The sequence below is a fragment of the Echeneis naucrates genome, chromosome 22 (genome assembly GCF_900963305.1).
Source record: "Echeneis naucrates chromosome 22, fEcheNa1.1, whole genome shotgun sequence".
NCBI lineage: Eukaryota > Metazoa > Chordata > Actinopteri > Carangiformes > Echeneidae > Echeneis > Echeneis naucrates.
Window position 1 is genome coordinate 11983509 of NC_042532.1, and position 236622 is coordinate 12220130.

At 41.4% G+C, this 236622-nt stretch overlaps 14 protein-coding genes across 20 annotated transcripts; 7 read left to right on the forward strand and 7 right to left on the reverse strand.

Annotated features, from left to right (window-relative positions):
* Positions 1–234: 234 nt before the first annotated feature.
* unc79 (unc-79 homolog, NALCN channel complex subunit) lies at positions 235–30562 on the forward strand. Its single transcript, XM_029493700.1, is given in 52 exon segments — positions 235–256; positions 1751–1871; positions 5075–5388; positions 6189–6359; positions 6613–6708; positions 6817–6872; positions 7507–7636; positions 7736–7800; positions 8706–8794; positions 9198–9238; positions 9539–9567; positions 10713–10942; positions 11163–11334; positions 11473–11703; positions 11831–12021; positions 13007–13130; positions 13731–13871; positions 14324–14539; positions 14736–14963; positions 15215–15356; positions 15415–15420; positions 15827–15906; positions 16011–16159; positions 16277–16434; positions 17642–17823; positions 18214–18415; positions 18532–18714; positions 19924–20213; positions 20316–20498; positions 20674–20836; positions 21204–21353; positions 21460–22562; positions 22608–22743; positions 23481–23582; positions 24000–24151; positions 24421–24566; positions 24657–24797; positions 24935–24973; positions 25102–25214; positions 25401–25486; positions 25880–26053; positions 26381–26449; positions 26530–26640; positions 27864–27968; positions 28067–28144; positions 28266–28355; positions 28455–28630; positions 29038–29221; positions 29323–29526; positions 29663–29740; positions 29849–29890; positions 30000–30562. Coding segments are annotated over 52 exon segments (8073 nt in total). The 3' UTR covers positions 30189–30562.
* A 4371-nt stretch (positions 30563–34933) lies between these two features.
* Positions 34934–44173, reverse strand: prima1 (proline rich membrane anchor 1; the record flags this gene model as incomplete). The annotated part of the gene is made up of 4 exons (XM_029494324.1): positions 34934–35217; positions 40376–40508; positions 42890–43031; positions 43868–44173. Coding segments are annotated over 4 exons (681 nt in total), but the record flags the coding sequence as incomplete, so codon positions are not given.
* A 6175-nt stretch (positions 44174–50348) lies between these two features.
* On the forward strand, positions 50349–51305 carry LOC115036305 (protein FAM181A-like). Its single transcript, XM_029494443.1, has 2 exons — positions 50349–51144; positions 51243–51305. The coding sequence occupies exon 1, from the start codon at positions 50349–50351 to the stop codon at positions 51126–51128; it is 780 nt and encodes a 259-aa protein (XP_029350303.1). The 3' UTR covers positions 51129–51144; positions 51243–51305.
* Positions 51306–51459: 154 nt separating this feature from the next.
* On the reverse strand, positions 51460–54655 carry LOC115035968 (ankyrin repeat and SOCS box protein 2-like). Its single transcript, XM_029494041.1, has 8 exons — positions 54481–54655; positions 53998–54167; positions 53681–53836; positions 53330–53575; positions 53077–53248; positions 52305–52908; positions 52070–52223; positions 51460–51907 (listed from the first exon to the last, which is right to left on the reverse strand). Exons 1-8 carry the CDS (start codon positions 54612–54614, stop codon positions 51777–51779), a joined length of 1767 nt encoding a protein of 588 aa, XP_029349901.1. The 5' UTR covers positions 54615–54655; the 3' UTR covers positions 51460–51776.
* Positions 54656–58047: 3392 nt separating this feature from the next.
* Positions 58048–60688, forward strand: ccdc197 (coiled-coil domain containing 197). The gene is made up of 9 exons (XM_029493456.1): positions 58048–58212; positions 58312–58357; positions 58647–58823; positions 58970–59127; positions 59210–59292; positions 59370–59542; positions 59619–59729; positions 59819–59935; positions 60058–60688. Exons 1-9 carry the CDS (start codon positions 58109–58111, stop codon positions 60241–60243), a joined length of 1155 nt encoding a protein of 384 aa, XP_029349316.1. The 5' UTR covers positions 58048–58108; the 3' UTR covers positions 60244–60688.
* Positions 60689–60865: 177 nt separating this feature from the next.
* Positions 60866–63288, forward strand: LOC115035573 (ubiquitin thioesterase OTUB2). 2 transcript variants are annotated; one of them, XM_029493458.1, is made up of 6 exons: positions 60866–61031; positions 61605–61735; positions 61824–61942; positions 62023–62107; positions 62460–62651; positions 62804–63288. In XM_029493458.1, the coding sequence occupies exons 1-6, from the start codon at positions 60968–60970 to the stop codon at positions 63008–63010; spliced, it is 798 nt and encodes a 265-aa protein (XP_029349318.1). In that variant the 5' UTR covers positions 60866–60967; the 3' UTR covers positions 63011–63288. The 2 variants fall into 2 exon arrangements, with proteins under 2 accessions (XP_029349318.1, XP_029349319.1); XM_029493459.1 differs by lacking the exon at positions 60866–61031 and having other exon boundaries at positions 61086–61728.
* ddx24 (DEAD (Asp-Glu-Ala-Asp) box helicase 24) lies at positions 62964–68241 on the reverse strand. The gene is made up of 9 exons (XM_029493454.1): positions 68169–68241; positions 67146–67996; positions 66606–67055; positions 66368–66521; positions 64976–65485; positions 64302–64377; positions 63845–64033; positions 63635–63764; positions 62964–63547 (listed from the first exon to the last, which is right to left on the reverse strand). Exons 2-9 carry the CDS (start codon positions 67990–67992, stop codon positions 63279–63281), a joined length of 2625 nt encoding a protein of 874 aa, XP_029349314.1. The 5' UTR covers positions 67993–67996; positions 68169–68241; the 3' UTR covers positions 62964–63278.
* Positions 68242–70309: 2068 nt separating this feature from the next.
* On the reverse strand, positions 70310–71980 carry serpina10b (serpin peptidase inhibitor, clade A (alpha-1 antiproteinase, antitrypsin), member 10b). Its single transcript, XM_029493455.1, has 4 exons — positions 71377–71980; positions 70985–71258; positions 70591–70738; positions 70310–70501 (listed from the first exon to the last, which is right to left on the reverse strand). Exons 1-4 carry the CDS (start codon positions 71978–71980, stop codon positions 70310–70312), a joined length of 1218 nt encoding a protein of 405 aa, XP_029349315.1.
* Positions 71981–72640: 660 nt separating this feature from the next.
* atxn3 (ataxin 3) lies at positions 72641–77040 on the reverse strand. Its single transcript, XM_029493457.1, has 11 exons — positions 77017–77040; positions 76367–76531; positions 76224–76268; positions 76039–76124; positions 75875–75941; positions 75711–75798; positions 75472–75601; positions 75167–75330; positions 74897–75041; positions 74716–74780; positions 72641–74595 (listed from the first exon to the last, which is right to left on the reverse strand). The coding sequence occupies exons 1-11, from the start codon at positions 77038–77040 to the stop codon at positions 74543–74545; spliced, it is 1032 nt and encodes a 343-aa protein (XP_029349317.1). The 3' UTR covers positions 72641–74542.
* A 391-nt stretch (positions 77041–77431) lies between these two features.
* Positions 77432–92328, forward strand: ubr1 (ubiquitin protein ligase E3 component n-recognin 1). Its single transcript, XM_029493804.1, has 47 exons — positions 77432–77519; positions 78203–78462; positions 79128–79206; positions 79610–79720; positions 80957–81084; positions 81166–81304; positions 81432–81494; positions 81618–81741; positions 81920–82027; positions 82138–82226; positions 82309–82407; positions 82530–82687; positions 82773–82872; positions 82960–83088; positions 83191–83371; positions 83449–83501; positions 83593–83703; positions 83800–83865; positions 83963–84064; positions 84146–84209; positions 84297–84421; positions 84528–84580; positions 84669–84771; positions 84852–84900; positions 85007–85161; positions 85260–85359; positions 85449–85552; positions 85644–85724; positions 85867–86048; positions 86165–86373; positions 86460–86553; positions 86688–86840; positions 86939–87039; positions 87226–87328; positions 87411–87559; positions 87635–87690; positions 87780–87876; positions 87976–88043; positions 88259–88406; positions 88531–88618; positions 89324–89460; positions 89548–89656; positions 89763–89819; positions 89923–90000; positions 90093–90263; positions 90418–90519; positions 90784–92328. The coding sequence occupies exons 1-47, from the start codon at positions 77475–77477 to the stop codon at positions 90923–90925; spliced, it is 5223 nt and encodes a 1740-aa protein (XP_029349664.1). The 5' UTR covers positions 77432–77474; the 3' UTR covers positions 90926–92328.
* A 1133-nt stretch (positions 92329–93461) lies between these two features.
* On the reverse strand, positions 93462–95580 carry prph2la (peripherin 2-like a). The gene is made up of 3 exons (XM_029494189.1): positions 95000–95580; positions 94167–94413; positions 93462–93689 (listed from the first exon to the last, which is right to left on the reverse strand). Exons 1-3 carry the CDS (start codon positions 95578–95580, stop codon positions 93462–93464), a joined length of 1056 nt encoding a protein of 351 aa, XP_029350049.1.
* A 1306-nt stretch (positions 95581–96886) lies between these two features.
* Positions 96887–101551, forward strand: LOC115036190 (uncharacterized). Its single transcript, XM_029494325.1, has 15 exons — positions 96887–97466; positions 97560–97649; positions 97737–97880; positions 97980–98138; positions 98220–98301; positions 98412–98585; positions 99547–99682; positions 99776–99839; positions 99919–100051; positions 100132–100294; positions 100374–100692; positions 100842–100878; positions 100970–101073; positions 101170–101315; positions 101422–101551. The coding sequence occupies exons 1-15, from the start codon at positions 97373–97375 to the stop codon at positions 101497–101499; spliced, it is 1923 nt and encodes a 640-aa protein (XP_029350185.1). The 5' UTR covers positions 96887–97372; the 3' UTR covers positions 101500–101551.
* Positions 101552–106565: 5014 nt separating this feature from the next.
* Positions 106566–107816, forward strand: tmem179ab (transmembrane protein 179a, genome duplicate B). The gene is made up of 4 exons (XM_029494406.1): positions 106566–106867; positions 107257–107394; positions 107477–107555; positions 107643–107816. Exons 1-4 carry the CDS (start codon positions 106566–106568, stop codon positions 107814–107816), a joined length of 693 nt encoding a protein of 230 aa, XP_029350266.1.
* c22h14orf180 (chromosome 22 C14orf180 homolog) lies at positions 106602–121983 on the reverse strand. 6 transcript variants are annotated; one of them, XR_003840374.1, is made up of 11 exons: positions 121508–121983; positions 120781–120811; positions 117548–117634; positions 116319–116439; positions 114547–114577; positions 114343–114451; positions 111795–111958; positions 111501–111633; positions 107243–108082; positions 107100–107164; positions 106602–106847 (listed from the first exon to the last, which is right to left on the reverse strand). XR_003840374.1 is itself a non-coding variant. In XM_029494405.1 (9 exons), the coding sequence occupies exons 1-9, from the start codon at positions 121658–121660 to the stop codon at positions 108060–108062; spliced, it is 852 nt and encodes a 283-aa protein (XP_029350265.1). In that variant the 5' UTR covers positions 121661–121983; the 3' UTR covers positions 106930–108059. The 6 variants fall into 6 exon arrangements, 2 of the variants coding, with proteins under 2 accessions (XP_029350265.1, XP_029350264.1); XR_003840372.1 differs by having other exon boundaries at positions 107100–108082; XR_003840373.1 differs by lacking the exon at positions 106602–106847 and having other exon boundaries at positions 106933–107822; positions 108007–108082.
* Positions 121984–236622: the final 114639 nt, after the last annotated feature.

Below are 236622 nucleotides of genomic sequence, written 5' to 3' on the forward strand. Positions count from 1 at the left end.
GGCGAAAAGCTGGCGACAAGGAGCGCGACACGGCTGAAGAGTCACGGTGCGTGAATCCACCGCACACAGTGGTACAATCAAGCCGAGGCTGCACGGACTGAGAGGGGGATAGATTCACTTTTTCACGACTGAGGGAAGCACAACGCCTCGGAGGAAAAACACACACACACACACACACACACACACTAAAACAACTGATAGTCTGGGTTTTATGTCCCCTCAAGTGTCTGCGAAATGTCTACGAAGGCAGAGCAGTGTAAGTACGACTCGTGCGTGTGTCCGTGTGTCTGTGTGTGTGTATGATGTTTTGTGTTTTGTCACGGGGAGCCTTTGAAAACTGGAAATGGGATTTTTTTCAGTTTGAATCAAAGAAGGCGAATGAGGGGAGCTGTCCTTGGTGATGAAACCGCGGTTGCCAAGGCAGGTTGCAACACGTCCGCTGACTGCAGAGGATGGCTGGAGGGCTCAGAGCACACAGGGACACACCGTATCTCCCTGTATGTCTCTGCGTGTTGGGGGGTGAGGGGGGTGGGGTGGGGGATAATCTCATGGCTGGAGCACAGTGGTCATGATATTTAATTTAATTTCATTTATTTATTTATCTTGCTTTGATTGACATGGTGAGGATGGGGTGCGTGCGAAAAAAGCGAGGCGTAGCGCCGGTCTCAAGGTCGAGTTCACAGATTCTTTACTGAGCAATATGGTGGCAATAGATTGATCAGTAATGTGGTTCAATCACACCGTCCTGAAAGCTGTTGATTATCCCCCCCCCCCTCCCCATTCGTCCCTTCGTCTGCTCCTTGAACAGGTGGAAAGCAGCCTCCACCTTTATATTCTCTTCACACTTCTAATCAGGCGGTTTAAGCATATAGTAGGCAAAACATATGCGGTCAGACCTGCTGTTTGTTGCGTCCATTTCAATTGGCTAAAAGTTGTGTGTTGCTGATATTGTTTAGTGGTCAATATATTGAATCAATCAGGCTAATATCACTGAAAGATCGATATCTTAATATATTTATCTGGGATTTTAGGCATAGGAATGAATAATACATAATAATTTTAATACATGTTTTTTACCTGAGGTGATTAAATTTGGTGGAGGAAAGCATGTTTTCAACAGTATATATTGCAGCATAGGTTTTGACCACACGCGCCCAAAGCTTGCAGCAGTTATTTTTATTTTGGGGTTTGTCATTTACAGGTCAGAGAGGAGGCTAAACATTACAGCCCAAAGTCACTGAAAATGGGTCAGCCATCAGACGTGCAGACTCAATTTAACTCGAAATCAACCAGGAAAAATTATTAACACTTTCACACCTAAGATGGTGAAATGGCAGAGTAGCTCAGGGTTGTTATGATATTTCTCACTGTCACTTGTGAAAGGATGAATAAGTCTGATGTTCACCACATTTCCCAGGTTGCTCTGGGATTTGAACGGGCAACCTTTTGTACATGAACCTGTTTTTGTAAGCAGTAGGTTACTGCATCCTCCAGGGCTGTCTCTGACCTCAATGCTTTATCAAAAAGGTCACCTGGGTAAGGCCAGAGAGCCGAGGCACCAGACTCTGTGTTTACCTTGACATCCATTTTACAAGCTATGGGTGCCTTACATGCATCTTATTCACAACACAATGAGAAATATATATTAGATTCAGGCATATTCAATTATTTGCTGTATAATTTTTTTTACTATCCATCATATTCTTACTAGTGTTGATTTGCTTGTTACTCTGCTTTTTATTTTGTCTAGTTGCCTCTAAGATACGATACTTGCAAGAGTATCACAACCGTGTGCAACACAATATTTACCCTGTGCCCTCCGGAACAGACATTGCAAACACACTGAAATACTTTTCCCAAACCCTGCTCAGGTAAGTACCCTGCTCTGGAGCCAACAGGTGAAGTAACAGTGCAGAATGTTTGATATTTAGATCGGACAAACTAACTTGCAGTGGGGTTGCTCTGACACACTTTCTGAAAGGGATGACAGTGACACCATTACACAGCTAATATGAATTTAGTGTGCTAAAAGGAAGTTAGGGTAGCAGGCAACTCTGTCTGCCTTTCTTTCCTGCTCTGTTTAGAGTCAGTAGCAAGTTTCCCATGAGTTATTGTGTTGTGTTAAAGCAACAGCAGAGATAGATGGCGCAGTGATGTTTATTGATTCCGTGGTCGACTGCTCGATGAACACTGATCGGGGACGGCTTGGTGTATCCTTCCTGGAGGTACTGGTCGAGGGCAAGTCCTCCAAGCTCTGCAGTTGCAGGGTTAGTCTCCTCCCCTGGGTGCTGTGAAAGCCCGAGGCAGGGACAACATGTTATTTCCTCCTGCAACACAGGTCAAGTAGTCGGCCATTTTGGACACATCTAATTTCATTGTGCAATTCCCATTTCTTGTTGCCAGCGTCTTCAAACTAGACAGCAGTGATTGGATGGATTTGAATGACATTTGGTTAAATTAGACTGTCCTGCTGGCTTCGTAGAAATTACTAGTACTATCCTAACTTATTAGTTAATTTATAAAAGGTTTGGAATTAGTGGAAGGTGAACTTGGTGTGTAGTAGGTATAAGTAAGTGTGCCCTACTTTTATCATTATCAGCTTGGAGATTGGCAACTGGCCTCATTTCTCCACTTTATGCCTCAGCCTCATAAGGATTATTCCTCTGCTGAGTGATGCACAGGGTATCCAGGATACTTTGCTGAATTATTTTCCAGCAACAGCAGCCACGGTGTATGCTGTTTTAACCACGGTCCCTCATAAGTCGAGATGGATCATCACCAACACTGCTGCTGTGGGAATCTACATAAACCCAGCTGATTATTTTGTTTTTGAGGAGCAGTGTTACGTGAGTGTCAATACAGTCACTGTCAACAGTTGGTTTATATAATCCTGAAATACTGCCTCTCAGCCTCCTATGTACGGAACAGATCCTTTCCCCATCAGTAAAAATGTCTGGTTTCCTCAGCTGGGACTCCAGGATTATCAATACACCCGTGCCATGTCTAATCTATGGTGAAGGGATATAGATAAGGGAAATGTCAGAGTTGCGAAAAGAAAGCCTTGAAAAATAGAACTGGCATTTGTCAAGTTCCTTAAAAAAAGCAACAAAAAAAAAAAAACAAGATATAGTGCTGACTTATACATCAATTTGAGGCTCAGCCCAAGTCAGCTGCACACTCTATGTAAAAATAGAGACTATTTACTGGTAATTATACATGCCCACTTAAAGATGAGTCATATTTGTCCCAGTCAAACTGAGCTCTCAGTGAGCCAAGCAGACTTGGGAATGATTAAAGGGATTATTAATCGCCAAGTTCTGTTTAGACATGCGTTGGATTTTTTTTTGTATCACACACCTGACAACTGTTTTTTAAATAAGTTTTGTTATGCTATGAATTACTGAAGCACACATAGGCAGTGATTTTGTATTGAGAGCGCAGGGATTGACAGTCAATGTATGTCATGTGTCTGTATCAGTGCATATCTACATGTGTTTTATGTGTCGTATACGTTTGGAATTTTTGTGTTGTTTGTTTGTATGTATGTGAGTATGTGTGTACCTTTGTGTGTATATGTTCAATGTGTGTGAGCGAGCGTGACAGTTTATGTCTATGTTCATTGTTCAAATTAATGATGTTTTCTATATGGGAAATGGGCAGTGAAAAAGTCATACTCTGAGATACAGTCTGTTGTTGTGTATTAGTCCTGTTTGAAGTTTAGTTGTGTAATGATACAGCTTTATGAATGAGACCACACTGACTAAAATCCTACAGAGTATAACTTTGAGGGGATAATATGGAAAATGTTACACTCTGCTGATAGCACTCAACATTATGACTCTGATGTTATGTCATAAAAAATCTTAATAAAATCCCCTTTCTCACTTGCCAAGAATGTTGTAACTCGATTTTTTGAGTGGGAAAAAAAAAAAAAAAACCAAAACAAAACAAAACAACAACCCAACGAACACACCATCATTTATAATCTGGGCTCTCATGATAAATCCCAATCATTTGCCTGATAGAACAGCTTAGCTCTTTAATAATGTGCAGTAAAAAGAGCAATGCTCTCTGACCCCCCCCTCCCCCTCCTCCACCCTAGATGCTCCACACGCAACCCAACAAGTTTTGCTTTTGTTTTTCCTCTCCTAGAATTGAATATGTCCACCACCTTCCCCAAGGGACAGCAAACACAATTGTCCATCCTGCATTAGCTCACAAACATAATGCTATCAGTCATCTCCCCCCCGATACAACCTATTCCTTTGTCATTATAGTTTCTCCTCTACCGTAGATTAGTTGTTACATTTATTTTAGAAACCTGAATCCATGTGCCTGTTGGATCTCATTATTTCTCCTGATGATACTGGTACGGTATCATAACGTATGCATACGGACATTATTTCTCTGGTGCAATAAACATGTGCTGTGACCTAGGAGCACTTGATCTAACCTCACACACATGTTTATTACTGGCTGAAGCATGTTTCAAAAGTGTCACCTCTGTATTTTCCCTAACCAATTTGGTGTCACTCCCATCCTTGACAGCCCCACTAAAGACAAGGAAATTTAATTTTGGAATAAATTTCACAGCTCTATTACCTTTTTTGCATGGTAGCCACAGACCTTGCTGATTGGAAGATGGCAGCCATCGAGGGACAGTCATTTGCACTGTCCCTTTTTGGAGAAGTATGGGGTTGCCACTGAAAACATGCCATTTTTTATATTTTTGCTCCTTGTCACCAGATACGCATGAGATGCAGTGATCATTGCAGTTTGTGCTCATGTTTTTTTTTTTTTTGTTTTCCAAGTGCCGACAAAAGACAAAATTGAATTAAAGTCACTCTGAACGGACAAAGCAGGGAAAAATTGCCCATGCCTTCAGTGATATACAGTCAAATAGTGAGACACTGCATCCTATGTGGGGTTTATCTGGGTTTGTTTTTTTCTATTTACGCTGTCTCTGTAGTGCCATTTCAATGTAATGTGCTGTTTTTTTGTGTCTTTGTTGTCTCTTTTTTTCCCTTGTTCCCCTCCCCTACCCTCCCTCCCCTCCCCTCCCGCCCCGGAGCAGCATTCTGTCCCGCACAGGCAGGAAGGAGAACCAGGAAGCTTCCCATTTGGCCGTGCCCATGACCATGTGTCTTTTTCCTGTGCCATTCCCACTCACCCCATCTCTAAGACCACAAGTCAGTTCCATCAACCCTACAGTTACTCGCTCCCTCCTTTACAGCGTTCTGCGCGATGCCCCGTCAGACCGCGGGGGGCAGGGGCAGCAGAGTCGGGACGCTCAGCTCTCAGAGTACCCCTCTCTGGACTATCAGGGCCTCTATGTGACCCTCGTGACCCTGCTTGACCTGGTGCCCCTGCTGCAGCACGGTCAGCATGGTGAGTCAAGGCCCAGTGCACCACTGTTTGTCATCATCATCCTCGAGCCGTCAGGCCTGCATGAAGCCACTGCTGCTTTTTTGGCCTCTTTTGTAACGGGAGGAGAGAAGTCCTGCTGAGGATCTTGAGGGATGCATGGGGTGATTGGGAGCACGCTGGATCCTGTCAACCTAATCGTTCATAAGCCATTGGATACACCAGACATAGGCCTTCTCTTCTGTGTATCATACTTGACTGCATGTTTGTTATGTAAAGTGGGAGAAATGTTTTACTTATGTTGTCATGTGCAAATATATAAGTTCAATGGAAGCACATATAGGAAAATAAACAGTTTTATTATACATACAGTACCAGTCAAAGGTTTGGACACACTGAATGGGAAAGTGTGTCCAAACCTTTGACTGGTAGTGTATCTGTTTAGAATACATCTGAGAATGATTTATTTCCACAATGATTTTCATGGGCTTGAGTTTGCATCACAGTCAGTGCCCTTTTTTTCATTAATATTTTAATGCTGCTAAAAAAGCCCAAAAGCATGAGAACTCATTCTTTGACTAGAATTCTCGACTTTCTCTGAGGGTAAAGTTTACATCATTGGCTGTAAGAAAGCTCGTTGTCCTTCACAGAAGCTCAAATTCCTTAAATGTTTTGTTTTTTCACTGTGAAACTGTTAAATGACTGAATGGATGTAACTTTTTAACCTGTGGCTGCATACGGTATGTGGATACTGTATGTACAGTTTATTGAATGAGTGTCTGTGTATCTCTTTGTCTCTTTTTGCCTCTCCCTTGTCTTATCAGATCTGGGACAGTCCATATTTTATACAACAACTTGCCTCCTGCCCTTTCTCAGTGATGACATTCTCAGCACTTTGCCCTATACTATGATCTCCACTTTAGCCACTTTCCCCCCTTTCCTCCATAAAGACATCATTGAGTACCTCAGCACCTCTTTCCTCCCCATGGCTATATGTAAGTATGATCAATCACATGATAATAAACGTAACATATTCACCTCCTGTAAAAATTCAAATTTGCGGGAATAGGGAATAGAAAATTTAACAAAACATAATGAAATTGCTTCTTGGCATTTGCTTTGAAAATCCAATTATTCTCTGAATTACACACAGAATTAAAATGCTTCAATCTCAACCACCAGTTCAACAGAAACTGACCTTCGAAGTTGGGATCATTCTTTGTTTTCCTCTCCCTTGCTTGTCTATAGTGGGCTCCACTCGGAGGGAGGGGGGTGTCCCGGCCTATGTCAATCTGTCCGCCTCCTCTATGCTCATGATTGCAATGCAGTACACCTCAAATCCAGGTAGAACTTGACACTGGCTTCCTTTGAAGAATACATGCAAGTATGAAATATGTATAAATGTTGTGCAGTAATGGATATATATGTAAACTGGTCTCAATTCCTTTCTAGTATATCACTGTCAACTGCTGGAGTGTCTAATGAAGCACAAACAGGAAGTTTGGAAGGTATACCTCCTTTAAGTGCGTAAACCAGATCATTTCTTTACAGCTTCATAGAAGAGTTTGGATCCAAATATAAATGGTTAAATATCTTATTTTGGAAGAATGCGAAACATGACCATGTAGTCTGACCTAAAAATAAAGAATACTTTATATTACTGAATACTAAGGAAGAGTTCTGCAATTGGGGAAATACAATTATTGATTTGCTCAGGTAGATGAGAGGATTAATGCACCTCAATGCTAAAAAATGCAGCTACAGCCACCTAACTGTTAGCTTAGCCTGACATAAAGGGCTTTGGCAGGTCTGCTGGCTCTGTTCAAATATCCTACAATCATATTAACACATGATATCTGATTTGTGAAGAAAAAAATTATGTTTTAAGATAACTATGCCTTCCCTACCCCCACACCAACTCAAGCTAACAGTCTGCTAATTGTCTTCATAGATACAAACATATATTTTTCAAATTAACTGAACAGTTACATTAAATATTAAAACATGAAATGTTTAAATAGAAAGCTAGAAATAGAATCGATTGGAAAACTTAAAATGGTTGCTTTCCATTTACTAAAATTCAAATATCTTTTAATACAGCACTGCGTTTTAATTACTCCTAATGTTTGTTTCTGTATGCAGGACCTTCTTTATGTCATATCTTATGGGCCATCCCAAGTTAAACCTCCTGCTGTGCAGATGCTGTTTCATTACTGGCCTAACCTGAAGCCACCAGGAGCCATCAGTGAATACAGAGGCCTACAGTACACAGGCAAGATTCTCTTACATCTGCTGCCTTGTGTGTCCTTGAACTGACTAAAGGTCTAATATATCTTCCATTTTTATCTTCGTGCCTTTCTCCCTGAATCAGCCTGGAACCCCATCCACTGTCAACATATCGAGTGCCACAATGCCATCAATAAACCAGCAGTCAAGGTGACAGCAGTCTTAAATGTAGAAATAAACCATAAACGCCAAATCTTACTGTACATCACCAGTACATTTGTGGTTGTTGGGTAGAAAACGACACAACTTTTCTTCCACAATCCTTGTTAGTTAAAGAGGGCAGTTTAGCACTGGGCTCTGTATTTCAAATGCTCTCTCTCCCGAGAATGTGTTCAGGAATACATGGGACGTTTGCCAGATTGCCTAGCTGAATTCAACCATGCGTGAGAGCTGTTTTGATTTTTTTGAGCCCTTCAGTATATAAATCAGAGTTTGCCTGGGCGGATGTGCACGTTGGATAATGGTATCAGCTTCCATGGTACGCCAGTCTCAACTGCTGCTGCTCTGCTTTATCTTCTCTGTCTGCCGTTGCTCAAATGTACTTAAACCAGACAAGTGGACTAGGAACCGGGGCACGGACAGGGGCCGGATTTCAATTACCAAGAGCAGGTGGGGAGTATGATGGGAGGGGTGGGCTTAATTGGAAGCAGTGACCCCATGCAGCCCTTGAGGAAATGGTGCCATCAACTGAGCACAGTAAATTACAGTGCAGCATCTGAACATCGAGGGCATGAGCACTCGGGGTTAGCACAGGTCCAGACACAGGTTTTGAGAGAGCAGAGTGCAGCATATGCACGCAGCCATCCACAAAACGGCGTGGAGACAGATATAAAAACGATATGAGAGTACTATTTGTTCTCGGAGGAAGGCCTTTACTGGCTGACTTTTCCAGCACATTTAGCTGATAGCGCGTTTTGGCCACTCTACAGCACCCACTTACCCACAGATCTTTGTACTGTCCCTAAATGAGCAGAAATCAAAGCCAGGTTTCTTCTTCAAAATATGTGGATATGTTTATCTTACATATTCTGATGCTACCTCTGTTACTTTTGCAGATGTGTATAGATCCTACTCTTTCTGTTGCCCTGGGAGACAAGCCCCCTCCTCTTTATATATGCGAGGAGTGCAGCCAGAGGATAGCAGGGTATGGATCTCCTTCACCTTTTCTCTACATCCCTGGATGCTCCCCTTTCCTTCAATAAGATGCTATTTCAAACATGCACCACCCTCTGCCTGCCTCATTATTCTTTGTTTAACCCAGGGGAAATACATCGCTATGGTTACATAATTCCCTCACGATGATGAGCGCTTCATCACAAAACCAAGCAGCCAATTGTTTCTCTTTTCTCCAGCATGTATAGCAAACTGTAACTGCATGGCTCTGCAGTTTTGTGTTGTCTTCGATATTAAGCGAGGATGTTTTGTGTTCCGTCCCTGTTTGGAAGTTAAATCTACTGTGTCCAGATCAGATGAACACATTTGTAGCCTCTGTGGAGCACTTTGCCTACTAACCACATATTGTAAATACATTTCTTGGACCTTTTCAGGGACCATGCTGAATGGCTCGTTGATGTACTCCTACCCCAAGGTGAGTGCTCATCAACAAAAAGGTGTGGAAAGGTTGAATTCATTTGTTTCTTTCTGACCTGATACCATAGACACAATATACAATAAATATACATTTTGTATGTAGACATTCAGTACCACAACAATGTAAATGAAAGTCTTTGGTACAAACATACAATACAGAGGCAGATATCTAGTACACAGATGAACTGACACACACGTTGTTGTATATAGAATCTGCTATATTTAGTGTATACAGTTCATTATAAAAAGGTGCTTCTGTATATTCAAACTGAAGACTTTGATTATCTTGTCTCCACAGCAGAGATATCTGCCATTTGTCAAAAGAAGGTAAGATACTGACAGTGCAACATCACGAGCCTACCCTCAATTTACTATGATCTCTTCTTTTGCATCCTGGTGATGCACATTATCCAATTTATCTCTATATTTAGAAAACAATGACCTTGCTTGGATGTGTTCTTATTGCTGATTAACTTCACGGCTTCATCGGAATAATGACATTCTGCTTTAAACAGCTTAACCCAAATGAGAAGTGTCATCAAAAATCAAATAATCGCTGAAATCAAATCCATTTTACCTGTGACCCATGGCAAGGTCATTTATTTATGAACCTAAAGTGTTTTCTCCATTTCTGAGTCCATTTGGTTAAGTAGCTCAGTAAAGGCCGAATCATTTCTAATAAAGCTGCTGCTGCGTGATGTTTGCTCACTGTTGTTGAGTGCACTACAGAGGGCACAAGTGCTCCCTGCTGGTTTCCTGGGAGACGTCCAGAATGCTGTGTGTGAGATGATCTCAGGTATTCCTGTCAGGCCAAGCAGCTGTTCCCAGCTGCCACGAGACAGCTGCTTCCTATCCTGGCTATAATCCTCAAGCTTCCTCTCTGATCAGGCTTTGTCTCACCTATTCCAGAAAGCTCTTTAAACTCCCGCCCAGGTTCACACCAAATACGTGATTATTAAGTGAGACAGCACTACTCAGAGAATAGCTTCTTATAAATGCACCATGATGCCCAAGATAGAACGTACTCGTAACGGCATCAATAATATCAGAGAAGTTATTTTTTGTTTCTGAAAGCAGGAAGGGTGAATGAGAGGACTCGCTGTCAGAGGACGGATATGTTAATTTGATAGGGAGCACTGCATCCCTCTAATGGCACAAGATTAGAGGCTGATCAGATTAGGATGTTTCTCCAGTGCAATGCTTTTTATTTTTAGAAACCTGAGACTCTATGGGGACACATGGAGACATTTTCAAATACTGTAGATGTGGAGAGATGAACTTCTTTAAACAAATGAATATAGCATAGGAAAGAAATAACTGAGAGACCTGTAAATATGTGAATTTTAGGGTCCTGTTTTAGTGTGATTGTTGAATGTTTGCATTTCGTTGCCTGCGTAGAACAGAAATGAGACGATCAGTCCTCCTCCTCCTCTCCCTCCTCCTTTCTCTTGTTTATGGGCTCTCTACTGTAGAACTGTAGCTCTCACGTTAGGAGAGCTGTGGTCACCTGCTTCTCAGCTGGCTGCTGTGGGCGCCATGGCAACCGGCCCGTCCGCTACTGCAAGCGTTGCCATGTCAACCACCACAGCAGTGAGGTGGGGGCTGCGGCGGAGACCCATCTGTACCAGACTTCGCCCCCACCCATCAACACCCGGGAGTGCGGAGCAGAGGAGCTGGTGTGCACTGTGGAAGCTGTTATAAGGTGTATTCACTGTTTTTACACTGACACATCAAAGCCATGATTGCAGAGCATGTCATGTTTTCAAATACATTTTTACATGAATATATAGACAGAGATTACAACATGTAGGATCTTTTATATCTCACCTACTCCTATTTTCACTCTCAGTTTGTTTCTTTCGTTTTCTCCTTGTGTCTGTATGTCTTCTATTATCCCACTCTTCCCCTCCAAATGCATCCAGCCTGCTCAAGGAGGCCGAAATTCATGCAGAGCAGCGTGAGTTTGAGCTGAACAGGCGTCGTCAGATGGGCCTGTCTGCCTCCCACCACTCTCTGGACAACATTGAGTTTGACAACAAGGAGGACGACCAACATGACCAGCGTCTCCTCAGTCAGTTTGGCATCTGGTTCCTGGTGTGTAATCACAAACCTTTTCTGTGTCTTTTAATAACACGGAGCAGCGAGATAAGAATGTGTACAGAACATGGGCTCTTATCACAACTCTCTACATTCTGTGATTACCTGACTCATTAGTTTGTGTCACATGTGCAGGTGAGCCTTTGTACCCCCAATGAGAACACTCCCACAGAAAGTCTGGCCCGCCTGGTCAGCATGGTCTTCCAGTGGTTTCACTCCACCGCCTACATGATGGACGATGAGGTTGGAAGCCTGGTGGAGAAGCTAAAACCTCAATTTGTCACCAAGTGGCTGAAGACAGTATGTGAAGTGCGCTTTGATGTCATGGTCATGTGTCTGCTGCCCAAACCCGTGGAATTTGCCAGGGTAAGTTCAAGATCATGGTCATCCGAGTTTACATCATAAAGTTCAAGGTCTGTCAGCAGGGGACTGAATTATTATGGAGGGCAGGTCATGGCCTGATCTAAGCCAGTCTGTGTTAACCTGCACCCAGGTGGGAGGCTACTGGGACAAATCTTGTAGCACGGTGACCCAGTTGAAAGAGGGCTTGAACCGCATCCTGTGTCTGATACCTTACAATGTCATCAGTCAACCACTATGGGAGTGCTTCATGCCTGAGTGGCTGGAGGCCATCCGCACTGAAGTGCCCGACCACCAGCTCAAAGAGTTCCGGGAAGTGCTCAGGTACGTTCAGGTCCTGTAAATTTGTGGATGTTATTGCTGTTATTTCTCTAATAAAGTAAAAGTATTGGATTTAAAAAGGTGTAAAATACTTTCTTTTGACTCAATTGCAGCTATGCTATTTGTTTAGCACCATTCATATCTGACCTCGTTGATTATTGGGTTTTTACTGTCAGGCGGTCATGTGTAGATCTTGAGTGGTGATTGTGATTGTGATTGTAGGGTTAGCTCTATAATTTACCTTGTGAGAAAGAGAGCTTGTCTACAGGACCCTCTCTGGCAGTGCTGCATTGTGTGGTAATTGTGAAAGTATGGTCATTTGTAGCTTGGGTTTTTTTTGCTTGCTTGCTCCAATCCTGAGCACTGTTCCAACGTCTGTGTAGCACACAATGACAAACCTTGTAGAAAATATCATTTTGGGTTAAGATAAAGATGCCCATTGAGCATATTCATAATCAGTGTGCTACATCGGGCTAAACCATGTTAGCATTACCAGGACCTAGCCAGGACCAAGCATAAACTGTTTTTACTCTGCTGGCTAGAGTGAGGGTGACGAGGGCTTCAGAATTTTTCTCTCAACCATCCAGCCACTTCCACTGGGTGAAACAGCCAGTAGTATTAGTCTGGATCGGACCAAGTTGAGGGAGAACCTCCATTAGTCGATACGCTGGGTTCAGCCATTGGGAATGGATTGGCAATGCTCTCACCCGTGACAGTCCATCAACTGCCCACACTTCTGCGTAGGAGGAGCAGGAGGAAGCTCAGAGAGGTGCATCCAGTGGCAGATGGGTCAAATGAAAAGCAGATAGACATCCCAGGGTTTGAATCAGATAGAGAAGGCCTCCACCATGGTCATGGTCAACACAACATCATGACACAATATAGAAAGTAAAAAAAAGACTATGTCACTGTAGATAAGGATAAACTTTTGTCTCCCGTCTGTCTGTATAAATGCACTAATGTGAACACATCTGTTTTCTCCCTACAGCAAGATGTTTGATATTGAGCTGTGTCCCCTGCCTTTCTCTATGGAGGAAATGTTTGGCTTCATCAGCTGCAGATTCACTGGCTACCCAGCGTCTGTTCAGGAGCAGGCTCTGCTGTGGCTGCATGTAAGCACACACACACACACACACACACACACACACACACATTCACACACTTCCGCTGTCTTGTGTCCAGTTCACATCCTGCGGTTCTGTCCACAGTGAGTGTGAACTGAACAGGCTGTCATAGAGTGTGAGAGCCTGGGCAGGAGCTCTGCTGAATATAAATCTGGGTTGCAGAATGAGACCAAGAGAGGGACTTCGCCTTTCATCCCATATGCAGTAACAGCTTGTTGCCCTGTATACATGGATCAATTTCAAGTTTTCTGTCACAACTATGATCAAGTGAATGCATTCATCTCCACTCAGTAAATAGGTCATTTTCAGAGGTGGTGCTCAGCCTCACTCTGCCCACCTTTGTCTGGAAGTTGTAGCTCTTTTGTGTATTAATGTCAGATTGGTAAGGAGTTTATATATCGAATGGGCAGTTCATCTAAATCGTTAATAACTTATTTCATGAACATCAAGCCATGCGTGCATTTATTAATTTTCTCGAGAAAAGCATTAGATAAAATCTGTTCACAGACTTGTTTTTATCACTAGATGCAAACGTATGGAAAGTAGAACAACATCGTTGTTGTGAGTGTGTGTTTTGCGTTGATATAGGTTTTGTCAGAGCTGGACATCGTAGTGCCTCTTCAGCTGCTGATCGGGATGTTTTCTGATGGAGTGAACTCTTTGAAGGAACTGGCCAATCAGAGGAAAGCACGCGCCTCAGATCTGACTGGCAACACTGGAGCACGCAGGGTGAGAGAACTGCAAGGCCAAAAAATAAACAATGTCAGAGCTCAGGTACCAAGTTTCAGTTTTTACTCCTCCAGTTCAGTTGTCACATCAGTAATCGGCCTTTCCTCCCTTTATTCAGAATAAGCCACCTCTGTTGTGCTCTATGCTCCTCCAGACTTCCAAATGTCTATTTAGCAATAAGTTGTACACATTTCTTCTCTTCTTGGCATATATTTTCTACCATTCACTGGCCTACTGTATGTTGCCATGGTAACTCCTAATCTCTAAATATAGCTACCTTGAAGGGTTTAATTAAGCTTGACTGTGATGTAGATTTATCATTGAAATTTAAAGCCATGCAGTCTGCAGTCTGTGGCATAATCGCTAAGTTGACTGGGGTTGAAAGACTGTCATGATCATGAAACCTCTGACATCATTTTGTCTGTTTGTAATGGTGTGCTCTTTGCTCACAGGTGAGTGTGGTGTCAGATCCGGGACGCCGTGGGCAGCACAACACCCTCAGCCCGTTCCCCAGCCCGTTCAGGAGCCCATTTCGTAGCCCCCTGCGCTGCAGCCCCTTTAAAAACTTGGGCCATGCCACAGGCCACTGCGCCCTGGACCTGGACTGTGACGATGATGACATGAACCTTGGCTGCTTCATCCTCATGTTTGACCTCATCCTGAAGCAGGTGACCTTATTGTACCAACCTAATGGCGTAATGCTTCTGCTATATTCAAACAATATGCAGCACAGTTTGCTTGTTCATAGAGGGAAAGTGGCACAGTGCAATGACAACATTGTGCACAGGTGGGATCTTGAGATTTGTGCTTCACGCTCCACTCTTTGTTCCACTGTTTTTACGATCGTCTCCCTGGCTGTCCCAGATGGAGCTCCAGGATGATGGTGTGATGCTGGGTCTAGACAGCAGCCTGGGGAAGGATATCGTGGGCATTATCAACAATGTCTTCCAGGCCCCGTGGGGGGGCTCACACACCTGCCAGAAGGATGAGAAGGCCCTGGAGTGCAGCCTGTGCCAATCCAGCATCCTGTGCTACCAGCTGGGCTGTGAGCTCCTGGAGAGGTTGACCCCCCGGGAAGAAATACGCTTGGTGGTGAGACATAGAGCTTGAATTCTACTGCGCCTGATATAAATGAACTATATGCATTAAGGTAAAGCTTTGGAATGAATGTCATGCACTCATCCTGTCCCCAAAACACTGCTGTAGTTCTGGTTGAGCTATTGTTGTTGCAAATGGTAGTAAAGCCGTATATAAAGTATGCTCATAAAACATGTCAATCTCTGTCTCTGTGTGAATTTATTACCTTTTCTAAAATCCCTTGATAACGTTTTCTCATTTACCAGGAATCAACGGAAAGTTTGGAGGAAACATTGCTCGTGCCTCAGCAAGATTTTTCCTTTGGGGTGGAGAATGGAAGTGAGGAAGGGGACAACCCAAGCGGCACACACTCTGAGAATCCCATTAATCACTTTCCTGATAACCCACGTACGTAGCAGTTCTGTGCACAATGTTGTTCAAATGAGAACCGAAATAAATTTGTCAGACAGCTGTTGACTGCCAGAATCAGACTGCCAATGATCTTGTTTGGAATACTACTTACCAATACTTGTAATTCGAGTTGTATGAGAGGTTATATGAGAAGATGTGAGAAGATGATACCGCTGCCATGCCTGCACAGTCAACATGTAGCTGTCAATAACAGCCACTTTATATCCCATGTCCTTAATCCAAACAAAAAATGAGAACTGAATTGACATTTCTCTTTATGATAAGATAACTGGCTATTGACTCCTGCTACATATTTTGGAAAATGAGCCAACATTTGAGTGGCATGAATTTCAAACTGATTGTTCGGTCAGTATATATTGCAGTGACTGTACGGCTGTGGAACTGTAACTAACACAGTAACTTGAAGGATGAATGGTTTCCTATGCCATAAGTCTTCTTCCTTCCAGCCATGAAGAATAACGCAGATAAGAAATTCTGCTACCAGCAGCTCCCTGTGTCATTGAAGCTTATATACACCATCCTGCAGGTACTAAATTTGGAAAACTGGGGAACAAATACTATGAAAGCGTATAACATGTTTCCTATGAATTATTTTAGTGTTTGTGAGCCAGTTTCGCCTTTTTTATTCAGGAGATGTCCAAGTTTGAGGAGCCTGACATCTTGTTCAACATGCTGAACTGTCTTAAGATCCTGTGTCTCCACGGAGAGTGTTTGTACCTCGCCTGCAAAGATCACCCTCAGTTCTTGGCCTACGTCCAGGAGAAGATGCTCATCCCAAGGTCTGCGTCACCACCTCCCCCTCTGTCAAAGAAAAACATCATTTGGATGAAAATATAATATTGCAGCTGTTGAATTAGTCAGTTTTTTGATGGTTACTTGTGTCTTCTGTGTTTCAGTTTGTGGTCCATGCTGAAGTCAGAGTTTTGCCAATTAGCCTCTCTTGCTGTACCTCAGCTCCTGCACGCGCTCTCTTTATCTCATGGGGCTGACATCTTCTGGAACCTCATCAACTCAAACTTCAACAGCAAAGACTGGAAGACACGATTTGAAGCAGGTGGGCGACAGATAATAGATCCTGTAATGATGTGTGAAATCATCTTCTGTTCATGATACAATATCTGCAGCTGCTGACTACCAACTGATCACGTATATTTATTGCCTCGCACTTAGATGTAAACGCAGCATCGATCTCGTGATGATGTGACCAAACCATCCTTTTTTTATTTTTTTTTTTAATGCCGTGCTTTGTGGTGGTGGTTGTATGTGTGAATAAATTGTTGGAGGGTGATCCCCAGTTTGCTATATAATGTGCTTCCCACACCGCGGCTTGCTCACATCTTCCCCTTTTGTTGCCATGGTTACGATGTGGCTCAAACTGGCAGCAAAGGGGAATTGTGGGATTATAAAGGTTTTTCTTGCCTTGTGATTAGCAGACAGGAACTGTATGACCTTGAGAGGCAGGCAGATGACAGGCTGCCTCTCTGTACGGATACAGGGAATGAAAAGAGCAACTCAGTTCACAATATCCCCAAATGCACAATAAATATTTTCCCTAGAGGTGTACGATTTTTTTTTTCCTACTCTGTTAATAAAACGCTTAGGACATAAAATTCAGCTCTTTCCACCTGGTAAAATGCGGTGCTACAATGACAAGTTGTTTCATTTTTTGAGTTTCATTTCCAACATGAACAGTTTTAAAAATATATATATGGCTAAACGACCTTGTTTAAAAAGATAATTGTACATTTGTACAATCGTGTGCATGATTCGTGTTAAAAAAATTATCTGTCTCCCACTCTCACTGCTCTGGTCTTTTCACTCAGACACTGACATCTAGTGAATAACACTGGGTGCTACACATGAGCCCATCTGAGAGTTTATGAATTTAAGAATAAAGTGTCTATTTTTAGATTCTAATCTCAGTCATGACGAATGACCAAGGACACAATGGATGTTGTGAGAGTGGCAACTGTGTGTGAAATAAGTTAATAAATAGAAATCAGAAATGTAATTTGAACAGATCTTCACTAGATTGGATGATATTTATAGATTTATTAGTTGTCAAAATCCAATTGATATGTTCATATTTCATGCAAATAAAGATACTATGAGAGAAATCTTCACCAGCAATTTATTTGGCAGGTTTATGATAGCAAGGTGATTATAATCACACATCTGACATCTGACTTGCCTCTTGCCTGTCATAGTTCACTCAGTCTGTGTTGCTGATGATCTTCTGCCGTTCATTCTCATGAAAACAGTTGAGAAGGTGGCGGTGCTGTGTCGGTTCCTGGACATTGGTGCCATGACGAAAAACCACTTGCTGAAGTATTGCCTGGCCCATGCGTTCTGCTGCTTCCTGGCCTCTGTGGAGGATGTAAACCCAGCTGTGGCCACCCGAGCCCGACTGCTGCTGGACACCATCAAGAAGCCAGCACTGCAGGTGAGCTGCTCACACAGAACCAAGTCTTTTATTCACTCTGTACAGTCTTGACGTTGTATTTAAATGTATGTCATGCTCTATAATGAATATTTATATATATTCATTTGACTTCTGTTAATATTTTTAGCTGTTTCTATGACATTTTCAGCCAATAAACATCTACCCATGTGCAGTCACTGGACATGCATTGGGAAAACCTGATGAGTCAGAATACTCAGTACTGCTCAGATTTTACAGAAGCAATGCTGATTACAGATTTTAGAGACTAGAACTATCAAATGTATTTTTTCATGAAATACCTTAAATGTGAATAATTTGTTAATATATTTCATATTCAGCGTGTGTGAAATCATGTTTTGATGTATTTGCATACTTTTGTGTATTTTGTAGGGCTTGTGTCTCTGCCTAGATTTCCAGTTTGACACTGTTGTGAGGGATCGACCAGTCATCCTCAGCAAACTCCTGCTCCTTCACTTCCTGAAGAAAGACATTCCTGCTCTGAGCTGGGAGTTCTTTGTCAACCGCTTTGAGACTTTGTCTCTGGAGGCCCAGTTACACTTGGACTGCAACAAGGAGTTCCCTTTCCCTACAAGTAAGTAGTGCTTATGTCCCAATCCACAATTTTTCACCTCCACTTCTTTTTTATTTCAGAGAATTTGTGGTGACTAAAAAAGCTTCACATTTAGTTTACAAACTTTCTTTTAACAGCCATCACAGCTGTACGGACAAATGTAGCTAACCTCAGTGATGCAGCACTTTGGAAAATACGACGGGCCCGTTTCGCCAGGAACCAGCAGAGGAGTGTGCGTTCACTCCGTGACAGTGTGAAGGGAGGCCCAACTGAGTCCAAACGGGCATTTTCACTCCCTGAGTCACTGAGCAGCAGACTCCGTGAGTTGCACAGATCAGCCAGTTGGTCTGCCTGTCAGATTAAATCCTATCCTGTCACTATCAGTCAGTCTGAGGTTAAACAGTGTTTGCAAACACAGTTTGAGATATGTTTAAATGTCTTATTGGTGGGATGTTAAACTGGACATTATAGAGGCAAACAGTAAATATATGCCTGTTTCTGTTTAGACGGTGCCTGACACTGACTAATTTCTACCCCCTGTGGGTGAAACAATGCTATTTTTAGCTGCAAATGCTGTTTGACCAAAGTCTGGTCTGGTCCCAGTTTCCTTGTGTTTCTCTTTTTGTTTGTTTGTTTCCAAATCTCATTTCATTCGAATGAGTAAATGCTACCATGTTTAAAAAAAAAAAAAAAAAAGAGGAGGAACTCACCACCATGACATTCATTTTGTCATTGGCTGTGAACTCAGACTTTGGAAGGCAGTCTGAATTCCTGGGAGATGTTTCTTATGTCGGTTTCAAACATGATGTAGTTGCTGTGTGTGTGTGTGATCATCCAAAATGCCTTAAATCTTGGGAACATTATTTTCTCGTTGGTTTCTTTTGTATGTATTATGTATTTGTGCGTGCATGTGTCGGATGAAGATGAAGCTCAGACATGTGTCCTGTGCTACTTCCCCTGTACATTCTCCTAAAGTGTGTTCTTCATATGTGGTTTTTAGCTCTAAGGCTTACAAGGCAAGAGCAGTCTGCCCCGACACTGGGAGATATGATAGAGAAAGTCCTGCCAGGTAAATAACAACCCAAATCTGAAACATACAGTATTGCTATTCTTACTATCAATCAGTGTTACCATGGATAAAGCTTACACATGGAAACATAAAATCAAACATGAAAAAGCAATGTTTGCTCTGTAGTGACAGCCATTGTTTTTTCATCCTGCCTTCTGGCTTATACTAATTCTGACACTGGGAAGGTTGAGAAGAAAAAAACACTCTTGCTAACAGCAAGCAGTTCGTGTTTTGTGTTTGTTAACACATTCCATGCACATGTTGCTCTACTGTTTGTATCCTGCATGGTGACATATCTCCACCTCTCATGACGGAGAAGTGGACAGGAGAGTTGACTCCCCTCCCGCCCAACTGTGTCTTGTTACCTCCCCCCTGCTTCTTCTGCACCCTTCCCTCTCCCCCCTGTCTGAAGCACGCTTCCTCCCTCACCTTAACCCTGATGCTTCAGCTCCTCTTGTAGGCCAGACGCCATCTCCTGAGGATGACACCATCATCAAAGACCTGCTTCCTGAGGACGCCGGCATAGATCACCAGACAGTCCACCAACTGATCATGGTGCTCATGAAGTTTATGGCCAAAGACCAGAGCAGCGCAGAGTGTGACATCGGCAGTGCCAAAGCTTTCAACACTGTGAAGCGTCACCTGTATGTGCTGCTTGGCTACGACCAGCAGGAAGGCTGCTTCATGATTGCACCTCAGAAGATGCGCACCTCTACCTGCTTCAACGCTTTCATCGCAGGCATTGCACAAGTAACTGAAACATGTGATGACTGCTGCGTGTCCAGGGGTATGTTGTGAGGAGCAAATGTGTGTGATATCCAAGCTGATAAACTGAAATGCTCTTCCCTTCAGGTGATGGACTACAATATCGGTTTGGGGAAGCAGCTGCTCCCTCTGGTGGTTCAGGTATTGAAATACTGCACGTGTCCCCAGCTGAGACACTATTTCCAGCAGCCACCCCGATGCTCTCTCTGGGCCCTGAGGCCACACATCAGACAGATGTGGCTCAAAACCCTGCTGGTTATCCTGTATAAGGTACCCTTAGACTCATTCTGTGTCAATGTAATTTCATTGCCTAGAATATTATTCATTTAGCCTCATAGATCACAGCAAAAACTCATTTTAAAGCTTATTTATAGTTTATGATATGCATTTTTTATTATTTACAGTTATATATCTAAAGGTTTTGATGTTTTTCTGTCATCCACAGTATCCATACAGAGACATGGAAGGCAGTAAAGTGGTCCTCCATCTGATCCACATCACTATCAACACACTCAATGCCCAGTTTCACAGCTGTCGGCCCCATGCCTCAGCGGGACCCCTCTACAGTGACAACTCCAACATGAGCCGCTACAGCGAGAAGGAAAAAGGTGATGCAAAATACAGGATGCTGTTTATCTCAGCAGATGCCTTTAATGGCTATAATCAAACCCAACACGTTCTTTCATTTATTTATTTTAAGTGCCTCATTATATATTCTGTTGGTGTGAACCTTCACAGTAATGATAAAACTGTTCAGCAACGTTTGGATACTCAGTAAATACTGGAGCATTCAATGCCTTTGGCTGAATTGTTTTAGTTGTGCAACATTTAACAGCATTTTTAAAGAAAGCCAACCTATATTTATGTGCCCTGTAGATGAGAAACGATAGCCAACTTAATCACATTCAGGTATTTGATATAGTACTACGCAAAGCCACTGCTGGTGTTAAATCTCCACATTTTTCTCCGTTTTAGAGGAGGACAGCGTATTCGATGAGTCAGATGTCCATGACACTCCGACTGGTGCTGCTAACAAGGAGTCACAGACCTTCTTCGCTCGCCTAAAGAGGATCGGTGGAAGCAAGTCTGTGAAGTACCAGCCGGTCGAGCTGAATGCCAAAAAAAGTATGAAGCAGAGTCTTTACAGCTCAAGTGTAGTATAACTGCACATCGACTGAATTTGCTTGTTGCTTCCAATAGGATAAATTCTTGTTTTTCTTCTGCTTGTCAGGTGAAATTGAGCTGTCAGAGTACCGTGAAGCCAGCACCCTTCAGGACAGCATTCTGCACTGTGTGAGGGAGGAGAGCACCAGGAAGAAGAGGCTGCAGGCCATGCACAAACAGAAGTCTCTGGACATTTCCAACACTGACTCCATCCTCTTCAATCTTGACGAGCACAGACGCAAGTCTTGCATTGACCGTTGTGACATGCAGGTGCCCCCCGTGGTCCTGCCTCCTTCCTCAACCACTTTCCATCGCAGACATCATGGCAAAGGATCCTCAGATGGTTCTTTGGTTCGCGTGGAAGCCGGCGATCCCGTGGACCGGCGAGGTTCACGAGGGGGACAGTCTGACATTTCCAAACCTGTCATCCCTGAAGTCCGTCTCAGCTGCATGGAAACCTTTGATGACAAATTGGACCAGGGGTCCTTAGTGGGATCAGCTCAGGGAAAAGAGGACCAGGACCTCATTGATCTGTCCTCCGACTGCACCTCAATCCCAGAGAAACACTCTCTACTCTCCATGTCTGACAGCGACTCCTTGGTGTTTGAACCTTTGCCTCCACTGAGGATCGTGGAGAGCGATGAGGAATTTGATCTTAACACCATCATAAGCTCCAAGCTCATCGGGAGCCCAAAGGTTTCTGCTTCCCCTGCCAGCAGTAACACTTTACGACTGTCCCCGGTGGTTCAGGTGAGTGTGGAGGACTGCTCCAGTGACAAAACGGCCCCGGAGGTTCTGGTAGCAGACCGAGGCTCCGTTCAACCATTTGTGGCAAAGAAGCCAAACTGTGTGACTCCCAGCACCTCTCTGGAGCTTCCTGACCAGACAGAATATGTCTGCCATGAAAGCCCCATGACCCTGAAGCAGAAAAGAGACCTGCTGAGGAAGACTCCACATGTCCCTGACACCTCTTTAGATGATGCATCCATAGCCCCCGAAGATGTGAAGACTAGTATAGGACTTGGGGCAAGTCCCTCTGGTAGGACCATATTCTTGGACATCCCAGAGGATAAAGCAGAGCCTCTTTCCTCACCAGAGAAGAGCAAGAGTACCAGCAACGAGGATGAAGAGGATGGTGATGATGAAGACGATGATGACATGGGTGACGATGCGGACAGTGACCTAAAACCTGACAACGGAGACGACAATGATGAGGCAGAGTTTAAAATCCAGATCGTTCCAAGGCAGCGGAAACAGAGGAAGATAGCTGTCAGTGCCATCCAGAGGGAATACCTGGACATCTCATTCAACACGTTTGACAAGCTGGGTGGTGAGCAGACCACAGAAACTGGTAAGGGGAAGGGATGGATAAAAACTTTATGCTACAAGTTCAAAATATTTGATGATATTTAGAATATGAGGAGGCTTACCGCAATACATTTGAAATGGATAATAATCAAAATAAAGCATTCTACTAAATTGGTTCAAAGTTATTGTAACTACAGACAGGACCTATTATAATATGAAAACTGATACCAGACTTGTGAAGACATGTAAAATCCCATTTTTTTCACAGTATTTAAAATAGATGTCTGGCTATCCAAAATCCCAAACTACACAGAATACATTCAGTCGTGGCATCACATACATGCAGTTAGGACCTATAACCTGACGCAACACTGTTGTATTCCTGGGGAGGACAAAGTGTCGTCTAGCCTTGTGTTGTCCTGTGGTGTTTTATGATGTATGTGTTCACTTTTTTCATCATACAAACACACACTTAGTATTTCAAATTTTTGAATTCCTGGTAAAGAATCTTTAAGGCAAGGCAGAATTAGTTTTTAAATTTCAAACTCAAAATTAGGGAAATAAATGAGTTGTAAAGTGGTGGCGAGGTTATTTAGCAAGGCACAGGTTTCATGTCACAAATCAACTGTGAATAAATTTGCACTAAAAAGGATATAACTTCTGTAAACCTCTCACAATGGCAGACATCACAGCAAGATGATTGCTGATAATTATTGGCATATCAAGGCATATATTCTGATGCCAGCCCCCGGCCCATCATTCACCTGTATTGCCTTGCAGATCACAAAGTTCTGTCTACTTTGGAAAAACCACGAGAATCTGCCTCAGCCCCAACGCTTGAAGCTGCAATGCCTGAAACAAGTCACCGCTCCTCAGTATCAAGTAGGATGCAAATGCTTCATTACATAATCTCTATTCGAACTTAAATAACTCAGACTGTTATGGAGGACCTTAATCTGACATGTATGCTTTTATATTACATCTTCACACATATTTCCTGGAATTTCTGTGTGTTTCTCTTTGCAAATTAACTTTTAATAAATAAATATGGAATAAACATCGCATAATGCAATTTGACATCTTAATCAGAAAACTGATAAAAACAGGGAAAATGCCCATCAAATAATCAGTGACTTTATCTTCTAATTACTTTCACTCTAAAGTGACCATCTCCCCTCATGTGAGTGTCTTCCCTATTTCCATGTAACCGTATACACACTAGTTGTTTGGAAAGTTGGATCAAGTGCAGCAGGTGCTTTAAGGCAGATGTTGCTCTTTGCATGTGTGTCTGACCTTTAGCTCAGTACCGTCAGGTGAAGCGAGGCTCTCTGGGAGCTCTGACCATGAGCCAGCTAATGAAGAGACAACTAGAGCATCAGTCCAGTGCGCCACACAACATCAGCACCTGGGAGACAGGTCAGTTGCTCAAACAAACACAACGGACATTGCTAGTTTGACTGTCCCCTTGTTTTTATAATTTCCTTTTTTCTTAAACCTTTAAAATCATATTTAAAATCAGGGCAAACTAATGAATGATAGAAATCTCCATGAAATACAGCCTAGGGACATAGTTAAATGCCTAAATATCTGTTCTTTGAGTTGTCAGATTATGACTGGTGCTCTTCAAATTACAGGAAAACTAAACCAATGTTTTTTGAAAACAGAACAAACATGTTCTCTGTAATTGATCCATCAGTATCTAATCACTGAATCTGAAAAGCCTGCGGCTCTTTTATGCCATTACTGATATTTTCTCTCTGCAGGTCCAACAAAAACCAGCCTGCTGTCTGCACCAAGCACAGTGAGCATGTTTGTCCCTGCGCCAGAAGAGTTCATCGATGAGCAGCCCACCACAATGTCTGACAGGTGAAGGAATCAGTCCGGGGATTTCAGCTATCCTCCACGGTATCTTACCGCTTTAACCAGCCCGTGTGCAATTATATGTAATGTCCAAAGGTGTCGGGACTGCGCGGCTGTGCTGGAGGAATACGACGAGGAGACGCTCGGCCTGGCAGTGGTTGTCCTCTCCATGTTCATCCACCTCAGTCCTGATTTGGCTGCTCCGATGCTCCTTGACATCATGCAGTCTGTGGGCAGGTACAGCCGTTCCAGCAACCATCCTGCACTCTTCATCCACACAGCACTTCACTGTTGAATGAAGTTTCATAACTCGCCCATAGAACTCATGCATAATTCATCCCGGAGCCCTAATCCACTGCTTTAACTGCTTTCAGGTTGGCATCAAGTGCCAATTTTTCTGGACAAGCTGAGAGGTATGAGACATTAAAGCTGTCAAACCAATGTGCTCAGATATTCCCTCGTGCTTATAGATGAGTTTAATAATAGATGTGAAGTGTGACTGCCTGTCCAGCTCAGACATTCTCCCTATGATTTTTTGCAGTATGTTGATCCCGGGGAATGTAGCAGGTGTAGCCAAGCAGTTTCTGCGCTGTATTTTCCACCAGCTGGCCCCTAATGGCATCTTGCCCCAGCTATTCCAAAGCAACATCAAAGGTTTGGTACCACTGACTGCTAGACTCAAAACTTCCTCAAATGTCCCTGCACCATTTCCATATAGACCTACGGTCCTTAATGGCTGCTTATTTTTCATGTGTTTCGACCTTGTGGCTCTGTCGTCTGAATCCCACAGTAGATTTGACCATTTTTCTTTGCATTTGTGTTTGTTTTGTTTTTGCGCAGATGGGAGTTTTTTGCGAACACTTGCCTCTTCGCTGATAGACTTCAATGAACTGAGCTCTGTTGCTGCCCTCAACATGCTGCTGGAGGTAAGATTCTCCTTCGTGTGTCTGTGTTGAGTCACATAACCAGCAGGAGGAGCTCTTGTCAAAGCACTAGCTTCTGTGCTCTGGCCACATGTAAAGCAGAAGTCCATCTAAGACAACACATCACCGGGGCATTTAATAAAACCTGCCATACCCTGCACCACTGTGCTGCTTGGCTGTCATTGCTAAGCTAAATAAATGACACATACAAGAACCCACTGATGTATGAGCCAATCCAAGGAATCACGTGTGCTTCGGTGTCCTAAATGATGTGCTCTCATCATGTGCATTACGATTGATTAGAACTGAACGATCAGTTAAATGGAAGTAGCTTCACTCATACAAGTTATTTTCATTATATAATCCTGTTATGGTTTCTGCCTCTGTGCCCTCCAGGGCCTGAACAACAAGAAGAGTCTGCCAGCAGGGAGCACAATGCTGCACTGCTTGGACAACATAGCCACCTTCATGGAGGCTCTCCCCATGGACTCTCCCAGCAACCTGTGGACGACCATCTGCAACCAGTTCCAGACCTTCCTCACCAAACTGCCCTCTGTGCTTCCTCTGAAGGTAGATATTGACTCTTCCGCTCACTTAGTCATGGTCTGATATGGCTTAATGTGATTATGGCTGGAGGAAAAAGCATTTAGCAGTGTACTTGTTGTTGTTCAATAGGATAGATCTTAAAATTGTAATTGATTTGACTTGTGCTTTTGAACTGAAAGGTCAAATTAGTGTGTACTCAATCAATTTAAAATATCCCTGCAGATAAATGAAAGACATCAGCTTCAGGACTATGGATATGCAGCATGCAATTATTGTCTTAACTTCTGCACTTTAAAAGCTGCCGGCAATTTCGATTTCTCAACGCTTTTTGCAATCTATATGTTTCATTAGTGCCCCATGGATTCCAGCCTGAGGATTATCATTTGTCTGCTGAAAATCCCCACTACAAATGCAACCAGGGTAAGCCCAAGGTAGATTTTTACACACTTACATGCCATAAGCCAGGTCCTTAACAATCTTTCTGTTCTTCCATTCTGCAGAGCCTCCTGGAGCCCTTCTCCAAGTTGCTGAGTTTTGTCATTCAGTATGGCATGTTCAGTCTCTCCTACCTCGTAGAACTATGTGGACTGTGCTACAAAGCCTTCAACAAGGTACTAGAGTTTCATCTGTTGTGATAAAACATGTGCTGACAGCAGTTATTTGTGCGAACAGTCATGAAAGAGTTAAACCTTTTCAACTAATCTGCAGTGTTAAAAATGTTGAGCTTCTGCTTGCAGGCCTCCCCTCTCCTCATCACTCTTTTAGTGCTACACCTACTTCCCTGACTCTCCAGTCGGCCAGAAATGTGCCCACGTGTCACAAATGATTAAGTAGGCAATCAGCCAGTATTGATTAACATGATTAGTTGGTGTGCTAGGCCTGAGGATGTATGGTGTGTTTTCGGAATAGCTGTCTCAGACAGAGATGGAGCCAGCGCTGTCTGCACTGTTTGGTGAGATGGATCCTCAGTCCTCCACTACTGTCAACACTGCATGCTTTATGTCTCCTGCAGTATTGATTTTCTACACCCTCTTTAATTTCTCACCGTATAATATCCGCTTTTCAAAACCCAAAGTCACTATGAGCAATTGCTTTTGGAACCTGTCTTGTGCAGTTGTTTTATAGTGATGTGAGGTGTCTGGCAAGCGTAGGAGGGATTTTTCAACCGATTATGTTTGGGGGTCAGCTTTTAAGGACACAGTCAGGCTTTCCAGACCTACAGAAGTTTGCCACACTAGACGCCATTTCTCACAGTGGCGTTACGCTGTATGAGAAGTGCCCCTTGGCCCTCCAGCTTAAGAGTGGACTGTGATTAGCTATTTACTAACAGACATGCTCCATTACCTCTTGATAATTAGACTTGTGTGTACAGGTATGCGCATTAACAGGCCACATGGAGAGAAATGAAGGAAACAGCTCTGTATTGTGTAGCGTGTGCGTGTGCCCAACATAAGCAAACATCACTACATAGAAAAGAGAGAGGCAAAGTGGAAGCCAGAAGATGACAGTGTGGTTTGTAAACAGGCAGCTGGGCTTTGTGTGGAAGGGATGAACAAAGAGAGCAGCCTGTCCTCGGGGAGGGAGAAGGCAGCCTGACAGCCTCATCTGAGCTGCCTGGGACTCTGGGAGGAGAGATCTGGACTGGCCTAAATCTACTCCTCAGCTTCACTACTCTCCATCTCCCCTCCCTCCCCTCTCGCTGCCTGTCCTTCCCCCTCTATTCAGGCTACAGAGTGTATGCTCTCCTCGCAGCATGAGTAAGGAAGAGTGATAATAGAAAAAGGCAGTCTTGCTGCATCAGTACATTTACTCTACTCTCTATCTCCTCATCCAGGAGAGAGATAAGTTCTACATGTCTCGCATTGTGGTGTTAGAGCTTCTGCAGGCTCTCAAATTCAAGTCTCCTCTGCCTGACACAAACTTATTACTGCTGGTCCAGGTAAAACTGCAGTCTTTCACACACAAGTTTGACACAAACCAAAATACAGGGCCCTCTGCTGAATACCGTGCTAAAATCGGTCTTGTGGAATTTGTCAGTTCATTTGTGCAGATATCGGCACACGTCTAGCAGAATCCACCATCATCCAAAAGCACATGATCCTGACGCTGCCGGGGGTAAGACTTTAGTTGCTTTGTTTTGGATCGTATTAAAATCAGCCTCATAAAGCAGCAGGAAAATGAACACAGTTCCCAGTGTGATTCCTCCAAAAGGATAAACTGCTTTTGTTCTCCACAGTGCACAACTGCAGCAATGGAATGCATGAGGCAATACACAAGCGAGCTTCTGGACTTCATTGCAGATATGCACACGCTAACTAAACTGAAAGTAGGTTTTTACTCTTCATGTGAGCGCCACATAAGCAGAGCATCTTATCCTTTGCTCTCCATCGTAAGCGTGGACTTTGTCTTCAAATCTGTTACTCAGAGCCATATGAAGGCTTGCTGTCAACCGCTGCATGAGGACACTTTTGGGGGGAACCTGAAAGTGGGCTTGGCACAAGTCGCTGCAATGGAGATCAGTAAAGGCAATCATCGTGATAACAAAGCTGTCGTCCGTTATCTTCCCTGGCTTTATCATCCTCCATCCACCATGCAACAAGGGTAAAAATGGCAGTTTTAGTAATGTAGTCCTCCTAACCTTCATGCAGTAAAACATTATCTATTTATATAGATGATTGATAATATTTGGTTTGTGATGCTTACAGAATAAAAAAACCACCACAACAACATGTTTTTTAAATAATTGAAGGACCTCTCTGTGGACATTTTAAATGCTTTATCAAAAATGTTGGTGCATCTCAAATACTAAAACTTGCACAAATAAAACCAAAACCTGGTTTTGGAGCAGGTAGACCTAAAGAGAAAACCGAATAGATGTTTTTATTAAATAATTCACGTGAATCTAAAATATTACTTAACTGTGAGATGTTATATTGTTGAGAAATATGAGAGTAGTATTTTGGAAAATATAATGTGAACTCATCTGTACAACTGAATTTTCTGCGCAGGCCAAAAGAATTCATCGAGTGTGTGTCCCACATCCGACAGCTGTCCTGGCTTCTTCTGGGCTCCTTGACACACTGTGCCCTGCACCAGGGCTCCATATCCTGCATGCCCATCCCTCTAGATGCTGGCTCCCACATCGCAGATCATCTTATTGTCATCCTCATTGGCTTCCCAGAACAGTCCAAGGTCTGGCAGATATAAATCCCTTCTAATGATCCTGCCTAAGAGGTGTTAATATGATGTATAATCCTCTCACTGGCCTTTCCTGTTGGTCTTGATCTCCCCAGACGTCAGTGCTGCACATGTGCTCTCTGTTCCACGCCTTCATGTTCGCCCAGCTTTGGACCATTTACTGTGAACAGGCAGCCGCTGCTCCATCTCTGCAGAACCAGAACCAAACCGAGTTTTCTTCCAGCGCCATCCTCACCGGCCTCGAGTTCTGGAGTCGAGTTACACCCAGCATCCTGCAGCTCATGGCCCACAACAAAGTAGTGAGTGCTGGGACTTTCTCTTTTCCACTAAGGATCTAGTTAAGCTAGTTAAGGTGTAAGGTGGTAATTAGAATAATAAATGAATTCATTTTTAGTTGTTTGTGTATATGAAGTTGAATTTTTATTGTTTTCTCAGATGGTGGAGATGGTGTGTCTCCATGTCATTAGTTTGATGGAAGCCCTGCAGGAGTGCACCTCCACCATATTTGTCAAGGTTTGTTATGTCTTCAGTATACATTCTGTAGTCTAAAGTCTTTTTCCACATGAATAATATGTCCTCGCAAATTAGCCTAACAAAACCTCTGTTCATTCCTCCCTTTAGTTAATTCCGATGTGGCTTCCCATGATTCAGTCAAACCTTAAAGTAAGGCTTTTGAAAAGTCTCCAGATATTATTAAAACAGGTCAACATGTAAGTGAGTTGAGGTGATTTCAGATTAAGATGTCGTTGCCTTCTGTTCCTTCCTCTGTCAGCATCTGTCTGCGGGGCTGCAGTTGCGTCTCCAGGCCATCCAGAACAGGGTTAACCACCAGTGTCTGCAGGGCCAGTCATCTGGAGCCCCACCATTTGCGCTGCGCAAATGGCTGCAGTGCACCCAGTTCAAGATGGCTCAGGTGGAGATCCAGTCATCTGAGGCTGCCTCACAGTTTTATCCCATGTGATCTGCATCTGTGCCCTTAGAACTGCATGCATCTGCAACAGGCTGTTCTCAGAAAAACAGGACTCAACATGAACTGATGCTGTGTGGGATTCATTTGGTAATAATCATCCAGCGCCTTTAGTATTATACCTGAATATGTACAGTAAATCTCTGCTATTTTAAAGCCCTGGTACTGGGGATAATTAAAGGTTTGGTAGGCGTATGTGGGATAATTGTATCAGGTGCCTAACTGTTGTATTCAACAGATTTAGAGTCAGACATTGACTAAGAGAATTTCTATAAACCCGTGTTAGCAAGAGTGAGGGTCTGGAAGCAAATGCTTGTTGAACCTTAGATTTAACGCTGTGACATTCAGATTCTATTTCTTTTTAAGTTGCTTGATTGCAAGTTGGATAATAAAAGTATGAGTATTTCTAAATGCTGAGTTACTATCATTTCACATTAACCGCTGAGCCATTCAAAATTCAAATGTGACATTTACTGCTCTTTGATGTCCTGACTGTTGTGGAAAATGTCCAGTTTACCATAATGCAGATGGACGAGTGATAAAATTAGCTCAGATTTTTTTTTTTTTTTTTAAACTCCTACGTACGAGAAATTCAACCTCAGGTGTCTCTGGGAAAATAACATGACATGCATTACCCAGCTCCCGCCCGAGATTCTTGTCAGACTGTCAGTCATGCTGCCTCTCGCCATCTAGGCTCAAATCGATCAGAGGCCAATCTGAGTTGCAGCAGCAGCTTTGTAACTCGATAAGGTGGAGCCAGACATTGGAGGTAAACAAGACTATTTTGGTTTTGCCCCCTTCCTCCCGGCCCGAGAGTAGAAAGCGCCCCACCACCTTTGCCTCTTTCTCCATTCCACCTCATTGGCAGCAGTGAAACAGATTGGCCCACGCATATACCAAGCAAATACAATTACCTTTGGCCTAATGTGGTTTGGTGTGATTAAGCATTATTGTGAGGTCTAACCGCATTACCACAAAGCTCTTGTCCGAGAATAACAGACGACATGACAGCAGGGCTAGAGAGCCGAACAGCACATTAGTCTCTGTTTTGATCTTCTCTGCTGTAAGGATTTCATTAACAAGCTTTAAGATGAATTCAATCTGATGATTTGAACACACATTAATGCATTCTACGATACAATAATGTACAAAAATAGGCCATATATATCTACATCTATCTATATCTATATAGATATAGATAGATGTAGATACACACACACACAAACTTCCTGGTGACCCCAAGCCAGCTGAATCTGGCTGGAGTGACCCTTCTCATCAACCACTCGTCTTGACTCATCAAAGAGTCCCTCTCCTGCTGTCTGCCTGTGTGTGTGTGCTAAAGTCATGCTGGATGCAGGTGTGTTTGTGTGTGTGTGTGCGTGCGTGCGTGTGTCCCTGCATGTGCAAAGGGTGTGTGTGCTTAATCAAGTCCCTTTGCTCTAGGGTTGCATCTGTCTGCCACTGCCACTGTTGTGATCGTTTGAACTCGCAGCCCTTTTCGAAAAGAACCTCTCTCATTAGCAGCAGCTTATGTAATCAGTGTCCCACAGGTATCCAACACTTTCCCCACCCCTGCCTGCCTGCCTGCTGCCTCCTGGAGGACCATATGGGAGGGCGCTGACCTGATGAGCAGGCAGCTGGAGGTACTGAGGGTAATTAACACTGACCAAAGGCCTCTCAGGCAGAGAGGGTGTGTGTGGGTCCTCGAAGATGGTGAAGGTCAGCTTTGAAAGGACTGTTCAAGTTTATGCACCAACGCAAAGTGTCATCAGGTGTGTGGTTCCCTGATTAAAAAGAGAGGTTGTCCCACACGGACAAGCAGTTCAAAACAACCAGTAGTTTTGTACAACCCTAATTTGAAAGAATCTGTGTATCAGCGTCCTCTTCGCTCTGTGGAAATACCTTCTGAGAGCTTTGTACAGCTTGTTGAGACAGTGACAATCCCTGGTCCCCCCCGCCTAGTGCTGTCACTTTGCTTTTATTACAGTGAAATCCTCAGCGCCCTGGCTGGACAATGCATGAATGTTTAAATTGCTCAGTGTCCATCTGCATTACCATCAAGTGAGAAGGCAAAATAGTCTATGGTCCCTCATTCGCATTATAATTCACTGACATTCCTCTTCAGTGCTTTTCTGCATCAGCTTGTGTAGTACAGGTTTGCCCCCCTTATTTGTTTCACATCATTGGCTAGAGTTAATGTATAATGTGCAATTTAAAATAGAAATGGGAAAATGTCTTTTTGATTTAATGTACTGATTCAGCTTCTTTGGTTGAGGTGTTTTTGATCCAATTTGCTTCTTTTATTGCCTTTTAAAATCCTAGTCTCTTTTAGACAAACTTGTGTTGTTGCTGCAGAAATGTGCAAGCATGCTTTTATTCTGACATTATTACTGATTGAGCCCAGAGCCAGCACAATATGTGACCTATAAGTTGTCTTGTTTGCATCATTAAGCCCCATGGAGTGGAATATGCTTGATAATCGCAGTTCATTAAAGATGCACTGTGTGAGACAGACTGCGAACATGTCCTCCCACTGCAGGGGGCCTGGGAGACACGGTCAGCCCGGCTCTGCCCAAGACATGAATGGCACACCACAGCATCGTGCAGACAGGACGGGCTCAGGCTAAATATAACAGTCTCTCTTTTATCACCTTCTTCATATATGAGCCAGCTTGTCTGCTATCACATAACAACAGACACAGTACACCTCTTCAAACACAATAGACTGTAGGTCTCTTATTATGTACAGTTTTATTTACAACTGAAAAACTCAGCAATGAAATCAACTTATGCACATCTTTCTATCTGTTTGGTATAATGCATAAATTGTGTATGTACTATTGATTGCTATATATACATTAATGGCTTGCTCCATCAACATGACAACATTGACATAATTCTAAATGGTAGCACATTGTTTCAGTTTTACTAGATATAAACATATGTTCTGTTACGCTGTACATGAATTAACAGTCCAGAAGGCAGATATTTAAATATCAATATTTACATTCATGCATCCATCATTTCTCTCATATAGGTACATGGTGGGGTATACTGTTAGCCAATGCCTGTGCATGTTTTCGATGCAAGCATGTTTTTCCAAATCTCCACAGTTTAGCCAATATCTATACTTCACTGACAGCCACGGAGTACAGCCCACTCTCACTGAGTACACTCACAGACAGACGGGCGGACAGAAAGACACACAGAGCCACACACACACACTCCAAAACACATGTATACACATGCATGCACGCACATACACACAGATGATCCGATGTAAAATATATATATATCTATATATATATATATATAGATATATATATATGCAGAGCAGCATTGAGTGATGCTCAAGTTCAGCTTGGAGGAGGATGCCTGTGACAGCACTGAGTCCCACACATCCCTGCTGAGGCCATCCTCTGTGAAACCTGATCTATAGCTATTGGCTAAGTCTCTTGTCTCTCACCAGTCACAAGGTCAGCCCTGGGCTCATGTCCTCTGTTCCTATAGTGACGGGCTAAGCTCTTCTTGACAGAAAGAACCCCGAAGATTGTCAAACCCAATCCACAAAACACATCTGAAGGCATCTGGCTGACCCAAAGACTCTGAAATAACAAGATTTAACCAGATGACCTGTGACAGCACATTGAACTTGTTAGGGCGGGTTGGGGGCAGGGCTTGGATGGAGCTCATTCATAAACAGGGACTGACATATGTTGCAGCCCAGAAATAATGTTTGCAAAACACTCACGTAGCACATCATGGAGACGCCTTACTTTTGAAGTCTCAAGGAAACAGAAAAAGCAGATGGGACACCCCGAGACAAAACAACTTATACCAAAACTCTTTGCAGAGTAAGTGTGTTTTCTCCATCAGTGTCTGACAGCAGCTGACAGCAGATTTAAAGCAGTGGAGCATCACAAGTGAGTTCCATGGTTTATAAATTATTTACTCAAAAAACAGAGCTATCAAGAAATAAAATGGGTTAATCAAGATGCTCAAGATTTCTCAAGATGTGAGCAATGAACAACAGTTTTTTTTTTTCCTTGAAGTAAAAAAATAAATTCAGAAGTAGATAAGTAAATAAATAGAGCAAATAAATAGATGAATAACTGAAGTATATTACATTGAACCAAAGTCTTTTGTGGCATTTTTGGCATGGTAAAATGACCAAAACGTCCCATGATAGTGTCATTGCTCTGTTTTTTTGTTGTTTTTTTTTTTTTTTTTTTCTCCAAAGATGGATTCCTTTAAATTGCATAGTCAGATGAATCCACATCTCAGAGCCTGGACCAACAGCAACATCATGCCTCTCACAAAGCATTTGTCTCAAAAATGGAGAACAAAAGACGGACCGTGTGAGGATTGGAAATATAAAAAAAAGTTGCATTCTCTGTAAAAACTGCATGCATGTTGTTTTTTCGTTGGAGGACCCGTCCCGTCAGGCCTCCCGTGGGACTGCAGGGCTGCTGTATTGTATTGTCTTGTTGTTCCAATGCAGATGTCAACAGTGCGTGAGGTTTGGATCTGCAGCAGACTGGCAGACAGTCCCTCTCCAGCCAGCAGCCAACCAGCCTGTCAGCAACACTTGCTGTTACTAAAAGCATAATGTTCAGCCTGCTGTGCCCCTTTTGATACCATTGGAGGGATGGGGGGGATTGGGGGGGGGTTTGTGGATCTTTCTCTTTGTCCCTGCTGCCTCGATTTAATTTTTTTCTTTCCATCTTTTATAGCTCTTCTTGAGCTGAATAGTGTCTTCAGTCCAGGCAGCATGCCAGCAAAGGGGGAAGGTTTACCTATTTGAAAACGTCCGGGTTGAAAAATCCCTGTTGCATTCTGGGTGAGAGGGGTAACTGTTGTTTTCTGGGTAAGGTGGAAAGACATTAGTGGTGATGTTGCTTCCCGAGTCTTCCTGGAGACAGTCTATACCACAGTGTTGTTCGTACCCATGGCCTTCTTGTTACGGATGCTCATGGCATATTCCCCACGACTCGTCCCATTCTCTTCTTTTCGTAGTGGTTTCCTGTGAATAAACATTTTCATAAAGTGAGGATAAATTCCTGGTCCAGAGAGTTTCGACATTGTATTCGTCATGAGCTAAATGCCATGTCATTAAACAGAGTTTGTGGACTGCTAACCTTTAGGCTGATTTGATTTCTCAGGCTGCTCTGGGTGGATGTGCTGGCCTCAGTGATCCTTTTTAATAAGCTCAGTGTTCAAAGGTCACTTTTGGAAGGAGACAGGAGGGAAGGATGCATTGCAACACAGGGAATTAAGCAATTATCTACCCTGACGGGGGGGGGGGGGTGCAATCTTCCCACTAAGTAATGAGGATGTGTGTGGCTGTCAAAACAATTTGGGAATACCATTGATATATAACCTCTTGTGAAATTCCCTCTCAACACTCGATGTGTGGTAATACTTCGTCCTTCCTGCGAGTGTGTTCTGGTACAAAATAAAGCTGCAACACATGATCTCCTTGCTGCTACTGGCCTGTGAAGAGCAGTATCATTCAATGCCGCCCTTTTCATGCACTCCTCTGTGCCTTTGTGTTTATTATATTTGTCCAGTGTACTGTGGTTTGTGCAGCGACCCCCTCAGCTGCTCTCCCCTGCCTGGGCTTATGTAACTCAGAGACAGATCTGAATACAGTTAGTACAGTCATTGTCCCACTCAACGCCGTACAGTGCCTTCACTGGCACAGAGGACCCTTGAGTGACATCTTAGCTCACTATTGCCTCTCCTCTCCAAAGAAGGTCGACCAGTCCAACTTTGGCGAACAGTCATTCTCGGTCACGCTGGCACAAATCGTTTTTGATTTCTCAGGCATTGTGCAGAGAGGGAATCCCTATTGGGTGAAATCTGCTCATTTCTCTGTAACATAATGCAATCCAATATCACAGCTCTGCAAGAAAAAGAAACAATTTATTTACCAGGTGAATTACGTTTTAGTTTTGTTCAGACTGTCAGAGAAGTGTATGCCATTTTTGAAAGATGCAGGAGTTTTGCTGCCAAAGTCTGCCGGTTAACAAGGAGGTGATTTTAGCCAACTTCAGACAGACGCTGATGGGAGAAGACTTTTCCTTGCTTGTGTTACTTTATACTACACACTACCTCAGGAAATCCCATAATCTCTAAATTGCCACTTGTGTTCATCATTTTGTGGTGTTTTTGTATGGTGTTGCATTATAGTCTTTCTTCTTTGGTTTGAATTTATCAATGGGCTTAATAATTAACATGAATTTAAATCAACATCTGTGAAAAGATATTTAAATTTCCCAAACTCATCATCAAACTGAGACATAAAAAGATGAAAGGTTGGTGGATTTAATTAGAACCATGTATTAACATAAATATTTCTTGTTGGTGTGTCAGTCTACTAAATGTTCAATCAGGACTTCTTCATGCACATGTGCCCTCCATTTATTCATAATTCCTGTGCTGTTAGTTCAGTTTGTCAGCTGCGCTTTAGGCTGTGTGATTTTGCCACACCTTTGAAACAACCATACCGTCGCTGTCAGGCTCTCTAAGCTGTCCCAAATTTCAGTTGTTTTCAGCTGTCATTTCAGCGCTGTGCATCACCCCCAGTGCTCACAAGAGCTCCTCAGAAATCCCACACAGCTTGACTCCTTCCAATTTTTCAGTGGAAGGTGCACAGTGTTCATCTGTCAACACTCTCTGAATGTTTACCTGTCTGCAAAGTGTTTCACCTCAATCACAGTGGGGGCTAAATAATAAACACTCCAGGTGTGCCTCCTCTCCAAGCTTTAACCTTGCCAGCGACATGGTGCTGGGAATGGCAGTTTCAGTCTGTCAATCAGCCCGACCACTTCGGTCCAGACTAAAATATATTACATAAGAGCTATTACATGGCCTCCCATTTTACGCGGACATTCATGTTCCCTAGAGGACAAATCCTACTGACTTAGATGGCGCCCTGACTTTTCCACTAGCACCACCATTAAGTGCACATTTGTGGTTTTGAGTGAAACGCCTAAACAACTATTGGATGTGTTGCCACAAAATTTTGAACAGACATTAATGTCTCCCCTGGGATGAACAATAATACGTCCTCTGAATCTGCATCATAACGTTTAGAGTTTTACAAAAAAGTTTCAGAAAAAGCGCGGGATGATGACTAAGGCTTTCCTGGAGGACTGTTAACTGGGAAGGGTCGCGTGGCTCAGGACACCAGGGACGCAGGCTGGCCATGTAGGACAGATGCTGCTTGCTGTGTCCCTGTGGGACCTGGGGAAAGCCTGAGAAGGGAAACTGTCCAGCCCCGGGATGGAAACACATTTTGCTGCAGGGGGATGATTGGCTTATGCAGCTGCAGCTCAGGGAGGGATATTCCCACATTCTCACTATGGGACAGATGGCATTGTTTATAGCCAGTCTGGGAAGTCACTCTCTTGGAACAGAGAGTAGGTGGGATCTGGATTCATTATGCGCGATGAAACTAATAGTTTAGTTTCAACAAATTTTTCAATTCAATAGATTTGGGCAGGAGGCTGTTTTATGCCACTTTTCAGTTAGCAAGTGGCAAGAGAGAGGCGAATAATGAGCAACAAACGGCAGGAATTGAACGTATCCATGCTAACCACTCAACCACCCCAACTGCCTTTGATTTTGCACTTCTTGACAGCTCTGTATTTCATGCCATGGTATAGTGATCTACAGCATGAACAGCGCTCCATGCCCTGTTTATTTCTCAGGCTGTAATCTCCGGTCAGACTGACCATGTTGCTTGGGGCCGCCATACAGGGCAGGGCACTGGGGCCCCAAACCGACCTCTACCCAGGACTTCAATAATAGATGCCATGCTGTTGACACATGGCAGGTGGCAACACAGGACTTCACAGGTTAGATGAATATTTCATATCAAAGCTGTGCAATCACAGCACACATTGCTGTTTGAAGTTTGGGGAATGGATCATGGTGAAATTGGGACATGTGTTAAGCTGTTTACAATCACTGCAGCCATCTGGAAATTAGAGTAAAAAGCGTTAAAAAACAGACTGTTAAAATCTGCCACCAGTTTTGATGGTGACAGAACAGCAATTTTTAAAATAAAACAGAGGAGATTAATAATGCATCAGTAAATGGATATTAAACCATTTCGCCTGACAAGTCAGAGTCTGATACAATATATTATCCTTGGACAGCACTGGCTGTGATGTATTATCTGCCTTTGGACAAGCCTCCCAGTGCGGGACGTGATTGGGAAAAGCATCTAGCTTCATTAGTCAGTTGGTTTGAGTTTTGTTTGTTTTGGCTTCTTGGATGGCTGACAGCCTGGACTGCAGCATCATGTCTTTAGCTTTGGATGGCACAGCAACACTGAAACGCAGCATGTGTCTGAATCCTCTGCTCTAAGCTTGCACACACCAGCCTCCCTGGTGCTGTGGACTCTGAATAGAATTGTATGGAAGTGTTTTTTCTCTCCGGTCCCCTTTGCTTCTGACAAATGACTGGCAGACAAAGATTATAAAACATAACGAAAGGGCAGGGGGGCTGGGACCTGCAGAGCTAGCTCCTCTACCGTCTGTGGCGCTCAGGCCTTGGCCCTTGGCCAGCTGATTTTCATTGGGAAAGCCCACAGCACCAAGGGGCTGGAAAAGCTATATATAACTGGCTGTGTTTTTCTCACTGACAAACCCTCTCTCACATTCTTATTGACTAAGACGCTCAATTATTTCCCTGCATGCTTTGGAAGACAACATTTTATCTGCCCTTTTTGCTGAGTTTCCTCCCTTATTCTTTCAAGAATGATGGACGATCAGAGCATCCATGACAAATGTTAGAAGATAGCGCATTATTCCTTGGGCAGCTCTCTTATTGGCTGGAGACTAATGAATGTGTAATGAGGCCAGTCTGGCTGGACCTGTGTATTTTTTCCCTTTTTCATTCAGAGTGGAGAGCAGTTTGGCATGGCACAAAGTCTGCAGTCTAGAGCCCACAGAGCTTCAGGACACGACCCGCTTGCATGTATAAAAGATGTGGCCTGTGACTGAATGACTGCGCAAATTAATTCATAAATAATGACTTGGGTTTGGGGCTACAACCCGTATTACAACAACACTTTCCTACCACTGCTGCATTAAAAAAGGTGCCCCTTGGCAACACAGGGGGCTGGAGAATTGCCATAATGAATTCCTGAGCCAACTACCCATTACTTCCGCTGCCTGACTTTGCCTATTTGTTGTTTAAAGAAAGGAGAAATAGAGTTCTGCTGAGGAAAGTCATATATGGAATGCAGTCGTAATATAGTCCCATAAATATAATAAGGTATGACACAAAATCTATTTAAGTACACATAAATAAAACATAAAAGTAGATCCCCAATTTAGCACACACATCTGTGGCAGTTCTCACACGTGAGTGTGAGAGTTAATGTTTGTGCCATATTTTATGGGGTGTGTAAATATGCCAAGATGATGTATGTAGAGATGTTGTGTATATGAATGGGTGCACACCAGTATCCCCTTCCTGACTCTCCATGCATGGGCGGTGCTTTGTGTGTGTGTGTGTGTGTGTGTGTGTGTGTGTGTATGCTAAATGTCTAAAAACATTAACATGGATGTCAGAGTGCATGTGTGACACCATACTGCCTGAATGTCGCACAAAGAATTGGGTCTGGGTTGTGCTGCGGGCTAAAATCTCACACAGCCTTTTTTTCTAATAAGCCAAATGGGGGGAAACGATTGCTGCTGCAACAGCAGTGTCATGGGATTCCTCTGTTTGCCTCATGCTTTCAGAGTCATTGAATCCAGCTGCCATCCTAGGAAGCATTAGCCACTTCTATAAATTAATATCAGCAGTATTGAGAGGGCAAGTCATCACGCAACTCTATAAATAAATGTGGAAAAGAATACGTTACTGTGTGACTCACTATCGTGGATCTCCCTCGGTGACATTTACAACCCATTTCATTACCTAACCTCTGACCTCAGGGTGACCCAGCAGGTTGATGCTGGGGTCACTTTAGTCGCCAGCATCAATCTCATGTTAAGCCAGAAGAGAGCGCAGTCTGCCTTGGGAGACATGACACAACGCGTGTTGAGTAACCTGCCTGTGACAGCTCCCATTTCAATGTGTCATCTCTTTGAAATATTTCAGAGCTACGTGGGAGTGAGATCGCATTAGAAAGCTACAAGAAAAGAACTAAAGAGAGATCAAACCTCTTGATGGCCTTGTAGCAGATGATGATGGCTGAGAGGAGGAAGACCAATGAGGCACAGCCCACCGTTCCAAGTACTATAAAGTCCACCTCCGTCCACCAGGGCCTCAACAAGGGCACCATGGGCTCTGCCACTTAAAAAGAGAGAGAAGAGGCGGCAGGAGGAGAGAGATTTGGACACAGTAGGAGAGCGTAAACACAATGTATTTAACAAAATAAATCTGAAAAATCCGCTCAACATCCAGAAGCATTTACTGAATACAACCCTGACTATTCGCACTCGGAGATTATATTATATTACACAATAAGAGTGAAGTTTTTAAGAGATTTTCCCCCCTTGCTCTCTGAGTCGGGAAGTAGCTGCTGTGTCCTTGCCTGTAGGTCTTAGGTTCAACGTTCAAAGATATCCAACCCGACACCATGAATCATTTAAGGTCCCGTCAGCCTTCCTTACACCGGCACTCTTGTTCCCACCAATTACTGTTGCAGGAACCTCCTGCTCTTTCCACATTAGATCTGTGGCGTAAGACCACTCACCAGGAATATAACATTATGTGCATCAGCAACTTCATGGCTGTAATGCAGGACTTGTCGCTTCTCTTTCTGCAGTGTTTGATGATCTGCCATGTCTATGAATCAGTTTAGTCATGTGCACATCCATCTACCTCTATGAAAGCGAGTGTTTTTTTTTTTTGTTTTTTTTTCCCAGTGTCATTCTCCTGAGGAAATACGCTGTCCTGTTTATGCAATAGCAATTCCTGCATGTGGGAATGTAAGAGAATGGGTTTACACTATAACAAAAAATACCCCTTAGTAATGATTTAGACCTTTTCCTAACACAGCACATTTATACGGGACAAATAACCAGGCACGACTCTTCCCTGTACAACACAGCACATCATAAGTCACTATCTAAAAGCTCCCCTCAGCCAAACTTCCATTTTAATCCCGTGTTTTGTCGGAGGCAGTAAGATTGAATTCAGTCAGTGGTAAGGACAGACTTTGTGATAAAGTGCATTCTTTTGAAGGGACTTCACCATTTTTAGCACAAAGACATTTACTTACAGCACCATTTCTTTATTTTTCTAGACTTTTAGCAGACAGATAAGATCTCAGTCATTGTCCCAGTTTTTCAGCGATGCATATTCATTGCATTTTTAATGACTACAGTTTAAAGCTAAACTTCAGCTTTAACTATTGTTCAATTTGGGCTACAGAAGCAATATCAAGCTAATTGTGTGCCTGTATAGATGACATTGAAAACCCCCATCAGGTGAATTATTCGTGGTGTCCACCCTCTCTACAAACATTTCTGTGTATAGTTAATAGAATAAAATCGGCCTGGTTATTGTATTTATCCTGACACACTGGTGTTTCATGGAGGCGCCGCACCCTTGTGGCTGCAGAGCTGTGAGTCCCACTTGGCCATAATTGGACATTCACTCCCCCGCCCTTAGTTTATAGTCAGATGGTCCTGGCAGCATTCATGCAGCGACCTTGACAATAATCACTGATGGTCTATAACTCTCGATTTCATAGGTTGCTCAAATGGTGAGTCAGGGGGAAAAGGGAGTCCCTGTAAATTGACGACAAAGAAAAAAAAAATCATTAAAACTGATTGATTAAAACCTTTTCCCTACTGTCTGCTGAGACTTTGATGATGAAGTACTCCTCCTTCATCATAATCTTAAGGGCTCAGGGTGAGGGATTTTAAAAAGACACAGTAATAGCTCAGAATGGCTGCATCATCAGGAACACCTGCCCCATATTTCAGTGCACTGTTCATTAAGGTGCTTGAGATGACATACAAATCACATCAACTTTCAGCGGGCTGGCTGGTGAAATATGCTTGCCTATCTTTCAGGGGGATTGAGCATCTCAGAGTGGGACGAAACGGGGAGTGCCAGGGGAAAACTACTGCAACAGGCATTGGAGCCGAACAGATATACACGCTTGTTGTACACAAGGACTGCTACACACAGTATACACACCCTCATTGCTGGCAGCTCAACATCAAAACAACGCTGGAACTACTGGGCTGCTTCATTAGCCCCTTATCGCTAACAAATTAAAGATAATTTAATTAACTCATCTGTGTTTTAATCAGGGGTCCTCCGGGGGAAACCCTACCACTGAGCCGCTGAGCTTGGCAGCCCAGCAGGCACGGATTTCACAGGCAGCTGGGTACTCCCCAAGGTCAGACCCAGCATAAATTAGCCCTGCGTTCAGCTGTCTGCATCCTGCTGGCTGCGATCACATGCACAGATGCAAATGTGCAAAATGACACCCATGCATTGGCACTCACACACTATGAGGATGAGGTTGATGGTACACTATTTCCTTCCTGTGCATAAACACAGAGCACACTTCAGGTCAAAACAATTTCTTCAGACTACCCAGCTGCTCGACACCTGCATCTGGCTAGGAATGAGAGCCAGTTGTGGAGTGAGAGCAGACAGACAGACTTGAAGCGAGACAGGTGTGAAACCGGGGAGTGAGACCTGGAGCTCATTACCTGTGGTGGTCAGTAGCCGCGGGGGAGGTGGTGGAGGCGGTGGCGGAGGAAGTGGGGGGTATCTTCTACAGTGGCATGCCAGCTGGCACTGTTCACTAACTTTCTCCGCCACAGTCTGTGAGCATGACCTCTGGAGTTCTCCCTAATGATGAAGGAGAGAGAGAGTGAGAGACACTGAAATGACTGAGGGCCCTATGCTTCAATATATTACTCAGATGCAACATCAGCACAACACTTTGCAGCACAAACGGAGACTCTCGAACACCCAGCAGCCTCTTAGTTAGTAGCACTGTGGACATCCTCTCAGCTTTTTTTCTTTTTTTATATCACAGTGTTGTCACTGGGGCTGCTGTGAGTATGTAGTACATGCAGAATAGTATCACGTCTATGGCTGCAGCCTGCTCCCTGTAAGAAACCACCCACCAACAGAGTGGGCAGCAGGCTGCCCCAAGGAGTGTGTGTGGGTGGATTTGGAAGCTCAAGCGGATCACATTACACATGAACCCTCATGAACAACATCTCACCACTATCTGTAGGCAGCAGCGCAAGGGCAGAGGTGAGAATACTCATCACTAACATATGCCTGCTGCAGGGATCCTGGTGGGATAACTGAGTATTGTTATCATAAAAACACGGTTGGCTACTCATGTTCCCATCACCGGAGAGCTGAGTGTCTATGTGAGGATGTGAGTACTCATCTGCCCTGCTGTGCTGGAAACTCTACATATGCATTTTTGTCAGCTTTTCCTGAACACATGAGTGCCCTGGACTGGTGACCCCAGCATCCGGTGTACAGGAGCAAAGTGTTATATATTCACTGTAGCTTAATGTGCACATAAGTTACTTTAAACTGGAAAAAAGCTAAATCAGCTGCATGGTTCTTAGCAGAGTCCACCAGTAAATCAAACTTCAGTTACATCAGTGTAACCTACTCTCATGCGTAAACTGCCAAGTGGCGCGTCTGGACGTGATCCTTACCTGGCATGAGAGCAAAAACAGTGAGAGAAGGCAATGACCGAAGAAAAAAGGCCAAAAACTTAAAGTAAATGGCATTAGATCTTGGACCAGCATTCCTCTGGCGCTGTTCTCGAAGATACTAGGCAGCGTTTCCAACAAATGGATGCAGTATACATAGGCTTGGAGTGTTTGGGAAATAACCATCCACCCTGTCCGGTTCAGCGGCGATATCTGTGACAGGCGTCTCCAGAGATAGTTTATGCCACAATCATTTTCCTCTTGAAATCCCGTGGCCGATAGCATAGGACAGGCGAGCCGGTGGAAGGATCAGCAAAATCTCGATAATTCACATCTCGAAAGTAGTTTTTTTTTTTCTCACTGGGCTCAGATTGCGACCTGATTCACGCCGCTACTCCGCGCAATGTGAGGGCGGTGGATGGCCCGAACCTTACATCCCTCCTCGGCTGCGAGCATGAGTGCAAAATGGGCCACTCAAGCCATCGAAGTTGAAGGAGGAAAAAAAGAAAAAAGAAAAAGAAAAACGAACAGAGAGAGGGGGAGAGAGAGGGAGAGAAACAGAGAGAGAGAGAGAGAAACAGAGAGAGGTGGTGGTGGAGAGGGGGGGGGGGGGTTCTTCAGGAGTATCGTGCGGCCGGATTCCTCACAATGGGATCACACATCTCCTGAACTTATCTGGGCTGGAGACAGTGAGATGGAGTCCGGAGGGCAGAGCCGAGGGTTCAACTGATGCATCCACCTCCGTGCCCAAACACGGCGGGCTGCTTTATGCCGGAGCATGACCGCCGCGCACTGGAGGGATGCAGCGCTCCCATCAGCCCATCCTGACAGCGTGTGCTCCAGCTAACCCCCCCCCCCCACACACACACACACACACACACACAAACCTAAAAAAAAGAAAAGAAAAGAAAAGAAAAACAACAAAAAACACACACACACACAGGGGGCGAAGGGAATGTGGTGTTGAGGGCGTCTGTTATGATGTCAGTCGGGCTTTTTATTTATTTATTTATCATTTTGTTTATGTTTGTGTTTATTTGTACAGCGGCCGAGGCAGAAAGTGTAGCCCACGATGCGTGGAGGCTAGTCCGTGAGGATGATGCTGACTGGACCGAGCTGAATTCAAGTGGAGAGAGAGAGGGGGAGAGAGTGAGAGAGACAGGAGGAGAAAGAGGGAGGGAGAGAGAGAGAGTGGGAGAGAGAGAGAGAGCGAGAGAGTGGGAGAGAGAGTGTGAGAGGGAGGGAGAGAGAGAGAGTGGGAGAGATAGAGGGGGAGAGAGGGAGGGAGGGAGTGTGAGAGAGGGAGAGAGAGAGTGGGAGAGAGTGGGAGAGAGAGTGTGAGGGAGGGAGAGAGAGAGAGAGTGTGAGAGAGAGTGTGTGAGAGAGAGAGAGAGTGTGAGAGAGAGAGAGAGAGAGTGTGAGAGAGGAGACAGAGAGAGAGAGAGAGAGAGAGAGAGAGAGAGAGAGAGAGAGAGAGAGAGAGAGAGAGAGAGAGAGAGAGAGGACGCCTACCGACTGAAAACAGCGCCGTGTCCGTGTTTGCTGTGCTGAGTGCCTGCTAGAACACTCTGAGGTCCAATGTCCCCAAGTAGGCTGAGATAAACAATACTGATGTAACCTGGCATTTGCTACTAATGCTCAACAACAAAGACGTGTATAAGAAATTTATGAGCCATTTATTTTTAACCACCACCACCACCAAAAAAAAAAAAAAAAAAAAAAAAAAAAAAAGAAGCAAAAAAATCTAAATTTATTTTGGGGAATTTTTGCCACTCTACCTTTGGTGTGGTCTGTGAGAGCAGGGTGCTCTAGGCCAGAGTGCACACAATCAGACTGCTGTGGTTGGTTTTTAAGAGCAGAGTTGCATAATGTTGTTGGTGGTCCTGCCTGAGCACAGTTATGAAATTACCCCACAGCTCACAGCCATGTAGTGCCACTGATAAGTGTTGTTTTCTGACATCACCACACTCAGTGATCAAAGTACTTCGGTGACTTAGCTGATCATAGTTTGAATTAAGTGACTAGTCAAATGATCCTCTGGGTGAAAACAAGACATTTTGAGATATTGTGTTGGCCTTAAAACAACTGTAACGGGCAGTTTTGGACTATTTTCTTCATTCTATAGGCCTTGTTAATTGTGAAAGCAATCTCCATGTTTTTTGATATGAAACACCATTTAAATAATTTCTCCCTCTTGCTTAAGGGCACTTCAGCAGCAGGTAATGCTTCAACCTGAGCTGTCTGAAACCAGCTGCAAGCCTGTCTGTCATTTTCACTGCCTATTCATGTTTCATAAGTCTGCAATCATTTGTCGTACCCATGTGACTTATCCTCTGTTTGAAAGTATTGCTTGTGGTTTAAATAAACTGCAGTGCCAGCCAATTGTGTCACAGCCTGCTTATTCCAAATAACACAAACATCATCTAAGCCAACTATTCAAACAATTTTGGATTAAGATCAATGGATTCAGCATCTAGTCCAAACAGCCTTTTGTTGCAGCCGAGTGTTTATTACATCTCTTGCCTATGAAAAAGCTTTTCGCTGGCAGTAATGGGGAGAGCTCATGCACAAGAGCAGTGGGTGACTTTTAGAGTGGAAAATCCACAGCTGCTGTTGAACTGCATTTCCAAAATGCAGATATTTTTCTGAGTTTTTGACGTGTAGCACAAGCCTGGGTTCAGCATGTGGTGCACCCAGTTGTTGAACTCATCCATCCTCTTCCATAGTCTGTCCCACTATCGATTATCTGACAAGAGAAAAGCACTACATCCTCCTGGTTCCTTCCTGCTGCCTCAACTCATCCCAGCAACCAGCAATCTGCCACAACATACATCACAGCCCTTTTAAACTCAGATAAGAAAAGCTCTTAATAAAATTACTGTGGGTTTTCAGTGTTATCATTCTTGCCAAAAGTAATCAGCAGCATCTCTGCAAACAAGCAGATACTCAAAATGTGCATCAAATAAAAAGAGATATTACAAAACGCCAAGTAGGGAATATTAATGTCCAGAGCAAATGAACTGAACTTCTTCCATCTTCATCTTCAGATCTCCCTCATTGTAAGAGTCCAGCTGGATGTCAACATAGTGGATGTAGATTGCCATCTAGTGGAAAAGCCTGGCAACACATGGCTTACATTATATTTTCCAAATAATTGTGGTGTATAATACCATAACTATGTCTCTATACTCAGATCGCTCTTTGATTAATCGAGATCTCGATAGAGTAAAATCCTATCTGTTTGAAGTGATTGTAGACAATTTCTCACAATTACTGAGAAATGTTCTTCCATCATACATACTCACACACAGGCCACCTTAATTGGTGCAGCTGAACAACCTTAGATAATCCAATAGTAATCCAGTTTGGTCATAAAAACTAATTTTACAATGGCTTTAATGTTCTTGGTCAACGTTTGTGTGAATTAAATCATAGTTTTCAGAAGTGAGGTCGTAAAATTTGAAAATTATGAACGCTGTTAAAGTAAAGTGAGTCAGAGCTGCTGTGCTGAATGGCGATAAATTGTGCAGCTGTACCAGACATGGCGGTCAGAGCGCCTGTTCCTCACTACAGGTGTGGTCGTACATCTTGTAAGAACTGGACGGTCCCTTCTATGACAAGTTTTTACTGTGTGCAGCTAACCAGCAGAATTTTACAGGTCTCTTCCTGACTTCTTTGTGCAATTTATCTTTGTCTCACAGCAATCTGAAATGTTTAAAGCTAGCTCAAAGGGTTAAAGCTATATTCCCATAAAGATATGTTAATCTTTCCACATGACCAGAAGACGTGGGAATGATTAGCACTTATGCGCCCACACAATCTCTAATAACACAGCTGCTGAGTGTGGAGTGGTTTGTTTTTAATGTAAGGTGTGATGACAAAATTTATTTAAAGGCCAATACCCTCCATTTCCTGGGATTTGTAGATGTGTTTTGTATTAGTTGGACAGAATATCAATCCCCATCTGATTTTTCTAAGCTTGCTTTTAGCTCTAAACTGAATTTCACTTTGGCCCAGTATGGAGTTATCATAGACGTGTAAATCCTGATATAGTACAGCTTGTATTTAATGGTGATGTCAATTTTTATTTCCTTGGCTTTATTTTATCGCACCCTTATCATCGTCTGGACTTTTTCTTGTGTGTCTGTAATGCCAAATGGGATCAATAAGGTATTATCTCATCTTAATGTAGCTATTTTTGTCCAAAGTAATTATGGCGACACAAAAAGGTTCCTATCCTTACATAGAAATCTACACTAATGGATGTATCATGGACAGCAGTTTTTGCCAGGGAGCTTTTCCAGATAGGGTCAGATTACATTTGTAGTACAGAGAGCTCCACTGGGGCTTTATAGATTTCTGTTACAGTATGCAAACAAAGTGAGGTGTGATGATACTTTGCTTCCTCACTGTGCACCACTACAGCTCCCAAACACACCCTGGCTGCAGCGAAGTGCAGTTTGCATGTGCAGTTAAGATCTGCAAGTTAAAAGTGTATCTTTAGCGCATAGGCGCAGCAGTTAAAATGAGTATTAGACGTGCTTGTTGGTATGTTTGTGCGTATGTCTGTGTTCAATGGATGGATGAAGTGCATGGGCAGAGTTGTGACCTTCTTAAACTGGACTCAAGCGGCTATGGAAAACAGAAATTGGTGAGAGTTGTCTGTTGGGTGAATGTTTTTCAGAAGTCCCATGAATCAGCTTCAAACTGTTGCATATCTGAAACGACTGACAAACATCCCGTCCACCTGTCCTGGCACAAGACCATCAATGCACTATGGGATTTATGGATGGTATTATGCGTCCTCTCCTCACTTCAAAAGCAGAGGAGTGGGGTGACAGGCCGAGGGAGGGTGGGGGGGATCCCATTGTTAATTGGCCTATTCAGCTGAACAGAGAGGAGAGGGGAAGAAGAGAGGGTGACAATAGGGTCCCATTGCCTCTCCAGAACAAGAGGCACCCAACGCCTTAAAAGATGGACCAGCCGGAGCACATATAGACCTGCAGGGCTCCTCCTCACACAGCCCAACACTGAATGAATGAGGTGATCAATCACAGAGGCTGCACTTCACTGTAAAGGAGCAGCCTGTTGGCTTGATATGCACTTTGGTTTTGTTTTTTTTTTCGTTTGTTTGTTTGTTTTTAAGGAAAATACTGCGCCCAGAGGGTCATGATGTATGCTGTGCTTTGAGGGCATCCCAGTGCACATGAGGTGTTCTCCATTCTTAGCACTTTCCTCACATCTCATTCCACTGCTGCTGCAGTTCAATGGAAGGATAGGTGCTCCTTTTCCACTTCAGTAAGGGGATGAAGCTCAATTAGCATTTCACAACTCCCCTTTTCCTCCTCTATTGCAACCTTCCCCGCGGAGCCCATGCTTTCTCTGAGGATTGTCCTGTTTTGGGCCCTTGTTGCCGTTGGCAGGGTGACAGTATTCGAGTGTGCAAACTTGTGCTATTGTCCGCGGGCCAGAGGGAGCCATGGAGACCCCATAATATGACACAGGAAAATGTTTGCTGATGGCAATTCTATGGGCTTTGTCCGACTCTTTCTCCTTCATGACGACTCGATTTAAGTCTCTAAATGTTTGACTACAAATGCAGGAGTGCCATCCAGCTCCTTTCCCTTTGTCCCGCGAGGTTTGAATGAGTAATTCAGCCTTTGTGTCGCTCGATTGAGGGGGCAAACAGAAAGACAAGATTCTTGAGCGTTCAAGCCCCTTTCCATGGTTATGCACTCTTTAGACCCCCCCGCCCCCCCCAACACCACCGCCACCACCACCACCACCAAATCCTACAGCTGACATCACTCTTGGTGAGGGCATGAGGGGTGGCTTATCTATGTAAAAAAATAAAAAAATAAAATGAACCATTCAAAGCATCAAAATGAAGTCAGAATTCGTGCATGTCTCAGCAGAATTTGTGGCCTACACGTTTTCATTCACACTCTCTCCGGATTTCAGGGGGATGTTTGGCCACTGCGCAAAATTCGTCGTGTAGGAGAAATATCGCATCCCCTCAGCGGCTTTTAACACATCTCCATGACAACAATTTGCAATGGTGAAGAATTCGATAGCAGGGCGCTTGGAGGCTGATTGGGGTGCATTGTGAGGGGCCTGGGGTCGCTGATTGGTTCAAGGAAAGAACCATAACAACAAGGAGTTTATATTCATCCAACTAGTTGAAAGTGCCCCCACTGCAGCCTGGACAGGAGTCTACACTGGGACTGAGGCTTCGAGTCTGGATCCATCCCGCAGTGGTGAGTGAAGGGTTATTACTTTCTAAAAAATAAATAAATAAAAGGAAGAACACAAAACAAACAAACAAAACATTATAATTAAAGGTGAATGGCGCTTCGTTTAGATTTGTAGAATACCTGCTGTGCGTAATTACGCAAAGCCTAATTTTTTCTGATTTCCCCTCAGACCTTGATGGTGGGGTTCAAAGTCTGACATGGACTGATTTCGCCAATTCTTGGCAAAAAAAATGGCAAATGCAGACAGCGAGGTCAAAACTCTGCTGAACTTTGTGAATTTGGCATCCAGTGACATCAAGGCGGCCCTGGATAAGTCCGCTCCGTGCAGACGCTCTGTGGATCACAGGAAATATCTCCAGAAACAGCTGAAGCGGTTCTCGCAGAAATACTCCAGGGGGCCCAGATGCCACACGCACAGACCTGCGGAGTACGGATGCGGCAGACCGGCTGGGCCTGCTCACGAAATCGCGAAGGTCGCGGAAAAGGCCAGCTCGGATGCTCAAGATGTGGAGAACGTCGGGAGCGCGGTGGAGCAGGTGCCGATGAGGAAACGCCAGCTGCCGGCGTCATTTTGGGAGGAACCCAAGTTGGTCCAAACTAACAGGGATCACCCACGTTTAGGATTGAAAAGGAGCCCTGCAGGTACATCTGAGGGCGGAGAGTACGAAAAGAGGAAAAGGAGTAATGGTCACGACGCAAAGGCCGTGCTGTCTGCTTCCAGTCGGCGCAACTCTGCGGACAAAGAGACGCCTAAATCGGACCTGACTTCTCACCACTGTGTGAACGTCTGCGGCTGTTGTTCCTTCCAGTACCACGGACACCAGGTCCTCCACAGCCACATTGTTGTCCCGCATCCGCCTCTAGGACTTTGGAGCAAGGCTGCGGGGACTGACACAGAGAGACCTGAGCATCCTTACGGACAGAAAATTCATACCCACGTTGTGGTCAAACCTATACCGACCAAACCTGCGGTCCAGTCACCCATCTTCAGTGTCTTTGGATTCATTTAATTACTCACATAAAAATGTAAATAGGACTAATTATTTTCATTCATGGGTTTACTCAGACTCTTCCTAAAGCACTTATTGGAATGTTTCATCTGTTCTTATTGTCTTTATCTAAAGGAGTGAACGAGGACTGAATTGCACTTGCAGAATAACTTCAGTTTCACTTTGCTGCCAGTCAGATGCCACCAAGTATCTGAAACCTGAAGAAGTGTTTGACAAAGTTTCTACTTTTAGGTTCTTACAGATCTTTGTAAGGTAGGAAGAAGCCATGCAAATGAATTAAAGCATCCTGTTTTAGTTTCCTCTTTCAGCTACCAGAATAGCATGTGGAGCATAGAGTTTACTTTTTGTTTGTCATAGGCACATTTAAAACAATGACTTTCATTTTTAAATAAATGATTCAACTTCCCTCAAGAAATCCCTTGGCCATTAGATAATTTTTAACTTTCATTGAAGGTTTCTGTGGAAAAACATTCTAAATGACAGATTAAAGAACCTCAATGTCACATTACTTCTGCTATAAATAGAGATTTTATACATAAAGAATTGCTCTGAGAGGGCTATGTACAGATATAAAGTATCAAACACAACTAAAAAAGAACCACAAAAAGATAAATTTAGTCCCATCGCTCATGCATATACTGCTTGAAGTCACTCAGTCAGTCTCAGGTATTGGATCACTCTGTCTGGTAGAGGAAGACTTGTGAGAGAGTTCAGTCTGCGTCTTCCCATTTGGGTTCGAATGCTTAATCTGCAAAGGTGCTGCAGTGACCGAGGTAACACTAGATAAAAACAGAAGATGAACAGGCCTGTCACTTGCTTGTCTGAAAAAAAAAAAAAACTAATGTCTTGTAGGCACATGAGAGGAAGTGAAAGGCAAAGTGGAACAGAGAAAAAAATAAATGAGGAAGGAGGCAAATGATAAGGCTTTGTCTTCAACTCACCTGATTTCTTCTTAATAGCAAGCCACTGTTCTTGGCTGTCAAGTAGCTCAGTCAGCTTGGTGCACAGTTGAACATGACCAACGTACTCCAGCAGCAAGTCTATGATCGGTCCTGCCCATTTACACAAAGCAGGCGATGAGATCCACTCGCAGAACTGTAAAAGAATTCATTAGGATTTTAAAAGGGCAATAGTAATTTCAGCTTTTGTGAAATCCGTGAGACTTCTTTTTCCCACCTGTGTTGTTGTCTCTGTCGACTCACAGCAGTTTAAAGGGGGCATACTGTCATTATGTAGAACATATCCATCGCTGCTCACAGTTCTTACACGGGATCCTCCTGAGGCTGGGTGAGGGGCATTGCCGTACGCACAGACAAAGCAGGAGAGGGCATCACAGCCATTGTTCAAAAGGCATTTGAGCAGAGGCAGATTGTTCATGCAAAGTGCAATGACCCCAGGGAACGTAGTAGGAAAAGATGGAATTCTGGCATCGACATCGGCCCCCCTTTCCAGCAGTAATGGCACGGTGCTGATACAACCCTGACGTACAGCCATCAGCAGAGGACTGACTGGGTCCAGGCTTACACTCGCGCCAGCGTTTAGCAAAACCTCTGCTGCCTCGGTGCTGCCGTTGGCAATAGCAAAGTACAGAGCTGTTGCACGGTGATCAGCGTACTGGATGGCGTGATTATGGGCCAGGGTGGCATTTACATCTGCACCTGTCTTCAGAAGGACAGCTGCCACAGTGTGTCTGTTGTGCTCTGCTGCCAAGTGGAGGGGGCTGACCCAACTGTGCCGCAGCCTGGCTCGACTTGTCACTGACACAAGGAGGGACACAACCCTCAACACAAAAATAGCGGTGTTAATGAAAAACATAACAGCAAAAGTCGGCAACTACACAGGAGATTCTATAATTCCGATCATGACAGAATTTACAGTAAGCTGTGTCTTGGTGTAAATGTAACAGCTTGACCAATGTTTTTGTTAATGTCATAGTAACTGCACTTACTCATGATACCCATACTGGGCAGCGATATGTAGAGGCAGCAGTCCTGAGTTGGTGGTTTTGTTGGCATCTGCGTTTTTAGTGAGCAGCTCTGCAACAATTTGCTTGTGGCCATTTTTGCTGGCCTCATGCAGGGCTGTAATGCCATCACATGTCTGTATGTTCACATCTGCACCTACAGAAAAGCATTCTCCTTTTAAAGACTTTACATGAAGTTCAGAAGTGTGAAATGTTGGCGCATGCTGTGCATAAGTACCTTTTCCGATCAGGTAACACAATGCCCCCATCTGCCCTCGCTGAGCTGCGACAGTGAGCGGTGTGATGCTGTAGGTATTAGGTGGATTGATTGTGGCCCCAGCACTTATTAGTATCTCACAGATCTCAGTGTTGTTCCTGGATACGGCTTCATGGAGGGCCGTCCAGCCCTGACCACACCGCTGGTTCACAGTGGCCCCATAGGAGAGAATGAGATTCACCATCTCCACATTCTCCAGCTCACACGCTACAGACACACAGCAGATTCAAAGTCATTTGGACTGACTACTTGCTACCTCACAACCTAATACGCATGCACTCATGGTGTATGTAACTGGCTTCACAGCTGTACCTTTGTACAAAGGGGTTTCTTTGTTCTTGCTGTTAATGTCAGTGTCAGCCCCAGCCTCCAGAAGGCACCGCACACATGACAAATGCTCGCCAGACACGGCAAGCAGCAGGGCCGTCTGCTCCTGCAACGTGCGTTTGTCTACCGAACCTGGATGTACTGGAGCAGAAAATATCCACATCACAGAAACCAGTTGGATGACTCATTTAACATTTCAAGAACGTGTCAACAATGCACCAGTTTTCTCTGGAAAAGTCTAATTTCTCCCTTCCTTCAGTGTGATAGAAAAAGAAACAGCAATAATGCCTCCAGCATCATACCCCGGAGCAGAGCCTTCAAGCACTCGGCCTGTCCCCAGTAGGCAGCATCATGCAGAGGTATCCATCCATCTTTGTTCTCCTTCAGTAGGCTGTGAGGAGCAGATGTTGCCAGATCATTAACAGCCTCTACATCCCCCCTCCTGATGGCGAAGACCACCGGCCCAATGTCCCTTGAAAAGAGAGAAAGAGGGAGCAAAAATCATTCCACTCACACTGTCTTTGTAGACATACTGCTTTAATGCAACCATGTCCCTTCTGTCTCTCTCTGTCTGTCTTTTTTTTAGGTGATTATCTTTATTACTCCATTTAACCTAAATGACAAGTCCCTATCGAAATAGGCAATAATGCCACTAAACGAACCAAGAATCAACATGGTTTTCTCATATTATTCCAGCTACCCAGTAGACCTGAACTGACACAAAGACATACAACACGAACACACACCGACTGTGTGTCCAACAGCCGCGACAGTGACAGACTCACTCCGGCTCTGACGTGACGTCTCTCTGACCGGCTCCTCTCCCGGTATCTCCCCGCAGTCGCGACAGGGCATTATTACATTTCCCCCCAGCATTACGGAATTGAGATAAGTATTCAGAATAGCAGAATTTGGTCATCGCAGACGGCGGATCTGGCGGCGGTGGAGCCGGTGGAGCTGCGGGCTCAGCTGCGCTCTCGGTGTATTTTGGGAGCGTTTTGTCAGCGCGGCGGGCTGACGGCTTCATCCATATATGTCAAGACACTCGGACATCCACAGATAAGGCAAACTAAATTCAAGATAGTGCAAATGCAGCTTGCTCTGGGTCGGCTGGTGAATAATAACAGCTGTCATTGCTTTGGCTGGTTTCCTAACTAAGCAACCAGGTGAAAAGAAGAAAAGCGCATTAATCTTGAAGAAGAATTTGGAGGAGAAACCCCAAATGTCTCATACCACAAAGAAACACAAAACAAGAGCAAGTTCCTCTCACAGAAATTATGGGTCAAGAGTTTCTTCACTGCCATCTTTATTACAGCTTTTAATTCATTTATTTATTTAATGGTTTGTAAAACATACCGATTGACAGGCGACCTCTATCGGTGATTGTTAATATTAAAGTGATTATTGTTATTGTTATGACTGAAGGAAAGCAGGGAGTTGGTGACAGTTAATAGGAGGCTGGTATTTTTTCCCTCTTTTATGTATTAACCCTGATTAGACCAAATATGGCGCTCCTCCTGGTTAAATGGGGGCAGCTCTGGTTTCTCCAGTTTAAGGACTTAAAACATAATATTCATAATTGGTTTTGTAGAAAGCAAACTACTGCCCAGTTATTTGCAGATTCAGATTTGAAGGCAAGAAAATAGACCTGCCAGGTTTAAGGTTACAAAGCTGAGTGTTAGCCTCCTTATTTTGTTATTTTTTTATAGTTAATTTTTTATTATTGGACAATGTTACAGATGTCTATTACGTGTGATTTAAACTAGTCAAAGGCATTTCTCTCTGAGGACAGTGGCCCTGGTGTCCTCAGTAGTAGCTTCAGTCATGAGTGTAACTTCCGGTTCACGTTTTGTTTTCACGCTAGAGAAGATTAAATCACTTTACATCCCAAAAGTTAATTTAACCCCAAAAAGGTTTTAATTTCAGTGCTAAAGCTTTTAGTTTTCTGAAACAATTAAAACTATGTGATATTTTGCTTTGTTGCTGTGTTTTTGCTTTGTCATTAAATTTTTATTTGACTGCTGTTTATTGGCTGTTTTGGGTAAACCACATAGACATAATTAGTAATTTTTATTGTCTCTGGGTAGAACGTGTTAGCTTAATTTGTCAAACATTTGAGGCAGTGGTTAGATTGGGATTTGTTATGTGGGGGACTCTGTACAGACATCACAACCTGCAAAATAGGATATAATTTAATCATTTCATCTTTAGTGTTTGTCAACTTTTTTTTTTTTTTTTTTAAAGGGACTGATCATGACAGATGAGTTGACTATTTGAAGGACAATTTTGAACAACCTAGAAGTGATGAATAACTAAAATTTTTACCTGCATCAATATACAAAATAAAATCTTTTTATTTAAGTTTACATTTATTCAAGGGTTGTTTGACCTTATGCATTTTCCATTAAAAACCCCCGGCATGTACAAAATGTAACATAATACAATAAGGTTTTATAAAGTAGCATTGAACTAAGTAATATCACTTTCCCTCACCTGAGCAAGTTCACTGCTGTGTTGTCTGCAGCATGGAGACTCAAAGAGTAGAGAGCCAGCCTGTCCTTGATATCATTGTTTAGTCTCTGGTAAAGAGACCTGGATCTGCTGACTGCAAGCATCCCTGGTGGAGATTTGTTGTCCAATGTGAGGACCCGGACAACCAAATGGGCTGCTGTCTTCTTCGCAGACCAGGGACGAAGGGATGATCCAGTAATCAAAGGATTCGAAAATGACAGTAACTATGAAAGAAAAAAAAAAAGCTTTGAAACAAAATATCTTACACTAAAATGCACAATGTAACACACACGTTCTGCACAGTTAAACTGTATGAACTAGAGACCAAGCCAATTTTAAAGAGCTAAAATCTGCATCAGCAGACATCAGAGAGCAGCAGCTAAGATGCCTTTTAAGGGCATGTTCAACTGTGTCTGGTTCAACTTGATTCTGCTGCTCCAGAGGCAACACTGTTGTGAGGTCGTGTGCAGTGTTACAGTGAGTTATGTTGTGCAGAATAACATATAGCAGTTTATCTGCTCAGCTATGGCTTTGAGTTATGGACTAAGAATTTTTTTCTATTTTAAAATTAAGGAAAGATGAAATGCAGACAAGTACATACAAAAACTAAAGCAAGAGTCTTATTTGAAGTGTCATAAAAGTTTCAAAGATAACTCACCAAGTCACAATGCCCCCGATTCTTAGCCACATAAGTGCTGATCTGCCTTTAAAACAAGAATAGCCCTGTCTGACACGTTTCTGTTGTGTCAGCTCTTAATGTTTTACAATGAAGTGGGAAAAAACAGCAGAACAATGATGGCAGGGTTTTGTTTCACAAGTGTTGTGAAAATGCTTCCTTTCAACCAGCTGTGACACAAACAAGCTTCAGAATGTTTATTTACAGGTGGAGGAACTAATCTTGACTAACTGTAAACTGTTTCCAAATTTTTGTTGTGAAAGATGACTCATCCTTTGATAAAAAAAAAAAAAAAAAGTAATGCTATAAAAACGCCAAGAAGCACTTATCTTCAAGGGTCCTGGACTGCTTAGATATACTTCATATGAAGTGAATGGGTCTAATTAACATTAGATATGTTGGCCGTGCTCCATGAAGCTGTGTCAGTGAACCGTGCCAAGGAAGTCAACATCAGCTTTCACCCTGGCTCTGAAGCTAGAATAGCTTTATGAGGAGCAACTCTAACATTGTGATTTAAGCAGCAAAGACATGGTAAAATATCTGCAAATGAAAAAGCTCCATTACTAAAGAATTTCAAAAGCTAAGCCTGAGTTTTTCTTAGCGTGACTTTACCCGATGTGTGACCCTGACTGACAAACACCCCCCTTTTTTTGCGCTTCCTTCAGATTTGATGTGCACATACTGGCATGATTTTGTGATATCACAACCAGCAGGGAAACCAATGATGGGTGATTATGCAGCTTATGCAAGTGTGATGTGCAAACGTGACACTTCCGGTGCATGTGGATGTGCACACACACGCACACACTCCCAAGTCTATAGTCTATTGTTTGGGATGCTGTACTCATTGAATGTCGAATCGGCAGGGAGATGTATTGGGCCTACATATTTTTATTTTCCCACTTCATTTCAACAAGGTGATAGAATGTGCTCGGCTTGTGTGTGTTTAGTGTGTCCTCCTCATGTTGTCTGGTTTCTGATGGTCTCACCTCGAGGCCTTTCATTCAACCAGTGAGAGTGAACCGCGACCCCGGGTGTTGCCATGACAACGGGGAAACGATCCCGGCGCGTTCCCAGTTGTCCCCTCGGCGGTTTCCAGGCAACCGCTACACAAATGCAGGGCAACATCCGGGAAGGAGCCTCCATCGCCTCTGAGCGCCTGGACGTGGAATAACTGCAGGAGTTTGCTGTTTGCTCAGCTCCTAACAAAGCAAACTTACTGAAACATGGCGACGACCTCTCTGCCTTTCTTAGAGGACAGGGGGCGGCTGAAACTCAAGGTGGAAAACAGAATAAAAAACGTTTTCGTAACGCAGTCGGAGGAGTCCAGGTGGGTCTGATAACATGGCGTCAGCGTAACTTCTGTCTTTAAAAGGCAAAACGCTTCAACTGAAAGATGTTGTTAATGCTGTTTCATTTCTATGTTCAGACATGGACACCAGATCGATGTCAAGCACATACCTGTTGTAACAGAGGTGAGAATGAAGAAAATAATGTAGTTTCATTTCATTTTCACATATTTCATTTAAGTTAAATGTTATATTTTCTATTTTTATATGAAAATACCGTATACTTCAAACCTAATGCTTACATTTTGTCTTGTGATTTTTAGACTTTGTCTTTGTTTTGTATCTTGTCATCGCTCTCTTTCTCCTGTTTCACTCTTTCTTCTTGTTTGAAGATGCTCTACATAAATAAAGTTTGGGTGCTTATTTTATCTTTAGTTTCAATTTCAATGACTCTGACAGCTGTGTTTTATTGCAGACGTCTAGCAAAGTCCTTGAGGCAGGAGTGAACACATTGCAAAAGACCCTGGTTCTGAAGAAACAGGCTGAGTTGGACGAGGTGGACAAGCAACTTGCACTGAAACGGCAAGAATTTAAGAGCAGTGTGCAGGCTCTTGCACAGAGGAAGTCTGAACTGGAGATAAAACAACAGCAAGTGAGTTGAAACATCAAGGTGTGCTCCTAAACCTAATTGTGTTTTTTTTTTACTTCAATAAAAAAAAAAAAAAAAAATTGTCATCCATTCTACCTGGTATTAAACATAACACTATTCTAATAAGTTTTGGTTATACTTTCACCAAGACTAAAGAGAGAGCGATGAAATTTGAGAAGTTTGTCGCCGAAAATGAAGTGAAGCGATGCAGAGCACTGAATAAGTATGAAGTTGCATGGGAGCAGAACAATTTGAAGCAGAAAGAGATAGAAGGCCTGACAGAACAACTGAAACAACTTCGAGCGAGGTGAGAGCTTTAAACCTTGTCTAGATGTGGGGATATTGCTCACTTTTTGTAACCTCATTTTTAGGATTTGTCACTTTTTCAGACATCAAGTTTTAAAAGAGAGGATGACAAAGTACAAAATCTATGAGGACTACTTGATGAAAACACTTGATTGTCTCCCCAGCAGTAAGTTGCCTTTTCGTATCTTCCACAGGTGACACATTAATTTAATACTGAAATTAATACCAACCGCATTTTTTCAGCTTTCCGCGATAGTGGGTCCGACTCTTTGGCTATGCCAATCATTCGGCGTCATGAAACCCTGTCCATCACCAACCAGGAGCTGCTGCAATGCCTTGGGCACCTGGAGGAGGAGGTGGAGGATGGCCAGAGAAAACTGCAGACCATGAAGCAGGAGCACATAATAAAGAAATTGGTCAGAAACGCACATTGTAATATGAGGTGGAATGTTTACATTAGTCCTTGAATGGTGTTTTCAATTCTTATTGCAGATGGCAAACAAAGACCTGTCCGAACTCCAGAGTGAATTAGAAAGTCTCAAAGAGAAGAATAAGCAGGCAGAGGTTAACCTGCTAATGGAACAAGGCCTGTCCAGGGATAAGGTATGTACTCAATATAAAAAGTTGGAAATAACCTCCAGCTAATATACACTTGAGAATTCAGAGAGTTTCATATGTGTACTTCATATCAGATTGAGGAAGTGGGAAGCTTGTTTATGGCCATCAACAACCTTGCAGAGCTGTGTTACATACCAACATATGGACCTCTGCAAAACATGAGTGTACTGACGAAGATGGACATGGTGAAGGTAATACCCTTGAAGATCCTTAAAAAAAAAAAAAAAAAAAAAAAAAAAAAAAAAAATTAGCTTCAGTATAATTTACATTGCTTACTTTACCTAACGTTTGAGTAACCGACAGTTGATTTCAGGAGTATATTCTGGACAAGGCAGACATGGAGAAGAGAGCGAGGGGACTGATGGATTCTGGCTCTGAAATGACAAGCAGAACTGCGCTGACAGACAAAAAAGGAAGGGGATCAATGAAAAGCATTGGCAGTAAAACACAGATCAAAAGTTCAAGTAAAGTCAGTGGAAAGAGTGAGACAATGGGTTGATGTGGAATTTCTGCAACTTATCATGATGTTACTGACGACAGAAAACTAAATTTCATAACAAAGAAAACAGAGATAGTGATATCCAGAAAAAAACTATGGGAGAGGACTAGAAATTGACCTTGTGATAATTTAATCAGTGCTTAAAATGAAAATTTCTGAGCGATCCAATCATTGTAACTCTTGATGAAATTTGCCTTGCATACATTCAAATGCATCTCCTTAGAAGATATATTTGAAAATGAAAAGGTCGAAATTAAATGCTGCTGTCAGATAAAAGGCAATGCATGTATTAAGTATGCAACTGTCTGTATTAAGTTTTCTCAGATTTACCAAGTAAATCAAATAATGTAAAGTGGTGCTTCTTTGTCAAATTTTTATGTATTCATCTAATATGGCTTTCCAGTGGCCATTTTGTCAGACAATTCTGCACTTAAGTTTTCTAAAAGCTTTGCACTGCAGACAGTGAACATATGCTGCAATGCTGCTACTCCTCAGGGCAATGCAGAAAATGTAGCAAAAACATGTTAAGCCATGTTCTTCTAAGGTTTGTTTTGTCTGTTATTTACATTCCTAAAGCTTACGTCAAGATAAGTAAGTAGGTAGTCTTGTTTACCTATTTTAACAAACCCTCACGTAAAACAAGAAGATTCCCTCTCATCTCACCTGAAAGACTTATATTTATAAATATTTGTTTAAAATAACTTATTTTGGTTTGAGGGTATGAATGTATGACGGCGGCCATCAAAGACCTCGGTTCTCTCTGAGGAGCTCTACATTGTGGACTAACGGTGAGTACAAGCTTCTGAGCCAAAATGTGATCTGAGTATAAACAGATATACAGAACATACTTCATCCTGTTCTCATGGTTTATCTAATAATACTATTTTCTTTACTGACCATCTCTTTCTGGACTTATTTTGCCCCCCAACTGCTGCTGTTGGACAAAACCTATAATAATTTAAAATGTCAAAGAAACTTGTCAATATATTTGAAAAAAAAAAAAAAAAGGGAGTTACCTACATTTGTAACTGTCTTTCACATACAAAAATGCCCACAGGTGTGAAAGATGAGAGGGCCTTTAAACTCTCATCTTACAAGAAGAAGGAATTTCTCAACATTTTACAGGAAAATAAACTTTTGAGTTTCTCCTTTTTTAGTCCCTAAACTGTCTGAAGTGACGGCTCGAACATCTACCAGACGCTGTACTGTCGCTTTAAGAAAAGCACGTGGTACTTGCAAACATCCGGTGTTCAACAAAAAGAAATGAAATTGCAACAATGGCGCTGACACAGTGTTTGACGCACGTAATCTTGCCAAACTAATGAAATGTCCCTCTGTCGCCGTGTTGTCGACACATTAAGGTCTCTCTGTCCGGTCGGACTGCTGTGTGCTCCCGCAGATAGTCCCGCAGATGGAGGCTGGCAGCCTGGTTTCCTGCAGGGAGGACATTTCTTCGCTGTTTCCCCATCAAACGCCGGATGCCAAGTATAAAGTAGAGTATTTTAGCTGGGCTGGCTTACTCATCATACTAACACTTCCTAACCGCTGCATGGTAACCAGGCTTCATTGTCTTTTGTCAGAATTTAAGCAGGCAGTTTTCCTCTGTGAGAAAAGTGCACGGAGATGGAAACTGCTTCTACAGGGCCTTCTGCTTTGCACACATGGAGTCGATCCTACATAATGTCAGAGAACTGCAGAGGTCAGTTACCACCATCATCATCTGTCCTACTACTCAATTCAGTCGAATAAGGGGGCCTTTCTCACTGCTTTCAATTTCAGATTCAAGGACAAAATCACTCAAAGCAGGAAAGTTTTATCCTCCGCGGGATTTGATGAGAGTTCATTCATGCACCACCTGAACACAGTAACTATTTCTTTTCACCATCACACCAATTACTTGACCTATATGTATGCTAAAAATTCCAATCAGGCCTCTGGGTGGGGGGTAAATTGTAGTTCTGCTCAGTCAGAAGCAGCAAATTTACATTCGGGAATGGACAATTTCAAAATGCCTATACTTCAGGGATTAGGACAAAGTGGCCCCAGTGGTAGATTAAAAAATTACACCATTTAGTCATAAATATGCCCCACTAAATATATTTTAAAAACCAAGATTAACACTTTTTCTTAGGTTCCAACTTGTGTTGAAATCCGTTCATCAACTGAACGTCACGGCATGGATTTGTGAAATGCCTGACTGCTGCTATCTCTTGAAGGTTGTATATGTTGTGGAGCAGTGCCAAGCTGAGGAGCAGGAGGACACGCTGCTCAGGCTCTTCAATGAGCAGGTCACCTCTGACAGTGTGGTGCAGTATCTTAGGCTGCTCACTTCATCCCACTTGTTAAACCATGCAGACTTCTTCTGCAGCTTTGTGGAGGCACCAAACCTACAGGCATATTGCCGTCAGGTTAGTAAAGTGTTGCTGCCATCTAGTGAGGGCAAAAAAAACAAAACAAAACAAAAAGGTGTCACCCAAAAGTTTTTTTTTTTTTTTTTGAAAAGGGCGGCCAAGGTAAAACAACTGACATTTTTAGTAATGCCATTTCTTGCTTCACTCAGGAAGTCGAAACTATGGCGATGGAGTGCGATCATGTAGACATCCTGGCTCTGATGGAGGCCCTGGACATTTGCATACATGTCGTCTCTATGGAGGGTGTCGATGAACTGTTGGCTCACCACATCATTCCAGAGGGTGCTGAACCCTCCCTATACCTCCTCTACCACACTTCACACTATAACATCCTCTATCCTCGACCGCAGCAATGACCAGTGAGGCAGCAGAACTCTGCTCAACTCAGGAATATTGACTTTGGTTGAATAAACCACAACTGTGCTTTAAGACACTTGTGACTATAGATTTTTATAAACATCTTGGATTGTATAAAGTCTCAACATCTGGAATATATATTGCACAATGTGCAATAAATGTCTGAGAGAACTGAGAAGAATGTTTAAAATTACATTTATGTAATTAACAGTTACAGAAATTCTGTCCATGGTGGCCATTTTTAAATAAAACCTTTCCAAATAAATGTCACTGCTTCAGCCTATCCTTCTTCTGCTTCTGTTTTTTTTGACATCTTTTTAATTTCTGTTTCTTCTTCTGTATTGAAACAGTGGTTAGGGCACTTTCCATCCCTGAACGTGGCATGTGAGGCAGGGAGAGCTTTCCCATTTGAGTGGGATACTTGGTCTTTATCACATTCTTGAACACAGGCTGGGATAGCAAATATTTCAAATGCTTTTTCATCACTTTCACCGTCTTCTGCATCTCCCTGTCAGCCTCCTCATCCCTTCCTCCACCTGTGGACATACATTTTATGTTTATGAATGGATTTAACATGTAAATGAATTTCTTTACTGTCACGGGTATGGTTATGTCGGTCTCACCAAGTAAAAGATCATCATCCAGGTCCACCTCCAGGGCTTCTGCAGCATGTCTCAACCAGGAGTTGTGCTTCTTCTCCCTGCTGTTATGGAACTCGATCTTTTCTATCTTCCAGGCCAGGTTCACACGCTCCTGCGAAGCAAACGCACCAAATAGTAAATAAAAAAATATTTTGTTTAATGTCACAAAGACATGACCTAATGGTATCTTACCTTTATGACTTCCATACATTTGGTCTCTATGGGGAACATTGGAAGATCTTCATCCTTTCCAAGAGTCTTGTAAATCTTTCTGAAGTTCATCATATCGTCTGGGCCTATTAGCAGCAAACTGAGACCCTGTTTAGTGGCTCTTGCCGTTCTACCACTGCGATGGACATAAGTCTCAGATGTCCTAGGAACCTGATATACACAGCAGCACATTATTAAAATAACTTTATCTGATCAATTTGGATTTGACGATTAGTCTAGTGGCTTTACACTACTGCAGTTAACAGAACATTTACCTTTCAGTTAGTAACCCAATATGAGCTCAACAGCAGACTCAGCGTTGTATGGTGGTTAGTGTTATGGCTAATTGGTAATCTAACCTGTGCGGTTCAAAACCAATCTGAGGATTTAGCTCTATCAAAGATGGTAAATGTTTGAGAGATCTGTTAAAACAAATTACCTGGTAATGGATGACATGCTCAACATCGGGGATATCCAGTCCTCTTGCAGCCACATCAGTAGTCAGCAGAACGCAACTGGGAATTAAATCCAGAGCCAGTTTAGCAAAACACAAAACAAATTAAAATAACTGACTGAAAGTTACCAAATGAAGCTGCATCATTTTTTTTTAAACTGCAGTTTGACTTGGTAAGTGCTTTTTTTGTCTGAGTAAGAACATGCTACGGTAGCAGCAGTACACAGATACAAACATGACTGTAAGGCATGTAAACATCCAACTTTATGAGTGAATAAAAATCCTGTATGAAAGTCTGGAAATTGAAGCTCTTACCTTTCAACATTAAAAATGGCCTAGGATCAAAAACTGTTTATTCAGCATTTTAAGTGTATTTAGATCTTGAAGCTTTAAGATTCCTACAGCAATGAAAAGGATTTGTTTGTAAAATTGCTGTGGTTTCAAACTTGGAAATGATTGAACATATTTTGCAAATATGCATTATGATACAACCCAAAGATGGAACTACTGATGTAAATCAATCCAGGCACCAAATGGGCCCCTGAGCATCTGCTTGTGATTGACTGATTGTTATGGATCATCACAGGCACAATTGCTGGAGAATGTCTCCCTAAGGTGACTGAGTTCAGACTACTACTCCAACTGAGTGCAACACTCACCTCTCCCTCTCAGCAAACCTTTCCAGGTTTTTGAGACGTTGTTTCTGGTGCATGCTGGCATGAAGAGGCAGTGGGATGCAGTCCAATATGACCAGCAGGGAGTGCAACCTCTTGATACATTCTATGCTGTTGGCAAACACCATGGTGCGCCCGGGGTACTGCAGGAGGAAGTAATAAAGATAGAAGTCTTTCTCCTCTTTTTGACAGTGGATTCTTGTCTCAGTCAGCGTCTCTGCTGTTGCCTCCTTCCTAGTGAGGTCGATGATTTTGGGTTTGGCTTTGATCCCCACTTTCTCCATGAGAATTTCAAGTTTGGCCTTCTGGTCCAGATTCTTCTTCTTCTGAAGCACACGGGTGGGAAGACTGTGAACCATGGTCAGTGTGGCGGAGAACACAAATGTTTGCCTCGTGGGATTAAAGTGAACAGTGTTCAGCATCTCCAGCAGGCTCTCCAGTTCTGCGAAGTGGCCTCTCTCTACCATGCGATCAGCTTCGTCAATGACCAGGCACCTGGGGTGTGGCACAGTATAAAAATATATATATATATAAAATGCAACAAAGGCATACACCGGCTTATATCTTACAGATATTCATTACACTCCAAATGTTGAGATTTGGTTTAACTCTAAAGATGATTTTTTCCTGTTGTAAAAAGATAGGAATGGAACACATTCATCAAAACTCTTCTCCTGACTTGGCAGTCTTCTTTAAAGAGATGAGTACAGTCGAGGCAACTGCCAGGTGCACAGCCGAGCCAATCGAGTCAGCATTTAGGTCTTTAAGGGATAAACACAGAGCTCCATTCGGTGCTGCCAAGTCAGGATACTACTTAAAATACAAGATCCTACTCAGATCTGGCCAATTTCTGGATGGCATTCAAATTCTATAAAAACAAAGTCAGCGCCTGTGGATTCTGTTTAGCTCTCACAAAACATTTTGCTGCTGCTGGTCTTTTATTTGAAGGAGACTGCAGAAGAACTTTTAATGCCATATATATCTTGGCTTTGTTCATTTCAAGTATATTCATACACCATTACAGAACACATAATATAATGTAACTATTTCAGGCTTAAATTATATTCCGCATCGTCCATTTTAGGAAATCGTGCTTTGTGTCCTGTCCATATACAGTAATAACAATACAAAGATCACTGTGACCTTTACAAATTAAGACTCCATGCCTGTCAAAAACACAACTCTTTTATTTAACAAGATTATTCCCACCAATAACCTTAACGTTATGTTTAACTCAGCCTGTCCTTTTATTTCTATATTTATACCCTCATACAGACTGCTGAACATCTTCTATAGCTAAACATGGTAGAGCTAAACAACTGTTAGCATTTGAATAATAATAAAAAAACAAACAAACAGGTGCAGACTTTGACTTACCTTAGCTGTCTGAGGTTCAGGAGATGTGGATGCCTCTCCTTGATTAAATCCCACAAACGTCCCGGAGTTGCGATGATTATCTCAGGCCTGTGTTTTAGCATCCTCCTCTGTTTCTGTTGGGCCATTCCACCCACGACGATTGCTGTTTTGATGTCTTCAGCACAGTAACATCCTCAGTATTTTGACAGTAATAAAGCTATTAGAAATTAGCCTAACATCATTGGGTTGAATTACTTACCTGTGAATTTGGCGACAGCGTCAATGTGATGTTTGACCTGAACAGCTAGCTCCCTGGTGGGAGTGAGAACCAGGCCAAGGAGGGGCTGGTTCTGATCAGGTTTTTTTTCTGCTTCAGCTGTGGCGTCAAAGTCAAACTCTGCATTTTCAATCACTTGAACACATCCGAGTGTTTGATCCTCATCACCTTCTTCCTCTTCTTCACTGCCATGCTCGCTTGCATTTTCATCGGAATCACCTTCGCCCTGCTCTTCCTCTGCATCAATGTTGCCCTCCTGTTCCTCTTCTGTTATGGATTCAGCATCATTTTCTGACTTCAAAGTAGGTAAATACAAACTCTCAACCTCTGTGGTTAGTTTTGTGTTGATATCAACAGATTTATCTAAACCTTTTTTCCACTCCAGGATGGTGTGTATCATGGGAATGCCAAAAGCCAATGTCTTACCACTACCTGTAAAGACAATGATAATATTAACTTCATATGCAAGAGCAAAAACAGAAAAAAAAAAGCTTTGACAGGAAGAATGACGTTTCATCTCACCTGTCTCAGCTGCCCCCAGTATATCCATACGATCCCTTATAGCTGGAGGTAATGCCAGGGCTTGAATTGGTGTGGGTGACCCAAATCCAAGGCTGCTCAGTGCCGTTAGGACTGGGGAGGGAACAAACAGGTCCTTCCATGCACCCACATCAGCATCTTTATCATTTGAGCCAGATAGTGCAGCATTTGTCCAGTTCTTTGTTTGCTTTTTAGGAGGTTTTGTCCCTTTGTCTTGAGAGGATTTTTTACTCTCCAGAGTTGGAAGTTGTGATGATGGCTCTGTGTCTGGTTCTTTCCCAGTTTCATTTTCTATCTGCTGCTTCTGTTTATTTTTCTTCTTTTTGTTGCTCTTTTTTGCAGTTTTTGGCTGGATGCTATCTTCAGAGCTGATAGCTGAAGGCTCTGAAGAATCTTCTTTAGCTGTCTCCTCTTCTTTGGCAGCTCCATCCTTCACTGTTGTAGAAACTGTGTCTTGTTTTTCTGATTCCTTTGCTGAATGTTTCTTAGTTTTCTTCTTCTTGGTTTTTTTCTTGACTGGCTCAGCTGTTTCTTCTCCCTCATTGCTCTCCACGCCTGCCTCACCCTCCTCTTCCTTACTGGCCTTTCTCTTCTTTGCCTTTCTCTTCTCCTTCTTTTTGAGCTCTTTAGCTTCTTTGGCTGCAGCCTTTTCTGAGTCAACCAGATGGTAATTTGTCAGCTCCTCGAAACACACCAGCCCCTCCATGCCCTCCTCTGAGAACAGGGTGGGATCTAGCTCTATCGCTTTCCATTTGCCTTTCACATGAATGCTCCGTTTGGCTTGTTTCTGGAGACCAGAGGACAGCCGCTTCATCTTCTTTGTCTTCATTTTGCTACAAACACAACAAAGCGAGTGAGGCCAACACATGCCACATCTTCAGAGCATTTAGCAACACACGCGTATCTACACCACCGTTGGACAGACAGCTTGATAACAAGTTGACTACTAAACCTTATTTGCGCAAAAACAAAACCACACAACAACACTGGAATCACACGCCTTACCGTAACTTTCTGAGGTTTTGTGGGACGTCGGAAATATGATTACAACCATGCACTACACGAGGGCGCAGCCATGACAGAGTTGGTCACGTGGTTTCAAAAAACTTTATTTGTCGAACAACCGGGAAAGAGCCGAAGATCCGTAGTTATGAGTCGTGAACGAATCACTCATTTCTACACGGAGCCTGATTAGCGGCCATGAGACAAGTGAACGAGAGACTCAGGACCTGAAGACCCGTACTTTTGAGTCGTGAGCGAATCAGTCGCTGAGTGCAGAGAGCCTGTTGGAAACGTGAAGTGGTTGGTGGTGAACCGGGCCGCTGCCTAAGACTATTCCTCCTGTCTCGGACGGTCACCCAGCCGCCCTGACTAGATCCCGGCTGCCCGAGGAGCTGCTTCAGGTCGGCCCGCACCGGCTGCAGGGGGGCGGCTAGCTAAGGTGCGGAGCCGCGACTCTAATTTCTGCCATCATCCTGAATCTATTAGCCCTAATCTACAATCAAAACAGGAGGCAGAGGAGGAACCAGACATGGAGCACACAGGACAGGAGAGGAGACAGACAGCTGAACAGTTTAGGGAAAGAGAGAAGAGGCTGAAATCTGAGATAAGTACAAGTTTGATAACAGTTTACTGTCTATGGATCAACCTCCACAGACCTCCACTGACTGGACCCCCAGACCCCCCCGGAGTTTAGACTGTGTTCATTGTGTCCATATAATATCTGTTCTGTGACTGACTCCTGCTGGATAGGAAGCAAAAAACAGAAATTCAAACTCCAGTTTCCTTTCCTTTCCTGATCCCTTAAAGTGGAGCTGTGTGGATATTAACCAGCTGTTTTAGCACCATATCTCATGTGCCACAAGCATCAACATACAGTTCAATATAGTTACTTTGTGTTTGTAAACCTACAAAAAGAGCTGTGTGTCTGTCATGTTGGGAAGTAAAGCACATTGCAGTGTAAAGGTGAGACAGTGTGTCTCTGTATGTCTTATTGTGTGAATGATGTGGATTTCCCTCAGTTTAAATATATATATATTATAATATATATATATATATATATATATATATATATATATATATATATATAAAGTATCTATGATATTTATAATATCAAAGTAACATAATATTGCAGCTGTATATGAACTGCGATATAAATGAAAAATACAGATGGAGGCTGCTGATATAGCAGTTTTGTGCCATGTGGCTTGAGCAGCATGGTGGTCAGTGCTGTCGCCCCACAATGAGAAAGTCGCAGGTTCAATTCCGGCCAAGGCAGCTGTGAAGTGGGGTTAATTGGTGACTCTAAATTGTCCACATTGTGAGTGATGGACTGGGCATGGAAAAGTGGTAGATGGATTATGATATTGATGACTAGACTGGGACCCCTCCAGAGACTAGACTGGACCAGACCCCTCCACAGAGACCAGACCGTGAGCGAATCAGCCACTCCTACACAGAGAATATGCAGCAGAATGAACGGATCTGAGCTAGTGGACCAGGGAAAAAAGAACAAGATGACTTGTTACTCCCGAGTCATACAAAAGGTTAACTGTGAAAGTGATGTGTTGTTCACGAACAACACATCACTTTTCAGCACTGTTTGGCATTAAGGACATTTTCTGAAATCAGCATGAATTTGCCATTAACCAAAGAACAACAAAAACACATGAAAGAACAGTGTGTGGCAGTACAGTGTCTATCAATGAATAGTAAAAGGTCTGAGATAAAATTATCCTGTAAACTGTGAAAAGGGGGATATAAAGCCAGGTTCAGGTATATTTCTTAACTTTTCTTAGTCATTGACTATCTAATCTATTGAGCAGTAGTGAATATTGTGTAAATCATTGAGTATTTTACTTAAACAGAAAGGCTCTGAAATTGCAAAAATACATTTCTCAGTAAAATACTGTGGATGTCTTATTTAGGTACCCAGAAATGTTCCTGCTTACAATGAGTTTTTCTCACTAGTGTGCTGTTGGAGAGCTGAAAGGCTTTATTCCTGATTACATCCCAAAGAACAGTACATCAATGTAAAGGTTTTATTAATAGTCATCACAAAAGGGCTTTTACAGAACACACCAACATAACAATTTCAAATCATTTTGCCTTTTGCAAGCTTGAATAAACATGATGTGTGCGCACTGCTAGTTTCTGGTGGGGTCAATCACCCTTCCCATGAACAACAGGCAGTTTGTTTCTTCGTGGTATATGAAGAAGAAAAACGGTCTGTTGACAGTGAAGGTCCTGGGTAAGGAATATGGAGTAATGCCAGTTGTTGTGGCGGCTGCTGCAGTGGTGCCTGTCTCATCCAGCTCAATCACGGCCTTGTGCAGCACCTGAGATTTTACAGTTGAGACCAAGGTCATCATTTGCAGACTGGAACGTGTCAACATGTTGTTACAGCATGGCAAAATTGAAAACCTACTTCAGACACTTTGATGGCACCGTCTTTGCTCAGCCTTGTCAAATTGGCTGAATTGCTGAAGACACTGGCCATGCCCATGTACGGTAGAAGATTGTGCAGGGAATACGACTGCATCATCTTGAATTTGGGCATGTTGACTTCCATTTTCCTGTGAACAAGACAAAGTTAGACGCAAGTACACTCCTTTGTATTTAACAGTAGGTATATGTTATCTAATAATTTTAACTTTAGCTACTGTATGCTTGTGAGAGCAGCCTCCCATAGAAGACAAAGTCCGTAACAATGATAGCTGAAAGATTCTAAATATGGTTGATAAAAATAATATAAAAGTTAAGTCTAACAAATAGGTGTAAAATGTTACATTTCTCCATATGACTGGCACCTATGCACTTACACTTTTTTCAGCCCTCTGACCCAGCTGAGGAACTTCTGAGCAGTGATCTCATCATCAATTACAGTGTAGTCCTTGCCTTTGTTGGGTAAAAGGATAAGCATGGAGACGCCTCCGTGATATGGCAGCTTCAGCACTTTGACTCCAAGAGAAATGTCTTCCATCACGTAGAACTTATCCTCTACAAACATCATTGGCACTTGCACAATATTATAGTTGTCAATGTAGAAGGGGGCACTTTGGGTGAAATTGGGGTTGAATGGAATCTGCCAGGCACCTATGGAAGATATAATGCTGCGTAACTGTGTGGGCTTAAAGGGCAGACATCAAAGCACTTCAAATGATGCAGAGTATTTAATAGCCTGAAGCAAAGAATAAAGCATGATTAATCTTACCCTGGAAGAAAATCGTGTCAATTAACATGAGCTGAGTGATTGGGTCCAGGGTTGAAATCATTTCTACCACTTTGTCATCAGTTTTCTTCTTGATGTAATTATTGATGAACCGGGCACTCCGTAATGTATCTGAAAAGTCTACCATCTGGATGTCAGCGTGAAAAAAAGTTTTGATCTTGTTCTCAAATTCTTTCTCGACCTCAAACTGCTGGTGCATAAAGAGGGCCATTCCTTGGTCCAGTTTCAGTGATCCATTCTGTGTGATGTTGTCATGAAGGAGTTTGAAAAGTGTGGGGATAAGTTCTGGCTGGTTAGCCCTTTCCAGCTCCTCCAGCTTTAGACCCTGAAGTAACTCTGCATGTGTGACGCCGCCAGTACCCATCAAGAGAGCAGCGAAACTGGTGGAGATGCTCATAGGAGAAAAAAAAATGTTCTTGTCGTGGTAACTGGATATTTCTCTGTAAAGGTTCATGGCAAAGTCCATATTTTTGATGGAAAGATCTGAGATAGAGGGACTTGTAAGTTGTCCTTGGTGGACAGGGGCAAGGAAGCACATGTAGGTTAGAGCAAAAATTAATCCCATCTTCATCCTTTGCAACATCATGATTTCAGTCTGGTAAGGACAATCTGAAACACACAGACATGTAGATGGCAAAGTGTTAAAGAAGCACGACTTAACAGTAGTATGATGATCTAGAAAAATAAATAAATCTTTTCAGCATATTAATCCTTATTATCTAAATCACAATGATGACACTTTTTTTTTTTTTACAGATAATTGCCACTGAAACACATAAAATAACCAAATGTCATACGTACCATTCAGCCTGAGGAAGAATGCATCTAAGAGCTCCATCTATTATTTGGAGAGGCAAAGTACAAGTGTGCTCTGATGGTTATATATTAACCACAACATGCTGGCTGTTGTGTGTTGATCAGAAATGTTTATTGAACATTGAGGACCGCTTTTCCCAGGGGTCACCAATTCTGGCACTGGAACATATTTTAGACGTTTCCCTGCTCCAACACATCTGGTTCAATGGATTAGCTAGTTAGTCATCTAGTCAAACTCTGCTGAGGTCGAATAAGTAGCTGATCATTTGAATCAGGTGTGTTGGGAAACTAATCAAAATCATGCAGGGCAGTAGCCCCTGCCAGGACCAGAGTTGGTGACCCCTGTCTTATCCAGATGTGATGTCACAACAGCCACTAGCATTAATATAACAAATAATATAATAAGACATAGAAAACACAAGGAGGAGTGAATGTCACTTTAATCCTGGAACAAGAACTAATACATTAAATGAAAGAATGTGCTGTGGTATCATGTGAAATATAACAAAAATGAGGAATTAGTACTTATTCTAAGAATTCATGAATGTAAAAATATTGCAAAGGATAAAAAAAAAAATACCAGCATTTTATAATCTTTCACATATGCATTTAAATATAAAAAAGCCATAATAATGAAATCATGGAATCTTCATGGAGGTCATCCAGCACAGAAGTTCAGGTTTTGCAGGATTTCCAATACTCGTAGAGACCTGAAAATGTGTGCTAAATGGTTCCAGAGTACATTTCAACTGTAAACAAATCTAATTGTAATTATTTTAATTGTTTAGTGTGGTTTATTCAGCCACATTGCGTCTTTACTTTTCAGGATTTAACCGAAGCGTGCAGAGGACAGGTCAATAGATTTGAACAAGTTTGGGTTGGAATCAAATACAAAAAGAGAGAGAAAAAGAACATTATTGACAATATATGCATAATTCCATGTTCTTATTGGTTTGTTCTTTGGATTTTATCTTGCGCAAATCGGAGATCAAATAACAGACTCCCCTCATGCTGTATTTTACTCAAATTTCCAAAGGTCATTAATCAGCCAGTGGCTTCCATGTTTTACCTTATCTGAAATTCAGTTCAAATCAATGTATCTTTTTACACCTCATGTGTATAGCACTGCTGTAAGTATTAATGGAATCAATTTGATGAACTACTTCAGGGGCTGTAGCTGTAAATTGTGAAGACTACATCATTTAAAAGAAATCTTTTGTTGATTCCCTACACAGTTCAAATACTAAATACTGATAAACAGAAACAACATACACCCATATTAGGTAGGCTGGTAGGACATGTTTTTTTTTTGGTTTCAAGTGATCATACTATGCTGGAAAAAACATTGTACTCATCTATCAGCTAGTTTCATGATTACATCCCTGTTTCCTCACCACAACTGAACTTATTCTGGACAAGATATGAAACAAACAAAAAGAATCATTCTAAAGCATCTTGGATTCAACAAAGTACTCCATAGAATGTTGTTGTTCACTGTCCTTGCAAACTGGATAAAAACTTTATAATCTTAAATTCTATTATGCCTGCTTATAAGCTTAAAGGGTAACAACAAAGCTACAACATCAAAAATATGTTGTATGTCTGAATACCTTGGGAATTCACTGTCAGATGTTTACAAGTGAAATTGTTGATGATGTCAGGAATAAATAATCCACAAAAGTTAATGTTGTTGGATAAAAGTTGTTTTGGTACATTGCAAAAACCAATGAATTCAAAAGCATACTTTTCTGGTGGGGAGGGCACTGGAGTCGCATATTATCTCCTATACAACCCAAGTCCAATACAAGGGTAGGAGACTTTGTCTTTATCTGTCAAGTTTTTATTTGTGGTCAAAACAAGAGTCCCCTATGAGTCATAGAACACTCACCCCTGTATGTATTTAGCCCAAGCAAATAATCACACACTTTGCATGTGATTCCTTCCAAACCTTTTCTAGAGAAACAAAAAAAACAAAAACAAAACAAAACAAAAAAAAAAAAACAAGAATAAAAAACTGTATAGAATAGAAATAGAAGGCGCCATGGTACAAAGGCAATTGCAAACTTGGATTAACTGCATCATGAGCTCCTGTGGTCATCCTTCTTCCAGCCTCAGTACCTTACTGAGTTAGATTGGACTCACTGCTGCCTTTTCTTGGTCATTGTTCTCTTCTCTGTGGCCTGTCTGCGAACTAACCAGGGGAAATGGGTCAGCCCTCTGACTGTCCTTTGGTTCGCATGTGCAAAAGGTTAGAGGAAGGAGCAAAGCTACCCCTGTCTGGGGTTGCCAATCCAGGCAGCTGGTAAACAACACGGGCAAACCTTTCACAACTTCACTGGCTGGGTTTTTGTTGTTGGTCCTCCACAGAGCCAGTGTTTACTGGTCCTAGATGAGGAAGGACAGTTCAGGGTAGTATCTTTAAAGTTTTTCTCAGAGAAGCTTTCAGATTAAATTAATAAAAAAAAAATCCTGACTATATTTATATTAAAAATCTCATGTGCTCACCTGAACTGCCAGTCGATTTTGTGTCTGGTTGTTGGGCAATGTTTGGCTGAGCATGTTGCTGCTGCCTAATCAGTCAACAGAAAATATTTGTCAAAATCCATTCACTTGGATAAAAAGACTTGAATTTAATCACAATGAGGTGCTCCCTCTGTGTAGTGGCTTAGCATACAGCTGAACCTACCGATCAAAGTAGGCTTGTCTCCTCCTTCTAAGTTCCTCTGCTGTTAGTGTCTCATTTTGTCCTCCTGCACCAGTAGCTGTTGCCTGGCTGCCTGACTTCACATTCCCCACTTCAGATTCTGAAGATATGTTGCTCATAACTGCTCCTATGAAAGAAGACAAAAGCAATTTTGCACTAACTGAGTCATTAGTGCAATGCAAAACCTAACTGATCATTTCAGGCAAATAAATTATGGAGTTTTAGATAAGCTTTTAATAACTCATCATTTACCTTGCATGCTGAGCTGTATGGCCCTGCGAAGGTCAGCCTCCTCATCTTCCACATCTATGTCCTGTCTGCTGAGCGCAAGAGCTCTTTTCAGTTCTTCATCTTCATCCACAACCTCATCCTCTACACCAAAGCCCATCTCTGTCTGGCCCAGAGCAACTGACCTGCTGCTCACAGTTCAAGGTTTTATCAGCTTCCACGGGTAAGTCATAAGTTTATTTTAACCAATATGGAACAAAACTAATGTGGCTCTTTTGGATTAAATCATGGTAAATTCACTGTGTACAGTCTGCACATAGAATACCTACCCTGCACTAGTCTGGGCCTCATCCTCTCCAATGAGCCTGGGCCGCTGCTGCTGCTGCACCCTCATTATCCCAAGGATCTGCTCTGCTTCACACTCAGGCAGGTTTCCTCGGATCACAAATATGGAATACCCTGCACAAACACAACTTTAATATTCACTTTTGCATTACAATATCTACACAAAGTGTCAATACATTTATTGTAATAAAAAAAAACTAACTAGCAAACACAACAAAAATACCTTCTTGCTGTAACTGTGCAAGGAAAAGGGCTAGATAAGTGTCTGATATCAACTCTGGTCCCGTCAACAGTGAATTAAGGTTAAACCACTGCAATGAAAACAAGATAGGACTTTTAGTAAACCAGTCTGTTTTCCAATTCTTTCTGAAGAGAAGTGCCTGATACCTGTTGTCCAAGTTTGCGTATAGTAAACCAGTGCTCCTTGTAGTTACAAATGAAGGCTTTTTCATTTCTGAAACATGAAAGTGGGAGTACCAGTTATGTTCATATTAATCTGATTACAGGTAACACCAGTATACAAATTACACAATGAAGGTTTAAAACTTTACATTGGATTTATCATCAAGCTCTGGTACTCCCTGCTGTTGAAGAGGATTAGCTCCAGGCCCCACACTCTCAGAGCATTGCTAATAACCTAGGGGATTGGATGAGGACAAAGGTTATTGATATCCGTTATGCATAATAGTTATTAATCTTTTAACAAGAAAATAATGAGCTCATTCTTCAAACTCACTTGTATGGAAAAGAACCCACTGTCGTCCATGTTCCCTGATGGTTGCTGGAAACAAATTTATGGAACATAAAGTTAGAAAGCGATTGCTAACAGCAGGTTAAATAATCTCCTGCATCACCATTCACCTTTTGGTGGCTCCTCACCTGTAAGAAGGTCCTGTACTCCTCACTGGCCATGCCGCCCTCCGCCATCCTCATCCTCTCCTCTTCATCCAGCTGATGGGCAATGGAGGACAGATCCACAGGAGTGAAGTACTCTCCCTGCAGGAGGTTGTTGAGGCAGTGCTGAGCGCACAGAGAACCCTCTTGCTACAAATAAAGGAGGGGTTATTGCTCGGTCTCCATGGAAGATGATGTAACAAGATTTCATCGTTTTTTAAGCAGCGATTTCAGTTTAATGGAAATGGGGTTAGCTAAAGCTAAAATGCTGTAGCTTTGGTCTCTCCCCAAGATAACAGTGCATGCAGCTAGGTTAGCTTCGTAAACAACACACAAGGCTAATCCTATTACTAGCTATAGTCATACATATTCGTTTACTACCTTGGCAAAAAAGAAGATTATTGGCTCTCATACAGCTTGCAGCAAGCTACAAGGAAACTTTTCATGATCTATTACCAGCTGATATTAGCATTTTAGCTGTGAGGACAACAGTACTGACAAATAGCAGCACATATCTCTGAACAGCGGTCGGAGAGCGCCGGGAAACAAACATCCGCCCTCAGCCCGAAGGTTTTCGGAATAAACTCAGCTAATTAATTACGCCTAAATATATTAAATGAAACATTTTAACTTACTTTCTCATGAAAAATGGAATCCATGTTCAGCTTTCTGTCAAACAGTCAACTTTGACCTCCTGTGTTTCTCTGCATTCATCACCATGCAGAGAGGAGACAATCCCAACCAGCGCCGCCCAGAGTCCGGGCTCCACGCCGCTGATATTCAACTGTTTTATTCACACAGAAGCCATCAGCGGTGAAATCAGTGGAGCAGAAATACATGGAAACACTGATTTAACTGATTTAGTGCATTTTATGCCGGCAGAATCTGAGAGCTTGCAACCGTTTGTTTATTTTGACAACACGGTCACAGAAAAATTTATATTTCAAATGATATGTATTTCTTATTTAACCAACGAGCTCAACGACCCATACGTATGCTTAACAGTATTTATTATGGTTTAATAGCGCCGTAAACGGTTTTAATTACAAGGAGAACCGTCTCCTAGCGACACCTTCTTTACGGCAAATGGAATATGGCGGAGGGTGAGAAATCCTTAGACGGACTGGAGCTCAGCAAGGTAAGATATTTTTTTAACAGCCAATACTGCTGACACCGGTTATCGTAGTTCAGGGACGAAATGCTCAAGTATAATGTGTGAGTTTATTTGTACAATACGGGTTGACGCCGCAGCTGAAGGATACGGTGATTATCAGACCAGCAGACGTTGCTAGCTAGCTCATGTGCTAGCTATGTAAATGGCTAAAACGTCTCTGTGATATTTGTTTTCACCAACAGGGACTTTTCGCCCTCGGTTTCAGAATCAGGATGCACTTATGTTGAAATGCATTAGGAGAGGAGGAGAGGAGGGGTGGGAGGTGGCGGTGTTAATTTCTCATCGATGGAGCATGAATTGAGTGATATCATTGTCCCAACTTTCCGTCTATCATAGTCCTACGTTGTGTTTGTTCCACACTCTGGTCTGATTTCATTGTGAAATTGAAAGTGACTTGTTGACGTTTATTATTTACGCTTTGGAAAATTGCCTTAATGTTTTCGAAAAAAGAGGCGCAATCGCATCACAGTCTCGCACATTTTCAATATGATGGGTCATGTGCTTTTAAACCACTTTTGAATAGTAAATTTGTCAGTAAAGATGACGCACTGCTAAAGCAATGTGTGATCTGCACATCACAACGGGAAGAGTTGCTAATTCTTGTGGTAGTGTGGTCCTGCTCTTTTCATCCTCATCCCTTCCCTCAGGAATGGCTGGAGGCTCCAGACAGCAGGGTGGCACTCCTCTGCTACCTGAAGAAGCAGGTGCCTCAAATCTTTTGCCTGAAGAAGGAGTTGAGTCCCCAGGAGGAAGAGGAGCTCATGCAGAGCCGACTCTTACATCCTTTGGAGTGTTTCTTGTTTGGAGAAGATCCCCAGGAGGGTCTGGAGAAGCTCAAACAGGGCAACACTTCCCCTCAGCTCTGTGGACGTGTGTTCAAAGAGGGAGAGACTGTCTACTCATGCAGGTCTGTGTAGACCCACTGATGCTCTGTAATAAATAAGTTCTTCTTAGAATAGTAATTTTTATAGAATACAAATATTATTTTAGTAATATCTTTAATTTTGACTTCTGGCTTTCACAGTTGAAATTTAGCACTCGCTGGATGAAGTCAAAATGCCACACAAATCAAAGATAGAACATTGATACGAACATAGAGGCCATTTGAGGTATCAAATCCCTCAAGAGAATAATTTGTCCCCAATAGGTTGTACTTCTATAATTATGTAATTGCACAATACACAGGAGGTAAATGTTTAGAAATGAGTGGTTAATGAGCAGACACTCTCAAGTTTCATTACAAGGCAGTATGTGACTGAACCTTAACAATGTGAAATTCCATATGTCCATAAATGCATTCATCTGCTGATTTGTTAGACTTTACAATATTTTTATTTTTAAAATTTCATTCACAAAACTGCCCCACAAGTTTTATGTGTTGGATGCTAACTTGTCCATGTATCCCTGTCAACCTCATCATTTAATGCTCTAATTTTAGTAACAACAAAAATTATATATTTTCAAAATTTTGAAATTTTAACTTTGAGGAAAATGTCAGTATAATATTCAGCCATGGAAGTGAATCAGTTGGAACCCAAAATCAAGTAACCGGTCCTTTCGTATATATTTTAGGGATTGTGCTATAGATCCCACATGTGTCCTGTGCATGGATTGCTTCCAGGATAGTGTCCACAAAAGCCATCGTTACAAGGTTGGTATCTAAGTATTCTTTCAGTTTTTATAAAATCTTTTTCAGCATTATTCATATGAATTAATTAGCGTGTCAACTGGTCACCCCTTGGATAAGTGGAAGTTAGCGGATTAGGGGGAAAAAACAAATTATCTTCATACATGTACCATGTATAGTCTCTGTGATTCACTTCCGTGCACAGTGTGTGGTAATGGTTCTTGATTAGCCTCCTGCATGCCTTTCAAACTTTGGAAAAACAACAACATGTATGTAGATACATCAAGATCATTGTTTGAACTCTAAATCTCTGTTGGCCTTTCATGGTGGATAAGATATTACGCAATTGTGCATTCTCACAGCAAGAGCATTTGTATAGCTAAAGTGCTGTCAGTGAGAGTACAGTGTACAAATTTTTTTCTCCCAGATGCACGCATCATCAGGCGGGGGGTTCTGTGACTGTGGGGATGTAGAAGCCTGGAAGATCGGCCCCTGTTGCTCCAAACATGACCCAGGGGCAGTCACTGCCATGGTAACGGTGAGTTACATAATAGAGCAGAAAGAGGGATGTAGGAGGGGTGGACCCATTCTCTGTCAGTGTACTCCTGAATGCTTATTTTCCCATCTTAGTTGTGGTTATTGCTCTTTTGGCTGTGACTTTGGCCCCGGAAATGTGAAAGAAAAGCGTTGCACCACTGGAAAATTCTTGTTATTATCATTAGAGCTAGTGTAAGAGATTGGGAATAGTGGAAGTTAAAAACCTATGTGTGAAATTGGTTGTGTACTGCCTTTCGTTTGTACCTTAAATCCTGCTGAATTTTCCAGGGATGTATTTATTTTACACCTCACTGCTGCAGGGACATATTGTGATGATCGATAGTCTGAGCAGTTGTTTGTCTGGCTTTTCTTTGCTGATCACAGTATTTAATCTTTCCTCTGATAAGATCATGCTCCAGGGCATTGAGCAGGCAGCAGCTTGACTGCTCTACATTTTTTCCTGTAAACAGCAGGTGCTTCTATTAACAGTACGCCACTGGCCCTGACAGGCTGCTTTATGATTTTATTTTTTTTTTAACACCAGATTTTAACCCATACTTAACAAGCAGTGACAAATCACATGACCGTAATAATATCTTCATATTGAACATGAAAATCCATAATGCAGTTTGAGACCATTTCATGTTTAGATAGCAGCAGGTTCCAGTGCTTGTTCTCACACTGCAGTGTGACATTTATCCTGATGTAAATACACAATCTCACTGTGTTTAGTTTTGTTTGCATTGTAAATGTCAGGCATTTGAATGAAATACTTAGCAGCTGTGTGGAATCTTTGCTCTCAGGAGATTTGATATTAATGTTACTAGGTCAGCCTTCTGTTTTGCTCACATTAATCAAAATATTTAGACCAGTTTCCTGTCACATCATAGAGTCACTGCTGATTACACAGGAAATGGGGATTAAGCATAGGATCATTATGGAAAATTTTGCTCATGTCAGTTAATCTTCAGTTTCTGTTTTGATGATGTTGATGTGTTGGAAAAAAAAATGTGTTGTTTTTTTTCCCTCATCGTTGGAAAGTGATTCTTTCAAAAATACACTTAGAAAAAAATTCACTTGGGAAAAATCTTGCCAGGTTTATGTTCATGTCACCAACAACTAAAAGTTCATCACAAGAAAATGTCTTAAATTTAAAATTTTTGACAGCATGTTATTTCTGCAACAAGATAATCCAAATGTTAAACCATGTGTGATGCAATTATTTTATTTTCTGCAGGATGAGTGTGTGTTGGAGCCTGAGTTATATGAGCGTGCTGAGAAGCTGCTGCGGGTGCTGCTGCACTATGTCACAATTTTCTTGGTGTGGGAGGAGAATTTTGAACTTCCGTCTGAACTTGAGCCTCGGTAAGGCCCGTTGGTTCACATTTGATTACACTGATCTGTATGATAAGCGCTCAGCTTACCTTTGTTTCTCTGTTCAAACAGACAAAAAGAAAATGCATACTATTGTGTACTGTACAATGATGAGCACCACTCGTACGACCATGTGATCTACACCCTGCAGCGTTCTGTTAACTGTGATCAGGCTGAAGCACAAACACACACAGCTCTTATTGACAAAGAGGTATTTTTTGTTCTATATCTTCCTTTGCATTACTATCAAAAGGAAGTTCATAGAAATAACTTATTGTATAATTGCACTGTTATTTGTGGATTACCACATTATGTTGTTATACTTCACTGTTACAAAGGGTCGGCGTGCAGTCAAGAGAGGACCACTTCGTTCCTGCCAGCAAGCAAAAGACCTTATCAGGGTAAATACTAGCCATTGTACATTTAAACGCAATTCATTAAGAAATTGAAATTGGTTCTGCAATCAACATTGTTCAGTTTTGCACATCTCAGTGAACTCAAACTCTTTCACTGTTTTGTTGCAGTCCAACTCTGAGCACATTTCTCTGCAGCCACTGCGTGTAGAGATCCTCCACGCAGCAGTAATGGCTCATCAGACCTTTGCTTTGCGTCTTGGCTCTTGGTTCCAAAAGATCGTCAGTTACTCAGGTACTGTTATTGTGGTTAAAATACCATTCACATTGAGAAAATATGCTTCATTGAACCATGCATAAATGTGTGCACATTTAGTTGTATATCTTCTCTTGAATGCCATGTGACCACAACCTTTGCGTTTTGTTTTGTTTTGTTTTTTTTTATTATTATTATTTTTTTTTTTTTTGTGTAGCTGGCTTCAGGCAGGCATTCTGTCAGGTGGCACTTGAGCCAAACAGAGATGGAGACTGTCCATGTCTAATCAGCAGACTCATGCTGCACGATGCTAGAATGTACAAAGGCAAGTTGATATTTGTTGTTGTTATTTTTGTTTTGTTTTTTTAAGTACCAGGTTAATATGATGTCAGTATCTCATGGCACTAACATGACAATTTTTCATGTGTCCTAAAGGAGCCCGCAAGATAGTGCATGAGCTGATTTTCTGTAGCATGCTAATGGAGACAGAGTTTAAGAGGCTTTTTGCCATTGAGTTCACAAAGGTAAGAAAAGCTACCATTTTAAATATTATTCTCAGTTTTTTTGTTACTTCAGTTAATATACTTCCCATCTTAAACTTGTCAGCACTACAAGCAGTTACAGAAGGACTTTATTAATGATGACCATGAGAGGAGTATATCCATCACTGCCCTGTCTGTACAGATCTTTACTGTACCCACCCTGGTCAGTTCTATTTTTTATTTATGTGGATATTGTTTCCCAATGTTTTTAATGCACAGCATTAATATTTAGAGATAAAGTCAATTTGTGTTTCTACCATCAGTTAACATTGATCTCCTTTCTAGGCCAGACAGTTGATAGAGGAGGGCAATGTCATTAAGGTGGTTGTTGATACTGTAATGGAATTGCTGCATGAACATCTGGATGACAACAACCGATTCTTCTTCCTGGGTTACAACTCAGACAAGTTTGCACGCATCCAGGCCATCTTCAATGACCTCAGGTGATCAACCAGGCTGCAGGGTTAAAAAATGTTTTAATTTAATAGATTTCTAGTGTCAGAGGCATTTAATATCTGTCTCTCTTAGGTATATTCTAATCAGTAAACCCACAGTATGGACAGAAGAGCTGCGGAGACAGTTCTTAGATGGATTTAAAATCTTTCTTGGTCTTCTCAAATGCATGCAGGTAATAATTAGCCTTTTCCTGATTAATTCTCTGATAAGAGTAAGTTTGAGTACAGTTGCAAAAATAACCCTACTTTCACTTTGCCAGGGAATGGAAGAAGTGAAGCGCCAGTTTGGGCAACACATAGCTGTAGAACCGGAATGGGAAGCTGGTTTTTCTCTTCAGATCCAGCTCCGCCATATTCTTGCTATGTTTCAGGACTGGTGTTCCTCTGATGTGAGTTATTATGTCATTTGTCCATTAAATGATAATGAAATCTCACAGCTAGGTTGGTTACAATTATAAAGCACCCTTACAAGATGATGTGTGCCCTTGCAGGATGAGATCTTACTGCTAGCATTCAAGGAGTGCCACAAAGACCTGATGCAGTGCAATAATCAGCCCTTCCGAAGGGAGGCCACTGACTACTACATGTGCAAGCACATCCTCCATGTTCGGCCATACAAAGTGTCTCAGGAGCCTGTCAGCATACATCTGCCCATCTCCAGGCTACTGGCTGGTAGGAGAACTATCTCTCTCTATAAATATTGTTTTTGTGAATTGTGAACTTACAAAACTTTATATTCTGATCCACAGGCTTGTACGTCCTTTTGTGCAGAACAGGGGCAATTGAATATTTGGATAATCCTGTAAGTGGCATGAAAAAAAAAATACTTTGGAGGGTTAGGGTCTACACAATTCTTACATCAGAGAATAACATTTGTTTTCTTTATGCTCTAGGAGAGTTATGACTACACTTTTCTGGCAGAGCATCCTCTGCGCTGTGTGGTGCTGGCTGCTCAGGTATCAGCTGAAATGTGGCGGAGAAACGGGCTTTCCTTGGTTAGCCAGGTATGCTGCATTCTCTGGATACAAAGGGTGTTATTCTAAATCCACTCTCTCATTGAAGTAGTAAATCACAACTAAATTAATTGTTGTTTTGATCAGGTCTACTACTATCAGGACGTGAAATGCAGGGATGAGATGTATGATAAGGACATTCTCATGCTTCAGGTTGGTGGCAATAATTTTTATGCTCTTATTCATTAACTTTCTATATATTAACACAATATGTTGATATAAGACCTCTGCCACACAAATTTTTTTACAGATAGCTGCTTCCAAAATGGACCCCAACCATTTCCTCATGCTGATCTTGTTGAGATTTGATCTCTTTGATTATTTTAATGGAAGTTCTTCAAGCAAAGACCAGGTATAGCATCTCAATATTCATTAAAAAAAACTTGTACCATCAAATGCTGTTCTTATTAATGAAAAGCAACAAATTTTACAGGATGAGCAGATACAGTGGAATCGATTGACAGAAGAGATGCTGTACCTCTTGATCATCATTGTTGGTAAATTGTCACATTCTACTGGTCGTAGATGGTTGATTATTTAGCACTGAACCAAGCTGTAGTCTCTGATTAGTATTGTGCGTCCAGGTGAGCGCTATGTTCCTGGGATCAGTCAGGTGACCAGAGAGGATGTGACAATGAGGGAGGTCGTCCACCTGTTGTGCATTGAGCCCATGGCTCACAGCAGCCTGGTCAAAGGCCTGCCAGAAAACGTACGTTGCATAATGCCACAGTGGCAGAGGACGGAGCACCGAGTAGTTTTTCAGAATTTCATCGGTCAACGGTCAATTGCAAACTAGTGCTACATTTTCTTTGCAGGAAAGCCACGAAACAGGCCTGGAGACAGTAATTACCAAAGTTGCCACCTTTAGGTATGTAAAACTGAGTGAAACAAGATATGAGTTTCCTCTTACAATATAATTTGTGTGGCTTTAACCTCTGCTCTGCTTTTGGATTTAGAAAACCAGGAGTATCCGGACATGGACTGTATGAAGTAAAAAAAGAGCGACTGGTGGAATTCAACCCTTTCTTTTACCATTATTCAAGGTCCCAGCATAGCAAGGTAATGCCTCACTCATTTTACATTATATGGTCATCACTTCTGTTGCATATCTATCAGCTCATACTTATTTTTCATTGTAGGCAGAAGAGTCTCAGAAGAAGAGGAGGTCTCATGAAGGAAATGATAAAGGTGATCTTACGTCTTTGTTCTGCACTGACTTCTGTCTTCTTCTGTCCACTCCGGTTGATAATAAATCAGGCCTACTAACATCCATGGGTTTGTTTTTTGTTTTCAGCTCTTCATCCTCCAGTGTCTCCAGCATTCTGCCCAGCTTTCTCCAACATAGTCCGTCTGTTTTGCTGTGACATCATCATTCACATTCTGAGACGGGTCCTCCAGAGAGCTGCAGAGGACCGCACAACACACTGGACAGAAGCCATGATCCAGAGGGTACATAGCACCTCTAACTTTACAGCCTTTACCATGCTCTACCTGACTCTTTGCTTCTCAGGAAAGGTTGTAACCACATGCACACCTTTACCACACAGGCACTGCACCTGATTGGTCAGGCATTGCTTGAAGAGAAAACACAGCTTGAGAACAACACTGTGGAGGAAGTGACCTTTGATTTTAGTCTTAAGGCTCATGGTTAGTAAAAATCAGTTACCATATTTCCCAAATGTATGTACTACAAGATTTTGGATTACAGGGACAAAATGTCTCTTCTCTTCTTTCAGGTATGGGTTCTGAACATGGAAAGTCAGTGTTCCTCTTGCTCTTGAAAATTAAGACTCTTCCATCACTTGAAGCTCAGAAAGACATGATCAAGTGGGTTCTACAGGTAGGCTGTTTTTGTCATATGTCAGTAAATATTGATTAGCAGTCCTTTTAACTGAAATGAATTTCCAGATCTCAATTTTTTTTTCTTCCAGATGTTTGAGATTGTCAAGTGCCTTAGAGAGAAATCGAGTCCATCGGCGTCCATGAGTGTAGAGACAACAAAGCCAGAAGAGGTGGAGGGAAAAAATGACACAATTGAACACCATAGTTAGCTGAGTTTAAACAAGGCACTCAATATTTCATAAACTTAACTGTATTGTGTGCATTCGACATACTGAGAAGATGTACTTTCCTTCTTGTTTGTGGTTGCTGCAGAGTGCTCAGGAAAAAGAAAAAGCTGAGCGAAAAAGGAAGGCAGAGGCAGCCAAACTCCATCGTCAGAAGATCATGGCCCAAATGTCAGCAATGCAGAAGAACTTCATTGAATCCAACAAGATGCTATATGACAACATGCCTGACAGTGGAACACAAGGAGAGCCTGTTGCAACTAGTGAAAGGTGAGGAGAGTCGTAATAATAACTGTGGGGTTTTTTTTTTTTTTTTTTTTTTTTTTTTTTTTTTTTTTACCAGATGTGAAGAATTATATGAATTATAGTTTTGTTTTTTCCTCTAGCTGTGACATGGAGCAGAGGGAGCTGTGTGTAGCCATCGGGCCCCATCGAGGGTCAACACCTGCTGAGAGGGAAGTGCTGACCTGCATTCTTTGCCAAGAAGAGCAGGAGGTAGTGGCTCAAGCTCCAGCCATGGTACTGACTGCATGTGTCCAGAGGTCCACAGTGCTGACACAGTGCAGGGGAAAGATACTGCCCAACACAGCTGATGGTCAGTCTTTTTGATGAATTAAAAGTTCAGCTACAGGTACAGAATCTGACTGGGCTTCATATGAATCATGCATCTATCCCTTAAAGGGCCATCATATCCCCTGATCATGCCACCTGAACTGGCAGTGGGGACCCACACCGGTAGCTGCGGACATGTCATGCATGCCACATGTTGGCAGAAGTGAGTCATTACAACAATAAATCATATTCAGTATTATTTCACAGTATTCATTTGGTATGGTATTAAGTCCAAAGGAAGAGAACTTCATTTGCCATTTAGGTGTTGTTTTTTTTTTTTTTTTTCTGTATTCTCAGATATTTTGAGGCAGTCCAGAATACAACAAGGAACCGACTCCATGCTGAGCTAATCATTGACCTGGAGAATGGAGAGTACCTGTGTCCCCTGTGCAAATCTCTCTGCAATACTGTTGTCCCTCTCATCCCATTGGAACCACTAATGTTTAATTAGTAAGTTCATTCCACTGTCTTCCTGCCAATCAGCAATCAACTGTTGGTTTTAAATATGTGTCGCAGTAATTTATATTGCATTTATTTCCTGCATGTAGTGAGAATGCAGAGATAATTGGACAGCATTTAACCATGCCTCGCTGGATCCAGATCCTCTCTGCCAGGATTAAAGGACTCAAGTCAGTCACTCAGGATAATGGTAAGAAGACATAGTGAGCATGCAGTAATTGCATCTCATTATCTGGGTGAGCAGTACCACAGGAGAATCTGATTTTCTATTATCGTTATTCAGTAACATGCCATATTCCAAAGTTATTTTTTTTGTAATGTGGGGGAAAACCATTGGATGTAAGTTAAATGATGATTTTCACTCCCTCTCTTACAGATTGCACAACAGAGAGCGATAGTGCTGATGGGGACAAGATGGCCCTGTGTGGAGAGGGCCAGCCAGACTTTAGATCCATTCTCAGCTATGGAGTACAAGAACCGTGAGTGAAACTGTAACTTCCTTTAAGATTGTTTAAAATATCTGTTTCCTTTTCTGAATTCTCTGCTGCTCGTTTTATGTAGGAGAAAGTTCTCCGACAGTATAGCAGACATGCTGGTTGTGTGTGCCACCACGGTCCACAGGGTGGGACTGCAGACATCGCCCAATGAGTTGTGTCCTCGTGTGCCCCTTATGGCCTGGAACACCTGTGCCTTCACAATTCAGGCCATAGGTAAGACTTGACACTTCAGCATGTGCCTTCATCCTGTTTTGTAATACCAAAATCTTTATCCGTATGTCTCCACAGAAAACATATTGCAGGAAGAGGAGAAATCACTCTTTGGAGCCTTACAAAACAGACAGGTTTGATGGCATATACTGACAACTGAAGTGAACAGCTGTGCCATATAAATAAATTATGGTCATTTTTGTGATATTCTTTTCTATTTTAGCTTGCAGGTCTAAAGGCAATAGTTCAGTTTTCTGCATCCCAGAGACTTAAGAGCTCTCAGGCTATAATCCAAAGACACTTCACAGACATGGTGGGGGGTAAGTGGACTACCTAGGTATACTCATACAAAACATCATATTCATTTATCAATTGTTTATGACTATACATCTCTCCTTAAAACTGGTGTCTCCTCCTAGTCTTGCTACCAGTCTTGAGTAGAAAAAACACCCCATCCCTGCTGGAGGTGGACTTCTTCCATCTTCTGGTAGGTTTTGTAAAATGACTGTTCAGTTGAGAGAATGAGCTTGTCCACATATGAGCACATTGCATTTTATATGCATTATGTTATTAATGGCATGTGTGTTTTCATGCTCTCATAATGAGTGAAGCTAACATTTTAACATTTGCTGTTTTCATTTTGATATAATTGAAATTAGTTTCTTAGATTTTATTGTAAATACGATCTGTGCGTATTGTCAGGTGGGCTTGGTGTTGTCTATACCCTCGCTGTACCAGGAAGAGGCTGTTGACTTACAGCCGTCTGCTGTCAGCTCTGCCTACAACCACATGCACATCCTGCATCTGGTCACCATAGCACACATGGTCCAGGTCCTCCTGACCTCTACAGGTACAAACAGAAGACCACCCCAAACATACATACCACCTCTTCTAACGGTCCTACTTCTCTGTTTTGAACTTGTTCAGAATGCTCCATTATGATGAGGATGATTAACAGTTTTATTTCTGTGCAGATTTTAATCCAGTAGCTGGTGGAGAAGAGACAGAGGAGGTGAGAGCAGCGGCAGAGCTGTACAATACAGTGTCACAACACACTGGAAGGTACTGTGTCAAATTATTTGTCTTCCAAAATGCTGTGAACAAGTGTAATTTTATTTTAGGTCTGATACATGTATATGTTTAAAAAAGAACGTAAAACTGTAATATCTAAGTTAGTGGAATCGTTAAGCAAATTGAATGGGGTTTCACTGTATTTGGATCCTGTCATGGTGGTTTGAGTGGCCATTTTTGCAGATTGTCCATGCAAGTTAAAATGAATGACAAAGAAAACAAAGCTTTTCTGTCACAAAATAAAAGTGAAAAATAAAACAGGTATCCTTTGGGCCCAGTTCAAGTGCACTTCTCTATAATCAAGCAAAAATAGTTGTTTCAAAAACCTTTTATACATAACAGACACCAAACTATGCACAGCCTAGTTTTCTTTCACTAAGATGATAAAAAAAAAAAACAACTAATAAAATGTTTATACTCAATTACTAGGCTTGTTTTTTATAGTTGCATCCACACAACTTGTTTTATTATTTCTCATCTCTTTTATCCTACTCATCCAAAATTCATTAATTCCGGCATGTTCCCTGGATATGTGGTTAGTCATAATAAGTTATGGAGTTATTTTTCAACGGCCTGCTTCACAATAAAACCTGGGAACTCAGCCTTGTGTGTTTGTAACCAAAACAAAACCAGTGCTTCTTGTTCGCTGTGGCCTTTAGCGTGTTTGACTGATCTGTGGTTTTCTTGTTTCCTCAGGCTGATTCCAGATGTGCCTGCCTGCTCGGTAGCAGAAAGAGTGAAGAGAGGAATTGAACCTTTCTTGCGCTGTGCTGCCCTCTTCTTCAATTGCCTTACTGGAGTACAACCTCCAGAGGAGCTTTTTAGTACTTCTGGTATGTCAAACCAAAGTATTGTAACACCAAATGAACACACCATGTGTTGATTTATGAAGTCATACTGGTATCTTTGGTTTACTGCAGTAACTTCTCAAGGGGAGATGGGGGCACTGTGCAGTTACCTGGCACTACCTTCCAATGTATTCCAGCTCTTCCAGGAGCACAGAGACACTGTTAATCCACTTCTTCCAAGGTAGGCAATCAAAACTTAGGGGTTATGGCAAATGTGTCTAATCAGGGATGTTGTAATACTCACTGAAGAGAGGAGCAGTTTTATGACAATATGTTGTCTTCATTAGGTGGTGTGGGAGCTCAGCTATAACCAAAGCCCTGAAAGATAAAACGCAGACAGTCAGGTAGACTTTGGCCTTTTCAATAATTCTGTCCCCCTTATGACTGTAGACATTGAATCTTTTTTTTTTTTTTTTTTAATAATTGATAAGTAAACTCTTTGTCCAGATACCCCAGAGTGAGAAATCGTTTGATTGATCTTCCTGACGATTACAGTGCTCTCCTGAATCAAGCCAGCCATTTTCAGTAAGTGGGGAAATTTAAGTCTGCCAGGAACTGTTTGCTCCAGGGCAGTCTGGCAACCTGGAACTCTTGTCTCCTATGCACTCTGTCATCAGGTGTCCCAAGTCTACAGATGATGAGAGGAAACATCCGACTCTGTGCCTGTTTTGTGGGACCATGCTTTGTTCTCAGAGCTCCTGCTGTCTCAGCCAGCTGGATGGAGAGGATGTGGGAGCTTGTACTGCCCATGCTGCTACCTGTGGTGCTGGTGTGGGAATGTTCCTCAGGTGGGTTACCAATCTTTGTTTTCAGAGATGCTATATATTTTGTCAGCTCAAAATAATAATATTTTAACCAGATTTTTTGCCTGTGATTCAATTAGATGCCATTCTTTTTTTATAAGGGATGTTATATGAATGAAGTATAATTTCATATTGACAGGATAAGGGAGTGTGAAATTATTCTGATGGCCAGTAAGACACGAGGAAGCACGTACCCTGCACCATACCTGGATGATTATGGGGAGACTGATCCTCACCTTGTGTAAGAAACATTGCTTCTCCTCTGCATGCTGTGTATTTATTTTAGCTCTTTCACCTGCAGATAGTGAGTGTTGGAGTTGCAGTTGTTAGACAATTGAAGAATTATTTAACTCTTACACTTGTGGATGTATGTGACTATTATAGTTACAGTTTAGTTTATGTGAACAAACCTAGAATGATTACTGCTCGTCAGGTGATTGTGTGCTCTTTTGGCAAGATCATTGAATCATATACGTCTTGTGGTTTGTTTGTTTTTTTTATGTAGAAGGGGCAATCCACTTCATCTTTGTCCAGAGCGCTACAGGAAGCTGAACCAGCTGTGGCAGCAGCACTGCATCTTGGAGGAAATCGCTCGCAGCCTCGAGGTGGTCAACGTGATGTTCGCCTTTGAGTGGCAGATGTTGTGATGATTGCTCCAGATGTGGTTGCCGGGAAACAAAGAGCACAACCACAATCTGCTCCAGTGTTCCTGAGGCTGAAACACACACACACACACACACACACACACACACACACACACACACACAGAGGCAACCCTCCTACAATCAAAGGAGGACTAAACAGCCAACCCCTCCCTGATAAAACCCTGCTCCAGCGTCATGAGAGGTAGGACAGTCACAAGAGGATGAGAAAGAGGAGGGTGAGTAATGGAGGGTGACGGATAATGTGCAAACCCAAGTCGCCTTGTTTTGATTTGACTGTCTCTTGTGAGAATGAGGCTCTCCTCCGGTAATGCTTTTTGCAAATAGTCTCATTCAAATAAAGACAACCATCTGTTCTTAGTTCATGCATTTGATTTATTTTCCTGAGTAATGCTGTGAATTTTTTGCATTCACTTTTTGTGTTACAAAAGTCTTGTTATAAGTTATAATATTGAATTATCCTGTTTTAGAAGGGTACATTTATTGAGAAATGCATAGTTTTGATCAGACTTCCTACACCTTTTGGTTGTTGGTTTCCATCAGTTATGTAGATGGTCTGAATAATGAATCCATAACTTACTGTAACCTTTACTCATATAGACTTATATTATGGATAAAACATTTATAAAATAAACATTATTTTCAAAGTATTGTATTTAAACAGATTCAGTACTTTTAAGAAATATAAACTTGCCTTCTTCTGTGAGTTCTTCATATGAATTCATAATGAGGGCTCATTATTGTTTTGGGAATGCCATATTGCGATTAGAATATTAACTGCTTAAAAGTTATCACTAACCTTAAGAATCAGGGAGTGAATGAAAATATTTCCAGTGAACGGATCATGCCACATAATTTTACAAAAAATTAAACTGAGCTGATTAGAATCATCAGATATTTACTATCTCTTTGTGATAGTTAAAACTTCTTGAAGGAGGGACCACTGTCAGATACATTATAGGTCAAATTGCACCAAGTGGCTTTCATTCACACAATTCTAGTAAAGAAAGTCTATTGCAGTATTCTATAAGACCGACATGTCCCCTTCATTGAAAGCAATGAAATGTGTTATAATTTTAGAAGGTTCATTCATTATTTCTCTTTCTATTCAGGAAAAATTGTTGCAACTCGTGCTCTTATTTTTCCTTTCCTTTTTGTGTTGTTTCACTGTACTTCACACAACTTCCAGACTGTATAAAGAAAGACACTGGTCATCAACAGATAAACTGTTCCTGTGCCCTGTATCAATCAGAGTGCAATAATAATTACAATTTATTATCTAAAATGTAAACAGCTACAAAAAAGGAGGATGACCATTGCAGGATGTTTGAAATTGAATTGCTTTTTGTCTTGCTTGCATAAAGAATAAATGTATGAGCCTCCATCAATAATATTGTTTTGTCTCTCCTCCGGGAGCCCCAGATAAGGCGCAAAATGTTGTTTTTTTTTTAAACAAGTATTTTACTTTGAACTGTAAATTCGAACACATTATCTCATGCACTATACAAATTTACAGGGTTAATTAAAACTTCCTCTGCAACAGGGTAATAAGAATGTAAGAAGCAGCCAAGTGTGAAGTGTCCTAGTAAGACAACAACATGCATTTAAGCCACACCAAGCCAGTTCAAAAGGTTTATTGTTAAGCTTTAGTCGGCTCATCCCAGCGAAAAGTGTTTAAAAATTAGACAGACCATGATGGCACTGCTGAGGCACATCAGATTCATTTTAATGATGGCTCGGACCTTTTAGGAACTTTTATCTATTTTAAATTACTAAAGGATCTCTGTCTGGTGAAGTGCTTTTAACTAATGAGAAATGAAAAAACATTGTAGTTATTATAGTTGGCTAACCCCAGTTCACCATTGTTTACTAAATCATTCAAATGACTTTTGCTAATGAAAGTGTACAGCTATTATCCAACAGACTTGAAATAATCCCACAACTAATGTAAAATGCAGCATCACACTCTTCCTGTTCCTAAACACTGAGTTAAATCTGAGGCCCAGTCATCATGTGCATTATTGTGTGAAATGTAACTATTCTACAAATTATAGAATAACCATTTTTGACCATCGTTTCTTACAAATTCAAGTGGAATCAGGTAAAATACAAAATAACAGTTGACAGTTTGTCTTAATCAACAGACGTGTTGCAAAGCCACAAAATCCAGGCCACAATGTCACTTGTAAACAAGAGATGTAGTTGTACGGATGTATTCTAAAATGTGGACATTATGTTGACTTATGGCTGTGATTATGGTGGTAAAGTTTTTGTCTCTAAAAAGTCAAAGGTACGTGGTCTGCACTTAAAAGATTTCAATCAAGGAACTGAGAGATACATTGGATGATATTTCTCGTACTCTATTTCATTAATGTGGGTATTTCACAGCTGTATGCCGAATGTGCTCATCCCTGAACAGACCCATCAACTCTGGAAGGAGTCTGGTGCTCAGCGACGCTTTGAGCTGAAGGAAGGTCAGCTGGCTTCAGGTATCTGCTTTGGTGGCACGTTGTCTGGCCTATTACTGTGCTTTGAAGGTGGAGGGGACGTCAATGTTTGGGTCTCCATTGTCTCCTGTGTCTATCTGGTTGCTCTTTCCAAGGCTCTTGATGATGTTCAGGTTGGTGCGGGCTGTTTCCATGAAGCTGTTTTCCAGCAGCCAGCCATCAGACTCAGAGTTGGGATCTCCTTGCCTCAACACGTTTTCCAGGGAGGTTTGGAGGTAACGGACTCCTGTCAACACTGACAGCTGAAACAAAACACAGGGCCCTTTGTTATCAAGGAGACATCCGTGAAAAGCTTGGTATTATGAGACAATGTATTTTTTTGAGATTATTTATACGGCTTTTTCAGGAAAGTGGTTCAAGAAGAATAGAGGACAAAAAGAGAGACCAGTCAAAATTCAAAGATTATTCTGTGAAGTAGATAAAAGTGTTAAAGGCGGAGCTGACTCCTTTCGTGTGCGTAACTTCTGATAAGCATGAACTATCACAAATTGAAAAGTTGAAGCAGCTATTGCAGCTGTGTGTGTGTGTGTGTGTGTGTGTGTGTGTGTGTGTGTGTGTGTGTGTCTCTGTCTGTCTGTCTGTCTGTCTGTGTCTGTGTCTGTGTCTCTCTCTCTCTCTCTCTCTCTCTCTCTCTCTCTCTCCGGCACTTTAAACACACCCTGACCCTTTGCTGTGTAGAATTCTCCTGTAAATTGACCATGATGCTGCTACTTCCTCACCTCGAACAGCCAGGTGATGAGCACTGCCAGGCCGATGGACTGGATGATGTAGTTGTAGTGCTCCAGCAGGGCCTGCCTGCACCCTTTCATCCACAGGTTCAGCTCCTCCGTCTGGTGCTCGTAGTTGAAGTGGGCTGAGTTGTTGGAGACCTGCTGCTGGATGCAGGGTCGGGGGGAATTGATGTTGCAACAGCTGAAGGGGACTCCATCTATAAGGTATCTCCCCTCCACATTGCTACGTAAGCGGCTAGACAGAGAAACAAAGAAATAAGTTCAGGCTCTGCTTTTATGGGTTAGTAATAGTTTGTCTTTTGACAAGGAGGGGAAGTCTGCATTTTTTTTCCCCTTGTGCTGGAGGATGGAGAGCAGAGGTCATGAAATCAAATTCATTTACCCCATCAGGCAACAGGTTAGGGTTACCTAAGGTAATACTTACCTTAACTCTACCCCTGCGTGTAATGCTCATATGTGACTGAGACACATGTGGATATTTATGGATATTAATGGTAAGTTCTCCCAACTGTGGTGAATTTTAGAAAATTAAATGTATCCTAAAGTCAAATTGTTCTGATTCATGGTTATCCTTTCAAGGATATTTTCATCCTGAAATGTAAAAATAATTGGATTATGCGATGTTAAATGTTTTGTTTTAATTCATTCTTTTAGTCCTTCAGAAACAAGTAAATAATCTTATTATTTCTTAATTAATTTAATTTATCGTGTTGTGTATTTTCCTGTAATTATTATGTACATACGGTATTTTAGTTTACAGTCCATTTTAATGTGGCTGTATCCATGTAATTTAGTGTCCTCATTCTGCAGTGTGTACTTACTCCACCACCTCTTTCTGAGACATGTCCAGATAACGGTTACTGATCCACTGGATTTGGAACCAGTCTTTGTAGCCATTGTTGCCACAGCACTGAAATTCTATCTGCAGATAGTCCAGTGTGCGCTTCAGGAAGCATCGTCCTGGTGTGTCCGTGTCCTTGTAGAACTTCATGGCCTCTGTCAGCCCCAGGTTGAGTGACTCCTCCAGCTCCCCGCGCATGCTGTAACACATCAGAGCCCCGACCAGGACACAGAAGGTGAAGAAGAAGGTGCATATAATGTAGGGAAGCATGATCAGCTTCCAGCGCAGGAACTTGGTGGTGTCCACGCAGTCGTAGCAGATCTTCCCACCGAGGAAGTTGATGGCACAGGCGATGAGGCCCACAGCTATGAGCATGTTGGGCACATACTGAATGTCCCTCTCCGCCATCAGCTCCCCTCGCTTGTTGAGCTCCACCTTGAGAAACAGCCCCAGACTGAACAGGATGGCTCCTGTCACCACTGAAATCCAGTTGAGGATCCATAACACTTGGGCTAACTTGTCCCTCTTGGTCTTGGTGAACTTCACTCTCAAAACTGCCATCATGCATTTATCCTCTTAGGTTACTTTTCAAATCGGGGGGGGGGGTTATGGGTGGGCCACAGGTAGATCAGGGGAGAGGAACAGGTTATCCTCCTGGCGGTGCTGGGGACCAGTGGGTGGGGGATTCGTTGAAGAGTTCTCTGAAGGTCCTCTCATAAGCAGCTTAGCCTGGTAGTCATGATCAATATCGTGTGGAGGTTGCATTATGGTGGTACAGTAGCTGCTGACAGCCATGTGACACAACAGGTCAAAGAAATATTCTTTAACAGCACAATTTCTCAGAATGGGGAACACTGTTAAGACAAAATACAATGAAATATAATCCGTTCTGTGCAAACAGGAAATAATATACATGTGAGAGAATCTATGAAAACTTCAACATCATGTAAATGAGTGGGGAAAAAATAGAGCCCTTTTCCTTTAATCCAATAATCTTCATATTTCCGCCTTGCAAAAGTTCCTGAAATTGACTGTAAGAAGTAGCTGACACATTGAAAATATGAATCCAAGAAATCCACTGCACCTACCTGAGCCCAGTCAGCATTCACCCTGGAAATATGACCACAGTACCATCGTTCAGCATTCTCTCCTGGTCCGTCTCTTTTCTTGCTGACATCCTCAGGTTTAGTCTAGGGAGAACAGAGTGGTTGTAGTGGCACAGATAGTATGAAGGCAGTCACAGCAGCATCAGAGTGAGACTAGTAACCAAGTCTTGACCCTCCTCCTAATCCCCTTTAGTCATTAATCAGGCCTGGGCCCCACGAGGGATTTGGACCCACCTTCTGCCACCTACGCAAATCTGACTGTCCCAACACTGTGAAAGTAATGGCTGACAGCCATGTGCGGGAGTTTGTGTGCACGCTTTAATTGGAATCAAAGCAGTAAAAACAAAACAAAACAATTTACACATTCTGACTGGACAAGTGGTAAGTTGTCACTAATCTACACTATTATCGTGAAGATAGTGCCTTTTACTGGTGGAAATGTTCAAGTAGGGTTGCACCTATTAGTTTAACTATCATTTCAATAAATTTGCAAATAATTTGCTTGATTAAATGGTAAAATCTTATGCTTATAAAATATCCCAAAGCCCTAAAATATAATCTGAATCTGACAAAATTACTGAAACGATCCAAGATCACGAAAATTGCCAAATGATCTGATGAATCAACCAGTGTTGCAGCTCTGGTTCTGAAGTGTTGTGTGGTGTTGGTAACCAACACTTCTGCCAGGGATGGTTGAAAAAGTTGGAGTCTTTGGTTTTGTCATATTGTGGAAAAACTTATGACATCACTGACTGGGCTGTGGCCAAAAGTAGCAAGTGCATGAAAATTTTTTTAGGCAGCTCATCTCATCACTTCTAATCTTACCAACTCTGTCTCCAGCATTCATTTCAGTATGAACACAGGCACGCATAAATATACTCTGGTAGCCACGCTGCAAATCAGCCAATGAAATGTTAACTGAGAGTGAGATTAGCGGATTAACATGTACCAAAGTAGCTTGTGTAAGAAGAGAGAGGACCAGTCAGACTCACTCAGTGCTGCACCGACCAAGAATGAAGTTTAATTCAGATACGGCGGGCTACGACACCACGTCTCACAGTGAGTACTGAGAATCCAACAAATCTTTGCAAACTTTACTAACCCTTTATCTGAGTTTTAGTTGAAGCACCTTTAACTGATTTAAGGTTTTCTTAAACTGTTCTATAATAAATTATAGCCAGCAATATTTTTCAGCAATGAAACAGTGATTCCACCACGTGAACTCTCTCGTCCTGGTGACACGAGGCATGATGTTGTCCACAGAAGGCCAGTGGGTTGAGGTGCTGGCCAACAACAACATCAGAGCCATCATCTGCTGGCTACGGAAGCTTACGGCTGAAGGTTCATTTGGAGTATTTACAGATAATTATGGATGAAATTGTGGTTCTCTCCAAATGTATTTGATGTTCAATTCAACATTTCATCTCCTACAAGGCGATGATGACATTGAGGAAATCCTAGCTACCTTTAGCTGCTGGGTGCAGAGGACATCAGAGTTTACTAAGAAGGAATTATTAACCTTATGTAAGTAAATCTGTAGATCAATGGTATTAATTAAGTGCCAAATACGATTTCAAATTTACAAATTTACACATTTTGTTTCTCCTACAGGCTTCAGTCGCTGCCAAGGCCTTTGGATGTTTTTAGACCGGAGCTCTTTTACCCGGGTGCACCTGCTGCTCCAAAGACTCAGGAACCTCCTCACCCTGGCACAGTGGGCGAGGCGGCAGCTAACCACAGCTCACCTCTGGCACGGTACAACTCTTATACCGATCATCTAGCAGCATGTTGGTTTGGAATTGCAATCCTAACCAACCCCTTACTGGAAGTCAACTATTTTTGTCTTTCCTGTAGGTGTGGGGTACCCGTGTGTGGTCTGCAGGGACACAGTTGGCTCCTCAGAAATTAGACATGCCTGCTGGAATCGAGAGCACAGGGCTCTGAAGCAACACATCTGGCTGGGAAAGCTGGTTCAGTGGTGGGGCATCATGGGGCTTCTGCCAAAATACCCCGGTAAAGATGTCACCACACGCGATTATCTAGGTACAATAAAATATTGTCACATTAAAAGGTGTGTCTGCTCTGTTCTGTCAGAGGCCCATGAGGTGAAGCGTATCACTCAGATGTGGAAGGAAATGGAGCACAGCCATCAGAAAGCTCATGTCAAAACACCTGGGTACTTTAGTTTACTTCAAATCATTCAAACTTTACCTTGTCTTGCCCTATTTTCTCCTCAGTTTCTGTTCATCTCAATCATGCTTTTCTGTTTCCTTTCCATTTGACTAGATGGGAGGAGGGAGCAACGGGGCGAAGGAGCTCCTTCATACAAGGTATGATGGCTCAGCTGGAAAAACGGCACGGGTGCATTTGGACCTCTGATGATTGCACAGACAAGTGCTACCCTCCTCCTAATCTGCAGGCTTTGCTGAAGCTCGTGCTGGTGCCTCATATTGATAACATGTCAGTCCAGGCAATTGTATCCACACCAAGAAAAACAGGAACAAAGCTATCAGCATTGCACTGTAAGTCCCTTTGTCTTGCTCTCTGCTCTGTTCTGCCCTGCCTAAGATCCACGTTAAATTCAGGTTAAATGGTTCTTAACCCAAATGTCACAGCTCATGTACTTTATCCTGGACATGGCAAATTTCCTGCAGTGCAAAGACAACCTCCTCCTATCTTTCTGCCATGCTTTCACAATTTCCTCCAGTTTTTCCCAACAAATCAGGGCCTTCTGGATGCTTGATCATGGAAACCTCAAGGTATGTGACCATGAAAGATCCAAGCAGCAAAACAAATTTTTATTTTATCAACCATTCAGCATTGATTGATTAGGCCATTTTAATCAACTTGTAAAGTAACCTAGTAAACATTCAGTCCCACTTTAGTGTCCTCTCTGGCAGCCGTAGCTGCCTGCAGATGACACAAATATGATATGATTAATGCTATAACACTCCACTGTGTCATTCATTAGTGATTTAACCTCAGATCTTTATTCCAGCAGAGGAAATGCTTTAATGGTAATAGGTTTGTTTGTTCTTTAGAATAATACACAGTTTTCTTTCATCCCACATAATCGACATTTCTCATCTATCCATAACACTTTAAATTAACGAAATAAATAATTGTATAGCTGTACTGTATATATTGTTCCACCCTGCCAAGGCCTCCATGGAGCTGCTGCTGAGCCCCAGGTCTGCTGTGCCGTGCCTACCTTGGCAGCATCACTGCATCGTCCAACGTCTCCTGACGAGGAAACAGCCTCGTCTAGCATTAAAGTACCTACAGTGGACCGGACCTGCAATAGAGAGCGCTGATGATGCCAAGCTGTGGGCAGATGTACTAATTCAAAACAGGTGCAGTCTGGTTCACTTATACATTATATTATCTGACTTATCTTTCTGACACTGTCTCTGATCTCCAGTTGCGTTTCTGATGCCTGGGCTCTGCTGAAGAGAGGCCACACAGAAAGTGATGACATGGTCACATACTTCTTACAGACCTGTAATGAATTTGGTCTGTATACAAAGGCTTTGAAATGCATTTCAGCAGAACTTAATGTGGGTGAACACACCAAAGCATATATGTACCAATTTTTATTTTTTATTTTTTATTAGTTTTTTCTTTTTAATCTTTCTCATTGCTTATACCAGGGTGAGGGGGACAATGTAAACAGGATTGAAACAACAGAACCACAGTCGCCGCTGATGAAGAAAGGTCAGGCACAGAATATTAAACAGGATTTGGACTGAATACAATTTAGCGTGAAAATGAAGAATGAGCTTTATTTCAGTAGACTGGTCAGCAGGAAGGCCACCCTGTCCACTGTCTGCCAAACTGTATCAGGCTCAGAGGATCAACACAGAAGAACTGATGAGACTTGTTAAAAAAGCTGTGATCGAAGTGAAGGATCCCCCTCACAAGTCAAGGTACATGGCGCTGAAATATGTTCAGTACCTCCAAGTACACAAGCATGTCCTCTATTTATATTTTACATTCTTTATTCCAGGGACGTGGTGTGGCCAGAGCATGTTGAGAGAAAATTGAAAAGCAGAAAAATGTCTCTGTCAACCCAGGCTCTGCTTCATCTCACACCCAGCCCCTCCCCAGTGGACGTAGAAGAGCAAGTGGCACTTACAGATGATCCAGCAGAGGAACGGCCGATATATGATGTAAACATTTCCATTCCTACCAAAAAATATATTGGTTCTTATCAATATCTGATCTTGATGTGTGTTTGTGTCCCAGCAGGAATGTGAGAGGTGCATTTCCTCCTCAGAGGAGATGAGCTCTGAGTCTGTCTCCTCCTTCACCTCAGCCTCCTCGTTTCTGCTGAGACGGAGCCGTCCTTATGTGTATGAGAGCACCATCACTCTGCAGAGGATCTCTTCTCTCCTCACGGATGAGAACCAAAGTGGAGAAAAAGAGGATGAAGACAGCAGACCTCCCTCATCAGTCAGTGTCTTGCCAGATTTCCCCGAGATCATTGTGACACCAGATGGCACCAAAGACCCCCCTTCCCTCAGAGACTTAAAAACAGATTTGGCCGAGCTGGTTTCCTCTGCAGAGGGTGAGCTCTGTGCTGCACTTTATTATTTATTTGCATGCCTTTTTTTCATTAATATTGAGAAGACTCACTTCAACACTTTCCTAGAGGGAGAAGCATTTGTTAAGACATGTTTTAGAGTGAGCACTTTCTCAGCGTTGATGCCGTTTCAGGACCATCCATGGATGAAACTCTTCATCTAAATAAGAGGTCAGAGGTCATCTTACATCACACACAAACTTACAGATAAATTCTGCAGGCAAAAAAAAAAAAAAAAATGTTTTCTTCCTTCCAATTTCAGGATGATTCATCCACTTCAGCTGTGTCGTATGAAGCTCAGCCAATCGGTGCCTTCCCTCTGTGAGCTGCCAGTGGAGGAACACAGTTTGCTCTCACTTGAATCGGGTATGTGGCCATTCACCTTGAATACAGGTAACAAGTGTGGTATTTTGAATCGTTTACAAACATTTACACCTTAACTGGATGGATTCTAATCTACAGAGAAGGAAGAAAACCAAGAAGAAACTGTTGACGGTCTTGCCACTGTGCTGGCTGAAGAGCACCAGTCAGCCAGCATCATGGCACGCAAATTCAGTTCTAGTGAGGCAGTTGTGTCTGACTGTTTCCTGGAAGAGGAACCACATAAGGTTGGTAAGATCTTGCTTTACTGGTACTTCAAGTTAAATAATGTAGTAACTGTTTGCCATATGGGGCTCTTCATTTAACATCCATGTATCTAATGTTTGTGCTCAGAAAGGATGTGAGGATCACCAGCAAAAGCAGTCACTAGGACATGTCACTCAAAGACCTCTCCTGTCCCCTGCTGACTGACCTCCACCCAAGCGTTCTGTTAAATGAGCCTAAAACCAGTAGCTCAGGGGTCTTAGCAAGGGTGGGTGAACAGGGCAGCTCCCCCCATCACACCTAAGTGCGGCTTAATCTGCCTCACACAGCTTCGGTGGCCTGATAGCTCTCCGAGCCCTCCTCTTTCAGACACCAATGAGAGTGCCCTCAAAGCTCAATCAAAGGCGGATGAACTCTGCGTGTGGGGCACTTCAACTAGGCCTGATCATTCCAAGGTGAACACAGAGACCTGCAGAGTCTCCAGCGGCATCTTACCTGCTACAGACCGAGGAGCAGCTTTCACACCGGGTGAGGAATGTTGGACGTTCTTTTTATATGTGCAAATAAGCAATCATTTACATGCAGAGCCATAAAATATGCAAGCGTACGCAACCACACTGTGTAAAGTCAAGACATGTGCCACTAGTTCTTTTTTTAATGTGTACAAAGTTCACAATAAACACTCAAACACTCACAGGCAATTTGCGATGTAAAGTCCATTTATGCCATTACCAGCAATAGTCTAATGAGCAATAATTTCTCTGTGTGTGTGTGTGTGTGTGTTCTGGCGCATGTAATCCTAAATCAGAGTTGCTGCTGTCCACTGCAGGGTGCATGATGCATTTACATGTACCAGAGGTGGGGGGTCTTGGCTGCTAGGAGAGGGAGACTTGTGAGGAAGTGGAGTGTCAGAGATTGCTTCCCTTAACCTTGCTGTAGTCACTCATCCATTAAACATCACCTTCTCTCCCTCCCCCACTCTTTCTATGGGAGGTGTACTGTCTGCCACTGCAAAGCAGACCTCCCTCCATCTGCCAGGTTGTGTTGATCACCGCTGGGCCTTTGGGATCTACGGCCTATTGCCCCACACTGATGCCCCAACCTTGTTGCTGGGATAAAGGTTAAAGAGATATAAGAGTGGAGCAGTGTTGCATGAATGGAAAAAAAAAAAAACAGTCTCAGATACAGTTCCAGACACCTGTTTAGTATAATGTTTTCAGCTATGGATCATCAAAATACTTTAATTTTTTTTTTTTAGAGAAACACAAGAAACTTATGTTATGTAACACTGATGCTGTTATCTTCCTGTTTGTTCACAGATAATAAGAAGCCTTCTCTTTTCTTAAGTCAGCCACATCCCTACAGTCTGCTCAGCTTTATGGACTTCACTGCAAAGCAGAAAGGAGGCAACAGAGATGACAAACAGGTATGCCTCCCTCCTGACACTGGCTGTGCAGTGAAGCTGTGGTATATTCACCTTATGAAGCCAGACCGGTCAGTAGGGGTCACTATTGTTCCAGTGAAGATGTGTGACAGCTTCTCTGATTTGAATGATCTCATTTCTGGTCCCCGAGGATTTGGCTTCATCACAACCCAGCAGGTGCCCTCTTTACTACCCTTCATCCCGCTTTCTCCTGTCCTCCAGCATAAACATCACTGCTTTGAAGCTCTCTGCCTACAATGATGTCACTTTTCAAATATGAAGGCAGTGTTTCTGGGGATAGGAGCCAATTGTGCTGCATGCTGTGCGGCAGCATTGAGTTTATTATAAAATCCAACAGGATGTAGCTATTACTTATTAATCAAAAATACAATATGTGACACGGTGTAGTCGTCTGTTTTTGATTGCATAATTTACTGCTTACTTGCTCATTGAGCTGAACATTACACCGCTAAACACCATGCAGTCATTGCCAGGATATGATAACACGGAAATTGTTTTGCTGATGTTTCATTGGATAATTGTTTAATTGGGATGCAGCCACCTAATTATTTTGTTCAGAATTAGGGACCATATGGATCTTGGCAGGTGAAATGTAATTAGGCCATGTTAATTTATGATGATTATACATTGGGCCTTAGTAGGCTGTACTGTACAGTGTGTGTCTATCATGGCAGCTAGATTTTGTTTGTAGTGTGACTGTTTTTAGGGATGGTATTACGTTAATTATCTTGCAAACTCAGTGTGGGTGTGTGTTTCTTCCTTTTTTTTTTTTTTTTTTTTGGTAAGAAAAGCTATTAGTGTTATCTAATTGTTCATCCAGGCCTGAAATGATCCTGCCAAGGATTTGTTTAATTGGCAGATAGAGAGATATTAATGAGTAACGTGTGAGAGTGAGTATAAGACAAACACTCAATGTCTTATCCAACTATTTAGCCCCAAAATGCAAATAAAACCAGGATATGAAACAGTTATTAGTGCAAGCTATAAATTTTGATCTCATCCCAAATGACCACATGCCTGACTGTTTATGATGATTATTGTGGCCTAGTTTTAGATGAGATATTCTCACTGTGGCAAAAACAAAGTCATTGATCAAGTTCATGAAAATTGCGCCCACTTCAAAAGATACCACAAAATGAGTTATTATAGGTTTTGCTTCTAAAAAAACTAACATTTGCACAGAGAGGGTTGGTGAGTAGTCATGTTGGGTCATGTTGCAAGATTCAAGGAGAGATGAATGGCCTCTATTAGAAGCATTTAATAAGTGGCTGGCCCAGTGCTCCCAGTCTCCTGCACCCCCAGGGGAAAGATTAATGGGTACAGGATATTTCAGGACCTCCGCATCAGTGCACAGGCAACAAGGCAGTAATCATGTCTCTTTTGTTGTTGTTTTGTGTCACAGGCAGACAAAGAGAAGCCCACAGGTTGGGGTAGTTTGGGGAAATCTTCACAAGGTGCCATAAGAAGTGGAAGAACAAGATCAAGGAAAGGAAAACGAGTGAAGAGATCATGAGACGGCTTCCACAATGGCAGAGCTGAACTGACTGTTTTCTGCCAAACAGTCAATTTCTGAATCTGAATATTCTGAATGCATGAAGTCAACACAAAATGAATGAACTGATCGTGTCAGTAGATTAAAGGTAACCATTAAGACTTACCTTCACCTTGGAGTGGTTCATCTCTCCTTTTTCATGACCAATCATCACCTGACCAAATTATTCTAACAGCACCCAGTGATATTGTCCTGCCACACCTTTTTCCGTCCACTGTAACACCACAGGTCAGAAACGCTCCTCTGATAATAAATCTATCTGGAATTATTGATGAAACCTAAATTATTAAGTGTTTTGCTAATTAAAACACCAGAAAAAAAATATATAACTCAGGATAACATGTTTGTCAGCATTATACACATGTTGGTCTATTAGAAGCATAAATGCATAAAATTTAAAATGCACTGACAGTGTCCTTGAAAATTATTCTGCACTTTAGATTCCTCACTGGCTTTGTGCTCTTGAAAAAGGATGTTTGCTTTGTTGTCATTGCATCTCATGAAAATTAAATGACCTCCCAAAGCTTTCTGCTGCCCATCGCTGCCCATATTTGCTCAGTGCTCAGGGTCTGCATTTGGGTTAGCATCCCCTCCCCCCCACCTTTCTCCTTCCTCTATCTTACTTCGACTGTGGCTTGTTCTTGGGGTGAATAACTTAACACATATTTCAGCTTGACACACTTCTGCTCTGTCTCTCCCCTGGGTGGCCAGTTCACGAGCCCACACATGCTGTATTATTTAAAAGTGGGGTTTGGCGTTCTTGCTGTGTGTGGATGTGTGTGTAATCTAATGTTTGCGTGAAATTTGGCCTTTCTTTGTGACCTAGCAGGTGTGGTTGCTTCTCAGATACCTAATAACGCCTCAGATTTAATCATTTTGTGCTTTGATTTTACTCTGTGAAAAAGGATAACTTGTTTTTTCAGTAACACAAAAGCATTAAAATACCCCAATAATGACGCATTATAATAGAAATAGTAAAGTGAGTTATTACAGGAAATCGTATACCGGACACTTTATCATACACCCATGTTCTGCCACAATAAAAAATACCCAAGGAGCGAGGAAGTTAAGTAGCAATACCTAATGATGCCAAAAGACAACCAGCTCTGAACGATGGAATGAAATAAACTTTCACGACCGCACACACATTTGCACAAAAACAATAACTCAAGCTAATCTGTGAGCTGATAGCATCGTGGAAATCAGAGTTTTGCTGAGCAGCAAAATGACACATAAATCATGTGTCAGGGAGAGGACGTAAAATACTGCAGTTTGTGTGATGGATACAAATAGCTGTATAATGTCTGGAAAATAAAGATACTTGCCTTTGTAGCAGGATTATTGATATCCTCTGAGGTAAAAAGTAAACAGCAGCTGTTCACTAGCTGCTGTTTCATTTTTCCATTTAGTTACCAGTCAAGATCAAGGCCTGAATGGTGCATTTTCTAATTCTTTTCCTTTTTTTGGGGGGGGAGGGGCAGTCAATAGAACATATTTCATATTTTGCAGCAGTCTGCACCTAAATGCTGGATGTTGCATGTGGGCAGTAAACATGCTTTAAATGGTGAATAAGACCACAGAGCGAGCTGGAGACAGCTGCCGGTGGCTCAGCCGCTTGAGGGCAGTGCGAGCAGCACAGAGGTTGGGTGGCCGAGGCAGAGGAGGACACCTTGGCCAGCTCACCAGATGGACCCAGTGAAGCACGTCAGATGGCCGTGACAGCTACCTGCCCTTTCTTAAGAACTGTCACCATGCGTAAACAAACCATTACTGTAATTCATGGGAGCTGCTGCATTGTGTGTGTTGACACAGGCTCACAGAATGAGCACTTCTATATCCAACCTACTGTCACTGTGGAATGCTACTGCAAAGCCAGAGCTAAGTTTAAATCTTCCAGACACATCAAACATGTGCAAAATGATGCACAATGAGAATATCTTTGTGTCGTTCAATAGTGCACTCAGAAATATGGAGTGAAGGCTGTGATTATATTTCATTTTTTTTGTTTTTTAAATGAGACAGACCATCATCAGTGATGTTGCTGTATTTTGATGGAGTTATGTTTGTGTTCTGTTGTGGGTTTCGGCGTGTTTCCACAGGCTGGGTGGAGATGGGACGGAGAGCCCTGGAGGCCTCGGCCAGCTCATTCATTTGCAGCAGAGGATGCTGCTCCTCCGCGCCTCTCTTCCTCTCACTGCGCAGGCGCAGTTCCTCCAGGTCGCAGGCAGCAGCAGCAGAGGAGGGAGACAGGGAGGAAAAAAAAAAAAAAAAAAAAAGATGGCCCTCGATAATTTCATTTTCGCCCAGTGCATCCTTTATTTTTTAGCCTTCGTCTTCGGTTTCATCGCCGTGGTGCCTCTGTCCGAAAACACGGAGGATTTCGGCGGGAAATGCCTGCTGTTCACGCGGGGGATGTGGCAGAACGAGAACATCACAGTGTCGAAGCAGCGCTTCATGGTGGAGGAGTGGGGACCCCAGTCCGCCTGCAGCTTCATCACTTTTGTCGGGATAGCGTCCCTCATCCTGTCCGCAGTGCAGGCCTGGAGGCTGCTCTTCTTCCTGTGCAAAGGACACGATGAGTGAGTGACAGTTCCCATTCAGCAGACATCCATCCATCCATAGGACGCGCTGTAACGGCTCCATGTAAATGTGTTTTTTTCCCCTTTCTGTATATCTCTCATGCCTTTATCTGCGCAGCTCTGACAGGATTATGGACTGTGTGCTGTGTTAAACAAGAGAAACAAAGCACAGAGTAAAGCCTATAAAAACGGCCTGTCATTGTCGTCCTCCATTATAAAGATGGAGACTCACTTGGGTTGCCTTTGAAAAATCCCCATTGTGTCCTGTGATGCCTTGTGTCCGTCGTCACTGTGTTGCTGTTTAAGGAAAGACACGAGTGAGAATTATTTCAATGTTAAGCAGAGGATGATTTTTATTTTATTATTTTTTTTTACATCCTTGCGTGCAGCTCCATCTTCAACGCCTTCCTCAACCTGCTGATCAGCTCCCTGGTGGTGTTCACGGTCTTCCTGTCCAGCACCATTGTCAGTGTGGGCTTCAACCTGTGGTGCGACGCCGTCACAGAGGGGGGAACGATGCCCAGCAGGTGAGAGGGCAGCACAACTCCTCGACTCTTCTGAGAATTTATTATCCAGTGAATCTCACAAATGACTGTATCTATCTTTCAGCTGTGAGGACCTGCAGGACACTGATCTAGAGCTCGGCCTGGATAACTCTGCTTTCTATGACCAGTTTGCTATAGCTCAGGTAAGTTTTTTTTTTTTTTTTTGGATGATATCCTCCAAACAAAACAAATTTTTTTTTTTTTTAACAACCAGTGATTCCCTCTTTCAGTTCGGCCTGTGGGCTGCCTGGCTCACCTGGCTTGGGATCGCTGTGATAGCCTTCCTGAAGGTTTATCACAATTACAGACAAGAGGACCTGCTGGACAGCCTGATCCACGAGAAGGACCTGCTTCTCGGCCGCTCCTCACGCCACAGCTCTGACCTCAAGACCGGCCTGATCTAGAAAAGTCTAGGGGATGCACAAACACACACAGTCACTCACAACAAACCGCACAGTCTTCTCACCTGCCATGAAAAACACCAATGTTTGCCTCTGTAGACAATCAAAAATCAATTGGCTTCTCCTCCCATTGACCATGGATTGGATCCAATAGCGGATTTTAGCATTGTTCTCCTAACATCATAGATTTCACCTCAAAAATCCACCAGTGGTTGCTTTTCCTTGAAGAGTCCTGCTTTGTCGCGTTTATCCATCCATCGTTTGCATTCCTGTTCAAGACACACAACCATAACTCAGCTTTAATGGCTTTCATTAAAACCATTCAGTGGAACCATAAACCCTGTTTTCTTCCACCCATGAATTACTATTTAGCGACAGTGTTAATGGACAGATTGGCTGATGGATCATGTTATCTTCGTGAAACTTCTGCATGGACCTAATGCATGACAAATGAATAGGTTGGTTTTTAGATGTGAAGAGATGTTCTTTTGTTTTATACACCAATAAATGTGTTCCTCTAGGTTTTTTTTTTTCCTGGTAGGCTGTGCATTGCCTCTTGATGAAGTGAGAATTCTTTGCATGTTGCAGCAAAGTAAAATGTGTGCTTTTGCAATATGTTCACACAGTTTCATAAAGGTGTTTTAATAAAACAACAAATGATAGAGAATATTCACCTCATCAGGCAGCTGCTCTTAAAAAAGTGCTTAAAGCAATTTTTGTAAGATAAGAAAAACAGATCCTATCCTGTGCCATATAGTAACTCAGGCTTCTCCCTCATTTTAAAGGCTAGAAACCAATATACTGCATTACTGTGAATAGATGCACAAATGCACCTGCATGTATCTCTCCCTGCTGCATTCACGCCAAACATCGCTTAATCTCAGACATTACAGGAAGAAAACAAGCCATCTGCTTTACTTTGCGAGGCAATGACAGTTTTATTCAAAACAATGAAATCATAAAACGGTAGGAACAAAGAAAACCCTCCATAAAGGCACTTCTTTCAAAGTGACCATAAATGTTTGGACAGCCGTGAAATGCAGCTTCTAAGCTAAATGTGTATATACAAGACATGAGCTCACTGGGTATTACTTTATTGCTAATGACAATTTAGTTTGAGAACACAGAGTGAAAGTGTTTCCTTCTTCTATACAGGCGTTATCAGCCTCATATTGCTTTGACATTCAAATGCGAGCTTTCCTTCAAGTTCCTTGAAACCTGTTATATAAAGGAAAATGTTTTACCCGAAACTATGTGATGTGTGTTATTGCTCATAATGAGAGGTCTGCCGGATGTGCAGCACGCTTCCCTTTGATCCCTACAATCCATCTATATGATGGTTTGGTTGTTGGAATTTAAATTGCTCTATTTGATAAAGGGATTCAGAGAATAACAGACAGTGTCCGATTCTCTTATATTTCAGTGTTTGGCCTCAAAAACAGAAGTGAACTTCATATGAGGAGTTCCTTATTCTGTCCTTATTTCTTTTAGGCAAATAGCCATGGAGCCCACATCCCTCGGTACGTCTGTCCAAAGCTTGGTGAGCGTTTGACATCATGATTAAAACCTGAATATTATTGTTTTTGAATAAAAATGTAACATAACAAAAACTAAAAAAACTCATTGAAAGTTGGACATTTGTGTAGATGCAGATATACAGTATAGAAGAATAAATAACATTTAGGATCAAGGATATTTTGTGGAATTCAAGCAGTTATAAAGAGGAACACCGTGAAAAGCATAAGCATTCATTCTGTTCGAGTATATTCTGTTCACTCATCGATAATATTGTGCTACGGATTTTCCCCTCAGTGGGACAAGGAGGGGCAGTCAGCCATTCAAAAGAACAGACTGCGTCCAGCCTGTAAACAAAGAGGTGTTTATCATCTGTTGGTTACTCAACCTGTGAAGTGATGCAGCCCTGTGTTTTCTTTCTCACGTCCTTATCGAACAGTCTACACATTTGTGCTTCCATCCTCCTCTTCCTCTTGAATGTGTGCTGTGCCAATCAAAGTTGCTTCCAAACGTCGCTACATTCATTTATGTGCAAATACAAGGCTGAATATTGTGATAGTCCTTAGTATATTGATCCATATGTACACATTCAGTTCTGTGTAATATCTGATATACACAAATCATTTGTTGTAACAAAATAAATGTTTGCATTCCATGGAGACATTCACTCACATACAATAGACTGCAGCAGGAACTGAAAAGTCGCGTGGTCGTGGTGATTAAGTGAGCATTATATGTAAGCATCAACATTGTGGATGTGCAAAATATCATTACAACTTAAATAAGTGGCATGCCCACCACCTTAATACGTATATACATACAGACATAGAAGCTACATATTTCTGGGATTGAATGTTTTTTTTTCCCCTTTTCATTGAGGGAGTGGTTTATCACCACAGACAGCGTACAGAGCCTTGCCAAAAGGCTGAGGTGTTTGTAGGTCTGGGCACCTTCAAAGATAGGAAAAAGAGGGGTCTGAAAAAAATTAGAGGAGGCTCCATGTCGCCACCTGTGGCCAGTCTCAGTCACTGCATGGTCAGCCATATCCAGCAGCCCCACAGAAGCTGCTTCATGTGCAGCAGGTAGACGGCCAAAGCAGCCTCTAGCTCCTCACACACACGCTGTGGGCGCCGGCGGTCTGTGCAGTACATGGCTAGACCAAGGAATGACATCAGCAGGAAGAGGCAAGTGAACAGGGCGAGGTGTGGGCGGGACGGTGTCGTCTCGTAGGCTGCACACACAAAAACAGCACTGGTTTGATTTGTAAATGAGGACTGGACCGTCACATGTACAGATTTGTTTCTTTCAAGGCCAGGGAAGGATTGTCAACGGGAGGATTTAATATGACTACATTACAGTGCGGTGGAGTCTTGTCACACAAACTGTGCTTTGTATATCTCAAATATTACCATAGAAGCGGTGATATTAAACTCCACTCATATTGCGCAGCAGTGACAAAAAAAGTTTCTCAAAATGAAAATCCGTTTCCTTGATGCTTTTTTCCACACGTTATTAGATCCAGCTAAAAAGTGCAGTGCTCACTTTATCATGCAAATTACCTCTGTGATTCTAAACACCTCCAGATAGACTTACCACCTAAACAGTCACAGTAAGGGATGTCTGGGAAGCCGACAGAGAAGAAGCCCGTCAGTCAACGAGAGGCAACCTCTGTGATGTACATCAGCTACAAACCAGCTGCTTTGCCCTCACAGGCTGTGCTATCTCTCTGGAACAGACTTCATGGTGCCTCATTTGCATGCATAATTAATTGCTACGAGTGAATCACTCGCTCCTGTTTGGCATTACATTATTTTTGAATAGTGCAGAATCCTCTTGGGGAAATAGTTTATGATGCAATCTGTGGTTGTTTTAATGCATTCTCTTCTCACTGCCAAGTACATACCACAAAGTTACATGAGTGTTGAGGGGTGTCTGTTAAATGTCATATTTAGCACCAATTTTGTGGAAACGTCCCCCAGTAATTACAATTTCACTCAAAGCGTTACTGTATTTGTGTAAATGTAGAGTTGTTAGGGAGAAAATTTGTGACATTGATTCATTGGGCTCATTTGGACAAACGAGTCCAAGCAGCAGAAGGCAGCATGTTCTCTGTTCAGCAGATGGATGTGACTGTCCCTGACCAAGGCTGGACTCACTGCAGACTGTTCTTACCATGTACTGTGGTCTCTGGCTCCCTGAATCGAACCCTCCGCTCGCCTTTCCGTCTGTGGTTGGGCTCTGTGTCTGACCCGTAGTTTGGGCTTGGCCTCTTGAGAATGGAGGTGGGGACTTTGTCATTGGTTACCTAAAATAAATATGGCTCAGGATGAGTATATTAGCTAACTCCAGGCTCCTGTGAAAATGAAAAGAGCAGCAAACAGCTAGGGGGCACAGATCTGTTGCAAACAAGCTGTCGACATCCAGACTAACACTGCTGAAGATGTGTGCAGATGCTGTTCTTATCACCTTAGGTTTCGGTGTCTCCTCCTGTTGGTCGTGGGTGTCCTTTCTGTGGCGGATCTCTGAGTGTTTCTCCCGGTGGGAATGAGGAAGACAGTTGACAGTGTCTCTGATGGACTCTGCAGCGGCGAAGCGTTTGGACAGTGCAGACACACACTGGCCCAGAGAGTCTAGAGAGAGAGCCATGATCAGACAGAGGATGAGAGGTGACTCACTCAAGTGAGTCTGCAGTTTACTCTGAAGATGGCTTGTGAGTTCATGTTAAACATACAAAAGTAAGCATGCAAATATGGCAGAAAAAGACACAAATGTTAACTCTCTGAGTGCCAGGAAGTGCCAGAACTCCAAGTGTCACTGCGCATTAGTTCTTCAGGGCTTAAAGTAAGATTTTTTTTTCTCCCCGGGGAGGTGCAGTCGTAAACTATTTTATTCTGATTCTAAATACAAAATATGAAATAAACACCCAAAAGTCCCTCTCTTCTATCAACGCCCAGCGCCACTTATTCTCAGTCCTTTGTCTGTTCTTCCCCTGGCTTCATAAACTCTCCATCATCTCCAACAGTGACTTCAATGAAAAAAAAACGCCGCGTTCACCAAGAATTCTATTTTCCAACTCGGAAATTTCCGACTTCCGATATCATAGCGTTCACACAACAGGTTAACTCGGAGGAGAAAAAAATAAGTTTGGCATATTGCCATCGTTTTCTGGACGCTACAATATGTGCAGCAGCCATTTATATTTATTCTGGAAGCAGTCATTTCCAAGTTTGACAACTTAGAGCTCATTTTTTTCCCCAAGTTGTTTCGAATGCAGCGTCACCTCCCAGACCACACCCCCTACTTCTGATTGGCTGGTGATGTTAGTTTGGTTGAGAGGGAAAGCTGTATTACTCTCTTTCTATTGATAGGAGAAACTCGACTGACTGCTCCAGCTGAACAATATCCGGCATCAAAAGTTTTTTTTTTTTTTTACATCGCAGTCCAACAACACTTGCCGGACTTCCAGCACGGTGTCGGGGTACTTTAAGTCCTGGTTCTTACCATTCCAGGACCAAAATATCTTCTTTTGAAACCAAATTTAAATACTGCATATCTCATTATCATTTTCCCTAAAAATAGATGCCCCACCACCCAATATTTTTAAAAGAAAGACTGTCTAGCTGTTTTGTCTTTTCTACTGTCTAAACCTTTCAAATCTTTTAAACTAAATACAAATGTTTGTCACTTGCCTGTCTGCTCCAAAAAACAAAAACAAAACAACAACAAACAAACAAACATCTTGAGTTTTGAGTTAAGGCTTGCAAGTTTTCGTACAACTGCTCCATCACCCAGTTAAGAAACGCTCACACAGAAACAATACATGGCAATAAATGTGATAAATAAAATATTTTCAATGGGGGAAAAGTACTGTAGACTCAGTACTTCAGTATTTACAGTAAATTTGTGGTAGCGAGATCACCGACTCCTTCAAGTGAAATTGAAGGATTAAGAAGATTAACCAGGAGAGTTTTATGTTTTGTCAAGTTTACAGAAAAGACTGCACAAGCAATTTTCAACACGCGGGGAGCTAATTGTGGAATTAGAGGAATTTTTGTACTGAGCTCATTTTGTGCTAGCAAAAACAAATAGTTATTGTAATTGATGGCATTCTTTAAACTTTAGTTAAATGGACTTTTTCTCCACACTCACGGGTGTGTGTTCTTTCCCCCAGGAGAGCTTTGGCACTCTGGAGTCTCTACTGTTTCTGTGTATGACAGTAATAATCTGCTGCCTCAGTGAAGGAGTTACGTTACTTGCTGCCTTAGGGCAAAATCATTTCTAAAACTCCTTGACCCCCTGGCTTTGTTGAACATTTCATCAAACATATTTCAGACCATCTGAGGTGAACAACAAGAAATCACAGTGAGTCTGTGTCTGTAAACACTCTGTAGGGCTGCCTTTATGCAGCTGGTTGTGTTCAGCATCAGTGCGTCTCAAAGCTGACTCAACAAAGCATCATACTTCTTTTTTTTTTTTTTTTTTAAACACTACAGCAGTCTGTGCACAATTGCAGAGTTCAGAGTTGTGCAGTACTTTGCTCCCTTTTAATGCAAGCCAAGCATACGTTTGTATTGTACAACAGAAATGTGCCCTCATACTGTCACAAAGCTACATTTCTTTTTTTGGTCTGCACAAAAGCACACTCCTGTCCAGCATGACTGCGTGTGTTTATGAATTCAGCATTTTTGTGGGTCAGCATGGTTTAAAGGCTTAAAGAAGTAGCTTGAACTTCTGCTGCGTGTGCTCCAAGGCAGGCGAGATAACTTTGTCTTGACATGATCATCTCTCCTCTGTGTGTTGTCTTACGGGACTGTACGGTCTCCACCCTCATGTTTGCACCGTTAAATTACAGAGGGAGGTGTTCTCCACCATTGTTTCATGAATCCTACATTCATGCTTGTTTGTCATTGATCAGCCTGGATGTGGAAGTCATCACACTGCCGTGACATTACTCTAACAATAACAATAGTGTCTGCTGTGCCCCACTGAGCTGCTCCTCCTGTGGAGTGTTTACCTGAATATTCAGTCTTGCCAATCTCAGCATAGACAGTAGCCATGAGCTCCAGGCTTCTGGCTGTAATTGGATGATCATTACCAAAGGCCCTCTGGTGGATCTTTGTAGCCTGAAAGGTGCAGAATATCACTTTAAAGCCTGTACTAAAAATGTGTAAAATGATTTAACAGTTTTAAGATGTGGAGAGGAAGAGGAGATGCATACCTTACCACTGTATTCTAGGGCAAGGTGAGGTCTGAAACGAAAAGGAAAGTAATATGGCATCATTGAACAAATGCACAGTTTTTTTGTTTTTTTTTTGAGGTTCTGGGGCAAAAGAAAAACATTTATATGTGAAAATAAAAGCAGTTTGTTAAAAAATGGTTTACTCTGAATTATCAGATGGAACATATTTCTCAAAACATAGATACAGTAAATATTTGGAAAGATGTTAACAATGCCTGATCTTAATCAAGTGTAATGACCTGTGCTGTGAACTTTCAGAGATAAGGCCGCAGCTTGACTTGCACGCTATGACTGGATTGGAAGCACGCAGCAGGGCTGTGGACGATCTGGTGCTTTATGGAAAGCTTCTATTTTTGCCAACACTAGAATGCACCTGTCTATTGTCCAAGGTGAATTACAGACGCATGGTGTTTGCAGGCTGCTTTACTGACTCGTGCCCTTCCACCACACTTAGCGTTAAGCTCAGTGAACATGATGTGGCGCTCTGAGGATTTGCCAGCTGTTGTGCTCATATACGCTCCAGAAGAGTGGCCAAGGACCGTCATCACCCTAACACCCTCATGTGTGCCTATAGATGTAGAGCAAGCTCTGTTTAGTGTGACAGATGTCAGCTTCACCGTTCCAAAACCACACTTCCCTTAAATTAGTAATGGCCAGGTGTCAGTTTGCTCTACTTTAGAAGGTCCTTCTCAGGGGACATCTGATCTGCAAGACAGAAAAGCTTTTCACTGTCCCAAAGGACTTCCTATGATATCACTGTGAAAGATTCAGGAAGCATTACCACTTCCTGTTTGCAGGAAAGAAGGGCTGGGTCTGAAGCTTACAGTAGAAGGAATAAGAACTTTAACATCAGTATTCTACCACTGTCTTACTTATCTGCTAGATAACAACCAGAATAAGCACAGACACACTGAAGTAGAACTATTGCATGCCCCTTCATGAGCTGCCCTCCACAGAGCAAACCATCCACCTTCTGTCACCCTCACCTGCACTCAGGTTAAATGACCTAGTCCCAGCAATGACAACAGAGGCAGAGAAAATGGGTGCATGCTGCGGCCTAACAAAGTACCCCTGCAACAGGAGACACCAGATCCAGTTAAGATGTTCCTCCTGTAACACTCATGGAGAGTGTGGTGTCTCTTTTCGCCACATCTGAGGGGAAATTTAACTCTGGCTCAAAAAAAAAAAAAAAAAAAACCCAAAAAAACAAAAACCTTGTAGCTGGAATTGATCTAGTTGAAAAACAAATCCCAGAAAGACAAATATGCCAGTGGACACAAACTTTATTTTTCTGTCTCATTTGTGATAGGATGGGAGCTCTATTGATTATAATAGATAGTGCTTTTAAATGTGTAACCCCAGCAAGACAGCTCCTTACTGTCAGTGATCTTTCATTGAAATATTTATCTCAGAAAGATTTGACTGATTTGTGAACAAGGATTAGAATTTGACTTTATAAACCAGTGAGCAACTTATTCCTCAGTGCACACTGAACTGCTGATTGTGTATAAAACTGATAACAGGCACTTCATTGTTTGCTTTGGAACTCCTGATCCAGCACTGTATTAACTTCAGCTCTGACATTATCAAGGGGTCAAATAATATACTAACTGTATGCAAAACTGGCAATGAATCAGCCATAAAAGTGAATTTATGTAACAATACAGTGTCTCATGATGAGCCCACAGAGCATGTAACACCCCATTAACTTCACCATAACAGAAGCTACAGCAGGACACAGTTTTACCTACTGTTTGCTCATGATGCAGAGCTGAGCCAGCCGTTCGAGGTGCTGAGCCTGAGAGGCCTGCTCTGAAAGCTCCTCTGGGGTTGTCCATCCTGCAGAGCCCAGCGTAGCCTCCTCTTGAGGCCCTGTTACACAAACACAGGGCATGGAGTCACAGCAAGTCCGCCAGCAAACCACTCAGCCCGTCTAGCTTTCCCTCTCACCTCACTAGTCTTTCCTCTTTTCTACCTCTGTGCTACTTCAAAGAGCCTGAAAAATAAAGCCCAGCTATCTGGCTATTAGCCTGTCTGGCTCTGCTGTGGACTTTAAGTCACTTTAACTAGATTGGAGCCAACTGACGACTGTAGACAAGAGAGCAGAGATAAGGGCAGCAGAGAGCTGATAAGGGAGTGAAACAACGCACTCACCACGCCCACTGGAACACTGACACACACCCCACACACACAGTGACGAATCCAAAACATACTGTATGCACTGTACACCCTGAGCACACATTACACACCACACATACAAAAACATAAGGGGAAACGGCTTCCAATCCATATGGAGAGAGAGATTACACATAAACAGCTTTAACAGTTGAAGACTTTTCTTTGCAGGACAGAAACCACAGAATGACAATTTTGCCATCAGTCAGTGGGGAAATACAGAGATGGATGCATTTGGAAACACAATGGGGAGAGGAAGGAAGCTTGTAAACTGAAGCTACAGCCCCTGGAGAAGTCTAGTATTCAATCTGAGTGAGTGCTGAATCAGGAGCCTTAGTATTCTATAGCAACACACAGCTCCTAATGAGATAGTGCAAAGTGTGGCCATTTGTCTTCTACTATGCCTGTCCCCGACCTCCTCTGCTGCGCCCACGCTACACTGCGCTGCTGTCTCAGCAGCAGACAGAGAGGAAGAGGCAGACGTCTGGAGAAGCGGTAGTATGTGATGAATGAGGGCCATTGCTCTGAATGCTCACTTAAGGCTCCAGCAGGTATTTTATAAAGAAAGGATTTAGGCAAAGCAGAAAGTCATATCACAGATTTTTGAGATGTCAGAAAAAAACATTGTGGCACATTGTACACATTATTTGCTGTTTGGTTTAGAGATATACACACACACGACAAAAAAACAAAAGCAATAATAAAATGAGTATCACACCAACTGTTAAAGTAAATTACTTATCTTAAAGGCTACAATGTACATAGAATTATACTGTATATGCTCTTATTATGTCAGTGTACTTTCCTGCGCTCCCCTGAAGAGCCGTGAGCTCGATCAGTGCCACCTCGTAGAACATTTTCTCAGCCTGGATGAACTGAAGGGCTTTCCCATCTGTTTATATGGGTGAAGGATCAGTCTCAGTTGTCAAAGGGATTAGTCAATTGCTGAAGTTAAAAACAGCCTTGTTGCCCAGTTCAATCCTGTTTCTTCTCTTGAATGAGAGTGACCCCTCCGGGTGAACAGAATAGTATCAAGAGCAGATGGTTGAACTTGAAGTCTGGATTTTGCAACACAGATTTTAACGGCTGGTGTCTGTCTCACTGTTTTTGAGATGTTGTCTGTTGGTTTTATGGGGTTTTTTTGTTTCAATTTGAGAAACTGAGGCAGAACAAGTTTGCTGAGTCTCACAATATGCTTGTATCTGATTACACATCACATTTTATATCCTATTCTTTGTTTTTAATACCTGGCTTCGTCTTTTGTTTTTAGATTTTGTAAAGCCTCCTTTTAATAGACCTGAATGCCGCATTTGTTTCCATGAAAAGACTATCTATTTAAAGCAATCTAAAATTAGAGCCTTCTCACTTTGTTAAAAGCATTCTGTGTATGTAGTGTCTGTTCCACTGTAAAATGACACCACTGATGCTTGTCAGGTGAATTTAAAGACCAATAGGACAGAGAATGCTTAAAATAAACACAGTCCTGTCTGTCTAAATGTCCTACTTAACACCAGGTCTCTCAAGGTCTCAAACACTATAAATTCCATTCTAGCAATTCCAGTTTTGATGACCAACCTGTTTTCCAATTTCTTTTCAATACTCTGACAAAGCTTCAATTTTTTGCTATGAGGTTGAAAAGATGGATGGCTGTTTTCCACTCTCAAAGAACAGTTAAGCTCTGCGCTGAAACCACAGCAGCTAGTTTCTTTCATTTTGACACCAGGAGAATAATGTCAGCACTCAACACTACTGAGGGAACAAAACAGACGAGCTGTGCATCCGCCAGGAAAACCAAGACATAGTTAAAATCTGTCTGTACGGTCCTCTACAAAAGGAAAGGACTGACGATGGTTGGAGACGACTGGATTTTGAAAAGTGGATGTACATCTGAATAATTTAATGTAATGTAATGTAATTTAATGTACAGTACATTGAGAGATGGCATCGCAACCCATGAAAACCCTGTGTTTTTAATAAAAAAAAAAAAAAATTAAATCAGAACTTGATAACATTGTGTGTTAGCACAATGTGGTATTAATAGTTTGAACAAATCTTGAGAGAAATCAAAAGATGAATAGAAATAAATTGCAGGCGTCCCAGATCCTGGGAGTCACCTGGCAGTCAGCTGGCAGTCAGCTGGCAGTGGGAAATGAGGTGAGGGTGAGGCGGACCATCTGGGAGGGAGGATTACAGAAATGGACTTCATCAAAGGTCAGAGCTCTACTTCTGTCTACTATTCTTAGCCTGGCTGGACCCCAGCAACAACACAACAGGATCCTCTCACAATACTCTCCAGGGAATTGGCTCCATTCCACACACACACACACCACTCATGACCAATTAAGCAGCAATTGGACTATACTCCAAAACTTGACAAGAATTTACATTAACATTGGCACCTTCAAAGGTACATCTGAACACACATGCTGCATAACTCTGCCTGGTGTGCACTAAAGTAACCTCATCAGGTCCAATTCAGGTCCAGCCTCCCCAGAGGAATCTGGGATTTCCTGTATTCATATTAACTTGGTGAAGTTTTCTTATTTACCACCTTGTGTATGTCTTTACCAATTTACGTATTTATTTCTTGCATATCCTTTGAAAATGTCTATGTAGGAGATGCACATTCTGATCATACCCTTTAATTCAGTTTACTTTGGAGAAGCAAACACTCAGCTGCCAAAAGAACTTTTGGCTTTGGACAAAGGTCACTTTGTTCGCTCTGCCAACTCTGATAGCAATACATCAAACCGTAATTGGTCATGACACAGCCCCTATCACATCATCTTCCTCGAACACTGGACTTTTGTCTGGACCAGGATGAACCCAGGTTACTCCTGCACCTTAAAATTCAACCTTAGTTTCTCATTGTGAATTTGTTTAGATCCGGAGACAACATGTAAGGAGGCGCTGTAAATGCTGTTCTTGGAGGAAACACTCTTTGGAACAGAAAAGTTCCCACATTGTGCTCCCAGTTTGAGCATGACCCTTCACCTCCCTCCTCCAAGGACAATTTCACCACCCACAATCTCAGTGCTTCATAGAAACATGTCGTGGGAAATCAATTGTTGGAAAATACTCTGAATATTTAAACTCACAATAAACTGATTACAATATACATAACAAATTTTTTCTCTTGTTTGTGTATCAACAGTACTTTTTAAAACTAATTTCTCATTCTTCCTCTGCTCTGGTCTGCTCAACTGTGGAAGTTGTGCTTAAATTCTCATGGCTGGAATCTTACGCCGTAAGCAAATAAACATAACATGGTAACTCTACCGTACAGAAAAACAAAACAGTTGACCCAACACGACGCCATTACTATTGATGATGTTATGTAATAAAGAGCTGTATGTCAGAAGATTTAACCCCGTCATGGTACATGACCCTCTTAAGCAGTCACCCTTTCAGTCTCAGAGGGGCAGACTCTGATGGCTAATGATGAAGCTCAAGCAAATTGACCTGTTTTGGAAAATGGACAGTGAGGGGGAGAGCCTTGCTGAGGTAGATAACCTGAGCTGGCAAGTGAAGTGTTGAAGTGTCTCAGTGACAGGGAGAGCAGCCATGGAGGTAATACATCCTGAAATGCAACACCTTTTCCATTATCTCTTGTGTATGTCCTATACTGCTGTAGTTTATAGAAGTAGTGAAGTGGCGATGCACAGGGTAGTCATCGCAGATACAGGTTAATTAGCGCTCTCCCTCTCTGTTGTGCAGAGATAAGAGCCTATAATCCTCTTAAGAGACAGACACAGCCCGAGCTACACACAAAACGTGTGGCATTCTGGGACAAATGTGTTATTATGAACTTGCCCAGAAACATCCACTCATCGCTCGCAGTTTACGCAGCTTTCTGTAACAGGTCTACATGCCTGATTGTGCTAGATTTTCTCCACTGACAATCCCCTGCTCATCCACCTGACAAAATATGAAGCTAGTTTTATAGTCAACTGCTTGTTAATGCTTATGGGATCGTGAATGTAAAACCCTTTCAGACGTGTTGGTTGTGACAGATTGTTTTTCGTTAGTAAAGGATACAATTCTTTTCAGTGATGAATAGCTCTGCAATCTGTAAAGCACAGAAGAACAAAAACGGAACATGATTAAGTATTAATTCACTTCCAACATCATTCCTCTGTGAGTGAGAGTGTGTGTCTGTGTGATGTCATGGCCTATCAAAACAAGTAAATCTGGTCTCTCGAAGCACTGATGATCTGGTAAGCATCATGCCACACGTTCCAACTTTGTGGAGTAAAGGCTATTTTTTGACATTCCTTCTTGTGCTACTAAACAGAATTAAAATTATAGCCTTGCCTTTGTAGGGGGGCTTTGTGAATCTGTGTAATCTGCCGAGGCTTTGGCTTGACTACACTGTCAAAACATAGCCCACACTCAATGGGACAGACACTACATGAGAAAATTTTCTATTTTTTAAACAAAATGACTAATTTAGCAGCATGCACAAGATTTTACTGTGATGGAAATGATCGGACAGCAGTGTGAACACTGGGGCACATGATTTGACATTGGTGTTACAGATATCAAGGTGGAATGTGTCCTGTGTGCTACACATGTTATCTGCACAGCTGTGCAAATGAGACAGCAGATTTTGGGCTATCTGTAAGAATTATGTGCATGCATGTTGGCATGTGTGTGGAAGAAAGGCGAGAGAGAGACAGAGAGAGAGAGAGAGAGAGAGAGAGAGAGAGAGAGAATGATATTTGTGTGTGTGTGTGTGTGTGTGTCCGGTCCCCATTTAGCTCACCTGGTGTAGGCAGTTGGGCAGAGAAGTGAAGCTCTGCACATGTGTCAGTCCCAACAGGCAGCTGAGGAAGCAGTGGAGGGCGGCCTGGTATTCCCCCTGCTGCTGGAGCTGCTGTCCCAGCTCAAACAGGCCCTCCCTCCCCCCGTTCAGCATCCCCAGTCCCAGCCACAGCCAGCACTGCCTCCCATCAGAGCTCCGGCAGCTGAGGACAAACGTTCCTCTCTTTGCCACTCTACTGAGGCACCATTGGCATAAAGAAACAGCCACACACGACGAAGTGAAAGATTAAAAAAAAAGAAAGAAAAAAAAAAAAAAGAAAGAAAAAAGATAGCAGCAGCGGTTCACATAAACACAGACAGAACGATGTCAGAGGAGCAGCACAGCTTCCCCTCAGTCTCATCTGTGCACAGTAAGTCAAGGGCAGGTGGTAAAGACCAGGCAGAAGGAGCTCCGGCGACTCGCACAGAAAAGATCCATTCCCCTCCCTCTCTCCAGGCTGCACCAGGAAAGGAGGACAGAGGAAGTCAGAGAATATTTTCTGTTTGAGTGGCAGAGCTCTGGACCAATCCCTGCCATGCTCATAAACAGTAGCTCCACCACAGAGTCTGTAGCACATTGAGTCTCCCTCCAGTCCTCAAACATGTAGACTGGAAAGATGTGTGTTTTGATGACAGAAAGCAAATATAATGTACATATGTTGATTACATATTTCAACAAAGGTAGTATGAAAAAGGGTTTCAGTTTCATCCAGTGTTATTGAATGTGAAGCAGCAGAAAGGTTTAGTCCATAAGGAATGCACTGGTGTATCTACAGTCAGAGAGAATCTGTTGAAGTCCTACTGCCCCACTTATGGTTAAGACCTGAGGACTGCACATGAAATATGCACCAACAAGCACACTAGACTAAATGCTGTGTGAGCATATTTCACATTATGACAGAAAAAAACCCCAAAAAACAAGACTTTATGTAAAATCTGTGAACCAAACCAGAGAGCAGTGTCATTAGGAGAAACCACAGCACAGTATGAGAAAAAGAAAGGACTCCTCAGTGTCCACACAAGGACTACAAATATTTAGTCACAAGAAGAGTCTCCTGTGAGTGTCTGAGCTCTTCCCCTCACAGTGCGCCAGTAAATATAAGGAGGAGAAGAGGGAGAGAGAGTTGTGGCCACGGCACATGATCCACAGATGATCTACAGGATCATGAATGCATCCTGACTTGGAGAGCAACGCTTCTTTCCACCCCTGCCCCGTTTGGTCACAGACATTGTAGCTGAAGGAAATGAATGGGGTTACACAAAGCAAATGGGCAGAGTCAGTCTCCATTTATGTCCGATTCATCTAGCTAAGCAAGATGGGATTTTAATGGCTGTGAACGCCAGTGGATGGGGGATCCGAGAGCATTAAACTTGCACTGGCAGGTCACACTCAGGGAACTGTGAACGCTGCTCATTTCGGACTAACAGCATTGAGTACGACCAGGGGACTCGATTATGCTGATGCTGCCCACTTTATCCCCTCCATCCACAGAGATGGGAAACAGACGAGTGGTTGTGCTCACTTTACTGTGGTGTCAGTGGAGTTGGTTCAGAACGTCAGCAAATCTTCTGAGGACACATTCTGACTCCGCGTTAGCTCCTAATTGAAAAAGAGTGGGCTCCGTCTCCTCATTACAGGCCAGTCAAGCTGAACAGACACACATCAGCTGTGAGGAGGCAGCACTCGACCATCTTGCCGTCATGTCAACAAATCTCAGAACAACCATGCAACAATGGACTTAACCAAGCAGGACTGTAACCCTTTCAAGTTGAAAAGTGTTAATCATATCCAAAGTCTATTGGGATATTTGATATGACGACAACGCCATATAACTAGAATAACCCGAAATATTTGGTTACGATGGACGCACACTATTGTGAATATTAACTTCATACAGCTGATGCCACGTGCTTTTGCTACTGTAGCTATTCATTTAATCATTACATTACAACTAATAACCTGTGAACCACATATCTGTGATGACATATTGTGTTTCACAAGTAACATTTCTACAAGTCACATTAGGAAAGTGTGCATTGTAAATAACAAAATTCATTCAGCTGGCTTCAGTGGATCGGCTCGCTGTCATGGTTTACTGGAGCAGCAGAATGTTTAGTAAAACATTTGCTTTGCTTTCTATAAGTGAAAAAGTCTGCTGTGAAAAATCCTCCGTTACAGTAGTCAGCATTGTAAATCAGACGTTTAAGATCCGTTTCACAGTGGTGAAGATTTGCATTTTACCAACAGCTGTCTGGTTTATAATTTAAATATTTAGTCTGAAGGCTTGACTTATTTGACTTGCTGGCACCATAAAGCTTTAGATCATTTGCTCACGCACTCCTCCAGACACCTTTTTGTGCATATACTTGCAATCATTTTGACAAAGATATTGACTGATGTTCACTATTCAACATTGCAAGAATGGAAATCTACCTGTAATTGGAATATTGACTGCCTGTCTTGTGGAGTTGGTAGACAAATACATCAGTATGATCAGTAAACACTGTCCACTGCAAGTGTTCCCGGGGAAGCCAATACACAAGCCTAATGTAAATGAATGGTGAGCAGACCCTGCAACAGAATGCAGAGTAGAATGAGGCAGTGTCACAGATATAAATCCAACCTCAGCTGTTTATTGCAGTGCAGTGAACTTCAATATATTCAATTAGCGTGAATGTCTTCTGTAATCTATATTTACAGTGCTCTGTCATCAGTACATCTTGGGCCAACATGGATATCTCTGAATACCAGCATCAGTTAAGTACACAATTAGGTATGAAGTTACTGCAAAACTCTGGATGTCACATTAACTGTCATTTTCCAGTTTAGAGAAAGTCTGACAACATGAATATTTGTGGCTCCTTCTCATTCTACCATAAGGTCATAAATCTTAGCTGTTTTTTTAGGATCATGCATTTTGCATTATCCAGCAGGTTTGCAAGGGAACATTGTTTCTCTTGTGTCCTTGTGTCATTTCACGACAAAGCGCATGGTCCTACATCAGCATGTACTATTTATATTTTCTGCATTGTGCACATACAGCCACTTCATGCAGTTTTGCTGTAGCCTAGAGGTCTTTGGTATGAAATGTTCTCCTCTTTCAGCTGCATAGCTCGCTCCAGTACACCAGCTACAACGATGTGAGGAGGGGGAAAAAAAAAAATCATGTATTCTATTTGATATAAAGCAATGTTATGAGATCGCGTCAATATATTCTGATAAAGATTTCTTTTAACAAAAAACAAAAAAAAAACAAAACACCACTGTTACAGACGGGAAACTCTGCCTTGTTGCTTCGCCATCCATACTGTGTGTCTGCATTCTGGATGTCCGAACCCCTCAAAACTCCTGCTAGTGCAGCTGCATCCCTTAAAGGTTCAGGCTCTGGGAGTTTAATATGCTTGGACGCAACACCCGCAGCTACTGAGAGGCAGCTTATGACCTTCATGTAATCAGCAGTAAATGCTGCCACCATCTGTCTCTTTTTACTCAATTATCTGAACCAGTGACTTTTACTGAACAGTGTCCAGGTAAACACAGTGATGCAAATCTCCCTGTTAAGACAATGGCACGTCAGTACATCATGCAACACACTCCATGACTTCTTCCTGGTCAGATCTCATTCCAGCAATAAATTTTAAAATATACGCTTCTGTGCTAATCAAATCCTTTCACTATCAGTCACTATGGATTGTGTGCAGTTAGAGGTGTGAAGGTGTCATTATTTCAGTCCTCATCACTGTTTTATTGTGAGTCGGTCACATGCAGCCTACACATCACGGAGCAGGACTCTCACTGTGGAGGTAGAGCTTTATTTAAAAGTGTCAAATTTAATGAAAACTGCCAATGAACTGTATTCATTGTGATCTATCTCTATTGCTGTGTGTCATAAGAAATCTATTTCAAATTATTGATTAAAGGGAATAAGCTATGCCACACCTCTGTTTTGCTGACTATCTTTTACTTTGCTCTGGCACCCCCCAATGGACAATCAATGGACAGTAAAAAGTCAGACACTTCACTAAATCTTTGCAGTAAACTGAATTAAATTGTATCTACATTAACATTTACATTATACATACATATACACACCAATCAAGGGAATTATCACTTTTTAAACTGAGAATCTTTGTGTGATATGGTTAAGTACAAAAACCAATGACACGAGGAAAAGATCATGAAAAGCTGTACGCATAAAAAAATGAGTGATTGTTCAATAAATATAGGACGCTATAACAAAGCATTCCAGTATACATACATAAGACAGAAATAGTAAGCTTTTATTCATGAATGGTTTTGTTGCAACCTGTCAGGGTGCCATAACAGTGTCTGAAATAATAAATAAATCTGAGTAAATCAGCTAAAGAAAATTGTAATCACCTTAGAGAAGTGGCTGATGCTAGAAATCCTTACAGGCCCACATGTTTCGTGACCATTGTCATTCACTCCGAGAACAGGGCCATCTGTCAGAAAAAAAAAGTCAAGGTGAAAATTTTAAATGCCTGAAATATCGCTCAATACAACACACATTAATACATGAATTTCATTTTCATGTATGTATTTACTTATGATGAAATTAACAACTTGCATTAAATCAGTGCTGTTTATTTGGGTTCATTTAATCGCAGTCTTTAATTGAAAAAAAGTTAATAGAACATTAAAATAATAAGAAACCAAAGCGACGTGTATATGTGTGAATAGAAGCAAACTGGCCTTTTTTAAATGAAGCTGGAGCATTATGATACAAATATACTGTCCATTATTAGTTGAATTATTTTTCGTCTCACGTGCTGCCTGCAATCAGCTTAAATTTCAGGATGTAAATGTCAACTCACATGGTGTTGCCATGCCAACCGGTATCAGTTTAGTTAAGAGACTAATTGAGGAGTAGAGCCTTAGAAATTCAAAAGAGACTTCATGGCACCTGTCAATAAATCTAAAGTGTTAGATGTAGCCTTCTGTTGCTGATTTTCAGTTCATCATTTCTGGTGGGATAATGCAGTTGTGAGCCACTACAAACCTGAACCAAATGATCCATTTAGTATGAGGTAGGAGGGAACAGGTAGCCTTCTTCAGCAGAGTACTCCAGGACAGAAAAGGGCCTAAAGCTGAGACTGCTGCAAGAACAATAACAGGTACAGTCGAGCAACATTGAGTGGTTTCAGTTTTCTCCACCAGGAGTGTAGTTGAACTGTAAAAAGTAAAATAAAAAACTGTTTTGTTTTGTTTTTTTTCTCTAACAAAGACTATATGAGTTCAGAGCTGGACAATTATTTGCAGTAAACAGGTAAACAGGGGTGTGGAACTAGCAATATGATTAACTGCATATTAAAGTTGTAAAACTCTTGGTTAAATGTTTAACTTTAACTTATTTGTTTAATATGCTGAACAGAATGGCTTCACATACAGCAAATTTGGTTTGGACAGTGCATCCACCACTTTGGTCTAGCTCTGGGGTCAGCAAACTTCCATCCCTCTGCCGTGGCTCCCTGTGGCTTTGAGAAAATAATGTCAATAACTAAAGATTATTTAATTTAAATAAATTTGATCTATTCAGTTATATTTTTCATTATAATAGTGAAATTTCACTTGTAACAGTTAAAGTAAAAAAAATTTGCTGTTGATGAAAATGTGTGTCTCACCTTGTTGCCGCTTATTTTGAGCTCTGCCGAAGGTTGCCAGCCCCTGGTCTAGACTGAAATTACCAATTTAGTAAACATTGATGATGTCAAGACCGTCCTGGAGAGGCAACTGATTCTGACCTTTCTAGTAAGGTGAGGTTGACATTTATGCTTTTTAGTAAAATACAGCCCTGAGGATAAACTCTTGATGATAAAAATCAAACTAATCCTTTGGTTTATGAGCAAAGATAAATACAAAACCAGCCTGTCATCAGAGCTTTCCTTAGACAAGAATGCAGAAACTCTGCAACCACTACTACTACTCAGAAAGTTTAAAAGCCCTAACCCTAACCCTAACCCTTCTCTGCAGAAACCGTTATGGTAAAATGTTAAGACACTGACAAAAATGCCAAAAATGCCTCCTTTTTAATGTAACACAGAGGAATCTTAAATTGGACCACAAAATCTGGCAGAGGCACGTCTCATGACTTAAAGTAATGCCAGTGATAAAATGAAATGTAAGGCATTCCCACATTCAGTGACCCACTGACATGACCATAACTGCTGAGTGCTGCTGCCTCAGGAGGAGCCAGGGTCAGTGTCACGGTCAATCAATTGCTGAGATAGGCTTCAGAGACGCACATCTCACTTTATGATAACTCACTGAGGTGAGGTGGTTGTTGAGGAAGGGCAGAGAAGGGCCAGTGGCTTGTAGGGACTGCCCTCGTGCTGTAAAATTTATGTGATTATTCATCCTCCAAGAGAAGCTCTCCACTTTTTCTTTTTATTTTGGTCCTTTCAAAACTGGGATAAGAGACTTTTAAATTTAATTGGTCGGAAAATCTGGTCATTTTGTTTTTGGTGGTGAAGTGGTGCTATTGTATATAGCTATTATTGGGAAATTCCAGCCGTTTCACATGTGAGTGGTTTAGCGGGAGTCAGGGAAATGGGCTCATCGCTCTGTAAAGCTGAGAGATTTCTGTTGATGACATTTCCATTAACAACAGGACATAATATCCTTATAGATCCCTGTTTGCTTGGCAATTTAATTTCTCCCTCTGCAACACAGTTTCTAACAGCTGGGTGGGTGTGAGGAGGGCAGACTTTATAGATTGCCCATACAGTGGATTTAAAGGCAGTAAATTGTGCTGACAAGGCATGGTAAAGTGGTTGAGGTAGAAAGCTGTATTGCATGGTGACTTCCAGAGCACATAGTGCTTAATTAAGGTGTTACATTGTGACTGTGGTACATTAACATACTGGTAATTTCACAAGATGTACACCCTGGGAATTAGGTAATCCTATATTCTGCACTCTTGAACCCAACATTTGATGTATGTATATATTCAGATAATGGTAATGATAATGAGGTCATTGTAAATGGATTTTCTAAATCTATAGAGGAGCAAGAAGAAAGTCACTAATGAAAGCTGGCAGGCAGGCTTCCTGTTCCTGTGTTATATCCCAGTTTTCAGCTGTTCTGGCGTTAACAGGCACACATGATGCCCATTAATTATTAGTAAATTATATTAAATTCTGTGTTACCAGGTCTGCTTACGCAGACCAATTTGATTTGCGAGGTCCAAACAATCAGCTCCCGTCATGACAAGAAATCTGTGACGCCAGGGTACCAGACGAACAAGAACAAGGCACAGGTTTGGTTTCAGGCGCCAAGGGGACAAGGAAATCTGAGGCGTTTCGGCAGCATAATCCATAAAAAAATAAATAAATACAAATAAAAAAAAAAATCGATTCAAATCGAAGAAAATAATTAGTGCATGCAAAGAAACAAGGGTTGAAAGTTTCTAGTCACCCAAAAGTAACTCGTCTCCAGAACTCCTGTGCTTTGAGATTTAATTGCTGTCCAACAGTAGCATCCTCTAAAATTATCATTACACAGTCTTACCTCTACATCAAAATTTGCGATTCATACAAGGTGGCAGAGGGGCTCGTTATAATTTTTCAGGTTCATTTGAACTTTCTCATCCTGCCATCGGAAATCACACACTGAAGCGGACACGATATCCCTTTGGTAGCTGAAGGCATGGAGAGAGTACTTTTAACATGCTTTGAATCATTATAATAGAAAAACTGTGGCAGCCTAAGAACTGAACAGCAATATATGCCCTGTGATGATTACACAATAATAATTACTTTGGTCACCATAAGCGAAGAGCTACTGAACTGCTTATTTACGAAGCCATCAACCTCTCGACAATTTCATCACAGGAAATAAACAACCAGGGTCACGTCCTTCACTTGTGAAATATGTCAACTTGTCTGTGAGGCACCATGTTAATAAAACATTCTGGCACAGTGACATAAAACTTAAATATTAGGCGGACACTCATACTTGCACAAGGTTTGGACTACATTTAGTCCTAACCATCTCAAATTCATTCAAAATAGCAAAATGAGAAGCTTATTCTGACATTTCAGTGCACCTAATTAAGTGAATCCATCTGGGATGGCAGCTTTGACATAATTTCTATTATCATTTAAGTGAGAGAGAACTAAAAAGAGCCTGGCATCAAAGTAAATATTCCATTGTGATATCTGCAATTGACCCCATGCACATTATATACACACCATGGTAATTACTGTTTATGTTGGAAGCTCCCACTTCTTCACCACCTCCAGCCCACTCAGTGTCGTAGGCTTTGATGCATGAACCAGGAGATAGATGAAAATAAAATTTGAGTTGAATTGCTTGAATGTATAATGAATCAGGGCCTTTATTCAAAGGAATGACGAGCATGATCGGCAAGTCGATTTATAGCACATCCTTTTCTTATTAATTGAGTCGAATCTCAAACGTGCTGTCCACACAAACTCCCCTCTTTAAGAATGGCGTTCTAACCGTTTTCATCTGGCTGTGACACTTGTAAAGCATGTCCACCGAGGACGCTGTGTGGGGGGCCTCAAGGGAAATCTAGTAGTTTGTTTGGCGGGAAACAGGAGGTGTAAACAAATGGAAGGCGGTGGTAGATTTACTGCTTCCTGATGCATACATCTCCATGGTGGGACAATCCCACCTGCTCAGCCATGGCTCATTCTGACAGGCTGCGAAGTGGCAGTCAAAGAAACCAACTGCGGTTCTTGTGTGTGTGTCGAAGAGAACTGGTGCTCCTCTGTTATACAATACAGAGGAAAATGTACTAAAACTGCAGAATTACCTACTCTGCAGTAAATTCAACTGAGCTAAAAGATGTCACCGGCTGTAAACAGCTGGTAGTGGATTTGTGTCTGCCATAAAGGTTCAAATAAATAGCCACAACTGAGCTGTGGTTGGTTTGATATGTATTTTTGAGGACATTCTTCATGATAACAAGTCTTTTATTTCCTTTCATCCAATATGCTATGATGCAAAGCATTAATTCAGTTTTAATGCTTCTCAGGACTGAAGATGTCAATCCCACAGTCAAATACCAATTTAAATAACATGACAGTTCCTTTAGCTATAGCTGTACACACTTAACTATTTACATAAGAGAAAATTTTATTGGATCCAAAAACACATTTAATTAATTTTATAGTTACACTGTAAATGGCTAGAATATAACGTCACTGTTTAATGTCACTATTTATCTGTTACTTTCAGCTGTTGTTTCGGGAATAATGAGTGTATGTAATTTTTTAATTCTGCAGCCTAGCAAGTCAGCAAATGCACTGTGGAGCCGTCTGGGCATTTGTTATATCTAACTATAAAACAAAACATCCAACATCTAACTACCTAACCACGGACTGAATAATATGCATTCTGTTGCACATTACATTAGTATGCAACTGCCGATGCATTTATTTATTTTTTATTGCAGGTCCCCTTGACTATAAAGCGAGGCTATTGCATTCCATCTAAAATAGTAAGGCAGTGTTTTACTGTGAACTAATAAAAAGCAAAATTCATCAGCTAACGCTTGACAGTTTCCCCTCCAGGAGAAATGCACTGAGCATATTGTAAAAATCCATGATAATTATCTTGCAATATTGGTTTTATTACTGGAGGATGTAGCCTAACCGCATGCTGCTTTCTGGTACAATTTCAATGCTTCACTGCCATATCATGAAGGGGGGATTATGCCCAGGAAGCAAATGGACAAAACCAAAAAAAGACCAGTCTAGACTTACACTGTATGGTACTGTTTACTGTACAGGAAGCCACACTCAACAATGTAAACATTCCCATCATTTGTATTATTATTGGGAATGTTATTTCTTATTGTTATTTGGAATGATGTATTATGTTCCAACAATGCGACACAAACCCCCCCTTTCCTGCTATTTTACAACTACTGAATTACTTTAAATTTGCCAAAGCCTCTTCTGTAGGTTGACACAGTGTATAATACTTAATACCAAAAATACTTGGAAATAACAATTAAAAAGAAGCAGGCAAAGCTTTGTGAAAGTGTGTTTCTGGAAAATGCTGACAGCTGCAAGAACATACTTTCAGTGACAATGCTAACTTGCTGAAGATCAGGAAGTATGTTTATCATATTCTTATCGTGTTGTGACGATCCAACTTTAGTGTGTTTGTGTTGGTATGCCATCATAAGGTTTATAAGCTCAGTATGACAGATTTTTGTTAACCAAGAATAACATCTAAAGAGTCTTCCACAGGATATGAAGTATCATTCAACTCCTTGAGGAAATTCAAACATTTCCTACTGAAAGCTCAGTATTGGCGTATCAGATGCAACAACACTATTGATTAGAAACAAAAAAATACTCACCATCCTCCCAAAATATTAAGCTGCAGTTTACATAAAACTGATCACTTGTGAAAGTAATGTTTTTTTTTGTTTTTTTTTAGCTATTTCTTTGTTGATGTTACCAGTCTGCTTTTAAATAATAAGAAAAAAAAAAGAAATTATCTGGCTGTGATCAAGTTATTTAAATAAAAATCTAATACGATTATTAAAACAGGCATAAGAAATTGCTGTAGTGAATATCTCCAGAGATCATACGCAGCAAGAATCAGGAGCTTAACAGAGGTACAGTCTGTTGTCTGAGCCTAGTAAATGAATTTTATGTGCCCTGAAGCTACCAAGGTATCTCTCAGCATTGTTCAGTGTGTGGGCTGCAGTTCAGCAGGTATATACTCACGCTGATACTAGAGCTGGAGAGGCAGTCTGAGCCTGATTCATATCCAACTCCAGACCAGAGCGGGGGATCAACTTACTGACAGACGTTCGTATTAATACACCAAAACTGCTAATGTGCTTTAAAATCTGCAGGTTTTATAACAAGTGTTTCTTTATGTTTCAAAAAGATGAATATCACACTGTGTGATGCAATTTCCAAAGACAACACCACCATCAGAAGCTTTTAAAATCCAGACTTCCATCCACCTGAGGATCTAGCATTACTATTACCATTACCTTTTTACTGAACACTACTTGGGACTGAAACGTCTTGTGCACATTTTTTCTTGATTTACTTTTTGTCTTGTGTTTCTGGTGCATTGCAGGGGGGAATCATTGCTGAGGCAGGAACGGTTCTCTAAAGCCAAACATTTATCTTTCAAGTCACTTATTGCTCACCAGCCAATATCCTGTTGTCTATGTGCCTCTTGTCTGATTACCTTCTTGTTAGAAAACTGTGAGTGATTCTGTTACCTCCTCTGTGAAGGAAAAAAGACATTTTCAGTTTGTAAGAAATTAAGGTATTTGGTCTCTCTGTGTGGGCGTCTATCTGATTTGACGGCCATTATTCCACTTTTGCCTTCTGATTATCAATGATGTCATCATTTAAATTCAATCCTGAAGGGACTGAAAACCTCCCAGTGTGTATGCTGCACAGTGTGGGGTTCTGCTGGTTAAATTGTGTCCAGCAGTTCAGCACGGAGCATTAGGACTGTCATAATTGCATCTGCTGTCTGAGGTCGCAGAAGGCCAGTGAGTATTGCTCTGAATGTGTCTCTCTGATGGAACCTTGTGGAGTGAGGAGCCCATTACTGAAAGTCCCAGACAAGAGTGAAAAATGAAATGGCTTTTCAAAAAACTGGGCTGCTGTAACATTTTGCTGCCATATAGAAATAGAGTAAGTGTGTCAGTTGCAGTGGGGGGGAGTTGGCTAGGAAGTGGGCAGCTCAACAGGCTCTGGTAAGATAGAATGATATGAGAGCAAGGTGTAATTTCCTGGGAGTTCCCCCGAGAATTTCATCCCATTGATGGGAATTGTCACAAATTGTAGATGCTCTCTCGCTCTCTCAAACACAGGCGTGTGCATGCACACACATCGGCATCTGTGTTTTGCACATTTTTTATTTATTTATTTTTACTGATAGAGTAATTGGCTCCAACACCAGCCACAGATGCTGGTGGGAAGAAATGGGGCAAATAAAACAAATCGAATTGCAAATAAGTTACCTGGTGAGTTCAGTTAGATATTTCCCTTCAGGGCTTCTGAGGAAGAAGGGGAAAAAAAAAAAAAAAAGACATGGGCAGGGGGGGAAGTGCACCAACAGTGATACACCCAATGCTGCACCTGCTACACCTGTTGGGTTAATTGGATTTTGTGACATTTATAGAACATATTACTGAATTTGATCATCCAAATTAGACTGGCATTTTTAAACAGTAAAATGATTTTCCAGGCCTGCAGAGGGCAGACGAGCCTTCTTTTAAACATGGAGGGTGGCAGGCCCTCACAACCACAGTGAGTCATCATGTCAAGCAACGGAGTAAATTTACTGTACTTAAGGACAGTTTGAGTACCGGTATCTACTTTAGTTGAGTATTATTTTTGGGGGTATACTTTTATTTTCACTTCACTACATTTGAAGGACAAATGTCATTTTCACTTCACTACATTTCTATTGATGCTCTCGTTCCTCACTACTTCTGCGCTTGTCTAACATTACCGTTCATTGTTTCTAATTGTCTTTGTAACACGCACAGAGGTGTTCGTGTGTTCCAGGTAAGAATATAGACACAATGTATAATCCTCATCCTACCTGGATTATTTCTCCGTAACGATCGGCTCATTCCACCTCTCCTCTTCCATGTGTGTGAAATTAGCCTGGGCTGCTAGTTACCATGGTTACCAACGTCAACTAGCCAAGCTAAGGTGAAACAGACTTAGCTTCATAGCTAGCTACACTAGCATCCGCTGAGCTAGCTAAAGTGCGGAGCCGCGACTCTAACTCACTAATTCTCCATTTCTGCCGTCATCCTGAATCTATGACAAGTAGTAGTATCATAAAAGGAGGCAGAGAAGGAACTAGACATGGAGCACACAGGACAGTGTGTTAATCAAGGTGAATAGCAGGGACAGCAACACAAGGTAACACACAGCACAACCAACAGAGACCGGACCCCCCACAGACCCACCAGAGTTTGAGACTCTGTTTATTGTGTACTTTTGTACTTTTATTTAAGACAGATTTTGACAAAGCTACTTTTACTTGGATTGGAGTAATATTTGACAAGGAGTATCTGTACTTTTTCTCAAGTAGTTAAGTTGTGTACTCTGTCCACCTCTGGTTGATGTGTACAACAATGTTTATGATATTTGGGAAAATTGGAATTTGGATGTTTGTTTTTTTTTTTTGATGATAAATTACTTTGGAAAATAACACATATAGCTTTACTCCAAATCCACATGCAGCTATAAATAACAGTTTGCATTCTAATGTATGGGGCTTTGCAAACGCCCTATCAGATCCATTAGTTCCACCAATGTAACAGTGACAATAGCATGTTAACTCCCCAGCAGGCAACAGCAATCAGGCGAAATAGAAGTGTATATCTCTGTGACGTGAGCCATAAAAGGCATCCATCCAAATAAGTGTGTGTGTGTTCAGACAAAAGCCAACACAGTGGCACATGACTGGAGAGCAGAGAAAACACCTGTCTTCTTATCTTTATGATTCTGTGGCGGTGGTGGCTCTTCCCATTTCGGAGGTTTTTATAGCAGGAGTTCCCCTCATTCCCATCCTTTTGTTTTCTGTACAGGAGAGTTAATGTGTGCGACTGTTATGGGCACAGCAATAAAGGGGGTGGTAAGCTTGACTGTGGAATATGGAGGGATGCAAAATCTCTTCATATCATTGTGTCCAGAGCAATAAAATCTGACGTATAGTTGATGTCATGAAAACTTTCACACAATGGACAGAGAAAAAGTCACATTTTCATTGTCAAGGTTGCAGCCTTATATGCACCAATGGGAGCAATGTACTGTGAGGTTTTACTGCTCATAAACTACAGATTGTGCTGATGACAAAGAGTCTAATAAGGCAATCGGACGTCTCCAGAAATCATAGTGGTTCTGTCATTAAGAACTTGCTGGAAACAGCAAAAAACTGAAAATGGTCATCTGAAAATGAGAGTCCTTTAAAATTGAGGAGACAAGCTACTTTATTTAAAAAATAGAGCCCTAATAGAAAATGAGGTTATTCCAGAAAACAATATAGTGTAATTTCCGGTACAGTAATAAGACAGAAGTAAACAGTTTTCTTCCCTGTAATCACATTTATTCATTGTTAAACCCAGCGATGTGGGCTAGATGCCATTACTATGTGGTCACCTGATCCATCGTTCTCACTGTAATAGTCCATAAAATTCTCGGGCAATCATCTCTCTTAGTACAGTAATGTTGCAATGTCTTTGAGAAACAATGGCATGACTCACACAAGATGATATGTCTTTGGATTCTGCTGTGAGATTGGCTTGCCTCAGACAAAATAATGGTGCTGGATGCCACTCTGTACTCCCTTTCATAGTGGAAATGAAAATGAATCAGGGTAAAAGATAAAAGCTTGACAAGCAAAGCAGTCAATCCTTCAGTTTAACAGCCAGAGAATTCACTACTGAACACATGAAAGTGGGCTGCTGGGAGGAGGGGAATTGCATTATTGTGAAAGAGGATGGCACCACGAGGGCTGAGCACTCTAATGTACCAGTGAGCCTTTGTTGCCACAGTGCACTCTCACTTACAGGAAGAAAAAGGTAGGAGGTGTGTATATGAACGTATGTGCTTTAGACACCAAGCTCAGAGAGGCCAGCTTTGAGCAGACCCCCCCCCCCCCCCGGCTCTCTAAAGTCTGTTGCCTGTTTCTCTTAGGGGCACTGCTATATTATCTCACACAGCTCAGTAAGCATGTGCAGCTCCGCTGGCAGTGATGTAGTGACTTATAATCGGTAAGTAACTCTAGCATCAGCATTTTGCATGAGACAGTGTTGGTGTCTCTTGGGCCGATGACCTAATCACTTCAGCAAGCAATGAGCAGACTAATCCATCAATGTGACACCAGGCATCAGCCCCATGGTCTCTACGTTCACCACAAACCACTACCGACACACCTAGAGGGCGTGGACAGTCAAAACGAGCAGGAGATTTCTGCTTATGTGCTCTATTTCAACCGAAGCAAAGTGTCAGTGTGGTGGTCTTGGGAGTTTTTACAGTCACGGCCCTCCAAAGTTACAGTGTCCTTCTTGCTAATCTGATCTCTTCATGTCTTGTGTGAGGTCCTGTAGGCTCCACAAATCTCATTACAAACCCCCATGTGGAGAAGCTCACCTGCTCACACAACAGACGTGTGCGCACTAATCTAATGAGGTGGTATGCCCATCGTTGATTTTCAGCCATAACATTTTGAATAGGGTTGAAGTTGATTGAGGTGAGGTGACACACACAAGAATGAGGATGGAGCATCAGCCCACATAGAAATGAGTGTGACAAAAACACAATATCCACAATACACTATTTCTACATACCCCAAGGCTCTATCTCCAGATAACAGCACTCAGCATTGTAAAGTGACCTAAAATGTGGTAAATGTAGGAAGTATAGAGTTTTACAAAGTCTATGATTTAATACCGTGTCCAATTTCTTTTTTCTCAAGTCAAATAACAAAATAAATCACCTTTAAATCAGATGAAGCCACCTTGTGATATTCTGAAATAAGTACCCTTGCATATTCAGAGATTTAAATTATAGATAATGGGATATAGAGGAATGATAAGCCCGGTTACATCATGTCCTGCTCACTATGCCCTCTCACTGTAGATAGTCTTGTAATGCTGATTGGGGGGGGAGTCGCACAGCAGCAATGGGACAAAAGGAGGATTAACAGGGAGTCCGCAGGCTGCTGATATGAGGTTCAAAGAGACAGGACAGGCCCCCTTTCCCGAGAGATGGCTTAATGACAGACATTAAAAATAATTAGGGAAGACAAAACATTTCTGCTTGAAATGAACCTCCCTTAAATCAAGACATGTCCCCCCGTGAGCCACACTGAAGCAATTCAATTATGATTATCGGATATGCGACTTCAAACATCATAAAAAATGCATATTTATCGGTTTTCATGACATGGCAATTACTTTTTAGTTTTCAGTGTGGGTAACAGCCAAAATAATGATGATTGGAGTTAGCCAGATTTTGCAAATTTTTGGCATTTTGACAGATGCAAAGGATGTTTTTGTTGCACAATTTGCACATTAGCAATTTTAACACAGGGCAGACATTCTGCACTAAGTATTTCACTTAAATCACCAACTTAAGTAGGATTTAAATTGGTTAATCAAGTGCAGAGTACAATACTTAGTATTTTGCATGTTTCTTACTACCCATGTGGAATTCATTCTGCGATCTTTGAGCGGTTCAGTCTATGGATTTTCTTAATCTAATTTCAAAATGCACATCATGTTACCAAAGCTTTAATGGCCCTAGAGTTTCTCCACTATAATGAGCTATATATGGCATTAAAGCTGTATTAAACTTAAGCAATATATCATTAGAATGATGTTTGAAATGACTATATTTATTACTTGTTGCATTTTATCCAATTAACTTTTGAAATTAAGAGCTGTGTAAAAGCACTAATAGATTTTTAAAATCCTACACAGTTCATATAAATACAGAAATTAAAGGAGCTGGAAAAATCAATAGCTTCTAGCTGAAATGGGACATACACACTGTAATTTCAGAGTAGAAGACTCCATAAAAAAGAAAAAGTAGAGAGCAACTAGAGGAGACTGGTTCATGGAAGTGATTTGTGTGACTCTCAGAACCCATAATTAATAGGCAGTTGGAGCGAGTTAGTGAGACTTACATTACCAGTGGACACCAGCTTCATATTTCCATAAAGCCTCCTTTCAGATCCCACACTGGGTATGAACGTCCGAGACATCCGTCTGCTCTGCTCTGGGGAGGACTGGGACACTGCCAGAGAGCAGAGAATCCCTGTTCAAGTCGTGTACTGCAGACACAGAGAAAATGGGTGGGGTGGAAACTAGAGAGGGCTCCTCTTCCCCCTCTTGGTCCCAAAAGAAGGGATGTATTGGCACCAGTAAGCAGCAGACCCCCTCAGATAATTAAAAGTGAGGTATAAATCAGTGTGTAAGCAGTAATCACACAAGCTCCTGCCAACTTCCCACAACGATCATAAATCTAGAAGAAAACAAAGCTTCAGCACTAACAAAGGCTCTGCAATCCCCACTGATCTGGGCTTGGATATGCATTTCAAAGAAATCATATTGCTCTTTTATTTCTGAAATAATACATCTGTAATGCTGAAGATATGGTTCTATGTTTAAATCGATCCAAACCAATCAAGGAGGAGCAAAGGGTCTCCAAAAGATAATTTCATGCAGGAGTTTCATTAAACCAAATGCTCTGACACAACACTGTGGATGAAGAGTGAGGTCCTCATGCAATCTCAAACTCTTTGACCTGTGCTCAATAATCTGCAGCCAAAAAAAAGGAGAGATTTTTCAAAAGTGGAGATGATACCATTTCATTTGAGATCTTGACAGAAACAAGTAAAAGCTGAACTGAGCTGAGGTCTTGTATTGGTGTGGGTAAGGGGAGGTGGCGGCAGAGCAACACATCATGCACCATATTGATTTGTGGGGGGGGGGGGGGGGGGGGGGGGAAAGAAAAGAAAATAGTGAAAAGTGCGAGACATGAAAAAGCATTATTGATCCTTACTGAAATCATGCTGATTAAAGTCTGTGCAGAGCTGGAGGTCAATAGTGGTTCACCAATGTACGCATCCTGATGAGGTAAATGTGTGACACGACGCTGCTTTTTGTGTGCAAAAAGAAGTAGGAAGAAGAAGCATAACTGCTGATTTGATCTATATTGCTTGAGTTGCAATTTGCAAAAAATTCTTTGACATGCATAAAACCAGAATTTCTTGAAGATACCACCCCAAAGGCATAATTTCAAAACATGAAAGATGACATAAAATGAGCCTACTGTTTCTTTGTTCTTTAATAATTTCACCTTGTTGCTGAGAGCGAGTCAGGCACGGGGACCTCCAGGGTCAGGATCAAAGCGCGTCTCAGTCAACTGTATTAAAAAAAACAAAAAAAACAAACTGTGCCTGAGGACTTGTCCAAGGTTACAGTGAAGAAATGACTCCCTTCTGCTTCTGTCACAAAATTAAATCACGATGAAAAGCTTAGAACTTCAAAATGTTATTTAATGAGATTCAGGAGTTACAGATCATTTCTGGTGGGAGCAACTACTGTAATTGTGAAACAAGGCCCATTAATAGGTGACGGTCTCAAAATGTTGAAACAAGCTTAGAATAAATTCTTCCTAAGACCTGTATTAATAAGATGATGTTTTTGTTTCCAGGTTATGAAATGCCTAATTGGATCCATTACTTTATAAAAGCACACAGCCTGACCTGTAGCATCAAGCAAAGCAAAGGTTTATTACAGCTTAAGAGAGACAAAAACGAGAAACTGCACATCTAAGACTACCGGGCAATAGAGCAAAGACGGATTATAGCCTGTCTGAGCTGTTGGAACAAACATGTTGTGTACTTATCCCCCTGCTAATCTGCATGGATCAAAGCTTGTTACTGAGATTACCTGCTAATCAGCACAAAAAGCACCAGCAGATCCAATGGACAATGATATTACTCTGTGGGTGTGTGTGTGTGTTCACACCCGTGTGTGATCAATAAGGTTGTAAGTGTGTTTAAATCATGCTGCCCTCTGTTCTTGGGTAAACATCCGTGTGAAAGGGAAAGACACCCGTGGTATAGCCAGTGTTTTCTCAGTCAGGCCCTCGATTTTAAACAATAATGACTTTTTAATGTGGACCTGTGATTACATTGTCATGGTGAAATATGGAGCTTCTTGACTGCATTGGAAATGAAGGCCTAAATGTGAATTACTACAGCGGCATAGATTACAGCAGTGCACCAGGTGAGGCAATCTTCATAAATTCAAATCTAATCTTAACAGAGCCAGAAGTGTCAGCCAGTGGAGAAGGACTTTACTGAGGGGTGGCACACCCAGCGGAGACAATGTCCAGTGCTCAGGCCACTTAACTCAGCATCCGAGTTAAGACGAGACCGAAAACACAAAAACTTCACATATTCAACATATTCAAAAAGCAAACAAACCAGTTCCCAAAATGTAAAACTGTGTCTTCGGCCTCTTAAAAACGTGTATACACCACTTTAAATGCAAAGCAAGAGAGAAATTAGCTAAGCAGACTTCATTTTCCATTTGAACGCCACATCCTGAGCTTAAACAAAAACTGGATATTGGATAAAACTAGGAGAGCATTACATATATAAATGGACTCATAATCTCGCATCTTTGCATTGTGTTAAATCTTTTGGTGAATCAATAAATCATCATTGCATTGCAATCATTTCAAAATGCACAGCACAAAGACCCTCTCTACTCACCATTGATCTGTTTTCAGTAATCGTCCCGTATTATTTTTTAATGTTTCTTTTTCTGGGACACGTGTCAGTCATATTTTATTTCCTCATGAAGTGGTGACACAATCGTGTCAGTGAGGTGACAAATCACAGAAATGTCGTGTGGAGCCGTGCAGGAGATCTGTCAGCACCTTGTCAGGGTTGCCGCCCTGGTTTATCTATCCTCTGCCTGTGACTGCAAGTGATCACAGTTTGATGGCTCAAGCCATCCTCCTCACAAGGACATTTCTTATTCAAGTCACAATACTGTCATTGACGTTTTAGAGCCTGTGGGGCGCGGCGCTGATGATAGTACAGTTCCTATTAGCAGCCAGCTTTCTGACATGTTGACAGAAGTCTTATCATTATGTTGACACCATCAATATCTCACACCTCCAAGTACAAATCATATGTGAGGAATTGGCTGCACTATGGGAAAATAGTATTCTTTCTTATTTTCATCTCCGCAGCTTTAATTCTCAGCAGCTCCTTTATCGCAAAAATAGAATATAATATTTTTTCGCTGCTAAATAACACATTTGATTTTATACAGAAAGAAAGTTTAAATGAGCAGTTATTAAATTTAAAATTATGTAATTAAAAAACAAAGAATATTTTCAAAGTTAATTATGCCAATTCACTCGCTGGTTAAACTCAGCCCTGTTCAAAGGTAACAATGACACAAACTAAAGGTAATGTATTCACACTTTATTTTATGTTGATTGTGCACTTGAACATTTTAAAACACTTTTCTCAGACAACTTTTAAACAATGCTATGATGCATGCGGCTGTTGCCCCTAGTAACCCAGTGTTTCAGGATAAGGAGAGATGAGGAGTAGAAACTTTTAATTGTCTCAAGATCTCTTACTGGGTATCACCCATAATCCTTGTGTTTTAAAACTCTTGCTTCTGCTTGAAAATTACTAACCACTTGGAATAGTTTCCACTTGGCTGCTGCTGCTGATTGAATAAAGTCTAAATATGCATGCATTCCCCTAAGTCGGTATATCTATTATAAATTAGCCTTTGCTCCACTGATACATCATACATTAACCTTTGCCAGCTGACAAGTCATTAACTGGCCTTGTTAACTGAGATGCATCAGCAGTCAGAGGTGCATTTACCAACCTTTAAATTCCAATATAACTTTAGCTCCTCAAGGGTCCGTTTCAGTGGTTTCACCACGAGCTGGAGACGTGCAAAATGAAAATAGTTAGGGATTTTTGCCACTTTCATTGGCCTCTGGACTAAAGGCATAATATTTCTGCATCCCCTCACTCGTTGACAGTGGAACAGTAAAAGGTCAAAGCCCGTAAGCGTACAACCAAGCTGGCAGAGAAATTAGAGGCCTGCTGGAAACCTGCAGCAGCCGCTTTCATGGCTCACTGCTTTCTTCCCATGTTCTCCCCAAGCAAACAAATACATTTGCATGCCATTCCCACCCCGCTGATGAGCCCTGGACAGAAATCACAGAACAAAAGAGATTATGCAAGGATGAGACCCTGTATTATCAGCTGTACATTGGTGGATAGTTAAGAGAAAAGGATAAATTGGAAAGGCACTAAAATAGGCCTGGTAATAAATGATTTTGGAACTTTAACATGCGCACTTTACAGAATTACACTTAAGTGTTCCCTCTCTCCGTGTTAAGGTATATTGGAGAAAGCTTTTGGAGAATAGAGAATAGGGAATAAAGAGCAGTTGAGTGAAAATGCATCTCGTCTGAATCCCTGAAGCCCACACAGCAGCCATTATCCTTCTTGGGTATGATTCTCTGATGCCTCATATGCTCTGGTAAAGTGCTCCTCTCATTAAAAAACAATGTGATATCTCCAATTTCTAATTAAATAGGACATTATCTCAAAGACAAGCTGGAGTGGAATGAGGCCCTCAAATGAGTTATGAAAAAGACTAGCTGCTCATGGCCTAATCATGCTTATGTTGATCTCAATAGTGTCGTCGCACTCAGCTGATACTCGGGGATAAATAGGGTTATTACACAAATAATCTATCCAAGAGAATGGTTACATTTTTTTTCTAAATGTGTTGGTAATGTGAGAAGTGTTTCTTTTCACAAGATCAAAACCCATGTGGTTTGAGGCATCTGAAAACAAGTTAGGTCTAAATAGGTCTTTGTCTTCTCTCTGCACTACAAATGGTTTTCAGCTTTCATCTGCATATCATCATCACACATGAATATTTCTTCCAACTCAGCTCATACTTGAGCGTATATATAAAAGGTTCCAGGAAGAAGAGCTTGTCATCTTTACTCAGGCCCAGATACGGGCAAATAATTAGAAAGGAGACACACACACACACACAAAAAAAAAAAAAAAAAAAAACTGATCAGAGGTGATGAGGAGCAAGTATGATCCTCTACAGAGCAGTAGACAGTAAAATATGAATTAGATCTTATAAGTAAGTAAAACCTGCCGCAGAACAAATGCAAAACAGCCCTTAGTGTAGGTTGTCATCTGCATCACTTGCTGCTCTTATCTATTATTGATTTAATCTTTGTCTTTGTGTGTGTGTGTTTGAATGTGCGCTCAGGTGCATGTGTGTCTGTGCATTTACAAGGGGATGCCAATTATGTTTTTCGTTGTTGTTTATTTGGTAATGCCACTTGCCATACTGAATCTCAGCATCCTTTTCCAGAAAAGCTCTCTTACACAGAGTACAACCAGCATCCTGTTGCCATCGTTTCTCAGCCCTGCGTTGAATATTCCTGTGACAGTGTGTTTACAGTCAGCTCACATCACATGCATCAAACATGATGGCTGTGTCTGTGCGTCAGCGAATAAGAAATGGGCTAAATCAGCTGAAAACCCCGTGTGCGTAGACTGAGGCTATATTAGGAAGAAAGGGAATGGAAGTGAGATGTTTAAATCTGCGGATGCCGCTCACAGACAGTACTACAACTTGTAGAACTCATTTAAAAGGATAATGGCAAATGTCTTCTGCAAGGAAAATGCTGTGATTTTTTATTAGAAGGTGCCATGAAAAGCTGACTCTGATGTGGCTTAATGAAGGAGGCCAGTGTAACCGCACATTAAATAGTGCCACCTTTTATGTGTCGGTGAACTCCACCCTGTGAAAAGAGAATCGACACTAAAAGGCACCTTTCCTGTTGCAGTGACATGGGCCCAGCCTGGCATCATACTTCCTGGCCAGTGTGCCAGGAATGACAAGGACATAACCCGGACGACATTTTGTAGCACCAGGGCTGCCTGCGCCTGATAAAGACTAATAATTACACAGCTCCATTTATCTCTCAGGGTCAATCCCATCTCTACCTGACGATAGTGGGAACTCTCATGGACCAAACCTGAGTTCAATTTCAGATAACATTGTCTCCATCGTTTCGCTCAGCACTTCGCTCACTGTAGACGTATACTGTAGTGAACCTCCAAATAATGATGACAGAGGAGTTTCACGCTGTCGTGCTGGCTAACCTCACGAAAAAAAGATCAGCAATGTCATCACTCTCCTGCAATTATTTATTTTCACCTCATTTCCTACTGGTATAAAAAGCCATATACTGGCATCGCTGTTTCACACACATCATCATGCAAGTGATCAGTGTTGGCCATGTGACTTTATAAAAGTAATTAAGTATGATTGCTAGTTACTTCTTTAAAAAAAAATAACCAAATTAGTATTTCAAAATGCAACATTACACATTTGTGCTTTGTGCATGAACAAGAGCCCACCCTGCTTACCATGTACCACCAAATTGTACTCCACCAGAGCCACTTATCCTCAGTTATCATGCAGTTGCCCCCCCCCCCCCCCCCGCCCTCAAAACAAACAAACAAACAAACAAACAACCAACCTTTGCAGCTCCTCTTAGTTATAACATGCTCCATGCAATTATCGGGAACGGTAACAATGCTGTAATGTCGGAAACAAGAAGTATTCCTCTTCTGTAACCTCATTACTGAGTTGTGATTTTAATTCAACACAGTAGTTGTCACAGTAATTGTTACACAAAGGCAAAAAAAAAAAAAAAAAAAAAAAGAGTTGTCAGGCAGAATTATAAGCAGCATGAAGGGAAAACAAAAATAGCGTAAAGTAAGGTTTAATCTTTGCTTCCTGTCTAGCATTTATTAAAGAATCCAATAAAAGAAATATAACAAATTTAACTAAGAAGTATTTTAACTGCACCAAACTAAATTCCCCCAGAGTGATAAGCTGAGCTGAGCTTCTTAGCTATTAATTCTCTGTGATGAAAGCATCTATTCATATGGAAACTGAAGTGTTTCTCAGGTTTTCAGAGGTTTTCTTTCTTATTGTAGCATAAACATATAATTATAATATTTTTGTCTGAAATGTTTGTCTGTACATATTTAAATATGTCATCCTGTACTTTGGCTTTGAACAGTTGTATTAAATGATATTTAATGGGAAAATTTGTATTGAGCTTGTCCGAGCAAACTCAGACTATTGACTGAGACCTTTAGAACTCCAACTCCACCTAAACACTTTCTCTTTGTCAGTGTTGGTCCAAATGAGGAGCAATCATAAGCCAATAGTGAATTATTGATAAAACCTAAATTGGTATTGATTGAGTCTGGATGAGGGTGGAAATAGGTGTGACAACCCCTTTTACACACCATCAAGAGTGTCACCATCGCAGCATGCTCTGTGGCATGTGAACAGTCAAAATGGCCTTTCGGGTCCTTAAACGTCTACTGGCTTTTCACTGTTCGTCCCAGGAGCAGAGACTTTATTGAACTCTGTGGGGACGTTCCAAAAGGGAGCTGGATAAATCCTCTTAAAAATATGGGTTGAGCTTAAAATATGCAGCAAAGGAGGTAGACTCAGCTCAGTATGTCAAGTGGAGAAGTGTTTTATGTAACACACACACACACACACACACAGTCTGCTCTGTGTTAAAATTAAAACAGGCCATTGATAAACTACTGCTTGATAAAGAAGCTGCTAATTTTCACCTTTAAAAACAGACAAATCATATTTAAAATCATATGCAGCACATAGGTAAGTATGACATGCTTTCATGAGGAGTACCATTTAACTTTCACTGGAAAGCTGGAATTTATGTTTATGGGCCTTTAAATAGCCCGTTACATCAATGGAGGCAGGTACTCAAATCCTAAACTCAAGAGATTCATTCTCATTTTTTTATTTTTGGATATTATTGCAAAAATACCAGAGTAAGATCTGACTAAAACTTTAACCCAGTTTTAAAGACAAATGGGAGAGTAAACTCCTGATGGTGTCTGTTAAGCTGCCAGTCAGAAATGCTTGCTGATAATGCATCTTCATATAACCACGAGGTATATCCACCACCTGGTTTCTGTCTCCTGATGAACCGACACAGGGATCTTCTCCACACAAGCAGGAATCTCATCCTGCACCATCAATTATGCAACAAAGATTTCATCCTGAGACCAACTCAAAACACCGGAATTTGCTCCAGGTGAGCGGAGGCAGGCGTGTGAATGTGCCTGTGTGTGTCTTATGGAAATGACTATTCAGCTTTCACCAACACTGTGCATTTCCCAAGATGTTATCTTGGCCTACAGAAATAAAATAGGCAACCCAAAAAAATAAACCAAACTTGAATCTGACATCAATACTTGCAATATTAAAGTGAAAATGTAAATTCAGTGCATATGCAGACCACGGGGGGTCAGTCAGTAGCGTCTAACCTCAGGAGAACCAACTTAACCAAATGTTTTCCTGGAAAATTCCAAAGAGGCCGCTTTCATTTGCATTCAACAGCCTCTACTGCATATTTCGTCTAATAGAGACATACAGTACATCTGAGGCGTTTTCCCCCTTTAAGACAGCCATGTTTGTATGACCATGAGGAAAAAAAAAAAAAGGTTGCAGAAGATGACGGAATAGCAGCGAGTAAGAGCTTTTCTCTAATGATGTGTGTCAAGGAATGGAAAATTCTTTCTCCAAAGAAAGGCTGGAACCGCATTCAGTGCTCATAAATATTACAGTTTTATTTGACTTTGTAATTGAATTGCACAGAAAATACTGCGTGTCTGAATTAGTGCCAGAAGAGAAGATATGTACCACCAACTCATACAGCTTATGTGGAGACTGAACCTCAGACATCGGTGTATCAGCACTTGCAGCAATGACTACCATTACTGCAGACCACAGAGGAATCAGATTGGACTGAAAGTGTGAAATCTGTCTGAGATGAAATGACGGTGGACTAAAGTGCTGTCTGTGATGGATTAACAGAACGCTGAGGCAGACTGCTGTACTTGTGTTTAGGTCTGGGACGATCAGGTGTGAAATTACACAGGAAACAGACACGGGCATGGACTGTGCCAAACAAAGATGGATCGACCTACTTCATGTATAATTAATGGGAACATTTCTAGTGTGCAGTGCATCAAATTCAAATGAAAATGATGAATCAGTGAATTATAAAGCGAAATATGTGATTCAGAAGTCTGAATTCAAACTATTAGAACTGCTCTGGAGAGTTGTTATAAAGACAAAACATAAATGCAAATTGAAGTCAGCTTGATTAACTCTCTGATCCCTGCATTGGAAAATGAGAGATATTTGCGAAATGGACTTGATTTGTTTTTAGCCACTGGTAGCCCGGCTCACAGCTGAGAGAGATAAGAAGGCGCAAATCATGGAGAGGAAAATACACATAATATAAAAGAAAACATAGGGGGAGATACAAGTCAGCCGTCAGTAGGGAAACACATTCGCCACAAGCAACGATCACAATCCATATATCATACAGGCATGAGCTTGTGTGTGTGTGTGTGTGTGTGTGTACCAAAGGGGAGAAAATGCAGAGCGTACTGAATTATTGAGTTGAATTTTCATGGGCTGAAGGTCAGTGAGCGAGTGGAGGAAAAAAAAAACCAAAAAAAAAAAAAACCAACAACAACAACAACAAGCCACACCTGATTAAAAATAGATGTTTTCTTATTGTCTGCCATGCCAAGTGCTGAAATATCAAAAACTGCAGAGATGATTATTCCCAGAGTCAACAGAAATCATCCCCAATGAAAGAATAAGCACGGGCAAAAATGAACAGCAGCAAAGTAACATCAGCTTGAAATCAGTTTCAGAAAATCTGAAGTCCATAAGAATAATACAGCTGACCAGACAGGGTGATATTACTCCTGAAAATTCTATTATCATTAAGTAACAATTATGAATAAAGTCTCCATTAACACATCATAATTGATCTTTAAGAGCCTCTGAAATTTATACATGCTCAGCGCATTGGAACTTTACTCGATAACAAAGATTCCTCAACCAGGAGAAATCCATTGTGGACTAATTGGATTATCGGTGGAGAATTACAAAATGATCTCACGGCTTTGCCAGTAGTTTTCTTAATGAGCTCTGTCCTCATAAAGGTAATGTTGGCCTTCTCTTATGGCCTAATTGATATTTCATTGGAACCTTTCTATTTATGATTTTACAGCTTGTCCTGTCGCAGTACAAGGCAGGATTGTTAGGAGGTCCAGCTGGAGGTTGGTGTTGGATATATTGTCAACTTAAATGTGGGTAGGTTGGAATCTAATAAAAAAAAAAAAGAAATGTGGGGAATTTATGTTTTTACCCTTTGGACACTGGTTTACACGACCATGGAGTCATTAAACAGATCTAGATACCTCTGTCCTTCAAGAACACATACACACAGACAACCAATTGGGATGCGCTAAATGTTGCTCATTTTATTATTGTCTTCTAATCTGCTTATTCTGTAAACAAGGTTGTTGCCCCACATTGAGAGGAGACAGGTTTCACATTGTCATACTACTTTGTTTTTGTTCATTATGTTTTGTTTTTTGTTTTTTTTAAACAAGAATACACCTATTTAACCTTGCAACAATTAAAATATTTATTTTTAATTTTAGTACAAAACAAACAAGACAAGGAGACTGGCACTGTTGCGGCTGCTCTGGCTCAGTTTCCTTAAAGCTATAAGGCATTCCATTCCAGTTTAATCACAATGAAAGTGCCAGCGGCTATAATCCCAGTCCTGACAGTATGATATAGACATTGTTTGCATTGCATATATCATTAAAAAACGTTCACAAATTTAACTGGAAAAACAACACATCTCTTATCTAAAGTGGTTCCCACTTGTTGGGCTTGCTGCATCATGACTTAATTTGCTCTGATGTATCTCTGCCCTCATTAGTGGCTTTGGATGAAGTGATGGCTCTCCTTGCCAGACATGACACCAATTCCAGCAGCAGACCCCGTCACTTCCTCTTTAAACCTTGATGAATGCTAATGGTGGATGCAGATCCCGTGTGCTGGGACTGGATTCAGATGTGGGGGTGGTGGTGGCCACAGTGGGGGTTAGTGTGCAATGAAGGCTGTTAAACAAAATAGATTTATTCCGCCAAATGGACGCTCCCCTTCCTCCCTCCCCGTGAACTGATCTCCAGCGCCTGGACTGCTTGACAATTTATCACTCTTCTCTTTCTATTCTCCTCTAGCATCACTTGCTCGGTGGACAACAAGACGAAGCATAATGGCTCCACCGCTGGTTGGAGTGGCTGTGGGTGGCTCTTTGAAGCTGCAGGCCTCATTAAGCATTCACCCATGGCAAAAAACTACTCTGCAGTAAGCTCACAAATGTGGAAGGATACATCCCGCTACACTCTTTGGCTATTTGCTTTAAGCCCTTAATGTACGCAGCGTCACTTCTGAGACCAGCCAACGATATCCAGACGCAGTCCATCACCAAGTAACAAGCTCCGCAGCAAAGAATCATCATAAGAAGAGGCCAGTCTTCAGCTGACTTGTGTGTAGATAAACCCTTTTTCTGTTAGACTTTTGTGGTGTGTGAGGGGAGACGGTTCACAGCTACAGTACAGCCGAGACTTCAGAGCAAGACATGGCACAGTGGATCTGCTCTGATCAAAGGAACGGGACTTTGATGAATGCTGTTCATTAGGCACAGCTGAGTGAGTTTAAGAGAGAGGACCTAGAGACATCAAGAGGAGGATAACATAGGAAGAGAAAGAGAAGGAGAGGGGAAGAGAGAACAAGACACAGAACTGAGGGGTAAGATGAGTAATGCCATGCAACTGAATGGAAACACATCATCTTTGCTGTCCAACTTCTTCCCTCAGCTTCCTCTCAGTTTCCTGAGTGACCACTGGGTGGAGACAGCTGTCTTGTCAGTAGAGCTACCCACTGCTCAGTGCTTCACTCACAGTGCGAGTCCACACATTAGGCTGACCTGTAGCATTTTCAGTGTTAATCTAAAATAAATGGGGTAGTGTGTCAGCACAGGGAATTATGTGTTAATCTGAGGAAATGAATAATGAGCAGCCATTAAAAAGCACAGCCACTCTGTGGGCAAAACCAACTCCCCTACAAGTCCTCCTGACGGATTGTTTTATGGATGGAGGCTGACACACACAAAATGGGGAATGACAGATGAATTCATCCTCCACTCATTAATATCTACAACTGGATTATGAGGTCAAACTCTGCACAGACAGAGGAGTGTCTGTGCAGATGTTAGGCTCAGCTACAGATGCTTCACCATACACGTGTCATTACTGTACAGGAAATCCAAGCTGTAATGGCTCAGTGGGGTTCAGAGGCAGATTTTCTATAACTGTCAGAAGGAAGGAATGCCAAACAACAATCAGCTTCCTTTGTTTGGAGAAATGGTGCACAAACCGATTTGGTATGCTGTCCGCCTACATCTTTGCAAAAAAACAAAAACGGGAGAGAGGGAGAACCAGATGTCACAAAGTTCTCCGAGATACCTTAGATTCAATTCCAGCGATACGAATACTATTTGTGAATCCAGGACGAGGATTTTAAATGGCCAGACAAACAGCGAATGGGATGATGTGCTTTGCGCTGTTATTTTAAAATTCTCTGCCCATAGTGGCTGCTGCCATATATTCTATTCAGTTCAAATGCAATCCAATTCAGTCACTTCATTTCTCCACGATAATTCACTCAGTATCTATACTTCTGCCTCGGGAGACCTGGGCACATATACCAAAAAAAAAAAAAACAGGAGAGGAGGAGACATGTTTAAAAATATATCAATAGCAATAATGGAGATGAGCACTCATATATAATAATGTGTCAATGAGCAGCTTTGAGTTTGGAAGTGGAAAGCTGCAGATTAATTTTTATTCCTTATCAGAATTTCCCAACTGATTTTAAATACAGTATCATCATTGCATTTTCGCTTTTTAAGATGATGTTGCTGCGATATTTTCTGCCTTTTCTGGTCTCCTGTGATAAAACAAATGTTATTTAAAGCACAAATTTAGTCATTTTAAAAGAAACAAGAATCTTAAATACATGGAGCTGTCACCCTGTGTCTTTGCGTTCTTGAAGAATGCAGGTCTGACTCAAGATAAGAGTGGGTGTGAAATGCTTCGTAGCATGTTCCTGTAATGTGTTAGGTGATATTTCACCCCATTATGCGACATTTTCATTAGCTTTCTTTGCCTCAGCTGATTCAAACCAGAGGAGTGCTAAGCAAACAGAATGACAGGTAATTAGCTTCCCATGACTTCATCTAAATTACATATCAATTATGTGATAATGGGGAATTGGACACATTCATACATGATGAAGCTAGATAAATGAATGTGGAACAAAACAAGGAAGTAGATGGCCAAACTCCAATAAATGTTGAAAAGAGTTATGGTGCAAAACCACCACATTGAGTATGAGTATAAAGCTTTAAGCAGCAGGTTTTCTACTCTGTAGGATGGCTTGGTGTGCCACCCAAAGAACGTGCATAAACCCCCCCCCCCCAAAAAAAAAAAAAAAACAAGCTATGGCTACTTTTCTTATAGATTTGATCATTTGCACCACTAAATCCCTCCGCTTCTGCTTTAGAGATGGATTCTTTATATGACAAAAAGGGAGGGCCAGGGCCACCTTCGAAGGATAACCATGCACCTCTTCATTACTCTTTATACACACAATTAATGGAGGGTCTTCTTTCCTCCTATCTTCTTAAAGGGCATTGCATGAGTAATAAACTCTGGATGCAAAACGGTTTTGAAATTTTGCTGAAGTAGTTTAAAGGATGAAGGCGCATAGGGAGGGTGGGTCATCAATGGTGCAGAAAACTAAATATGGATGGAGATGAAGACAGCTACAGTCGGCCGGAGATGCAGAGATCAAAAGAGCGAGATTAAAAAAGAGGGAGGCTCTCAGATGGTAGTAGTTGTCTCAAGATCTTCTCTGAATTGACTTTCAAGCACAAAGCCTGTGTTTGATGTGGGATGGTAAAAAGCGTTCAAAACAGTCTGCAACTGGTGGCCGATACATGTCATTTGTCCTAAATTTTGGAAAGCTACATCACAAGTGTACCCAGAGATGTATATTGTGCATTCATGCAACAGACTCGGTCTAATTGTCTAAAGTCTATATTCAAGGGGCCAAGTCGTATTATCTACATCAACCTGACAGCTAATCTGCTCCCTGCATCTGTCTGAAAGAGGCATGACAATCATCACTCCACTTAAAAGGAAAACTCTGACATTTGGTGTAATACACTCGTTTGTTGTCGTACTCAGTGTTGGATGGGAGGATCAATATCAGTTTCATTTCATTCTGTACAAAGAGAGGTCAGGGACGCGTTTAGCCTATCTCAGCGCAAAGAGTGGATGCTGGGAAATCAGTCAGTCATGTTCCACAAAAGGAGCTTTATAACAATTTAAAGCTGTTACATTTGAAGTTAGCTTGCAAAGAGAAAAAGAAATGACTGTGCTAACTGGCCTGCAAACACCTTCTGAAGCAGAGGTCCAGGTCTAAGTAGTTTCTGCACCACCAAAAAAAAATAAAAAAAATAAAGACAACACGTATTCTCTAAGAGTTTTGCATGTGTGCAAAGAAACTTAATGCTTTGTTGTTCTTAGTAGCCATCTGGTATAAACCCATTGTACAATGAGCCATGATCAGAAATATACCAGTATTCACACAGGAAGGATATTTAACATACGTAAAGCACGCAACATAACTAAATTTGAAGGGGCTTGTTAATTCTATTGAAAAAACATTATGTGCTTACTGTAGTTTAAATTTACACCTAAAAATTGATTTTATTTCCCTTGGCCTCCTTCACAGGAAAAGCAGAAAGCATAGCGAGAGGAACACTGAACAGAACAAAAGCACGATGACAGAGATTCTCTCTGCTGGTCCAAATGCCTCAAAAGCGACTTGAAATCAGATCATCTACTTTTATAGTCAGTAAATCTTTTCAGTGGTATTCTTATAGATACTTCAAGCATCTCAAATTCGCCAGGAATTAGACCATGAAAAACCTGTTAGTCAGGATTCTAGATCATAGAAACATTCTTTTCGTTAAGTAGGTAACTTGTGGGACACTGACAAAGGCAAAATACACAAGTGAGAAAGACAGCAAGCAGTGCAGGTCCAATCAACTGATAGGAGATCAGCTGCTATTTCATTATAGTTCTATCGCTAAACCTCTGTTGTATAGCTGGGAACTGAGCTGCCACTTTTGTGTCTGCACTCATTCATGGGAGCATAATCCCATATTGAGGAGTAATCCACAGCTGAGCAGTCAAAGAGAACTCTCCTTTACTCAGCCAAGCCCAACTGAGGTGGCTGAGTGGATTCGACTGAACTCCCAGCTCCGACCGCGGGGTCAAGGAGAGGTGACAACAGATTGTACAGTCAGAAGGTCTTCAAAATGGTTCAAACTTAGACACATGTAAAGTACTAAGCATGTTAAATATCAGGGAGGGACATGTAGAAAGGTTGCAGTTAAATACTGGCGGAATTTTCGATTTGGTTGGCATTTGTTGTACGCTCAGCAGAAAACTCCTGAGGCCACAACGGATGACTGTACGTGCTCTGCATACACACACACCTTTTTCGAGACATACGATAGACTGATTGACTCGCTCTAAATGCATCCTTCATAATTCTCACTGTCTGCAAAAGACATATTTTGGACAAAAATTCCATACATCAGCACTCGGCTTTAATTTCCTGCATCACTCGAGACACGCCACACTTGAATGGCAAGCTAAATTGCAGCAGGGAGCATTACTTCCAAAAGGTGCCTTGCTAGCTCTTAGACAGGGCTATTAGCACTGGAGTGTGCCCAATGATACGACAGCCCCCAGGGAGCAAGTGAATCACTGCTGTCATCTATAGCAGGCTATAGGATTTCACCGCGCTAATGTGAATTAAGAAGTAAAATTCCATTTGAAAGCAACAATTCACAATGGATTAGATATTACAATATATACAGTACACTTTTTTTTATATGTGTAAAAGCTACTTTTCTCTACAGGCCATTCATCTTTACTTTAAGTGTTTTTGGCTCGTAAAACTTTATCTTCTTTCCAGATGTGATTCCGAAATACTGGACTGAAAACTGAATGATTTGTAAAGTTGATATGTATGTGCAGTATGTGAAAATGTGTGTTAACTGTTTGAAAAGATCAACTTTAAAAGGTTGTGTTTGTACCACCCTGAGTGGCCAGGAAGGTGACATTAGCTTTGAAGCTTATTTCACCAGAGACAGTATTGTCAGTTCACACCTTTGTCTCATTTTATATAACAATCACATATATATATTATTTTTATTTTTTTTAAAAACAAGACATGTTTAACTGGTTTCCCAAAATGATAAACAGAATGGCACCTGTGGCACAATGTGTCAATTTCTCCCATTTCTTGTTGCTTCTTCTCCAGAGACCATCTCACCTTTTCTGCCTGCGGCTGGTACACCTGCAACACCCTGCCTCCGCCTTATCACCATTAACCAGACACCGAGCGTAACAAACAACCTTTAATCCTCTTACAGCTGCAGAAAAACACTGCTCCACAGACCCATATTACCATTTACAGAGTGAGACAAAAACTCACTTAAATACACAGCTTATTTACGTTATTAACAAATTAGCATTTCATTTCTTTCTTTCTCGTTTTTTTTTGTTTGTTTGTTTTTTGTTTTATGGAAACTGGATAAATGAAAACTGGAATCGGAATATTTCTTGCTAAACTTCTGTGAAATTAGAAAGGATGATAACATTGTCCAGGCCTGCTTGCTCTAAATGTGGAGAGAATTTCACGGTGTGAAACAGTATCCTCACAGGCTTATGGGACGTAGTCACAGACACATGTGTTGGCATTCATGGCTTTGTGAGTGTGTGTGCCACTAATGACCTTGAGTGCCTCCTGCCTGGCTGCCACTGTCACCAGGCTGGCACAGTCTTTGATTAAAAGTAATTAATGCTCTCACATCTGGTGGCTCCATCATCCCTTCTTAAATTTGGCGCTGTCTCAGTTTCCTTTCTTGCTCTCCCTTTTCCCCGCTTTTTAATTTTTCTCTGACTCTCTTTCCAAAATCATACAGACAACATTTTTTTGAACCAATGCGTCTTTGACTTCTAGGTGTTGATGATATTCTCCGCATCTCCCTCAGCTGAAGTTAGCAGAGGTCTGTGCCAGTGTTGATATGAGCGAATCTCTGTCACTGTCACCTTAACTGTTGCCCGGCTTTTGATCTGCTTTCCATGCTAACCCGAGCTGCTTCACTGTGCAAGAGATGAAAAGGCTGTTTTCTGGCAACCTGAGCGAAGCGAGTCCCCCGGCAGTGATCCTTAACCAGTTTGGCCTCTCCCAGGAATTACACATCACACGCTCACAGGAAAAAAAAAAGGGAATAGAGGAAAGTAAACAGTTGGCTGCAGAACGTCTTCCTTCAATTACTAACTACAGATGTGAGACATGGCAGACACAGGAGAGTAATCTGACATAACACAGCCTATTTAATACTTTCAGAAAATGGATGATCTGTTTGAGTACAAACATTGATAGCAAGTTAGTTACTGTTCCAAAATGTGAAAATGTCAGCTCATTTAATTCAGAAATTATATTTCACAGTAACATAAATATTTATCTTATGTACTTAAAATGGAGCTGCATTTTATTGCTCATATTTTTAAATATTATGCCTCACTTCGGAATTTGGAACCACCGGTGTGTTTGCTAAACCTCAAATCTGATAACATAAAACTGTAATTTTATTGCGTACTCTGATGTGGCAGGCCGTAACTTTTCAATTCAATGTACCGTGGTGATAAAAGGCACTGGTAATCAACACTCCGTAAGACTACCTCTGCAACCCGGTAACCGATTACTATGGCCATCCCAAAAGTGTGCTGAAAAGCATCGATTCAAAGAAATGTGAACATAATGCGTGGCACTTGCCATCTATCATTGTCTCTCTATCTCACAATGCATTGGCTGAGGGTAAACAAGGGATAGCATAAATGGTGACTCTTGATTTTGGTCCTGGCCAGTGACCAGTTCAGCTGTCAGCACCATCCTATTGACCACAGCACTCAGCAACACACCCTGCTCTGCTCCCTTAGCCCCCTCCATTTCCTTGGTTCTGGACTGAGAGCAGCTGACTGCCAGAGAGAGAGCCATGTCAAGCCATTATCACTCCCAGCATGGAGCCACATGGAGGCAGACAAACAGGGCGGGGGAACTCCAGGCGCATTTATCTGTTAAAAGCACAGCCTTTTTTTTTTTTGTACTGTATATTCCTGCTCCTCTTCAGTCATGAAGAGAAAACACTCATCTTTCCAAGAGGGATTATTTATAATCACTTTTAGCAACAAAATGAAATGAATTAAAATCGTAGTTTAACTCTCTTTGTTTGATTGCGAAAAATCTTCAAATCTAGTCACGTTTTTGTTCATTTGGAGGACTCATGCTGCCTCACTGAGGGAAACTTGTCATCTGTGATATATTAAAAATGAAGCTGAAAATTTGGGTGAGATTTTATCTTTGGATTCAGTGGAACAGGAGGTAGGTGCAAGTTTCTGCATGTATATAGAGATTGCTGTAGAGGCGGGGGATGTGCAGAGATAAATATTCAGCAGAGATGGACACAGGTGAAAGGCTGTCAATGGCTGACCGCATGAATAAACATTTTCCCTGTTCTGCTGCAATTACAGCCTGTGAGCAAGTGGTTGAAGTAATTGACGCCCCAAAATGCTCTCAGAGTCAGTGGACCAAACTGCAAATTGGGGTTCCACCTACATGATAACTCCTGGTGCCTCAACCACTGGGCACATTCCCATTCCTTCCTCTAATGGTCTGTTCCATTTGGCCTTTCATCCATGATGATTTGCTGTGTGTGCATGAATACAGAAGAATTTCTTTCATGCATCTGTATCCAAGTATGTGAGTAATAAGTATTGACAGCAGGGAGAGAAAAAAAAAACAAAAAAAAAACAACTTTGCATAGGTTAGTATTTTCATCACCAGCCAATGGGCTTCGTGCCACAGGGATGTCTGCCTCCTGATCTTGAAGAGGGCTGCTGGAACTGATAAAACCCAAATGTGCTGGGTGTCCTGGAACCAGAGGTGGACTTCAATACCCCTGACCTGCAGTCAAACCACGAAAAGACTAGGGTGCACTCAACACCACAGCTTTTCTACTGATTCACAGAAAATGTATCGCCGATAAATCACAGGCATCACCCCTGAGGAGGGTTCGATGTAATGAACTGAGTTAGTTCAGAAAAGACTGAGGGATATTTTTTACTTTGGAAACATCATTAATGTTTCACATAGAGGAGAGGTGACAATTCAATTGAGGAATCCAGTCTTTTCTCTAATCACACAATGAGAGCTTATAGATCAAAAGCACGGTGAGTAATTGGGGGTTCTAGGCTATCTTTAGATGGATCAAGACATTAGCAGCCACAGGCAAAGGAAATGAGCTGAGTCAGAATCATTTATATTGTTCAAACAAACTGAAGCTGAAAGCATTGGCGCACATTGTGGCTTTGGATCTCCTCCGGAATTCGCACAGTGAAATGAGCAAAGGCCCGCATTCCTATTCAGATGGATCTGTAATTACTGGAACTTCACTGCACATTTAAAGAGAATAAATAAACCTGGGAAATTTAAAACTAATCAAGCCTGATGAATTATGCAGTGAGGTGTTCTCTGGGCTTCACATGACCAGCTATTCCGAAAGGAAAAAAGACGGGGCAATTTTTCCATTCTCTGTGATTTATTTGATTATATAAAAATGGAGGACAAAGGAAGAGTGGGTAAGGGTCGCCAGCTGCAGCATGGTAGCTGCACATCTAAAGCCCTGATGGTCCCCTATGGAGACAAAGATAAAACCAGAGCACGCATGAGAATACAACATTACTCATGTGGTCTCCTGCTCGCAGGAGCATTACTTGGACACAGTGTCTCAGCTTGAAAGAGCACGCGTCTACAGAACCGTGTTTCAGTTTACAGCAGATTACAGTGTTACCTTCTTTCCACCAAATCTCAATCATGCATGTAATTTTAATGCTCTATCTTCTAGGGCCTCCCCCTGAAAGTCAATGAGTTGACTCATCTGTCAGAGACCTGTCAGATGACTGAGGTTCTTCGAGCTGAGCAGTGTTTTTTTTCTTTTTTATTTTCTGTCAGTCAGTTTTCATTACAATAACAGGATGAAAACGATATGACGCTCACTAAAACGCACAGGGATAACAAATCAATTTAAAACAAGGAATATCATATATTTTTACACACGATAACATGCACTTGCAGTGCTTTGAATTTATTTTCGTGTTTCTTTTGTGTATTCATTTACACACAGTTTTTAATGTGTAAAGTGAAATAAAAAATAGGCTACATCAGTGTGTGCTGCTTGTCTCATTATTCCAACAAATCCACATACAGCAGCAGCCGGACATTGTACTGTATGTATGCAATTCAAATAGGCTGCGATTCAAATCTTGCATGTGGGGCTGTCACTTATTGATTTTTAAATGCCCAGAAACATGTTCACACAACTCTGTTGTATTTGACTACTTAATGGAGCAAAAATCGTCACTGGAACTAATGCTAATGGATTTTCTGATTGCCAGATGGTCTTAATGAAAAAAAGAGGATGAATAGTGGAATTTTATGCACTACAGGCAGTGGAATAGTTTGTAATCACCTGCTTGATTCTGAAGTGGTGTTTTTCCTCTTCACGCTAATATGTAAAACTGGCATCCATACCCACATGACCACATCTCACTGCACACGTTTCATCAACTCTAGCAGCATGTAAAGAAAAGAGAAGAGCTAACAATTGATCAAAAGAGGAATGGGACACGTACATGAGGCCAGTGAAGAATATATCCCGAAGTGTGCACATGCACAAAGCCGGTGTGTACATCATCCGACAAAGGAACGACATCTCCCCGAGAGGTTCTGTTTCCAATTCCCAGATTACGGTGCCACTGGTTAAACGCAGATTGAAGATTATTTAATCATCTCCAGGAAAATGTCTGTGCATATATCTAAACTAGCAAAGATTGAAATAAGATTCTGGTCAGGGTCTCTAATTATGGAAATCCTGAGAAGAAATACTGAACTAATAACTTGTCACTTACATCTTCAAAGGAAATTACAAGTTACATCCACTTGAATCAACTGGAACAGAATTGGGAATTAACTGCCATACACAAAGCTTATATATTCTTTCACGGGTAGTGAAAAGTTTTTTAAAAAGGAAAATCTCCAAATCTAGGTCTGTTTGCAGACCTGAATTTGATCCTTGCAATGAGAAAAATCCAGCGGTTGATGATGACTGGATAAACATGTGTTAAGTGATCTATGTGAATATATTTGTTTGTGTGAGACACCAGGAAGTGCCATTGCCCTCTGCTGACACTGAAAAACTACTTAAGCAATCTGAGCTGCACGTTCCTCTTTATTTCTGCTTTTTCTTGGTTATTTCTGAGGCATGCTGTTCGGCAGACTTCTAAAATACAGTGCAGATATTGTTGAAAGATACAGCTTTCGAATACCAATATACAGCAGAGATTTGGACACTGTTGAAAGGCTGAAATTAGACTTTTTGATTAAATTAGAATTCAAATTTGTTTTAATTCAAGTTAAAAAAGAAATCCCATGCTTCTGAAATTCTGACTTCCCTAGGTCTTTGAAAATTACTTGTGATGTTGTTTAGTTTGTAGTTAAATAATAATACATTTGGAAAAATTAAAAGCTGTTGAAAATTAAGATTTAATGTTGCCATCAAGTTGCCCTTTACAAGCTGTAGGATCCAGCTTCACACAATATAAACGCTAGGACGCCTTCATTTCTGATGCATCAATTTTCACCTTTTAAGAAAATTGGTATCTTAACCTCCCCGTTTTTGAAAGTGGAACCCATTTAGAAAAAAATAGTTTGACAGGAGCTATTCAGAGCCATTCATCGAATGTTGATTTCTGCCCACCACAGGAAAAAGAAATTCAAGCGGCACCTTCCCTGACAGCATGAAACATAAAGGAACACAATTCACTCAACTGCATGAGCGCTGCACGCACAAAGCCAGCCCAAGAAAAAGTTTCATTTCAATAATGAGATGTGAGGCATCAGGATCAAAAAGAAAATTAAGCTTGTGATAGTTTTCTGTCTATGTCTTCATCTTATGTCCCTGGTCAGCGAAACGGTCCCCGATGCGCCTCCATATGAGGAGTTAAGATTGAGTCTTTTCTGGCGAATGTAGTCAATCTCTGAGCGCAATCAATGTTTAATATTTGAGGGAGCTCAGGTGAGGAGAGGTGATGAAAGTGCACATAGATGGCTGGACACACGCATTCACATACCTACACACACGTGCGCACACAGGGACACACTATCACAACAAAGTTACTTAAATACACATACTCACACATGCTGTAACACAATCATTTACACCTGCTTCCAACCATCGCTTTGAAGCAATGAAAGTCACAGTCTAAAGGGAGAGAAAAGTAATAGGATTGCTCAATTAGGTGCCAAATGGCTTTCTGGGGGCCAGTATTTCATCTCCACTGCCACTGCAAGCAAAGTGGAAAGAGTAGCACAGGCTTCTGAAAGGTGAGTGCAGACATAAGCTGCATATTGGAGTGATTTTATTGCCCTTAAAACACAGGGCTTTTCCTTGCTATGGTATTGGGGCTCTCAGGGTCTATCACCCAAATTACCTGGATAACACACATGCTGATGACAAACAAAGCAGTCTGATGGTATAAAAGTAAGATTATGTTTTCATGCAATGCGGTGTAATGCTGTTTTTGTTGTATTAATGGGGGATAATAAAAGGGAAAAATATTGTTGTGTAGTGATAAAAAAAACATAAATACAGGGAGGATGTCCAGCACTTCACAGAAGAATGTGCCACGGACAATAATGACCTCCTTGTTTCACCTCTTTCCTTTGCGTCACATGCGATTGCCACTTTGAAATGGCAATAACGACAGGGAGCCAAAAGTGGAAAAGGCAATTTGGAGATTTAAGCCTCCATCTGTAATCACCTTCACACAGACTGATCTGTTATTACCAAGAGCTAATCAGAGAGGACCAAAACCAAAGGTTCAGTGTTGAAGTTGGTGTTGAGACTGCGCTTTGCATTCAGATTTGGCAGTTCAACACCATATAAGAAGTACACATTACACTGTAAATACGGAACTGCAGTAATGAAAAACTAACACGTTTAATTGCTTTCTTGCAAAAAGTTATACAAGATCATATTCTGTCTGGTGTTTGCATGTCAAATAAACTGCAGCTGGTTAGCTTAGCTTAGTACACTTGGAGTAAGAGTAAACAGATAGTGTGGCTTAGTCCAAATGAAAAAAAATCCTTGCATGCAGTATACCAGCACCACTATGCCGAGAAATAATCCAGCACACAACAAAATCACCACTTGTCGTTTTTACATTTTGGCATCTGTGCATATTCTATGAAAAGACAAAGAGGTTTGAATGGCTCTTCCTCTGCGGGACCACAAGTTCTTGTTTTTGCACTTCGGTTTTTGCATGGTTTGTGAGCATTTTTGACCTTTTAAGATTTAGGTAAGCAGTTTATCATTATCTCTGAACAAATCCATCCTAAACATTTCTCCCTGGGTTCGTCTTAAGATAACAAAGATGATTTTTTCTTTATATTTACTGCACTGACACATATTTGCATGTCCTCATTTAATTCACTCCAATTAAGAAAATTATGCTTCGTTTACTTTTCAAACAATTTTTCAGTGATGAGCAACATTTCCCCGTTCATACTCAGCAAATTAACTCTGACAAATGTCATTTCAGTAAACACATTAATTTCACAAATCTTTGCTAACAAAAGACGGCACCATCTGTAACACCAGCCATCTCTTGTGTCCCTAAGTAATGCTAGATCAATAGCATTCACAACATGTTTTCTTAGATCCCACAAATCCTCTAAACCTGAATTTCTGTTACTTCTGGGCTTGGGATATTGGGATTTCCAACCAACCAGTGCATTATTTACCATATTGCTAAATCAGTATAGCCTTGTTATCCAGGCCCTCCATGTGGCCTGCTCCTCCTGGGAAACACTGGCCTAATTGCGTTCAGCAGATCTGTGGTGTAGAATTGCTGAAATCCCTGATGGGGCAGAAATGAGAATATCAATAAAAACAGACCCTGGATGATCTTTGCTCGTGGCAAAATGGCGCAAGTGCACAGTACGAGATGCTGAGGGCTGTAATTACATTCCCCTGAATAATTGAAATCACTGTCCTCCAGCTGTAAGTTCATCTAACTGGATGTTCAATATTGCATCATTTCATACAGCATATATTTCACATACTCTTGTTGTGGAAGTTGTTCCAGATGAAATCTAAAAGGTCACAGCTGGCCCAGCAACACAGCCTTGACAGCAAAGTCAACAGATCTCAACAACACAAAAAACCAGTCCACACACCTCTGTGCTCCTGGTTGTGAGACGCTGTTTTCTAAAGGCCATTTTCATGTTAGCTGACATTAAAATCATGATCTGCAAGGTTGTGGTAGTTATCTGTGGGAGGGGGAGGTGTTCTGGTCACTCCGCACTCATAAATTGCTGCTGGGGTTTATGGTGGTGCAGTAGCAGAGAAGGTCTTGTCAGTTCATTATCACAGTAGTATAGCTTTCTGTTTTCATGATGTCTGCTCACTCTGCGAGGATTTATCTCCAGTACTGTGGATATTCTTATGTCACTGTGTCTTTCCTATCAAACAGAGAGCGAAGACACACCCGTGTTTCAATCATCATCTTCTACCAAGCAAGAATATTATTTACATCTCAGCTCTGCTTTGCTTTAACTGCTAATGGCTCAGCTGTTTGAGTTCTTGTGATATTGGTGCTAAAAACCATTTGTCTATTTCAGTGTAATGCAGCAGCGTTTTCTATTCTTTTCCACCATGCTTACAAAGAACCTTTATCAGTGGCATCACATGCTGACCTTTACTTTATCTATTTCTTGCTTAATTAACATCTTTACAAGCCTATAAACCTTGAATCATTATTGCCTTTTTATCAGACTTTGCAGAGACTTAGTCTCTTTCTTAATTGTCATTAGTGTCAAATTGTGGAAATTTATACACTACTAGGATAGCATGAAAGTGACTTTTCCTTATATGCCCCAAAACAACAGGACTCTGTTATCTCCATAAACTTAAATGAGTAAAACGTGAAAAGGTGCAGAGGTCAAATCTATAGCATTTGCAAAACGAACAACCGAATCCAGATCAGGATAAAAGAAGCTTGATTCCCAAACCATATCTCGTTTGGTCTGCAAAAGCTAATTTCTAAATCAAACCCAAGGAGTCCGTGCACCACGCGCCACATTTTAATGATTCTTGTTTTCCATATCAAATATCATATTTACTGCTCAGGGGTCCACTGGACTATATCAGTAACCTACTTATCGCCACGGCAAAAAAGATGGACACACTGGGAAGACATTTTACCTTCACATGCAACACTGACTGGAGCAACATTTATCAATGTTCCCTTTTCAAGGTTCATTGATGCAGCTATGAAAGAGCAAATATCCTTGCCCGAGCCGTGTTTGTGAGGTGCTACCACCTATATGGAAATATAAAACTGACAATAAGAAACGACCGCTTAATTTATGGATGTAAATCTCATCAAGCACGGCAAGGCAATGAAACAGGAGCAACCCTTTCTAAGTATTAATGAATTCCCAGCAGTTTAATATGGAAACATCTCTGCTTAACTGTGTGTCAAACCACAACTGACATAATAACTCTAGAGGAACAGGCAGGAACCTTAATAACTAAAATATTAAAGAATCAGCAACGATTATGTTAACAACCCTTGTGACACAATATTTTGTTGACTAGATCTAAATTATGCAACCTTGTAAAGGGAAGTAAGAACGATCTAAATTTTTCAGAAGTAATGATTATTTAGCTAATGCGCGACAGCAATTTATAAACCTATTTCCAATGTCTTCCTTCCTTGTTCTTTCCAGAGCAATTATGGGCGCAGTAGCCAGAATGAAGTATTAATCTCCAAACCAAATTATCCGGAATAATACTCTAATTCAATTGAAAGAAACAACTCAGAGAAGACCAGCAGCTCACATAATGGCCTGACGGATGATTTAGAGTCTGAATGTGGTTCTAAAGCCAAGATTTAATCGTGCTCAGCAATTCTGAGAGAACACCCATTCTGCATGCAGACCGCACGTGCAGCGTGTGTGACCTTGGTTAATATGTTCAGTCTCGCACACATATGGTCTTTCTTTTCAATCATCTGAGGGATTGATTCTGCACTGTGACCCCAAGTTCAAAAGAGGGGATGATTGCTATTTTAAATATGTCTCATTATATACAGAGGAGGGTAATGTTCCTCCCTGGCATAACTCTAAAGACCAACCCTTCTTCCCCCGCAGAGGTGATTCATTTTTTTACTACCACATCAGTCATCGGGCTGAGTGGAGGCACACACCATCATCGCCAAATGGATATGCCATCGGACTGGCACAAACAACCGGCGTCTCAGTCGTGGCGGTTATATTGTCACCTCTAAGTTACCAAAGTGCCTGCTCGCTGTTAAGATTTTTGTTATCAGTGTTGAAGTGCTCAAGGAAGCTGTGAAATACAATGCAAAGCGCTCTTACAGTCAAACAGCGATAGACCCTGGCAGGCGGTCTTTCCCTGTGGAGTTCTCCAGCTGTCTCCTCAGACACATCCCGTCCACGACCACGCACTGTGGCAATGCATGTAAACAAATGGTGCAAAGGCATAAATCTAGCATAAAACAGCGGAATGTTAATACATCTTCTGATCCCAAGGGTTTCCTCTCAAGATGCCCAAAAAAACCACATCCAGACTCTGTGCCTTCCTACACATATGCACACATGCTTTATTTGTACTGGAAGGGAACTGCTGGTCACATCCTATAGTAGGCAAGTTGTATTACAAAACCAGACCTCATACATATTTTAAATCTTGCCTTGTGCTTTACAGTGAGGTATTCATTTTGCTATTCACACCAGGGGGATAAAAGGCAGCAATCTAATGCATCAAGCTGTTCCCCTCTGCTCCGTTTGTGTGCTTGCTTTTCCTTTGCTGATCAGCGGGATGGGCTCCAGTACTAGCCACAAAGCCTCTTAGATAGAAGAGAAAGAAAACAGAGAGGAATAGGGATTACCTCCTTCAGGTGACCTTCCACAGACATCAGGAGAGAGAGAGAAAAAAAAAAAAAAAAAAAGAGAGGCAGTGTGGAGAGAGAGACTCTGAGGGGCTAAGACACATAATCCTACATTCTCTTATAGCGAGAGCGGGACTATCCTTGCATGGATATAGATGGAAGGCGGAGATTGACAACAAAACTATATGTTTTATCTCCACTTAGGGATAATGTAGGATTGGTTTTCGCCCAATTCAGTCAGCGCAGCACTGACGCTCTTTCACACCTAACACATTTGAGGGAGCACACAGCAATTTGTGGTGTAAAAACAAGTGTGTGTTGTGCATTTTTCATTAAAAGGGCTATTATTTGGCACAAGTAGATGCATTAACACAAACACACACACACTGTGTGCAGATTTCTCACTAAATACTTATATCTGGATGTTGTACCAGGTCATGAGAACAAAAATAACATATACCCAGGACTGTAAGTAAGTAAATAAGTAATTTATTGTCTGACAGCCAGGACCTGCAGCTGACATCAGGTTACATTTACAAGGCCCGTTTATGCCTCAGACTACAGATGTGTGAGTAAGAATGGGACGTGCTCATCCTCAAAGGGATTTGCATTCACGCTGAAACACATTATCTGGGCCCAGCACTCCTGGCCTCCAACTCTCAGTTCAATAAATATGGATATGAGAGGAGATTTTTTGACAAAAGTTGGTGAATAGAGGCAAGCTGCAGGAAATTAGTTGTGAAATATTACTAGTCAGAAAAGACGTGATGCCCTATTGTGAAAGATGTGATGAAATGATTTGTTTTACCAAAGCGGGTCTAAAGCCTAATTAGCCTGCTAATGCTGCCTTTATTATCTGGCTTTGTCTTTGGCCCCATCCTGCCAGGGAACACACCCACAGCTCTTGGGAAAAGGAAAGCAATCATTTACAAGAAGAAGATGACAGCAAAGAGGGAAGAAATTTGGGAACAGGTTACTCTGACTCTGCTCCTTCGTTCTCTTGCATTTGCATGTCTTATTAGTGGAGAAGGACAGATAATGCAATTGTGCACGCTGGCCATGATCAGAGCAGGTGGGTAATCTGAGGACTGGGACTAGAGCCAAGGTTTCATCCATTCAGCCATGACTCAGTCGAGTCAGTCTCCTTGCTTTCTTCATCAGACCCAGGAATAGCTATATTACAGGCAGCCCTGCAGGCTTCAAGATTAAAGTCTGGTTGCCCCAGCGAGTGACTCGAAGTGGACTTTTAACCTGACTTAAACACATCCATCCATCACAGACAGCCAGGCCGTGCTAAGAGGTTAGGTTGCAGTTACAAGGTTGACACAGAGACCAAAGACAGCTCTGTGCAGCTGCGCCCAATAAATCTCAATGGCTGATAGCAGCCCAAAGCTTATTCCCCACTGCTTTTATTTGGCATGTATACATAGTGCCCAGTGAGGGACCGGACACACTATGTTATATCAATACATAGCATACTACATGTAACTGAAGCTAGCTAAGAGTCACATGAGGCTGATTTGTAGTTGCATTTAACTAAAACAAAGCTCCAATTACATCTGTTGTATTTACTATATCACATTTTTGCTCTGACAGTAAATCACTGCAATCTTCTCCTATTCCCCTTCCTGACTCTCTGAAATGACACTGCTCCATTCTCTGGAAACCTTCAGACTGCAGACTCCAACTCTGTAGCCGCCTCATTTGACCAAAACTGTACACTTGTTGCCTACAGAATCTCATATTGTCGTTCCTGCATTGGTGGCCACCTGTACCTGACAGCATGTTATTCTGCCATCCATCCTGGACAGTGAAACCACTCACCTCCTAGTGGCCTGCAGCCTCCGATGAGTCTTTCATTAAACCTTCTGTCAAATGTGTGGCCCATCTTTTCTTCCAGCCATCACCGGCTCTGAGGGCACTGCCAAATTGTTTAAGGATGGATGATCTGTCAGGAGGGTGCAGAGGAAATAGAAACATCCTTATCAATCAGCAGAAGCACACGAGAGACACACACACATAGAGATATGTACCCAAAGAGAACACATACATTCCAGCATGTATCTTGTGTGTATCTACCATAACTGTGCCTGCTGAGGATCTCATGCCGCCACCACTCTAACAGAATCCTGACTCTGCGGGCATTGTATTGACCAACAGGAGCACAGTCTCATGCAGCTCCCACAGGGGCATCTTGAGTCTTTGCATCAAGGCTCTACTGCCTCTTATACAGTCACTCAACAATGCATTCAAAGCAATAATGAATGACGCTGTTGGCAAGAGTCGATTCAATTCAGCAACTGACAGAGCTGCTAAATTTGTTTGTAAAACTCAGTTCAGTGATTTTCTCAGTGAATTAAAATTTGATTTTATTCCAGCTGTTTATAGTAACATTGCTGCAGTGATATTCTTCATGCAAATAATAATAATAATAATAATAATAATAATAATAATAATAATAGAGCAAAATGGTTTCCCCAAACAAAGTCCTCAGTAACTGTTGGTTACTGTGTGTCCTGTGTTTTATGTTGGTCAGAGGGATGTTACAGAGGCCACAGAAAGATTGCTTGCCTCAGAAGCTTTGATTTCCACTTTCTTTACAAAGGCTTCGCAGCACAGCTTGTCTCCAGACTGTAATTGATCTTTTGTTTATTTCAAACATCCCCCATGCAGACAGTTTCCATTACTCACTGGATCTTTGCTCTGGCAAAGTCCCATCAGATTTCTAAAAGAAATCAATCAAACTAACAATATCTGTCAGTGATAATTTATTGCATTAAAAAAAAAAATTACGTTTAATTACTTTAGATGGATCGCATTCAATAGTAAACTCAGTTACAAGTGTCAGATGCAAAACATTCACAGCAAGTCCAAGCTCTCGTGTGTCATGTGGTTACTTAATCTTTTAGTGCTGAGAAATGACTGGCAGGGAGAGAGGCACGCCTCACTGTGGTCCCCAAAGAGTGCTGTTACGTCTGAGGCCCAATCCACCATGACAGGTCAGGCATGACCCTTGGACCTACAAGACATTACTGGAGCATCTGAGCATGTCAACGTAGGTGGGTGGAGGCCAGGCGAATGTCTGGAGAGAGGAGGGAGGGACAGTCAAGGCTGGGGTGGAGGATGGCTGGAGGAGGTGGTGTCTTTGGGGTACTCAGAGGTCAAGCGGTACTGCTGGTTATTAAAGAAGCCCCCATAAAATGGTGTCCCGGCCCATGATTACACTGTCAGGCTATACGGGGAGAGGATGCATGGGGGAGGAGATGCAGAGGGATAGCTTTCAGGTAAAAGCCACATTCTTCTCTGAAAAGGTTCCCTGAGCAACTGTAAAACGAAATTTGTGATTCAAGTTAAGACTGTAATTCACAGAACTTGCAGCCATTTAAGGCAGTACGACAATATTTCAGTCATCCAATATCCAATATATAGAAGCAATGGACAGATGGATAGGGTAAATACATCAGCAGCCCGGGCCTGCAGACCTTATTTACTTTATACTCACATTTGAAACCTGAAACAACATTCCTCTTGTTCATGTTGACAGATGAAAGTGTGACACATTCGCTGTTCAAAAATCGTGAAGGACGTTGATAGGCAGCCAAACCCTCAGGCAGTAGACTGCGTATTTTTCCGTGAAATATAAATACATGCAATCTATTCCGCTGTCAATGTCCCATGATCCACGGAAGGCAGTTTGACACGGTCACTGGGAAAGGGCTTTAGGCAAGCAACTGAGAGGAGCCATGCGGACATGGAGCTAAAGAGTTATTTTACACGGATACAATATGGAGCAACGAGGAGCACATTGGAAATTTTATTTAATCTCAGGTGAACTGTCAATTCATTGAGTGCTTCTGTCAATCGATCAGAAATGACGTCAACGCCTGCATGGTTGTTATAGTTAAAGAGCAGAGCAACATAATTAACTGACAGCCTGGTTAAGCCAATTGTTCTCACCATTCCTCCATGCACCAAAAGAACTTGTAAATAGCTATTGCGTAGCAGATCATACAAAAAAATTGTAACATGAAGAAGGTTTTTATAAACTGTTTATGTATCTGTAAAATGTTTATCCCTTACCCTAGACCTAATGCCAAAACAGAAAATATTGCTGAATATGCACTGGCTTGAAAGGCTCATGATCATCTGTCCATTCAGTCTGAAGGTGGATCCAGGAATCTATTTTCTTGCAGTACCTCAAGTACTGTTCTCCTGTAGATGTGAAGGGCAGTTTGAGGACAGTTTTCTGGTAGAAAACAGGCTATAAATAGACTGAGAGCAAACTGAAGCCCTGACCAGTTCCACTGGGAGAGAGACTCAACCTGCATGTGAGCAGTTACAGAGATGGGGGGCTAAAGCAAGGAGGCCAGAAATGCTTCATGGTTTAACTTCAGCGGGCTTGTATTCGTCCAAGAGCTCACAAAATCCACTGGGTCCAGCGTAGTATCATGCATAATTTACATTATTTACAGACTCTATTGATGCCATACTGTAGCTCAATCAATTTGGCATGCAGTGGTGTAGTTGCCTGCACCAGAGCAAGGTCAGGAACATTAAAAAAAAAAAAAAAAAGTATTCACACTTGGAGGTGTGGCCCTGGGAGCCTACATCTTACAGGAGACACTTCAGCCCACAGACCTTCAAATCACACACCTTAGAAATTAAATGAAGTCTTACCAATGGTAGTACTTTAATGATTTTACATTTTGAACACCCCAGGGAGAGCTGCATGTAGCCTTGTGGTCCAGCGTGTAAGGACTGGGGGATAGAGGGGGTTTGCTGAATTGACTTTTCACAACACACCCCCTGAAGTAATCAGTCATTTTGACTGGCAGTGTTGGTGTAAATGTTCATGCCTCTTCAGTGGCCCTCTGCCTGACGCATGTTCCACCAGCATGTTCCTTCCTGCCTGGAAATTATGTTGTGATCTCTCACTCCGCCAGCTGCTGAAGCAGACAGTGCCAGAGTGATGTGTGCGCCTTCCTTTGCTATCACGGCAGGAACTCAACTATAACTGGGTCCTCCCTTTGTAGGCTACAGTAGACAAGCCGCCTTTGTCTCTTCCACACATACACACATTAGTATGTAATTTCCCGATGCTGCATCCTCATTGGCTCAAGGTAAGACAGTAATAGCAGAGTGAACATCAGTCTTTAAAGTTGGGTGTCTCTGTTGGTGGTTTCTAGCTAAATGAAAGCATCTCCTTGATTCCCTCTATAAACATTATTTAAAACAAAGTGCATCGCCTCCATTTTTCTCAGTCATGTTATTCTATCAGCAGTGTCTCTGCTCTCACTGACTCTCATTACTGCTCACTCCTCCCTCACACAGACCCCGTCAATAACTATCAGACCAAGAAGAGAGGTGGTTACCTACACCCATCTGCCAATGGTTGCCTGTATCTTTGTCTTAACAATCATATCCTAAAGAGAGAAGCAGGCACAAAGAAGATAAAGCTGGGAAATAAAAATATGTAGCTAAAAGAGTTATGGAATTTCTAAATATGTTTTTTTTTTTTTTTTTTTTTAAGGGATCAATTATCATTTCCAACAACCATTTTAACTCCATCACCTGGTTATGTCATTGTGCCTTTTGCTTTATTTAGTGGGTGCAGTGTGTCATGCTCAACATGTTGGTTTAGTCTATTGGCAGGCTAATGTAGCTGATCGGCACCAAACAGGTTGATGGGCAGGTCATTAGCCATTAAACTAATTCAAACTTCAACCTGATGGTGGTATAGAATGTATTCTTAGGAGAAAAAAATATATATATTTGCATGACCATACTTTTTACTCAAACTACAAAAAGGACACGATACTAATTAGAAGCTTTATGTTGAGCACAAAAGGGCAGTTTATCCTTTTCTTTTAGGTCTGAGCTGAGCTTCAGCCAGTCTTGGAAATGTGATGTGATGGCGATGGACCATTACAGAAGAGCCGCTTTATTCTGACTGCGTCACTAAATGATCTATTTCAGCGTGGTTGGGTTGAGCCACTTGATTGACATGGCCAGCACAATGCTGATCTCCACCACTTGAAAAAGCTCTCTCACTCTGTCAAGGACAATTACAGGGCTCTACAGAGGCCATCGGGCAAAACGCTGCTCATGGATCCAATACAAACAAGCCAAGAACGGAGAGAGACGACAAACCTCGAGAACAGAGAGAAGATACTCCACTGAACAAGTGTGTTTTCTGGCACACAGCATGCTGCTGATTGGTGTCAAAATGACCATTAAAGCCTGGCTGCTGTGCAGGACCGGGGAGGAGTTTCATATGTTGAGCTCATTTGGCGCTGTTACAGTCATTTTAGCAGCTGAAAATTACAGCCACCTACCACAGAGTGTGCACAAAAGATATGATGGGCTTTTTTCTCCCCAATTTTCTCAGTCAGGGTTTTGTTTATAGAGATAATTAAGGGCGTATTAATATATTTAGTGGGAAAATATGGTGACCCCCGGAGACTGCATATTTGCTAGCTTAATAGCCATAAACCTAAAATTGATTTTCAATTTGTATCCTTTTTCTATATGCTGGCCTTGCGATTCCTGATGCCATTAATGCCTTTACCACTTAACTTTCACTTGGCTCATTCTGCCATGGTGGCAGTCAGGATAACTTAACAACACAGAACACCTACTGGTGCACGGTTAGAGTCAAGATGTTTCACCGATAGGACACGAAGGGTGGACAGTAATTGAGGCGATACAGAACACTACTGTTCATACAGCTGTCGCCCAAGAGCTCTTTACGCATAACTATTTACATGGGTTAGTTAGGGTCCTCTTCCGACCTTCCTCCTGCTTTTCTAAAATCATAGCAAAGACTATTTCAGAAAGAAACGAATTGCTACCAGAGATAACGAAATATTACGACAAAGCAAAGTACTTAGTAGCTTCAAAAACAGTTTGAACAAATAAAAAAATCTGAAGAAATGCAGGCTTTGCAGCAAAAACGCATATAGAAACATTTCTGCATTAGCAATTAGTAAAAAAATAAAAAGAATCAAGCAGCCACAAACAGGTGTCAAAACTTTGAAACTGTAACTGTAAATTTACTGATAAAAAAATATTTTCATAAACTCAGGGGAGTACTTCTGAATGGATCTGAGAACTCTGTGCCCCTGCTTTAAGAAAACTTTAATGAGCAAATGTGCTAGCTGTCTCTCACTGGAGATTACACTTTAAATTAATTTGAAATTACTACATTCACCGCGAAGGCTTTTGTTTGTTTGTTTTTTTTCCTCTTTTTAAAACAGCAATATAAACTGAATAATGAATCTCTAGATACTTTTATCAACACAAACTAAATAACTCTTGTTTGCAGAGTAAATGATGATCATCCCTCTATGCAGAGTTCAATTTTGATATAGTTTTGCTTCTGGTGGAATGACAGATGAGCAAGAATGTCTCCAGGAGGTTCTGCAGGGTAGCTTTCCCTCCATGCCCCCAAGGAAGACTTTATCCTTTGCAAAAACTATGCCGTATAAAAATTCCTGCTGTGCTTCTGAAAAAGCGCCACGGTTTGTACGAAATGCGAGCTCGTGGAGTAGATGATAGTCATAATGATAATTACAAATGTGCCATCTTGTTAAGATGTCATTCTCAGTGTAGCTTGTAACCTCAGGTCCTGTTCTGTCATGCAGCGCCTCTCCCTCTGCAGTTAGCAATGTTTGTGCCTGTCCTCCACAAGAGGATCCTTTCACAGCACACCCAACCTCAACCTCATATAGCTCCAAACTGAGGGCCTATAATCAAAGTTTCCCCCCGCTTTTATGGCCCAGTGAATCAGGAGCACGGACAGATTTACCCATGGGCCTCCAAGGACTTGTTCCCAGCACCCTAGACAAGAACAGACACAACCCCCTGATAATGATAGTTGAAGCGAGCGTCAGTGATCGATGGCTTTTGCTAAACGTAGCAGTTTACTGTTGCAGTGCCAGAAAATCTTCTCATAATTTTACCAATAATTTGGTATTGGAAGCAACGGCATCCTCAAGTAACCGACAGTTGTCGTCTCGCCACCTGTTATGGTAGCAGTCCCTAATGAGTCTGCTCAGAGGGAGAAAACACTAACGTACAGTACACTTTCCTTGTTCGATGTTCATTCAGTGTGTCATGGAGAACATGGAAGCCTTTCCCTGCTTTTAACTCTTTTTGCCATCTCTTTTTTCTTCCTCTTCTCCCTTTATCTCAACGGGTTCTTCTCATTAGCCACTCTAATTCATTTCCAGTCAGAAGAATTCTCTTTTTAAATCAGACTGTAGGGTGAACATAGCCTGAGGGCCTTGAGGGACTGAACCCTCGGCATATCCATCTTCCACTAGGAAAAAGGAACTGAAATGGCCTTGGAAGAAACTCATTACTGCAGTACTCCTCTGTGGATCTAAATTGTGATTGGAGGGAATGAGGATTTCTTATCAAGTTTTCAACAGAGCAAAGCAGCGTAGAGAGATGCATACCATCTCTCCTAGATTAATCTGGGCTCCACTGATCTTAGCAAGTGACAGCAGCGGGTGTCTCCAAGATGCCAAGTGGTGCAGCTCAGAAGAGCTGATAAACACACAACGTAACGTACAGAGTGTCTCGCTGAGCTACAATATGCCAATGTTTACACCTGCTCCAAGCCATGTAATAGAAATCCTGCAATGGATAATCAGCGCCTTTCTGGAGGTTTAGTTCAATTCCCTGAAGTGTCTATCACTGAGAAAATTTTGGATCCAAACAAGCAAGCAGAGTAAAATCTTGCAGAATTTTGCTGCTATCATGAAATGAATATAAATTGAATTTAATATGATTAATAATGCAGACGGGACGTTTTATAATTACCATCTTTAGGCTAACCAAATAAAAAAAAAAAAACAACAGCAAAAAAAAAAAACAATCAATCAAATATGAAGTCTTGGCAGGATAAATTAGTGTAATAGAAGATTTCTGGTTGTTTTTGAATGATGACATATTTCGCCAAATGCAAAAGGTGCATAATACAGACGCTGTATACTTGGATTATACATCCACAACAAGTAACTACTTCCATCTTATATGCATATATAATCAGATATTAACAAACTGCTCAATGTGGTACAGAGGTACCATGTCGTCCACTCAGGAATCCTAATGAGTGCTCTATTCGCGTGTCAATCAGTGCTATGACAGGAGTGCTACTTGTTCCTTCCGCTCTCTGTAACCAGTGCGTGTCCAGCTGGAGGCAATCTAGTTTCTGATGCTACTAATTTTCCACAGGGTGCCTGTTCCTCCTGGAAGGCAGCCAGTCCTCTCCATTTCTCATTTACCTGACATTATTCTGTAGCTGAAGCCATTTCCTGTTCCCGTGACTCTGGGACGTCTTCGGCTCCGTGTCATCTGACAGCACAGCTGCAGAATTTAATTTCTAGACAACAGAAGATCCTGGCATGAGTTTTCACAGATCCTGCGAGGTCATACCGACAGGATAATGCGTTGTTTTTCTGCAGAGACAAATTGAAAGTATTGATCAGTTATGTTCAGACAGCAAACGTATAATACACAATATAAAAATATATACTCTACTGAATATGTTTCCATGACAATCATTTTATTGCAGTTGTGTTTGGGATAATGTGTCCAAGAATGTCCTCAGGACTGAATGGTTGAATTGGTAATGCTAACGTGTAAGAAATTATAATTATATATATATATATTTATTTTTTTTTTTTTGAATAGCAGGTCAGCAGAAGGTGAAAAACGTGATTTTTACTATTTGAATGGAACAGAAAATTCCTCTGGAAATGAAATAAGACTGAATGAAAATAATACACAGAAAGCTGCATAAATTTTTCATACTGTATTGAGAAATAAACTTGCAAAAGCTGAATATACGATAAACTCAGTTTTGGTATTAGTAACTGAATCACAAAAAAAATTAATTAATTTGCCCGGCTTGACGTAACATGGAATCTTTAAAGTAGCTTGGATTTGCATTAATTTTCGCCTTGTTTGCAGTTAGATTATACAAACAGCGAACCGGAATACATTTGAATTTAAACTGAAATGGCAGCATGGCACCATTTTTTTTTTTTGTGTGTGTCGCTTGGTGAACTCTCAGGGGAAATCAGCTGGGAAAAAAAAAAACAAGCAAAATAATCTGTCAATAATTGAGGATAATTTACAGCTAAACTATGGACATTTCCAAACAATAAAACTATTTGCTTCCATCCATTACAAACTATTTGTTATGTAGAGGCTATCGCACTAATTGAACCCAGCATGTAATCGATGCAATTTCTGACCAATAGCCCATGAGTCATCATACAACAACAGTACCGGCGATCACAAATTTACAGGAGTGCCAATACACGTTGCAAAATGATATATTTACTGTATTTCCATGCACATCAATTTTAAACCATTGATACAGTATATTGATCTTTGTAAGCCCTGAGGAACATTAAAAGCCTCTTTCAGGCTGTCGTCGTTTGCTTTAAAGCCCAAATACTTGATGACATCTATGCAAGAAGGATACTGAGGTTTGAGATCCAGGAATGTCATCCCGTTCATCTGAAGCATATTACGGATGTGTCCTTTCCCATGAGAACCTGGTGCAGTGCGCTCATTCAGGATGCTCAGGTGTTTCTGCACTATCATTAGTGGTCAGTGTTTCTGGGAAGAACAGCCCAGGCAGCGAGGGAATGTGAGGATGGAGGTGGTGTTGTTTGGACTGGCTCATGTTTTCCACCTCTTGGGTAATAGCTATGGATCGCTATGTAATCATCGCTCTTTGTTATGTGCTGCAACTTGGCTGCTGTACTGTGATTGGGGAGGGTTGGAGATGACGAGATGCTGCCAGTACAGACATAGATCATGGCCAGCTTGAAGAAACCCAACGATTTAAAAAAAAAAAAAAAAAAAACCCGTGGTGGATGAGCATTTGAAGGGTTATGGTACATATTTTTTTCTCGCAGCTGAAACATAGGAGGGTCAAATTAGCTGCTGCTTTTAGGGAGCTCCCTTGAACAACAAGCCAAATAAGGTAAAAGTGACCAAGAAATCAAAGCGGACAGAGTAAAATAATCAGATTTAACAAAACTGTCAATTGAATAAAAACAGTAAAAATGCAAAGATTAAGTCAGGGGAAGGCATCCTACACTTCTTTGCCAACATTTTGTCATCATCAAACCTACGAGGAAACATGGCATTCAAATGCCACCATTTTCTGGCAGATTTATTAGAGGGCATGCATTTATAATGAAACAGAGAAACTGCTTTTATTTACGGCTTAGCAGTTTCTCCTCCTAAACTGTGTGCCCTACTTTCCCCCCGTTTTTACTCCGATGACTGGCCAGCTGACAACATGATGATTGACAAACAATCAGGTCATAATGAAGATGGCAAAAATGCATTCAAACATTCGTTTGCAAACCAAGGTCATGTCTCTACTGCCACAACGTTTATCAGGTGCCCCACTTCTCTGCAGACACAGAAGATATATTTTCTATGGAGGGTGCACCAACTAAATAATCTTATCCTTATGGAGTAGTTTTAGTCTGATCAGAAAAGAGTTTTATAGGCAGTCCTCTTGCATTGCTCGTTACATTCTTACAGTGATCTCCGATCACTCAGGGATTTAAACTAGTAATATATTTAGGTTCAGATGACTTAATTTTCTGACCTGAGAAAATACTTTGGGTTTTTTTTTTTTTTTTCCTTCAAAGATTGCTACCATACCTCAGATACCAACATCTGTCTCGGCACAGCTTATTGTAGCATTGGCGGTGAAGCAGAGAGCAAAAGTTCATTTGAGCAGCTCAAGATGTGGCCCGTATCAAATGAGGAGCTTACTGCAGAGGAGCCACTGCTTTAATAAGCAGTGTGCCCTCTCTCTGAACTTCCCAGTCCCCTCATGTCCTCCTCTTTTTCAATCTGAAGGGATTCTGGGAAATGTAAGTCAGAGTATGAACAGCAAAAGTAAATGTTTGTGGGAGACTGTACTAAAAATCCAAAAGCATTATTCTTCTGAGACAAAGAAAATAGAAAATTTCGTCATCAACAGTTATTCTACATACTCATAAAGCCATACAACAGTAGTACTGTAGCTGCCTGCATAAATGTCACAGGAAAATAAAAAAAAAAAGCTTCATCACTTTTCCTCTATGATTATGGGAAGGGAAAGCATATTCAAAAATCTAAATGTCACCTGTGCATAAACACTTTACAGTTATGCTCTGTGGGCTGTGACCCTGAAGTCCCGTCGATGACAGCAGGATAAGAATGCAACTAGTTCAACTACATTGAGTACACACTATCATTTAATGGCTGGGGGTGGTGATGATGATGATGATAGTGATGACCACAACTAATGGCTGCCTGTCATCACTGCTCCACCACACACGCACACGTCATTATTTCCACACCAGATGATGAGTCATTTGTGCCTCACTGGTGCAACAGGCATGGCCAGACCTTTCCTGACCTGTCCGCTAATTACACCCTCAGGACAGAGTGGGAGCCGATCAGGAGTGAACCACTTGGCTGACGCTGACCACTGGAGGATTGTCCTGCCTGGCTGCCAATCACATATGTGGCTGCAGTGGTCTTCTTGAATACATGACCATTGAGTCTCAGGAAATAGATCAGAAGGACTCAGACAGCTTAGTGGCACCCTTCAGGCCTCTAAAAAGCTTGTATATTTCAAGTACTGGGGTTCATGTGAGGGTTAGGGTTATTTTGGTTGTGACTTAACGTCTGCTGCTGGAGTGTTTGTGTTAATGATTTTTGTTTTTTTGTTTTTTTTTTTTAAGTTGAGTTTCCACAGGATAATTGCCCAGGTTATTAGCATAAATAGCAACCCTTGCACGCCAGATGGGGGAGGTGAAAATACCGGCCCAATAATTATTGCCACTTCTGTGGTGACAGCATGTACTCCCAGCAGCCTGGTTAACACTACTGTTAGCTAAGGGTGTGGTAGTAAGCAACAGCTGATGATGCAGACGTGGAGCTGCACAAAGAACTACAACTCAATGCTCAAGTCCAGGGTGTACTATGGGATGTAACTGGTGCTACGAATATCTGCAGTAAACCTTGCTGGTCTTGATTACTTAATATTATGGGAGAGTTTGAATAAAATTTGGGTTTCCCCTTGTCTGTCTACTCTAGGAACAATGGAAGGGGGAGTCATATATATATATATATATGACAGTCACTTTTTGGCATTAAAAAAAACAAAACAGCTTCATAAAGACATCGCTTCTGCTTCTCTTCTAAAGCCGAACCAATTCGGACCTCACACTTCCGCTCAGGCTTTTTTTATTAGCATCGCAGCTTGCTTTTACTTGCATTCCGGCTGTTTTTATGCATTTTTTTTGTTCGTATTAAAGCAGACAAATTGTACAATTGTAGCTGCCACTGTGAGATGAATTTGTTCTTTAAAAAAATATGTTTTTAAGCTCCACAGTATAATGACCACCTGACATTGCTGTGTTGATTTAATGATGATTACTTGTGTCTTTTTCAGGTGGACAGATTAATATGATTACTATGATAACTGCTGGCAACCACATCTTGTCCTCCATTCATAGCCAATGTATTTTTTTTTTTATTTTTTTTTTTTTATTTGTCCTGCAGTTTCTGAAGATCAAAGAAATAATGGGCGAAGGACATGGGTGAAATTATTCAAGAGTGCAGAATACTATTCTGTAAAAAGGCAAATTGAGAGTTACACTGTTGCTGTAACGGAATGTTTTTAACATTAAAGCGTGAGGAAAAAAATGCCATTGCATAAAACGCCTCACCATTATTCACATCTATCATGGTTACAATATGCGGGTCATTTTCATAGGTGACAGTAAAAAAAAAAGAAAAAAATGAATGACTGTCCTGGAGGGTTTGTGACTCAGGACACATATTTCTTAGGCTGTGCCTGTGGTGCAGAGTTGGTGGACATTGGGTGGAAACAGGGACAGATGGACTCTCTGTTGTGGTAAGATTGGTGCACCTGCAGATAACCTGATGAATGATCTGTATGCCTGCCTTTGACGGGGAACAGCTCTATTGGCAGGAACGCAATCTGTTCTTCCACATAACATAACCTTAGAGGGAGGAGGTGGTACCTACTGCTCTTTGTGTGGCGGCTCCAAAACAACCAAAAGGCCCTTTAATATTACCAGCTTCCAGGGAACTCGGGTTTAAAGCCATGAAACCCATCTGGAAATGCACAGCTCTGTGCCCGCTGGCTGTTGTTGGACCCTCGGATAGCCTGACCTTAAAATCTGACTGACAGGTTCAGGGTGAGTTCAAAGAGCAGCACGCTTGCTGTTCCTCCTCCAAAGACTGACCAACACCGCTGATCATCATACCGACGTGAGCTTGTAAACCGAAGTAGCATGTAAACAAACTGGATTACTGCACAGTTAAATTTTATCACTCAGCAGTTATGTAGCAACTGGTAACAGTAAAGCCTTTGAAAATCTGTGATGTGAAATGTACTGCAATGATTAGCATAATTTTTTATTGGTTCCCATTTTGTCCTGACTAGTCTGCAGTTACACAGCTCCATGTGTAACAAACTGATGTGTGTACCGACGCCTTTTCATCAGAATCAGCATCTACTTTTTCAATAATCTGAACTAGAGCTGCTTACTGGTGGAGCTTATCAGACAGGCTTGTCTTTGCTCACCACAAGCATCAGTGATCCTCAGTACTAACCACTGCAGACCAGGAACATCCCACAGGAGCTGCAGCTCTGGAGATGCTCTGATCCTGTTGTCCAGCCATCACAAATCCAGAAACAAAATAGGAATATGTCCAACCTCCATATCCCACCTTGCCATTGTAACCAGATAGCCTATGTTATTCCTCTAGGTATCTGTCGGTGGTCATAACGCTATACATAATTTGAGGTATATACATACATCACCTCAGGATTAACTCACCAGCTTCATCTGAGGGAATTTTATACATTTCTGCAAATCCACACTCATTGTTATGTATTACAGCTGTCAACTTCAAAGAATGAACATGTAAAATCTTATGAGTGAGTGTACAGAAGGTATGCACTATCCATTGTTCTCACTTTTTTTTTTTTTTTTTTTTTTTTACACGTTCTATACAAAAAATCCCCAGATGTCAGTCTTAAAAAAAAAAAAGAAAAAAAAAAAAAAAGATGTGTTTATATATGAACACTTAATATAACGGGACTCTCCTGAGGTGATTTAGACACTTTTATATTGTGAATATATTGGTTACTATTCCTTTACCAGAATAAATCTTCAATTTTTCTGCAGTCATACTACAGCTGGGTGCAAAAGCCTGCAGCAGCTGAATGTTATTCTGCTTTAAAGACTCTGCAGGGGAAAATATTTCTAGTGGCATTATCCATAGAATAAACACTTTATTTTCTCCTCAGTCCACAGGTTCATTCGGCTGCACAGAAAGGGAGCGTGTGAGAGAGAGGATATCACCAGATGCTGCTGGAAGATATTTCATTCCAGGGTCATTAGCAAAGATAAATGAAAGCTAGGCTCTAAATAATTAGTTTGGACAGCGGAGGTTTCAGGCTTAAAGCTCTGTCGTATGACATAGTACAGTCGTGAGTAAGTATTTATTCCTATTAGGGTAAAAATTACAGCAACAGGTCATTCAGGATAAAAGGGAAAGAAAACCATCATCACGTATGAAAACACTCATACCTTTCAGCTACTCTTTTTCTGCTTTTCTTTCCCCCCCAACCCTTTCAATCCTTCAGTCCTAATGCCGCTTTGGGTTCTGGCCAGGCACCAGATCAGATATGTGAGTGTTTCTCATGTTTCCACTGAAGACATGCTCAGCATACAAATTATTCGGCGCATTTGTCCCTGTACCATCCCGCCCTACAGTCCTTTGTGGAGAGGATCACTGAGCTGCAGGGGAGTGGGTAATAAGAAGCCGGAGTGCAAACATTCTTGGGAACCAATACGCGATTAGAACAATGGAACAGGCTTGCCTGCATGACTGCTGCCATGTAAGAACAACAGCGCAGAGCATTCGATCCATGTTATTCTTAAGAGCAGTAGAGTGTTGAGGCAGAATATGAGATTTATACAGCCAGCACAAAATGTAGGAAGATACAAAAAAGGTTACGCTGCATGTTCGCTTGGGTTCTGTGTTTTTATTGGAGAAGCATGCGTCATGGTATTACTGTTTTTCTAATTTAATTCACGATGTGTCACTGACGTAACTCTCTTGTTTGTTCTTGTTGCACGGCCTGAGGTTTTTCATCCGGATTGACTGAGTCTCATTTGAAGGAATTAAACAACAATGTGCCTAATACATGCAGTGCAGAAGATAAAGTGTAGCATCACCTTCACCTTCACATTTTTGTTACTGCAAATGATTTATTCTTTACAGAGGAGAACACTAAGAACACTGTTATCTATAACTTACTATCACACAGGACACAGGCGCCATTTGGGGATGTATTTACTTATCAACTGACTTAAAAAATAAATAAATAAATAAATAAAAATCTGCCACAATCACTGGGGGCAAAATGCTTTTCTTCCCATGTTAGAGCGACGCCCATTTTTCTGCAATGGAACAGTATGTCTATCAGACCTCTTACATGAAATTGATGCTACATCAGGTGACTTGAAATCTCTCTTTCACATTCTAACACTTTAATACTGCAGAACCAATGTTCTAGATAAGATCCATCATTCTGCACACATAGCTAAGCATCCCAATCACTCCAAGCACCAATATATCACCATGTGCTCAGCTGTTATATCGTGTTTGTATGCGTGGACGTCCTTTCTAAGACAATCTGAAGTCCACACATCTCATCCCTTTAGCTCTTTTTCATTTATCCTTTTCAATATCCTGTATCCTGATGAGACTGGGAACGGGGTGTTGACCTGCCGTTTAAATCCCAGCCAAGCCCATTATGGTAAGACAGCACAAAGTGCTGATAGAGGGGTGAGATACAGCTCAGACAACAAAGAACATAACACGATCACCTGGCTTCACAGTCCAGTAGGACTATCTCTAGTTATATAGCATTTAGGATACGCTTTGTCTTTATGCCTATGTGTGTATTACACTGTGTGTGTTTCTTGTGATGACTGTCTGAGCCATGGGAGTCACGAGAGTACGCCATATGAAGAGTTATGGTCAGCTCCACTGTGCCGCCTCCATTTCCCAACACAGCCAAATCTCTCCCAACTGATCACCCAGTGTGATAAGGACAGACAGCTATCGCTCCATTTCATCTACAAAGACATGAAAGCTCCAGGGTGGGGAAGATTACGCCAAAGGAGAGGGTGACAACCCTATCTCGAGGCTTTTGGGGATCTTCGTGGTGCTGTCTGTCTTATCAGACGTGTTCTGCTGTCTCTTTACCAATGCATCAACAATGACAACAGACACCTTCAGAATAACATTCATTCCTACTGAAGTGAAGCTGTTGTTCCTCAACATCAGCCCTTAGCTAATTCTATTAAAAGACAACAAAACACAGTATCAAACAGGTGACAGTAACTGATCATCTGTGAGACTTTTTCAAGTCGGTTTATGTAAAAAAAAAAAAAAAAAAAGACTTCAACCAAAGCCATTTCTCTAATGGCATCTTTCTATGATATCTGCTTTGACCTAAAAATATGACATCTCATTAAGATAACATATGTTTAATGTCCAGCATAATTGGAAACAATACCCTGTCAATGTAAAAGGGAAGCCAGAGGAGGGATTTTAGATGCATGTCGGAAAGATCTAATATCAGAATGTACTTTGAAGTCCAAGAGCTGAATGGAGTAGATATCTGTCCATTTTAAATAATGAATGAAAGCCTTGTATTCACCCTCATTAACTCTGCAGTTCCTGGAGCTTATAAAAGGAAATATAGTGCAGAAGCCTTTTACTCTGTTTTGCATATTCATTAGGTGAAATTTTCAACAAGTTAACAAAAAACAAAGGAGATTTCACGAATAAATCTGACCTTGGAACCAATGACCTTTGGGCTTGTAAACTTGATGCAATTTCGAACACACTCTTAAAATAAATGGGAAATTAGTAGTAAAAGGTGCATAAGGTAATGGAAGTATCCATTGAATGTTAGGCCTTTAGCAGGGCTATTAAAACACTGTTACAAGAATCTTTCATATATTTTGTAGAGCAGTGCATCATTTAAGAAATGAATGATTGACAAACTCAGCCAGGCCATGCTGTGCTTTAATTATGCTCCCCACAGTTACTACTTATATAATCCACATAATTTACTTTAAGATTAGAGTCCATACCTGTATGCAGTTCATTTAGTGACAAACTAATAGTTTGGATTGTTTGATGTTTGTTAGGTGTGGGAATAAATTCAGATTGGCGTCGGACCACATTTCCATTTTTATCGGTCCATATAAAACAATTCTGAGGACCTTGTTGTCCTGTGGTTTACTAGAAGGTTGACAAAACTGGGATCAGAAACAGGTCGCAATAAGTTGAATAAGTTCAGTTGAGTCCTGCTGGTGCAGATGATACAGCAAGCTACCCCGCTTGCTCATTGTTCTGCTGGTTGCATGTGACTGACAAAGGGGTCCGACTTTGAAGAAAGTTCAGCAGCATCTTTCTTCAAGCCATTGTCCAACAAACACAGATGCAAGTTCAACATGTCAGACTGCTTATTCAAATATTTTTTTCAACAAAGAAATCACATCTCTCTCTGGATGCCACTAACTCATCAAGAGGCGAAGCAGGCCATTCACATTTGTGTTACATTGCTTCTTCAAAGCAATGGCCAGCAGCATTGAGTTCCGCTTGAGGGGATTTGAATCAAAAAACAGGATTCTCCACAACCACCTGGATAAATGGGTTAAATGCAGCGCTCAGCTAATCATTTTTTCCCACTTTGCATTGTACACATTCCATGTACAATGATAATGACATCTGACTACTCCCAAAAGCACTGTAAAGTGGGCTTCATAAATGAAATCCCTGTACCACCCAGGTGTAATTGCAAAGCCGTAATCCAACATTAAACCACTCAAAAATGTATAACGTAATTTGTTCCTCTTTTTATTTAGATCACTGTTACACAAAAAGTTCCCTAGAAGCACTCTGATTCACTGAACTCTGAGCTTTCACATTGTGAATGGGGATTAAAAAAAAAAAAAAAAATTAAACTCCCCCTCCAGTAATGCTATAAGATGCTCATTTTAACAATTTGCAGGGGAAGTGTCTGGTTAGCTCAGAAATCCAAAAATGATGATTTGATGAAACCAAAGTCAAAGCTTCACATAAAAGTGTTAGATGTTCTTAAAACACATAATTGATTGCTCATAATTACAACCAATTACATCACCGTCAAACACTCCTCAGTTCCTCATTTTATGCATTGAAACTAATCTCTGCATTGATCTTTAGATCAACACATACAACATGACAAGCTATTAAAGGTGCTGATAGATTAGCAAATTACTGCACTGAAATCAGCAGCATGAGTGGAGGAGGAACTCACTCCTGCCCTCCATTTTCCTCAGAAAGCCTGCAGGGCAGATGCAGTCAGCCACTGGGAAGCTCTCCTCTCTTAGTTGATGCAACATCGCAACATAGACGGACGGATTGGTAAGAATGATCAACAGGTTTGTGGCACCTCTTAACCAACATCACCGAAACTAGCACAGTGATCCGTATTTCCTATTTTGGAGAGCATTCAAAGGAAAAAACATGATGTTGAAAATGACACGCTGAAATTAATGAGCCGACAGCATTAACAGGTTGGGCTGAGTAATGCTCATCATAGTGTAGTCAAATCTAACCAGCTAAATTTGCTTAGCAGAGAAAGCAGTGTCGAGCAAAGATGAAAGAAATGCTGTGGAAAATCAAGTCAGATTGAAGTGCCAGCCAAGATTTGATACAACTGAGCATGAAGGCTACGTTGAATTAAAAAAAAAAAAACAAAACAAAACACTGAAGGCTTCTCTCTCGTGTCTGTTCATTTCCATATTAGGTACTAAGTAGAATTGATAACTTTGTAATTGGACACTCATGATGACAGTTTCAGGAGCATTTCATGAGACCATCACTACAAATATTTGCTATCTGAACAGGTGGCTGCACATTTTAAATTTAATATTTCGAGTGTAGTCCAAAGAAACCGTCTTTCTGTTGTGGTGAGCTGCTTTAAAGCCGCACACTGCCTTTTCAAGGGCCAAGTCATCACCGCCAGTAAAGGTCATGGGCGACCATGATGGATGGGCACTGCTGTGGATTTAATTTAAAATAAAGAGCAATAAACACAGGACTCGTACGAGTGGCACTGGGGATGATGAAGGATCCATTAGCTAAGCAAAGGTCACAGGCTCCTCCCCTGACTGTGGCTGTCACTTTGGCATCACAAACAGTGACATGAGACAAGGGGCCAAAGAGGGTCACAGGGCGACATGGGCTCCACAGAGGTTCCTGTTCATCAGCCATGTCAGAAAGGTTCAGGCCAATACAGAGTGTGTGACAATAAGGGGCTGACCTCGAAGAGTTTCTGAGGTCGCTATGAATGCCAAACACTGTTGTTAAGATTCAGAAGCGCAGATCCATTTTAAATGCCAATTCTTTGGGGATGCACAGCGGGGGTCACCCGTTAGCGTTGCAGCAAAAGTAGGCAGCAAATCTCCCTTCTGTGTCTGAATAACAAAGTCATTATTGGCAGCAAGTGTCGGCTGTGATTCCTGGCGTACTTTTCCTGCACACCATGCACAAACTAAAATAAGTCTGCCGAATTCAAAGTTATACAGAGCGCATACTGTCTCGTAATCCATGTCAAAGCAAACATTTTGAAAATTCTGTGCAGCATGTCCTGTTCGCTGCCTTCAAATGCTCTTCACTAATGGAATTTAATAGGTTCCATGGGCCAAAATTGTGACAACATGATGTATTTGGCCAGCGATTCACACTAATGACTGCCATCAAGTGTGATCTGAGTGTTCAGCCATAGTTATCTCAGTGCAGCCCAATTTATTTAGTGTCACCTTTTAACTGCAGTGTTTGGCGTAGATGCATGGCCTATAGAAACATGAGCGAAAGCCCTCTCCTATTAGCACTGCTGACTGGCTCGTAACGGAGACACCTCAGGTTTGCTTCCGGTATACAATATGAAGCCTGATAATGCTGTTTGCCAAAGGAGGCAGTGATAGATAAAAGAGGCAAGAGCGCACTGACCCTGTGTGACGGACGAGATGAAAAAAATGGCTTTACATTTGATTGAGTGTTAATGGATAATTCATGGCGAGTGAGTAAATAATACTATGTGATGCATGTCGCAAATTTTTGAGAGCGTACTGAATACAAAGCGCACTGTTGACTATTTCTATGAATATTTCGAGAACACAGTACCACTTCTACTTGCAAAAGCGGCAATCAATTTCATGACTCGCACAACCTCTTCCTCTCCTCTCTTTGTGAAAATTTGTGCAAATTGAGATTCTTTTATTGTTGTGACATATTTCCCCACCGTGGCACATTCATTTCATGGTTTCCATTTGACTCTTTCTTATCTGATGGCTTTTTAAAAGAAGAGCCCTGTTTCACCACTCGCACACTCACAAGCCTTTATCAGCTTACCATTCATTTACATGTATAATTATTACAGGCGCTTCAGGAGCCGTTTGCTAAAAAGCTTTATGCAAATTGTAATTAACGGTAATTAAAACCCAGGCTGCCTTGAATGAGAGCCGCTGTAACAGTGCATCATTTACAGAGCTAAATTGAATCTAATGACTTTACTGTTAGAAATCAGCAGGGGGTCTTAGATGGGACTAAAAGTGTCCTGTCTGACATTAAGACCAAAGAACAGAGCAGTGGAGTCACATTTGCACATATTTGGACATGAGCCAAGTGTTGATCCTAATCTGTAAATGCTGAAATTATTCACTGAAACAAAAAAAAAAAAAAAAGAAAATCTGCATACACAGAACTTTTGAAGCTATGAAACAGGATGCTTGGTGTAGGATTATGCCTCTCCAATGCCTCCTTTAACTTTTAATTGGTTACAGTATTGAATTATCTGGAGACACGTGTGCATGACTGTGTTCACTGTCTTCATCATAAGACCTTTTGCCCTCCTGTTTTATAACAAAGTTCTGTCAAGAGTAATGAAAGGCAAAACCAATAAAGGTGACCATGTTCTAATGTTGAATTTAATTAAGTGCGTTAACACTTCAGTAAAATGTTGAATGTCACTTCCTACCAGAGTTGATAGCAGTCCAAAAGACAAGAGGCACAGTGAATTTAAGGCACACTTCAGTTGCATGCTGCATCAGACACAGCTGCAGATGAGCTGTTCATTCCCTTTATGTCACTACAGAGACATGAAGGGGGTGAGAAGAGAACAATAACAGCTCATCTTCTCAACGGGCCAGTCTTGCATCTCCCACTGGATCTCGTCCTACGCATATGCCACATTAATGTCATGTCGGAATAATGTGGAAAATATAACAGCAACGCAGTCGACTTAACCCAACATTCTTCCAAGACCGCTGCAGAGAAGGCACAAAAAAAAAAAAAAAAAACAACCTCAAGAACTCACAGGAAGAATTCTTCTATTAAATAAAGAAAAAAAAAATACAATCACAAACACAATAGCTCTGGGGAGAGCAGCTAGTGGTGGCTTGCCCTCACAATAAAGCTAACTGTACTTTCTCCCACAAGGGATCAAAGAAATAAAGCCAGTTAAAAAGCTAATAAACTTCAAAAGGAATACTTTATGTAAACAACGTGGGCCTCCAGTGGTGCTCGTTGGCGAGGACATGCTTTTAAATTAGTTACAGATTTGTTGTAGATCAATTCCCTTTAAAGGCCAAAAACACACACTGCGTGGCAGAATGGTTTAGTTACTCTCTAATGCTGCAAACTCGCACAAACATGATCACATACACGGGATTGGTAAGCACACGTCAACACGTGTGGGTGAAATACGGATAACAGGATCAGGTGATGAATCTATGACGTCAACTCCAACTGAAGCCATAGTCAGGATTTGGGAGAGTATGTACCCCCTATCTTATGGCCAAGTGCTCACATGCTTTTCAATGTTTGACCAAAGACAGCTGATGAGAGACATTTTTAAACTATGCAAATCCATCTAAAGCCCTGAGCTGTCTGTGGGGTAAAAAAATAAAAATCACATTTAGATGTCTCTATGTTAATGTTATTCATTGAGAGTCTATGGCTGCATTTTATGGAATTAGCATCCCAACTCCTACCAGGAGAAAATGTCACATCTTTGTTCAGCTTTACCCGTCGGCAAAACTAATGCTTTCAAGGAATACTTTGACATTTTGGGAAACGCGCTTTGGCATCTTGCTGAGAGATGAGAGGATTGATGCTGCTCTCACATCTGTATGGCAAATATGGAACAACCAATTCACAGACTTGAAAGAAGGGTAAAGAGTTCATCTGGCCCTGAATAACGTTAATACAAACTGCATCACGGCAGATGCTCAGCTACATTTTTTTTTTTAATGTAAACAAGAGTAGTACGAGACGTCACCTCTCTCTCTCAGACTGTCAAACTGCCTTTGATAAAAGCAACGGTTTCCCACAGTTTTCACAAACGATGACAAAAAGCATTCCTGCCACATTTTCTGGAACACGCCTTTATGAGAATATTACTTACTGTCCCTTCACTGTGCCCTGAATCGAACCTGGCTGCCAACTCGTGGGAGATAATGATGCACCTCACACATTTCTAACACCACTCCTATTTTTTGCTTATCTGTCGGTCAGCTGGGTACAGATATCTGCCCCCTCTCTCTCGAACACTATACACACATTTCTTTGGGCCATAAAACTGTCAGCCAGGATTTACTCAGGACGGGAATAGAGAAAAGCCAAGAAATAATCTCCTGCACGTGTAAGTGGACAAAGACTCGAGAAAGGGAGAAAGAGGGGGGCATGAGTGTGGATAAAAATGCCTGAGAGTAAATAATGTGTATAGTACCATGTGGCAAATGACTGGAGTGAGCTCACTGCTGGAAATGATGATTACATATTGAAATTTAGCTGCAAGGAGAGTGAGTATTTTTAGAAAAGAAAAGGAAAATGTGTTGTTGGTGCTCACGCTATTAGCACAATTACATGGCATCTGTGTCGGAAGCAGTCTTAACAGTGATGGTCCATGGTGACTTAAAATTGAAATTTTTTTACACCACATTAAGTCAGAATTTACTTTTCATTACGGTACTGGAAACATATTCAGTTATGTTTCTTTAATATTTGCATAAAGCTTTGGTTTAATCATAAACCAGACTAAGATGAACCAAAAAAAAAGAAATTTGCACAAATAAATAATAAAGCCAACAAGGAAATCATGTTGAACATGTGTGAGGGCACAAGATTCAAAGTATTACCATGTCTTTTTTGCTGAGCATCCAATATATATACATATATATGAAAAAGGGTAAATAACGTGCTCCCTCTTGAGGGACACAAGACGACGATATATATATTTTTTTTGATAAAGACAAGGTGGAGCTTTGTGGGACGGGGAAGCAAGAAAAGTCTGCATTGTTAAGCATTTCCAGTAGAAAATGCTCAAAGATCTCACACACACACACACACACACACACACACACACACGATTTATTCATAAGCCTCCCTTTCTGCCAGAACAGGCACATGTATTGAAACAAGGTGTGATAGACTGAATGAGGCCATGGATGCGGATATTGACGGCTCTATTAGGACACTGCTACTCATAAGGCATCACGTGCTCACTTGTGTGTGTAATGCTGACAGCCAGAATAATAATGTCTGTCTCACATCACTGAGGGAACTGATGAGCCTTCATAACCCTGAAGACAGTGCACTTGTTTATCTTGCATCTTTTCTTTAAAATGTTGGGTCATTGGAGCTTGAGTGGATAATTATCATTATACCAAGAACTGCTCAGAGGGAGCTGACATGCCCTGTGTCTGACACGACAGACGCTAATGATTTCTCATTTGCACACATTATGACTAATTTTGTGGTGAAAGCTTTCCTGAGGCATGTCACTGTGAGGGACCTCATATGGATGTCTGAGAGTCAAAGTAACTACTGCCCCCATCCATCGCCTTCCTCCTTCCTTATGACAAATTTGACAAACCTGTTATACACTCACTGTATTATGTCTTTGCTCCTGTTTATTAGCTTTTTTTTTTTAAGTGCTGAAGTTTGTGTGCATTGGTTAAAGCTTCATAGCTCATTCTGACTATGTGAAATTATACTTTAAACTTTAAACTTTGGTCTATTGAGCATTATGCTTTTAAAAATAAATTCCTCTGGTCCTACGAAGTCAATTAAGAATTAAAAAATATTCTAATACCAATATGGACAAATCCAATTTCCAAATCAGAGGAGCTGCAGGATTTGTTAAAGGTGAAATGTAATTCTTGCTGCTTTTACTTGCTCATGATACTTTTGGATGTTGGACAGCTATCCTGGCGCACATTAAAAAAAATAAAATCGCCTGACAGCACGTCTTACGTTTGAATCTGCCTGATATTGTGCAATTGGTCTCTTGATGGCCTCCCATGTCAACCCAACCTCTTCACTGCTCCTGCATTTATTAAATTAAATAACTTGGAAAAATACACCCAGCTCGCCAGAGCTTGAAATGGAACAGACACCTGATGTACTGTGTGTTAAAGCACATTTCCAGCTTATCATAGGGACAGGTAGGAATAGGCAGATTTAAGAAAATCAATCACAGAGGGAGTACACTCTTGCATGAAAGGAATTATGAAAGTCTGTAATTGTTATTCATGAAAAATACAACCTGACAAAAGTTGAATTTTCCTATCTGCAACAGGCTCGCCAGGAGGTGAAGTGAAAGAACATGCTCTGCTTTATTGACAGCTCAGGGGAACATGATTCCCTTCAATGAATATCATTTGGCATATCCCCATCCTACGCCTTTGATAATTTACAGTATTGATTTTAAACAAAGTCAGACCCTGTGAAGTAGATAGAGTACAGTTCTTTCATTTAATGCTTTAGTGATCTGTAGCTGCTGATTTGGTACACAACAACTAACAACAATGAAACGTACATCTGAATTTGGCCTGCTGGGAGCGGCAACATAGGCATCTGTCAAGGTGAAATACAGACCAAAAGAAAAAAAGATGAGACTCAGCACTGATACTTCACAGGTGACATCCTGATATCACTGAGCGGCATGATGAAATGCATTCTGGGCGAAATAAAACACAACATAAAAAGAAACCACTTAATCCACATTTTTCTTTTTTGGGGAAAAAAATCCTTCAAGTTATTAATGATATTGCCTCTCGTCTTTGACATTTCCAATCAATTACAGATTGTATCCAAGTGATTTAATTCGATTTCGTGTTGCAGTGGAGCGACTTTGGGATGCACGGCATTAATCAAAGAATTATGCAGAGTGAAACACAGGGGAGGCCTGTTGTCACCGTTACAGCCAAATCAATCAGACTCTGCTGAGCCCCCCCTCTTTGAACACATGGGCCACTTTTTATTCTCCTGATATGCTGTTATCACTTTGGTTTTTTTTTTGGGGGTTTTTTTTTTAAATCACTGGCGATATATTGAAAAGCAACTTTCAAATTCTATAGGTAAAGTTAATGCAGTGTGACATTCTACTTGTGTGATTTTTATACATTGTGAAGCAAAATTTGTTAACCAAGAATTGTGCTATATGTGTTATATTGTGAGCTTCTGCTGCTTCCTCGATCTCCGTGGCACTTGAGGATAAAAGGTTTATAGGATTTTTTTTCCCTTATTATTAGGAATATCAAACATGTTATATCCATTTCCACGAGCCCACCAGAGAATTAAACACATCACTCTCATCTTGATGGCTCTCATTCTTCTATTTCCAGAGAGATTGATGCTTCTGCACACCAGGTGAAAGGCATATTATACCACCCACTTGGTGGATGTGTTTAGGTCGTGTGTGTGTGTACACTGCATGCTGAATGCAGTGTGTTTTCCAAAAATATAAAAAGGGTATTTCCCAGGTGCAGCAGCCATCAGTGCATAGGTAATAAAATCTGCTCATAACTCACATCTTACCAAAATGCTTATCACCACCTGCAATTATAACAGCGCACCCAGACTGTTTTAACTGTACAGGTTATTGGATCCCACTGCTAATATAACCCAATAAATATAAATAAAGCCAAACAAAAAGGTCACTAATGGGCAAGCTCGCCAAGATGCTTCACATGATTATTTAACAGACACGAGACAGACCTTTAATTCACTTACACACAGTAGTATCATATGCTGCAAATCAGTGGAAACAGAAAAATCTGAATTTGCTTCACAGCAAATCATGTGGAAATCCTTTTCTTTCATCTTCTTCTCTCAATTCACGCCTCTGAATGACACACACTTCACCCAGACTGGGACGAGGAATATAAATGATTAAATCCAAGTACTGCCGATCCCTTCCACTTCATGAAATGCGATACTTGTATTGAGAAAAACCCTTGTGACGTGAAAACGCATTCAGTGTCGCCAAATGCTCTTTGAATAAGCATCATATTGAGAGCAATATCATCCTGACAACTAATAACCCTAAGTGATCCTTTTTTAATTTGACTGAACTGTATGGAGTCCCGCTTATCAACAGTGTCATATGTTCTGTGAGATGTCGCTCCAACAAAAGGCTCCCGGCAGGGGAGCAGAGGATTAGAAAAGGATTCCTCTGACATGTCTGGAAAGCACACTTCATAGCCAGCTGTCTCCAGTCTACTGGCAGAGACTGCACCACATTCAGACCCAAAGCAGGCCTCCAAGACTAAGGTACGAGCTGGCCACCAGACCAGCTCCGCAGTAATTGGCCTATTAAAATGGAGATCCAGATATAAGCAGAACCGCAATGTGAAGATCAACGCTCATATCTTAAGCCCGTGGAAACTTAACAATGGATTTGTGAGACTTCTTTTTTTTTTTCCCCCCCGGTTAGAAAGTGCAGTTACAGTGTCCAATAAGAAGACTATTGTTTAGCTGGTCATTTGTACTTTTAGTATTACAGCAGTGTAGACGCAGACTAAAAAGTTTCTAATGTCAGCTTTGAGAAATGCAGATTCTAGAATCCGAGATGTAGTCTGTTTAGCTTCTACTTCAAAATTGCAATTGCCATTTATCTGCACAAACTTATTTTTTCCCCTGCCAACAACCATTTGATCCAAAGAAATATAAAACTAGAAGAAATAATTGCCATGTAAGATGTTCAAATTGCTTTTCTTTGTTTTGCTTGCTGAATTATAATGAACATAATCAATTGTCATGTACATAAATCAATGAATTGATTTGAGCATTGGTTTCATTAAGCTCCATCTAAATTTACATTGAAAGTATAAACAGAAGGAGTAAAAAAAAAAAAAAAAGAATCAGCCAGCAGCATGACATCATTAACTCCGGCAGGACAGACCATCCTTCTCCTTGAGAAACTGCTGCCTGTCTGCACATCAGTTACAGAGAAGACATCACTCTCTGGTATAACAATGTTGAATCACAGGCTGTACCAACTGCCTGGAACGGCATAATTAAGCTCCTAAATTTCCCTTTGATGAGTGATGAACCACACTGGCGCTCTAATCCTTTACCGAGGACACGCCGATTGTCTAGATGGTTCTCTGTCTGACACACAGACTCATGGGCAAATCGGTGTATACAAGTAGAGCGTACTGGGAGAGACAGAATCAGGTCATTGAAAATAAAAGTGAAATACTTGTCATAATTTCAACAGAAAAAAAAACAATCTAACTTTTTGTCTGTTTGACAAACGTCTGTACTGCCTTATCTGATCACTTTAGACCGCAGACATTTCCCAGGATATCAGGCCAGGTAGATCTCCTTAATGAGGATTGATGTATTGATTCACATACACGTGCAAATTACAGAGTGAGGGGAAAATGGACGCGACACCCTGATTGGACTGGGAAAGGGCCAAACCAGCACATCATCAAAAGTGATTTAATTTCTATTAAAGACTCAGAATACAGATTAGCACTGCACAAAACTGTGGCAACTGTTGATGTTAAATTCATTCTGGTCCTCACTGCCCCATTCTGAGACGCTGGCATAACGAACCTTTCACAGATGACCTGTAAAAACACACCGGCTATTCTGTTCATCTTCACAACACTGGATGAGCAAGTTACACTCAAATCAGCTCAATCAATACTCTCATTAATCCATGATCAATTAACTATTAACAAGCTGTTTCTCAGCAAATCACCAAACAAAGATTATCTGGTTATGCAGCGCAAAGTGCATACAAAGTGAACCCATGAAGTCAGTTTTATGGGATCCAAAGCTAAGTGCGGCACACATTTAAAATAAGAGCATTATAGTGGAGGCTATTCAATTTGATTGCCAAAGGTCATCACATCAATTTTCTCTCTCCCTCACAAACGTCAATCTTAACATGAATATTTAATGACCCCGAGAAGAGGTCTGAAAAAGGCTGACAGTATAGACACCTTGTTAATGCCCCCCTTAACGCCATGTACTAAAGTGGTATGTCCGAAGATTTTTGCCAGTGCAGTCAAGTGGAGAAGTGGAGAACATCGACTTTATGAATTCTTTGTTGAGACGAGTTAAATTAAGTGGCTCCCTGACAGTGCTCCCCTTTGGCATTAACAGTTTAGGAGAGCTGGAAGACACAAAGTAGACAACAGGGATTCACATCACAACTTCATCCAGTCTTTTGACATTCAGAACCAATTTAAGGAGTTTTACTGTTATCCTGCCAAGTTCCGCAGAAACAAGCTTTTATTAATTCACCACTTTGCTAAGGCTGTATCCTAAGAGACTGTACAAAAGGTGTGTGTGTGTGTGTGGTGGGGGTGGTAATACTATTTCTTATTCTGGTGAGGGGAAGGTAGCCATTTTTTCCTCATCCAAATTTGTATTTCATCTTTTAAAACAGCTATTATTGTGCATGGCAGAACGTTGCTATAGAGCAGCAGGAGAGAATATCTATCTGCATTTTCATTTTCAGCACTGAAACAAAATGCAACAGCGTGTACAGTAACCAGAAATGCCACTCCTGAGGCGTGTGATGTAAACACCCAGAGAAACGAGACATAAAAGATGAATACCTACACTGGACATACACATCCAATCCATGTTAGGTGAGGAGGAGACACTGTAGAGAACACAGCGGAAATATGGCACGGCCATTTAAGGTGTCAAAATAAAAGTTCCTTTAATAAATCATCTTGTTGCACTTCCTCTCTTATTTTAATGGCAACCAGCTTGAAAATTAGCACCACCAGCTGTTTCTCAATGAAAACAACTTATAATATTCATTTAACCGATGTGAGGTTTCTTTTATAGATTTCTCTGATGAGGAAGGTATTGTGTGTGTGTGTGTGTGTGTGTTTTTTGGTCAAAGTCAAATAGAGGGTTTAAAAAAAACATTAATAACCACAGGGAGGGTGGAACATACGGTTGAGCTTCCCTTGCCAGCAGAGCGGTGTCAAAGCAGAATTTGCATGATCCAAAACTGACTGTATGGCATTTAAATAGGACCACATATAGAAACTGCACCTCTAATCTCCATCCACAAAACAAGCATACCAAGTGAACAGAGAGCCAGTTTTATCCATGGATGCACTCTTCCAGTCTCTGGGCTACAGAGATAAACAAGGTGGAGGGAGGATTAAAATGTCCCAAACATTCAGGGTGTTTAATTGAAACCTCCCCTGGGACACGGCAGAGAGGACGGAGGGGGCGGGAAGGCTGTCTGGGGAGCGACCGCTGGAGACCCTCATAGGTCAATCCATTCCTTCATCACCCCTCAATGGGAGATGATAAATAGCATGACATCGGTATCCTGCAGGGAACAGGCTGTGCCACTGTCCACTGGAAAACTGAGCAATATGTGGCGTTTCTGTCAGAGATGGAACAAGGGGGGTGGAGCTCTGCTGTGATCAATAATTAATCAAAACATTGAAAGTTTCTTTTTTTTTTTGACAGGCCAGTTTGAGGATGAATGTTAGAAAGTAGAAAGGAGGAAGGCGTCACACAGTCAGCCAGATCCATATACATTTTATATAGCATAGCATGCAACATATCAACTTCTATAGCCATTAAAAAAATGTAAGAGTAGAAAATAATCCACTTACTTCGCTGTTTAAACAGGAAATGCTACAACAGGTAACAGAATACTTAATAATAATGCCGTCCGACAATTCAGTAAACGTGAGTTTGACTTCAGTGTGTTACAGCCTGCTAAAGCAAAAGCATGGATTTATAAAGACTTCTGCGTTCTGGGGTTCTTGCCTGATACCAGATGGAGGATGAAGGAGTATTTACTGGAGGCCTCTTGCATTGGAATGAAGTGGTTTCATTTAGGTGTACCTAATTAATTGGCAAATGAGTTTAGATGAATTGGATGACAGTGTCTCATGATCGGTTTGCCTGAGCTAAAGAATCATTACGTTTTACTGAAGAACTTACAGTACTTTAGCCTAATGGAAGGATATAGATTTCTTTCACCACTGGAGTAAATCTGCAGTTAATAATGTAACAGTCTGATGTCTAGGCTGCCATTTTCATTTCACAAAGTGTGGATTTGTTTGGCGTCTCTCCATGTACAACTATTTTAGATAAACCTGCGCAGGTTGTTTTTTGGCCAATCCTTTCTTGACCGACGCAGCTGTATAAAAAAAAAAAAAAAAACTTTATAATCATGTATAAAATGTTATAATCAATAGCATCAATCAGTTATGTGGTACAGTGCACCCTAACCCTACAGCTGTCCACTGATTCAATGTTGATAAATTGAAGTTTGCTCCTGCAAAAATACATTCAATTCTGCACTTCCGTCCGTCCCCAAATACAAACATACAATGTTTTAATGAGGTTGGGCTGAATGACTTAAGGACAAACAGGCTCCTTTATGTGCATTAAAATGATAAATATCACATCGGGAGCTGGACAAAATAAAAATATTTAAAAGTTCTACCTCTAGGATTTTTTTCTTTTTATTATAATTTGGTTCTTTGCGTATTACAAGAAATTTGGACTTAAGTTATGAAGGAAAAAGAAATACGTGGAATCCTGAAACCACAAAAACACTAATACTCATCTTTGTCACTTGCCCAACCCTCCTACGACGGCACACTGAACCATTTCACTGACACTGCTGAGCGATGGCTTTTGTCAAATCAATGAAATGGGAATAAGTGCTGTGATAATGTTGTTAGCGGCATCATTTTCTCTTGTTCTTGGTTGAACTGGTGATTGATGGGGTGGTGGCCATTTTGTCCAAGGTCAATAATTGAGAGTGTTAGAGATAAACTTGCGCAGCTGTGCTGAGTGTGTCCTTGAAAGGGCGCCGCAACAAAACAAAAAAAGCAGCAGTCAGAATTGCTGATACATCAGTTTGATGATGACCGATGAAATATAATGAAAATTATTCATTTTTTTTCCAAAGGCGTGTATAATAACTTAATACAGCCACAACCAGTGTCCAAAGACATGAAAATCAGACTGATATTACCTGAATTATACCTGAGAGATTAACATCCTGTGCTGATGCTGTAATATTAAAACCATCTAAATACGTCACTGGGCAATAAAAATCAAACAAACAACAACAAATACTCATAATAGGTTTTAAATATCTTTAAATTTCTATTGTAATGCTTAAGTTAAAATCACTTCAGGTGTGAGAAGTTGCAGGAGGCGCTGAAACATAATGGCTAAAATGTACTTTTGTGCGAATCCCCACCGCACCTATTATGGCTCCTGGTGATATCTTTTTCAAGTTTTTCCAATGGAAAGCTGCAAATCACTTTTAAAAACAAGCTCCAAGTTATTTAATCTTACAAACACAACAGAGACACAAACGGCTTTGGGTGGTGTGATTTAACAGGTGGTAACAGGTGGCTGTCAGTCTTACTACAGACTGAACTCACTAGTGTATACTCTTGTTTGGATTTTTATTCAGCTAAACTAAGAATATTAATTATCTGAGAAAATACAGTTTTTTGTTAAACAGATTAGAGATGCTTACTGGATTCTCAATTAGCTGCTTAAATAAAGCTGTATGCGCATGTTGGTGTGAAGCCCAGTTTGTTCCAAAGCTAATACCAAGTATGCAAATTTTGTTGAATACAGCAGCGCAGGATAATTCAACGAGAGAGACGGAAAAAACAAATCAATCTGGGTTTAGCTCCTTTGATCACCAGAGAAACAAAGCATGGCGGTCATTTTCAGAGAGCGTTTGGCAAATCTACTGTAGCATCAGGAAATCACTTGTCCTCCATGGGGGACTCTTTGGATAAACCACTGCATTATAACACCAATTTTCAAGGACTTATTAATAAACATCAAATCAAAAGTTTTCATTTATTAAAACATGTTTTAAAGCCAGACAAAATTCATTTTCAGGATGCACTTGCATTTAACTGCAGTCTCCTCATTAATAAACCCTGAAACGCTAACTTTTATTCTCTTTGATTGAATAATGTGCTTGTTATCTGTACAATCTCATTGTAACAGCAAAAACGTGATATTGTGATTATTTATTTAAGAAACTGCAGGTGGAAAGTGATGTTTTCACTTCTCCTCTTAACCATCTGGTGGCACTCTTCCAGCTTTTAAAGACCCAGGAGTGCACAGTGTACACAGTCCCACAGCGGGACCAAAAGCTGCTGCACCCACTGAACAAAGGCTTTTGTAATGGAGATCACAGTGAGTTTATCTTTACAGCAGCAGTCTCGAGCAGGTAATGCACCTCTGTGCAGTTGCTGTTTAAGCTGCTTATCTTTCTTGCTTGCTGCAGATAACCTCTTGAATCTATGATTCTGAAATCCATTTAACTAACTTCAAACAAACAAAAACCAACAAGGCATGATTTGTGACAGATTGTGATTAATGAGATGGATTATGATTATATAAATGTTTAAGATCCGCTCTGTAAGCAACTCTATTATTACAAGTCATTAAACACAAATGGTGAGTGTATTATCTTGGTTTGTCTGACAATAATGAAACCAATCGCTCTTATCTCCATTTAAGTGATATCCCTTTATTAGGGTGGTCATGAGAATGCCATTTTTTCTTCATATGGTATAAAGCAAGTTCTCTGTAGGTTCACATCTGTAGGAAATAGCTATGGTGACAAAATCAGTTTAACCATTTCATTCACCAGCAGGACAAGTGCGTGAAATTGTAGTATATTTGTTTAATGTGAGAGCAATCCGACACACCGCGAAGTAGCCCAATTGATGAGGGAAATATTTTGACACGGGTTAATGTTGCCCTTAAGGCAGCTGTCCTTTGTGCGGCGAGATGATTTAGCAGCAGCAGCAAGTCGCACCATCAGCTAATGTCATCCATAGAACCTGAAAGGTCCTCGTTGTGAAAGGCCTCCAGCCGAGGCCCTCTTCTCCCTGAGTGGCGGCGACCCCCTTTCTCCACGCCCCCTGTTCTGACTGTCAGCAGACCCTCCCCTCTCCTCTTCTGCTCAGCCCTAATGAGCCATCTCCTGGGGCTGGGCTTTACCCCCGCTAGGGGTAAAGAGGCCATCATGTTGCTCATCTAAAGATGACACATAGCCATGACTTCCCCCTAATTGTGCGTCTGTGTTGGCTCATTTGTTTTCGTCGTTAAAAATTCACCCCGTATTTTCCCCTCCCCACTGATAAACCGGCTGTTTCTGTTGGCTTGGAAGGGCTTTGAGGCTTTGAGGCCCTTCTCTCTGATGTACAGAAACGCCCACAAACAAGGACAGACTTGCAAAGGCACAATAAAAATATTAAACACATAAACAGTCCTCATTACTTACACACACCCCCCCCCCCCCCCCCCCCCCCCCCCCACACACACACACACACACACACACCCACCCACCCACCCCCCCCCCCCGGGACAGTTTGCATCTGTGGCAAATTTCAAAGTAGTAAACATCAAACCAAGACTGAGTGAGACCTGTAGGAGGAGACCTTTAGCTGGCACATTAAATATTGATGCGGTAAAGTTATGCAGATTGTTTATTGACCAGCGTCACAGAAGAAATGGGGGAGGAAAAAAAAAAAAAAATCTGCCTGCGTGGTCAACGCTGTTTCTAGAGAAATTAGTTTGATTTCTGCATGTATTTTAAATGCTCTTCTTTACCATGGCCGTTTATTTGCAATTCCAGGACCAGACAAGCAATTGAGCAAATAATTATAAAACACTGTGCCTTGCTTAAAGCACATTTTTGGAGTAGTGCTTCAGTTTGCACTAAATGGATCTTTTGACTATAGACAATTACTCTGTAAAACCTCAATCACACACAATTACAGCTGATTGAATGTAAACAAGGCCCTCAACTCCGTCACTTGACTTGGCTGTGACATCTGCCGTGTTTCGCCTATAATTGGTCCAATTCCTTTGAAGGGTCCCATGTCTCACTAGAAGTAATCAGGACAAAAGTATGTTGCACCTTTGAAAATAATCGACAGATCTTGATTTTACTTACTGAAGAGTGTGTGCTGACAAAAGCATGAATCATAACAGAAAACGTGAACAAGGGGATGTGTGGCTCATCAAAAATTGCTGCTTAACTTTTTGCAAAGCGCCAACATAAAGAACTTGGGAATTGTGTTTCATTTTTTTCAATGAAACCCGACAATTGACTCAATTAAGGTTTAATACCAGACAAACAACTTAGTCCAAGTTAATACTCCTCTTCACTTCATCTATATCATAAAGCAGATTTTAAACAAACCTAATGTCTGTGCTTTCTCTGTATTTATGTTACCACTTATTCAGTTTTGAAAGGGTTTTAAATGCATCATTAACTTTATTCACACTGGGTGTTCACTTATCTTGGGTAAAGCTATGCCATCTTTCTTTTGTGGGCTCATCGGAGCTTTATTTCTTCTTATGACGCTGTAATTTAATAGCAATTTGTAAATGGTCAATGTTAGATCCATTAAACTACAGGAAATCTGTGAGCTGAAGGAAATTAAAGTGTGTTAATATAACAAGACGAGGTTAAACCTTGCGTATGTCTGGACTGTGGCCATTTGTATTCTCTTTGGTGTCAGCCAGTTGTAGATTTGTATCTCTCCTACACACCGAGTTATTTAATCCCAGCTGCGTTCCCAATAAAGCTGCTCTTGTTTACATCTTTGTTCCTACATGTTAACCAGCAGTCACTTCCACCTGCTGCAGTGACACAGGAACACTGAAATATTTTGACAGCACAACAACCGCAACAACCAATGAAGAAATATTCCGCTGGTTGCCCATTAGTCTAACTTCAGTCAGTAATTTTCACCTCAACAGTACTGGCCCCACTGTTGGAGTCTAGGCAGAAATCAGATAGGAGAAGGTTACTTTTGAACAGATATGGTATATATTGAGGTCTTTTAAAGGAGTTAAAAAGTATAAACAGGCTGGGATAAATTATTTTGTAGACAGTGCTTTGCTTTCCATTTATGCACAAATGCACAAGTACCACTCAATGCAAGGGTATTTAAAAAAGATCTTAAAGCCACGTTTGCCACATAGCAAATGCAAAACATGGATAAAGCAAATAATGCTGCACTGCACACAAAAAGGTGCTACTTTTCCTTGTTCGTAATTACCTTAAAAAAACCGTCCACTTACAATTACATTAGTATCACACTCGAGCAGTCACACGGATAATGTCACCTTCCTATGAAGGACACATCCCACTGTCAAACAAGACAGATGTAAATTCATCTGAGTATTAAATCAAAAGGGTAAAGCTTTTTTGTTTTATAGTCAGACTGCTTTCCTCAGAGAGACGCTGATGTGGAGAGAAAAGGGCTTTGATTTGAAAAAGGGAAGGTAGAAGCACAACATGGTGACAGAGCGCAGTGCAGACAGGAGAAAATGCATTTCTATCACAGTTTTCCTGAGAAAATAATTCACACGTCGGTTTCAGTGTTGTCTCGTTATTAAGTTAACGTCACACGACGGAACATCATTTCCATTCCTTAAGTGGAAGGCATGGTAGATGCTGTTACAGATGAAATACATTGATTTGCAATAAAAATTTACGCTGCGCAGGATCGGTGCGATGCCTCCATCAGCCAAAAGAAAAATCGCTGAGACGAGCCACATAAATCAGATACAGGGTTGATGTTGGCAACCAACATGGTCTCCAGTGCCTGGCACTACCTGAAAGTTGTTGCCAGCACAGCATTACAAAATGTTATGGCATGTCCTGACCTTCTGTTCATCCAGCCTGCCCAGCATGGGTGCATTGCTGGGAGCGAACCCAAGCCAGGCAGCACCATGTGGCTAATCCCTTGATGAAACTATTGTGCCAACGACACCGACAAGTTTGGCACAGCGAAGGAACATTGACAGAGACATAACCTGTACAAAATTCACTATAACGTTTCTGATTCGCCCTTAGAGTGCTGCAACAATAGATAAATACAGAGATGAAGAGAAAGACAGTAATACAGTGTTTTTGCCTGAGGTGAGACACCTGTTACTGTCTTAACATGACAGAGAAACTGCAGATCACAGGAGATGCTCAGGAGAATGGGCTTGTGCTTTGTGTGTGCATTGCAGAGCCTTTTATGCTGACACTGTTGCTCATAACCTCTTTTTTCCCCCCCGCCAACGTTCACATACGCACAAAAATGGAAATGCGCATGCTTGGGACTGCATGTACAATCACACACATTCACTCCTCCTGCAGGTACTGTGCACCTACACACACTGCACAGCAACACAGATGATCATAAGCAATGGCTAGGGTCCTCACATCCACGTGTACTGGGCGTTAATCAATAGCATAGAATAGTCATTTCCCTTCTCTTCCTTCCATTGATAAAAGTGTTGGTCTTGATGTCTGCTACTGTAAATAATAAAAACAGAATCCAGCTAGATGCACACCCAACATCTTGGGAGAGAGTAAATCAATACTGGCAGCCACGCTACAGTGAGAGGACATTAAACAGCATGTCAGTGTCAGTTTACCTCCATGTTTATGTGAGACAATCCAGCCGACATTAACATGGAGATATCCACAGTTCTAACTGCAAAGTACAACCAGGGAAAATTTAATTAGAGCCTGTTATCACGCTGTTTCAGTGCATGAATGGCTGCTGCTGCGAGGGGTGTGTGTGTCCATACCTACTTGGGATCTGCTTTAAAAGCAACAGTGGAGGAGAGAGACAAGCATCTGTGTATAAATGCATGTCGGTGTAGGGGATTAGGCTTACAGGCTGATTGGCATGCAGGTGGAGCACTGCCTTCTCTGAATGCAGCAATATTTTCCAGCAACCGACTGACAAGCAGGTGCCACTCAATCATGTGAACCCCATACAAATTGTTTCCTCAACGCCAAAATGGTGCAGCACTGAACGACAACTTAACCACCGTCTTCCTTCTATAATTTACACAAAAAGAACACCATTATGAACCAATTTATCTGATTAAAAGTCACCTCACACTCAGCGCAAGCTATTCAAGTCTAACTTGATAAGGATATTAAATAAGAAATCCGCATGAAATTGTGTGCATGAAACTGTCTTATCAGCATTTTATGTCATGCCAACATGACAGCTCTCTATGCAGCTGCTGCGTTGTGCCTTCAGGCAATGTTTTTAAGAGGTACCTTCCGCACATCCTCACACTCAATATGGTGACACACAACGTGTCAAAGTGAGGCTCTGCTATCAAGCTCCCAGTAATTGTGCGGCCTCATGGAGAGTCAGCGTATGGGGGTTAATCTCGCCTTCAGCTATACTCATCCAGCAGCACCGTCAAAACCAAAATGATGGAAAAGCAACGAAAAGAGTGAAGACAAAGTTTGCGGCCTTGAGGGAATGAATGAGCTTTTTTTTTTTTAAATGGTCCTCCTGTTGAAGAGGCGTTTCAGCAATCTTTGAAAACCGTTCTGCTGTTTCAGAAATGTATGATTCAGTAGCAAACCCCTTCTGCTTTGATGGTGTATTTTTGGTTAGCGGTCCATAAAGATTTTTAATAAACTGTTTCACCTTTGATTTAAAACCTTTGCTAGGGCTGAAACAGTTTTCCAATCAAACTGTGATGGTTAGCAGACAGTTCTCCAGCCAATCTGACAATCTCAATCTAACACCCTTTGAAGTCACTTTCATTCAGTTTATCATTATCACCCTTTTCTCCTCAGTGCCCAGACCATGGAGTGACACCTGATCCTGTGGGTCCCTGAGGTTAACACAAACCCTAATGACTTAGAAAGCTGACAGCACAGTTTCGGCCAATAAAGCACAGAGATGGGACGGTGATAATTGAAATTTCAGAAGCTGGACAGGATTGGCTACAGTGAGGGGAAAAAAAGCGAGAGACATTACACTTGTTCACAATGTGACAATTGAGTCCTCATTATTTCTGCAACCTGTTGTCTTATTGTATTACCAAACACCGAAGTGTAATACAGGGAGCACTTACCAAAGCAAGTACACTTTTGAGCTCCACTAGTAACTGTAAGGGAGCGATAAGATTGACTTGGCTACATGCAGCTTAGTATAGAGAATATGGAATAGTTTATATTAGGTTTCTCTGAGGGGAATGACAAATGTGTTTTGTCTAATCATTGCATTTGCTGTGCCACAAATCTTGCTTGCAATAATTTCCTGTAAGCATCTTTGCATCTCTAAAATATCACACTGGTATTAAATTTGATGTTTTGTTAACACTGAAATGTCTGCTGAGATAAACATCCCACTTAGTGTTTCAAAACCCTACTTTATTATTATTATTTTATTTTTTTTAAACAATTGCTCCACCATTTCAAATGGAATCTTCCTTGATGGGAAAGGACACAGTATCTTGTCATGGTGTAACTGCTTTGGTTTTTAGTCCTGCCAGTGTTTTGGATCCTGAGGGGCTCGCAGTAACATGTTGACACTATTTTATCCAGTTAGCTGAAAATGAGAGGAGAGTGCTTTGCAGTTTTATGATCTTATCCCACTTGGCAGGATTTCTGTTGCTCCTGGTATGCCTAATGCCTAGGGCATGGAAAATAGAATATATGCTCTTGTGCTCTCTGCCTCTCTATCTCTCTGTCTGTCTCCATGTGTTACAGTTACAAACACCTACACAAAAATATGTCTGCACTCAAAAATACTTCTGTGTGGGTGTGCGTAACCTCAGAGCTTGGCCCTTTCTTTAAAAAAAAAAAAAAAAAAAGAGAAACTGTTCTCCCTGTCATCTCCAAGCCTTTCAGCGGTACAGTTTACCTGTTCCTTGTATCTCTCCCCCCTGGACCGAACAGTCTGCTATGTGCAGAGTGAGTCAGCAGGATCAGAGGAGAAGGCAGGCTTCAGGTTGAACGCTGGCTGTTTTTGGAGTCAGAGTTAAAGCTTGGCTCTATCATGAGTGACCTATAAAGAAGAGATGACAGACACATACCACCTGCAGTGGAACACTACAGACTAAAGCGCAGAGGGCTCAAGCGTTTTTTTCTCTACAACAATGATTCGAAGCATCACATTAAGAAGCCAAACATATTCCTGGATGTGTTGGTCTAAACTACCAAACCCATACATGTGCTAAGTGTCACTATGTTGCCACTCTGTGACCTAATGCAGTGAAAATCCAAGAGTTTTTTTTTTTTTTTTTTTTAAAAAAAGGCCTCTAGAAAAATTCAAATGAAGACTGGCCTGGAAGGTGTGAGATGGGTAGAGTGCTAAACATATTTGAGCAACAAAGAAGGGAGCAGCAATACGAAACAACCATCACATGCCATAACACACTGTGCTGAAGACGGTGGGTGTCTTTTCAAATTGTGCTTGTTTGTGCTCTGTCAGTAAGGAATGGCTCCAGACCTTGGCTCACCTTCTCCACGCCTCATCCTGTGTTGAGGAGTGGCCAAAGATCAAACAATTCTGCATAATAAACATAAAAATAGGACAACACTTACTGTAATCTCATATCTATGCTGGCAGTCTCTCAAAATACCTGGCACCCAATCACAGCAGAAAAGGAAAAATGAAGTGTCTAAGGTGAACATACTGAACCTGTATTAGACAGACTTTGTCTTGTCTTGTAATAAGAAATCAATCAGTAGTAAAATATAACGGACCTCAAACAAACAGCATTTCATAGAAAGAAAGGCCTTGATCTTTAATTGATAACATGATAATCTTTGGCAATGGTTTTTCCACACCATGCACAGACTGCATAAGGAAGTACATAGTTAATACTATTGCACACAAGAAAGACAAAAAAGCAATACATACTTCTTATTCTTAGCAAATAATGACTATATGTATAAATTTATTCACACGAATGGCAGCAGATTGTGACTTTGTACCACCGGTGGAAACACCCAAAGTTTAATTTAGACTGTTAAACGCTAAAGAATTCAGAGAGTAGAAATCAAAGGGCAAAAGGAATTTCTGTCTTATCATGTCAAGTGAAATATATCAAAGGCTGTGGTGAAGATTTAATGTTTCCACAATGAGACAGATGTACACAAAGCCATGAGACCCACAATACAACAAGCTCAGGTTTGTTTTTTTTTTTTTTTTTTTTTTTTTTAAACTTCACCACAAATGTAATAATCTCTTACTGCTGCGCGTGACAGTTGTGCTTTCTAACAGAAATGTATGGGTCTGTTTATCCTCCATCTGTGGTGGCATCTGTTTCATATTGTGTTCTCTGGCTTTGCCAGTGTTTTGCACAAACACTTTTCAGATGTTATTTTTATCTGAGCGAACAACGTGAGTGAGGGAGGTAAGGACATGTCTGTATGCAAGGTTTCTTTGGTTGCATTTGTCAATTTTAGATGAGAATTTTAATTACATTTACAAGAACAGCGAATAGGAAATGTCAAGTAGATTATGTGTGCAAGTTTCAAGGATAAATGACTATGCTCTTACTCTAATATGTGTTTGTCTGAAAAGAATAAGAATCTGTTCATCTGTCAGTGTCAGCTGGAAGTGTACATAAAAATCACTTTTGCTAAAAGCCAGGACAAGTGTGAACCTTATGTCTCCCATGTTCCATCTTTCACAAGGTCAGGATCCTGTCAAGTTCAATGATCCAGGTCAAGAGCCAAGATTATGGTCAGAGGACACTGTGTTTTGGATGGATCTCCATCTGTGAATAAGCCAAAATCGGCACAGATGATGTATTTTTATTTGATTGCAACATGGTGCATAACAATGTTTAGCTTTCAAACGCCCACTTGCCTTATTTGCTGTGATAGTTCATGCAGTCAGAAATTTTAATCAAGACTAAACTGTCCAGTCAAGACAACTATTGCATGTGTTCCAGACTCTTCTGCCTTTAAACTCTCAGTAATGTAGTGTTAAAAAATAAATGAAATTTACTCAAAGCAAAATCTGCTCTGAGGTTCTCCCATCTCCCGCTTAAAAGTGGTGCACTATATTTCAGCTACAATAATAAGGGCACCTCGTGCTCAAATATAAACATATTCCAAGTGTCATTTCCTCTGACATAGTGGCAGCTCTCAACATACATTTTGCCTTTAAGCACAGTCCAGAGTGAAGAGTAATGGAGCCTAAGCAATGAAAAGCCATGCTGGCCATGCTAAAAGAATAAGAAGTGGGATTCACCACACACCATTTCACACATAGTGGACCCGGAGCAGGAGGACATTGTGCTGTTTAAGAAACCTATGCATTTATACAGGCTTAACCTCCCTCAGTACGGTGGGGGATGGTGCACAGTGCCAACCATGAAATCAACCATTTCAGAGAGATGTCAGCTCTGAGAAACCAACACTGCTCCAAAAACCTGTAAGGCCACAAATTACACTGGAGCTCAACTGAAATGTAAACATATCGTAGATACACAATTGAAAAACACAGCAGGCGGTCTATGATGTGCAAGAGGCACAAAAAACTAGAAATCTCTCCTTTCAAATCAAAAATGCTCTCATCTTCAAATACAAAGAAAAAATTTAAAACGTGATCATCAACGCCAATTACAATGTTACAGCCTTTTAATTACTTTTATAAACAAGCAAAAAGGTAACACGTTGATTTGAATAATGTGAACGATTACTTTTTGACATTTGTCATTTTTCTGACTAAACCAGAAACACTTTTACCTATTGCCAGTCTGTACCAGGCTAATTGTCAGCGGCCATCAGCTTCATATTTCTTGCAAAACCCTGAGCAGCATCAATCCTTTCATCAAACTCAAGCCAAAATGCAAATCTGCATATACCCAAAATGCCCGACCTTTCCTTCAAAAGGTATGATAACCCGAGAGAAATAATATGCCATTTGACATTCAGCTGCAGCTGTGACCATTAGCCATTTATTCAACATTTCCCCTCCTTTCATTTTTTAGACAGAGCCCATGATGCATGGCTTGGATATAGAAATTAATTGTGACATGTTGAAAATGAGTCAGAAAAGGACTCTTTTGTGCTGTGGATGAAAGAAAGGCCATATCGTTTTTAGAGCTTTAGAGTCACAGCGCCAATTAAGCAGAAAGTTTCCCCATAAAACAGAGGAAGTGACAGAAGAGAGGCAGGCTGAGCTGCTTAGCTTGTTTCATCAAACCCTGGTGTGTGTTGATATAGTGGCACTTGATGCTAATATAATAAAGACAGTTAAAAGATGTGAGGGGGTCAGTTTTACTAGGCAAAGCTTTTAACCCTGTTTTATGGTGACTTTCATGATGTAGCAGCTACTTCGGAGCCAGTGGGCCACAGCTCCATCATGACCTCTGATCTCCGTTATACTTCTGCTTGAACTTGTGTTTGAAGGCTAAGTACAGCCGGATTCCAGGAAGTTAAAAGCTCAGCCCTTTGAAGTGGGTTGTGATTAACACAACACATTAAACTAGTAACAAACTAATCATGCTTAAAATGGCACAGTTTTTCCAGCAGCCTCAAACAGTGCTGCACTTTAGTCGTAATCAGGCAGACTGAGCTGGCTTTAGGTGACAGCCTTCTGGGGGAAGGAAAAAAAAAAAGTATATGACCATATTTCTGTGAATGTATAAAGTCTGCTGCTTTGGTCTTAGTGCTCACAAAGGTGACTAATGAGCATGAGGTGAGAAGTGAAACTTGTCAGTGAAGAATGGAAGAGGGGAAGGCTAAGAGGGTCAAGTCAGGCGTCAAAGGAAACAGCGATGGTGATTGAAACTGGCGAGTAAAACTTGAGCTATGGGGTTGTGATTAAACTGAAAAGGACAGACATTATGGCCCTCCAGTCATTTAACACCTTGATTGCATGCCTGCCATGTCCCTGTCAGACTGACTACTTCATCAAATGTCTTTGTCTGTTACAAATACCCCTTTCGGTCCTCACCCTTTGCCGAGAGACCAAGGAGGACAGAAAACTGGTCAGTGAAGACTAGATCAAAGGTATGAGATCTGTATGAAGGGTTTTATAACCGTGAGAGCTAAAGCAACAATACCTCACAGCTAAATGCAACAATGCTAAGCAGAACTAAGTAAAGATGGTGAACATGGTCAGAAAACTTTGCCTTTAACATATTTGTTGCAGTTTGGTGGTAGAATTCTGGTGTTGCTGAGAGGTGCACACCAAATTTATGAATTGTGCAGTTCGGAAGTTAATATTTTCAGTTTCAGAGGCTCTACTGACAGTTTAGATTACAGGAGAATTTTTTTTCCATTAGTAGCATAGGTCTGAAAAGAAAAAGGGGATGAAGAGAAAAGAAATATTTCTATTAGATGGAGATGAAAAGCCCATTTTGAACTGACTCAGTGAGAAGTTATGTCCTAATCACCTATTCTTTCAGTGCTTTCAATAAAATGTCTCAAACTGGTGAAGGGTTTTGGGGTGCCATTGAAATTACAGAATAATAATAATTATTATATTGGTATAAAAAGAATTGTGAATACAGAGAGGCCACTGAGGTGGGTGAAGTAGCAGATATGTTTTATACTACATTCCCACTAAATAATGGAGTAGATAACAGCTTGTTTGAACTTTTCTTTTCTTTTTTTTTTTTTGAGGAGCACAATTTATAGTCCGCTTTTGGTCTAAATATTTATCTTCTAACATCATAAAGCTCTAGACATCCCATTCTGGTCCCCGCCCGGGAGGTCTAGCCCTTCCAGTGACCCCAATGTGCCTCAGCAGACTAAACAATGATGCTGGGTCACCTCCTCATGGCCCAAGACAGATGGCTGGCTCCTCTGCAGTTGCCACCATGGCCAAGGTCACCTCCCCTGCTTTCGGTGCACCTGCACCCAACACTCCCATCATCATCTTAATTCCTGCTACGACTAGCACACACCGCTGCACAGAGCCTTCCCTCAGCTCACTCCCTCCCATGTTAACAGAGGAGAAAATGAACCATTTACATTCTGTCGGTGTGTGTCACACCACGTTGAGGACTAGCCCACACCTGCAAAAACGTACCTGTAGTACAGCAGAGCAAATACGGAAACACAGTAGATGGAAATTTTAAACACTAATTAACACATGATGCAGGGTTGGCAAAAGACAATGAATAGAAAGGCAATTAAAAACTGGAATGACGTGCTAAATTACAACAAATGCCTCCCTTGTAAAACCCTGAATCAATTGGCGCCTGTGTCATTGAAAAAAAATGCTCCAAAGCACTGCTGAAGCGGAGGGAGTAGTATTGACGAGAAAGGCTGTGATCCATGAGACAGGCTACCTGTCACCATCACAGGAGTCCCTCCCATCACCCATTCAGCATAGCAAACCATCAGATCAATGACCACAGACAAAGTCCTCCCCCCTGCAAAACTAATTATGGGAGCATTTTATACTGCCAACTCTCCTCCACGCTTTGTTTATGCAGGCTGCAATTAGTAAAACAGTCAATAAAAAGCTGGGGGAGGGACTGGTGAAAGAGGTGCAATGGCAGAAAACAAGAGGTGGAACCTGAAGAAAGCTGCAGCTGGACAGGCGAGGCCAGCAGGCGGAGGGTACGAAGGCACTGCTGAGTGTGTGTGACAGTGCTACTGCACACTGGGAATTAGAGACAGACTATTCCTGCGAGTTTCCAGCCAGTCCAAGCGAGTCTGTTCAGTTCCACCGAAGCGTAATGCTGGTGGGTATTTGTGTCACTTCAGCATGCCCAATTAAGTTGCTGTGAATATTTATGATGGGTTAAAAACATTAATGTCATTCCCCCAGGTGTCACAAAGTGGCTGTAATCAGGATTCAGAGGAATCTCCCGGCTTTTGTCGATAGCCTGTTTGTCTACAGAGAGCTGTAAAACCCTGATTTCCTCTCTGCATCTAAAATCTGCTCAAGTAGCACAAAGCTGTTCTACAGCAGCTCACAATCTCATTCTGCTAACCCGTGATTATACCACATGAACACCCAATGCGCATCTGCACAGCTCAGTTTAAGTGTCGCTTTCCCAAGTTCTTCAAAATGATTAACTATTAAAAAGACGTTGATTATATGACGCACAGAAAACATTATCTGCATTAATGGAAACGAAACAGTTCATCCAAATACTAACATGACACCCCCTTTGCTGTTCATGTGCAGGAGAAAAAGAAAGAGACAGGAGAGATAAAGACAGAAAGACAGTGAAACAAAGAAAGAAGATGGGGGGGAAAAAAAAAAAAAAAAAAAAAAACTTTTTCCCCATAGGGATTGTTTCTGTTCACTGCAAGTCTACAGTTTACCATCAGTCGGAGTATTCAGCTGAGAATTCTGTGAAGCCCGTCCATGTGGTTGAAATTCAGATGGAAGATTAACTCTGTAACAACCATATCACTAATCCCAATGATTATGTTCATCATCTGTTAACTTAAATAGTTTGTTTGCTATGCAATCGTGCTTGTGATTCAGGACACTAATTCTACTATATGTAGTGCATCCCACAGATTTCCATGTTAACAGCAGGACAGTGAGTGTTTAATCTTCCTCTAGAGAGGTGTCTAGCTTAGGCTACCAGCTTGTAAAACCTAAAGACCTACACAGTACAATCCTTCATCTGTAGTCATATTTTTTAATTAAATTAAAACCTTGCTTTCGCTCAGCTGAGGGCTCCTCCGCATCTATCCTCTCTTGGGTTTGTTTCAAATTAGGGGAAACAAAACTGTCACTGAAGCATATAGCTCTGAATATGGATAAATTGGGTGTGTGCACTGCTGCCAGTGTCATCTATAATCAATAGTTTTCCCAATCTCAATAACAAAAGACCAACAAGATTTAGTATTTGACCAGAAACATTGTAGATGGCCAGTGAGTTAGGAAACAATGCACACCTGCAAAGTTGGAAATGGCATCAATCAACAAAGTTAACACATATGACATAAACACGTTTGTTTTTTGTTTAGAATGAAAAAAAGAAGCCCACTGATTTTGGTAATTTTGGTTTCTCCTCTGGTCAAATGACTTTGTCCCCCCACATACTTTGATGCAAAACAAAAACACCTGCAAAATCATCAACACCCCCATTATCATCAGCAGCAGCTGCACTTTAGCCACGGCGTGTGTGTGTATTAACTGAAGTTATTCTTCTTCAGTGAGCCTCATTTATAACATGGTTTCTGATTAGTTAAGCAGAAAGAGGCAACCCCCGATTTCAGTTAGAACAGATAAGAATAACATTGTGACAGCCCAACCTAACCCTCTCCTAGTCATAACATATTCCTTATCTTGTATATATAATTCTCTTCAAAGCTGTAATTTACAAGCAATTTTTATTTAACTGTCAGGAACTATACAGTTATGGCACATTAATGAGTCGTGAAGATGAAGAGTGCTTATCTAAATAGGCTGAACCCTGATCCTGAAGTGCCCCATAGAGACAGACAGTGAAGTAGCAGCTTTTCTTTGAAATGTTGCAGTTTTCCATAAATTATTGGAGTTTTGTTTTGTTTTTGTTTTTTTTTAAATATACTGGTTACTTTAATACTCTTGAGGTCATCCTTGGCTACTAGTTAGTAAGAGATAAACCATTTTGTTACTAATCCAACAATGCCTTTATTGTCATTATTTTCAATTGTTTCCATTCGTACACACTGAGTAAACAGTGTGTGACCAGCAGACTAGCTTTCACTTCCCTACAGGTATGCAGAAAATTGGGGACGCTTGTGTTTGGCATTACTCCCTGCAGCTGTTCTGCTGTGGGCTGGAGCATGGTGCTGCCTTTTAATCAGTGCCAACGTAGGAAGCTCCCATGTGTGACCAAAGCCCCCTAGACAATCTGAAACGAGTCAAGGAAAATAAGTGTTAGCCCCTTTGCTGCTGCCCACAATCATTCCTTCTCTTGCTTTCGCCCATCTCCTAGCCTCTGTCCAATTGCTCTGTGCCAAGCCTCAAGTGTTATCTCAAGACAGCAGCAGCCTTGGCACTGAGAGCCGAAGCATATAAACTGCAAGTTCCTGTCTCTCACACAACCTTGGAATGAAGCCTTATTAAATCCTAGATATGCCTCAATAAGTTCAAAACATCAGAAAACTGCTTAACAAGTGCTTAAGCTTATCTTTTCATCCATCCATCTATCCACCCATCCCTGCTTATTCTTCATTCAGGTTAGGATGTCAGTTGTTTCTGGGTAAAAACTGATTGAATGGCAAGGGAACAGATCCTAAAGGCCAGTGGACATAAAAGTTCATCACACTGTATTTCCTTTAGTCATTTTCTTTCCAGTCAAAAATGAAACAGTGATGAGTGTTTTCCCCATTTAGTTAGAGTTCCCAAGAACAAATAATACCATTAAGGTTTTTTTTTTTTTTTTTTTCCCTCTTCTTCTCTACAATTTGTTTTGGAACCATAACAAAAGGTTTCTCAAATGAAACCGTTTCCTGACATCCCCGGCACAACAGAAGGAAGCATCCTCCTCCCCTTATGTTAGTGGAAGACACTCTTTGTTGTGAGCACAGTGGTGAGAATCTCTGACAACATCAAAGAGTCAGAGCTTTTCTCCAACCAGAGTGCTAATGAGAGACGACCATGCTGTACGAGTGTGATTACAGTAGCTTCATTAAGGGGTGAGCTGATATCACATACGCTGCTCCTGAACGGCTGCCTTTGGGAGCTCGTCTCCTGCACAGAACTGACATTCACTGAAGATCAGGTCTGTCAACGGTGATTGACTCTGCTGAAGCTCATATATATATATATATATATATATATATATATATATATATATATATATATATATATAAAATGAAAGAACAAAAAGAACAAAAACAATTAGTGGTTCCTGTTGTAGATAACATATGTTGAGAGAAGATGGCATGTGAAATAAGCGTCTGCTACGGCTCACAGAGAGTTTCCTACTTTGGATCTTTTCACCTTGAGGAAAATTAGCCCCAGTGTCGTGTTATTTCTTTGCCTACAGAGCTCAAAAAAAAAAAAAAGGGGACTCAGTTAGCATATGTCACACAACATACACCCATTAAATCACCAGAAACCAACGGAGAGCAAAAAGAGAGGGCAATGAGAACAACTTGATCCTGAATTTCATTTGTTCACGAGGGGAAAACGGAGTTTATTTCCTCCGGAGTTTGCAGCAGCTACGCATCACAGCATCCAGCCTCTGTATTTACAGCTTGACCACCCGGCACTGATATCGTTATGGATTATCCTGTAAAATTGGACTTTGTAATTTATCGTGGTTTATGGGTAGATTAATTGCTTGACCTTCATGGATTTGTGTGTGGGTGTGTAAGAACATGAGAAAAAAACAAAACAAAACAAAAACATAGGTGTTTAGAGATAGATATACACATACTATTCAGTTAATAACGTGTTACTTTCGTCAAGCTAAATGCAAGACAACAGATCTGACTCCACCTTCTGTGGTCCAAATCACTCCCTCCTCCCCCCTCGACTCTCTTTAAATGGGGGCCAAATGATTAAAGCTTCCTTCACTTCTCCACCTTCATCCCATCTTCTAATAATTATTTGACTTGCATCAGGTCTCCATTAAAATAGCCATATTTTATGGCAATTCCTATTGAAAAAACCCTGTTGCTCAGGGAGATAATTATCTCAATTATTCAGGTTCCCTTACCCAAGATGCATAGGGCACAGCCCCCATTTGCTTGAGGCCGTTCTTACTCACAAGTGGAAATAATTGAAATGTGGCACATGTTTAATTATCGTCATTTTAAAAACAGTAGATTATAATCAACAGTGTATCATTCTAACATTAGCAAGTACGATCATCACACATTTCACATAGCCTGAGTGTAATTATTTTCTAAATTAAAATGTTGAACTAGTGAAATGTTTATCAAGTTCATAATTTATCTTCCAAAGGAGAAGCATCATCAAAAGAAGCATTTTGCTGCTGAGTCTCTGTTAGAATAAAGACAAATTTAGGAGTGGCTCTGAAATGAGGGAACTTTAATATTACAGCAGATGGGGCAGAAAATACACATCACCACATATGATGAAGTATGATGTATGCAATATCAAGGCAAAATGATGGATTAGTAGCCAATTTTCACAAAGACTTTCCAGCGGGTCACCAAAAGAAGCAAGCTAGACTGATATGATCTGGAATTCTCTTAATAACAAGGGGAGGCACGGGGCAATGGTCTCATAGGGCATCAATTATTCATCTGAACATCTCATGAATTAATAATTGGATCATCCCATCATATATGCTTTACATCATAAACAAAAAAAAAAACACTTATGACTTATACTGTCTAACTTCTGTGCATTCAGCCACATCCATCAAGTTAATCATGTAAAATTAGGGATGAATTTGTACAACTGCCTGTTATTGGAGGAGCAGTTGACCTGCCACATCCAAGACAAAACAAAATATCACCACTTTGAATAATGCAAAACTGCACACCCCTACATTCTTTAACGCAAATTAGTGTCAGAGCAAATACACGACAAGCATCAAAAATATAAAGGATCAGTCGGGTCATATTTCATAGTTCAGATGCTTCAATATAAAAAAAAAAAAAAATTGAATTGATTTTTGTAGTTAAAGCCTGATGTATAGAGATCTTCTGTGGCATTCATCGTCGTCCCAAAAACTGTTAAACACACAAGTTCATCATCATCAACACCTTTGCATGAACATGTTCTGTTCTGAAACTACTCTGGCTCGAGTCGGTCCTAAAATCACCATCCCAGATATGATACCCTGCTTGATTCCAGCTGAAAGGTTTAGGGGAGAACGCACATCTTTAAGATAGCTCAGACAATCAATGACCCATCATACACAATCACACCTCACATTACTAATAAGACATTTTTCAGCCTCATATTAATTAGCATTAAGGAGCCCACCCCCTCAAAGGTGTCCATCTGTCTTTGTGCATGTGAGGGCAGATGTCTCCCAGCCTATGGTCCACCTCTCACCCTCTGAGCCTCCCTCCTCTGAAGCAGGTCTTTTAATTAAAACATTGTACGAGGACTGTACCCTCGCGCAACACCCTCCTCCCTCCATGAGAGGAGCAGGTCGAGCCCAGCACCTAGCCCGAGTAGATGCACAGGACCTGCCCTGACAGAGACGTGATAGGAGTAGACGTGTTACAAGTGCTTCACTGCAGGAAGGAGTGAAGGCATGCAGGTACGGCTATTGTCCAGCTGTCCCTCCCGAAATGCCAAGAAAGGCACGTGACAAAAGGCCACGGACACACTAACAGGTTAAAAAAAAAAAAGAAGCAAGGAGCATGATGTGATTTAAAGAAAATCAAGCTCACAAACAACAACAGTTTGTCAGGTGGTCAGAAGGGAAAAGTCCAATATCCATTATGATTTAACCAACATGTCAGAAAACATGAAGCCTGAAGCATCAGTGGCAAAGCTTCTGACTCTGCACCTCTGCTAGCTTTGATAGCAGAGAGCTATCTGAAATCAATCACCACAGCTTTAGTGCGTATTTATGTGGCTTCTGGTGTTAATGTTAAACAAACCAACTATGTAGTTCTATTATAACGAATTACTGACATCTCTCCAGAACAAAGTTTCTTTTAAATGTCTCAATGCCTAAAGTTGATTAGGCTTCAGAAACACGGCCAAATGGCGCGACATCAGACCAACATAAGCGTGGTTAGGTTTAAGGTTTAAGGCAGACACTGACGCAGTATCCATAACCACCCTGTCTGCATTGCAGCCATTTCTTTTAATGTCTCTTCATGCTTCATGACATTTCATGTCCAAAAACAATTTCTGCATAACTTATATGTACAAAATGTGTAGGTGTGACACATGTGCACATGGGATAAGAATCTTAGCTGGTTTTCTCCCAAGAGAATGCAATTATGAGCAGTTTACACCCCCTCATCTTTCTCTGCAGCATTTATCTTTAGCAAAGTGTACTGTGTTGAAATGAAGCATGGCAATGGCCCCTGTTTATGAACACCGTGGAAACACCACTGAATTGTCTGCCATATGCTTCACCATGCGCAGGTTTCCTTAATTCACCCCCCGTGTTCCTATTTGATTTGGGCTTTCAGTCTAACTCCACATAGCTCCAACACATTAATGCTAATTTTTTTTCCCCCTTGCCACATAGCTAGAGCTTCTCTCATGTCTTGCTTGAATGTCTACAAGATGTGCCTCTGTTCAATTGTTGACATGCACTCACAACACAGTGGTGATTGCGTTCCACTAAAATGCTTCTTTGGAAGAGTAACTGAAGAGCATGAGTAAATTTCTCTCCGCGGTAATGTCTACAAACACCATTTAACAATGACTGATGAATATTCAGATTTATCTTGCCAAGGCACGAAATCCCTATCAGCTATTTTATAAAGTATTGCACATAATTATTTCACTTCTACAATGGAGATCTAACGCCCAGTCTTGTCTGATGCCTCGCAGCTTTTAATTAACTAAATTACTGCACACTTCTCCCCCATTGATTATGGTTATAGGGGCAGATAATTTACACACTGAATTGCTGCAGGAGTGAAAACTAGTTTTAATGAGGTATTGTTTCAATTGTAGGAAATGATGAAACTTTTAACACAACCTTTTCTCTGACAAAATGGAAATAAAATATAGACATTGCGCATCTTTGGTTTAATTCTTTCGCTTGAACTCATTTGCAAATGAGCGTGTTACAACCCCATTACAGTTTTTGCTGCTGGGGGAATACATGTCCACAAAAGTACATATAGAGGACAGCTGCCGTGTTATAACCACAGTCTTGGACCACGGTCACTCTGAGGCCACACCAAATATACAGACTACCAGTTCATCTCTACAACAGTGGGGAGGAAACCACATTTATCCCACCGATGCAGCCATTTTATAAAGACAGACATTTTGACACAGACTGAAATTGCAGGATTAAATTGAGTAAAACTGGGTGGAAAATTGCAGATAATGTTTTGCATCCCGGTACAGGGGGAGCATTCTCAGAGGCATATGATGTGAACACGATCATCCAGTAGTGCTTTATATAAATGTTAAGCTACTGAGCAAACTGGTTCTTAAAGGTTTGTTATTTACTAGGATTATTATGAACTGACTGTTTCTTCCTCAGCTACCACACCTTCCCTGAAATACTATTACTCAAATATTCTAACTGTATTTTCAGTAAATGCAAAACCTGATGTGCAGTATTTGATTCAGGGAGGGGCCCAGTTCCGTCTACTGCTTAGTTTAAAAGCATTTATGTCATCATACAATGAGACTGTGCCTGTGGCGTCCTTTAAGGAAGCTGTGGGGCTCGTGCTCTCTGAAGCACTGCAATCTCAAAACCATGCTGAAAAAAATTCAACACAAATATGTGATTAAGCACACATTATTTTAACTCTGGAAGTTCCATGGTCTGTGAGCCTACTGGCAGCTCAGCTGGGGGCACATCTGTCCAGTAGCTGCCTGACCATTATTTTCATCGAAGGGAGCAAATGTTGCAGCTGTATGCATATGCCACCTTTACTGACATTCAGAAAACGGTGATTTGCAAGCTCTCCACAACACTGACATTCAACAACAAGGGCTCCATATTATGATAACATGTCTTTTTTTTTGACCTCCCACCAGGCTCTTGGAGAAATGGTGCAGGCTGCGGCTGCCGCAGCCCTGCTGTCAGGCTGCCATAGCAGGCTTTTTCTCCTCCTCAGCCCATGGGGTACGGCTGACAACACATGATCCTCAGAGCCAGGCAGCCGGCTCAAGCACAGCGAGAGAGCCTTCAGCTAGTGGTGACATATTCCAAGGCCCATTTCAACAGATGGAGTTTTACAGGTACCGTTTGGGGTAAAATACCTTGCTTGAGGGTGCAGCATCTGGTCCATCCTGCCTACCCCCTTCCACCTCACATATCCAGCCCCTATTACCTCACCCTTTGTTGCTGTTCTCCTCCTCCATTTATGCAGCAGATAGGCACTGTACATCACAGCGAATACATCCTCATAAGTGGGAGGGGAAGAAAAGGGGGGGCGATAGATGCAACTCAGTTCCACTCTGATTTTATTTTATTTTTATTTTTTTTTACCTTTTTTGCTTAGGTAGGGTCTGTGAGAACAGTGTTAAATCTCATTGCAACTTAAACCTTGTGTCCATCACTCAAGCTGCGCTCAATAACCTTGGACTCATATTTCTCCAGCAGTGATTTAACGACTTGCAAAATTACACTGCAGTTGGTTGAGCCTGTGTTGATGTTGATATCTCCACTCTTTACTGTCCCGTGTCCTGTCAGTCCACTGCTGTCATTTAACATGACTTACATCATGACACCTGAGAAATGCCCAAACGGCCATTCATCTCCCATTAAATAATATGTGCCGTGCTGGGTGAGGATCAGAGGAGCAAGGTGAACTATGAGGTTTTGAGAACAGGTGAATTACAGCCACCAAGGGGGTCCTCTCAAGTTGTGCCACCGGGTGTCATGCTGAGGCCCAACAGGCTGTAAAAATAAAATTTACACATGCACAGTAGTTACTGTGGCAGGATTAGCAAACTGTTTAGTTCTGCTAAGTGAGATTTATGTCTTTTCATATTACAGCCCACAACAGAATTAGCATTATGTTTCGTAGAAGCTAAAGCAACTGTACTGAAGTACAGGAAGAGGCTAGACAAGACACAGACTTACCATTGCAAGCTCAACTACCTTCTCACTCCCTTTATTTCATGTGTCAAGTAAAAGGCTAAATCTGAGGTTCTTTGCATAAAAACACAATTGGAGGAAGAAAGAAAATCAATATTTGAAGAGTCTCAGTCTGTGCATCTTAAGTAGTCTAAGAGGGAAAAAAAAAGCATGCATATTCCGATATGTCTGAATTATTAACACTTCTATGGCTTGCCTCAGTATTCTTAGAGCATAATGTCAGGAATATGAGAGAACAAAAGCAACATTTTTAAACGAAATATAAATAAATTCTGAACACAACAAGTCGCTGAGACCATATGTTCAAAGGTATTTTAAACACGCAAAATTAGCAAAAAGATCAATAATCCTGTTTATCTTAGTTTACAGAAAATGTCAGCATTTCTTGCTGAATTTTTTCCAGTTAATATCCCCAGTGAATTTTTATTTACTCATACTAATCGTAATTCAGTGCGCACCACTCCTATGGTAATAGCTACCTACTCTTCATTGCCATTCATTAATTCTCTGAAAATATGGTACAGCAGTCAGAACACATGAACATACACAGTACATTACACTACTGTAAGCATGCCATGATGCACTTAAAATGCAACACGCTGTGTGGGCACTGTGATGAGCCCGCCATGCTACACAGATGCAAACTCTTGCAAATGTGGATTCCTGTGGCAATGAGGTAAGGTATTAAAATCTGACCTGTCTGACATTGGACATTGTGTAATAACTGGCAGCCAGATCACAGGAAATACAACTTCCACCAGCACAAAATTAATTCCCAAATCGAATCGCAATCACAATATCTGTCAACAATAAATAAATATCCCAATTGCAAATTTCCCAGCCCTATCTACAAGAAACTCCTGATGTTATTGCAAAATGTGTTGTTAGTCCTTTGTAATTTCTGCAGAAAAGACAATAGACAACAGCCACAATGAGATTAACTCTGATATGACAGCAAAACAATCATGGCAAACAAATGGGCAGTAATTCAATCACTAGTCCAGGACATGTCACGTCAGCCAGTCTATTGACTTTGACAGGCAGAGCGAAGGACTGGCAGACTTCTATTGACCTGGGGCCCACAAAGTGCTGATGCATCATTGTGTAATTCAGTGTGAGACTGGCCTGCTTCACCTTTGACCAACTGCTTAGGAGCGGCACATAAAAATTCAAAAGCACTCTGTACTGACTCCTATGTAAAACATCACAGTGCCCAGATGTGTTGGTGCCACATCAACATCCAGCTGTACACTTTTTACCGGCAATCATGCTTTTTGGAAGTCAGGGGAAAGTAAATGGCACTTTGGAATAATGGGGGGGGGGGGGATATGAATCCCAGAGAAAGATATAAAGGGGAAAAAAGAAAAAAAAAAAAAAAACCATTTACAATGATTAACATTCTTTGCATATCAAGATTAAAATGTCATTTAAAATTGATTACTTCTTGGATTCTAAATTGTTGAAAACAATAGTCCTCGCCATCACATACTTTGTAGAAGACAAATCCATGAACATGATTAAGGAGATGGAGACACCAATGGCAAGTCCCATCCTATGTCCTTTCAGTTCCCATTCACATCACAGCTTGGAAGCATTCACAGCCACACCAGATCCAGATGCCATTCATTAAATAATTAACGTCCAGCTGAGATGACTTTGATTTAATTGATCCAGGCAAGCCTGGTGGAGAATAATTGATGGGCCACAATGTTTGGATTCGCTACCAAACAGCAAAAAGAATCAGCGCGTCTGGAGAATTTATTGAACACATTACAGCAGGATGCAGGAGCAGGCATCTCACCCCAGCATGACTTGCACCATTACAAAAAAACCCTGTAGTTTGTGTTTAGGTGCTTACAGTTTGGACACAGCGATAGACAGAGTAAACACTGTTGATTAACTCCAACATTCGCCTGCCACGACACGGATAAGGCACAGAGCCTCCCTTCACACCATTAATTTTACTCCCATCTAATCCCTGCTGGTAATTAAAACGCGTTTTGTTCAAAATGTCCCCCTTTCCCGAGGCACAGCTGAGTCTGATATGCAAAGGTGCCCAAAAGGGATGCTCATCTGACATCAGCGGGTTACTGAGGGTGTACGGGGGGGAGGCTGAGTGGTAGCGGCAAATCAAAATCCATTTTCTCTCCTTTGTTTAAAGGCATTTACAAAAGACCTTTTTAGAAAAAGACACGAACGTCCAAAGAAAAGCTGAGGTAACAGACTGCACTATGAGGAAGGAGGAAGGTGGGTGGTGATACCTGTGCCATGACACCTCAGCTGCGCAGCTTGTATGAGACAGGTGTTAGCAGCCTCAGGGGTTGGACTGTCTTCCACCTTACTGTACTTGATATTCCACCGCCTGATGCATGGAGGATAACATTGTACACACAGACATGGGCCAAAAAAAAAAAAAAAAAGTGGATGGGGGTGGAGACACAGGCAAGACAAGGGAAAGAAGGCACCATAAAAGAAAAATAAAGAAAAAAAATCTGCTTCTGCTTGTGTAAATTGGCTGATGCTGCCTCCTCTTTGCCAGATTAACTCCACAGGGCAAGAAAAAAAAAGAGGAGGGAGGGAACTGGTGCAAGTGGGGGGCTGGGTTCAGTCCTCTCATCAAAGGACCTTTCTTTTCCCCCCTTTTTCTTTTCTGTTTGAGGGAGTGCCAATTCCAGAGTGGGCAATTCAGTCTGTGATTGCATGTCAAGAGGTAAAATCCACGTTGTGTGCACTGGAAATCACACCTGAGAAAAACAACAAGCTGTGGCCAAAGTCTGCAAATCAGTAAGCACGTTTACATCTCATCGCACTTCTGCCCTTGTCCCTGTGTACACGCACGGGAGTGAAATCAATTTATTTGTTGAAATCATGTCGCCTCAGCTACGATAGGTGACAATATGCACTCTTGACTTGTGGGTAATGGGTGACCTTGTAAATTTGTACATAACTTCGCCATGTTAGCCGGCTGCTTTTATGTGACCTCCTACGTTTATGTTTTGAATGCCGTTCGACTTCCAGGTCATATCTTGGCACGAAACTCAAGCACATGCACATATCATCTCCTCCGGTTCCAGTCCGATTGTCCATATACATGCAGCAGAATATCAACCTTCAATTGCATTATCTGGGTGTGTCAGTCCGACAATTTTCAGTTCAATTTCAGCGGAGCTAACATGTTTACATGTACTTTAAAATTACAGTTTTGGTTGGAATGATTCTTTAATTTTTTTTTGGTGTCATGTAAATGTAATTAGTCATTGATAAAATATGTCTACATTCACAGTGCAGCGGGGAAATTTTTCACTGACTGCGATTTGATATGCAGTTTCATTTTGTGCTTTTGGGCCTAACATAACACGGCATTTATTATATTTTAAAAAAATGTTATATATTAGTTTACAAGTACTGGTGGAGGTTTGTTGCATTTCCTCTGATGTGACTAGCAACAAACACTCAGATCTATTTTACAGAGCTATGGCTCCACAAGGACGGGCATTGGGTTTGATAGTTCAACAAGTCCAAAGGGCAGACTGGGATAAAATGAAATCACACAAATCCATCAGTGGAGGACTCTACATCTGGATAGACACTACATGAATCGCTCAATTCAAATCCACAAAAAGCTGTTCACAGCACTCAAATTCCGATATTTATTTACTCACCTGATCTCCTCACAATTGTGTGGACTAAACAGCCAAGCCTTGGACAATTTGGATTTATCAAGCAAACAAAGGCAACAAGTGATGACAGAGTGGCCAGCACCCCTAGCGGGTTTTGGCAGCACCGGTATATGGAACTCCCCTGAAAGCGGATGTGCAATTCAAACCCTGTATAAAACAACATTTCACAGATCGGTGGAGGAGGTGCGTCCTATTAGACACTACATGGGCTGCTCAAGTCAGGGTGCATGAAAAGGTGTGCACAAGAAACTGAGAGCTGCTATTGGAATCTTTAGCACTTATCTCCCGCTAGAGCTCAGGCAAATAACTGCAATACCTGTCGACTTCACAGGGCTGAATGATAAAGAGGCTACAGAAATTATAAAAGACTTGCTCCAATTTCTCAAATGCCACATCAACCTGTCTTCATATTGAATAATATGAAGGCATGTGAGCTGCGTGAATATTATCTAAATTGCAGCCTTTTGCAATTTGCTAATCGCAGTGTCCGAAATTGCATTTTCAATTAAAATTCAATTTGGGACTGGTTCACAGGATTACATTTTGTGCAACACAAACAAGCTTGCAGTGTTTGAATAGACGTCTGCATAGTAGATGTGCTAAGAGCAAAAGCAAAGTGCAAAAATAACAATGCCTTGTATGCATCAGCTTTCTCTTTTATTCTAATTCCATGTCCTGTGTCTGGGTGTGCTGGTTCCAGGGCCTTCAACCAGGATGTTTTAATCTCTTGTGCCTGGCCCCAGGCCATGAGGTCGACACTCAACCCTCAGAGACAGGTCTGCTGACACTCCTCTGCTCTCTTTTGTGGGGCTGTCACGTCCCCTTCTCAAATCCCCAGCCCACTTCTGTCTCCTCCTCTCCCCCGAGTGAGTGTAATTACATTAGGGAGTCAATCTGAGCTCAACCCTCCTCTACCCACATCTCCATCCAGCTGAATTTCTAAGCATTAGCTTTTCCATAATCCTAACCTGGGGTGATAATAATGCCCTGTGGGCCACCAGCATTTAGTTCCAAAACAAGACTTTGCTTACCCTGAAGTAATAGCACACAGGATCTAGTCATATAGCCACCAAAATGGAAGCTGTGAAAAATGTGAACAGTGAAAATATGTACCACATGGACATACCTGAAGAAATCATAAGTTATTGAAGGAAATTTTAGCCACTGAGGCCTGCAACTACGACAAATGCGTACTTAAATGGGTGGCAGTGGAGGATGGTTGAATTATTATTTTACTATCAAAGACAAGGAAGATACAGCCTTGACTCCTTATAGACAAATTATGTCTTATTCAATCTGGAGGGGTTGAAGTTCACCACACTAATATGATTAGGGAATACTCTCTCAGCCTTATAATTGCTTTAGACCCTAACCTGTACTTGTAATTAGATCACTTGGTTAATATCAGCATTCAGCTACTGTTGATCTAATTCTGCATCAAGTGGGTGAGCATTACTCTAAAGTTGTTTTGATTGAGTTACAGGCTATCATTTTCAGGAAATTCACACAGATTTTCATGGCCCTAAATGGATGATTTGCTGTTGTGCATAGTCCCATAGGAAATCACACAGGACTGGACATAAAACCGAAGTGACAAAAGAATTACTGCATCAAAATAAAAAATTAATCATCCTGCTTTTAGTGTTGCTTTACAATAGCACATATAGCATAAGTAATGAGCCTTTCATTCAGTGTGTCATTATGGTGGTGCAGTTAGAGAAATTTCAAATAATGCAGTAAAATACAAAATAAGGTTTTGTTTTCCCCTTTGAAATTATTAATAATTTACATGACAAAATTTGACAATGGAAGACAATAAAAGTGCAATTCTGCTCAGTCACCAGCACCTCTAATTTTGGAGGAACAATTATAGTTTGGCCCAGTATTCTTCCATTATGCTCCAAATATAATTTCATCTGTAGCAGATTGCATTGTCATGTAAGAACATGACAAGAAAAGTATATTCCTCTCCTTGTATATGTACTCAGCCCCCCCCCCCAAAAAATAAATAAATAAATAAATAAATAAAAAAATCCTGTCTCTGCCTTTGAAGGGTTAAAACAATGAATTTTGCATGGCTTCCCTCCAAAGACAAAAGTGCCAGGTTTGTGAGGAAGGCTGGCATATTTTTGCCCCCCAGAATCCACTCCAGACCCCCCGCAAGGAACTTCATCTGAAGTTACTCTGAAAAGAGAAGAGATGCCTGCCTGTCTGCCTCATCAAGGCCCTGCTACTCCATATTCATGTGTGGATTTGGGGGATGAAAGAAGACCCACTCGTGGCAAAAAGCAAAACTCTAAATCGCTCTTTTTTTGTGGTTTGTTTGTTTACAGGGCTGCATTGTCAGAAAAAAATAAACAGGAATGTCACAGCACCTTCCTTTGTGATTACAGGATTAGTCACTCTAATGTTACACTGCTACATGTTTTTGATTGCATTTTTTGCCATAATGACATAATGCTTATACAATTAGCTTGGGAATGAGGTGTGCAAATAATGTGTAAAATTTATATGAAATTATAAAAAGGCACACTCCAAGTGTTGCCGAATCTGTAATACAATAAAAGCTTGGCCAATAAGTAATGCATACTGTAGCCATAGCTGCATGCAGTATGATCAATAATCCATTCTTCATTCATTCAATCAGCCAGGCACATAATGTCTATGGCTGTTGCCAATGTTTATGTGGATGTATCTCAGTTTGCGAAATGCAGTACTGTGCAATGTATATATATAAAAAAAAAGCAGCCCAAGGATAGACATGCCAAGCTCAAGTATGTAATAAAAAAGGTTTCCATTCAAGAGCACTACAGATGGTTAGGTCATCTTCCAATGCAGAACAATTGGCACCAAACATTTGTGTGCCTTTCGTGGCTGTGACAGAAAGACTGGGCATGGAGGAGGCTGGCTGCCAACAAATTGTCCAGCAGAGAGTCCAGCTGCTGACTGTGCTATTTAAAGGCATTTTGCATTTACATTACCCTTCTTGCCACAGATAGAAAGAGGAGGATGTTTTGATGACAAAAGGTGAGAAAAAAAAAAAAAACTTAAGGGTAAACTGGTATACACAATTGTTCAGATGACTGGGGGGGGGGGGGGGAGACAAAAAACAAAACTGCATTCACTTTTGGTATTTTATTGAAAAAAAGTTTCTGCACTGATGAACAAACCCTGCCAACTCTGTAGTTGTTGGAGCCAACTCTAACTGATACTGGGCGAGTGCATGGTACACTCTGGACCAGTCGCCAGCCTATGGCAGGGCCAGCATAGAGATACGCAGACAAACAGTCACTCACACTCAGGCCTATGGGCAATTTAGAGCCACCAGCTAACAAAAACTTGCAAGTCTTTGGACTGCGGGAGACAGCCAGAGAGAAAAGCCACACAGGCACAGGAAGAACATATCAATCCCACACAGAAAGGCCCCGGCCTCAAAGGTTTAAACCCAGAAGCTTCTTTCTGTGGGGCAGCCGCTAACTGCTGCAACCACCACTGAAAATAACATGTGCAAAAGAATATCAGGGCTTTTTCTTCTCTCACGTTTAGTCTAAGGGTTCAGGTCTATAGCAGCTGTGCATGCATGCCTGTCAACATCTTAGCCAGGATAAAGTGTGTCTGTGTTTAACTGCATTCAGCCTTGTCACATGAGATGTCCAAGGGTGTTAACACAACTGCAGGGTAATATAGGAGCCCATCAAAGTGCAGAACAAGCAACTAACCAACAAACCATGGTGTGTTTCTCTTCTCAAGAATTGTTTGTCTTCTTGACTGCTGCTGGTTGTTATTGTTACCTTCTTTATCGGAGCATTTGGACGTTTTATGGTGATGTGATTTATACAGGCTTGTGGTACATTAATGATGCCAGGGAGTCTTGCCTGTTATCCATATTCATGAACAACTGTGTTTGGGGAGCTGTGGAGATGGAAGGAGGAGGAGGGACCAGTGCACATTTGCCAAAGCACAAAGTCAGGATGGTGGAACTGCTGAGGGCTTGAGTTCACATGCCTGTAGGCATGGGGCCACCTGTTCATCCAGACCAGTCACATTCCCAAAGAGAAGATCAATAATTACGAAGGAACACAGAAATATCATGCTGGGCTGTAGATCATTGTGCACTGCTCACCATAATCTCACATGTCAGCACATTGTATAGACTTTCAGACAACAGTTGGTTATTCTCTATTTTCACAAAAAAAAAAAAAAAAAAAAAAAAAAGCGGGGGAGTAGGGACTGTTTTTAAATCATCAATGGGTATAGTTCGGCCAGGGGCAAAAAGCATTACTGTAGTTTCACATATTTAAGTATTATTTACACAGATTGACAGATAGTAAGAAGCTAATCTGCATTTTCACCCAAACCAGAGCTGCCCTCTTCACAGAAGGATCTTGCTTACTGTGCACCCCATTGAAGTGTCTTTTTAGAGCAGGAGGAAAAAGGCATGGAGATAAATCTGTGAAAAATTCTGTTTCTTAAAAAGTGTATATTTTTCTGAAAATGATAAATAAAAAAGGAAATCGCAAAGCCAAGCAATGCTCTATACAAGTATGGTGCTGTTGGGAGATGAGGCAGTAGTGCCTTGCCAACAACAGGTTAATCCAGTCATAGCCCATCCCTGCTCAGGCAGACTTAAAGATGCAACACAGTCGTTTGTAGTTAGAGTAACTGCTTGTAGAAACGAGGACACAATATCAAGCCTGAATGCTTCTGTTCAGCCAGCTGGGAGGGCATCAGACTGCTTCTCATGGCAACAGACCAAAAAGGCCGAAAAGGCATTAGTGTATAATTCCATATTCAAAAATCTGCATAAACTCATCGGTGCCCAGCTCACAGTTTTTTTCAATTTACAGAAATGAATTACTTTGCTTGATCCCCTGACATATCCATTATAGTATCCAGTCTGTGATTAGTACAGACAAGCTGATGAAAAGAAATGTGCATTAAAAATATTCATTACACCAATGTGCCTGTAAAAAGACTTTTTACGTATTTGCCTATTGAAGCACTTAACTCTGAGGTCTGGCGTGGATTTAAAACCTCAGTTCATTGTCATCCAGATCAGTAGAAGGCAGCAAGATTTCACGTCCTATTAGCAATCACGACCTAATCAATGAGCTGTGCCTTAAAACAGCTGACAGCTAATTATGAGGGCAGCTCTCGGTGTGCCATGCCATTCAGGTAACCGGGGGTAATTAAAGAGGAGGAAGAAAGATCTGTTAAAGGTTTCTCAGAGCTCAGTGGAGTCAGTGCGGCATGGAATGCGTGGCGACTTCAGGGCGAGGCCCCATTTCCTCCTGAGCCAATCAATAAAACCATTTCATCTTGGTTGCTATGGAACAACATATACTAAAACACAATGAACATTACCTTGGGGAATTTGGCAACAGAAATAATCTCACCGCTGCTACTTTGAACACCACTGTGTTGCTTCATTTAGAAAAGAAAGACGCTGAGCACTGTCAAGGACATTATGTTTTGTTCCACCCTCTGAGGGCTTTCTATCCACTTTCATTAGTGTAACAATGAACAAAGTCAAATTACTTTCTTGCATGGTAGGACCAAAAAAATAGTAATTTACAAAAAAAAAAAAAAAAAAAATTTGCCACAGGAGAACTAGCAAGAAAAAGGAGTCCAGTCATTTACCTCTAATTTTAATACATTCTGTTATCTCCAGGTGTTATATTCCATAAGCTGCTCACCTCAGATGTATGATCATAAAAAAATGAAATTAGCACAGTGCTCCTCCAGAGCAAAAGTAATCAATGTTGTGATTAGGATAGGCTAGGATACTGAAATCTTCAGTTTCCTGTGTGACAGACCAAGCCCCTGAGTTATAGACTGCCACAACTGAACAGTGTCTACCCTGCTTCCAGTTTGTTCATAATTTCTGTAACTCTCATCTATAAATGTTCATACCAGGTTTCAGCAGCTCTGCTCATTACCACAGTGGTGAGAGGTCCAGCAGTGGGGGTGTGACGGGAATGGATCTGTGTCCCTGACAGGTCAAACAGGTCAAACTTTAAAGTGAACAAGATGAAAGCTTGAGTTGTGAGTTCAGGCAGCAGAGTGATGACATTATTGACATGGAGCGACCAGGGGCAGCCATATGTCCTCTGCTCAGGATGGGGAACTTTGTGTTTTACACACACAGACACAGTTCATATATAAAATGTTGGGGGGGAAAAGAAAGAAAAAAAAAAAAAAAAAAAAAAAAATCACAGCAATATAAACTAAATACCAAGTATTCTGCTTTATTGTGTATTTAAAAAGGAGACAAATAGTTCTATTTTTACATCATTGCCAGCTTTAATGAAGCCCAAACCAGACAAGACAGAATGATGCAGTCCTTTGGTAATTCAGAGAACACATTTATTTTCCACCTTCTTTTGGCTATGAATGAATAGCAGCAAAATAGGGGGGATTTCAGCAACCTGCCAACTGTCTCAAATAGACAAACAGTAGGATATGTGCTCCCTGCCAGACAAGCCGCCATCATGGCAACTGTTGCCACAGCACATAGCTGCCAGCACACGTTTCATTAGCAAGTGTGTTGGATGTGCTTGGCTACAGTGTGAATGGTGAGGCAAAGAAGGGTCTTAAATATTGTGTAATTAACCTCTTCACTTGTTCATATTCCACTTCAGACATCATAGCTACTGACAGCCTCCTGTCAGCAACCTGCACAAATCAAGCTCTAATCTGGGAGACAGAAAGAGAACACAAAGACAGCATTTGGGCTGTCACCACTGTGGTGCATCTCAAAGTGTCTGATTAGACAATACATAGTGTCTCAGTGTTGACAATGAAGGGCCCCCTCACTGTTGCACTGAAAATATGTAGAGGAAAAAAATCCCTCTGAATGATGATAATAATCATCATCATCTACATGTGTAAATGAAAACAGCACACATTCTCAAGAAGTTTGACAGAGAGAGCATGATGGGTAGACCAGAGCTTTGTCTGATTGGTGGATTAACCCAGAGGTTGGATCATGACAGACTTATTATAAATCTTTTAGTAATGGCAAACATGAAAACTGAATGAAATACAAAAAGGGTAACACAGTGAGTTACAGTACATGCTAAATAAATGAAGGGGGCAGAAGACATTAAAATATATTCCAGCCATACTGGCAAATATTCAGTCCAGGCTAAACCAATAAAAGTCTTCAATAAAATTGTATAGCACCCCATTCATAGAAGCTAGTATAGTGTGCAACAGGCTGTGCATTACAGTCAGGATCATTTTTAAGAAGTTGCAACTGTACTATTGCACCTACCGCTGTATCACTTATGCATTTGTGATATACATATTCTTTGAAGCATGTGGATGACACGACTACTGAGCTTCGTCAATCCCAAACCAAGCAAACAATCAATCAGTCAACCCATTTTCTTCTAATACAACTTAAGAAGGATTTGATTACACCTGAATGGGGCTGGGCGATAAAACGATAATTATCGCGAAATAACTTTTCCAGAAATATAGAAATATAAAACATGGTCGATAGAACTCATTCCATCCCTATTTTGACAGACAATGATAGTGAGAATAGCGCTGTGCCGAGCCAATCACACATCTGGAATAGAGTTACAGCCACGTCAGGCTAGGTACACACACAGAGAGAGAGAGAGAGAGAGAGAGAGAGAGAGAGAGAGAGAGAGAGAGAGAGAGAGAGAGAGAGAGAGAGAGAGAGAGAGAGAGAGAGAGAGAGAGATGCAGCAGGCTTAAACCTAAGCACACTAAGCACACGTGCTCATGTTTTCGCCACCATTATGTTAGGAATGGGAGCAAAATACGTGAAAAAGGCCCGAGGAATTCGGTAGTGTGGGGATATTTTGGCTATTTAAAATCTGACAAAAAGCAGAGTAGTGTGCACTGTTGGTCAGAATTGAGACTTTTCTATTTTGTATTCCCCATTTTAATTTTTCATTATTGACCAAAGAATTTGTTTGTCTTCTCCAGTAACACTTGAAGCTTCTGACTGGTCAGCATTAAGATTTTAGTTTATTATATAATAATTTTATTTATTAAAATACAGTTCTACAAGGTCCGTAGTGGTCTGAAAGAAAATAAATATTTAAACCAATATTAATGTGGCATCTTCACATCGCACATTGGAGTAAAAAGGAACCTTTAAACTTGACAGAAAGTTATTTGATTTAAATCATGATAATTGACTATCGATAGACTGATAAAAATATCGTGATAGGATTTTGTTCCGTATCGCCCAGCCCTACACCGGAAGGTTACTTTATGTCCATGAAGAGAGAGATTTAAGAGGCAGAACACTTATTCCAATCTATAAAAAGGTTTTGAGAACACAATCAAAACTCTGGGGGGGGGAAGCCCTTCAGCAAGATAAACAAGATAATTCAAGTATTTGCGCAAAGAAACACTTGGGCTCTTCAACAAGGAAAGGAAACTCAATTCCTTTTATCAGTTACCGTAACGTAGATACCTGAAATCACATTCGTCCTTAGTATTTTATAGGATCAAGTTCATTCAGGAGAGGATGGAGGGCAACACTCTTCCAATTTAAATAGCCAGACTAAAAAGGAGCAGGATGGAAGATGTATAACAATCATTTGGAAATGAACATAATATCTTCCTGGCAGAGATGCTGAACAATAACCTTGAAAATGTGACCTGCAATCTACTGATACCAGTAGCTTTTACACAGCCTTTCAAAATATAATCCCCCTGTTGCTAGTCTTTCTGAAACGGTACTCAGTCTGTCAGTCACACATATTACATGGTTTTATTAATAATGAGCTTCTGGAGAACCATGTAGAAGTCTGAAAAGGGGAATACTTGCAGGTTGGTACAAGAATTACACATTTCCTCCCAAATGTAACAGTTCATTTAGATATGAATGATTACCACAACCAGGACATACTGCTATATAAAACATGTTCATGCGGTTACGTTCATAAACCTTCGCGACAATTACATGGCTTGGTGCTTCGTGTCAGGTTGACTCCTGATACACACAGAGGGCACAAAGGTACCAGCTGAAGCAGAGTAAATACCTGTCGACACATTGCTTCTGCCTGTGTCCTTGGGCTCTGTGTTGTCTCAGTGGAGTGGGGAGCCACGCTGTAGCCCAGGTTCTGCTGTCCACCAGATGGCTGCTGCTGGGAGCCAGCTAAGCGCCTGTCTGGTGGCCACTGAAACTTAAACGTGTAGTGGGCTGTTGGTGATGAAGAAACGTCTTCAGACAGATTAATTAAAAAGGTCTTTTTCATCAAGCATGCCCATCTGTTAAGAGAGCGCAACCTGATGGAATGGCTGGCTATCCAGCTTCACTGTGCAATTAACAGCAATATCTGAGTGAGCACTTTTTCTGGAATTAAATTATTTAGCTTCTACTATGGGAATAATGAATTCTTTTATGGGCAGTGATCTCCTGAGTGCAATTTGCAGATCTCTAAAAGAGCTGAAACCTTTAAAAACATGACATGCACAGAGCACTAAATCATTAACATGAATATGGCATGCTGCAACCTACCTAACAATTGATGTAATCAAGGACTGTACATCGCCTTTTTCTGCTCAATGGTGCAGAACCTTTTTTTTTTTTAAATCATGAATATTCATTGTGCATTAACTCTTCACATTAGTATTCTAAAAGCATTTAAACAGTATCTAAACAAAGCCTTTATGTAAATCTCTGGTTATCCAAGCAATCTGGACCAAGGGACTAAAAGAGCACAGATAAAACAAGGTCAGTCCATTGGGCGGTGAAAGTAGTTCTCATTCTTTGACAAGGTCAGTGCATGATGTACTGATATAACAATGATCTAGAGACTGTTGCATGAACTACCACCGTTCAGAAACCACTCTTAATCTAAAAGTCTCTTAATTCCAGTATATGATACACACACACACAAAAACCCTACTTCTTCTTAGCAATCATTTGAAACACCCACTGCTGCTGTGACTTATTTCACTAACACCATTTTCAGACTGCATAATTAAGTGGATGACACTGCCAGCTCATTGTCAGACAGCATGAGAGACTGTGTGGGTGTGTGCGCATCATCATCTCCTGGATCCTCATTACCTCGCCAGCTCCGAGTACAACACACACCAGGCTGTTTGACCTCATGACCCACATTCTGCTCCTCATTACTGTCCAAAACATATAAAGTGAGTGAGGATTTATGAGGATCAATCACTGTAATACAAGCAAGATAACAGACTATACCAATATCTTATATTATGAGCCCTATATCATCTCAAATCATTTCAATTTATAATGCTAATGCATGCTAGTACCCGGACCTCTTGACAAGATGCTTTGCTAAATTACATATACAGTAAACAAGGTTAAATCTTCATTGATCTTTCACTTCAAGTTGTTGCTAAAAGGCTAATTAATTCTCTCAGATTATGGATTGCTTTAGTTTAATTTACTGCCTGTAGCATTATCTCAGACTGGTAGCTTGTTGTTCAACTTGTATGGCCACCCATCCTCAAAGAATTTACAGTTTGTACAGGGGGAAAGCCTTCAGGACTGCAGCTCTTGGAAGGCCTCTGTCTTTGTGCAAAACTCCCTGCACATGCAATCTGTTTTGGGGATAGAGATGTCAATAGTTACGACCTCCCTGAAGCACGACAAGCGACTGTGTGTGAGGCTTACATCTTGCCTAGCCTCTGATAATTTAAAGACTTTTCTCCACACCAGCTTGTTTTAATTACTTAGAATAAGTGGCAGCATTTGGTCAGGTTTATAGGTCTTCTTCAAAGAGCAAACTTGGTTTAGACAGGCCAATCTGTGGGGCTGCAGAGCTGTAAATCCAAAACTGAGCAACTGCTGCTACTAAAAACGCCCCAGGCAGATGCAGGCCATCTAACAGCGGCAGAGTGAGGAGGTTCATACAGACTACTTTCCTTTCATAGTTGACATTAAGCCTAACTGGAAGATACAAGGTCATCTAAAGTGACAAACTACCAAAGAAATTAGGGAACAACTCTCATCTTCAAGAGATTTGGACCAGTATTTAAAGAGACCATTAAAGCGCTGGAAATGACAGTGTGGCTACGCACAAATTTAATTCAGTTGCATTTTGACAAGAACAGATACAGAACATCACTGAAAGGAGCGCACAAAGATACAATAGTGGAACCAAAAAACGAGGCCCAGAGAAAAGGAAAGATATCAAATGAACTGAGAATTGGACTGGACTCCTATTGGTTTTGGATAAAAACCTTTTTCCCTGAGCAAGATGATGAGAGTTCCAGCAAAGGGTCAAAGCTGGGTTTGAAATAAAGTGGCAAGCTACTGCCTTCCCAGTGAACTCATTGCTATTCACATACAACACCCAACTCCCTGCTAATGATCAGAGCCCCGAGGCAAAGTGGGCTGGGATACGTGAGACTGACTGCTCAGCAGCCATCAGACGTCTGCAGCAGCCCTGGCCAGCTGTTTCCACTCCACACACCGACTTCCTCAGAGCAACTAGGTACAGTCTGAGCTGTCAACAGACAGGCTCTGGAGTTATCTGTCAAACGTTTTTCAACCATCTCCCACATCACTACTGGCTGAAGATCGAATACCAGTTACAAACATAAGACGACAAAAGTATGTTGTTTTTTTTAATTAAACTTTTAACAGGATTCAAACTGTCCTTCACCATATGCAAAAGTGCCAAAAACCACTGAGCCAGAAAATCAAAACCACCCAAACAATTTCATTTGAAACACAGCGACCAGCTGGTCAGCCAGACCTACCTCTTGTGCTTTTGATCAAAACAAATGAACACAGAGGACACACAACGTTACTGCACAGTAAGTTTCAGTGTCTAGCTGAACGTGTCCAAACACGTACAGGAAAACACTTAACAGGGCCTCATGTATCACACTGACCAGAGGGCCCAAACCAAGCAGAGCAACGAATTACTCCGAGTTCTTTTCCTCTCTCATTTCATGTGTCAAATTCAACATCTGGACAGTTTACCAAACTGTTGATTCAGATTAGCAAAGGAAACTTCATCTGATAAGGAAGCACTCGCCCAAACTCTGACCTGTATTATTGTAATTGCGTTTTGACAAGTACACGAGTAAACTACTAAAGGCAGAAGCGACATGCTTCAACAAAATCCTTTAACCTTTTTTCCCCTCAAAGTGAGATGTTTAGGAGACTATAAAATATTTTTTTATAACTCGTGAGAAAACAAAAACGCCTATGCCGTTTGAGTCTGGTTATTTCTCCAATCACTGCATTAGAAATAGACATCAACACAGTTGCCATGGGGCAGCAGCATACAGCAGTCTTGGTTATGGTGCAACTGTGAGGTTAATAACAATCCAGCAGTTTAAAACGAAGGCATTTTAAGGTGGATGGTCTCAGCAGCCTCACAGGTGTTTTCAGTTATCCTGCTCATTTGGCCTCCGCACAAAGTAGTGCCAGATAGAATACCGAGTCCTATCGGGACTCATCGTTAAATTAAAAGAAGAAAAAAAAAAAAAAACAGCTATCTCCCGAAAGTTCAAACTGACAACAAAAAGCACAATGTGTGACTCACTTCTGTGGCCTCAGCTGTTTTCGGTTGAGATGTTTCTGCCGCAGTTCGGTTGGATTGGAGTTTTTAAAAAAAAAAAAAAAAACTGTCGCAAACTTGGGCAGCGAAGATTCGCGTCGTGTGTTTGTGTGTGTGTTTTTGTTAAACGGTGTCCACCTTGTGTCTGTAGTTTTCTTCCGGTGTCCACCTTGTGTCT

Excerpts from the sequence above, each read along its gene's own strand:
- LOC115036305 (XM_029494443.1), top strand. The coding sequence starts at position 50,349 with ATGGCAAATGCAGACAGCGAGGTCAAAACTCTGCTGAACTTTGTGAAT.
- LOC115035968 (XM_029494041.1), bottom strand. The coding sequence starts at position 54,614 with ATGACCAAATTCTGCTATTCTGAATACTTATCTCAATTCCGTAATGCT. Across the intron at positions 52,909-53,076 it reads GCCCAGTATGGGTATCATGA|GGTTGTGTCCCTCCTTGTGT; the intron begins GTAAGTGCAGTT and ends TTTTGTGTTGAG. Across the intron at positions 51,908-52,069 it reads TGCTATTAAGAAGAAATCAG|TGTTACCTCGGTCACTGCAG; the intron begins GTGAGTTGAAGA and ends GTTTTTATCTAG.
- ccdc197 (XM_029493456.1), top strand. The coding sequence starts at position 58,109 with ATGGCGACGACCTCTCTGCCTTTCTTAGAGGACAGGGGGCGGCTGAAA. Across the intron at positions 59,543-59,618 it reads AGCACATAATAAAGAAATTG|ATGGCAAACAAAGACCTGTC; the intron begins GTCAGAAACGCA and ends TTCTTATTGCAG. Across the intron at positions 59,730-59,818 it reads AAGGCCTGTCCAGGGATAAG|ATTGAGGAAGTGGGAAGCTT; the intron begins GTATGTACTCAA and ends ACTTCATATCAG.
- LOC115035573 (XM_029493458.1), top strand. The coding sequence starts at position 60,968 with ATGTATGACGGCGGCCATCAAAGACCTCGGTTCTCTCTGAGGAGCTCT. Across the intron at positions 61,032-61,604 it reads CTCTACATTGTGGACTAACG|GTCTCTCTGTCCGGTCGGAC; the intron begins GTGAGTACAAGC and ends CGACACATTAAG. Across the intron at positions 61,943-62,022 it reads AATGTCAGAGAACTGCAGAG|ATTCAAGGACAAAATCACTC; the intron begins GTCAGTTACCAC and ends TTTCAATTTCAG.
- ddx24 (XM_029493454.1), bottom strand. The coding sequence starts at position 67,992 with ATGAAGACAAAGAAGATGAAGCGGCTGTCCTCTGGTCTCCAGAAACAA. Across the intron at positions 66,522-66,605 it reads CGCTGTCGCCAAATTCACAG|ACATCAAAACAGCAATCGTC; the intron begins GTAAGTAATTCA and ends ACTGTGCTGAAG. Across the intron at positions 63,765-63,844 it reads AATGTATGGAAGTCATAAAG|GAGCGTGTGAACCTGGCCTG; the intron begins GTAAGATACCAT and ends TTTGCTTCGCAG.
- serpina10b (XM_029493455.1), bottom strand. The coding sequence starts at position 71,980 with ATGATGTTGCAAAGGATGAAGATGGGATTAATTTTTGCTCTAACCTAC. Across the intron at positions 71,259-71,376 it reads TGACACGATTTTCTTCCAGG|GTGCCTGGCAGATTCCATTC; the intron begins GTAAGATTAATC and ends TATCTTCCATAG. Across the intron at positions 70,502-70,590 it reads GTGCCATCAAAGTGTCTGAA|GTGCTGCACAAGGCCGTGAT; the intron begins GTAGGTTTTCAA and ends GTAAAATCTCAG.
- atxn3 (XM_029493457.1), bottom strand. The coding sequence starts at position 77,040 with ATGGATTCCATTTTTCATGAGAAA. Across the intron at positions 75,799-75,874 it reads TACGCAAACTTGGACAACAG|TGGTTTAACCTTAATTCACT; the intron begins GTATCAGGCACT and ends TTTTCATTGCAG. Across the intron at positions 75,331-75,471 it reads GAGGCCCAGACTAGTGCAGG|CAGGTCAGTTGCTCTGGGCC; the intron begins GTAGGTATTCTA and ends AACTGTGAGCAG.
- ubr1 (XM_029493804.1), top strand. The coding sequence starts at position 77,475 with ATGGCGGAGGGTGAGAAATCCTTAGACGGACTGGAGCTCAGCAAG. Across the intron at positions 87,040-87,225 it reads GTCAGTCACTCAGGATAATG|ATTGCACAACAGAGAGCGAT; the intron begins GTAAGAAGACAT and ends CCTCTCTTACAG. Across the intron at positions 89,657-89,762 it reads GTTAATCCACTTCTTCCAAG|GTGGTGTGGGAGCTCAGCTA; the intron begins GTAGGCAATCAA and ends TGTCTTCATTAG.
- prph2la (XM_029494189.1), bottom strand. The coding sequence starts at position 95,580 with ATGGCAGTTTTGAGAGTGAAGTTCACCAAGACCAAGAGGGACAAGTTA. Across the intron at positions 94,414-94,999 it reads TCTCAGAAAGAGGTGGTGGA|CCGCTTACGTAGCAATGTGG; the intron begins GTAAGTACACAC and ends TTCTCTGTCTAG. Across the intron at positions 93,690-94,166 it reads TCATCACCTGGCTGTTCGAG|CTGTCAGTGTTGACAGGAGT; the intron begins GTGAGGAAGTAG and ends GTTTTGTTTCAG.
- LOC115036190 (XM_029494325.1), top strand. The coding sequence starts at position 97,373 with ATGATGTTGTCCACAGAAGGCCAGTGGGTTGAGGTGCTGGCCAACAAC. Across the intron at positions 98,139-98,219 it reads GCTTCTGCCAAAATACCCCG|AGGCCCATGAGGTGAAGCGT; the intron begins GTAAAGATGTCA and ends CTGTTCTGTCAG. Across the intron at positions 100,879-100,969 it reads ACTCTTCATCTAAATAAGAG|GATGATTCATCCACTTCAGC; the intron begins GTCAGAGGTCAT and ends TTCCAATTTCAG.
- tmem179ab (XM_029494406.1), top strand. The coding sequence starts at position 106,566 with ATGGCCCTCGATAATTTCATTTTCGCCCAGTGCATCCTTTATTTTTTA. Across the intron at positions 107,395-107,476 it reads GGGGGAACGATGCCCAGCAG|CTGTGAGGACCTGCAGGACA; the intron begins GTGAGAGGGCAG and ends TCTATCTTTCAG. Across the intron at positions 107,556-107,642 it reads ACCAGTTTGCTATAGCTCAG|TTCGGCCTGTGGGCTGCCTG; the intron begins GTAAGTTTTTTT and ends TCCCTCTTTCAG.
- c22h14orf180 (XM_029494404.1), bottom strand. The coding sequence starts at position 121,660 with ATGCTGAACGGGGGGAGGGAGGGCCTGTTTGAGCTGGGACAGCAGCTC. Across the intron at positions 116,440-117,547 it reads GGCTCTTCAGGGGAGCGCAG|GGCCTCAAGAGGAGGCTACG; the intron begins GAAAGTACACTG and ends TTTGTGTAACAG. Across the intron at positions 114,578-116,318 it reads CTCTGCATCATGAGCAAACA|ACCTCACCTTGCCCTAGAAT; the intron begins GTAGGTAAAACT and ends TTTTCGTTTCAG.